This window comes from Balaenoptera borealis (genome assembly GCF_965194805.1).
Source record: "Balaenoptera borealis genome assembly, chromosome: 3".
Taxonomy (NCBI): domain Eukaryota; kingdom Metazoa; phylum Chordata; class Mammalia; order Artiodactyla; family Balaenopteridae; genus Balaenoptera; species Balaenoptera borealis.
This window is the reverse complement of record NC_138866.1, coordinates 165,754,028-165,997,624: the sequence shown is the minus strand read 5'-3', so window position 1 is coordinate 165,997,624 and position 243,597 is coordinate 165,754,028. Positions and strand designations below refer to the sequence as shown.

The 243,597-nt window shown below is 37.5% G+C and overlaps 4 protein-coding genes, 1 long non-coding RNA gene and 1 pseudogene across 28 annotated transcripts; 3 read left to right on the top strand and 3 right to left on the bottom strand.

Annotated features, from left to right (window-relative positions):
- Positions 1-6,806: 6,806 nt before the first annotated feature.
- Positions 6,807-8,913, bottom strand: LOC309625715. Its single transcript, XR_014242697.1, has 2 exons — positions 8,798-8,913; positions 6,807-7,614 (listed from the first exon to the last, which is right to left on the bottom strand). It is a non-coding gene; the product is annotated as an uncharacterized lncRNA (long non-coding RNA).
- ACBD5 (acyl-CoA binding domain containing 5) lies at positions 7,610-45,795 on the top strand (the record flags this gene model as incomplete). 10 transcript variants are annotated; one of them, XM_082385502.1, is made up of 14 exons in its annotated part: positions 7,610-7,782; positions 9,102-9,270; positions 13,606-13,726; positions 17,333-17,405; positions 20,394-20,508; positions 20,612-20,644; positions 25,833-25,967; positions 26,893-27,096; positions 27,872-27,978; positions 28,970-29,237; positions 34,512-34,711; positions 36,056-36,100; positions 36,418-36,527; positions 42,135-45,795. In XM_082385502.1, the coding sequence occupies exons 2-14, from the start codon at positions 9,195-9,197 to the stop codon at positions 42,145-42,147; spliced, it is 1,500 nt and encodes a 499-aa protein (XP_082241628.1). In that variant the 5' UTR covers positions 7,610-7,782; positions 9,102-9,194. The 10 variants fall into 10 exon arrangements, with proteins under 10 accessions (XP_082241628.1, XP_082241631.1, XP_082241630.1 ...); XM_082385504.1 differs by having other exon boundaries at positions 7,716-7,782; positions 9,112-9,270; XM_082385497.1 differs by lacking the exon at positions 7,610-7,782 and adding an exon at positions 8,768-8,913.
- Positions 13,736-88,742, bottom strand: MASTL (microtubule associated serine/threonine kinase like). Of its 10 annotated transcripts, XM_082385380.1 has the most exons (13): positions 88,471-88,742; positions 85,029-85,166; positions 79,841-79,980; positions 79,080-79,168; positions 72,621-72,730; positions 72,267-72,417; positions 69,204-69,376; positions 66,128-67,273; positions 64,616-64,757; positions 59,086-59,199; positions 58,885-58,986; positions 29,983-30,040; positions 13,736-14,286 (listed from the first exon to the last, which is right to left on the bottom strand). In XM_082385380.1, exons 1-12 carry the CDS (start codon positions 88,654-88,656, stop codon positions 30,009-30,011), a joined length of 2,523 nt encoding a protein of 840 aa, XP_082241506.1. In that variant the 5' UTR covers positions 88,657-88,742; the 3' UTR covers positions 13,736-14,286; positions 29,983-30,008. The 10 variants fall into 10 exon arrangements, with proteins under 10 accessions (XP_082241506.1, XP_082241505.1, XP_082241500.1 ...); XM_082385379.1 differs by lacking the exon at positions 13,736-14,286 and having other exon boundaries at positions 29,245-30,040; XM_082385374.1 differs by lacking the exons at positions 13,736-14,286; positions 29,983-30,040 and adding an exon at positions 38,269-40,811.
- Positions 88,743-89,588: 846 nt separating this feature from the next.
- On the top strand, positions 89,589-123,005 carry YME1L1 (YME1 like 1 ATPase). Its single transcript, XM_082385411.1, has 19 exons — positions 89,589-89,807; positions 94,403-94,534; positions 100,371-100,533; positions 101,054-101,152; positions 105,365-105,474; positions 106,825-106,975; positions 107,383-107,466; positions 109,027-109,109; positions 111,226-111,316; positions 112,049-112,201; positions 114,943-115,075; positions 115,788-115,850; positions 116,977-117,089; positions 117,954-118,109; positions 119,101-119,252; positions 119,900-120,026; positions 120,120-120,193; positions 120,827-120,913; positions 122,641-123,005. The coding sequence occupies exons 1-19, from the start codon at positions 89,775-89,777 to the stop codon at positions 122,782-122,784; spliced, it is 2,148 nt and encodes a 715-aa protein (XP_082241537.1). The 5' UTR covers positions 89,589-89,774; the 3' UTR covers positions 122,785-123,005.
- Positions 112,208-114,936, bottom strand: LOC309625656 (synaptophysin-like protein 1 pseudogene; annotated as a pseudogene). Its single transcript has one exon. The product of its transcript is annotated as a synaptophysin-like protein 1 pseudogene (transcript).
- Positions 123,006-123,143: 138 nt separating the features above from the next.
- On the top strand, positions 123,144-231,028 carry ANKRD26 (ankyrin repeat domain containing 26). Of its 5 annotated transcripts, none has more exons than XM_082385175.1 (35): positions 123,144-137,981; positions 146,651-146,765; positions 146,928-147,101; positions 151,074-151,180; positions 154,789-154,859; positions 159,577-159,610; positions 161,229-161,301; positions 162,188-162,248; positions 162,338-162,537; positions 165,666-165,792; positions 166,403-166,464; positions 169,117-169,210; positions 171,907-172,005; positions 172,625-172,653; positions 172,746-172,818; positions 183,292-183,374; positions 184,515-185,621; positions 187,344-187,495; positions 189,811-189,978; positions 191,773-191,806; positions 192,090-192,231; positions 195,634-195,847; positions 197,721-197,904; positions 198,522-198,659; positions 201,327-202,283; positions 203,671-203,823; positions 206,681-206,751; positions 207,089-207,182; positions 211,436-211,548; positions 213,149-213,278; positions 219,307-219,597; positions 220,177-220,394; positions 222,134-222,362; positions 228,844-228,889; positions 230,073-231,028. In XM_082385175.1, exons 1-35 carry the CDS (start codon positions 137,752-137,754, stop codon positions 230,207-230,209), a joined length of 6,210 nt encoding a protein of 2,069 aa, XP_082241301.1. In that variant the 5' UTR covers positions 123,144-137,751; the 3' UTR covers positions 230,210-231,028. The 5 variants fall into 5 exon arrangements, with proteins under 5 accessions (XP_082241301.1, XP_082241300.1, XP_082241304.1 ...); XM_082385174.1 differs by having other exon boundaries at positions 189,808-189,978; XM_082385178.1 differs by lacking the exon at positions 184,515-185,621 and adding an exon at positions 180,601-180,858 and having other exon boundaries at positions 189,808-189,978.
- Positions 231,029-243,597: the final 12,569 nt, after the last annotated feature.

Below are 243,597 nucleotides of genomic sequence, written 5' to 3'. Positions count from 1 at the left end.
CTGATTAGTGATGCTGAGCGTCATTTCATCTGTTCATTGGCTACCTGCATATCTTCTTTGGAGAAATGTCTATTCAAGTCCTTTGTACATTTTTAAGTCTGTTTTTTGTTGTTGCTGCTGGGTTGTGGGAACTAGTATTTTTAAAGGGGGCATTTCAAATCGGGGGGGAAGAGATGAATTATTCAATAAGCAATGTGGAGCAACAGGGTAAAATTCTACAAAATTAAAATTTGTTACACTTCTCATATTTGCGTTTTTTAAGGGAAATAAAATATTCAGATAAAAATGTAGACCCTTGTGTACCATAACCAGTCCCTCCACCCACCAAGGCAATCACTAGCATGAATTTAGTGTTTATCTTTCTATTGAAAAATATTATACATATTACATTTGTATAAATAATTTATAATTCTGTTTTTTGTGTTTTATATATACTACAAATTTTTTTTCCACTTAACATTATATTCTTGTGATTCACAGTCAAATATGGTCCATTCCTTTTTCATCACTGTATAGTATCTCATTGTTTAAATGTTCCACACTTTATTATGCATTCTCCATTTGAAGGTATTTTGGTTGTTTCAAGCTGTTTACTATTGCAAACAGCTTTCTGATGTTTATATTTTTATATTCAGGAAGTTTGGATGGACAAATAGACCAAACAAGTCTGGTGCTGGTATTCATGATGTCATCAAGGACTCAGGCTCCTCTTCTCCTTGATACATGACTCTTGTTATATATGGGGTAAGATAGCTGCTATACCTCTATCCATTTCAACAACTTTTCATTAAGAAGAAGGATGAGGGTAAAAGGCAAAGAGGCAAGCCAACTAAATCTCTACCTGTAAAAAATCTTTCACAGAAGCACTATCCAGCAACTGCCATTATACTCACAGACCAGAACAGTGACACATGGCTACCTTTAGCTGTAGGAGAGTCTAGGAAATTGAGTTCTTAGCTTTTTATAACCTCCATAGAGACAAGGGAGAAGGGAGTTGGATATAGAGACTATCACTCAACATATGTGTTGAGGGACTTCCCTGGTGACGCAGTGGTTAAGAATCCACCTGCCAATGCAGCGGACATGGGTTCGATCCCTGGTCCGGGAAGATCCCACATGCGGCAGAGCAACTAAGCCCGCGAGCCACAACTACTGAGCCTGTGTGCCACAACTACTGAAGCCCGAGAGCCTAGAGCCTGTGCTCCGCAACAAGAGAAGCCACCGCAATGAGGAGCCCGCGCACAGCACAAAGATCCAATGCAGCCAAAAATAAATAATTAAAATAAATAAATAAATTTATATGAAAAAAGTATGTTGAAAGATTTTTTTCCAAATCGGTAGCATGCTTTTAGTTTTATATATATATCTTCTTTCACACCAAAGTTTTCAATTTGGATGTAGTCTAACATATTGTAGACTGAATGTTTATTCTGCCCCAAATAATTCATATTCTGAAACTCTAGTCCCCAGTGTGATGGTTTTTGGAGGTGGGGACTTCAGGACGTAATTAGGTTTTGATTAGTTCATGAACTTGGGGACTCTCATGATGGGATTAGTGCCCTTATAAGAAGATGAAGAGAAAGAGCCCTCTCTCTCAATGAGCATTCATCACACTGAGGAAAGGACAGCAAAAAGGCTGCCACCTGCAAGCCAGGGAAGGGGCTCTCACCAAGAACCCCAGGCAGCTAGTACCCTGATCTTGCATTTCTCAGCCTTCAGAATTGTGAGAAATAAATGTCTGTTGTTTAAGCCACTCAGTCTGTGGTATTTAGTTAATGCAAGCCTAAGCTAAGACAAGTATCCATATGTTCTTTTCACAATTCTATTTTGGGGGGCTTGTTATGTAAACCTTTCCTTAACACTTAATCATAAACAAGGCCACCGTGCTGCATGACTTCGGGGGCATCAACTAATATCCATTAAAACACGAATGGTACCCTCTGGTGTTGTGCAATGCAGCAGCTGTTTTATTTTTCTTCTAAGAACTTTTTTTTATTAATTAATTTTATTTTTGGCTGCGTTGATAAATTTTGATAATTTTGCCCATTGATAAATTTCATTATTCTCCATAAAGGTATTACACATTTTTTGTTCCTAGTACTTTGGAATGTATTGCTGTTGTCAATATGTTTCTATTACACTTTCTAATTGATTAGTGTTGGTTTAAGGGATCATTATTGATTGACCTTTTGTTCAGCTGAACACTTTCTTCACTGTAATAACTGTTGCTTCCTCTAATTTTTTTTTTTTTTTTTTTTTTTTTTGGCTGCGCCTCACGGCTTGTGGGATCTTAGTTCCCTGACCAGGAACTGAACCTGAGCCTCAGCACTGAGAGTGCCAAGTCCTAACCACTAGACTGCCAGGGCATTCCCTCCCCTAAATTTTCTATGTGGACAAACATATCATCTGCAAATAATGAAAGATTCACTTTTTCTTTCCTGATTCTTATATCTCATTCATATTTTTCTTGTCTTGTTGCATTAGCTAAGAATGTCTTATCGTCTAAGAATTTGTAGTTTTGCTTTTTATTTTTTTTATTTAAAATTTTTTAAAATTTATCGTATTTACTTATTTTTGGCCGTGTTGGGTCTTCGTTGCCGCGCGCAGGCTTTCTCTAGTTGCGGTGAGCAGGGGCTACTCTTCATTGTGGTGCGCGGGCTTCTCATTGCGGTGGCTTCTCTTGTTGCGGAGCACGGGCTCTAGGCGTGCGGGCTTCAGCAGTTGTGGCTCGCGGGCTCTAGAATGCAGGCTCAGTAGCTGTGGCACACGGGCTCGAACCCATGTCTCGTGCATTGGCAGGCGGATTCTTAACCACTGTGCCACCAGGGAAGCCCCTAGTTTTGCTTTTTATATTTAAGTCTTTAATCTATCTGGCCTTGACTTCTGCATTCCAATATTAGAAAACTATAGATTTTGTATATTTATCTCAAATTATTCATCTTATTGAACTCAAATTAATTTTAATAGCATTTTAGCTTATTCAATATTATTTTTCTAGACAATTCTATTATCCAAAAATAAAAATTTTGTCTCTTCCTTTCTTATATTTATGCCTCATTTCTTTTTCCTCTTTGGCTGTCTTTCAGAAGTATGGCTGGTATCTTTATCCATTCAGTCTGCCATAATAAAATACCATAGACTGGGTGGCTTAAACAACAGAAATTTATTTCTTACAGTTCTGGAGGCTGAGAAGCCCAAGGTCAAGATGCTGGCTTATAGGTAGGTACTTTCTTTCTATGTCCTCACATAGTGGAGAGAAAGAGCTCTGGTGTCTCCTCCTCTTCGTATAAGGGCACCACCCTATTGGATTTGGGTCCCACCCTTATGACCTCATTTAGCCTTTATCACAGGCCCTATCTCCAAATACAATCACATTGGGGGTTAGGGCTTCAACATATGAATTTTGGGGACACAAACATTCAGTCCATAACAGATGGTATTTCCGAATAACAGCCAAGGTTCGGTTTTTGTATTTTCATTTTCTCTTTTTATTTAGGTTAGATTTAAAAAAAATTTTTTTCCTTGTGATGAGAACTCTTTTTTAAAAAATATTTATTTATTTATAGTTATCTTGGCTGCGCCAGGTCTTAGTTGCGGCATGTGGACTCTTAGTTGTGGCATGCATGTGGGATCTAGTTTTCCAGCCAGGGATTGAACTCCAGCGCCTACATTGGGAGCACGGAGTCTTACTCACTGGACCACCACTGAAGTCCCTGTTAGATTTTTTAATGTTTATCTTTCTATATATTTCTGGAATAAAATTTGGCCACTCCAAGTAATAATTATAATAACTGTGGTGAATTTGTATTGGGTCATCATTCTTAGAGAAGCTAGAACTGTATCTCCCAGATGAATTTTTAAAAATTTTTATTTATTTTATTTATTTTTGGTTGCGTTGGGTCTTCGTTGCTGTGCATGGGCTTTCTCTAGTTGCGGCGAATGGGGGCTGCTCTTCGTTGTGAGGCATGGGTTTCTCGTTGGGGTGGCTTCTCTTGTTGTGGAGCACGGGTTCTTGGTGTGCCGGCTCAGTAGTTGTGGCGCATGGGCTTAGTTGCTCTGCGGCATGTGGGATCTTCCCAGACCAGGGATTGAACACCTGTCCCCTGCATTGGCAGGTGGCTTCTTATCCGCTGCACCACCAGGGAAGTCCCCTCCCAGATGAATTTATGTGAGGTTTGGCAGGCAGAAGTGAAGCAGCTCTGAAGGATACCAGGCATGGAGTAGCAGCTTGACACACAGCTTCTCTGAGTCTTAGGTCAGGCATGAGTTCAGCTCCATGGAGACTGGTACCATTTTGTTCTGAAGGTTATATGCACATCACTGAATTTAGAAGCAGTGAGAGATAACATAGGATTCAATTTGTCCTCATTGGTTTCAGTTTGTGCTTAGGGGTCTCAGTTTCCTCTTCAGTCCTTCACACCAGTTCCTGACTATAAGATATGCTGACCTATAGCCATTTTAGCCTCACCTCCAGAAACAGAGGCAAAGTGTTCCAAAGGCCTCTTTATCAGCTCCCACAGTTATGTAAACTCTAATCCCCGTAATTGTTCTCTTATACCGGGCTTCCCTGGTGGCGCAGTGGTTAAGAGTCTGCCTGCCAATGCAGGGGACACGAGTTCGAGCCCTGGTCCAGGAAGATCCCACATGCCACAGAGCAACTAAGCCCGTGAGCCACAACTACTGAGCCTGTGCTCTAGAGCCTGAGAGCCACAACTACTGAGCCCACGTACCACGACTACTGAAGCCCGCGCACCTAGAGCCCATGCTCTGCAACAAGAGAGGCCACTGCAATGAGAGGCCTGCGCACTGCAACGAAAAGTAGCCCCCCTTGCCACAACTAGAGAAAGCCCGTGCGCAGCAACGAAGACCCAACGCAGCCAAAAATAAATCAAAAAAAAAAATCTTATACCGTATCAATCATAGTAGTTCTGCTTTCCTAACCAAACTGTAGCTGATACAAAAATAGTCTTCATGGATCCATAACAAACTCCTTTGCATGGCATATATGACCTTCAAGTCGGCCTCAATCAGTGCTTTGACCTTTCATCCAGTGCTTTGACCCACCTTCCCTCATAACTATGTTGCCATCATGTGAACAAACTTGCTGCTAATCACATATGGTATACTGTTTTAGCTTTTTTTCTTCCAGTTTTACTGAGATATAATTGACATACAGCACTGTATAAGTTTAAGGTGTACAGCATAATGATTTGACTTAACATGCATCTTGAAATGATTATCACAGGAAGTTTAATAAACAAAAAAGAAAAAGAAGTATTTTTTACCTGTGATGAGAACTCTTAGGATTTACTCTAACAACTTTCGCATATATCATACAGCAGTGTTAATTATATTAATCATGTTGTATATTACATCCCTAGTATTTATTTTATAACTGGAAGTTAGTATCTTTTGACCACCTTCATCCAATTCCTCCTCCCTCCACTTCCCACCTCTGGTAACTGCAAATCTGATCTCTTTTTCTATGAGTTTGTTTTCCTTTTTAAGTAAAATTGACCTACAACACTATGTTAGTTCCTGGTGCACAACATAGTGATAACGATATTTCTATACATTACAAAAGGATCACCTGTTTTAGCTTTTCTACCTCTACCTAGAATGACTCTCTCCCCATTCCAGAAGAACCAGCTAAAAAGTTGCTTTCTCTGTGACATCCCCCTCATCTGTCACATAGATTTAATCTTTCTCTTGTTCCCATGGCACTTAAATTTTTTAAATGAAAGTTTTAATTGAAGGATGGATAACATATACAAAGAAAAATAAACAAATCTTAGTTATGCATTTCAGTAGTTACACAAAGTGAACATACCCCTGTACCCCTGTAAGAAGCACCTAACTCAAGAAATAGAACAATACTGGAACCTCAAAGTTCCCTCTTCCCATTTCCAGACACTGTACCTCCAGCCTGAATTTGAACATACGTTGGTTTTGCCTGTTTGAAACTTATGTAGACAAAATCATACAATATGGTCTCTTTTGAATCTAGATTCTTTTTCCTTGTGCCTCTGAGATTCACAGAAGATGCTGAACAGATGTAGTTCATTTGCTCTCATTGCTCTTCAGTAGTCCATATTTACCTATTCCACTGTTGATGGTCACTGAGTTGCTTCCAGGTTTGGGCTGTTAGCAAACAGTGCTATTATGAACACTTTTGTAGTTGACTTTTGGTACACATAATACAGTGTTTTTTATATCTTTCAGTTTTAATATTTCTGCATTGTGGTGTAATTATTACATTACATGTCTGTTTCCCACACTAGACTGAGTTCCCTGAAAGGCTTTGTAACTTCAGTGTCAATTACATTACATGAGCCATAGCAGGACTTTTAAAATGTTTGTAAAGGAAGGAGCATCTAAAAGAATCCTTTTTATTTTAATATTTATTCCATTATGTTTCTTAAAACCCTTAAACGTACTATTTTACCTTTCTTGTGGTCATGTGTAAGAAGTGGACCCATTCTTAATTAAAATATCTGTAGAAATACATGATCAATAATGATTTACTGCAGTGATCATTTCATAATGTATACAAATATCGAATCATTATGTTGCACACCTGAAACTAATATATTGTTATATGTCAATATATCTCAATTTAAAATAAATGCTTCATATTAGGCACTGTACTGAAAGTACTAAAAGGCATTAGTGTTCCATGAGATATATTTTAGGTAGAATTACAGGATTACATAATTGGAAGGCACCTTAGGAACTGATTCAATCCATCATATTCATCATTACATTTCAGTAGGAAGTACCACATCTAAACCAGCACAGCTACAAGAAGGAGCTACTTTTTAAATACCTTTTCCTGAATAACCTCAATTTCTTTTCTCCTTATGCTATTCTCCTTGATTGGAAATTCATAGTACCAGCAAATGGAAATACAACAGAAGTCACTGGCAGAAAAATTCTTATTCATCATAACTTAAAGACCAGTGTACTGTAAATTTGCTTATTACATAAGCTTTTATGAACAGTTGCTAAAATGGAGTCCTAGATATGAAATGAATACCCAAGCCCTCTTATAAGTATGCACGACTGACTGGAACTGAAAAGGATATATAATAAAAGAGCAAGGAAAAAGTAGTGGAAGCGGTAGATATTAAACACATAAAATCTCCCTAGTTGGACACTGTTAGTTTCTTTCACTCTGGTGTCCTGGAAAAAGTCCAAGAAATAAAGCAAGAGTTTTTTGCATTGACTCACTCCTGGCTCTGTCTACTTACTCCTGTACTTACTGCTACTTGACCTTGGGCAAATGAGTTAATATGGTTCAATTTCCTCATTGACAAACACCCTACAGCGTTTTTGGAATACATGTTATGTGCTTGGCAAGTATCAGGCACTCAGTAAGCCGTAGTTTTTATTACCTGGACGGTAATCTGAAAGCACACGATTTCAAAGTTAGTAAGCATCAGGAGCAAGAAATAAGACCCCAGTTCTCCGACTCCAGTCCAGTCCCACCGGGATACCTCTGAAAGGCACCACTGAGCGTCTATCCTTTTAGCTGGAAGCGGATGTGGTGTTTTGAAGTAGCACAAAGTGCGACGCAGCAGGAAGGCGGGATTTCCGTCGCAACAGTTCCAGCATCTGCGGGACAGAGAAAACGAACCGGAACAGGTGGGAGGAACGCCCGCCGCCAGAGGGAGGTGTCCGGAAGCGCCCGGAGCGGGGACTACATTTCCCACAAGCCCGCGGGGTAGGGCGAGGGGCGGGCGTCGGGGACCTTACCGGACGGCCTTGCCCGGCAATACCAAGGTAAATGCCGGCACTGCGGCTCCAAGGGAAGAGTAACTTAAGAGTCTGCGCCTAGATTTGGACTAGTCACCCTCCTAACCCATCCCGAACTGACAAAGGGACCTGGCGACTTTGGGATTTCCGGGCCGCAGGACTCCACCCCCAGAACCTATAGCAGTACCCCCGCGTTGGGCCTGGGGGCGCTTCCTAGATGCCTGAGGACGGGGGGCGATGTGCTAGAAAGGTGAAGGCCCAGGGTACCTCTTTCTAGGATTGATGATCCGTACAGGTCCCTTGTTCGCCCTTCCCCCACGCCCTGTCGCCCATTAGCTCGGGCTGGAGCTGTACGGAGCCCGGATCCCTAGGGATCGAAGTCGGGGGTGGTGCAAGGGAAGATGCTCTCCCTACCCCCGCCCAGTCTAAGTAGCGGGCAACCTCCCCTCTCCTTTGGTTGTTGCTCGGACGTCCTTGTCTCGGGGCGGCTAAAGCTGTCAAAGACCTGCGAGCCAAGCACTGCTAAGCACCTCCATCCAGCATCCCTAATCCTTTCATCTACCCTTTCGGGTGTTAGGAAGATTGCCGCTGGAGAGGCTAAGTAACTTGCCCTAGGTCGCAGAACTTAAATGGCAGAACTTAAGGTTCGCACCAGGCCTCTCTGGATCTAAAGCTCTTTGCTTAAGTCCCATCACCTTTCTCAAACCTTAACCTAAGAGAGGACAGGCGCTGGGGACCACAGTCATTTTTTTGCCCAGCGGTGCCCACACGCGCTGCAACCCCGCCTCGGCTGCCCTGGCGCCGACACATCTGTCGGGCCTGTTCAAACAGCGAGCCCGGGGCCCTCCGCCGATCCATCTCGCTGCTCTTCTTTTCCGCTTTCTCCGGCCCTTTTCCAGGGACAGACAGACGGCGCGCGTCATCGCCAAGGCTGCTGGGCGGGTGGGTGGAGTTTGCTGCGCGGCGACTGTGGCGGTAGCGAGTGGGTCCCCCCAAGACTCTGGGGCGGGGCTGCGGGGAGGGCGCGGACGGACAGACGGACCTCGCCGGGATGGGGGGTGTGGCCGCTCCGCCAGGGTCCTGCGGGTGGGTCAGCGGCACAGCGACCACCAGTGCCCGGGGCCCCTCCGCCTTCTGCTAGAAATGCTCTTCCTCTCGGTGAGTTGTTTTTCTGTCTGGGCGGCCCGGCCTCCCCAGCCTAGGTCACGCCCCCGGGAGGAGGAAGGAGCCGGGCCATCTCAGACTGTGTGGCCTGGATAGGGCAGGGCCACGGGGAACTGACCAGCTGCGCTCCGGGTCCTCCTCCCTTTGGGCATGTTGATCCGCGGCTGCGCTCCATGTTCCAGTTTCATGCAGGCTCCTGGGAAAGCTGGTGCTGCTGCTGCTGCCTGATTCCAGCCGACAGACCTTGGGACCGGGGCCGGCGCTGGAGGCTGGAGATGGCGGACACGAGATCCGTGCATGAAACCCGGTTTGAGGCGGCGGTGAAGGTGATCCAGAGTTTGCCGAAAAATGGTACGTGCACTTGGGCCCGGCTGGACAAGCCTTCTGCAGAGGCTTGAGGCCCCAGTTTCTGAATCTCACCTCCTTTAACCTTCTTTCTGCTTCTAGTCTTGCTTATTTAACCTACTTCTTTTTTTGCGTTGAAAAAGCATGTAACTGAAGGGGAGGTGTCGGATGGGAATTAATTGCCTGCTGATCTCTCAAGCCTGAGACAAATATATTATCCAGATTTTAAGCAGTTTATATTGTTGTCGAAAAGAAAAGTCCCTTAATGACTGCGGATTTGGGTATGTTTTTAAAAAATCTGGGATGGGGATGCCTAGGGCCGCATACTCATAAAGTCTACTTTTTGAGAACTTTTGATATGAAGGGAAAGAAAGGAAAGAGCAACTATATTCATTTGTAAAACGATTTCTCATATTTTAAAAGTACATATATATTTACTACTTAAAAAAAACAAACAAACCTGTTCTATGGTCCTAGTGTTCTCTTTTTCATACTCATGTGGGACCTTTGCAACTTGGGTGAAAAGTCATTGGAGCTGTTCTTTCATATTTAACCTGTCGTTTCTCTGGCTTCTGTCAAGATTTTTCTCTTTATCGTTGGTTTTGAGCAGTTTGATTATGATCTGTCTTGGTATGGTTTTCTTCATATTAATGCTGTTTGGGGTTTTGCAGCGCTTTTTGAATTTGTAATTTTATGTCTTTGACAAATGTTGGGAAGTTTAAGGCCGTTATTCAAATATTTTTTCGGTGGAGAGGCTTGGAAAGGGGGAATTTGACTTTTCACTTCATATCTTTCTGCAATAAATGTATATTTTTCCACAATAAACGTGTATTTTTTAAATAATACTTTTAACTACTATCATTGTGCCAGAGTGTAAAACTAACTGAATGTAACACTAATATATTACTATAGTATTTAATGTCATGTTCCCTATTTTCATTAATTATCATTTGGCTAAGTAATGAATGTTCAATACCATTAACAAACATTCATTAAGTGCAGATACAAAAGGTTTTGAAAACAAATATACACAAAATAGCTTTCCTTTTTGTAATCTCAAACACCAAATTGGAGGAGGATATATGAGGGATTGAAAGAAAAGAGTGAATGAACAAAATGTAGAGAAATAACATAGGAACTTATTTAGGTATTGATTTTTTAAATGTCTGATGAAGAGAGTTTACAGGAAGGCATGATTCTAAGAGTTTTGTTTAAATGGTACCTTCATCCTTCTAAACCACACGTTTTTATATTTTTTGAAAATTGATAGAGCTAGACTTGATGATAGTTTGCTATCTTTGCTGACACCATATATCACTTATTAGGAAACCCATATAAGTGTAAATACAGTTTGTGTTTATATAACATTTAAGAAGGTATTGCCAAGTTAAGAACCTCTGCCAAAGGGCAGCTGGGTGGGGCAGTGTTCAGTACTGTACTATTATCTCCTGAAACTAAATAGATAATAATTGAAGCAGAAGTATTGTTATAATTAATCATTAAATAGTTTTATAGTAAAACTTTTTTTTTTAATTTTTATTATTTTTAAAAATTTATTTTTTTATTTATTTATGGCTGTGTTGGGTCTTCGTTTCTGTGCTAGGGCTTTCTCTAGTTGTGGCAAGCAGGGGCCACTCTTCATCGCGGTGCGCGGGCCTCTCACTATCGCAGCCTCTCTTGTTGCGGAGCACAGGCTCCAGACGCGCAGGCTCAGTAATTGTGGCTCACTGGCCCAGTTGCTCTGTGGCATGTGGGATCTTCCTGGACCAGGGCTCGAACCCGTGTGCCCTGCATTGGCAGGCAGATTCTCAACCACTGCACCACCAGGGAAGCCCAGTAAAACTTTTAAGTTGTGTCATCTGTCCTGGATTATTTTGCAAATATTCTTATAGTTTATTTGTTGCTTGTTGCTTAATCTTTATGTATGGCATAAAGTTATAATGAATCCTATAGCACCTATGTTTGGTATGACCTTGACCTTTAGAAATTTATTTTCCTATATAATGTTTTAAACACATATCAAATGTATTGGGTTGGCCAAAAAGTTTGTTCAGGTTTTTCTGTAAGATGTTGTGTGTGAGCACCTTGAGGACAGAGACTATACTTTATCTAGTGTCTTATACACAGAATACATTCAATATATGTTATTAGTTTTTGCTCTAACCTAATGTATATGTTACTCACCTTAACCAATAAACTTTTAAATCTCAGTTGATTAACTTACTGAAGATATTATGAGATGAGGCTTTTGATGTTTTAAATTTAGGTTTGTGTCATTTAAATAGGTAACCTTTTTTTTTTTTTAATAAATAAATTTATTTATTTATTTATTTATTTTTGGCTGCGTTGGGTCTTTGTTGTTGTGCACGGGCTTTCTCCAGTTGCGGCGAGCGGGGGCTACTCTTCGTTGCAGCACGCAGGCTTATTGCAGTGGCTTCTCTTGTTGCAGAGCATGGGCTCTAGGCTTGCGGGCTTCAGTAGTTGTGGCACGCGGGCTCAGTAGTTGTGGCTCGTGGGCTCTAGAGCACAGGCTCAGTAGTTGTGGCATACGGGCTTAGTTGCTCCGCGGCATGTGGGATCTTCCCAGACCAGGGCTCGAACCCGTGTCCGCTGCATTGGCAGGCGGATTCTTAACTGCTGCACCACCAGGGAAGTCCTAGGTAACCATTTTTAACTATAGTTTCTCCATTGTTTTCCCCTCTGCTATATAAAGACTGTATCATTGAAACACTGTATCTAATGGATACTCCTAAATGAGCATATATTGTGTAGATAATTTATTATTGTGATTTTGGAATTAATTATTCACTCCTGGCCAAACCTGAAACACCAGCTCTCAGCTTGTCTGTGTTGTAATTTTCACAATGTTTATAAACTACTAGCTTTTGATTACTACATGTTATCAGATTATTATGCAATCTATGAAGTTTTTTTTTTTTATAAATTTATTTATTTATTTTTGGCTGTGTTGGGTCTTTGTTTCTGTGCGAGGGCTTTCTCTAGTTGTGGCAAGCGGGGGCCACTCTTCATCGCGGTGTGCGGGCCTCTCACTATCGTGGCCTCTCTTGTTGCGGAGCACAGGCTCCAGACGCGCAGGCTCAGTAGTTGTGGCTCACGGGCCTACTTGCTCCGTGGCATGTGGGATCTTCCCAGATCAGGGCTCGAACCCGTGTCCCCTGCATTGGCAGGCAGATTCTCAACCACTGTGCCACCAGGGAAGCCCTATGAAGTTTTAAAAACATCTTTTTACAGTTTTAATTTTTGTTTTCATAATAAATTTTGGAACAAAAGTAATACACAATAAATGTAAATTTTTTAAAAATGCAAATAAGCAAAAAAGAAACTAGAAGTAATCTATATGCCTATGACAGCGATATCTCTCCTCTTTTAACATTTTGACATGTTTCCTTCTACTCTGCTTTTTAAGTGTATAAGTACTTATTTTGTAAAAATGGATTGTGCTGGATATGCTGTTTTAAACTGCTGTTTAACTCTCATTTTATAGTAGATCTTGAAACTTTTCTCATGCTATTTTTTATATTTTTCTACAGTAAAAATTTTAAGGGCGCTAGTTATAAATAATCCCATAATTTATGTATATCATAATTATTTAGCCAGTTAGTTGTTATAAAACATTTATATTCCAATTTTTCTCTCTCATTAAGAGTATTGCAACTTATAGCACTTGTTCAAACAATTTGAAAACTTTAAACATAAAAAAGTTTATTGATAAGCTAGAAACATAAGCTAGACTGATTCTCAGAAAATTGGCATGTCCAAAACTACGGAGGTAGGAAGTGAGAAATCTGTTTTATCTTGGATTAATTCTTTTTCTACCACAGTACACACTGGTTGGCTTTAGCCAAAGTTCCTAATGCCCTGAGAAATCGGAAATTTGGCTAAGAGAAGTTGAATTTCTTACTGTTGCAGTTTTATTAAGCAGAGTATACATTTAACTTTCATTTGTGCTAGTCAGTGTGGTTTGTCACAAATTTTTAATAGAAATACCTTATTACAGTTGCATGATACAGTTATTCTATATTTTAATTTATTTGTTTTTTTTAAAATGACATTTGCCAGTTATTTTGGTTACATCTACAACATGTTTATTCATTTATTCTGTTATTTATTGAACTATATTAGGTGTTGTTATTAAAGTGTAAAATCTCAGAGTTTTTTCAAATCAAAGAAATAAACTGAGCCATAACTTTTGTTTCTGTAAAATAAGAATAAATTGTCTGAACTATTAATGAAATATTAAAAAGTCACTGTTAGTAAGGTAAGCATTAGCTCATCAATTGTGTTCTCCAAGTGATCTTACTTAATGTATGTTTCCAATAGGTTCATTCCAGCCAACAAACGAAATGATGCTCAAGTTCTATAGCTTTTATAAGCAGGCAACTGAAGGACCCTGTAAACTATCAAGGCCTGGATTCTGGGATCCTATTGGAAGATATAAATGGTAATTTTATGTAGACAGCTATGAAATAATTTTGAGTTTAATGACATAATAATCATATGACTGTTACTTATGTGGTTATGGATTATTCTGTGCACAAAGTATTCTAGGTGCTGGATACATTTTTATCCTCTATGTGCTCTTTCTTTTTTTCTTTAAACAAGGGTTTTTGTTTTTTTTTTATAAATTTCTTTATTTTTGGCTGCGTTGGGTCTTCATTGCTACACGCGGGCTTTCTCTAGTTGCAGTAAGCGGGGGCTACTCTTTGTTGCGGTGCGTGGGCTTCTCATTGCGGTGGCTTCTCTTGTTGTGGAGCATGGGCTCTAGGCACGCGGGCTTCAGTAGTTGTGGCACACGGGCTCAGTAGTTGTGGCTCGCGGGCTCTAGAGCGCAGGCTCAGTAGTTGTGGCGCACGGGCTTAGTTGCTCTGCGGCATGTGGGATCTTCCTGGACCAGGGCTCGAACCTGTGTCCCCTGCATGGGCAGGTGGATTCTTAACCACTGCGCCACCAGGGAAGCTCCCTCTGTGTGCTCTTAACACAATTTCACACAAATAGGAAGGTCTTGGGGAAGAAAAGAAGACAATAAAACCAAAAGAGGTAGATTTATCAAAGATATAAAAGCATTTTCAATTAGTGTTTCCTTTTATGGAGTTTGTTCTTTTTATTATGCCAAGAATAAGTCCCAAACTACATTAAAGGAACAACAGACTCTTCTGCCTCTTTTACCTGCCAAGAAGAAGAGTGACCTCTTGCTTGTCAGGTGACCTTGTTTGCTTTGAGCCATTGAGATAATAAATAACTAGGAGCATGACTCAGGTTCTGCCTTACTTTTTATCTAAGCTGTCACTCCTGTCCCACTGTACCTGAATAGAAATTTCATTTTTAATATATTTAATAGAATCACAAAATACCTCTGCCATGTTTCCAGTTGACTAACATTTGATGTTCTTAAACACTATTGAAGAGGTGACAAATGTCTAACAGGATGTCTGATGTCTAACGTGACCATACGTCATGTACGTCAGGAACAGAGTGTGCTAATTGGCAGAGTAAGTCTTTAAGAGCCACGTTTGTTTGTTTGTTTTAAATTTATTTTTATATTTATTTTTGGCTGTGTTGGGTCTTTGTTTCTGTGTGAGGGCTTTCTCTAGTTGCGGCAAGCAGGGGCCACTCTTCATCGCGGTGCGCGGGCCTCTCACTATCGCGGCCTCTCGTTGTGGAGCACAGGCTCCAGACGCGCAGGCTCAGTAGTTGTGGCTCACGGGCCCAGTTGCTCCGTGGCATGTGGGATCTTCCCAGACCAGGGCTCGAACCCGTGTCCCCTGCATTGGCGGGCAGATTCTCAACCACTGCGCCACCAGGGAAGCCCCAAGAGCCACATGTTTTGATGGCTAAGTTTCTTCACCCTGCATTGGAAGTCCTTAAACTCCTTTGAGGATTTCTTTTTTTTTTTTTTTTTAACATCTTTATTGGAGTATAATTACTTTACAATGGTGTGTTAGTTTCTGCTGTATAACAAAGTGAATCAGCTATACATACACATACATCCCCATATCGCCTACCTCTTGCGTCTCCCTCCCACCCTCCCTATCCCACCCCTCTAGGTGGTCACAAAGCACCGAGCTGATCTCCCTGTGCTATGTGGCTGCTTCCCACTAGCTATGTTACATTTAGTAGTATATGTAAGTCCATGCCACTCTCTCACTTCGTCCCAGCTTACCCTTCCCCCTCCCCGTGTCCTCAAGTCCATTCTCGATGTCTGCATCTTTATTCCTGTCCTGCCCCTAGGTTCTTCAGAACCTTTTTTTTGTTTGTTTTAGATTCCATATATATGTGTTAGTGTTCGGTATTTATTTTTCTCTTTCTGACTTACTGCACTCTGTTTGACAGTCTCTAGGTCCATCCACCTCACTACAAATAACTCAATTTCGTTTCTTTTTATGGCGGAGTAATATTCCATTGTATATATGTGCCACATCTTCTTTATCCATTCATCTGTCGATGGACACTTAGGTTGTTTCTGTGTCCTGGCTATTGTAAATAGAACTGCAACGAACATTGTGGTACATGACTCTTTTTGAATTATGGTTTTCTCAGGGTATATGCCCAGTAGTGGGATTGCTGGGTCATATGGTAGTTCTATTTTTAGTTTTTTAAGGAACCTCCATACTGTTCTCCATAGTGGCTGTATCAATTTACATTCCCACCAACAGTGCAAGAGGGTTCCCTTTTCTCCACACCCTCTCCAGCATTTATTGTCTATAGATTTTTTGGTGATGGCCATTCTGACTGGTGTGAGGTGATACCTCATCTTTGAGGATTTCTTAGTCCTGTACTTTCCTCTAAGATCTTTATGACTAGTCGTATTAGGTTAAATGTAAGAGCAATATGTTATTTAAGCTGTTTGAAGAAAATTTATTTATTTACTTAATGATTTTCCTCAGAATTGAACTTTGGTGGAGTTATACTGCTTCTGGAAAATATCTCTAAAATGAGAGGTTTTCTTTTTAGGCAAAAATTTCAAAGGGCTCTTCTCATTATTTGAGGCTTTAAAATTTTCCTGTCCCTCACATTTTCATTTTTTTTTTAGAAGTAAGAAACCTTTTCCATTTTTCAAGTGTTAGACTCTTATTTTTTTAATATAAATTTATTTATTATTTATTTATTTATTACTTTTGGCTGCGTAGTCTTCGTTGCTGCCTGCGGGCTTTCTCTAGTTGTGGCGAGTGGGGGCTGCTCCTCATTGCGGTGCGTGGGCTTCTCACTGCAGTGGCTTCTCTTGCTGTGGAACATGCGCTCTAGGCGCGTGGGCTCTAGAACGGAGGCATGGGCTTCCCTGGTGGCACAATGGTTAAGAATCCGCCTGCCCATGCAGGGGACATGGGTTCGAGCCCTGGTCCGGGAAGGTCCCACATGCTGCGGAGCAACTAAGCCCGTGTGCCACAACTACTGAGCCTGCTCTCTAGAGCCCGTGAGCCACAACTACTGAGCGCGCGAGCCACAACTACTGAAGCCCAGGCGCCTAGAGCCCGTGCTCCACAACAAAACAAGCCACCGCAATGAGAAGCCCGCGCACTGCAACGAAGGGTAGCCCCTGGTCACCACAACTAGAGAAAGCCCACGTGCAGCAACGAAGACCCAATGCAGCCAAAAAAAAAAAAAAAAAAAAAAAATTAACCAAAACTTCTGTTCATTTGAAACATGACTGTGACAGTTCATGTAGAGTTTCTAAAATGTTCATTTTTGTCACTGTTATTTATAATGATATAAAGACTTTTAAAGAGTTCTTAGCAAATAATTATGAACAGTCTACGGTCTCTATAATCTATATAGAGATTATAGAGACTATATAATGTAGTCCCTATAATTTATGGCCTATAGATAGGTTTATACTTCTTAGTTTTAGCTACTATTTAATTTGCCATTTTATTCACTGTGATATTTTTCTTCAAGGTGGTGCATTTAAAGAGATCCTTTGGAAACATTAATATAGCTTTAAGTAAAGCCTGTTTTAAATTAATGATCCTATAGCAATAACTATAAATTATATTCTGAGCAATTGAAATCAGGTGTCTTTCTGTAGTTAATTGGATATTTTTATTTCTAGGGATGCTTGGAATTCATTGGGTGATATGACCAAAGAGGAAGCCATGATTGCATACGTTGAAGAAATGAAAAAGGTAGGGAAAATAATTCACAATAGAAAATAAAACTACTTAGAGCAGTTTTTTTTTTTTTTTATTTATTAATTTTGGCTGTGCCAGGTCTTAGCTGTGGCCCATGGGATCTTCGTTGAGGCATGTAGGCTCTTTAGTTGTGGCATGAATGTGGGATTTAGTTCCCCGACAAGGGATCGGACCTGGGCCCCCTGCACAGGGAGCACAGAGTCCTACCCATTGGACCACCAGGGAGGTCCCTATTTAGAGCAGCTTTGATTTAGTTTTTTTATCAGGCAAATTAGCTGCTTTGTTTTTAGGAACAAAGAGATTGTAATATGTTAGAATACAGAATCTAGATTACTGAGCTTATCAGGGCTTTATCTGTCTCATTAAAGTTCATCTTAAGGTAAATGTTTTTTCCTTCAGATGTGCCACATTGTGGGGACATGCTATTTTCTTTTCTTTCTTTTTTTTTTTTAATTTTTATTTATTTATTTATTTATTTATTTATTTATTTATTTATTTATTTATTTATGGCTGCGTTGGGTCTTCGTTTCTGTGCGAGGGCTTTCTCTAGTTGCGGCAAGTGGGGGCCGCTCTTCATCGCGGTGCGCGGGCCTCTCATTATCGCGGCCTCTCTTGTTGCGGAGCACAGGCTCCAGATGTGCAGGCTCAGTAATTGTGGCTCACGGGCCCAGTTGCTCCGCGGCATGTGGGATCTTCCCAGACCAGGGCTCGAACCCGTGTCCCCTGCATTGGCAGGCAGATTCTCAACCACTGCGCCACCAGGGAAGCCCCTCTTTTCTTTTTTTAAATAAGTTTATTTATTTTATTTTATTTATTTTTGGCTGCATTGGGTCTTTGTTGCTGCATGCGGGCCTTCTCGAGTTGCGGCGAGCGGCTACTCTTCGTTGTGGTGTGCCAGCTTCTCATTGCAAGGGCTTCTCATTGCAATGGCTTCTCGTCGTGGAGCACAGGCTCTAGGCACGTGGGCTTCAGTAGTTGTGGCACACGGGCTCAGTAGTTGTGGCTTGTGGGCTCTAAAGCGCAGGCTCAGTAGTTGTGGCGTACGGGCTTAGGTGCTCCATGGCATGTGGGAATCTTCCCAGACCAGGGCTCGAACCCGTGTCCCCTGCATTGGAAGGCAGATTCTTAACCACTGTGCCACCAGGGAAGTCCCATGTTTTCATTTTTTCATCTTTCTTATCTTTCTCTATCGTTGACTTCTGCAGAAAGTATACAGATAGGAATCTTTTCAAATACTGATTTCCCTTACTCAGGAGTGTGGGACTTAACTGGGCTGTCTTGAAAACATTTCTGTTTTGAAACTTTATGAGAAATACGTAAAAAGACTGCCCAACAGTGTTCTCATACAAGTGTTGACTCATAAGTCGAGATGTTTCTATCACTGGATTTATCAGTAACAAGCATTTTTCTGTGAATGCAAAAATCCTTCAGAAGCAGAATAAGACAAGGATGCTTTTAGTTTCTCTGGTAACTAGTAAAGAGGGCATTCTTTATTAACTAGCTCTTCAAGGAGCAAATTAATGAAGAAATCATGGATTTTTAAAGATGATCTTACTGCCTTTTTATAAAGGAACATTTGTATTGATATGTTGGTAATGGATCAGAAGTTGTGAAATCTAGATCTGTATAATAATCTTAAATAATCTTTGAACATAGAGAAAATATGTAAAAAAGGAATATTTTTTTTTCATGTAGAATAAGATAAATTTTATTGTAATTAGAAAAAGATTTAAATATTTTAAAAATGGTAGAACCGCTAATACATTACAGTTACTGCTTAAAAGCTCTTAATTCAGAGTAATTCAGCAACCTAAGAGAAAAAGAGCTGACTCCCCTCATTACCCAAGGCAATGTTGTGGTGAATTTTAATTATAAAGATTGGTTCAGTATTTGTAGGAATATTTTTTTGCCAGATGCTTTGATAGTGTTAACCTCTGTAGTACTTTTTATTTGGTAGATTCAGAGTAATTTGTTTTGTTTTAATGTCTTCTACATTGCTCAAAGTTGTGCACTTTGTTACATTTTCACAGTTTTTATTTGGTGGACTTTGTTTTTCTATAAAAGAGGTCAGAGCTTAGTTCTTTTGGCTGTTAAGTACATCAGTAGCAGAACAAAGGAGTCTTTCAAAAGCAGAGAGAGAACGATAATGTACAGCTTTGGTTTGATAACATTCTTTTTTCTTTAAATATTGTTATAATCTTTCCTCATTCCCTCCATTTTAACTATTTAGTGGTAATTACTTTTAATTGTATTTTGTAGATTGATACAGAAAAGACATGTGTGTATATATATATCCTATTATTTAAAAAAAGAAAGAAAACCAATAATGGTATCATATTAAACATACTGTGCAGCTACTAGCTTTTTGCCTGTAAAAAAAAATTTATAGATATTTTTCCAGTCAGCACACACAGAACTAATCTTAGTCTTTTTAATATCTACAAGATATTCCATATATAGAAATACTTTATTTTGTCAGTCATCAGTTGATGGCTCTTTATTTGAATACTTTTTCACCTAATTTACCTTGCTCTTTAAACTTGATGATTCTAAATTGGCCCGTAGTTATGAAGGTGTCTGAAAGTGGTTGCCATTTCCTACTTTACTTAACACCCTTTTAAAAACACTACCTTGGTTTTAAAGAACAGACATAATAATTTTACTCTAACCCCACAATTTTCTATTTTATTTTACATTAGTGCCTTTAGTGCTTAATGCACAATCTATAGCTTATTATATAAAATTTTACATGAAGCTTATGTAAAATAGTTTCCAAAATGAGAACGCTTTTAAATCTTTACTTGAAATTTTCCTAGGGTGGTATATGCATCAATATGTAATTAACATAGATACTTTCAGGAGTCTATAAAAGCACTTCAAATCTCAAAGTTATCGGTAAGTAAATTATAAATATATTATTTGGTGCTAGTGTGGATCACATTAATAGTTTGTTTTCACAGGATTTGTTTCTTTTGATTACAGATTCTTGAAACTATGCCAATGACTGAAAAAGTTGAAGAATTGCTACATGTCATTGGTCCGTTTTATGAAATTGTAGAAGACAAAAAGAGTGGCAGAAGTTCTGATTTAACCTCAGGTTGGACTCTTTTACCTAGTTTTTCATTCAGCAGCTGATATATTATGCATGTATTAATATTTATATTATATGTCTAATTTTTTTTTTTACTTTCACATGCCAGTCCAAGTGGAGAAAATCTCTAAATACTTAGAAGGTAGGAATAATGAAATCCATGTAAAACTTTGGTTTAAAATTTATATGCCAAAAGAACTCTGCACAAATTTATATAACTTATGGGCTTTTCACTCAAGAGTTTTCTTTCAAGCAAATACATTTGCACAAAGTTCCAAAATATTATAAACCCTAATTTTTTTTTCAGAGTTTTAAAAAAATTTTTATTTTATATTGGAGCATAGTTGATTAACAATGTTGTGTTAGTTTCAGTGTACAACGAAGTGATTCAGTTATACATATACATGTATCTCTTCTTTTTCAAATTCTTTTCCCATTTAGGTTATTACAGAATATTGAACAGAGTTCCCTGTGCTATTCAGTAGGTGCTTGTTGGTATAAACCGTAATTTTTACCCTTAGGTTATTAAAACATGACAGATGGTTCATTTGTATACAAAATTATAACAATTCATGGTTTTATTTTTATGATTCATATTTCATATTTTCTATTTTGCTTTATGAATTATATTAGCTAATTATATTAGCTATTATATTGCTATGGCTGAAATGACTTGCTAGCTAATTTTAAGTGAATATGTTTATAGTATGGTTTAACTCTAGAGTAGCTAGCTAAAACAAGACGTCAGTGAATTCACCTCACTTGGTCTTTTTTTTTAGAGTTCTGTTTTCATGTTCTCAGTAATGAATTGAAAGTCGTATCATTTTACGTACTAGCAGGAGATGAATAATCTGCAGATTTGCTGGTATTAGCCATAAACATTTGCTCTTTAAATTGTTTTAGAAAACAGAGTGAAATGAGCTCGTAGGAGTCATTCTAAATGACAATTATATATGTTTTAAATAAAAATCAGCCTGGCCATCCGTTTTTTTTTCTTGGCATTCCATTCACAAGGCATCTTTTACTAATTGATCGAAACAGTAATCTTCCTGTTCTGTCATAAGGCCTGCAGTTTGTGTCCGCCATAGTAACTGATGGTGACTTTTACTGGGCATAACTCTGTACCACACCCTCTGTATCTGATTTGTCTACCTAGAGGGGTCAAATATTAACAAATAATCTTCTTTATAATTCATACTTATTCAAGTCAGAAAAAAAAAATAAATGTTTTCTGTTTGTGAAGTGTGTTATTAGGATGCAGAGGGGAATAAATCAGGACCTGCTTTGGTTGTGTCCAGCCTACTGCCAGAGGCAAATGTTGAAACAACTAGCTATAAAAACAAGGAAGAGTGAAAAATGATAATAAAGGCTCAGATCCATAATCCCTTAGCTATAATTTAAGAGTTCAAAAGGCTTGATAAAGCTTTTTTGATAACCCATTTGAGAGCAAAACCTGTCCTAACATGAACAGGAGGAGCAAACCTTGACCTTAAATGACATGAGGCTATTTTAAGTTTTTATCCTATTTTGTACGGCTCTTATATTTTGCTACAAATATCTTAATTTTTTTTTTTTTTTTTTAGTTAGAGCTGTCTTAGACTCTGTTGAAGGTATCATATACTATACATTATGTATAGTATATGACCTTTGCAAAATTAGAAAACTCTGGATTTCAAATCATACCTAGATCCAAGAGTTGTAAGGGATGCGGACCTATACCATAATTTATTTAACCTGTACCACTCTAATGGAATTTAGATTGTTTCCTCTTCTGATCTTCAAAAGATGCTGCTGAAAGTAACCATGTACAGATGTCACTTTACATATGTGGAAGTATATCTGTAAGAAATTATATTAGAAATATAATCATTGGATCAAAGGATGTGGGCGTTTGATGAGTGTTTCCAATTTTGTAAGATATTGCCAAGTTGCAAGACAGTTTGCAATCTTGAGTTTGTTTCTTAAATAAAGAGTCTTGTTAAAAGTAGCCATTTAGGCCCAGTAGAACAGATTATCTATGTCACATGGGCTTTTTCAGAATATATATACATAGTAAGTTTTGAAATCAGGAAGTGTAAGCTCTCCAACTTTGTTCTTTTTCAACATTGTTTTGACTATACTTTTTTTTTTCTGGCCATGCCACACGGCTTGCGGGATCTTAGTTCCCTGATCAGGAATCGAACGCATGCCCCCTGCAGTGGAAGTGCAGAGCCCTAACCACTGGACCACCAGGGAATTCCCATTTTTGACTATTCTTGATTCCTTGCATGTCCCTATGAACTTCAGAATCAGCTTGTCAGTTTTTGCAAAAATGGCCAGCTGGAATTTTGTTAGGGATTGCAATGAATCATAGATCACTTTTGGAAGTATTGTCATCTCAACAATATTGTCTTCTAATCCATTTATTTAAATGTTCTTTAATTTCTTTCAATTGCTGGTTATTTTATTCTTTTGCTGCTATTGTAAATTGAATTTTCTAATTTCATTTTTCGATTGTTTGTTGGTAGCTTGTAGAAATACAATTAATTTTTCTATATTGATCTTGTATCTTGCAACCTTGCTTGACCATTTATTAGTTCTAATAGTTTTTTTGTAGATTACTTAGGATTTTCTATGTATAAGAGCATGTCATCTGCAGAGATCGTTTTACTTCTTCCTTGTCAGTCTGGATGCCTTTAATTTATTTTTCTTGCCTGATTGCCCTAACTAGAACTTCCAGTACAGTATTAAATAGAGATGACAAAAGCAGACATCTTTGTCCTTTTTTTTTAAAATTAATTTATTTTATTTTTGGCTGCGTTGGGTCTTCGTTGCTGTGCGCGGGCTTTCTCTAGTTGTGGCGAGCAGGGGCTGCTCTTCGTTGAGGTGCACGGGCTTCTTATTGCGGTGGCTTCTCTTGTTGTGGAGCGTGGGCTCTAGGCGCACGGGCTCAGTAGTTGTGGCACACGGGCTTAGTTGCTCTGCTGCATGTGAGATCTTCCTGGACCAGGGCTCGAACCCGTGTCCCCTGCACTGGCAGGCAGATTCTTAACCACTGCGCCACCAGGGAAGCCCAGACATCTTTGTCTTTTTCCTTATTTTAGCAACAAAACATTCAGTCTTTTAACATTAAGTATGATTCTAGTGAGTTTTCTTAGATGCCCTTTATCAGATTGAGGAAATTCTCTTGTATTCTCAATTTCTTCAGCGTTATATTCATGAAAGAGTGTTGGATTTTGTCAAGTGCTTTTTCTGCATCCGTTGTGATAATCTTGTGGCTTTTATCCTTTAGTCTATTAATATGGTGTACTACGTTGATTTTTGGATGTTGAGTAGGGCTTATTAGTAATTCTCTGTGCTTTCTGCAACTCTCGTCACAGAGCTGCTGTGATGCTGTCAAGTAGTTTTGCTGCAACCCTCCATTTGATGGGGGTTTTGGGGATTCCCTGATGCTTTGTTTTGTTGAAGGTGTCTGTGGGTGGTGAGTGTTTCTGTTTTTTATTTATTTTTTTGTCAGTTGTTTTTTTTTTTTTTTTCTGGTTGTCAGGGAAAGAGTAAGGGAGATTCAAAAGCTATGCTGCCATCATGATTCTCTAAGAGAGAATAGACCATAATGCCCATGATAGAGTTGAATTTTTACTCCTTAGTTCTACTAATTAGGGAATATAATAAGAATAAGAATATAGGCCTGACTGTTTAAGATGAATGGAGATTTTATATGTTATTTGGGATGCATGGGAGCCTCCAAAATGGACTTGTGTAATTGAAAATAAAGCCCAGAAGTTTATGGAGGAAGACCAGTGTTTTTGGCCAAGAGCCACTTAGGATGCCTTCAGTATCTCAGAGTTACGGAAATATAATTCCCAATATGACAGAATGGGGTTTACTAACCATCAGCATTGGCATCACATGGGAGCTTTATGGCAATCCAGAATCTTAGATTACCCCAGACTTACTGATTCAGAACCTACCTTTTAACTAGATCTCAGGTGATTCCTATCCATGTTAATGTTTGAGAAGCTTCCATGTATTTACTCTCAAGGTATGACTTTGGGTAATAGGACGATTTACCTTTTTAAGTGATTAATCACATTTACTAATGCTTTTTTTTAAAAAAAGCTTAACTGTAAAGACATAATAATGTAAGTTGTGCACCTGAAGCCCTAAAGGTAATAAAAGGATAAAAAACTTTTTAGTGGCTTCCCTGGTGGCGCAGTGGTTAAGAATCCGCCTGCCAATGCAGGGCATGCAGGTTCAAGCCCTGGTCTGGGAGGATCCCACATGCCGCGGAGCAACTAAGCCCGTGCACTGCAACTACTGAGCCAGCGCTCTAGAGCCTGTGAGCCACAACTACTGAGCCCGCGAGCCACAACTACTGAAGCCCGTGTGCCTAGAGCCCGTGCTCCGCAACAAAGAGAAGCCACCGCAATGAGAAGCCCGTGCACTGCAACGAAGTGTGGCCCCCGCTCGCCACGACTAGAGAAAGCCTGTGCGCAGCAACAAAGACCCAACACAGCCAAAAATAAATAAATAAATAAAGCTATTAAAAAAAAAAAAAAAACTGGGCTTCCCTGGTGGCGCACTGGTTAAGAATCCACCTGCCAATGCAGGGGACACGGGTTCGAGCCCTGGTCCGGGAAGATCCCACATGCTGCAGAGCAACTAAGCCCATGCACCACAACTACTGAGCCTGCACTCTAGAGCCCGTGAGCCGCAACTACTGAAGCCTGAGTGCCACAATTACTGAAGCACGCGCGCCTAGAGCCTGTGCTCCGCAACGAGAAACCACCGTAATGAGAAGCCCACGCACCTCAACGAAGAGTAGCCACCGCTTGCTGCAACTAGAGAAAGCCCACGCACAGCAACAAAGACCCAACGCAGCCAAAAATAAATAAATAAAATAAATAAATTAAAAAAAAACAAAAACAAAAACTTTTTAATGTAGTCCAACTATAATATTGATAAGATTGCTTTTAGGGCCAAAGCTATTTATGTTTTCAGCATGCTAGCCTATAGCAACTGTCTCTTCATTTACTGTGTATTAAAGATCATTCATCTCTTAACTTTACATTTTGATCAATGTTACCTTAAAAATAATTTATCCACTGCCTTGTTCAGAAAGGATTTAAGATAGCTTTATCATTTTGTTGTGAACTGATAACTGGAGGAATTAATGTAATGTACATATATTTACTGTGAAAGAAAATAATTCTGTTCATTATATGTTAAAATTCTAACTTTTTACTTCAAGATTATTTTATTAGTTATTTGTGAATTACAGTATTATTTTTAAATTACAACATGATTGTGTGCTATAGCATTATAGATTAAATGGTCATTTCATATTTTAGATCTTGGTAATGTTCTAACTTCTACACCAAATGCCAAAACTCTTAATGGTAAAGCTGAAAGCAATGATAGTGGAGCTGAATCTGAGGAAGAAGAGGCCCAGGAAGGCGTGAAAGGAGCAGAACAAAGTGATAACGGTAATCTTTGAGTTATGAGCTAATCACTCTACATTAACTAAGGCGAAAGGCTATGGAGAGGTTTGGACTTATTTGGCATTGTGTGTGATTAGGGCACGTGGAGGGATGTGGGCTGTTGACCTTATAACCAGGTTTGTTGTGGACCAAGAGGCTCTACTACAGAGTTCAAGGACAGCCAACCTTAAGCATAGATGGATTGACGTTAATTGAAGGCAAACGAGGATAGGCCACTCCTCTAGATGTAATGCCTGAAATGCTGCATTAGAAATGTATTCATTTAAGGTATTGTTTCCAATATGAATATGCATATGTTACCAAGGAGAGGAGACAAGTTAAATTCTCAATATCTTGTCAAGAATGGCATGGATTCCAGAGACTAGGATACAGGCAGAGATTCTGATGAAGAGGGAACATTGGAATCGTGGGGTACTGCATTAGGGGGGCCTTGTGAGTAAGAGTACCAGTGATTCTTGGGGAGACTAGTTTAGAAAGGGGAGGCAGAAAGACACTAAAACAAACCATACAGCTTAGTTTTGCCTTCACTTTCCAGTAAAGGCTGACAAATAATACCTTCTTTGAAGGCTCTTTTTATTGGCTATGTAGACCTATATATGGCTGGGTCTCATAGAGCAATTTGCCTATGCCCGAAAGAGTGAAAAGACCTCAAGAGATTTATCTCTTAAAAGGGGTTCTAGAAGATTCACAGGGAACTGAAGCAGTTTTGAAACCAGCACAGTTTGGGTGAGCTCTCAGCATATAATTAACCCCTTTTTAAGGAGCACCCACCCCATCTCTCTGATCCACATAGGAAGCCCTTCAAATGGATTATGATAGGCTGGGGAAATGACTACCTGATATTAGAACATAGTGTACAGAAGTTTTCCTACAGTGAATTTTTATGAATCTCTCCATTTTCACATAAAAGATAAGAAAATGATGAAGAAATCTGCAGACCATAAGAACTTGGAAATCGTTGTCACTAATGGCTATGAAAAAGACAGCTTTGTTCAGGGTGTACAGAACGACATTCATGCCAGTCCTTCCCTGAATGGCAGAGGCGCTGAGACAGTAAAATCTGTAGATCAAAACTTGGAGCAAACTGAAAAAACTGCTGTCTGCGTTCACCAAGGTACTGTCCCATCAAAGTTGTTTCTCTGGCTTCTTTCCTATGAATAATATATTCTTGTAATAATTTTAGGATATTTAGGAGCTGTTGAGAATTTTAAAAACCTCTATTCAGTAACATCTTAAGGTTTATTAATATTATAAGGGTTTATAGCTTTGAAAGACCAAAATAGGGCCAAGGCTTTTATATTTTTCTTGAAATATTTTTTATTGTGTTTTTGTATGGAATTTTAAAATAAAATCTTTGAAATTTTTACTTTTATTACTGATGTTTCTTTTAACTCACATCTCTAATTAGATGATACTTTTGTTCTCAGGTCAGCAAAATAAGGGTAAGTTACGGTTCTAGGAGTGAGCCTATAGTGTGTATACAGTGAATTATTGACATTGCTGTAATTCACTAGAGAAACCAAGAAGTACCATTTCTTAATATAACAACCAAATGTGCACAGTTGCATCCCAAATTTAGGGTCCTAGCCGGTAGTCAGTTTTTTCTTATAAAGTTATTAGGTTTTTATAAGTTTGATCTGGACAGTGTCTTTTTATAATTCCATGATAAATACTTTGTAATCTTTTTACATAAAAATTACTGACTAAATTTAAAATTTTGGTAAGTTAAAAGAAAGTAAATCAAATTTATCTCCCAATATGAAATGGTAAATCAAATTTATCTCCCAATATGAAAATAATAAAGGGCAGATAAATTTTGAAAATGTAATAAATGCATTTGTCTTCAATTAGAGAATAATTATTCTTCCCGGACATTTGTATATATTTAGATGTAAATGATGATCATGTTGAAGATGTTTCAGCAATTCAGCATTTGACGAGTGATTCAGACAGTGAAGTTTACTGTGATTCCATGGAGCAATTTGGACAAGAAGAGGTAAAAATGACATTTTTTAATTGGTAAATTTTCAAAGTGATATATCAGAATTCCATGCATAACTTCTGTTAATAACAGATGTGTATGCTGTTCACCACTTTGAAAACATACCTCTAACATGTTTAAATGTTTGTATTTTGTTTTTTTTGTGAATTAAAAAATACATAAAATTCCTGAATATTCAAAAATGTTTAAATATTATAATTTATAATGTATTTACCTTTATAAATATTCTGAGAGAGGTGGGATGGGAGGCAGAAGGTGAACTCCTTATGCTAGTCCTTATGTTTGAGACATTGATAACAGTCAAGAAGATTGAATAATTTCAAACAAATAAATCTGTTCTTCACATTGACTAATACATTGGACTGAAATTTTAAGTGGAAATACTTTTCAAATTTCAGTTAATTAAGATTTGGTATTGAAAACTAACATTTGGAAAACCATTAAAAGTACATGAATTTTTTTTTTTTCTCTTGGACAACTTTTTCTGATAACGATCAGGGTGGTTTTGACGGCTTTATTTATGTTCGTTGTTTTTACATCCTCCCCCTGGTCTTTCCCCACCCCTGTTCTAACACAGTGCTTTTTAAATTTTTAAAATTTATTTTGTTTTATTTTTTATTTTAAAATTAAATTAATTTAAAAATTTTAAAATTTATTTTTTTATTTTATTGAAGCATAGTTGATTTACAGTGTTGTGACAGTGCTTTTTGAATACAGTAACTCTGGATATTTAAATGTTTCTTGGATGAATGACTGAGTCACGAGCACAGTTCACTGCCAAACATCTCAGTTCTTTGCTTGTATATAAATCGTCTCTATCCCATTTCTCCCCTACAGATGGGAGGCAGAATATGAATTGAAGACATTTTTTAGAAAAATAATATTTTCTATAATAACATTACAAAAATACCGCTTTATAAAACCAGTCATTCTTCGATTGTCATGGAAACTTTGTGGTGTATAACTACGTGCTTTACATTTGTAGTCTTTAGATAGCTTTACGTCAAACAATGGACCATTTCGCTATTACTTGGGTGGTAATCCCAGTCAGCCCTTGGAAAGTTCTGGTTTTCCTGAAGATGTTCAAGTATCTCCTGGGAATGGCAACAGGGGGGACACACAGGCGGCAGCAGTGGAAGGCAAAGGTGAAGTAAAGCATGGAGGAGAGGATGGCGGGAGTAACAGTGGAGCGCCGCACCGTGAGAAACAGGCTGGAGAAAGTGAGGAATTCTCTAACATCAGGAGAGGGAGAGGTGTGTAGCGCTTGTTTTTTGTTCTCACTGTCTTTATAAACGAATTAATGAAATGGGGAGGTTCTAGATAGGAGAGGCACCAGGACTGTCCCTCTGCAAAGGGAATGTTGAAAGTTATCCTCGCGGAACATCTGACCATTTTCCTTTATGTCTGGTTCTCTCCTTTGACTCTACAGGGCATAGCAGTGTATTCTTTGAAGGTGTGGGAGAAAACATGTCTATTTCCACATCTTTTATGCAGTTTTTTAAGGTAGCCAAATTTATGTTGTATCACCTCCTTGAACACTCACTTACTGATTGCTCCAGCTGTGCTGCTGCTTTTTTCCTACTATAGGTGAAAATCTGAATTCCTTATTGTTTCCCATTTCCCCGCTTAAGTCAAAAGACATCATTTCAAGCTGATAAATCAAGTAATAGAGATAAAAGAACATTTAACAGTACAGAGGGAAACATTAAGAATATTAATGTGATCAGGTAATAAAGAGTTGAGTGGGGAAGAAAAGTAGGAATATTAATTTACAGTTGTTTATAGTAAAGAATCAATAGGTACTGTCAAAATAGCCATTTGAACAAAAAGAAACCTTTCTAATTTATCAGAAAAAAATACACATTTTTAAAAAAGCAGTGAAAACAAACCATGTAGTAAAATATTTTTTAAAACTCATAAAACAATGCATAATATAAAAGACTTAAGATCAAATGCATTTGTGAAAGCAGTACAAGTAAACAGGCTCTACTCACCTACTTAAAGAAGAAGGTATTTGGATTGGTTCACAAAACAAAGCATAACTTCATGCTGTAGTCTACAAGAGGCATATTCAGAAAGTAAAAAATTAAAGTATAGGCAAAGGTATCTCACACAAATGCACATTAAAATAAAACAAGGTTAGTAATCTTGATATCAGGGAAGATTAATTTCAGGACAAAAAGTATTAAGATAAAGAGGGCCACTTGTAATGTTAAGGTGTGCAGTAGAGACTTAAAATTGTTAATATCTTATATAACATCAACACTTCAAAAAGCAAAATCTGCAGATGATATAAGGAGAAATAGGGAAAATCATATTAATATTCAGGAGACTTTAATGTACTTCTTTTGGTCTATATGAGAGTATAAGGACAAAAACATAACTAAGGATAATGAGAACCTTACTAACATAATTAATTTGGTAAATCTAATTGATAGTTATCAACCTGTGTACCATGATACCTATGGAACCTGATAATTCTAGATGCTAAATTTTTCTTTGTTACCCTTATGACACCCAGGCAAGAAACTTTGGACTGTATTTCTTATTTATTGTCACCATTGTCTCCCCCTTTCTACATTTGGTCCATCAGATAAACCTGTAATTCATTCTCTCTAATGTCTTCCTTTCCAATTTGATAGCCAGGCCAAGCTTTTCATTTTTCACTGATTCAGAAACCTCTTAAGCTTGTATGACTGTTCTTATTTTCTAATTGAATACATACTCAAAGTGATCAGGATAATCTCTCTGTTTTTTTTTTTTACTAAGACACATTCTTCCTATTGAAGAATATACAGTGTTTTTTGTCTGTATATATGCCTATATATATATAGGTCTTCCTATAAAGCCTACACTCCTCACCTTCACATGGAACTTGATTCGACCTGTCCTTTGCTCTTCCTGACGTTATCATCCTCATGTTTTCATCACTCTCCTTTTTAGCATCTACCTCAAATAAGTAAAGAAAATCTTCCCACTCCCACCACCGGCTTGCCCCTTCCATGTCTATGTCTTTCCTATCATTTGGCATAGTCTTTTGTCTCTTCTTTGTTGATATTTGACTATCCCTTCATTCAAAATTCAACCTAAAGGAAAAAAACAGTGCTTTTGGGGAGTATTTCCTAATAATTCACATTTAACTTTAATTAGTGGAATACTATATTCTTTTAATATCCTTACACTTTTACACGCATTCCTTTTGTCAGGACTTTTATGTGTTCTGAATATAGGATAGGTTAATAAATCTTGATAGCATATTATAAAGCAGTAGGGAAAAAGCAGGCTCTGGGGACCCCTAGGGTAAGATAGTCAAGTGTATGATGGTCATAACATGTCCCGCCCTCAACCTAATTAAATGAATAAAAAAGAAGAAAATAATATCAAGGTATATGGCAACAGCAACTAGATAAGGGACTCATCCTCGTACCATAAACTTTGCAAAGTATCAGAGAGACAGGACAATTAGAAAGAAACTAGAATAGATAGGAAGTTCTGTTCTCTATAGAAACAGTGAGAATGAAGGTGAGTCAATGAAATTTTGAAAAAAACCTCTCAATTTAGTGGGAAGCAGACTGGAAGCCATAGTGGCTCGAGGGTGAGGACTCAGAGTATCCTTCTGGAACTCTTTTGGACACACAGCCAGAATGAGTGCAAGACTTGTTATTATTTTTCTCTTCCACCTCTGGTTGAGAAGGAGGCTGGAGAATGGGGCATAATCTGGTGGAACTAATCACCTCTTGTCACAGAGGCTTAAAAAAAAGAGAAGATACAGGGAGGATTGGGTAGCCTAGTGTCCAGTTCACCGAATTTCACATACCCTCCCATCTCCTTCCCCTGGGGACAAGCAGAACCACAGCCAGAGCTAGAAGAAACTGGGGTTTGCTTTCAGACATGACCTCCCTCTTCTAGTTCTGACCTTGAGGACACTGAGGGCGGCAGGGGGAGATAATTGCTCAGTGATAATTCTCTGTCACTGCCAAAGGCCATCTGGCCTCTTATATGGAGGAATGATCTGAAATATAAGGCCATCTGTCATTTGAATATATGTCATTGAATATATATATATATATCGCTGATCCAGGAAAAATCCCCAACACAGGGCATTTCACAATGTTCAAAGGAAGAGAATAGAAAACAATTCCCCCATTACCTCAGCCCCTACCTCTAGTCCCGCTCAGAAGAGCCTAATGTAGAAGCAACAGACACTAATGATATCAAGCCTACAAGGTCAGGTCTGGGGCGACATACCAGTAGGGCAATGTCAACGTGGCAGGAAACCCACTCTATTTAGGTAGATTGATAAAGTTGCCTGTGTCATAGATAAACAAGCTGACAAAAACTGACCTGGGAACTATGTAGAAATCCTACAGACAAGGAAAAAATAAAAAGGAGAGTGGAGAGGGGGAAAGGCGCTTAGGATGCAAACAAAAGATCTGTTTTGGAAGAATATATATGCCAGAAAACAGAACATTTTAGATAACCAGTATTCCTCACTCAATAAAAAAGAATATAAACACTTACAAATAGGAGATCGAAGCAGAGATGATAAGGCCTAAAAAAAGGAAATTGCATAGGTAGGGGGAAAATTGGAGGCATAAGTAATAGTTATATAACTTATAAATACATTAGAAACAGTAAAGAAGAGAATTGACATGGCAGAAATGCAAGTCATTCATTTATTCAAGAAAGGCAGCTTATACAGTTTGGGCAGAGGGCCCCTCTTTACAAGAAAAAATACAAATTTGTGAATATTTAGTTAAGAAAAAGGTCACAACGTATTACTAGAACCTTGGATTCAGGTTTCTTTCTTTAGGTAATTTAACAAAATTGTTTATATGAAACGCTTCCTGTTTAAAATCTGACTTTACCCACCTACAGCTCTCTACGGCTCCCAGAAATCACAGGGGCCCGTACAGGGGGATGGGCTGATACTCCTGTCTTTGTGAAGGCGGTTTGAACGCTGAGTATTACAAAGGATGTAGTAAAGTGAGCAGAGACAGCAGTAGTTCTCTGGCACCATCAGTACCCACTGATAGACCATCACAGAATATGTCAAGCTCTTAAGGATGCAGGAAAAAACTAAGCCTCAAATTCGACTTCGCACTTTTTTTTTTCTGTGTAAATTCCAGACTAATAGCTGAGTTCAGGAATGACCACTTCAAATTTTACTTCCTTTCGATACAAGAGTAGAGGTCTTCTTGAAGATGGCATTGAGCATTTCAGTGTACTCTTTGGGGTTTAACTTGGCAGATGGCTCCAATTCCATTTCTCTTACAGCCCCAAACACTGCTTGATGCAAGTTCAGTTTTGGGAATCCTGCTTCTGTAGGGTTCCATGATGCCAAAGGGCAATGAGGTAGACAATTTTCTGTTATTTAAAACAAAACTTACGTATTATATTAGCAAGCATGTAAAACTTGTGATATTCCATTTCTGCAAGGGTAAGGTAACATAGTAGTACCTTTTACACACTACAATATAAAACTGTTTCGGACGTCCCTGGTGGTCCAGTGGTTAGGACTCTGCGCTCCCAATACAGGGAGCACAGGGTCGATCCCTGTTTGGGGAACTAGGATCCTGCATGCCACATGGCGAGGCCAAACAAACAAACAAACAAAAAACTGTTTCAGCCTTTGTGAAAAATAACTTGGCAACACTCATTAAGAACCACGACAAAATTGTTATCCTTTCACCCAGGAATTCTTATTTGAATTTGTCTGACCTAAAGAAATCAACAGAAATTTGGACAAGAATTTATATACAAAGACATTCATTGCAATGTTATTTGTAATCGCAAAAATTTGGAGTCACCCTAACTATCTAAAAGTGCAAAATGATTGAGTAAATTATTTCATGGTCTTACTAGTGAATTCATATAGCTGTTTCAGTGTTTTTGGAATTGGAGTAAAATTTAATGATGCACGTAAATGTTCATAATATTTTTTAAAAGTAGGACACAAAATCACGTATAAGGGGTAATGCCAATTCTGTAAATATACGCGTAGAAAAAAGAACATATGGATAGACAACAAAATGTTAATAGTAGTGAGATTTCACTATAAGTTTAATGGAATTTATAAGAAAAACCATTTAAAAACCTTTTGGGAGGCTTACAGTGATCAAATAGGAAAACATGGCTATTTAGTGTAGCTTTTAATACTCCAAAGAAACAGCCTCATATTTTTTCAATCTTGTTACTGTATTAGTAAAGAATTTTTAAGAATGTACCCCAAATATGTGTATTATTTGTGTATTATATACATTGAGTCATGTACTAGTATATTAGGTACATTATAAAACCTTAGCAAAAAAAAAAATTAAGACTATAAATAGAAGTTTATACCTATGTCAACTTCTTTGATTTTAATAGTTTATTTTGTGTACTTCCTGATTGCTTCCACTCCACTTTGGAGATTTAGATCTCAAAGAAATAGAGGAAAAATGAAAAAAAAACCCACAAAAAACACCCCACCATTTCTACTTTTCTAAGAGTGATTAAAACTAACTTATTTTGCTCTCTTAAAATAGGGCACAGGATGCAACATTTGAGCGAAGGAAGCAAAGGTCGGCAAGTGGGAAGTGGAGGTGATGGGGAACGCTGGGGTTCAGACAGAGGGTCGAGGGGCAGCCTCAACGAGCAGATCGCTCTCGTGCTCATGCGCCTGCAGGAGGACATGCAGAATGTCCTTCAGAGACTCCACAAACTGGAGACACTGACAGCATCGCAGGTAGCCTTCCTCATTTGTCTTGTCTTCATCTGCTGTTGATCCCATCAAACAGTGTGTAATTGGAATCTGTGTTAATCTGATTTAAATGAACCATACAAATGATACCCAAAGCTTATTTTAGCAGTTAAGTAAGATAATATGTTTAGGGAACCAGGCTCAGATTATGTTTTATCAAGAGGTATATGGTGTGTTCCAATGAGAAGAATATTCAAATACACTGATTTGAATGTTTTGCTAAGAAAGAGACAAATTCTGGATCCACAAAATGCTAAACAGTAACAGTTTACAAAATGCTTTTTCTTGTTAAATGTGTGATTTTTTGGTGTGTGCATTTAATATCTGTCTTTCTTGCTAGACTATAAACACCGTGATTGTAGGGACTATATATATACTATTTTATTTACTGCTGCTAAAGGACAGAGCCTTGTTCCAAGGAGGGGGCATAATAAATATTTGCTGTTAGATTAAAAAAAAATCTGATTTACACACATCAATGGAGTTTAATGGTTTTTAAAAGGATCTACTTTTGAAAATATTATTTCAGAAAAGACTGACCCAAAAGCCAAATACCACTAAAAATAATTGGAATTTTTCAGCATTTAAAATTAGCAGTACCATGTTGGAGACAGGGAGAAGAACACGAGAAGAATAAGAAGTGTTGAACAGTGCCGTTTGTGGCACTAATAGAGACCACAGCTAATGTCCTAGGGTTCACCATAGAAGGGCTATCCTTTTGTAGTAAGCGTTGTCTTCTATCTTGATCTCTTTTTAAAATGCTGTGGAGGTAATACACTAACTTACCCATTCTTTACTGTAAATTAGTTTTAGGATCAAAACTTTCAAGCCGGAGGGAAATGTAGAGTTATGATTTGACCTCCACTATGGTTTGCTATAGCTTATCATGAATCTCCAAAACAGATATTTGGATATTGTTCACATAATCTTTACACTTTTACAGTTTTAATAATCAAGGCTATAGTTCTCAAATGTGTTTGTAAGTTGGTAGTTTATATGGAAATCAAGGAATTAATAAGAAATGTTGAGTAAGTAATTTAATAAGAATGTAAAAGAAGTAATGGTTCAGATTAATTTGAGGTTTTATTTGGATAATTTTATATTATTTGAACTATAAAATGTCAGAGATAATTATTTGGCTAGCAATTTTAGGGACTTTTAATTTGGTCACTGTGAGTTTTGGGATAATCAAAGCATAGTTAGCAGAAAAATCGAGAGTAATCCAATATTTCACCCTTTTTTAAAAAAAAAAAGATAGGAAATAGAAAAAATTACTGTATTTTTTTTTTCTTTTTGTCAAAGCTAAATCAGTTTCATTTGTGTTGATAGGCAAAATCATCAGCATTACAGACTGGTAATCAGCCCCCTTCACCGGTAAGAAATTCTTATCTTAAATCTAAGTGCCAGGGTTTCAAATAAGTTACAGTAAATTTAGATTATATGATGTCCTTAAAGTATTCCAAATGAAATCTACCCTTTAGAACTTTGAAGTTTAAAATATATTTGTTTTGTACTAAGTCTGAAGTACTTCTGAAAGTCTACTTACTGAATTACACTCTAAAATTATCTCCCTCCCTTTAGCAGGAGTGAGATCTATTATTAGTTATATAGTTTCAAAATTATGGTGTGTTTTTTAAATTTATATATGCAATATGTAATAGATTGGTGACCAGCTTATTTTATTTTCTCAGAGACCATCTTGGTGGCCCTTCGAGATGTCTCCTGGTGCATTAATCTTTGCTATCATATGGCCTTTTATTGCCCAGTGGTTGGTGCATTTATATTACCAAAGAAGGAGAAGGTAATACGATAGTTTTATAATTCAAAGTGGTATGTAAACTCTTATAATCTACAGCAGACAGAGCTTTCAGCAGCAGTTAGGGAGATAGGTCCATTTTATAGATAGATTGTCATACTGAGCATTCTGTACTGATCATGAGACTGAAACTACCTTGGAAATGATATCTAGTGGGTTTTTAGATACTTGTTAGATTAAAATTTTTTCACTTGAGAGCATCTGATGCATTTGTACACCTTTGGTTTATGCAACAGCAAGAAAATGATTACAGGCTTAAGTTTTATGTCTTATGAAGAAACAGTGTTCTCAAAGTATGATTTTTTGGGGGGGCCCTTTGCTAACATTAAAGGACAACAGATAAGAAAACTAATAATGCCTGCGTGCTCTCTATACCTTAGAAATATAGACATTGGCATTTCAGAAAATGTTCATCCTGGTGGTTGACTAGAAATAGGGCTTATTCTAATTTGAGGGCCATAATTCCAGTTTGGATGCCAGGAAATAACTCAGATAAGTCTGAGAATAATAGGTTCGAGTCCTTGCAAGTGCTCTGAGATTGTCTAGATGAGGAATAACCTGAGGCCAAAACTCTTGGGTTCAAGAAAATTGTTAAAAGCATTTTTTTGGACACTATGTAAACTGAATTACTTTCCCTGGATGGGCAGATGGACAAATATTTGTCATTCGTGGCCTCACCGATTATGTTTCTGGTGTTTCATCACCATTTCCCATTAAGTCACAACAGATGGGGAAAAGAGATAGGGTATTTGGTGGTAAGATTTTAAGTGCTCTCTTACATATGTGCAGTAGAAACACATTTTAAAAAAATCTACAAGTTTAAATAATTATAGGTCTGTTGTTCCTCTGCCAAAGAACCCACGTTTCTAATTACTGCACGTGATAACAAAAGCAAAAACCATTTACCCTTCTCCTACGTCAAAGGGCTAAGCAGCACACTAGTCTAAGTGCTCCAGTGAGAATGCTTCATAGTAGAGAAACGGAAATGCATGTGGCCTTGGGTGACTTGGTTTAGTCTTCCTTGTTCTCTGCTTATGTTAAGACCGTTTGATTTATGTTCATAAATGAACTCAGTACGTTTTCTGGTACATTAATGTTCTTGGAATATACTTGCTCACTTAAAAAACTTTTGTGGGATTTCAGAAGCCTAAGTTGCCTTCTCAGTATCATTTACCCCCTTTCTAAGCCATCTGTGTATGTGTCATTTCAGCTGTTAAGATACAGACCTTGGGACTATATCTATAGATACAGACTATAGACCGTGGCCCAGTGGTTAAGAATCCGCGCATCCACTGTAGGGGGTGTGGGGTCAGTCCCTGGTTGGGGAACTAAGATCCTGCATGCTGCATGACATGGCCAAAAAAGGGGGAAAAAAAGATATAGACCTTAATTTAAATCCTTTCTTTTCTTTTTTCACACATTTTGTGTTTCTCCTGTGATGGTTGGGTGCTATACAGTGTTTTAAATCCTAATATCCCTGATAATAGGAGGAAAAAAGAACCAAACCTTTTTTCAATATGTGGTTATACTGGATTTAAGCAGCTGGCAACAGTGGTGCTAACGGGAGGTGTTTACATGTTTTGCAATGCATTTCAAAGTTCTTTTTCATGTTTTCCTTTGTAGAAAGTTGGGGATTGGAGAATAGAGAAATTCAACACACGACAAAAAAAGCTAAAGTTTACTTTGATTAATTTATTTCATGCTTAAGGTTGAAGCAGCTTGTCACTTTATTAAAGACTGAAAAAACAAAGTGTACTTTGCTTCAGCAGTCATGGAAAATTGAAGTTTTTCTAAAATTATTTTTTTTTTAATGTTCCTTACTTGTAAAAGTATATGCCATTTCTCCTAAGTATTCCTTTCAGTTGTTGACAGATGTCTCTGAATGGAGAAACTTTTCTCTGTTCCTAATTTTCTACTTTGTTATTATTGAATCTTTATCCAGTTTTCCAATGTATGTTAGGTATTTAATCCTTCAAAGTTGTAAATTATTAGTGCTCTGCAACTGCATTTTGATGAGACATAGTGTTTTTATGTATTGTTTACTTATATATGTAAGGAGTCAGCTGGGGTTGGCGATGGAAATAAGCTTTGGCTTGAGGGGATTTAGGCATCTTTTAATCTGGCAGTGTTTAACAGGTTTTAATCTGACAGTTATAGGAAAGAAGACTAGAGAACATTGTGCATGGTTTAGAGAAGACAGGTCTGTGTTAGAGATGAAGAGAAAGATCTAGAAATCCTCTTAGGATGGGAAAAGTGTGGCCAGGAGAGGGTGTGCCCTACTTATAACAGGGCCCACCCTGTACCTCATCCTCTAGCACAGTATCTGGCATGTATTAGGCTTTCAATAAATATGTGCTGAATACATGGCTGAAGGCCCACTCTTGGCAGGATGGCAGCTGAAGTACCATGTGACATGGAGAAGCTTTGATGTTATTTAACATCTGGATGCAAACACACACTGAGATAATCCTATACACATGTAAAATAAGTGGTTATCTATTTGCGGTAAGCTTTAAAAAAAATTTTTTTTTTACATGAAAAGTAATACTTAAGGTCCACTGCTTGATTCTTTTTTCCCCAGTATAGAAGAATATGAATTTTTTTATAGTTGATTTACAATGTTAATTTCTGCTATACAGCAAAGTGATTCAGTTATACATATATATACATTCTTTTTTTTTCATATTCTTTTCCATTATGGTTTATCATAGGATATTGAATATAGTTCTCTGTGCTATACATAGGACCTTGTTGTTTTTCCATTCTATATATAATAGCTTACATCAGAAAAATATAAATTTAAAAGTAAAAGAGATCTCATATCACTCTGCAGGGGATCTGAAAAACATTCTTTCTGTATGTGTTATGAAGAGTATCATCTGCAGACCTGTTCAAAATTAGGCCCTGAACAGCCTCCTATGGTACTACCTCCCCTCAGTTACCTAACCTGGTCATTCTGTTATTAAAATTATCCATGAGTTAAATACTGAAAGCAGGACAGTTTTTTTGTTTTTTGTTTTTGGCCGCAGGGCTGCAGCTCGCAGGATCTTAGTTCCCCAACCAGGGATCGAACCTGGGCCTACGGTGGTGAAAGCACCGAGTCCTAACCACTGGACCGCCAGGGAATTCCCTGAAAGCAGACCTTTTAAGTCCACAAGACTATTCTTAATCTATTACACAAAGACCTCACTTCTCAGATACTGCATGTTTTACAAACTGAAGGTTTGTGGCAACCCCGTCACAAGGCTGTCAGTACCGCTTTCCCAACAGCATTCACTCACTTCATGTCTCTGTGTCATATTTTGGTAATTCTTGAAATATCTCAGACTTTTTCATTATTATTATATCTGTTACGGTGCTCTGTGATTAGTGATCTTTGATGTTGCTACTATGACTTGCCAAAGGCTCAGATGATGGTTAGCATTGTTTAGCAATAAAACATTTAAAAAAAAATTTTTTTAAAGGGAACTTTATTTTTATTTATCTATTTTTTGGCTGCGTTGGGTCTTCGTTGCTGCGCAGGCTTTCTTTAGCTGCGGCGAGAGGGGGGCTACTCTTTGTTACGGTGCACGGGCTTCTCACTGCAGTGGCTTCTCTTGTTGCAGAGCACGGACTCTAGGCGTGCGGTCTTCAGTAGTGGTGGCACGTGGGCTCAGTAGTTGTGGCTTGCGGGCTCTAGAGCGCAGGCTCAGTGGTTGTGGCACACGGGCTTAGTTGCTCCTAGGCATGTGGGATCTTCCCGGACCAGGGCTCAAACCCATGTCCCGTGCACTGGCAGGCGGATTCTTAACCACTGCACTACCAGGGAAGCCCAATAAAGCATTTTTAAATTAAGGTATGTACAGTTTTTTAAGACATAATGCTATTGCCACTTAATAGACTACAGTAGAGTGTAAACTGTTATATGCACTGGCAAACCAGAAAATTTGTGTGACTCACTTGATTGCGATATTAGCTTTATTGCAATGCTCTGGAGCCGAACCTGCATGATCTTCAAGGTCTGCCTGTAATTTGAAAGAAAGGATGTTTCTAACCACTTTCCTTTATCAGTCTGTCCAGGTTCATAAATGTGCTGGTAGGTGGTTTCCTTAGAGACAATGAGCTTTCAGTTTTTATTTAATAAAAACTGGATAGGGTGGGACAGGTCTCAGGAGAAACATTCTTCAGATGGAGACTGGGGAAGGTGATACTGGACCAAAAATTCAGGCCCAGGCTTCTGAGGCAGGGAAAGAATCTCAGCAATCCAGGCAGAGCAGAGAGTTCAGTGGGCTGGGGAAAGGCAAAATGTTATTCCTGTTTCCTTATCTGTTGTTTTCTGTAACTTTTCTTCTCTTATCACACTATACCCTACATTGTACAAGTTAATTTTTTATAAAAGGAGAGAAAGAGCTCACTAAATGCCTGGAAAACATCCCAAAATTCCAAAGATAGTGATAGTGACTTATGTCTCTTCTATTTCCCTATTACAGTTGAAGATTGGGGGGTTCATAGACCAAGTTGTGTGTTTTTTGGTAAATCTACAGATTTGGTAAATCTTGTATAGCAATCTGCATCACGTGGGTTCTTAGTAAGTGTTGCTAACTGTTCAGGCATCTCCCAACTAGCATTTCTGCTAAAGTCTCACTCACACAGTCTTTACAACCACCCACGATTCTCTTCCTCCAGGGGCCTTTTTTCTTCATGCCAGAGTAATCTCCTCCTATTATGTGAAAATCCATCTGATTATTTAAAATGTCACTCCTGCCAAGGTGTACATAAGATTTCTGCAGAGGATAAGGAGTGGTCTGATTATTTAAAAGATCATTCCTGCCAAGGGGGTTGCATAAGAGCGTTTCTACGGAGGAGAGGAATAAACTTGTAATGAGAGAGTTTCAGGCATTTTGGCATCTGGAATGCTGAGGGGAGTATAGAGATTTTACAGCTGTGGGTCCTTTCCCAGAACTCAGATCACACGCGATTGTTGTGCTCACAAGCCCATTCTTCTCTGGTAGCTCACTCTGCTATCAGTAAAACCATCACATTATACACATCTGAGTTGTTGGTTTATATGTCCCTCCCATCCCCATCCCATCAACTAAACTGAGAGCTTTTTTGAGGGCTAAGAGCCTGCCTCAGAGATGTCTGAATCCCCAGTACCTGGCACAGTGCCTGGAAAGTAACAGATACATAATATGTGTTGATTAAATGAACAGTCCAGGTTGTGTATCTGTCAACCTTTTGTTGTTTTATGAAGCTTTTTTGTTTCAAAACTTTCCATTTTGATAAAATTATGAAATAATTTGCAAAAATCTGAACTGTGGAATAGCCAACTAGAAAAAGATGAGAATCGAGAAGCTATGAGAGGAGGAATGTACATTTAAATCGTTTGTTAGAAACTACTTGGTAATGTCATCACTTGCAGTTGGATCTTTCCTATTGAGCTCTAAGTGACATGAAGTAACTTCATAAGGATCATTTGTAATTTTATGGTCTTATTTTGAATTTGAATATTATTATTATGTTACCATCAGCGAATTCTTTGGTGTGGATGTGTTTCATATTCAGGTTGCATTTATACTCATAGGACATTGTTTTTTTCCTTTCTTTTCAAAGAAAATTGAACTGAAGAAAATATTTTACTGAAGAAGACTACTGGGCCTGGATGACCTCAGGATGAAATGGATTGTGGAGCTCACATGAAACTCCTAGTTTGTGATGATTACATTTCTTTTTGTTGTCCAGTAGTTTGGTTTGTGTACATATATACATATATATATTTTGCACTACACAAATGATAACATTTTAAGGACTAATATTGCTGATACTTGAATAATCAATCTCAACTAGGTTATAAGTAACAGACTTAGATTTACCCTACCCTTGAACTTGAAGGACATTAAATTATTAATTATTGTTTGGTAACATGTTTACCTGATTATCTCCCATAGAGAAATATAAGCTGCTTTTCCAAGGTAAAGTTGTGATAATAAGAACAGATTTATAACTGGGTATTTTTAATTTTCTAAATTAAATGAGAAAGTATGCAAACCAGGAGTGAATTTCAAATGAGATGAAATCGACTTTCTTTCTTAGTCACTGAACCACCATGCGATTCAGTAGAAGAAAACGACTGGAAGAATCTTCTCCACGTCCACTTTGTGGGCTGCCCATAATCTTCCTTGGGCATGCACAGCTCTAACTTTAGTGTTCAGGCATCATTATGACAAAGTAGAGCCCTATGTACTAGGCTTTGTTTTTACAAATGATTCACAGAATAGACATAACCTGCTAATGGAAATGATGAAGAATGGGCTTAATGTGTTCTGAACCTGCAGATCATTAATAAGATTTGTATTCAATCATATCCATGGATTCCTTTGTAATAATTTTCCTTTAACTGAGGACATCTTGTTTCTGCTTCATAGGGTGCTTTGAAATATAAAATGAAAACTTATTTATACTGTTTTTACAAAGGTCAAAGAGGAAACACATGAAAATCACTTTTCTGCAACTGGTAAACCACACAGACTGGACTCTTAACCTCTTAGTGCCTCAGTTTTTCCTTCGGGGTATAATATTGGAGATACACCTATTTCACAAGGGGTATTGGAGAGATCTGCAAGCTAGCAGGCCATATGCTTCCATGTGAATAAGACATACCCAACTAATGTAAATTTGTGTCTCTCCTCTACCTCCCACATTTAGACTAAGAAGAAGACTGTAATTTAGATCCTTGAAGGCTCTGTTTGGAATTATCCTTCCTGCATACCTTTTAAAACCCCCTGCTCATGTAGATGTACCTTATGCTTTAAAGATTTCTCTGATACAAAGGTTTAGTATCAAATAATTTTTAAAATTCTTGGTATGTGTGATGTTGGGTTTAGCATCATGTGTTCAGAGTGTTCTCAATAAGAGAGAAAGTAATCCATCCCTAGTCTAGAGGGTGGTTCTTTGTTTATCTGAAGAAAAAAGTATAAGAATACAATTTGCTTTTCTGAAGACTCTTTTTTTCCTTATTTTTTTTCTTACATGTAACTTGATGTTTTTTATTTTTTAATCCCATCTTGATTAAAATGTATCTGTCTAAAGAGATCTACTAATATTTGCTTTTTAAAAGCTGTCCTCTATTTATTTAGGGAAAAAAATGAAGCCAGTAACTGAATTATATGTAAAAATAAAATTTAGACCTGTGGGTCGGGAGTTATTTTAAAAAATTAGCTATCAATCTGGTATCAGAAAATGGTGGCTTTTCTCTTAGTATATAAATAAATAAGATGCAAAGTAAGAATGTAAGCAGTTGTGATTCGTTACAAGCAGTTGGAGGTAACTAACTCCTAGGGATAACCATTTGTATCCTATTCCAAAGTCTTATTTTATAGTTTGAAAAGCACTTTGCACACAGTTCTTGTATATACAAGTAAAGACGTAATTATAGGATGTAGTGTTATTGCTTTGTTTAACAAGAACCTCATTTAAAATTGACAGCTATGGTATTTTTTTAATGATCTACTTCTTTTCTGTTTCTTTATTGTAAAATTAAGTTAAAAATAAAAAGTTAATGAAAAATGTTATGGTTTTTATTCCTTGTTACTGTTAGAAGTGCATTGATTATATAAGGATTAAATGAGAATAAATAGTAGGGGTTCATAGGAAGTAATTGTGCCTCATTCAAAATAAAGCCATGCTATTACATGTAATTTTATAAAAATCAGAAAGAGGCTGAAGTTGAACTCATTTAGTCATTTGGCTGAAAATGTTACTGATCGTGTCAAAATCTTAGTTTCAATTCTTATTCCAACTAGGTAGCTTCCCATAGCCACTCAGTGTGGCCTTAGTCAGCCATGTTAAATACATACAGCTTGGTCTTAGGTAGAAAATGGTGAGAAGGTTTTATGTTTTTAATACAAATGTATAACTTGTAAGTTCTCCAGATAGTGATAAAAGTGATGTTAGCTATTTGTAACATTAAGATACCAGTGTTCTGGGGCCAGGAACTAACTGCAGTGGCTTGAGTTTTTTTCCCTCATATACAAGGAGTCCAGAGGTAGGAAGTCCAGGGCTGGAAAGGTGCTTCCACAGTGTCCTTAGGGACACAGGTTCCTTCTGTCTTTCTGTTCTGTCATCTTTAGGGTGTGGGCCTTGTCTTCATGTTCGCTAAATGGCTGCTGTACATCTCGGTCCAATGTCTACATTACAGGTAGGCAAAGATCCTTATCTGATCAGGAAACAGTAACTTTCCTGGAAGTCTCACACAGGATACTCCTCCATCTACTTGGCTAGAACTGGGTCTCATAATTATATCTTTGTCTATAAGAATATTATTTAAAGAATAAAATTGTTCCAGTTTATATAGATATAATTTTACAAATTTAATTTTGCCCATACACAGGAAATGCCATGTCTTTTGGCCTTTAATACACTTAACTGAGTTCTCTTCTTTCTCTATTTGTTTTTCTTTTCTGCTTCTCAACCCTTGTTTTCCCACTGACCTTCTCTCTCTCCATTAATCCTCCTTCCCAATGGAACCACTTTTTCAAGCTGAAAAACGGTAAGTGTTCTTTTCCTTTTTCAAAAGAAACAACTAAAAGAACTTTTAAATACGTACATAATACAGGTGAGGTGTAGCCATTGTTATTTTTTCTGCCCAGCACCTGTCCCTCCTCCTCCTGATAACAGCATCACTCTCCTTGCCCTTCCCCGTGGTAGAGAGCTCCTCTTCCTCCACTGTAATCCTGCCCCACCCCCCGAGCCACAGTAATGGGCATGTGACTCAGACCTGGCCAGTGTCTATCTCATTCTCCTCCTGACCACAGTGACAGTCCTAGGGAGGGGTGTATGACCATCAGTGAAGCAGTCAGAGTTATTCTCTGGATTTATTTCAGGAAACTAGAGGAGAGAGCATTTTGCCTTTTCACAGAATGTTACATAGTTGGGATCATACAGTATGTAGCCCTTTCAGAATGGCTTCTTTCACTTTGCAATATACATTTATGGTTCCTCCATGTAATTTCATGTCTTCATAGCTCACTTCTTTTTATGTTTTTATGGCTGTGTGTCAATAAAGTTTTATTTACAAAACAAGTAGGGGGCCGTATTTGTCCCGTGGGCTGTAGTTTGCTGACTTCTGATTTAGGTAATTCATTTCTTTTTAGCACTGATTAATATATCATTGTCTGGATGTACTAGAGTTTATTTATCCATTCACCTATTGAAGGACATCTTGGTTGCTTCCAAATTTTAGTAATGATGAATAAAGCTGCTGTCAACATCTGTGCATAGGTTTTTGTGTGGTCGTAAGTTTTCAACTCATTTGGGTAAATACTAAAGAGCTGATTGCTGGATTGCATGGTAAAGTTACATTTAGTTTTGTAAATAAACCACCAAACTGTCTTCCAAAGTGGCTGTACCATTTTGCATTCCCACCAGTAATGAATAAGAGTTCCTGTTGCTCCACATCTTTGCCAGCATTTGGTATTGTCGGTGTTTTGGGTTTTAGCCATTCTGATAGGTGTGTAGTGGTATCTCACTGTTGTTGTTCTCTTTCTCCTTGAATTACAGGCTGTAAGGTTATTACCAGGGAGATCCTGGGGCTGCATATCCTGCCACTTGGAGGAGCCTTAGATAATAAGGCCAACATCTAGACCTAGGAACTTAGACAAGAGTCAGAAACAGTGAGTTCAAGTCCTTTAATCCAGTTAATTCTGAAAACACTACCCCTATGTTTATACAGTTTGTTTACATGGGTTAATAAATTTGCCTTCTTACTTAAGGCAGTTTAAGGTAGGTTTCTGACACTTGGAACCAGAGTCCTGACTAGTATAGAAAATACGTGATTGTCAGGACTGACTGTAGGCTCTGAAGCCAGACTGTCTAGGTTCAAATTCTCTGCAATCATGGGAAGTCCCTTACCTTATGTTTCAGTTTTCATATGTATACAATGTGGGTAAAAATACCTCATACAGTTAATATATGTATAAAATATGTAGAACAGTGTTCAGGATACAGTAAGTACTTTGTAACTGATAGCTACTGTGATGGTAATAATAATGACTGGGGTTATTATTTCACTATCAGTACATAAGAATCCAAATCCCTTTTGCAGAGGTAGACACTGGAAATGTTGGTGCAAATGTACCAAAAAAAAAATTTTTTTTAACAAGAGCTAGTTTCTTCCATTTATGCTCTGGATACTATTCCTTTCCTTAAAAACTTTGCCATTTTTTTCTGCCCCAGAGGCAACTACTTTCAGCACTTTTGGGTGATTGTTTTGTACTTACCTCCAAGGTTCTAAACAATATGTTTGAACTGCTACTTTATTATTATTTTTTAAACATCTTTATTGGAGTATAATTGCTTTACAATTATAAATTACAGTGTTGTGTTAGTTTCTGCTGTATAGCAAAGTGAATCAGCTATATGTATATGTATATCCCCATATCCCCTCCCTCTTGCATCTCCCTCCCACCCTCCTTATCCCAACCCTCTAGGTGGTTGCAGAGCACCAACCTGATCTCCCTGTGCTATGCAGCTGCTTCCCACTAGCTATTTTACATTTGGTAGTATATATATGTCAGTGCTACTCTCTCAATTTATCCCAGCTTACCCTTCCCCCTCCCCGTGTCAAGTCCATTCTCTACATCTGCATCTTTATTCCTGTCCTGCCCCTAGGTTCATCAGAACGATTTTTTTGTTTTTAGATTCCATTTATATGTGTTAGCATATGGTATTTGTTTTTCTCTTTCTGACTTACTTCACTCTGTATGACAGACTCTAGGTCCATCCACCTCACTACAAATAACTCAATTTCCTTTCTTTTTATGGCTGAGTAATATTCCATTGTATATATGTGCCACATCTTCTTTATCCATTCATCTGTCAATGGACACTTAGGTTGCTTCCATGTCCTGGCTATTGTAAATAGTAATGCAGTGAACATTGTGGTACATGACTCTTTTTGAATTATGGTTTTCTCAGGGTATATGCCCAGTAGTGGGATTGCTGGGTCGTATGGTAGTTCTATTTTTAGTTTTTTAAGGAACCTGCATACTGTTCTCCATAGTGGCTGTATCACTTTACTTTCCCACCAACAGTGCAAGAGGGTTCCCTTTTCTCCACACCCTCTCCAGCATATATTGTTTGTAGATTTTTTGATGATGGCCATTCTGACTGGTGTGAGGTGATACCTCATCGTAGTTTTGATTTGCATTTCTCTAATGATTAGTGATGTTGAGCATCCTTTCATGTGTTTGTTGGCAGTCTGTATATCTTCTTTGGAGAAATGTTTATTTAGGTCTTCGGCCCATTTTTGGATTGGGTTGTTTGTTTTTTTGATATTGAGCTGCATGAGCTGCTTGTATATTTTGGAGATTAATCCTTTGTCAGTTGCTTAATTTACAAATATTTTCTCCCATTCTGAGGGTTGTCTTTTTGTCTTGTTTATGGTTTCCTTTGCTGTGCAAAAGCTTTTAGTTTCATTAGGTCCCACTTGTTTATTTTTGTTTTTATTTCCATTTCTCTAGGAGGTGGGTCAAAAAGGATCTTGCTGTGATTTATGTCATAGAGTGTTCTGCCTGTTTTCCTCTAAGAGTTTTAGAGTGTCTGGGCTTACATTTCGTTCTTTAATCCATTTTGAGTTTATTTTTGTGTATGGTGTTAGGGAGTGTTCTAATTTCATATTTTTACATGTAGCTGTCCAGTTTTCCCAGTACCACTTATTGAAGAGGCTGCCTTTTCTCCATTGTGTGTTCTTGCCTTGTTTATCAAAGATAAGGTGACCATATGTGTGTGGGTTTATCTCTGGGCTTTCTATCCTGTACCATTGATCTATATTTCTGTTTTTGTTCCAGTACCATACTGTCTTGATTACTGTAGCTTTGTAGTGTAGTCTGAAGTCAGGGAGCCTGATTCCTCCAGGTCTGTTTTTCTTTCTCAAGATGGCTTTGGCTATTCAGGGTCTTTTGTGTTTCCATACAAATTGTGCAGTCTTTTTGTTCTAGTTCTGTGAAAAATGCCATTGGTAGTTTGATAGGGATTGCATTGAATTTGTAGATTGCTTTGGGTAGTATAGTCATTTTCACAATGTTGATTCTTCCAATCCAAGAACATAGTATATCTCTCCATCTGTTTGTATCATCTTTAATTTCTTTCATCAGTGTCTTATAGTTTTCTGCATACAGGTCTTTTGTCTCCTTAGGTAGGTTTATTCCTAGGTATTTTATTCTTTTTGTTGCACTGGTAAATGGGAGTGTTTCCTTCATTTCTCTTTCAGATTTTTCATCATTAGTGTATAGGAATGCAAGAGATTTCTGTGCATTAATTTTGTATCCTGCTACTACCAAATTCATTCATTAGCTCTAGTTTTCTGGTAGCATCTTTAGGATTCTCTGTGTATAGTATGTTGTCTGCAAACAGTGACAGCTTTACTTCTTGTTTTCCGATTTGGATTCCTTTTATTACTTTTTCTTCTCTGATTGCTGTGGCTAAAACTTCCAAAACTATGTTGAATAACAGTGGTGAGAGTGGGCAACCTTGTCTTCTTCCTGACCTTAGAGGAAATGGTTTCAGTTTTTCACCATTGAGATCGATGTTGGCTGTGGGTTTGTCATATATGCCCTTTATTATGTTGGGGTAGGTTCCCTCTATGCCTACTTTCTGGAGAGTTTTTATCATAAATGGGTGTTGAATTCTGTCAAAAGCTTTTTCTGCATCTATTGAGATGATCATATGGTTTTTATCCTTCAGTTTGTTAATATGGTGTATCACATTGACTGATTTGCATATATTGAAGAAATCTTGCATTCCTGGGATAAACCCCACTTAATCATAGTGTATGATCCTTTTAATGTGCTGTTGGATTCTGTTTGCTTGTATTGTATTTTGTTGAGGATTTTTGCATCTACGTTCATCAGTGATATTGGCCTGTAGTTTTCTTTCTTTGTGACATCTTTGTCTGGTTTTGGTATCAGGGTGATGGTGGCCTCATAGAATGAGTTTGGGAGTGTTCCTCTCTGCTATATTTTGGAAGAGTTTGAGAAGGATAGGTGTTAGCTCTTCTCTAAATGTTTGATAGAATTTGCCTGTGACGCCATCTGGTCCTGGGCTTTTGTTTGTTGGAAGATTTTTAATTTAATTTTATTTATTTATTTTTGGCTGTGTTGGGTCTTGTTTCTGTGCGAGGGCTTTCTCCAGTTGCGGCAAGCGGGGGCCACTCCTCATCACGGTGCACGGGCCTCTCACTATCGCGGCCTCTCCTGTTGCGGAGCACAGGCTCCAGACGCGCAGGCTCAGTAGTTGTGGCTCACGGGCCCAGCCGCTCCGCGGCATGCGGGATCCTCCCAGACCAGGGCTCGAACCCGTGTCCCCTGCATTGGCAGGCAGACCCTCAACCACTACGCCACCAGGGAAGCCCAAGTTGGAAGATTTTTAATCACAGTTTCAATTTCAGTGCTTGTGATTGGTCTGTTTACATTTTCTGTTTCTTCCTGGTTCAGTCTCAGAAGGTTGTGCTTTTCTAAGCATTTGTCCATTTCTTCCAGGTTGTCCATTTTATTGGCATATAGTTGCTTGTAGTAATCTCTCATGATCCTTTGTATTTCTTTTTCATTTCTAATTTTGTTGATTTGAGCCTTCTCCCTTTTTTTCTTGATGAGTCTGGCTAATGGTTTATCAATTTTGTTTATCTTCTCAGGGAACCAGCTTTTAGTTTTATTGATCTTTGCTACTGTCTCCTTCATTTCTTTTTCATTTATTTATGATCTGATCTTTATGATTTCTTTCCTTCTGCTAACTTTGGTTTTTTTTTTGTTCTTTCTCTAATTGCTTTAGATGTAAGGTTAGGTTGTTTATTTGAGATGTTTCTTGTTTCTTGAGGTAGGATTGTATTGCTATAAACTTCCCTCTTAGAACTGCTTTTGCTGCATCCCATAGGTTTTGGGTCGTCGTGTTTTCATTGTCATTTGTTTCTAGGTATTTTTTGATTTCCTCTTTGATTTCTTCAGTGATGTCTTGGTTATTTAGTAGCATATTGTTTAGCCTCCATGTGTTTGTATTTTTTACAGTTTTTTTCCTATAATTGATATCTAGTCTCATAGCATTGTGGTCGGAAAAGATACTTGATCCGATTTCAATTTTCTTAAATTTACCAAGGCTTGATTTGTGACCCAAGATATGGTCTATCCTGGAGAATGTTCCATGAGCACTTGAGAAGAAAGTGTATTCTGTTGTTTTTGGATGGAATGTCCTATAAATATCAATTAAGTCCATCTTGTTTAATGTGTCATGTAAAGCTTGTGTTTCCTTATTTATTTTCATTTTGGATGATCTGTCCATTGGTGAAAATGGGGTGTTAAAGTCCCCTACTATGATTGTTACTGTCAATTTCCCCTTTTATGGCTATTAGCATTTGCCTTATGTATCGAGGTGCTCCTATGTTGGGTGCATAAATATTTAAAATTGTTATATCTTCTTCTTGGATTGATCCCTTGACCATTATGTAGTGTCCTTCTTTGTCTCTTGAATAGTCTTTATTTTATAGTCTATTTTGTCTGATATGAGAATTGCTACTCCAGCTTTCTTTTGATTTCCATTAGCATGGAATATCTTTTTCCATCTCCTCACTTTCAGTCTGTATGTGTCCCTATGTCTGAAGCGGGTCTCTTGTAGACAGCATATGTACGGGTCTTGTTTTTGTATCCATTCAGCCAGTCTATGTCTTTTGGTTGGAGCATTTAATCCATTACGTTTAAGGTAATTTAAGGTAATTATCGATATGTAAGGTATGTATCGATATGTACCATTTCCTTAATTGTTTTGGGTTTGTTTTTGTAGGTGTTTTCCTTCTCCTGTGTTTCCTGCCTAGAGAAGTTCCTTTAGCATTTGTTGTAAAGCTGGTTTGGTGGTGCTGAATTCTCTTAACTTTTGCTTATCTGTAAAGGTTTAAATTTCTCCATCAAATCTGAATGAGATCCTTGCTGGGTTGAGTAATTTTGGTTGTAGGTTTTTCCCTTTCATCACTTTAAATATGTCCTGCCACTGCCTTCTGGCTTGCAGAGTTTCTGCTGAAAGATCAGCTTTTAACCTTATGGGGATTCCCTCGTATGTTATTTGTTGCTTTTCCCTTACTGCTTTTAATATTTTTTCTTTGTATTTAATTTTTGATAGTTTGATTAATATGTGTCTCGGCATGTTTCTCTTTGGGTTTATCCTGTATGGTACTCTCTGTGCTTCCTGGACTTGATTGACTATTTCCTTTCCCATGTTAGGGTAGTTTTCAACTCTAATCTCTTCAAATATTTTCTCGGTCCCTTTCTTTTTCTCTTATTCTTCTGGGACCCCTATAATTAGAATATTGGTGCATTTAATGTTGTCCCAGAGGTCTCTGAGACTGTCCTCAATTATTTTCATTCTTTTTTCTTTATTCTGCTCCCCAGCAGTTATTTCCACCATTTTATCTTCCAGCTCACTTATCCGTTCTTCTGTCTCAGTTATTGTGTTATTGAGTCCTTCTAGGGTATTTTTAATTTCAGTAATTATGTTGTTCGTCATTGTTTGTTTGCTTTTTTGAACTGCTGCTTTTTGATACTTCTGTTTTGGGAATTATCTATTTATTTCCCTCTACTGAAAAAAAATTTTTTTAATTCATTTATTTACTTATTTATTTGGTTGCGTCGGGTCTTAGTTGCAGTAGGTGGGTGGGCTCCTTAGTTGCAGCTCACCAGCTTCTTAGTTGCAGCACATGGGCTCCTTAGTTGCAGCAGGCAAGCTCCTTAGTTGTGGCTCTCTGGGTCCTGAATTGTGGCATGCAAACTCTTAGTTGTGGCATGCATGTGGGATCCAGTTCCCAGACCAGGGATCAAACCTGAGCCCCCTGCATTGGGAATGCAGATTCTTAACCACTGTGCCACCGCCACCAGGGAAGTGCCCCCTCTACTGAAAATTGAAGATTTCATTCTTTTTCCTTCCTTTGCAGTCACAGCTCATGTGTAAACAGTTTACTGTTTCAGTTTGTTACTAAAGGATATGGTAAAGGATACAGGTGGATGTGTAGATGGAAGAGATGCATAGGGCAAGGTATGCAGGAAGGGGTGTGGAGCTTCCATGCCCTCTCTGGGGGGCATCATTCTCCCAGCACCTTCATGTGTTCACCAACTAGAAGCTCTCCAAACCCTGTACTTTGGGGATTTTGATGGAGGATTAGTCTCATAGGCACAATCAAATATTAACTCCCTTTCCAGCCCCTCTCCTTTCTCTGGAGAACAGAGGGTGGGGCTGAAAATTCCAAGCTTCTTTGTTTGGTTTTTGGTTTTTGGCCCCATGGCATTCAGGATCTTAGTTCCTCGACCAGGGATTGAACCCATGCCCCTGCAGTGGAAGCGTGAAGTCTTAACCACTGGACCACCAGGGAAGTCCCAGAAAATTCCAAGCTTCTAGTCATGGCTGGGTCTTTCTGTTGACAGGCCCCCCTACAGGAGCCCACCCAGAGTCACCTCATTAGAACAAAGGACATTGCTATCACCTGGGAAATCCCAAGGGAGCCAGAAGCCCTGGGTCAGGATCCAGAGTCAAAGACCAAATATGAGAACAAAAAAAATGCTCCTGGTGCTCTTATCCCTTCGGAAATTATCGATAGAAGTATTTTAGGAGCTCTGTGCGGGAACAGGAGGCAGAGACGAATATATATATTTTCTGTTATCTCTTACCAGTCTCTTTCCTTTCTCTTTAGATGCTTATAGGATATTCTCTTTTTTCTGGTGTCTGAAATGTCACTTTGTTGTAAGTTGGGATGTATGGGAAGGGTATTTGCTGCAATGATGCTATGTAACAAACCAGCTCAAAACTCCCATTCTTTCACCCTCCTCATCCCATCCATCAGTAAGTCATATTGATTCCACCTCTAAAATATGTCTTGAATCCAGGTGGGCTGGTTCAGTAGCCTTCTATTCAGTCTCCCTCCTTCAAATGTTGCTGTGACCAGTCCACTTTCCATAGTTATAAGAATGACCCATCCACAGCTGGCTTGGTATTAACTGAAAGGAGGCCTGGTGGAAATGGTAAATATTTGCACAATCTTTTGGACTCTGAGCACGTTCTTCACTGGCTAAAGACAAGATGGTTCTTCCTGGGAAACAGAGATGTTCAAGATGTTTTGGAGAATAATAGCAGAGTTTTACACAGCAACCACTTCCCAAACCCCAAATTAAGACAAATATTCTGAGAAGTAGTAGGGTACTTAGGGCTCAAATAGTGATCATTTATTAAACACCTTTTATGTTTGCTACATACTTTGTATTATTTAATTCTGACAAAGGTACACTAAAATAAATACATTTTCTGTATTTGTTTAACAGTTAGTGGAAGTGGGGAGAAAATTATTTTCAATTAATAAAAATTATATATAGTAATGAATGCAGATTTCTGCTGGCAGAGCAATCTGTGTTCTTCAAAGACATGTATGCACACACATCCATACAACTGCCAAAACACTTCCATTTTTCCATTCTTGTTCTGTCTCAGGTTTTTCCTTAATGAGTATCTGAACCCACAAAAAGGTTTAAGTTTAGATAATAAATCACTTGTTCCCAGCAAACACTATTACAGCATGCAGAATTCCAGGTGGCCATAGCTGCACCTGCTAGGGCTGCAACAGCAAACTGTTCTTAACTTTTCCACTTAAGGGCACTGTCTCCTGCATTGGGAATAGGTTCAATGTACATCTCCCTCGATTATTCAGTAATGTTTCAAATCCCTGATAAAACTGGTGTCCTGGAAGTTCCTCATAATTAATGTGCATAATACAGGTAGACAATCAGAGTTTAATCCACCCAAGGTTTTTTACTCTGGCAGAGCAATGGTTTAAACCATTTGTGCTTGATTCCAAAGCCAGTGTTGTTTCTACTACTTGAAAATTCCATAAGAGGATGACAAATAATCCTAGCTTTTACCTAATTTAAGGGAAAGATGTAATTTACATTAAACAAAGTTTTAACTGTTAACTGTATTTTGAACATATTATTGTTAGAAGAGGTGACTATTAGGAGGATTAAATCTGAGTAGTCATTACTAAAACAAGCTCAGTAAAACCATTAAATCATGGATTCAGTTACACTGCAATGATTATTACAGTGTCTCTTTCACTGTAACAGTTTTAAACTTATATTATCTTCGTCAACTACATTAGTAACACGGCTCATACTGGGATGGTGATGGAAAGCAAAAACACTCAAGCCATTTTGCAAAAGGAACAATAGTATTTAATAGATTAACAGAAAATTTACACATGGTACATTTAAATTTGAACTTTTCTCTTTTGGGGGGTAAGTCTGCAAAAAACCTGAATGAATTTAAGATATGACCTGTGAAGCTGAATCGTAGTGTATCTATATTTAAAAGAATGATGTTGACAGAGAATATATCGAAGTATGTTACAATTATATTTATTAAGTGAAAGTAAGGTAGTTATTTTTTTAGGCTATTCTGGTAATGCTGCATATGTTTTAAGCAAATTATTTAAAAATGTAAACCATTACATTTTTTATTAAAATTGAACAAGCTGTTAAAATTGCTACAATATATCTCACCTAAGCTCTCCAGTACTATTTTAAATACATATGTATTGTAGAAAAAGCACCAGAAGCAGTCAAGGCAGCAAAACTGTATTCATAGCAAAATAAGCCAAAACCCTCGTCCTTTTGTTTATTCCTCATTCCCGAAAGGAGTTATATTACTGAATGAAGGAATTTTCCAACTGCATTTTTGAGGTCACAGTTACAGCCTTAAATGATTGGCTTTTGCAGGCAATCAGGTACAGATAAATTACACTAAAATAAAACTGTATGATGTTTTTGTCATATTAACACCAAACTGAATGGTGGACTGAAATGAACAGATGAGAAAGAAAATCAAGCTCGAGGCTCACTCTTTCTCTAAAGTGGTCATGTTTCTAGTTTTACTGAAGCATTAATTTTCATAAGGTACACCAACAAAATAAATAAGTTGAAAAAAGCTTTGAAGATCTATGTACAACTCTGAGATTAAGATAAATTACTGATTATGTTCTCGATAGCCTTTTAATGCTGTGGAAGCTGTAACATACATGAAAAGCTCATTGATCCGGGTAAAATAATGATTTTTCCCCCCTTAGATCAATCTAGTATTAAGGCGTATGTAATTATGCTAGCTTATTCTATAAGGCAAGGTTAGATTAAAGGGAAAATTTGTGTGCTATAGGCTAAATCCAGATACTGTCAGGTGCTGGGCATTATTCCTGGCTTCAAAATAAGATGTATCAGTTTCATTGTCTGGTTGGGGTATGAAAGGCATCGTTTGATGCTGTAGATTTTCCCAGTCCACATCACTGAAGAGAGGATGATGTTTCAACTCTTAGGAAAAATATCAAACAAAACGATATTATGACACCATTACCAAAGTCCTATTTTACAGGAATTAAAGAGAGACTGTCTCACATGTACCTTGCCCTGGCTTACTATGTCTGTTTCACAGATATTTTAAAAACATCTGTCTCTTTCTTCAACCACATACTTCCCAACAGCACACAGTGTCATTCTGTATGTCACTTGGCATATGACAGGTGCCTTAACAGAAGCTTATCTTTCTCACTGCCTGCATCTTCTCTCAGAATCCCTGACTCGATGAGAGAAGACAGCCTGGCCTACTTCCTGCTCCCCGACACAGCTTCCACACCACTAATCCTAATCTTCCATGATTAATGCCCCACTTCTCATTCCAATTCCTTGCCGCTTGCTTTGATCTCTGTAATCCTCAGCATCGTCACCCTAGATTGCTTCAGCAGGAAGCTCATCCTCCACTCCCTTGCTGTCTTCCCTGTGCTCCATCCTTATCCTTCCTGGTAATTTCAACACACACACTGATGATATTTCTGACACATTCTTTCTCTTCCTGGTTCTTTGATTTCTTTGATTTCACTGACTTGCATCTCTACAACACACCAGCCGCCCAGCAGTATGGCCACATCTGAGTCTACTGCTTCCACTTACAAAATCTCAACTTTGCCTTCCTCTTTAACTACATTTTCCTTCTATCTAGTAAAATGAAATCTCCTCTTTTGATCACACAGGTATTTAGTTGGCAGACATAGCCGCCCCTCTCCTCAACTATTCACTTCATTAGGCAACAATAAAGACGGCAAAAAAATGAAGTGTCAATTAAGGCAGTATACAAGCCAAAAAAGCAATCAAATTTAAGGAAACTATCGGAAGACGACTACACAGACAGGAAAGAATTGTTTGTCTGTATTGGGGGTAATGGGCTGGAAAATCAATATGTATATATGATGGATTTTCCATAAACTAAAAGACTGGTAGGAAAAGGGATAAAAGAGCAAAAATAATTCACATTTAGAGAATTTATTTGTCTCAACGGTTCAAGCATGTGTTACTTTAGAGTTATTTGTAGTAGTAACTCGAACTGGGATATCTGGATGTGATGTGATGCTTCGTGATCCTCTCATCATAACTATTTATTTAAACTGAGTCCGCAAAGGAATTCTAATCTAGGTTAAGATTAACTAAATAAACAGTTGTTGAAACAACTGTTTCTTAACTGAAGAATACCCCTATCTGCTTCACTAGGTAAACTGTTCATTTAACAAATGAACAAAAATTTGAGGTCACTGGTAAGAATGTACTGAGCAAGTTACAGGGCATTATGGCCATTTTCTAAACAACGGTTTCCCAACTTTGTTACAACTGACCTTTGGGACCAGATAATTCTTTGTAGTAGGGACTGTGCTGTGCACTGTAGGATGCTGAGCAGAATCCCCGGCCTCTACCTACTAGATGCCCCCAACTGTTGTCACAACCAAAACATGTCTCCAGACAATGCCAAATGTCCTTTGGGGAGCAAAATCATCAGCAGTGGAGAAGGCTGTTCTAAAGCAATTTTTATTTTTATTTTTTATTTTATTATTATTATTTTTTGGCTGCACCTTGCAGCATGCAGGATCTTAGTTCCCTGACCAGGGATCGAGCCTGTGCCCCCTGCAGTGGAAGCTTGGAGTCTTAACCACTGGACCACCAGGCAAGTCCCCTAAAGCAATTTTTAGAGCTCAGTTTTCAAATGTCTGCATTCTCACTTTACATAAGTTTTTGCTCAGATTCCACTCTTCAGGTCTTCCTGACCACCCCATCTAAAAAATAAAACTCTTGGGCTTCCCTGGTGGCGCAGTGGTTAAGAATCTGCCTGCCAATGCAAGGGACACGGGTTCGAGCCCTGGTCCGGGAAGATCCCATATGCTGCAGAGCAACTAAGTCCGTGAGCCGCAAGTACCGAGCCTGCGCTCTACAGCCCATGAGCCACAACTACTGAAGCCCGTGTGCCACAACTACTGAAGCCCGCGTGCCTAGAGCCCATGCTCTGCAACAAGAGAAGCCACTGCAATGAGAAGCCCACGCACCGCAACAAAGAATAGCCCCTGCTTGTCACAACTAAAGAAAGCCCGCACGCAGCAACGAAGATCCAACACAGCCAAATAAATAAATAAATTAATTAAATTAAAAAAAATAATAATAAAAATAAATAAAACTCTTGGCTTCACTTTGTACCCTCTCACTTTGCTTTCTCTCTTCATGTACTTACCACTAGATGGAGTTATGTTATGACTGTATTTGTTTACTTTCTGTCTTTCCACTAGAATGTAAGTTCTAGAACTTAAGCACAGGGATTTGTCTGGTGCATCCCTAGGATACCTCCAGTGCCCGAAACGAAAACACTGCCTAGCACCTAGAAGTCACTCTATAGGATTTGTTAAATGAATAAACTGTTGACCTCATTGGAGGGAACACCTAGAAGCTGATGTGAATGACATATTACTAAAGTCCATTTAGTAATATACCCTACTTCACATGGAAATGCATTTTGAGACACAGTGCTTAGTTGTCTCTATATATACATTGTGACAAAAAGGATTTTAAGGCAGCTGCTAATGAGATTTACTGGAGTTTCAAAATTGGGTTTTAAAATTAATTGGAGTTTCCTGCACTGGAAAGAACCTTTGAATGGGTCACAATGCACCAATTTTGTCTTCTTTGAGGCAACCTGGCTGTGAAGAATGCAACAAGGAGTCAAAGTCCATAAAAATATTTGATAATCAATAATGATATCAGGGACTTCCCTGGTGGCGCAGTGATTAAGAATCCACCTGCCAATGCAGGGGACACGGGTTCGATCCCTGGTCCGGGAAGATCCCACATGCCACGGAGCAACTAAGTCCGTGCACCACAACTACTGAGCCTGCGCTCTAAAGCCCACGAGCCACAACTACTGAGCCAAATCAGTAGTTTGGCTCAACAAATCAAGGGTAAAACAGTTAACTAACACAAAACCTTACCTTTCATTCCAGCTCTCTTTGTATCATCAATGGTTAAGAGTATTTCTACAGCACTTTGAGCATTATCAGATAACTTTTCTTCACCTTCAGGCCAAGGGATATCTATAAATACAAATAAACTTGTTAATCATTGCTCAAGACAATAATACACAGAGATAAATGAGATAAATGAATCTATCTTAATAGGAGAAAAAGAATCACCTCTTTTCAGAATATTCTGGAATACTTGCTGGGGTGTTTCATCGTTGAAAGGGGGAACTCCTGTTAGAAACTCAAACAAGCAAACTCCAAGTGCCCACCAGTCTACTGCAGGACCTGGAATTTAAGAGGAAGCAGCTGAACTTGCAAGCATTTTCTATAAATGTTTGATCAACTAAAACATTAACTGTGGATATTTGGGCACAATGAAGACCCAAAGGCTCGTTTCCTTAAGGCTTTCTTCTGGCTTCGAAACGTGCAAAGACCCAAATTACCTTCCTTTAGGCAATGTGGTAATTACTTTCTTGGAAAATATTGGGCTCCATAAGATGATACGGAAACACCTGAACGAACTTTTTGGCCAGCCCAATAGAAGTTTAGATTAGCAATTAACATGGCTAGTTAAAAAAAAGTTTAAAAAGTTATTAATAACCTCTGATATTCTGGATACTTATTTGTGCTAAATCCTAAAACACAACCAAGGAATGCATTTAATCTAAAAATTATTCTCTAAAAGAGTATTTCTTAATTTCAAATCAGGAAACAATAACATTCAGATGATTCTATAGCCCACTCGTTTCACAAAGGAATGAGATGAGGTAGTAATATTAATGCAAACTGGAGGATAACCTGCTAACTAGGGAAAGCCTTACCTACAGAGGGTTTTTTGTTTTGTTTTGTTTTTGCCACGCACACCACGTGGGATCTTAGTTCCCCAGCCCGGGATCAAACCCGTGCCCCCTGCAGTGGAAGCACAGAGTCTTAAACACTGGACTGCCAGGGAAGTCCCCTTACAGAAGGTTTTAATGTGGCTTTATTCCTTTTAAGAACATAGAGGGACAAATTAACAAAAAATACTCATTTAAACTATTGCTTGAGGAGGTAATTAGAAGTCTTAATAAATAGGTAAAACTGATTTCTTTTTTTTTAAATTTTTATTGGTGTATAGTTGCTTTACAAAATTGTGTTACTTTATACTGTGCAGCGAAGTAAATCAGCTATACATATACGTATATCCCCTCTTTTTTGGATTTCCTTCTCATAGGCGTTCCCTGTGCTATACAGTAGGTTCTCATTAATTATCTACTTTATACATAGTATCAGTAGTGTATATATGTCAATCCTAATCTCCCAATTCATCCCACGCCCAGGTAAAACTGATTTCTAAATAAAATCTTCATTGGAAGCACCATTTGTATACAAAGACGTTTTAGACAATTATTTTAAACATGACCTTATAATCTGGTTTATATGCTTGTTTAGTTACATCTATGAACAAAATGTTTCCTAAGCAAAGGTTAATTTCAGTCCAAAAATGACTAACTTCAATATAAATTTAGAATTGAGACTCTAGTCTAGAACTAAATTTGCCTGAAAATTACTCTTTAAAATCAATTTCACAAGACAACCCTCAGAATGGGAGAAAATATTTGCAAATGAAGCAACTGACAAAGGATTAATCTCCAAAATTTACAAGCAGCTCATGCAGCTCAATATCAAAAAAACAAACAACCCAATCCAAAAATGGGCAGAAGACCTAAACAGACATTTCTCCAAGGAAGATATACAGATTGCCAACAGACACATGAAAGAATGCTCAACATCATTAATCATTAGAGAAATGCAAATCAAAACTACAATGAGGTATCACCTCACACCAGTCAGAATGGCCATCATCAAAAAATCTACAAACAATAAATGCTGGAGAGGGTGTGGAGAAAAGGGAACCCTCTTGCACTGTTGGTGGGAATGTAAATTGATACAGCCACTATGGAGAACAGTATGGAGGTTCCTTAAAAAACTAAAAATAGAACTACCATACGACCCAGCAATCCCACTACTGGGCATATACCCTGAGAAAACCATAATTCAAAAAGAGACATGTACCACAATGTTCATTGCAGCTCTATTTACAATAGCCAAGACATGGAAGCAACCTAAGTGTCCATTGACAGATGAATGGATAAAGAAGATGTGGCACATATATACAATGGAATATTACTCAGCCATAAAAAGAAAGGAAACTGAGTTATTTGTAGTGAGGTGGATGGACCTAGAGTCTGTCATACAGAGTGCAGTAAGTCAGAAAGAGAAAAACAAATACCGTATGCTAACACATATATATGGAATCTAAAAAGAAAAAAAATGGTTATGAAGAACCTAGGGGCAGGATGGGAATAAAGACGCAGACCTACTAGAGAATGGAATTGACACGGGGAGGGGGAAGGGTAAGCTGGGACAAAATGAGAGAGTGGCATGGACATATATACATTACCAAATGTAAAATAGCTAGTGGGAAGCAGCCCCATAGCACAGGGAGATCAGCTCAGTGCTCTGTGACCACCTGGAGGGGTGCGATAGGGAGGGTGGGAGGGAGGGAGACGCAAGAGGGAAGAGATATGGGGATATATGTATATGTATAGCTGATTCACTTTGTTATAAAGCAGAAACTAACACACTATTGTAAAGCAATTATACTCCAATAAAGATGTATACAAAAAAAAATCAGTTTCACAAAATTCATTACTGTGGTTAAGCAACTACCACCATTTCATTTTAAAACAAGTAGGAAAAAAAAAAAAACAAGTAGGAAAGCATCATGGAATATGCCATTAGAAAAAATAATCACATGCATTTAGAGTGCCTTTTCATCTGCAAGCCACATAATCCCATCTTCCCTAAGGAACACAAGGTACAAACAGTCTCTGGGCTTCTATTTCTATAGTAATCACTATAAAAACATACAAAACACCTCGGTTAGTAGGCCTTTCAAGCAGCACTGAGAAAGAATTATTCCAACGGCTCAGATAATATAACCAAATAACAGAAAAGTAGGGGGAAATCAGGAAAAAATGTGCATTTTAATTTATTTTACTTAGGTTAGAAATTAGGACCCTTTTCCCAGCTCAGCCGAAAATGTACTCATGTCAAAAACACATGATTTCTCCATGGATATGTCATACATACCCATATACTTGAGTCAAAGTCTAATAAGATCATGTATTATGATAAATCATATTATCAATTATAAAATAAATCAATTATAATATATATCATTAGCCAGAGATATAGAATAAAGTTGTTTTATACTACTGGCTTTCTAATTTAAAACCCGCTTCTTTAATTTGTAAATTGATACTGTTAATTCCTTTCTATTTTCTAATAATAATAGAATTGAATGGTTTAGAAAATTCAAGCCCTTTTGTAGCCACTAATATTAATATTTTTATCAAGCCTATTTTTTCAGTTGCAATAAAAAAAAAGCTATATCTACACTCTCTGCTACCTTTAAAAGTTATAAAAAAATGCCACATGCCTACATTTGTTTTCACAGAGAAGAGCAATCTCTCTGGATGTATTCCTGCTCAGAAGACAGAAGACAGTTCATAAATAAGCTGAAATGAAAAAAAATTTTGTATGCAATGTGATCTAGTTAGACTTTGACTGTTCAGTTAAATGTGCTTTGCCATGTTCCTTTATGGAGAAATTTACTCACCCGAAGTCAGAGATCCTGCATGTAAGAAAACAGGAGTTAGGTACATTGTTTTAAAGTTATGAGTTCATTCTCACATCATTCATTGAACTAGAAGCCAGGTATTGTGCCAGATATAAGAGATACAAAGATGAGGAAGACAGCTTTCCCCAAGGAGAAAACACCCTACTCTGGGAGAGACAATACAGGTAATTTTAACACAATTTTAAGAGAGCTGAAACAAACATATGCACAAGAAGCTGTGGAAACTCAGGCCAGGGTCCCTAAGTCCCCTTGGCTGAGGGGAAGACATGGAGGGCATCAGAGGTCTCAGCAGGATGTTTGGAATTAGAAAACTAAAGAGCCGAAGTGAGTGTTTCTGGGGCCTGGGATTCCAGGGAAAAGGTTAGAGAGCAGGGAATTGTTTTTTAAAATTATAAATTGCTGTCTATGATTTATTTTAAACACCATGTATCATATTACTTTTATAGAAAACAAAAATTTTAGAATATTTCACTAGCTAGCTAAGATAACTAACTACATGTCCCACTAAAAGAGTGGCAAGATCTTATCAAGTAAATCTTTACATTTGAGGTCTACTTTCATACTGTATCCTAAGTTGGAGAAAATGTAAATTATAATATAGGAAATGAGCTGGCAAATCTGTGACTTAGCAAAAAGGACAAAGTACCAAAACTAGTTAAGTGCCCAGAGGAACTTAGATGCTTTGGCGGATAAAGAAAGGGGAATGTTAAATGTGTCTGCTTTCAACACTGTAGAGATTATTGACAAGGGTGAGTGAGGGCTGCCAAGGAGCTCTCCTGGAGGGCTATGCACAAGGAGAACTCAGACTCTAGATACAGCAGTGAATAATTAGTTCTCCATAATTGATCAAGGGATGCTTTATGGAAGAGGTGGCATTTGAACTGATGAGCAGATGAGAAGAAATTTGACAGGGAGGTGACTGGGGACTGGCTTTTCTAAACTAAGGCAAAACAAAACAAAACAGGACTTCCCTGGCGGTCCAGTGGTTAGGACCCTGCACTTCGACTGCAGAGGGCATGGGTTCAATCCCTGGTCGGGGAACCAAGACCCCACATGCCACATGGCGCGGCCAAAAAAAAAAAAAAACAAAAACCTACTAAGGCAAAACAGTTGTGCAAAATATGGAAAATGTGAAAATACATGTGTCTAAGTAAAATGGGAAGATAAGGCCTATAAAGAGACTAACTGAGAGACGAGACTAGCAGTGAGAGCTCAGAGCCTCGAATCAGTGACCTGGCTTTCTTTTTGCAGGTAGGAAGGAGCCACCAAGCCAAACACCGCCTCTGTTTCAAGGAGGGGAGTAGCATGAACTCCATTATGCTTTAAGAGGGAAAGTCTGGTGGCAATGATTGCAAAAAAGAGAATGAAGTTGAGGAGATCAAAGAGAAGGTTATAAAATGAAGGAAAGGGGAAGATGAGGTTCTTACATGGAATAGTGGCAGAGATGAAAGTGAGGAGACACACTGCAGAGATGTAATTCATCGGATTTAAATGCCTGAAGGTAGGGACAATGTTTGTGTCACCATGAAGATGGTGAACAGAGAGACGGAACAGAGGAAGAGCAAGCTAGAGGACAAGTCGAGCTCTGATACATAGCATCTGAATGACGGTAGAATACAGAATAGGCACTTTGGCCACGTGTCTGCTGCCTAGAGAAAGTCAGGATTAGAGACAGATTTTTTTTTTTGGCCTCGTGGCATGTGGGATCTTAGTGTAGGCCCAACTGTCTATTCCTGAACCCAAACTAAAATAGACCTGGGGAGACATTTAGAACAAAGACAGTAGAGGGGGTGGAAGGCGGGACTTCTCTGGATCATTGAGACTAAACCAGCAGTCCAAGAACAAATGGCTTCATGTCTTCTTTCCTATAATAAAGGCCATATATGTGAGAAAAGAGTATTGCACGAGTTCATTTTCTTTTACCTTATGCAATCTAAGTACTAAAGAAATTTAAAACAATTTATCTCAGAAGAAAATATAGTGATACTTCAAAAACGCAAGATGTGCATGCCTTACCGTGGGCCCTGCCTAACAGCAGCTCTGGTGCGAGGTAGTCTGGAGTTCCCAGGATTCGCCCATCATCCACGGGGGCCACCCCTCTTCTCACACTCTTTGGAGTTCGGTATGGAGTTCCTGACTTGACCTGATTTGGGGTCTGCTAATTTCAAAAGAGTTTAAGACACAATAAATATCTTAATTCCTTTTACAGTGAACAGAAATGCTAAAGCAAAAGAAAAGCTAGGCTGCTGGGCCTAAAAGATACACTCAAATACTTGATCAGTTTTTTTTTTTTTTTTAAAGTATTTAATTAATTAATTAATTTTTGGCTGTGTTGGGTCTTAGTTGCAACATGTGGGATCCTCGTTGCGGCATGCAGGATCTTTCGTTGTGGCTCGAGGGCTTCTCTCTAATTGTGGTGCACGGGCTCCAGGGCACGTGGGCTCTGTAGTTGTGGCGCGCCGGCCTAGTTGGCCCGCGGCATGTGGGATCTTAGTTCCCTGACCAGGGATCGAACCCGCGTCCCCTGCATTGGAAGGCGGATTCTTTACCACTGGATCACCAGGGAAGTCCCACTCGATCAGTTTTGAAAATGGCCTTGTAACTAATTATAATTATGAAAAGTCCTATTGTAAAAAGCCCTAATTATAATAATGAAATTCAATAGCTTAGATAACACCAATTATTTCAGTAAGAGCTGGAAATGCAAGAAACAATGAAAAAATCCACAAGAAAAAATTCTTGATAGGATGGATCAATACAAGCTTGAGAGCAGTCACAGAGGGAGGCTGTGGCTGACAAATGAGTGAATTACTAGGACAATGCATACAAGAGAACTACACATAAACAACCTCTTGTGCTAACTGGCATTTATGGTTTTAAGGTATTTTGTTGTCTCACAAGGACTCTGTGGGACCAGCAGGACAGGTGTCATTATATTTTACAGACAAATGGCAGACAGAGGCTTTGAAGATAAGGACTTCTAAGTCACTCAGTAAGTTCTAAATAGAAAACTCAAGTCTTGTAACCCTACAGTCAAGGTTTACACTTTCTGTATTATGATGTCTCTCCGAAGGAAGAAAAAATGAAACTTTGGGTTTAAAAAGATAAAGGTTTAGGAAAAAAAAAAAGATTTGAAATATCTATTTTTCAACTTTCTTCTATAAAGGAAAGAGATCATCTAAATATGTCCTTAAAAGGCAGTAAGGTAGATGGACTTTAATTTTGTATCTCAGAGTTGCTGTGATCAAGTGAAAATATGTGATTGTAAATATGTAAACATGTGATATGTAAATATGTGAAAATATACAGAACAATACAAATGAAGGAGGCATTGGAGTTAAGAATGATAAACATTGCTACCTGCTTTACCTTTCTGTACTAAAACCTCCAAGGAGCCATAGATTCCCAACAAGCAAAACAAAACTATATGATTAATATTATATAGTCTAGCTGACAGGCAAGTGTCTGGCCTTAATAGTTTATTTTTCTAAAATCTAAAGGACAAAACATTAGCAAGTGATCACTTACCTGATATGGCATGTAGGATCTTTCTTTTTGAGTAGGGGTTATAGCCATGGGATATGAACCACTACAGGCACATGAAATATCCATCACATCTAAAGAAGTAATGCTCATTTTGGATGGTTCTGAGCTATTGGATGCATTAATATGACTGTTAAAACTCCGAAAAGCCACAGCATTTCTTTTAGAGGTTAATGTTTTCAAGGCCTCCAAAGAAGGAGCTAACATTTTTCGGTTGCTGTCTTGGACGGCAGAACTCTCATCACCTCTCGGCAAGGTGCCTTCTTGGCAGCTGGGGGATGCAGGAAGTAGGTCTTCAATATTTGATTCTTCCAAAGAGGATTCTTTGATGCTTTTATCTGGATCTAAGGACTGCCTTCCTAATGGACTTTCCATGATGGAAATTCCAGGAAAAGATGAATCAGAGTCCATGCGAATACTTTTAGGAGTTCTATCATCATCGGAACACAGGAAACTAGAACTTAAGTAGTCTTTCTTACTACTCTTGTCACACTCGTCATCCAGTTCACACATAAGGTTTTTTGCTATCATTGGGACAGGTGATTTTTCTGGGGTTTGTTGTTTATCAATGAAAGAATTGCCCATGTTCTCCTTATTAGCACCGTCATTTTGCTGATCTCTGTATACCGACAGCTTAAGGTCCTGGACTTCAGCTGTTAAGCCTGTCCTTTGATTGGCATAACCATCTCTCATTTCATTACTACTCTTATACTCGATACAATTTTTTTTATTCTGTATAATTTCCTGACAAGGACTGGAGTCAACTAACTCAAAACTTCTTTTACAACTTCTTTTCCCAAGGTGTTCTTCAGTCACCCCACTGGAATCCACAGCACATTGATGTGACTGATGGTAACCAGACTGGCTTGTGTCAGCAGCCAGACGAATATTATTTACATCCAGCTCTCTTGCTTCCCAAGAAGCTTCCCCAGAAGAACATTTTCCAGCAAGGTTTCCACAAGAGTTTCCAGTGGCAGGATCAGCACTGCTGTTATGAATGGGAGAAACGGCTAACTCAAGATCCCTTTTATTGAAACTTTTGGTCTCCGTGGCATTTGTAGATTTTGTACATAAAGGCTTTTCAACTGTATTACAACTCATCATTGTAGAGCCCACTGCGTTGTCACTTTCCTAAGAGGGAGGGAAAAACGGTTAAAAAAATTATGTAAAGCTGAGAATCTTTAACCTTTTAAACCTCTGCCCACTTAAGTGGGATAACTGACCCCATAAGCTACGATGGGTAGCTCTTTCCACATTCCCGTGGAAAAACAGAACAATGATAATGGAGAATTAGAAAGCAACATAAACAATTATAGTATACATTTATATACATTATTTTGAGTGAAACACTGGTATAAAATTTAAACCAACTATTCTATAATATGTATTTGATGGTGTATTACATGTTATTTAAATAGGACAAATTAATAGGAATATATTCAGGCAAAACTGAGGGTAAGGCTACATTATGTATATATCTGCTGTGCAAAAGGGATGATTGTTTTGTATTTCAATCACAGGGCATGAAATACAGTTAATGGAAAATTACAGGCTAAAAATATTGTTAATGTAAACATGTATCACTTCATACAAGTATAATAAAACCAAGCTGACAAGATGAAGCTAAACTAACAGCAATTTGTAATTAAAAACCCAAAATAACAGGAGTTAATATCCATTGTCAACAATATAAACTGACGATGCGTTGATAACAAAGTGCTTTTCCTGAAGACTGTTTGAATTCCAACTCTGCAGGTGCCCTTATGTGATCAGAATTTTGGACATAATCTTGCAAACTGGCATATGGTAATCAGGATTTTTACAAGATTACTCAATTAGAGTGAATCTTCAATAAACCCTAATAGTGCATATTTTTGATATGTGAAAAATCGAACTTTATTAACTTACTTAGTAATAGTATGGAGCAGTTAGTCGTGAACAAAAAGACAATTCCTAAAGTACAACTCACTGCTCTGGAAGCACAGAAAATGATGCATTTGGGGATTAGCACAGTTTATCAGCGGTCCCCTGTGGTCCATTGTCACTCCTCTGACCTAACCTGAGAGGCTCTACTGTAACCCAATCATTGCATTCCTTAGGGATGCAGACGAGGGAGGAAGAAGGTTAAGCTATGTATAGTTTGAAATATTATATAACATGCTTTCTTGAATAGAAAAGAGGTAAAATAATAGAATGGAAATCTGGCTTTTCCTGAAGCATTTATTACCTAGAGGGCAATCAATAAGGAGAGAAGGAAAAAAGATTGAGAAACCCTGCCTTAACTAAAAAATAATTTGACCTTACTCCTAAAATACACATATCCAACAGTAATGAAGAAAATCATGCTACTGAGAATAAGGAGCAAATACAGTCCAATTTATTTTATCAAATGGAAGGTTTACTCTTTGTGTATTAACATTATTCTAAGCTAACATTATTTTGTCAGCATTCTATAAAGGAAACTTTATTATATTTTTAGTTCCCCTCAGCTTTAATAGCTTTAAAAAGTCCGAAACAGAATATATAAATTAAGTAAGATAACTTTCAGTAAATTTATTCACTTGGTAAGCAATCTCCTTAGAATAGATACTTTCAAAGACACACCTACATTACCTTTGTGGTCTAAAAGTTATTTCTGATCCAAAAGAGTTACCATTCCATTAAATGAGAAACTGGCAGAAAACAGTAAAGAAGGAGGTAGTATAAGTTTAAAATAAGACAGGTTAAAAAAACTCAACAATCTAAGGTCTGTGTCAGGGTAGCGAATTAAAAAAAAGAAGTCCATCTAGATGCCTAGAATGCAAACATTTACTATTAATATACTGCAAAAATAAAAAAATTGTAATCTCATATACTGAGCAAGAATAATTTCACATTTGAATGAGAAATGAAATATTTCAAGAGAATTTGACAGAATATAGAGGAAAATGAAGAATACCTTGACTGCCATTCATGTAACCATTTCATTTCCTTACAGAATTTGTATGAAAAGGTACAGAGCATTTCTATCATTAATTTGACACACATAGTTGGTTTTGGGTAAAGTGAATGTCACTCTGACCTGGCAATCCTTTTCCCATCTGGGACTGCTGTGGCACTCGGATTCCACACTGGACATGAAGGTGTGGGATTGACTGCTGGTGCTGGATGTCGCCAGCCTTTTCCTAGACTGGAGGAGATGAGAAGTTAGACACTTCACAGGCATCCCGGGGTGGGAGGCAACGGTTTCAAGACCTGTGGGGAAGAGAAAACATTGAAGCTTATGTCACATCTTTCCTACTTTCCTGCTGATCCTGAATCTTTACAGATAATTAGAAAAAGTATTAAGTATTTCATATCAGAACTATTTCCATGTAAACATTATTTCATCCATAAGGATGGCTTTGGGTGGTTTTGGCATACAAGTACTGTTCTGAAAGTTAAAAAACAAAGCAAAACTCTCAATATTCATAAAGTAGAAATCAGGACAAGGGAGCGAATTTACATAATTAGGAGGAAATCCATTTTGAATAACCATTATCCAACTTGAAACTTTTCTTGATGAAGGACCATTATTGATGTGCTATATCCAGGTGTGATAGGAGGCTGGAATGGGACTACGTTTACTCGATTCAATTTGTATTTAATTAAAACTATGGCTTTATTTTAATGTTGAGGTTTACATGCTTACAAGTATGGAATTATATACATCCATAGAGACTTTTTTACACTACTGGGTAAAACAAATAATAGTGATTTGTCTCTAAGAGTGAGCCAGTGCAAGAAAGCAGCACCATCTATATGATACAAGTTCCTGTATCTTATATACAAATAACGATGCTAAAAATTGTTGCTCTGGGACTTCCCTGGTGGCACAGTGGTTAAGAATCTGCCTGCCAATGCAGGGGACACGGGTTAGAGCCCTGGTCTGGGAAGATCCCACATGCCGCAGAGCAACTAAGTCTGTGCACAACTACTGAGCCCGTGTGCAGCAAATACTGAAGCCCGCGCGCCTAGAGCCTGTGCTCTGCAGCAAGAGAAGCCACCGCAATGAGAAGCCCGCACACTGCAACGAAGAGTAGGCCCCACTTGCTGCAACTAGAGAAAGACCGCGCGCAGCAATGAAGACCCGATGCAGCCAAAAAATAATAATAAATTTTAAAAAATAAAAAAATAAAAATTGTTGCCCTGAACTTAAAATGAGACACAATAGATAATCATGCTTTTACTAAAGATCACAATACATGCATATAAAGATTTTATATGTATATAAAAAGATATGTATATCTTGTTTTCTCTTTCCTGAAAAGGGTGAACATGACTTTAATCCCAAGTAAATTCTTAGTTTGCTATAATTTTTTTGATCTAATAAACCTTAGAATTTTAAAACTGGAAGGAGATTTGAAAGTCCATCTAAAACAACTTTCTCTTTGGCACATAAATCCTCTCAATGGGATTCCTGAGACTCACTGGACACTGACTTTGACATCTGAGTAAACTGCTCAGCTGCCTTTCCCCAGCAACATGGGAACTTGTGTCTGATCTAATGCGTCTGCACACTGTATATTTGCTACTGAGCTCCTTCTGGATCACTGATATGATCAGACCATTCCCTGCTTTGGAACTTTTGGTGGCTCCCCTTTTTCTACAGCTTACATTCCAGGCTCTCTGTAACAACACTTGATCCTTCCCCATGTACCTTCCGCATCTACCTGCTAAACTTCCTTTTTCTTTGCACGTGCTTCCCATTCTCACATGTTGTCCTGTTGTCTGAAGATGGAAGATACTTCCATGTGTCCATACCTTTGCTCATGCCTCTATCTGAAATGCCCTTTTCCAATATACTTGGAGCTATTAAGATCCTATTTCTCTTTTTAGGTCCTGCTTGGCTGTTCCTATATCTTTATTTAGAACCATTCTTGGTTTTTCCAGTTAGCAATGATCACTTTTTGTGTTGAATCATAGTATTCTTCCTGTGGCATTTATTTTATAGGACTGTTATTATTATCCCTTTATACCTACAATCACCGCGAAATTACAGGTTCTCCGGAGGCAAGGACCTCTCATATTCATCTTCATATTCACTCATGTGACCAGCACAGTGCCTACCACGTTCTGATCAGATTAAAAAATGGCTGAGGGAGATGCAATCATTTCCCTTAAGAACAAGGCTATAAATCACATCTGCATATCCTATATTTTAACAGTTTTCTGTTTTGTTTTTCTTTTCCCAGCCACACCACGCGGCTTGCAGGATCTTAATTCCCTGACCAGGGATTGAGCCCGGGCCACAGCAGTGAAAGTGCCGAGTCCTAACCAGGACCACCAGGGAACTCCCTAACAGTTTTCTGTTTATCAAAGTTATATATATATTTCAGCTATTTTGATGTTCACAGAAGTGTTTGAAGAAACAAGAGGAAAGGGTCAGTGGACAGAAAACTATATTTGCAGTCAGGAATTAATTGACCCACTTACTAGTATGTAACTGAAAGTTTTCAAATATTAATTTTCTCATTTGTAAAAAGGAGGCAATTCTTTCTATCTATCTATCAGTCTATCCATCCATCCAAGATATGTACAGATTTGAGGACCAAATTCAAAACAAGGTAAAATCTATGAAAAAAAAACACTAATTACCCTTCAAAGCATCATTATTCACATTCCCAAGATGATGAACATGCATGCAGACAATTAAACTGTCCACTGTTGATAAGTTATAGAGGGTGAGGTTAAGTGCTATACAAATGTCCCACTTGCCTCCTTTACTACTTGACTTTTGTCTTTTATTGTGTAATAATTAAAAAACATACTTTTACTTCAACTATTTTATTTCAGAATCTTTTGGAAATAATTTTATAAAGGCACAGAATAGTACAAGTACTACATCTTCTCCATATAAGACTTCCATAGACTCAGTACAGTAATAGTCACCCAATGATCATTACAATGTTATAGCTAATTGAAGAATTAACTTGACATTTTATTCTGCTGATTTAAAGATCTGCAACAACCCCTGTCAGAAATGGCATTTACATGATGAAATAGAGGAATACCACAGAGCGTTTGAATATTTGAATATTCCAAAATACTTTGTTCCTCAAAAGACACATTTAATGGAATAAACTACCTTTTCTTTTATACTCACATGATTTTAGTAGTTTGCTAGAATAAGGAGTAATGTCCTTTTGATCTATAGACATAGGACAAGTTAGTCCTTGAGAAAGCTGTGATGTTTCAGATACATGGGTTGAAAGAATATTTGCAGAATCTTGACTTTTTTCTGCAACTGGTGTGTGCTATTAAAAAGAGAAAGAGAAAAACAAATGCTATGATCTGTTCACAAAAACACCTTCACAAAAACACCGCCTAAATGCATAGACTGTTATACACCTAAGTAGATAAAATGTTGAAGTAATTCAACATGCTTGATATTTTAATTCATTTAAATGGCAATCATGAAAGGGAATATTATATGAGTTTTTTCTTATCAAGTACTTACAAATCCCAAAGAGCTGATGAGAGATAATACTTGTCCAGGGGTTCTTGAATAATAACCTTGCCTAGGTTTAGCCATAGATGGTGTTGTAAGAATATCCATCATATTGATATCTATGTATGGAAAGAAAAGTATATGATATTCTTCAAAAACTTCAACTGTCATTGACTAAGTCAATACTTATTTGTTCTGAACTTTGCCTCACTTTCCACATTATTAACATTATCTGTAAAGTTGGCTTGTGCAAGACAAATAGAGCTAGGAAAGCCATCACGCCATACGGTAAACATGTACGACTAAGCAGACAGAGAAATACAAACACCATATGTTCTCTCTATATACAGAATATAAAAAACAAAACAAAACAAAAAACCAAGCTCAGGGATACAGAGAATTGATTGGTGGTTGCCAGAGGTGGAAGTAGGGGGTGGGAGAAATGGATGAAGGGGGTCAAAAGGTAAAAATAATCAATTAAAAAAAGATAAATACAAGAGTGATATCTAACTGGCAAAAAAATAATTCTTGGTAATAAAGTATTAGAAAAGGAGGTGGAGGGGACTTTCCTTGTGGCGTGGTGGTTAAGAATCTGCCCACCCATTTTTCACAGAACTAGAACAAAAAATTTCACAATTTGTATGGAAACACAAAAGACCCTGAATAGTCAAGTAAATCTTGAGAAAGAAAAACATAGCTGGAGGAATCAGCCTCCCTGACTTCAGACTATACTACAAAGCTACAGTAATCAAGACAGTATGGTCCTGGCACAAAAACAGAAATATAGATCAATGGTACAGGATAGAAAGCCCAGAGATAAACCCACACACATATGGTCACCTTATCTTTGATAAAGGAGGCAAGACCATACAATGGCGAAAAGACAGCCTCTTCAATAAGTGGTACTGGGAAAACTGGACAGCTACATGTAAAAGAATGAAATTAGAACACTCCCTAACACCATACACAAAAATAAACTCAAAATGGATTAAAGAACTAAATGTAAGGCCAGACACTCTAAAACTCTTAGAGGAAACCATAGGCAGAACACTCTATGACATAAATCACAGCAAGATCCTTTTTGATCCACCTCCTAGAGAAATGCAAATAAAAACAAAAATAAACAAATGGGACCTAATAAAACTTAAAAGCTTTTGCACAGCAAAGGAAACCATAAAAAAGACGAAAAGACAACCCTCAGAATGGGAGAAAATATTTGCAAACGAAGCAACTGACAAAGGATTACTCTCCAAAATATACAAGCAGCTCATGCAGCTCAGTATCAAAACAAGAAACAACTCAATCCAAAAATGGGCAGAAGACTTAAATAGACATTTCTCCAAAGAAGATATACAGATTGCCAACAGACACATGAAAAGATGCTCAACATCACTAATCATTAGAGAAATGCAAAACAAAACTACAATGAGGTATCACCTCACACCGGTCAGAATGGCCATCATCAAAAAATCTACAAACAATAAATGCTAGAGAGGGTGTGGAGAAAAGTGAACCCTCTTGCACTGTTGGTGGGCAAGTAAATTGATACAGCCACTATGGAAAACAGTATGGAGGTTCCTTAAAAAACTAAAAATAGGGCTTCCCTGGTGGTGCAGTGGTTGGGAGTCTGCCTGCCAATGCAGGGGACATGGGTTCGAGCCCTGGTCCGGGAGGATCCCACATGCCGCGGAGCGGCTGGGCCCATGCGCCACAACTGCTGAGCCTGCGATCTAGAGCCCGTGTGCCACAATTGCTGAAGCCCACGTGCCTGGGGCCCGTGCTCCGCAACAAGAGAGGCCACCGCAGTGAGAAGCCTGCGCACCGCAATGAGAAGCCTGCACACCACAACAAAGAGTGGCCCCCACTCTCAGCAGCTGGAGAGAACCCGCGTGCAGCAGCGAAGACCCAATGTAGCCAAAAATTAAATAAATGGATAAAATAAAATAAATTAAAAAAAAAAAAACTAAAAATAGAACTACCATATAACCCAGCAATCCCACTACTGGGCATATACCCTGAGAAAACCATAATTCAAAAAGAGTCATGTACCACAATGTTCACTGCAGCACTATTTACAATAGCCAGGACATGGAAGCAACCTAAGTGTCCATCAACAGATGAATGGATAAAGAAGATGTGGTACATATATACAGTGGAATATTAGCCACAAAAAGAAAGGAAATTGAGTTATTTGTAGTGAGGTAGATGGACCTAGAGTCTGTCATACAGAGTGCAGTAAGTCAGAAAGAGAAAAACAAATACCGTATGCTAACACATATATATGGAATCTAAAATAAAAAGAAAAAAAATGGTTCTGATGAACCTAGGGACAGGACAGGAATAAAGATGCAGACATAGAGAATGGGCTTGAGGACACGCGGAGGGGGAGGGGTAAGCTGGGACAAAGTGAGAGAGTAACATAGACATATATACACTACTAAATGTAAAATAGATAGCTAGTGGGAAGCAGCTGCATAGCACAGGGAGAGCAGCTCAGTGCTTTGTGACCACCTAGAGGGGTTGGATAGGGAGGGTGGAAGGGAGACACAAGAGGGAGGGGATATGGGGATATATGTATACATATAGCTGATTCACTTTGTTATAAAGCAGAAGTTAACACAACATTGTAAAACAATTATAGTCCAATAAAGATGTTAAAAAAAAAAAAAAATAGAATCCACTTGCCAATGCAGGGGAAATGGGTTCGAGCCCTGGTCTGGGAAGATCCCACATGCCACGGAGCAACTAAGCCCGTGCACCACAACTACTGAGCCTGTGCTCTAGAGCCTGTGAGCCACAACTACTGAGCTCGTGTGCCACAACTACTGAAGCCTGAGCACCTAGAGCCCGTGTTCCGCAACAAGAGAAGCCACCACAATGAGAAGCCTGCGCACTGCAACAAAGAGTATCCCCCACTCGCCGCAACTAGAGGAAGCCTGCGCGGAGCAATGAAGATCCAACGCAGCCAAAAATAAATAAATAAATAAATAAATAAATTTATTTTAAAAAAAAAAGAAAAGGAGGTTGTAAAAACCGCTAAGAAAGGAATCAAAATATTAAGAATATAAAATAAATTTCAAAAACAGAATCTATTTAAGGAATTAATATAAATTGTGGGCCCCTCATGTGAGCTAACTATGTAAGTATAGGGCAAGATAGAAAATGATACAGATTTTTATCAGGTTTCAATGTGTAACATTGTAAAATAGAACATTCAGCACTCACACATAATATTTTACTATTTTCTTTAGCTATCAAAAGTAGTAAGAGAAGTGTAACGCTTTGTATGTGGTGTAAGACTTTAAAAGGTAGGATGAAAGTTTGAACTTAATGAATTTCATTTATACCTCACTTTGATGAAACAATAAAAACGACAATAATCTTCTTTAAAAATATTTTACAAATTAAACAAGTTAAAAAATATTATGGCAATGATTTCTTGGTTATGACTTTAAAAGCACAGGAAAAAGGCAAAAATAACAAATGGGACTATATCAAACTTCAAAACTTCTGCACATCAAAGGAAACAATCAACAGACTGAAAATACAACCTACAGAATGGGAGAAAATATCTGTAAATTATTTATCTGATAAGGGGTTCATATACAGAATATAGAAACAACTACAACTCAATAACAAAAAACCCCAAGTAATCTAATTAAATTGTGAACAAAAGTCTTGGATAGCCATTTCTCTAAAGAAGATATACAAATGGCCAACATGCTTATGAAAAGATGCTCAACATTAGTAACCAATAGAAAAATGCAAATCAAAACTACAATGAAATATTACCTTACACCCATTAGGATGGCCACTATCAAAAAACAGAAAATAAAAAGATTTGGAAAGAATGTGGAGAAATTGGAACCCTTGTGCATTGCTGGTAAATTGTAAAATGTAAAACTGTGCAGCCACTATGAAAAACACAGTGGAGGTTCCTCAAAAAATTAAAACTAAAATTTGATCTATATGACCCAGCAATTCCACTGCTGGGTATACACCCAAAAGAATTGACAGCAGGGTGTTTAAGACTTATTTACATACTCATGTTCATTGCAGCATCATTCTCAATGGCGAAGAGGTAGAAGCAACCCAAATACCTATCGACAGGTGAATGGATAAAGAAAACACGGCACGCATATGTATATCTGTGTGTGTGTGTATAAAATTTGGCCTTAAGAAAGAAAGAAATCCTGTCACATGCTACAATATGGATGAACTTGAGGACACTATGCTAAGTGAAATAAGTCCGTCACAAAAAGACAAGTACTGAATGATTCTACTTATATGAGGTATCTAAAGTAATCAAACTCATACAGAAAGTAGAACTGTGGCTGCCAGGGCTGCGGGGAGGGGAAAATGGGGTACTGAGTTTCAGTTTTACAAGATGAAAAAGTTGTAGAGATCTGTTGCACAACAATGTGACTAGAGTCAATATTACTAAAGTACACACTTAAAAATGGTTAAGATGGTAAATTTTACCTTATGAGTTTTTTAAAATCACAATCCAAAAAAAAAAAAAGGAAAAGAAAGAAACCAAATCAGAAAAACCTGTATGCTCCAAGATGTTTGTTTTTTGTTTTGTTTTTATTTATTTATTTATTTATTTATCTATTTATGGCTGTGTTGGGTCTTCGTTTCTGTGCAAGGTCTTTCTCTAGTCGTGGCAAGCGGGGGCCACTCCTCATCGCGGTGCGCGGGCCTCTCACTATCGCGGCCTCTCCTGTTGCGGAGCACAGGCTCCAGACGCGCAGGCTAAGCAGCCGTGGCTCACGGGCCTAGTTGCTCCGCGGCACGCGGGATCCTCCCGGACCGGGGCACGAACCCCATGTCCCCTGCATTGGCAGGCGGATTCCCAACCGCTGCACCACCAGGGAAGCCCCCAAGATGTTTTTCATAGAATTATTTATATTAACCTAAATTCACAATGTTTGGGAGCCATCTTTAAGCTAAACCATGAGATATGAAAAAATAAAAATAAAAAATATTAATATTATAATACAAAAATAATTTAAATTCATCAGCAATATCACCCTAATACAAAATTTTTCTGGGACTTCCCTGGTGATCCAGTGGTTAAGACTCCAAGCTCCCAATGCTGGGCGCACGGGTTTGATCCCTGGTAGGGGAGCTACAATCCTTCATGGCGCACAGCGCAGACCAAAAAAAAAAAAAAAAGAAAAAAAGGAAAAAAAATACAAAATTTTTCTCATTTGTAATTTTTCCCAATATCTTTTCTGAAACTGAGGAGTTAGATTTGCCTTATTAAAAAATGTTTAGATTTTAGAAAAATAAGTGATTAATATACTGTATAGTATGGAACATCCCTAGTGCTTTTCATCTACAATCTGTACTTATTATTTCTGCTATGAAAAGTATGGGTAGTCACGTGAGGTAGGATTAATAAAAACTATAAATGGTCCACATCAACTCAGGTCACATTTTACCAAGCATATGAAAAATCTTTGGGTCTTCAAAATGCTTCAAAATTTGTACTTGCAAATAAAGAATTGTAGCTCTCTATTTACTTTCAAATATTTATAATCCCATGGTTAATAATTTATAACCCAATCTTTGGTTCTACTGCTCATTTATTTCCATACTCTGCCATTTTGGTAGATAATACAACATGCTACCAAGTCAGGAAGCTGTCATTTCTCCATGTTTCTATAATAAACTTAAGTAGTTTCTAGTTTCTCCCTGTTAGAAACAATGCTGCTACAAACAACTTTATTCATATATATTATTCTTTTGAACCATTTCCTTAGAATAAATTCCAAGACACAAGTCACTAGGTCGAAAAGAATTAAAAGCTTTGTTTCTTAAATCATACTGGTCAATTTCCTTTGGAAAGAACTATGCTTATTTACAATGTCCCTAGGAAAACTTCCTGTGCTCTCTGCAGTCTCATTAACACTGGACCTTCAGCTCTCCTTTTTTTCTTTTGGCTAGCTTAATAGTGTGAAATGATTCATTTATTACTTTTTTAAATAAGCATTTCTAGTGCTACGAGTAGTGAAATTAACATACTCCCATATATATGTATTTGTGAATTCTGTGTTTATTTTCTCTGCCCCCTGTTTATCAAGGTGGTGGTCATGTATATTTGAATAATTTCTTTAGGTATTAGTTGTCTATCATGTTGTAGTTATTTTAGTCATTTTACTGATGTTTAATTGGTCAGCACCAGTTTCAGTAGGGATAAAAATTTGGAAGAACAGAAACTGTCATTTCCTCTTTGAAGATCCAAAGATCTTCAAGGACCTTTGAGGATATAAGATTAGTTAATCCGTTTTCATCTTTAATTGAATGAAAATACCAGTATACTTTTTTAGCCTATTGCAGAAAAAAATAATCATCAAATTTTATTCATTATAAACTAACAAAGAAAACAGTATAAGTTAATGAAATGTAGTGTCTAAAATGTGTTGGATTTTTTAAAAGGTACTTACTTGCTGTGTTTCTTACCTCTATTCAAAGTAACTTTGGAAAGGCCAAAATCTGTTAGTTTAATATGACCTTCATTAGAAATAAGCATATTGTCTGGTTTCAAATCCCTGCACATATAAAAAACAAATAGCAGATAACTAAAAAAGAGCTAGTGTTGATTTTAGAATTACCAGAAAAAAACCCAGAAAGTTACAGAACAATCAAACCCGACTTATTTTCTCTCACTGGTGGCTTTGAAAGTGCAGAAAACAACTCTCAAAAGCAAACTATATTTTGTATATCTGAATCTACAAGAAAGTTAACTATTTAATGCTAGGTTATCTTTGGCATTATTCATTACATATTCTATTAAAATAAATAAACTTCATTAGGTAAAATAAACCTCAAGCCAGGTCAAAATCATATTTACCTCTTTCAAGGAGGGTGAGATTAAGCCTTAATCGAAAAGAGCCACTTAACCTTTCTTTGCAAAGAGCAAAACACTGTAAATCAGCTGGCATTACAAAATATAGCACTTTTGTATGATGTACAGCTAAAGGAGTGGAAAAAAGATTCAATATTCTCCACAAAATGGGATACCCGAAGACAAAGCAACATATTCAAAACACACAGGGAGATGAAAGAAGAGTTGATATAATTTCTAAACTCACACAAGTTACTACCAAACTTTAGATAACCCATATATGTGGGGTTATGCAAATATTTAAGACTCAAATATTTAATACATAATTTGATTACTTGTGCTTTAAGTAATAGTTTGGAGAAAAGTCAGTCTTTACCTGTGGATGATTTCATGTCTATGAAGATAGTCTAGAGCCAATGCCACTTCAGAAATATATTTCACAGCCATCTCTTCATCAAAATAACCATATATGTGTAGGAGAGACTTGACATCTCCACCTATGAGATACTCCATTACCTGTCAAAAGGAATATAAATATTGCAAAATAAAACCAATATGACTACTTTCAAAATATCTTACTTGAGCATTATGGTTATGCATTTTTAGCATGGTCCTATAAGACACATTTTCTTGGTGTCACGCAGTACACATCAATACCAGGTTTACTCATACTGCCATACACTTTTAAAAATTTAAATTAAACTGTTCAGTCTGAACAAAAATTCAGACACACAGAAAAGGTGTGAGAAGAGCAGGATGACTTCTCATGTTCTCTTCATCTACATTTGCCCATCGTTAGCACTTTGCCACATTTGCTTTCTTCCTCTCCACATATATGAATATAAAAATAAATATTTATGCTAATCATTAACATGATTATGTTACATAATAAACATAACACAATTATTAACATCATTAACATAAATATCTTACATGCATGTATTTTTGTTCAGATTAAACAGTTTAAAAAAATATGGCGACATTAGCAACTGGTATTAATCTATAACTTTAAAATTTTGGCTGACTAACTCAAGAATAAAGTTGAAGAGGTCATCATGTATCTCCCAACAAGGTCATTCTTATGTAACTATAGCATAATAAAATGCACGGAATTTAATGCTAAAATAATGCTATTACCTGTTGTATAGTCTGTATTCAAATTTCTCTGATTACCTCAATATTGTTCCTGATGGCCTCTCTCCTCGTCTCTCATGCCCAGGCCAGGACCATGCATGAGATTTAGTTGTCATATCTCTTTCATCTCCTTTAATCTGGAATAACTTTTTGCCTTTTTTTGGCAGGGTGCTGGATGGGGTATGGGACGGTCTTTCATGACATCTGATTATTTCCTTATGATTCAATTCAGGTTATGAATATTGGGCAAGAATACTACAAAATCTACGTTGAGTACTTCGTAGTGACTTCCACCAGATGAGACTGCTAAACATTAGTGTGTTCCATTCCTGGTAATCTTAACTTTGATGACTTAGTTAAGGTGGTGGCTTCCAGGTTTCTCCACTGAAGAAGTATTTTCTCCCTCTTTGTAATTAATAGGCAATCTGGGGAAGATACTTTGAAACTATGTAAATACCCTCTTTCCCCAACAAACTTTCAAGCAATGATTTTAGCATCATATGACTATACGTGATTCTTGCCTGAATTCATTACTGCTATGAGGCTGCAAAGCTCTATTAATCTTTCTACATGTACTAGTCATTATTCTCAAAATTTTCTATAGTTTCAAGCTATAAAATATTGCCTACTAAGGACTTGATAATATAAGGTCATTTCTTTCCTCTTTAAGGCAATCACTTCCCTGATACACAGAGGTTAGTTAATATTTGTTGATGGTATGAATCATTAAAACATTACTAAGCACAAAAACTGTGCTAGCATGGGGAATATAGCATGAATAAAATGTAACTGATGCACTTAACGATTATAGTTTAGTAGTAGGGAAATAAGTAAGTAAACAGATAACTGTATTTGAGCTCATGAGAATGCTTGTTTTCTCACATCCTCATCAACAATGATTATCAATACTTTTTGTCAATCTAAGAAAGAGAAAATGAACTTGTTTAAATGTTTATTTACTTTTAGGGAGATTTAGCATCTTTACACTGCTTTTAGTCTTTCATATTTCTTCTCTGAATCACTTGTATTCTTTGCCTATTTTTCTAATGGGGTATTTACCCTTTCTTACTGACCATGTATATGGTATTTTGTGTCAAAGTAGGCTTTATTTTTCACTTAGTAAGACATGCACCATCCTATTAAAATAATCACATCAGTTTTCTTCTAGTACTTTTATGGATTCCCTTTTCGAGTAGAAATCTCTGATACAAAAGGGGAATAAATGAACTTTGCACTATCTCAAGTTTCATAACCACACAGAATTATTTCAAGTGACTTCAGAGAACAGAATCTTGACAGTACATACATCGTAAGGGCAAAAAGAATTGCAGAGAAATCCTAAATTGAATCCATTTGTTTTAGTGTTAGGAAAACAATACTGGTACTGCTATGTTGAAAATACTATATGCATATATATAGATATAGATATAGATATATAGATATAGTTAGGAACCCAGATTATCAGGGTGAAAGAATACAAATATTTTTCAAAATATTTTTATATTTTATATATTTTTCAAAAATGTTAAGCAAAAATTCTGTAATTTTCCTTTGACCTGGAAATATCAGCATGAACTCATGATATATTTTTCTATAAAAATGTGTGTTTCCTAGTCTATCCACTGAGAATGCCTAAAAGGAATGACAACCTAGTGGCAATGAACTTTTCTAATCACTACCTCCTAGATCATGGTCTCTAGACACTATTTCCCAAAAAGGAGCTAGACCTCCTTGCCTAGATCTAGTTCAGGACATTTGCAAAATGAGCCTTAACTATCTTGTCATGCCAGAAAGCAAGGAAGCTATCAGAATACTAGGATAGTATAAAAAGACAAAGAAATTAACTGAAGGGGCTCCCACTCACTAAAGATGGGACAATTTAAACACAGAAAAAAATGACTGCAATGGATTAAAACACATCAAAACTACAACATTCCATGAATTCATAAAGATACTTTAAAAAACACACTTATTTAGAGGTTGCACTTCGGAAAACTGGTAATGAAAGGGAAAGAATCAAGCATTTATTCTGCCTTCCTTAGACAAGCTGTATTTCAGAGCAATGAAATAGATAATAAGGGAAAGCTCTTTATAGAAGAATTCCAGCTAATAAAAGCTGAAGGAATAATAGAATTTTTTAAAATCATCATTTTGAAAGCCTTAATAAAGAATCCAGGCATTAGGGTAAGCTGGGATGAAGTGAGAGAGTGGCATGGACTCATATATACTACCAAATATAAAACAGATAGCTAGTGGGAAGCAGCCACATAGCACAGGGAGATCAGCTCAGTGCTTTGTGACCACCTAGAGGGGTGGGATAGGAAGGGTGGGAGGGAGACGCATATATATGTATATGTATAGCTGATTCACTTTGTTATAAAGCAGAAACTAACACACCATTGTAAAGCAATTATACTCCAACAAAGATGTTAAAAAAAAAAAAAAAAAATCCAGGCATTGAATCACAGGATGCCAAGACCATTACATGAAAGGTTGGTGGAGGAGTTGGAATGGATTAAACAAATTTGGTGAAGTGTTGCCAACTGGTGAACTTGGGTGATGATATATGGGAGTTCATTATAGTAATCTTTCAATTTTTGTATATGTTTGAACGTTTCCGTAATAAACATTTCCATCTTTATGTTTCTTGTACTTAGTATAGTACCTGGAAAGTAATAATCAATTATTTGTTGTTATTGTGGCTAAGTTTAGTCATACTTTATCTTTTTGTCTCAAAGTAGCTTTGATTTCTAGGAAATCTTTTGTCTAAGCCAGTGCTTCTCAAACTTTAACATGCCTGGGGATCTTGTTAAAATTCACAGTCTGGGGAATTCCCTAGCGGTCCAGCGGTTAAGACTCGCACTTCCATTGCAGGGGGTGCGGGTTCGATCCCTGGTCGGGGAACTAAGATCCCACATGCCACACAGCACGGCCAAAAACCAAAAAATAAACAAACAAACAAAATCACATTCTGATTCAGCAGATTTGGAGTGCAGCTTGAGATTCTGCATTTGTAATAAGCTCTCAGACAATGCTGATACTGCTTGTCTGTGGACACACTTTGAGCATCAAGGATCTAAACCAGTGATGAAGTTAGTAGACAAGATATGGCCGCCTATCTGACTTCAGCAATAATAACTCAAAAATATTATAGTAGGGACTTCTCTGGTGGCACAGTGGTTAAGAAACCACCTGCCATTGCAGGGGAGATGGGTTCGATCCCTGGTTCAGGAAGATCCCACATGCCGCGGAGCAACTAAGCCTGTGCGCCACAACTACTGAGCCCACGTGCCTAGAGCCTGTGCTCTTTGGCCCATGGGCCAGTTTGCCAACTACTGGCTTAAAAGATGTAAAGTCAATTATTCTGTTTGTTTACACTAAACAGAAGCTACTGGAGTTACCAAACATTTAATCCACACACTGTCTCTGAAGTCAGAAGAACATCTAGAACTTGAAGTCAAAACACCTACCATCCTCACCTCTTCCTGCCCCCACCCAAATTCCTCATTAGAATTAAGAGTGTAAGCTGCCGTGTTAAATGAAAAGCAAGCAACTCTCTAAGTCCATACACCCCAAATCCACCACTTCCCTAAATCTTTCCTTATTATACCCCAAGCTTTATGTAGTATTTCTATTATGCATCCTTTACTTACCAAATATTTGTAGCACTCTGTGCCACACACTGTTCTACATAGCTTATATCAACTTATTGAAATTTCATAACAACCTTTGAGGTAGGTACTATTATTATGTTCATTTTGCAAATGGGGAAACTGAGGTGTGATAGTTCATTTTATGTGTCAACTTGGCTAAGCCATGGTACCCAGATATTTGGTCAAACACTGATCTAAATGTTGCTGTGAAAGTATTTTTTAGATGAGATTAACATCTAAACCATTAGACTTTGAGTAAAAGCTGATTACCCTCCATCATGTGGGAGGGCCTTATCCAATCAGCTGAAGACCTGAAGAGAAAAAAAATTGAGGTGTCATCTCTTTCTCCTCCAAAGAGGAGGGAATTCTACCTCTTCACTGACTTTGAGCTTGAGCTGCAACATCAACTCTTCCCGGAGTCTACAGCCTGCTGGCCTACCCTGCAGATCTTGGACTTGCTCGCGCCATAACCATGTAGGGCAATTCCCTAAAATAAATCCCCCTCTCTCTACACACACACACACACACACACACATACACACACAGACACACACAGACACAGGCAGACAGACAAACACACACACACACTCTATTGTTCTTTTTCCCTGAGAACCCTAACTAACAGAACAGGTAAGGTAACTTGGCCAAGGTCATAAAGCTAGTACGTGCAAGATCTGGAATTCAAACCCAGGCACTCTGAACCCAGAGACTGTAATTCTTAAGTCACTGGGTTCAGTGATTCCTGAATGAAGAGAAAATGTCAAGTTATTTACTCACCAAGTAGACATTGTTTGCTGATTGCAGTGAATAGTACAAATGCACAATGAAAGGACTTTTGCTTAGGGCCAGGGCGTCCCTCTCAGCTTGTACTTGATGAGTCATATTTTTGTTGATCATGTCTGCTTTTTTGACAACCTGTAGTATGTAACATGACAATAGACACATCCATTTTATTTTTTATGACAAAGTATTCTCAGGTTTCCAAGTTGCCATCATGAAAACAATCAGAGAGAGAAAACACAGATGTTGTTTGGACCTCACATTGCCAGCGGGAAACTCTGCTAGAAAAACAGCTAATATGATGAAAACAAAACAAAACTTTGTTAACTTTTTTAACATAGAACTGCTTATCTTGGTATCAAGTGGCAAAAGTATCACATCCCTTTTGATAAGGAAAAAGATGTAAGCAAATGCTCCCTGACTACCCTACCTATTAGTAGAAAAAAAATTCTGTTCTGCTGTCCTTACAACTAAGCCAAAAGATAGTAATGTTCCTAATACGTCCCCAGATAATCAGGAATGTAGGCATAGAGAAATAGTAGCTAATTCATTTTTTTAAATTTCTGGTTCTTTGATGGATGGAAATAGAAACAGAAAGAGGAAGAATGTATGCTTGTTTGCCTGGGAAAAAAATTTCTTAAAAATGGTTAGAGTTTACTGAAACTTAATAGTCTCATATGCTGTGTTATAGAAAATAAATAACTACTCTTAAAATCTCCAGGTAATTGGTAAGGAAGCAAAACGATAATCTACATTAAAATTGGAGCACTAGGGCTTCCCTGGTGGCGCAGTGGATAAGAATCTGCCTGCCAATGCAGGGGACACAGGTTCGATTCCTGGTCCAGAAAGATCCCACATGCCGCGTAGCAACTAAGCCCATGCGCCACAACTACTGAGCCTGCGCTCTAGAGCCCACAAGCCACAACTACTGAGCCCGTGTGCCACAACTACGGAAACCCACGCACCTAGAGCCCGTGCTCCGCAACAAGAAAAGCCACCGCAGTGAGAAGCCCGCGCACCGCAACAGAGTAGCCCCCACTCGCCGCAACTAGAGAAAAGCCCGCGCACAGCAACGAAGACCCAACGCAGCCAAAAATAAATAAATTAAAAAAAAAATTGGAGCACTAAACTGAATAGTTAGTAACATTGAGATCAATTCTCAGGAAGATTACAAGTCAAAAAAAGGCATATTTCTTCCAAAGATTCAATAGAACATGTAATAAAATCATTAATATACTGTAAATTCCAGCCTTAGAGCCTTTCCATACACTGTAAATTCCAGCCTTAGAGCCTTTCCTTAGAGCCTTAGAGCCTTAGAGCCTTTGAAAACAAGGGAAACTGACAAAGCCAGTCTGAAACATGATTTCACCTATCATTCCACTAGATTGCAAGCTCTATGAGGGCATGTTCGTTTTGTTACCACTGTACACAGACCCTACACACAAAGCGGATATTCACAAATACTTATCAAAAAGTGTATTGGTGTCTTCATTTCAACAGCTAATAGTGACTGGTTAGTATAATAGAAGGAAACGCAAAAAATCTTGGGAACATACGAAGCGAGGGAGAATTAATTTCAATAGGGTGGGTCTGAAAGGTCAGGAAAGGTTTGAAGGGGGGCTAAGATGAACCTTAATACATAAATAACACAGGTGGAGAAGAGCAGAGAAGGGTGGAAGGAAGGCACTTAAGGAGGAAACAGAATAAACATAAGTTTGGAAGCAAGACAATACACAGAATTCAAGGACTAGCCAATTGTCTGGCGTGGCTAGAACATAGAATATGTAGAAGATACAGTGGAAGTTTAGAGCCAGAACTTGGAGCATGACTGCTTTCCTAAGGAGTTTGGACTTCAGCTTGCATGGCACAGTCTAAGGAATAAAATAGTGATTCCAGTTAGGGGCCTGTTCCAATAGACTAGGTATAGAAATGAAGGCCTGATGAACCTCAAAAACATCATGTCAAGTGAAAAAAGCCAGATGCAAAAGACCATATATTTCATGATTCCATTTATACGCAATGTCCAGAAAAGGCAAACATATAGTGATAGAAAGTAGACTGATGATTACTTGGGGCTAGGGGTGTTAAGGGGGGGAGACATTGCAGATGAGCAAGAGAGGTCTTTTCAGGGTGATGGAAATGTTCTAAAATTGGAATGTGGTCATGGTTACTCTATCTTTAATTTACTAAAAACTGAATTGTACTTTTAGAAGGAGAAAGAAAGAAAGAAAGGAAGGAAGGAAGGAAGGAAGGAAGGAAAGGGAAAGAAAGAAAGAAAGGGAAAGAAATAAATGGAAAAAATGAAGTCCTGTACTTGGGCAGGCTTGGGAATGGAATGGAAGGGGTAATACGAATGAATATGAGACAGAATTGACAGGCTTAGTTGAGAGAGAGAATGTACAGATGAAGTAGAGAAAAGTTAAAATGACTGAAGTTTCTAGCTTGAATGACAGAGATGGTGGTATTATTACATGGAGAGAAGGAATACAGGAGGCAGTTAGGTGGAGAGGATTGTTCGAAGTTAGGCAAGCACAATTCCGAGGTGCCTGCTAGATATTCACACAGCAATGTCCAACAGGAAGTTGAAACTGCACCAGACTGCTGGCTTCTTTCCTTTATCACCATCACTCAGTGCTGAGATGTGAGTAATCTGAAGCTATGGGAGTGGATGAGAATCAAGAGTGGCCAGAACAGCTTCAAATATATTGAAAGCTCTTGAATGCTTTGGAATGATATATACTACTGCAAGGATAAAGGAGTGATTTGGGACATATTTCAGCTTCATCTTTAAATATAAGTACATTCTACATTTATAGAATGAAGAGAAAAGTGGGGTTTAATGAGATCTTTTGGTTATATAGGTCAGAAGTTAATCTACATCACAGCATGCTGACTACAGTTAATCCTACATTGTATATTTGAAAGCTGCTGAGAGAGATCTTAAAAGTTCTCATCACAAGAAAAAAATTTTGTAGCTGTGTCATGATGGTTGTTAACTAGACTTATTGTGGAGATCACTCCGCCATAGACAAATACTGAATCATTATGTTGTACACCTGAAACTAGTAAATGTCAGTTACATCTCAATAAAAAAATGAATCTGTCAAACTGATAGAATTAAAATATAATATGGACATAACTGTTTCAAATTTAAAGTTTCAACCCTAATCCTGGTAAAGCCCAAATTAGTAAAAAGGATTCAGAAGTTCTGGCGTCTCCTAAGCTTTCGTGGTGCGAAGAGAAGGGCGGGGCAGAGGTGGCACCGACTTGCCCGCTCTGTCACCCCAAGTGAGAAGTCATCCCGCAGGGCTCCGGAGGTTTCAGCGAGCCAGGCACCCGTCTAGTCGTTCCAGCGGCCCTGGGGCCTGCCCAGTTCAGGGGGCGGGAAGGAGGGCCGAAGGGCCGGCCTCTTTCGCTTTCTGTATTCCTTGACTCTTACCTTCACCGCGTACAACCTGTTGCCTTTCTGCCCCAGATACACCTTCCCGAAGGCGCCGCGGCTAATGGGCTTCACTATGGTGAACTCTTCAATGGAGGGAGGTCGTGGCACCGGGATCCTATTCACGAACTCCCCTGTCGGCGTGCCTCCTCCACTCTCCATCTCGCCGCCGGCGGTGGTCTCCATAGCAGGCCAGCCCGGATGCAAGTCTCTGTCAGCGACCAAGGCCCCTTCTGGAGCCCAAATCCCGCCAACTGGTTTCAAAGTGAGGCTCCGCCCATGCCGCGCTTCGGCCGTGACGTCACCCCGTCGCTGCGCACACCACGCCCAATCCAGTGCGGCCCCGCCCCTGTCACCTGCTCTGCGTCGACGCAGAAGCCAATGAACTTGAAGGCGGGGCAGCTGGGAAATTCTTGAACCAACCACAGGCTCTTCCAGGGTGACAGCGGCTCACGTACCTCGTTTGTAGGGACAGGGGGCGGCACAAATAGTTCTTGGCAGACGGGGAAAGGGATTACGGGGTCTTGAATCTGAATCGAGGGATTTGAAGAGTTTTCTCCCGACCTCCAAACGAGGCTGGTGGGACCCGGCCCTCATCCCACTTTTTTTGTTTGTTTTTTAAACTCCTTTGCGGCCTCCCACCCGCGGGAGAAACGTAAACCAGTTCGGTCTGGTCCGTGAAACAATGGCCAGTGAAATCACAGAATGTGGAGAAACTGGATGAGCCGGATGCGCATGACTGGTCCTGTAATTTGACATTTTAACAGGATGTAACTTGCCTATCTGAAATAGGAAGAGTTATTTATTGTGGGGAAGATAAAGAGCACTTAATTGTAGCAAACGAGCTTATTAATAGCTCAAGGCCCAGTCAGAACAGGAAAATATATTGGAAGTATTGATAACGAAGCTGGAGAAAGATTTAACAGGGTCCGTGTCTTTCCCCTTTAAAAAGAAACTACAGCCAGTGAGCTTTGGGGCTCCGGCGCGTGCATTACTCAACGTGAACGTGAACTACCTTGGGGGGCGTCAGCTGCCCCCTAAAAGGCGGAGCGTTGACGCACGCCCCTGAGTGGCGGCCTCACCTGCCCCGGAAGTACTGTTGCGTTAGCGCCTTGCCTTCCGGGGCAGATTGTCTGTCTTTGCAGCAGCTGTAGGCAGGGGAGGCCATTTTCCGTTTCTAGGAAGAGTGAGGGCGAGAGGAGAGAGAAAAGAAGGGGAAAAAAGGGCTCAGCGCCTCCCCGCTGGGCCGTGGACAAGAGGGACAGTTTCGGCAGGCGGGTGAGGTCGCTGACGGCCTGGAGAAGATGTTTTCCCTGTCGAGCACCGTTCAGCCCCAGGTGGGTCCGGCATCCAGTCCATTTTTCTTCCCCCGCCCTGCCCGCGTTTGCCGTTTGCGTTTCTTGGAAGTGGTTTCTCTTAAGGGATCGTAGGAGGGAAGCGTTTAATCCAGTTGGAGTCCTGGGGTTGAGAAGGGATCGGGGCAACGCTGAGAGTAAAGGGCTGACGATGAAGCAGAAGCAAAATACGAGCGTGATGGAGACCTTGGCTTATCGATTTGATTGCGTGGAATTTTTGCTACAGAATCCATCAGGCATTGTTCAGTGCTAGACGTTCTGGGGTGGGGGTGGGGAGGGGGCAGGGGAAACGTCTGCCGTAGGTGTAAAGGGAGCAAGTGATGTTCCTTTTCCATCCTTCGCCTCTTCAAAGACTTTCGTCTTCACAACCCGGATTCTCTACTCTTTCTTTTAAATGGAATTTAACCCAAACATGCTATAAAAATTTGAATAATCTCCTATGAATGCTTTCTTTTTTTGACCGAAAGTAACTAATAAATATATATTGATATATTTAAGTTATTGACTGCTTGCACTTAAAATTTTGATTCAGCCTCCTCCCCATCTTTTCATTTTTGAAGCAAAAGGGCAGAGAAAAAAGATTCCAAGCGTTTTTATTTTTAATTCTTCTTTCAGGAGTAATCACCGGTAACAATGTTTTGTTCTTAGTTCATTTAAAAATCTTTTTTGATGGTGACATTTTAATTTTTTTTTTTGAGAGTTCTTCACAGTTTTGCAAATAAACGGTTTTTGAAAACATTCCGTTTTAAAAATAATTTTTGACGTTCTTTAGTTTCTTGGTTAAAGCATATAATTATGTCCCTCTGTGTAACCTCCACTCCCTTTTGTTTTGTTTTGTTTTGAATTTTGCTAGTACTGGTGGGGTAATAAAAAATGAAGTGGTTAGTTATTTATTGGGCATCAGTAATGTGCTAGGTGAACAAAGCAAATGTGGAATCTTGATGATATGAAGTAAAAAATGAGTAGGAGATAGCCAAGTGAAGAGTGAATAGATGTGAACAGGTAGACAGAACATCTGGAGGTTCTGAGATAGTGACAAGCCTAGCTGATTGGAGGAATAAGAATAAGGCCAGTGTGGCTAGAGCGTGGTGATTAAAGGGCCAGTGACGGAAAGGAGGTTGGGGAGAAGACTTGATGCAGATTATACGGGGTGTTACGATAAGGGACTTTGGACTTTAAGTTTGTTGGAAACCACTGAATACTTTTAAGCATGTTAAGGAGTAACATGATCAGATTTACATTACAATCTATTACAGAGTAATAGATTACTCTGGCTTCCTGCTGTGTGGAGAATGTGGAAGGACAGAGTGGAAATGTTTTCAGTTTAGGATGTTACTACACTAATCCAGAGAGGGATAATGCACCGGTAAGTGGTGACAGTGGTTATGGAAAGAAGGGGATGAGATTTATTTTGAAAAAAGAACAGAGGGAATTCCCTGGTGGTCCAGTGGTTAGGACTTCATGCTTTCACTGCCAAGGACTGGGGTTCAATCCCTGGTCGGGAAACTAAGATCCCAGAAGCCGCGCGGTGTGGCCAAAAAAGAAAGAAAGAAAAAAGAATAGAATTTAATGAGGAATGATGGAAAGAGGTGTTTCTGGGTTTGATCAGCTGGATGCAAGTAGGTGTTATTTACCAAGATGACCGGTGTCTGGAGGAGTCCTGCCAATCGTTTGAAAAAGAATTTGACTTGGGGCTTCCCTGGTGGCGCAGTGGTTGAGAATCTGCCTGCCAATGCAGGGGACACGGGTTCGAGCCCTGGTCTGGGAAGATCCCACATGCCGCAGTGCCTGCCAATGCAGGGCACACGGGTTCGAGCCCTGGTCTGGGAAGATCCCACATGCCGCAGAGCAACTAGGCCCGTGAGCCACAACTACTGAGCCTGCGCGTCTGGAGCCTGTGCTCCGCAACGAGAGGCTGCGATAGTGAGAGGCCCGCGCACCGCGATGAAGAGTGGCCCCCGCTTGCCGCAACTAGAGAAAGCCCTCGCACAGAAACGAAGACCCAACACAGCCAAAAATTAATTAATTAATTAAAAAAAAAAAAAAAGAATTTGACTTGGCTTGCTGAATTCAATATTAAACCTTTTGAAACTGAACTGCAAGAAATTGATGTCAGGAAGATCCGATTTTAGGAGAATTTATCATTAGCTGAATGGAGTTAGTGGTATGCAATGTCGGTAGAGGTAGTGAAGGAATTTTCTGTACTATAGGCAGTCCTAACTGGACTCATGTAGGACCGTTATATGACACAGAAGTTCAACCTTTTCATTGAGGAGAGATCAAACCATCTTTTAGCAGGTTAAATTCTTTATTGAATGAGAAGAGGTACAACTAATTAAAATAAAACTTTTCAAGGTTATCGACAGGAAATTCCCTGGCGGTCCAGTGGTTAGGACTTCACACTCTCGCCGAGGGCCCAGGTTCAATCCCTGCTCGGGGAACTAAATTCCCACAAGCCGCACAGGGAGGCCAAAAAAACAAAACCAAAAAATGTATAGACAGAAAATATGTATCTCAAAATAATTTCATTCCTGTAGTTCTTTGTTTGTTTGTTTGTTGTTCTTGCTTTTCGGTCACGCTGCAAAGCTTGTGGGATTGAACCCAGGCCCTCAGCAGTGAAAGCATGGAGTCCTAACCACTGTACCGCCAGGGAATTCCCTGATTCTTGTAATAGTTTGAAAAGAGCTTATCGTTTCTTTCTGACTGTAAAAATAATACAAGCTAATTGCCAAAAATCCTGAAAAGAAAAATATAAATAAGAAAAATCACTTATAATTTCATCACCCCAATAGATCACAGTTTAGAATAAGTTCTTTCATCCTTTTAACTCTACACAAATATGTGTATGTATATTTTTTTTAAAAATGTTACATAAAGGTTTACGGCTCGCTTTTTTCATTTAAAAAACAATATTATGAATTTATTTTTGTATCAATAACCGTGGGATGAAAAGTCTTTAAGTGAAATCTGGAGTCAGATTATCTGGGTTAGAATCCTTCCTATAGTACTTTCTTGCTGAGAAAGTGTAGTAGTGTGATAGAAATGTAATAGTAACTAATGTTTATAGCTGTTAGGAGGATTAAATGAGATAATATAAGTAAAGTACATAGTTCAAAATGTGGCATATAGTAAGAGCCCATTTAATTTAATCATTTGCTCAACAGATATTTATTTAGCATCTACTGTGTGCATTATTGTTGCACTGGGATACAGTATTGAATGAAATAGAGAAAGTAAGGTAGAGAAAAATAAAATATAAAGTGTTAAGTTATATTAAGTATAATGTAAAAACAGTTTATATTAAATAATTTATAAATAAAATAGAAAAAAATAATAAAATAGAGGGAAAAAACCCCTTGCCACATGAAACTTATGCTCCAGTGGGAGAATGTGGTATAATAAATAAAAACTATTTGGTCTTTGTTCCCAGTTCTTGGCACAGAGCTCCTAAAACCCTTGAAATTTCCTGTGTGATGGGCGTGTCTTTATTCTTAAAGCCCCTCTTTGGATCATACCTGGATTTACGCTAATGAGGTGACTTGGATTGGGATTTCTAGTAAACAATATATAGGTAAATAAGTAAATATATGAAGTGTGTTAGATAATGAAAATGTCAAGAAGAAAAAATAGAGCAGAGGAAGGCAACAAGGAATATTTTTTAGGGGAGGGTTGCTGAAATCTTACATAGGTTGTCCAGGGAGAAGATGCATGAAAAGATGACTTTTGAGTTAAGAACTGAAGGGAGAGCAAACTATGTGACTAACTGGACAGGCGAGAATAAACGGCAGTGTAAAGTCCTTGAGGTGAGGGCCTGCCAGGTGTGTTCCAGGAACAGAAAGGGGGATGCGGTGGTGGGAGCAGAGAGAAGGAAGGGGAACTTAGTGCTGGATCAATTCGGAGAGGTGATAAAGAGCCAGGGAGGGCTTTCTCTGTCATCGTTATTAGGACGTTGACTTTTATTGTGAGAATAGCCATTGGAGGGTTTTGAGCAGAGGAGTGATGAGAGCTGACTGGCTTTAATAGAGCAGATTCAGGGAGAGAAGTTAGGATGCAGTTGTAAAAATCCACATATAGATGATGGTGACTTAGAATAGGGTGGTGCAGTGGGGAAGTTGAAAAGTATAAAATTCTGGGTATATGCTTACTTGTTTCATGTCTGCGAAATATTTCATTTTTGTGGTGGTATCATTTGTGTAGCCACTCCCCTATTGGACATTTCTAGCTTTCCACAAATTTTCAAATATTTTGATGAAAACTGTCTTCTGTGCATATGCAAGCATAGATCATTACTTACTAGATTATTTCCTTGGAATAAATCCCTAGAAGTTAGATTGCTCGAATGGTGAAATGTATGTATTTTTAATACTTTTGCTGTATATAACCCCTATACTATCCTGAAGGGATATACCAGTTTTCTTCCTACCAGCAATAATCTGAGTATTTATAATTTTTAATGTATAGTTTTGATATACGGTGTATATTTAACTTTTTACAATACCCAATCCTGACAATAACTAGTTTTTTTCTGTTTTTATTTTAAAAAGCACTACTTATTTTCAACTTCTATCTTTTTATAGGTTACAGTTCCTCTGAGTCATCTCATCAATGCCTTCCATTCACCGAAAAACACATCTATTTCTGTCAGTGCATCAATTTCTCAAAACCAGCATCGAGATGTAGTGTCTGAGCATGAGGCTCCCAGCAATGAGGTAATAGTTTTTACCCTGGGTGTGTGAGAAAGTTTTTTTAGTTTAGTACATTGTAAACATGCCTGAAATAACTTTCTATGTTTAGGCATTTGTAACAGGGTGATTTCTGTCTTCAGCTTAATCTCCCTTAATCTCTCTTTTACGTTTAAAGATGTCCAACTCTGGCTTTGTTGTACATATAGAAATATTACTTTATTTTATTTTTAACATTTAATTTATAAAAAATTTCATGTGGCAGTGTATTGGTATTCACTTCCTACGTTACTGCTTGTAATGTTTAGATATTCTTTTGTGTTGCTTCAATGGTAGCAGGGAACCTACAGTTAACTACAGTTAACTCCATAATTCCCATAATTCTCAGGAAAGATAGAATAGCAAGAAGTTATCATCTACTGCCTTATAGGAGCTTTCAGTGTAATTGAACAATTAGAATATAGATACCTGAAAGTGAAATGTATAAGCTATGAAACCATACTTTGAGTATTCAGAGAATTATAAAATCATTGTGGCCTAGGATATAGCGAATTCCCAACCTAGGAACCTTGTGTTTACAAGATTCATTAATAAGATAGTTGCTTGTAGCTCAGACTACATTTTTCATAGTAAACATTATAATCTACAGTTAAGTTTCTCAGAAGCCTCTTTAACCATAAATAGCTTATGTTCTTAGTCCTGATATCAGGGGCTATGGCAAAGGACAGTAGAGGAGGAGTTGAAAAAAAGTTTGCGGGACTTCCTTGGTGGCCCAGTGGTTAAGACTCCACGCTTCCAATGCGGGGGGCCCGGGTTCGATCCCCGTTTGGGGAACTACAATCCCACATGCCATGTGGCGCAGCCAAAAAAAAAAAAAGTCTGCTTTTGGTGGGGGTGGGATGGGGAGTGGTTGTGAGGTGAGTCTTGGGATACAATTTTACTTAGATGAAAAGTTTGTCTTTATGCTTTCTTTTTTTTTTTTTTTTCTTTTTTAATTTATTTATTTATTTATTTTTGGCTTCATTGGGTCTTTGTTGCTGCGCGCAGGCTTTCTCTAGTTGGCGGCGAGCGGGGGCTACTCTTCCTTGCGGTGGGCGGGCTTCTCATTGCGGTGGCTTCTCTTGTTGCGGAGCATGGGCTCTAGGCATACGGGCTTCAGTAGTTGTGGCACATGGGCTCAGTAGTTGTGGCTCGCGGGCTCTAGAGAACAGGCTCAGTAGTTGTGGCGCATGTGCTTAGTTGCTCCGCGGCATGTGAGATCTTCCCGGACCAGGGTTCGAACCCGTGTCCTCTGCACTGGCAGGCGGATTCTTTTTTTTTTTAAAGTATTTATTTATTTATTTATGGCTGTGTTGGGTCTTCGTTTCTGTGCTAGGGCTTTCTCTAGTTGTGGCAAGCGGGGGCCACTCTTCATCGCAGTGCGCGGGCCTCTCACTATTGCGGCCTCTCTTGTTGCAGAGCACAGGCTCCAGACGCGCAGGCTCAGTAATCGTGGCTCACGGGCCCAGCTGCACCGCGGCACGTGGGATCTTCCCAGACCAGGGCTCGAACCCGTGTCCCCTGCATTGGCAGGCAGATTCTCAACCACTGCGCCACCAGGGAAGCCCTGGCAGGTGGATTCTTAACCACTGTGCCACCAGGGAAGCCCCTATTCTTTCCTTTTATATTTTCTGCCAAATTCCTATTGCCTCTGTCTATAGGCAATCCATTCTTGTCTTCTGTTGTGACACCCTTCTTCCAAGTTACAGCCCGAGAGCTTTCCTAATAAGACTGCATGTATCAAAATTGCTACGTGCAGTAATATTATGTTCATTTTAGAAATTTTGGAAAATATTATGTAGGTAGAAGAAATTAAATTAACCTATGATCCTGCTTCTCTTTTTCTCACTTGTACTTTTATATTTTATAATAGTTGGATCATACTTTATATGCTGATTTAGATTTTGCTTGATCATTTAATAGTCTTAAGAACTTTTTATTCCATACATTTTCTTTATTTTTAATGACTTTCAGAGTGTTCATTTTATGATGTTCTATTGTTGGAAATTGTTTCCAATTTTTTGCTGCTCTAAACAACTCCATTTGTACTCTCTGTGGTGCTGAATGTTTGACTATTTCATCAAGTGAAATGGCTAGGTCAGTAGTGAAGTACATTTTGAGGGCTTGAAAAGTAGCTAACCTCTAGAAGCCAGTGCTGAGCTTAAGACTAATGGTCTCAAATACAGAATTGGTGTCTTATCCTCTGATTTACCTTCATTATTCCTATGGTTTATCACTGATGACCGTTTGTTATTGCTTCACAAACATTTTCATTCTTCTTAAGCATCCTCCCTCATCTCTACTCGCACTTCCTTTGCTCTGAGGTTACATTGCTTTCATCAGGTCTTGCTCATCCAAACACCCACTTCACAGCGCAAGCAAAAACTTTCAACTTCCTTCAAGCTACTGACTTCTTTTCCTGTTGCTTTCAGACTTCTTGAAAAAGTAGTACTCTGAACTTAATATCTATTCTTGCTAAACTTTTATTCATACTACATCCCATTGTAGTTTGGCTACTACTTTTACCATTTTATAGACTTGTTTTGGTATATTTTGTTGACTTCCTTAGCAGTAAGTACAGGCCTTTTTAAAAATCCACATCTTTTTCATCTTTTCCTTAGCATTTGACCTTGCTGAACATCCACTGCTTTCAAAATACTTTCATAAACTGAGGGATACTACATTGATGGGTTTTTTTTTTCTCTTTCTGTTTTGCTGGGCTTTTTTATTGCCAGCCTTTTACATAGTGTGTGTACATTTATCTGTAATCCAATTTTCATTTTGCATAGTCTCCCAGATTGTATATCTTAATGTCTATATATATTTTTATGCTGATAACTCCCAAATCTATCTCCAACTCTAAAGTATCTCTAAAGTTTTAAAGTAGTTATCTGGTGGCTTATTAAAATACCCCTCTGGATAGGCTCCAAGGACCTCAAAATTAAGATGTCTAAAACTGAGCTGCTTCCCCAGATTCCAGTGTAGTTGATCTTAGGGTGGTTTTAGCCCCTCTTCATCAGTATGGGTCCAACCAAGAGAGAGAGACCACATAGTCATTTGAACAGTGAATGTTTAATATAAAAAATATATAATTTTTTAGTTAATATTTTAAAAACCCTGGTCTAACAGGGGATTAGAATAACTAGGGATTGGCTAGTAATAAGTAAAGAAAATTCAAATATATAGGACTTGGGGATTCAAGAAGCAGCTAATCCTCCCAGGACTGAGAGCTTCCCAGGAAGAGTTCTCCACCCCTGGGCTGAGGTTCTGAGGTTGTTGGAGAGGGCATGGCCTTGGCTCACTGAATGGCCCAGGAGTCACTGGTGCCGTGCCAGCTGAACCTGATGGAAGTCTGCCCCCTTGGGTACCAGGAGAAGCTGTTCATGGGGATGTGTGTTACTGGAAAAGCTGCTGGGTACTGCTGGCAACTGTGCACTGTAGGAGCCAGGCTTTGGAGAAGCTGCACGAGTGGCAGGAACCACTCCTGGAGAAACCATGGGTGTTACGTTGCACACAGGAGCCTGCTGAGTGAACACAATAGCCTGAACCAGGAGCAGAAACTCCTCCTACAGTGTCTCTCCAGTGCCCTCTACTGACAGCTTGATGTTCTAGCCAACAAAGGAAAAATATTTAAAGGGCCCAGATCCATGAACATAGAGCCAAAAAAAGGATGAAGAGGAGCTAAGAGACAACAAATCAATAACCAGCACATCCATCCAGAACCCTTCTCCCTCACAATCCCTATACTTTACTGGTTTCTTCAAATGTCTGTTGTCTGTGACTTGGTATTTGCATCCTTCTTAGTCAGGGCTCGGTTTGGGTTCATACTATCTTTCTCTTGTTACATCAGCCTTGTGTTCTCCAGCTTATCATCTTTGTCTTCTATTTTCTTCCTATAAAACAAAACTAATGATATTAGCTATAGAATTAAATTCAAACAAGGCTCTTCACAATATGGCCATAGCCCATCTTTCTAGTGCTTTCTTCGGTCACTAAACTTTTTACTGCATCTCAAACATTCCAAGCCCTTTGATGACTTTTTGTTTGCCCTCTTCCCCAAGGTTTCTGCCCCCATCATTTGTGATTTAAGTGTTACTTCAGTGAAGCCTTATCACTTAGGAAATTAGTTGTTGTGTTCTCTTACGACTTTTCAAAAAATATCTCTGTAATAGCAGTTACCTTATTGTATGATAATTATCATATTCATATGTACCTTATTTCTCTTTATGTTCCTAGGACTTGATACTCAATATGTAAGGGGCATAAATTTCTGTCTTAGTTAAAAATCTGCATTTCCCTTTGTATTATAAATAGACTTTTTGGTTTCCCCATTTTAAAAGATAAAATATCTTTGTAGCTCTTGAATATTGTAGTCCTTCTGATTCCATTATAATAATGTGCTTTATATTCTACAGTTTTTATTACCTTAAAAAGCACCTTTTAAGTATTTTATTTCATCCTGCCTTTATCTTACTGTATATCCTAGGATATGTAGATGAGCAAGGCGTCATCTCTTCCATTGATCCATATTATCTTGTTGTGAAATAGGCAGGATATATTTTATAGTCATTTTCCTAATGAGGAAAGGGATTCTAAGGATATGAATGACTTGTCACAAAGCTAATATTTGACAAACTCCTGAACATCAATCCAGAGCTATGTAATCCAGGGATCTGACTACACCAGTCATAAAAAGTTGATGCTTTACTTGGTCTGTTTATTTTTGGTCTCCTTACTTGAAGTTTTAGCTGTTTGGGGCTTGTCCTTAGTGTCTCCCTGTCAGCTCATTTGGACAAGAAAATAGCTCACCCCTATCCTATTTCTAGTTATTTTAGAACTGTTTTAAGGTGAGTGTATTTTCTTGACTGGTTTTCACACATCTTCTACTTTGTTTAATTTCCCTCCTTATTAGAAGTTAGATATGGCTAACTTAACAGAACCTTTCAGTTCAAATAAGAATCTCAGCAATTCTTTATTGGATGGGCTTTTGTTTATGGTCATTAGGGACTGGAGGAAGCTTTAAAGCTCCATAGACTGGTGATACTATTGGGAATATGATTTTCTTAACCTGTCAAACCATGTGTCAAACCTCACATGACTGACCTCAGTAAAACTAGAACTAGAAAAATATTCATACAAATTTATTTATTTTATTTTATTTTTTTAAAGAAATTCACGTTCTTTTATTTATTTATTTATTTATGACTGTGTTGGGTCTTTGTTTCTGTGCGAGGGCTTTCTCTAGTTGCGGCAAGTGGGGACCACTCTTCATCGCGGTGCGCGGGCCTCTCACCATTGCGGCCTCTCTTGTTGCGGAGCACAGGCTCCAGACGCGCAGGCTCAGTAGTTGTGGCTCACGGGCCCAGTTGCTCCGCGGCATGTGGGATCTTCCCAGACCAGGGCTCGAACCCGTGTCCCCTGCATTGGCAGGCAGATTCTCAACCACTGCGCCACCAGGGAAGCCCCAAATTTATTTTTTAAATATTTGAAAGAAACAGGGAATCAATACATTTGTTAGATTTTAAAAATTCATTGTTTCAATTGATAAGTACTCTTCAAGTTAAATAGCTTGATAATAATGCTTACTTGAGATAAACAACAAGGACCTACTGTATAGCACAGGGAACTGTATTCAGTATCTTGTAATAACTTGTAATGAAAAATAATCTGAAAAAGAATACATATATTTATACATATATAAGTGTATGTATATATAACTGAATCACTGCTGTATACCTGAAACATTGTAAATCAACTATATGTCAGTAAAAAAATAAAAATTAAAAAATAGTAATGCTTACTTGGTTGAATTAATCTTTTACAGCCTATACTTAACTTAAGGGACCTTGGATTATCTGAATTAAAAATTGGACAAATTGATCAACTGGTAGACAGTCTACTTCCTGGAATTTGTAAGGACAAGAACGTTTCTTCCCATTGGCATACATCTCATGTATCTGCACAGTCCTTCTTTGAAAATAAATACGGTAAGTTAATATATTTTGTGTTCCAATGAAGGTAAGCCATTCCAGTACTACTGATAATTTAATTGATACCACTTATTGATACACCTCTGGTTTCCGGTGTTTCATTACATTGTTGATTAGAGGTTTTTTGGTTTTTTTTTTTTTTGATTAGAGTTTTGAAATTGTCTCTAGGAAATAGCAATTTTTTGTTTCTCCGTGCTCTTAGCTAAAAGTAACTTTAGCTAGACATATATATTTTTACCTCTTGGTTTGAATTTAATTTCATTGGCAGCTATATTTGTATATCATATAAAAAAAGATAATCCAATGGACAAGTGATAGACAGTAATGTGATGAAGAAATGTGATTAAATTTGCAATGCTTTTAGATAAAAATATCAAAAAGCAGAGTCATATATGGACAAATAAAAGGCAAAACTCATTTTGGTTTTTCTAATATTCGGTAAAATTATTTGTTGTATTTCATGACTTTTTTGTTTGTTTGACAGTTAGAAAATTTACTTTTTACAATTTCCCTCCAGGTTGCTTAGATATATTTAGTACTTTACGTTCCTCTTGCTTGTACAGACAACATTCAAGAACTCTTAAAAGAATTTGTTCAGATCTTCAGTACTGGCCAGGTATGAAGCAACAGTTATATTTATTTTGAAAAAAATAATAGATTTATTTAATCTATTCAGATTTGTCTTTCTTAATGATATTAATGATTAGAAACATTCATTTGTAGCTCACAGTAGAACTTGGAGAATATTTGGAATCAACTAGTTTGGGTATATCTGTGTAATTTTTAACCTGGGAAATATAACTAGATTTTGAATGTGAGTGACAAGTGCCACAGTAAAGGAAACTCTAGGGAGCTTACCTATAGCTGCTCCAAAACAATTAAGCACATTTGTTTACTTCTCTCATTTTCAAAATCCCATTGCAATGACAAAAAAAGGTAAAAATGAGAAAAATTCAGGGCAGCAGCAGAGCGGTTTTGTAAATGGACCAGAAATTTGATGACTTTCTGGAACTTATAAAGTAGATGAAACCACATTGATGTCAAAATCCAATATGTATTCATTCATATTTATTTAATATCAGGCACTACTGATAGGTGTTAGGCGAGAGTGATAGTTACGTAACTGAAAAAGCCATATGTTATCAACCCTCATGACGCTTATAGTAGAGTGACATGAAAGAGGTGTGTAATGCTAATTCCAGTAGAACTTAGGAAAAATCCCCAAGTTCTCAGTCAATAATAGTGAGCTCTGGGGTAGATGATTTAGTGAAACAGTTGAAAGATTGCGAAAAGCGGGCCAATCACAGAACAGATCTGGCTTGCAACTTTTAGACAAAAGAACACATTTGTAGTAAGGTGTCCGTGTGTGTATGTTGAAAGGGGACTTCTGGTTTGAGGGTTGATGCCAAAGAGAGAAACAAGATAGTAACCCAGGTTGCTTTGGACTTGAATCATACACTAAAGGCACCCGCTCATTTACCATAAGTCCATGTTTTGTAGTCTAAATATATTTACCACTTTGATAGTTTTGAGGACACCTGTCTGCAGTCAGTACTGATCACTATATTCTTCTTTACAAATACAAATGATTTGCAAGAATCTCCACATGTTTGAGGAAAATTTATAGCATGAAGGAGAGGCACCAGGTTGGGCAAAGAAATCTCTTTTGTAGTTCTTTGAAGAAATGGTTAATGTAGAAGACAGAAGAATACTTAAGAAGGATGATACACTCATTTTTAAATATTCAAGGAAGAAAAAATCTGAGCATGTATTAGGGTATAAAAAAATCTTAATAAATTTTCAAAAAGTTATAACTCAAAGGTCATATTCTCTGATCATATGATAAAACTGAAGTCAAATAATAGAAAAGATACCTTAAAAAAATTCCTAAATATGTGGAAATTTTTAAAGATACTTTTCTAAGTATCTTGTGGGTGAAGGGAATAGAAAACAAATTACAGACAATTATTCCTGAACCACAATGAAAATCTGCATATCTAAATCTTTGGGTTGAGGACAAACTGAAGCTGAAGGCATTGTATGAATTTTAGGAAATAAGGAAGATGGGAAATAAATTGATTAAATATTTATTTTTAGAATTCTTTAAAAGAACGTGAGAAATTAATATGGATGAGACACATTAAATTAAGTGAATATAATGGCAAGAAATGGTTTTACTTAATTAAATCAAGAATAAATTTAAGTTTAAGAAATTAACCACATTTAAGAAATGATGAGAAAATACAGTGTTAGAAGTGAAAAGTGGGAACTGTCACAGATAATGAAGATTTTTAAATTATAATGTATATAATTTTATATTGTAAATAAAAATATGTTGAAACAGATAATTATTTGAGTTATAAATTATTAGCAAAATTGACCCAGGAAGAGATAAGACAATAACTGTAAAATTTGAAAGATAGTATCTTTCGAATATAATCTCTTTGCCCCAAAGGCACTAGGCTCAGATGGTTTTATGGCTGTATTCTGTTTTCCAAGGTCAGGAGTCTTCCTGTTATTTAAAACCTTTTTTTTTTTTTTTAATTTATTTTATTTATTTATTTATGGCTGTGTTGGGTCTTCGTTTCTGTGCGAGGGCTTTCTAGTTTCCGCAAGTGGGGGCCAGTCTTCATCGCGGTGTGCGGGCCTCTCACTATCGCGGCCTCTCTTGTTGCGGAGCACAGGCTCCAGACGCGCAGGCTCAGTAATTGTGGCTCACGGGCCCAGTTGCTCCGCGGCATGTGGGATCTTCCCAGACCAGGGCTCGAACCCGTGTGCCCTGCATTGGCAGGCAGATTCTCAACCGCTGCGTTAAAACTTTTTTAATAAAGGAAAAGATAGACTAGGCTTCCCTGTTTATTCCATGAGATTACTGATACTAAAATATTAGTACAAAAAAGAATACAATAGATTAATTTCACTTAATATAGATATAGAAATCCTAAGTAAAGTCTAAAAAAGCACATATAGAAATATCCTAAAAAATATGATTAAGGAATACAAGAATGATTTAACATTAGGAAGTAGGTTAATTTATCATGTTAATTGATTAGACAAGAAAAGGATTATTATTTGTATATGATAAAAAGGCATGTGATATATCCTAATTATTATGCTTCCTAAAAACTTGTAGAATAGATACTTTTAAAATTTCTGAAGTGTATCTGTTTCTCATTAATATGAGAAACAGGATGTCTAGTATCCTGTTTTTGTTCAGTAATTTGGAGATCTTGAAATGTCTGATTAAAAAGAAAAAGGAAGTTTTATATAAGTTAAAAGGGGCAAAATTATAATTAGGTGATATGATTGTTTACCAGAAAATTCAATAAAATCAACTGAAAGGCTGCTCTGGTGCCATAGAAGATAAATGCATAAAAATCAATAGCTTTCTTATATCCTAGCAATAGGTTTTATTTACAGTTTGTTCAAAATCCATTAAATCTTGTATCCTGACAAGAAATATGCAACATGATATATATATACCCACACAGATGTATATATGTATGTATATGAAACCTGACTGAAGGAAATAAAAGAAGAGCTGAGTAAAATAAAGTGAGAGAGTACTGTAGTCCTTTTCAGAAGAACTTAGCGTTCTAACATTATCAGTTTGCACCCAGATTTTCAGTGCAGCTCCAATCAAAACTCGAAACATTGGTTAGGAAAATAAAGAAGTTGATTTTAAACTTGGGCATAAAAAGGGAATCAGATTATTTTCTTACACCTTTAAAAAGTTCCAAAGAACTGAAAACAAGTAGAAGTATTAGATGAAGTCAGTAAACTGCCTTTAAAATCTTAGTGTGAGGATGAGACTCTTTAATCAAAGCACAGTGAAGAAAACACTAAAGATTAAAAGGCATGGCTTCATTAACCTTACAGATTACTGTATCACTTAATTAAAAGACAAAGACATTAAAATAAATGTTTGAAATATACATGACTAAAAGTATATATAACATCCATATTCTGCAAATGAAAATGGGAAAATATGAAAGGTCATGAGTGCTCAATTCACTAAAGAAATAAAAATAATCAATAAAAATTAAAAATGTTTTCAAAAATTTTCCTCACTTCTAATCTGAAATGCAAATTGAAACAAAATGTTACTTTCTGCCCATCAGATTTTGTACAAATTAAAAAGATTTTTATTTATATTCAGTGCTGCAAAGGATATGGAGGAAAGGACACTCATATTCATTGGTGGGTGTATAAATTCTTGACAACATCCTTTTGGAGGACAGTTTCTTAGTGTTAAACAATTCAAGTCTCACAGTGTCACTTTTAGGAATGTAGTCTGTGTGTGGTGAAAGATAACATGTACAAGATTTTTAACTGCAGCATTATTTTTAGCAATAAAAACTAGGAAACAGCTAATGCCCATAGTAGGGAAGTAGTTGAGTAAATTACCATACCCTGATAAATTGGAAAACTGTAAACAGCCATTAAACTGAATGCACTGTCTGACCTTTTCTGAAAAATGTCCGTGATAAATTGTTAAGGGAAAGAAGACAATTGCAAAAAATTATGTACTATTTTTATAGAAAGAGCATGTTTTAATACATAGAAGTACAGTCATGGAATTGTTCAGTTGGTTACTTCTGGAACACTTCAGCACACTTGTAATTAAAGTCATTAAAATGGGTTGAATCTGTAAATCACCTTTACTTTTTCTTGGTAATTTTAAAATGTAAAAACAACAACAAAGAACTGTGTTAAAAAAATAAGATAATAACTAGGATGTACGGGAATAGTGTCAGAGTTTTTATTCTTAAGTACTTTCCTTGTAAAAATTTAAAATGAGAAGTAAATGTGATACTGTTTGATTCAGTTTTCGTACAGTCTCGGGGTTTTAAAACTTTAAAGTCAAGGACACGACGTCTACAGTCCACTTCTGAAAGATTAGCAGAAACACAACATACAGCACCATCATTCGTGAAGGTAATTAGACCTTTTATGCTGTTGTTTGAAAAAGCAGTAATTTTCAAGTTATTAAAAAGAAGCTTCAATATCTGATTTCTGTTGCTGACTAATAGATTTTCTTCCATCTTTCCACTTAGGATAAGGGATTAATATCCTGTGTAATCAGTATAGCTAGAACTTTCCTGGGTGCCAAGCTTATCTTTCCATTAGCCTATTAGACATCTTCCTCTGTTGTTTTTTTTCCCCCTATCAATCTACACCTGTTTATGTATTCTTGGATAAGTAGCATCCACCCAAGCTAGAAACCTGCTGGACAGCTATGATCTGTCCATCTTCTCTCACCTCCCACATCCATTAATCACTAAAATCCTGTTGATCCAGCCTCTTAAGTATTTATTTCTTAAATCTGTCTTCATCCCCAGTTCCACTGCATAGATAGACCATAGTTATTTCTTGCCTAGATTCCTCTCATAAACACTCATTTAGTCTCCTTGCCTTTAGTTTTGCTACCTTTAGCCCAGCCTCCAGACTGCCATCCACCAGACTGTCTAAAATGTATCAGTGTAATGGTTGTATTCCTCTGCTTTATTGTCAGACTTCTGCCATGGTACATATGGCATTTCATCATTTGGCATTCTGCCTACCATTTTTGTGTTCTCCTCTTTCAGTGTGCCCCCTCCTCTCCCCCTACCCTCCTTCTCGCTCGGTTTTTAAAAGTCCTGTCAAACAAGATTGTTTATAGCTCTTGAGCACTAAAGGCTGCTGTTTCATGGCTCTGTCAAATTATTCATGCTCTGTGTTCCCGTGGTTTAGCTATGCCATTCTCTGTAAGGCCTTTACTGACTTCTTAGGTAGCATTTGTTTTACCACCATACCTAGTACCTCTAACATAGTATCAAAATGACTTCAAAAACTTAGTTATTTGTGTATCTCTGCCCAATAGACTGAAAACATTCAGATGATTGGTTATTTATCTTTACATCTTCAGAACTTATACAGGACCAAGTATATGAAAGGTGCTCAGTAAACATTTAATAAATGAATGAGGTTTTTCCTCCAGCAGAAATAAAGGAATGTGACCTATTCTAAGCCATTAGAACCCTAAGTCAACATGTGACCTGTTAACTGTTTTCAGTATAGTTAGTGGTCTTATGTAGAGAGTTTCTCTATATTAATTGATGCAAGTATAGGGTCCAGTGTTAGTTTCCTAGCCATTGATTATTTATTGTTGAGTCTTAATTCTTCACATTGACAATAAAAATTTTTAATTCTAGAATTTTAATGAATTTTTTTGTGAGTGGTTGTTATATTTTGGGGGAGTATTATCTGTATAGTCAGCTGATACTGATGTGTTGTTTGCGTATTTAGGGGTTTCTTTTGCGGGACAGAGGATCAGACGTTGAGAGTTTGGACAAACTCATGAAAACCAAAAACATACCTGAAGCTCACCAAGATGCATTTAAAACTGGTTTTGCAGAGGGTTTTCTGAAAGCTCAAGCACTGACACAAAAAACCAATGGTGAGTTGATTTGGCAGCATCCATGTTTAGGGAAGAATATCCGAAAGAAAGTTATAGTCCTGCCTTTAAGTGATTATAATAACTTTTCTAACAACTTTCCAACATTTTATTGGTTATATTTCGTTATATTTGTATCTTAAGCTGTGGTGTAGAAGTGGGAATATCTGCTGGCACTTTTCACTTTCTGAAGTGAGAAGCCAAAGTCAGCGATAGAAGCATGAGTGGCTTCATGGAGTTTTTGGTAACAGGTGCTGAAAGGCAATCATGGAGATTATGTAAAACATGCCAGGCTCCAAAATTGCATGTGGTGAAATGTGCTTACCATCAGTAACCTAATACTTGCATTTCATTGAGCTGTCATTTCTCATTGATATAATTTGATTTAAGGCTTTTTCTTTTTTCTCCAGATTCTCTAAGAAGAACTCGCCTGATTGTCTTTATTCTGCTGGTAGTTGGCATTTATGGACTCTTAAAAAACCCATTTTTATCTGGTAGAGGCTCTTTATATTTATCTGACTTTTTTTTTTGTCTTCTATATACTCATTTCTTTTTCATAGTTAGTCTATCTAAGACTTAGAGATAAGAAAACATTAATGTTTATAGTTCCAGGGTCTAGGTCTTTCATTCCTAAGTCAAGACTTCTCAGATTGGGTCACTTTAAGATTGTTTTTTGCATTTAAATTAAAGTTCCAAGGATTACGTTAGAGTTGTTTTTTGCATTGAAATTAAAGTTCCAAGGATTATGTTAGAGTGGAAATGTTAGATCGACTTCTGGTAGTGGTTAGTTCCCCAGATTTTTAGAAAATGAAACCTATCCAATAATAAAAATTTTTTTTTTTTTTAATGGCTGAGAAGAGTATCTCATTTTTAAAAAAAATTAATTAATTTATTTATTTTTGGCTGTCTTGGGTCTTCGTTTCTGTGTGAGGACTTTCTCTAGTTGTGGCAAGCGGGGGCCACTCTTCATCGTGGTGCGCAGGCCTCTCACTATCGCGCCCTCTCCTGTTGCAGAGCACAGGCTCTAGACGCGCAGGCTCAGTAGTTGTGGCTCACGGGCCTAGTTGCTCTGTGGCATGTGAGATCTTCCCAGACCAGGGCTCGAACCCGTGTCACCTGCATTAGCAGGCAGATTCTCAACCACTGCGCTACCAGGGATGCCCCAATAATAAAATTTTAAAAACATGTAGAAGAATTTTATAATAGCAATACAAAGTGTAATAGTCATCTATTTCAAAGACAATAATAAATCGAATTTTGTAAAAATTAACTTATATGGAAAATTACTTTAAATAGAGTCCCAGATTTTCTCAGTTTGCAAGTCTAAAATGAAGTAATAATGTCAGGTTTAAGCGGTTCCAATTGCTTTTTCTACTATCATTCAGTTTTTACCCCGTGTTTTCTCCTTTCTTTATGATGGATTACCTTGAGAGAAAAAAACTGATTTACAATTAAGAACATTGGTTGACCTGTATAAGGAATCATTCACAGAACTTGCATGTAGCCCCAGTTATTTTAAAAGTTGTTAGTGGCATCAAACCTGAGATGAGGTTTTAACATCTAGGAATAGCATTTTTATATCTAGATTTGCCTTCTCTTGTCTCCTTTTTTTCAAAAAAAAACCAATATAGGGATGATAGGTGATACCAGCAGGGTGGTGGAGGGGTGGGATGAGCTCTGATGATTATTCCTTTGTGTTTCTTAATTATGTACAATGGAGTTTGAGAACCATTGGTTTAAATTTTTATTATTCGATATAAGAAGAGGAAAATTCTTAGTTTTAATTGGAAAGGCAAAGATGTCATTTTATTATGAATCATTTATTCCTTGAACACCATCTCAAAATCCAGAAGACCTAATATCTACTCCTCACACTGATTAAATATATGTGAACTTAGATATTTAATTTTTCTGGGCTTTCTTGCATCTGAAAAATATGGTAGTTAGAATTTTATGAATCTATCAAATATGTAAACATTTTTTTCCTGAAAAATAAGGTAGTTGGAATTTTATGAATCTATCAAATATGTAAACATTTGTTTTTGTCCCTTTAGTCCGCTTCCGGACAACAACAGGGCTTGATTCTGCCGTAGATCCTGTGCAGATGAAAAATGTTACCTTTGAACATGTTAAAGGAGTAAGTTAAAAAGTTTACCTTGATCTCCTCAAACATGATCTTAATTGTATTTTATTATTCTAAAGGTTGAAATAATAGAAAATATATATATCGGTCTCTGCCCCATGTTCCTGGCACAGAGGTCCTAAAACCCTTGTAATTTCCCAAGTGCCAAGAGCACCAGGAGCATCTTTTGTTTTACTGTTTGGTCTTTGACCCCGGTTCCTGACCCAGGGCTTCTGAGTCCCTTAGAATTTCCTGGGCGATAGCAGTGTCCTTTGTTTGTTTTTTTTTCCCCCCTTGGCCACACTGCACGCAGCTTGCCGGATCTTAGTTTCCCAACCAGGGATTGAACCCGGGCCCACAGCAGTGAAAACTTGGAGTCCTAACCACTGGACCACCAGGGAATTCCTGCAGTGTCTTTTGTTCTAATGAGGTGGCTCTGGGTGGGCGCCTGGATGGGGGCCGGTCACCAGAAAGATCAAGCCATGATTAGGATCTTAGAACTTTCACCTCCACTGTATTCTCCAGAGAGGGGAGAGGGGCTGGAAAGGGAGTTAATAATTGATCATGCCTATGTGAGGAAACTCCCATAAAAATCCCAACAGGTCCGGGTTCAGGGAGCTTTCAGTTGGTGAACACGTGGAGGCGTGAGGAGAGTAGCGTTTTCAGAGAGGATGTGGAGGGGCCTTGCCTCTTCCTGTGTCCCTTGCCCTACCTGTCTCTTCCTTCTGGCTATTCTGTCCTTTCGTAATAAACCAGTAGTCTAGCACCTAAACTGGTTTCCTGAGTTCTCTGAGCTGCTCTAGCAAATTAATCAAACACAAGGAGGGGTTGTGGGAACCTCCAATTTATAGCCAATTGGTAGAAGCACAGAGACAACCTAGACTTGGGATTGGCATCTGAGGTGTGTGTGTGTGGTGGTTAAGTCTTGTGGGACTTTTGCCCAAAGATGTGTTTCATGTTCACCCCTTCCCAGGTACTTTCTTTTTAACACTGCCCAATGTACTTGAGCTTTCTCACTGAGAGTTATTTAAAGTTGTGTAATGTGAGGTTGCAGGTTGGCTGCAAATATGTTATTACGCCAGTGTAATTTAAAATAAATAAATATGTGAAAGTACACATGCAGAGGCATTTTTAATTTACATTGGTAGCCAACATTTTAAAATTGAAGTTTCACCCACAAAAAGATTTCCGGGTTGTTTGTTCATTTGTTTTTTGAAAACTGAAGTCTGGAGCACTAGGCCTGTATTCTTTGGCAGAGCCATGTTGTGGTTGTCTTTAAAGGGACTGTTGCTTTCCAGTTCAGCACATTGCCACCACTGTTGTTTTACATCTGGCCTTCTGCACTCATTGACTGATACCGTTTTGCCACTAGGAATTTGCATTTGTGACTTCTGGTTATATGCTGACTAGGAAAATGGCTCACCATTTTTGATAGGCAGCTTTCTTAATCTTATATCAGAGTTTTAAAGTTGAACTAGTATTCTGATTGCCATTTTTGTTGGCCAGATTGGGCTTTATTTTTGCTAGGGATCTCAATTCTGCAATATTTTATATTTTGGAGATTAAATGTTTTAAATTTTTTTTACCACAGCCATTTATAAAACAATGTTAGTACACTATAGCTTAATTTTTCTCACTGTCCTTTGGCATTTGTCAGGAACTAAATCGTTTATAATCTAGTAGTAGTTCCTTGTAATGAAAATGATCTCATAACTAATCACAAATTAATGTTATAACTTAAACACAGACTTCCTTATCATTAATATATAGTAAGTCCACATAATTTGCCCTTGAAGCTTATAACCAGGTCCAACAAAGTTTTGGATTTGAAACTTACTAGGTGACTCTTTATATTAAATGCCACTGACACATTTAACGAGAATTTTGAATATAACAGTTCTTTTTAACCAAAGGAAGCAGTTAAAAAGGGTTTTTGTTAGGATATATAAGGAGACTTCATATAACTGGCATTGAGGGTCAGGAGAAAACTCTGAGTATTTCTAAAGGGGCCTTTTTGTATACTTTCAGTGAAACAAAAAGCCAAGTTAATTTAATCTACAGTTAAATTTATGATATTCAAAGAGGGTATCTTGGTAATATAATAATTATTTGGTAAATTGTATCACTTTAGGTGGAGGAAGCTAAACAAGAATTACAAGAAGTTGTTGAATTCTTGAAAAATCCACAAAAATTTACTGTTCTTGGAGGTAAACTTCCAAAAGGTAAGATATCTTCCCTTTCGCATAACTTGACAAAATACTGTAATATGTCACTAATTTAACTTTTATCAGATTTGACTGATCAAAGTTTAATTCTTAATTGCTATTTTACAAATAAGTGCTCATTCTGAACATACTGTTCTGTAATCTTTTTTTTTTTAATTTGGTAATTTAAAATTTTGTTATAATTTCAAACTTTAAGTAAATTACAACAATAAATAGTACAAAGAACTCCCTCCATACTTTTAACTCATGAGACTCAAAATTTTTTTAACGTTTTGTTCTATTTGCTCATTCCTTTCTTTACATAACATGTATTTTTAAACCATTTGCAAGTAAATTATAGATGTCATGCTCCTTTGCCCCTAAATACCTCATTGTGTATTTCCTAAGAATTACGGATATTCTCTTTACACCACTTCAGTACAGTTATTAAAATCAGGAAATTTAACGTAGATCCAAAACTATTATCTAATTCAAAGTCATATTCAAATTTCAGCATTTGTCCCAATATGTAAACAGTATTTAAATGATATAGGAGAATTAGTTAAGGAGCAGATCCTGAAGTGAATCATTAGTAGAGACAAATACGTTTTGGCTATGTTTCGAAATATTGGTCATTGATGTGCCTTCAACTGCAAAGCTATATAAATTAATAATTATTTGTTATAAGTTCATGTCAGGCTTTGTTTCTCATTTTTAATTTGAACCACTCTTGTTTATTTTTTCTTTTAGGAATTCTTTTAGTTGGACCACCAGGGACAGGAAAGACACTTCTTGCCCGAGCTGTGGCCGGAGAAGCTGATGTTCCTTTTTATTATGCTTCTGGATCAGAATTTGATGAGATGTTTGTGGGTGTGGGAGCCAGCCGTATAAGAAATCTTTTTAGTAGGTTTTAATGTATCTTTCATACAGTACTAATTTCTCTTAACTTTAGGGGAAGAGGGTTTCTTACCCTTTCTTTGCTACCTGTTTCTGATTGATATAATTGGCTGAAGTAGCCATTGTAGGGTTCTGGTTTCAGATAACTTAGTGTGTGAGCTAAAATAGAACTGTACTTTCTTTCCCCAATTAGTCGGAAGAGCTAGTGGAAGTGCTAGATTGCTGGGTGAGGCTGGGCGCTACTGAAAAGCTGGGTTTTTGTTTGTTTTGTTTTGGGGGTTTTTGGGGTGTGTTTTGTTTTCACCTTATTTATCAATTCTTTTCTTTTTTTTTCTTTTAACTTCTTTATTAAGCTGGTTGCATAAAAGATATACATTCTCATATTGACAATTCTTGTCATGAACAAAAGAAACAAAAATAAGGCAATAGTAAGATGTGCTTCACATATAAACAATCATGCGGTAGTAGGAAATCTGGCCCTGTACAACAAAAATATTAGGTAGCAAAATGTGAATAAGCCCCGTATTCAGAAGATATCCAGATGTGTGAGCAAAGACAGCACACCCGTAATAGAACCCACTTAGGTTCCTTGTTTATTACGCATAATTCCTTAATTATCCATTTGTGAAATAAGAATAAACATTAAGAAACATGAGATCCAAATTGCATTCATTTTCACAATATCAATACTAAACTCAAAATAGCAACTTCATTGAATATAAATGTTAAATGTTTCAAAAGTAAAAGGCAATCTTAATTTTTTGTAACCCTATGAATAGAGTCTGCAAAAAAAGGTAGATTATTTTACTCTACTTACAAGGAGACTAGGCCTCAGCCTGCACTGAAGGAGTATGAGCAACAAAAGACAGCAAACAAATATCATTAGGAGTAATGCCCGTACATATCAAAATACCTCGATGAACCATGTTCTACTTATATAGCCAATCTATTAAATAACCAGCATAATGGAAGCTTACACCTCATGCAAGAGAATTACTAAATTAACTATATATCTATTAGAAATTTCTAAACCCCACTCCCAAAACAATTTTAGTACACCTATCAAGTACTGTAGGTCATTTAGAAAAACAGAAATAAAACATACACACAGCCTTTGTATTAAAAACTTTCATAATCTGTAAACAATGTTCAGATATAAACTGTGAACTAAATGTTTTTTCTAAATATGATTTATGTAATCAAGACTTTCTTAAACGAAGACAGGTCTTAGGAATATGATCTGTACAAACTTACAGTAGTGTATATTCCAATAGAGATTTTATTCCTATTATGATATAACAATATAACTCTTTTCTGAGTGAAGATATATGTTAAGGCTTAAGGTGTAAACACTTTGGAAGGCAAACAACTTAGTGAAGAAATTACTGTTCATTTAAAAATGTGTATCATCTCATAATAGGCCCCAGAATTTTCAAATTCACATGTGAGAATACATTTACATCTTAAATTTCTAGGAAAGGCACAAGCTTTATGTAAAAAAGCAGCAAAATTTTAAACCCACCAATTTATTGAAAAAGCCGTTACTTTTATTAGAAACAAAAAATGCTTCTCAAGATGTTGGCAACAAGTCATAGTATAGACATCTGTTTCAAACAGTGTACTTCTCTCTTCAATAATAAATTATATTCCAGTTGGAGGAGGAATACCTCCTTGGCTATGGGAAGTAGAAGTATTTGAGGGACTGTGTAAGCTGGTCTCCTTGTACACAAACCATGCATTTCCTCCCCAAAGTATCATATTCAGAAAGCCAAAGATCACAGATGCATTTAGGGATCCCATACTAGTCACAGAGCCAAAATGACATATCACTCCTTGTTGATTACAAGGCAGAAGTTCCTGGACAATATTGCGACCAGTAGCTGTTTTAATATCTGTAAGAGCTTTAGCCCAGGCTGAAGTGCTCACCAACCACAAAAAAGTGGCAACAAGAGTAACAACGAAGTCAACCATGGGAAGTTTTCGACTATCACGATACAGGTTCGTGTAACCAACATAGAGCAGCGATGCAGTACAGGAAGACAAAGACTGCAAAAGTAACATAGAATTGTGCAGAAGAAGAGTTATCTCCGATAAGGACATGATTTTTCCAATCTACATCACACATATTTACACCTTGAGGTGCCTGAAATGATGCTTCATTCAACCTGAATGGATAACCAATAGTAGCTGTAATCGTTTTATTGTCAGAAACTGAAGGATGACAAGCCACTTGAATTTCTGTTTTGCCCTTAAAACCTCCACAGGTGGCAAAAGCAAAGATAGAAGCAATCCACTCGAGGACCTTGCTGAAGCCGAGCGGCTCCTTGAGCGGGTTGAGGTTGAGCTGGAAGGAGGACATCCTCTGAGGGAAGGAGGGAAAGAGAGTCAGGACGATGGGGTGGAGGAGGAGGGGGACAGATGAGACAGAGCTGCCCGGCCACGAGAAAGGGCAAGCGGGGCGGGCCTATCAATTCTTTAGTATGTATTTAAAAGGTATTTGTCTCAAATCTGATTGTATATGGTTTGTACAACTAGGAGGAATGAATACTCAATGGTATAATTTTTTTTTTCTTCTGAGGCTACTGTTCTTAAATCAGTTAAGAAGGACCTCCTTTTATGTATTTTCTCCCTACTGAATGTCTTTTTTTGGCTTTTTAACTATCTTACAAGTTGTTAAATATTTATGCAATTTTATTTAAAAAGTATTGATTTTATTAAACTTATTTGAATCTTTTCTGTCTTCTTAGGGGAAGCAAAAGCAAATGCCCCGTGTGTTATATTTATTGATGAGTTAGATTCTGTTGGTGGGAAGCGAATTGAATCTCCAATGCATCCATATTCACGGCAGACCATAAATCAGCTTCTTGCTGAAATGGATGGGTAATTGAGCCTTCCTCTGTCTTTACGATTTGGTGATATATTTGGTAGCATACCAGAGATAGGAAAAATTTTATGTTTATAGGCAACAGAGTAGTCCCTCGTGCAAGAAGTAAAGACAAGCTGTTTTGACTATTGTGTTGTTTTTACTAATGGGATCATTGATAATTGTTATATCAATTTCTCTTAAATTAAAAAATAGGTTTTTCATTTACTGTAGTATGACAGGAAAGCAGTGATTCCAGCTGAAAGTAGTAGTCCCTTTGGAGATGTAAAGGGAGAATACCCTAATCCCTGCACTGTTTGTGACTAGCTTTGGGTGTTGCTGTAGATCAAAAAAATGTTTCTTAAAGTCATATAAGGCATTCTGGAAGTCTAGGAGCAAATAATTTGAATTGGTAAACTTGAAAATAATTTTTCAAAAATTAGTCAGGGACTCAAGCTTTTTGTGTCAGGTCATCTCTTCCTAACTAGAAAAATTATTATGGAGGTATGTAACCACAGATGATTTGGTGATTTATTATTAACAGTTTTATTGAAGTGCACTGGCATTTTAAAAAACAATTAGAGATGCCTTATCATTTTGGGCATTAAAAAGATCAATCCCTTTTCTTTGCTGTTAGTAAGATTAATGATAAACAGTTTTGCATAGAACATTTCTACGTGTGTGCTGTTTTAATTTTCAATGAAAAGGTACTTTTTTTTTTTTAAATAGTTTTAAACCCAACGAAGGAGTTATCATCATAGGAGCCACAAACTTCCCAGAGGCATTAGATAAGTAAGTATTAAAATTTTTGTGATATATTCTAGAATAGTGATGAACTTTAAAAACATTGTGCTAAGTGAAGGAAACCCATCACAAAACATCACATATTATATGATTGCTTTTATATGAAATGTCTAGAATAAGCAGATCCATAGCAACAGAAAGTAATTTAGTGGTTGCCAGAGGTTGGGGAAAATGGGGAATAACTGCCAGTAGATTTGGGGTTTCTTTCAGCTGGAGGAGGGGGGAGGGGTAAAAATTCTCTAAAATTAGATTGTGGTGATGGTTGGGCAACTCTGAATATATTAAAAACCACTGGGTTACACTACCAAATGTAAGATAGATAGCTAGTGGGAAGCAGCTGCAAAGCACAGGGAGATCAGCTCAGTGCTTTGTGACCACCTAGAGGGGTGGGATAGGGAGGGTGGGAGGGAGGAGCAAGAGGGAGGGGATTTGGGGATATATGTATACATATAGCTGATTCACTTTGTTATACAGCAGAAACTTAACACAACATTGTAAAGCAAATTATACCCCAATAACGATGTTAAAAAAAAAACAAAACACTGGGTTATCGACTTCAAATTCTATGATATGAAAATTGTATCTCAGTAAAGCTGCTAAAAGAATCTTCTCACAACTTAAACATCACAAAGCTTTTGGGTGGGGGGTGGAGAGGATTTTTAGAATAAAATTTACTATAGTTTAACATTTTTATTGGTTTTATTATATAGAAGTTATTCATACTTTCATTTGATCTAATAGTTAGTTCTTGCCTAAGACTCTAGTTTAACATTTCGTACTTAATAGCAGTAAGATGGATGTGTAGCTCTCATAATAGATTGCTGTAGAATTATTTGTTCCTTGACTGGCTGACTTGCATGTCTTTGTCTCTCAAGGGTTGTATGCTATCTAGATGCACACATTTATCTATATGAACCTTTGTTCTGCCTTCCGGTTATTGAAACTGTTATTTGAGCCACGTTTTATAAGGAACTAATCTGAATATTTATGTTCAAAATAAATATTGGTTGCCATTGTCTTTCCATCTTCTCTTCAGGATGTCAGTCCTGTTTAACTTGACCTTCAGCACAGTCATCTTATTAATTTATATTTTCTTTTTGTATTCTCGCTTTAGCGCCTTAATACGTCCTGGTCGTTTTGACATGCAGGTTACAGTTCCAAGGCCAGATGTAAAAGGTCGAACAGAAATCTTGAAGTGGTATCTCAATAAAATAAAGTTTGATCAGTGTAAGTCTAATTCAGTGATACAGACATTATCTCCATAAAATGGTAATATATCAATCCACCCTGTTTGTGGTCCTTACTCAGGATGTCTTAAAAGACAAATTCCTTTAAATGTCTATTTTTCTCTCCTCTTGTTTGTCCATAAAGTCCATTTCTCAATTATTGTGTATCCAGAGATTCTGTCATTTTGAATCCCGATTCTAAAGAAAGTTTTGTTTTGAGTACTGAGATAGATAATACTTGATGAATCTATGTATAAATGTTTCTTTAGATGAATGTAAAATATAAAATAATATAAAAAGCACCTGTATATTATGAGCATAGTACCTCATGATATAGTCACTTTGGGGCCAAAAGAGGGGAAGCAAACTATAAAACAAAACACATGGAAATATTATGGAACCACCTGAGTAATAAAAGCAGCTATTAAAGCTGCAGTCTTTTCAAAGATATCTGAATCAATTCATAAAACCAAATATGTTTCCGATAATAAGGGGGGCTTTTATGTCCAAAGTTATTTCAAGATGAAATTCTGAAAACAAAATGTTGTCTATGAACGTGCGTTTTCAGTTTGTGGTTAGGCCATAATTAAAGGTTTGTAAATCGTTATCTGGCAACTCTACCTTTCTTTGTTTATCACAAACTTATTTAAATATAAGAACTTTTGTGATTTGTCCCAATGACAATTTTAATGGTGTGTTTAATAGCACTTTTGGCTTTTTCCTCTTAGAATTTAGTGAATTAAGCTTTTGTAAAATTACAGTTCATGATGGCTATTTTCTTTTTTCTTTTGCAATGTGAGTTCTTTATGAAGAGCCTTTTATTAGCTCTTCTGAAATTTTAATATTCTGTCCTGTCTGCATATAGCTGTTGATCCAGAAATCATAGCTCGAGGTACTGTTGGATTTTCTGGAGCAGAGTTGGAGAATCTTGTGAACCAAGCTGCTTTAAAGGCAGCTGTTGATGGAAAAGAAATGGTTACCATGAAGGAACTAGAGTTTTCCAAAGATAAAATCCTAATGGGTAGGTTTTCTTTTTTTCTTCTTTTTTTTTCCCTATCTTATACTGTTCATTATGTTAGAGAAAAAATTCTTTGTTTTTTAAATTGCCACTTGGTAATTTTTGGTTTGGTGGTAATTCACTCTTTTTTTTTTTTTTTTTTTTATTGGCTGCATTGGGTCTTCGTTGCTGCATGCGGGCTTTCTCTAGTTGCAGCGAGCGGGGGCTACTCTTCATTGTGGTGCATGGGCTTCTCATTACGGTGGCTTCTCTTCTTGTGGAACATGGGCTCTAGGTGCGTGGGCTTCAGTAGTTGTGGCTTGCGGGCTCTAGAACTCAGGCTCAGTAGTTGTGGCGCACGGGCTTAGTTGCTCCGTGGCATGTGGAGTCTTCCTGGACCAGAGCTCGAACCCGTGTCCCTTGCATTGGCAGGCGGATTCTTAACCACTGCGCCACCAGGGAAGTACGAGAAAAAACTCTTAATTTTGAGAGAAAGTTTATAAAAAAGAAAGGTATAGAAACATGCAAATATGTACTCAAACAGCCACACAGTTTGGCCTCTTACAGAACAAATATATTATAACTTATATTACACTCTTTGGGGGGCATGAGTGCCCATTTCTTTCCTCTTGTCTGATATTGCTGATAAAAGAATAGTTAATTTTACTGTTTTTCAGTATTTAATTTTTATTTTAAATCTTGAATTGCCTTCAAAACAGGTTATGATATTCCTGTTAAATTAGAAGTTTATTTTCTAGAAATAGAATTAAGCTTTTCCTTTTGATATAAGGATTAAGATGATAGTTCTTACAGTTTGGTTTTCAGTTGACAAATTATGGTTTACATGTGTTGTAGAGTGGAGTCTACTCATTTTTTAAACTTTCACACTTTTAAAATATTTATTAATGATATTAAATCATATTACTCCAAGAATGACTTTGAGGCAAAGGAGCTTCATTCATTTAAATATACCTTCCTAATGGAGTATTTTACTTAAGTAAATTTTTATTCTTAGGTCCTGAGCGTAGAAGTGTGGAAATTGATAACAAAAACAAAACGATCACAGCATATCATGAATCTGGTCATGCTATTATTGCATATTACACTAAAGATGCAATGCCTATCAACAAAGCTACAATCATGCCACGAGGGCCAACACTTGGACATGTGAGTATCTTTAGTTTTTCTTTTCTTTCAAATAGTGCTCCCCAGGAGCTTATGTAGGAAATTGCTGATGAAAACATTTCAAAAGAAAATTCAGCTACTTCCTAGGTATGTTGATACTTTCTTCTTTAGCTTCCTCAACTGTCTTGAAATCAGACATACTTGTGAAATTTATCTGCTAATAAAGGATATCCTTAATATTTCAGATAATATATTTACATTATGAAATATAATTCAGGAATGACAGCAAAATATAATTCTTAAATATGTAGTTGCTCTTTTCCCCTCAAAAGAAATTATGTATCATAGTGACTGGTTCAATAGTTTTTCTGAGTTTTTTCTCATTGAGTACAAGTTTCATTTTCATATCTTTCTAATTATAGACGTTTTAAACATTTTTGTGCAACGAGGGACAAACAGTTGTATTGCAGCATTAGCTACTTATTATTTATAAACTGCACTTTTGCTTTCCTCATTTTATACATAGCTGGTTTGGTCATCAGTCACCATGACCATCTCTATTAAATGCCACGGAGCTTTCAGCATCGTGGTATTAAGTAAGGTCATGAGAGACAAATGATAATTCAGGTTATTAATGTAAGTGTTTCAAAACTGTGTCTGAATTTCTTCTTTGTTTTTCAATTGTCTAGGTGTCCCTGTTGCCTGAGAATGATCGATGGAACGAAACTAGAGCTCAGCTTCTTGCTCAGATGGACGTCAGTATGGGAGGAAGAGTGGCAGAGGAACTTATATTTGGAACTGATTATATTACAACAGGTTGGCTGTAAAGAAGAGCTTTGGTTCAAATTGTGTTTGTTGGTTTAAAGATTTTTTTTTAACTTGAGTTTTATGTATATTTTAAAATTTTAGGTGCTTCCAGTGATTTTGATAATGCAACCAAAATAGCAAAGCGGATGGTCACCAAATTTGGAATGAGTGAAAAGGTAATGGCTAATTTTAATCCTTCCTCATGTATCAAATGTTGATGTGCCAAGTGTCTCTTTGTGAGAGAGGGTTCTCATTTTAAATTGATAGATTTTCCCCTGTCTCATTCCAAATGGATTTAACAAAGCTTACTCTAAACTAAATGTCATTTTCTGAGAAATGTAACATACTCTTTCCATTCCAGCTGCTCAAACAGTAAGAGTTATTACTTCATGAATTAACCAAATGATAATATAAATTCTTTAGCTTTTTTTATTCCTACGACATCGAAGACCTACTTGTTGAGCTTGCTTACTTTGCCCTCTCCACATACTTCACGTTCCTACACTATCACTGTGGCTCCATAAAGCAATTCCAATACTCTGTGAATTGTGGATTTCTGGACTAGAATAGCTGCTAAGGTTTTCTAAGAAGGTACTCAGAACGATACTTAGGATTTAAAATTTTCTCTCTTGCTCACACTTTTTAGTATTATACTTTCAGAAGAATAATGAAGTTTTTTTGCCCTCAAGGGCATTTTTTCCTTGCCCCCATGATATTTATTTTCTTATGTATAGAATAGTACTTCCTCTGTTACATACATTAATGTTGGAGGTTTTTCTGTTGGATTTCTTTCTTTTCATTGATTTTAGCTTGGAGTTATGACCTACAGTGATACAGGGAAACTGAGTCCAGAAACTCAATCTGCTATTGAACAGGAAATCAGAATCCTTCTGAGGGTAATGATCTTTTTTTTTTTTAATGTTTATTTCTCTATTTAGTCAAAATGTGCCTAAATATTTGGGTGCTTGCAAAAAAACTAAAATTCCTCTGTTTTATAAAGTTAATAGGTACACCATTGCTGCCGTGATTAAATATGTCATAGACTGGATCTTTGACATAGACTGGAACCCCTGATCATACACTGGATCTTTATTTTATTCTGGCCATAGGCTAAGAACAATTCATATATATATATATTTTTTTAATTAATTAATTTATTTATTTATTTTTGGCTGTTTTGGGCCTTCGTTTCTGTGCGAGTACTTTCTCTAGTTGGGGCAAGTGGGGGCCACTCTTCATGCGGTGCGCGGGCCTCTTACTGTCGTGGCCTCTCTTGTTGCGGAGCACAGGCTCCAGACACGCAGGCTCAGTAGTTGTGGCTCACGGGCCCAGTTGCTCCGCGGCATGTGGGATCCTCCCAGACCAGGGCTCGAACCCGTGTCCCCTGCATTGGCAGGCGGATTCTCAACCACTGCACCACCAGGGAAGCCCTTTTTTTTTTTTTTAAATAAATTTATTTATTTTATTTTTGGCTGCATTGGGTCTTCGTTGCTGCACATGGGCTTTCTCTAGTTGCAGCGAGCAGGGGCTGCTCTTCATTGTGGTGGCTTCTCTTGTTGCTGAGCATGGGTTCTAGGGGCATGGGCTTCAGTGGTTGTGATGCGGGGGTTCAGTAGTTGTGGCACACGGGCTTAGTTGCTCCACGGCATGTGGGATCTTCCTGGACCAGGGATCGAACCCATGTCCCCTGCATTGGCAGGCGGATTCTTAACCACTGTGCCACCAGGGAAGCCCAGAGCAATTTACATTGTGATTTAAATATTCAGTTCTACTTTAGCTGATATATTTCTAGTATTTTATGTATTTTCTTTAATTTGATTATTTTACTTGGACATGGTTATGTTCAAAATGTCTAGTAATTGTATTGTGTTTATATGACCTATGCTTCTTGGTGTTGACAAATTCATTTTTACATTTTCCACCCAATTTTATAAGGACAAAAATATAATTCGCTAGTAAAATATTGGCATAAACATTGTACAGGCAAATATGACACTGCCAAAAATGAACTGTTATTACTGCCGTTATTCATAAGCTGATAAACTTAATTCAGACTCACCTTTGGAAAGAGAGTTGAAGGATTTAAGTGAAAAGTTCAAGGTGGGTTGCAACAAAAACAAAAATCAAATGTATGGAAGTCAGGGATCACCTTTAATGATACTGTATTACAGTATTGAGAGGTGAGTGTGTTATCAAGTAAAAGAATGGAAATTATATCTTTTCTGGCCATTCTAGATTGAGTAAATTGGTGAAATCTCAAGAGGCAGAAGGAGCAAACTCCCTTTCCTTTTAGCATGTATATTGAAAAGAGAAATAGATTTCTATGTTCACAGACCTTATTCAGAAAGCAGATGAGTACAATGTATACTTTTATTTCTTAAGTAGCTTTTTGTTTAAGTAGTCCTCAGTTATCTCTATGATAGATTTTGAGATTAAAAATATAACATTTGGAAGTATGAAAGAGTTATCTTTAGGGAACCAAGCTTTTAAATGCTTTTATCTTTTATAAATAGAAGTCAATAGATTTTATATTTTTTTAGGGTACATAAAGGCCTTTTATCTCACTTAGGGTTTTTGCTTCTCCTAAGGTTTCTGCCTCTTACATATCTGCTTTGTATTTCAGGATTCGTATGAGCGAGCAAAACATATCTTGAAGACTCATGCAAAAGAGCACAAGAATCTAGCAGAAGCTTTATTGACCTATGAGACTTTGGATGCCAAAGAGATTCAGATTGTTCTTGAGGGGAAGAAATTGGATGTGAGATGATAGCTCTTGATGCATTGTTGGTTTTATTGCAAGACCATAAGTAGCACTGCAGTAGTCGTATTTTGCAACACTTTTCTCCCATTCTTGGTATCACTCAAGGGTGTGAAACACTTTGTCAGTCTTTTGTCACATTTATCTAATTTTGATTATTCTCATGATGGACACCTACTGCAAATAGCAAATTTATTAAAGAAAATAAAGAACTATCAGGATTGAAAACAGCTTGTTTGAGAAATGTCAATCAGTTATTAAGTTGAAAATAAGTAATGATTTTATGATTGGTTACAGTGCTAGATGTGAATAGAAATTGTGCCTTTAGCTCTTGGGAAGTATTTTTACTTAGGAAAATAAAATTCTTGAAGGATTGTCTTTATTTCTAGATAGTATCACTTATCTTTGATAAAGAAATGATGCTATTTGGCTATTCATAAATCATATTTCTACATACATCAGTGGAAAAAACTTCATTAAGATGCACTTAATTATGATCTAGATTGACCATATATAAAGTGTTTTTTTAAAAATCTAAGAGTAGAGAATTGTGAACCTACAGATATAATCAGAATTTAAATGATTATTATAAGCTTTTTAAAATGCAACTTGCATTTTCATGGTCTTTTTTTTTTTTTTAACATTACTATCGCTCTGAAAATGAAGTTTATTTCAGAGCAGCAGTATTTTGTTAAATAAACAAGTAACACACCTCAAATTATGAATAACTATGTAATTATGCTTTGCATTGAAACCAAAATAAAACCAAAAACCCAGTCCCATTCAGAGTGAACTTTTGAATTATGCTGTGTTAGAAATGGAAAGTTGTTTTTATTTTTCAGTCAGGTTTTGTGAATATGAATGTGTTGTTACAGGATTTACAGATGACTTTATTTAACTCAGTAGAAAAATTATTTTAGAGCACATTGTATTGGTTTTACAACCATATTATATTCTTGAAGTGATTTTATTAAAATTACGTACAGTTTTCTAGTAACTTTTAAGCTGTATATGGTCTTCGTTGAGGTTGGTAGAGGGAGCTTGCTACATGATATTCTTGCCCTTTTATTTTGGTAATTTAAAATTTTGATGTACTTTCAAACTTAGAGAAACATTACCAGAATAATACAAGGAATTCCCATATACCCTTGATTCAGATATACCAGTTATTTTCATTTGCCCGTTTTTTATTGCCCCTGCTTCCTTTCTCCCTTTCTCCTCTCTTCCCTCCCTCCCTCCTTCCCTCCCCTTCTCTCTGTGTTTATATATATATGAGTATACATGTCTTTGTGTGGACACATGTTTTCATTTGTCTTGGTAGACTTCTAGAAATTGCTGTGTGATGTGAGTTTCTGTTTAACTTTTTAAGAACCTGATGAACTGTTTTGAAAGTATATAATTTTATGTTCCAACTACCAGTGTATGAAGGTTCCCATTTCTCCATATCTTGTACAGTGTTTCTTATAGTCTTGTGTTTTTGACAAAGCCAATCTAGTGGGTATGAAGTAGAATCTCACTGTGGATTTAATTTACATTTCCCTAGGACTAGTGATTTTGAACATCCTCTGCTAGGCTTTTGGTCATTTGTATATTGTCTTTGGAGAAATGGCTGTTGAAATCCTCCCTCCCTTCTTTGGGTTGTTGTCTTCTGTGTTGTAAGAGATCATATATTCTAAAGATAAGTCCTTTATCATATGGATCTTGTTTTTTTTTACTCCAGTCTGAAAATATCTGTTGTATGAGTAGGGTATTTAGTTCATTCATATTTAATATTTATGTAGTTGCTTTTACATCTGCCATTTGCTATTTGTTTTCTGTTTTTCTCATATCTAAGGAGATCCCTGTGTTCCTCTTCTTTTTTTTGGCTGCACAGCATGGCTTGTGGGATCTTAGTTCCCCAACAGGAATTGAACCCGGGCCCTTGGCAGTGAGAGCACGGAGTCCTAACCACTGGACTAACAGGAAATTCCCTGTTCCTCCTATTGTGAATTATGTCTTAGCAGTTGCTCTAGGGATGACAATATGCATTTATCACTCTTAATCACAGACTCCTTCAAAATAATACAAGTTTAATTCTGTCAAAATGTAGTAAATTTGTTCCAGTATATCTCCTTTTCTTTTCTTTGTGCTATTGTTGTCATGTTACATCTGTACGTGTTACAACAACTTAATACAATGACATTAACTACTGGTTTATATAATCTTAAGTCCTCTGTCTTTATCTAGGGATGTCTTTATTTTGCCTTTGTTTTTTAAGGATATTTTTGCTGGATATAGAATACATGATTAACAGTTTATTCTTTAATCACTTTGAATGTGTCGTCCCACAGCCTCTGACTTCCATTATTTTTGGTGAAAAGTCAGCTGTTAATGGTAATTTTGGTCTCCTTTTCCAATAGGTTGTTTTTCACTTGCTGCTTTCAAGAATTTTTTCTTAGCCTTGTCTTTGAACAGTTTGACTATGATGTGTATAAGTGTGGATATTCTTGAGTTTTTCCTCCTTGGGATTCGTTGAGCTTCTTGGATCTGTAGATTAATGATTTTCATCAGGTTTGAGACGTTTTTGGCAATTATTTCTTCAAATATATTTATTTGCCCTTTCTCTCTTCTTCTGGGATTCTCCTTTCACATGTGTTGGTGTACTTGATGTTGATCTGGTCTCTGAGGCTTTGTTCATTTTTTTCATTGCTTTTCTCCCTCTTGTCTTCAGATTGAATACTTTCTGTTGATTCAGCTTCAAGTTCACTGATTCTTCTTCTTTCAACTGAATTTTTCATTTCAGATATTATATTTTTCAGCTCCAAGTTTCTATCTGGTTCTTTCATATACCTTGTATCTCTGTACTGAGATTCTTCATGCATTGCATCATTTTCATCATAGCTCTCATTAATTCTTTAAACATGAATTCCATTAGTTCTTTGAACATGTTCATAATAGCTGCTTTTAAGTCTTTGCTCATTCTAACATCTGGAGATACTCAGTTCCTGTTGAATGCTTTTCTTCCTCAGTAAGGGTACACTTTCTTCTTTCTGTGCTTTGTAATCTTGTTGAATTTCAGATAATGTAGCAATTACTAATTCTGAATTTTTCCCCAGAGGGTTGTTCTTGTTTTATTTAGTAACTTGCCACCAGTAAATTTGTGAAATCTGTCTCCACGGCAGTGTGCAGTCACCGATGTCTCTACTCATTTTTTAAAATATTAAATCTTGCTTCCTAAGTGTTGCTGCTGTGATTGCGTAGCTTAGCATATAGCCAAAGATTGGACAGAGGTTGTGTTCAAACCCGATCAGTCAGGCCTCCACTCTGCCAATGGATCTGTGTGGGCTGGCAAGTACATTCAGTGTTCAGGTCATTTTCAAGTCTGCTCTGGTCTGTGCTTTCTGATGGGCTTTTTTGCTTCTCCCTTGTGCATATGTGCAGGCTTTGGCAACCCATGTACCCGTGGTATGTGGGTGGCCTGAACCAGCTTCAGTTTCCTCTTGGCATGCCTGTACATCTGGAGTATATAGAGTGCTTATCAAACCCAGATGGCTGTCTTACCTCCTAGAACTTCCAGTGAAATCCCTAACTACTCTGTTGTTTGCCCCGAACAGGACTACAACCTCACTGAGCCTTGTCTGCTTACCACTGAGCTCCCAGGTTAACTTACAATGCGTCATATCAAATGAGTCCCCTCTGGCAGTGACAGCAAGCCTTGTTCCCTGGGTCTGCTGTTGCCCTGGTTGAACTACTGCACCCGTAGACCTGGCCCAGGATGTGGCAGCACAGGAATCCCACAGGCTCACAGGTTCTTTCCCTAACTGGGTTTCATGAATAAGCACTTCTTAGTTTGTTGTAGATCTTCAGTTAATTTCCAGAGTGCTGAAATGGCTGTTTTATTAAACAGTTTATCCAAATTTATAGCTGCTTTTTAAAAAATGGAGATGATTTGTCAACCTCCTCCCCTCATCATGCTGAAAGTGTATTTCCCCAGCTTATTTGAATCACATTTCAACCAAATCAGTTTAATAAGAATGGACTTCGAGAGGACTTGTAAACTTTTTAAAGCTGTCCATTGAAAGCTACCACAATGCCAGAGTTTTACAAGTAACCTATACCTATTAAATAGATTACTTGTGGTAATTGATACATGTTTTATTTTTAGATATGCTTTGTTCATATTCATTTTAAAGTAAATACTGAGTTACTACAATCTGGCTAGTTATAAGCATTTTTCTTAATGTAAGTATGTAATATTTTAATAAAATATGTTGGAATGTAGACTTGATCTTTGAATTGAAAAAATAACACCTAGTCGTGGACATAAAATTTGGAGAGTTGATACATTTGAACTGAGGATTTTATTAATATGTAGATTCTCCCCTGCCCCCATTCTGTCACATGAATCCCTATTCTTTTGGGCAAGAATGTGATTCCCCGACACACACCCCTCCCCACCTTTTAAAACAGAAACTTAATTTAGTTATGTATCAGTGCTTCATATGGGAATATAATGGGTGGCTAATCTGTTATGAATTTGAGAATGTATTTCATGAAAAAAAGAAATTACAGAGCTGCCAAAGAGAGAGGGTGAGAGGGAGAGAGGTCGTAAAACCTAGTTTGGGGAACTCGATATGAATCTAATCTCCTGCAGTTCTGGGAGCAGGTATGTAACTCATACCCAGGGAGCCTGGAATCTGAAGGAAGTGGTAGGTCGCTTTGGCTCAGGACAGGAGAAGAACTGCTAATGTGTTGAGACTGTTCTGCACTCTCAGCATTTGCTTCGACAAAGACTGAGTGCTTATCGAGGACCAGATGTTCGTCAAGCGTGAAAGAGAGGAAGTGAGCCATGGTAGTGGATCCACGTTGGATACCGCACAAAAGGGCCACTTAGAGGTGTGAACAGGCCTCAGAACAGGATAGTCCAAAGTGGGGCTCTGGATTCCTTAAGAGCTAAGAAGAAAGAATGGATTACATTCACTTAGGTCAAGGGAGTTACAGGTGAGAACAGCTGTGGGCACAGAAATGCCCCTGAGAGAAAGAGTCAGCTTTAAAACAATTGCCAGATCCAGACTGCTCAAAACCATCTTACATAAGAACTCTACCACCCCCTGCGGTTTTGAACCTGGCAGCATGGGAAACCATAATTAGCCAGCTGAAGGAGGAAGGATGGGATGAGGCAGGAAAGAAGAGGACCATGCCTGCTTTCCACCCCTACTGCAGGTGGTCTGCCTGTAGCATGGCCTAGCTGATTAACTCTGACTTGGCATTTTTATAGTGATGTATAGTTATGTGGGGCTGGACATTATTTTTCAGTGCTTTGTGAGTTAAAGCAACTCTGGACTTACTACTTGAGAGTAAGGGTTTTCAACCTGGGTTGGGAGAAGAACCTCTGAATATTTAAAAGGGTAGTGGGAGATGAAGTTGCCTTCTAATTATATCCCATGAGTCAAAAACAGTGGTTACATATATTAACAGATTTTTGTTTGAACACTTTTCTGGGTGATATAATTCTATTCATAAGATTTTTCAAAATTGAAATATTTGTGTAATTTCCATCATAATCATGTATGGGATATGTGTGTGAGTAACTATTTTAACAAAGTTTCTAATGTCTTGGTATTTTTAAAAATTTTTATTGAAGTATAGTTCATTTACAATGTTGTATTTCAAGTGTACAGCAAAGTGATTCAGTTATACATATATATCTATATATATTATTTTCCAGATTCCTTTTCATTATAGGTTATTACAAGATATTGAGTATAGTTCACTGTGCTATACAGTAGGTCCTTGTTTATCTGTTTTATATATAGTAGTGTGTATATGTTAATCCCAAACTCCTAATTTATCTCCCACCACCGCCCCCCTGCTATCCCCTTTGGTAACCTTAAATTTGTTTTCTGTTTGTGAGTCTGTTTCTGCTTCGTAAATAAAATAAGTTCATTTGTATCTTTTTTTTTTTTTTTTAGATTCCACATATAAGTGATATCATGATGTCTTTCTCTGACTTGACTTCACTTAATAATCTCTAGGTCCATCCATGTTGCTGCAAATGGCATTATTTCATTCTTTTTTATGGCTTAGTAATATTCCTTTGTATATGTATACTACATCTTCTTTATCCATTCACCTGTCAGTGGACATTTATCGAAAAGATACATACACCCCAGTGTTCATAGCAGCACTATTTGCAATATCCAAGACATCATGGAAGCAACATAAATGTCTTGGTATTTTGTGTATGATTTTATTTCCTCCTCCCCCTTATATGATATTTTATTGTACTATATTATGGTTCAGTATTCTTTCCCCTTAAAATTCCTATGCAATTTAGTCATGTTATATTTCCATAATCATTATCAGTTGAATACTTTCAATATTGAAATAGCTAATCTAGGGATTTAGTAGAATGATCTATTTACTCTATTGTTAAAATAGGGACAAGAGAAACTGCTTTTAGTTGATTACAGCTCTTATTTCCCCCTTTATTCTGTTGATAACATTTTTATGATTATGTTAAAATTCAGGAATTATTTTGTGGGATCTTATTCTTTGCTCTCCATTTTATGTTGGTAAACTCTAAGGTTATATATCCTTGGTCCTTTTAGCTTCTGTCTATATTTTTGTATCATCTGTATCCTGATGACTTCTTAGTCTTTCTCTACAGCCCTTTTCCATTTAGGCTACATGTCCAACTGTTTTTCTCCATAGTATTTGATTTGTATGTTCATAAGAAGTTGTTCTTGGGGACTTCCCTGGTGGTCCAGTGGTTAGGACTCCGCACTCCCAATGCAGGGGGCGTGGGTTCGAACCCTGGTCCGGGAACTAAGATCCTGCATGCCACATGGCACGGCCAAAAGAAAAAGAAGAAGAAGAAAAAAAAGCTGTTCTCTAATTTATTGTTTCTGTGTCTGCCTTTTCCCACCTGGTGTTGAGTTCTAGGAAGAAATCTTGAACACTTGTATCTCTGAGACTAAATGGAGTGCTTTATAGGTAGACAGCTAATAAATTTTCAGTGAGTGAAAGAATAATAGGCATTCAGTAGATTTATCCTAATTCCCCCATCAGGCAGAGCACTGGAACAGATGGGTCAGATTCTCCATAGACGGTTAAATAATGCCATAGAGAATATGAGTAGTAAGCGGTTTTTTCATCTTTGAAAATATCGCAGTGACTATAACAATAAAGAAGATGGAATGTCTTCTTGAGGAAAATCTGCCTTCTTTTTTGGAAGATAAAATGTGCAAGGTAGGACTGAGTGCCAGGCTAACAGTATCTTTTACATAGAAGGATCTGTTAACTGGATAAAAAGATAACTTTAAGACCTGCAGCATGTGAAATTCCTTAAGTATTCTGGATTGATTTCATACAAGATGTGTTTTACCTTTGATCAATCAGTTGCCTCCATTCACAGTCCTGAGGCATGTTAAAGACCAGTTGTTGGTAAACTTGAGATGTTAGGAATGACTGTATAACTCTCCTGGAAGTTCTGAACTAGGTGATGAAAGAGACAGAGGTGCGAGAAGACGGAGAAAGAAGAGACAAAATATAGAGGATTGGAGAAGATGGTTGCTAAAGGATTTCCAGGAAGAACAAAAGAGAGACTGTGTTTATATTATTCGGAAATAAGGATCGTTATCTAAAAAGAAACCCAAATCAACTATAACCAAGATATTAAATGACTGAATGATTATAAGAAATTTGTGAATCAAACTATACAAAGCCTGGGGCTTCCCTCGTAGCGCAGTGGTTGAGAATCTGCTGCCAATGCAGGGGACACGGGTTCGATCCCTGGTCCTGGAAGATCCCAAATGCCTCGGAGCAACTAAGCCCGTGTGCCACAACTACTGAGCCTGTGCTCTAGAGCCTGCAGGCCACAACTGCTGAGCCCGTGTGCCACAACTACTGAAGCCCACACTCCTAGAGCCCGTGCTCTGCAACAAGAGAAGCCACCGCAGTGAGAAACCCACGCACCGCAACGAAGAGTAGCCCCCACTCAGCACAACTAGAGAAAACCCGTGCGCAGCAATGAAGACCCAACGCAGCCTAAATTAATTAATTAATTAATTAATTAAAAAAAAAAAACTATGCAAAGCCTGATGCACAATGTTTCCTGGTGGAGGGAGCATAGCTCCCACCAGGTAGAAGCATCTTGTCAGCATTAACTCTGCTAGGCCAAAAGGTTCATAATTTTTTATTTTTAATTTTGCTGAAAGATAATGTTTTATACTGTTACAGCACAAAGAAAACTGACTTCAAAATTTATCAAAACTTAATGTGATTTTTTTTCTTCCTGTTTGGGAAGTTGATAGGGCAAGTGCATACTTGTACCCTGGTTCTGCTTTCTGTATGCTTCTTCATCCTTGTTAGATTTTAAGATTCTTAAGTTCATGCTTCTTCTTAGTGTCATAAGATCTCCTCAGATCCTCTCATATAAAATTTGAAGAAAGAGTTGTTAAAGGAGTACATATAAGGTAAAAAGAATGTCTCTCTTGGTTAGGTTTTATAGAAAATACACCTTTTCTTTTTTTTTAAATACACCTTTTGTAAAAGTGAACTGTTACTATGCTTCTCAGTACCCCGAATCACAAATTTCATTTATCCACCAAAGCTGCTGTTGGTCACTGTTAGAACTGATTATATGGTTAGCATTATATTTTGTGAATTACTTGTGATGCCAAGGTGATGTTTAGGATTTGTACTTAACTCTGGGGGAAATATTTCTTTAAATGGATAATGCTGATTTTTTTTTAAGAGGGTTAACATAAATCATAACAGTGGGAAAATAAATTTTTACCAGAACTTTCAAACTATCTCCTATTTCCTATGCACCTAATACCATCAGCATGAAGTCATCCACATAATGGGTAAATTTGATGTCCTGTAAGGTAGTGAGAATATCAAGATCTTGGTGGATTAAATTATCACAGAATTATCAGCATTTGATGAGCAAATGTTGTCTTGAGGCAAGATGATGAAGTTGAACCCCTATCCATATCAAGTAAGAGTAGAAAGCTTCTGGTACCCATGGTTAATTTGTGAACTGATTGTATCCTTTGATCATTACAAAAAAATTTAGGGGACTTCCCAGGAGGTTCAGTGGTTAAGACTTCGCCTTCCAATGCAGTGGGTGTGGGTTTGATCCCTGGTTGGGGAACTAAGATCCTTCATGCCTCACAGCCAAAATAACCAAAACATAAAACAAGCAATATTGTAACAAATTCAGTGAAGACTTTTAAAATGGTCCACATCAAAAAATCTTTTTAAAAAATTTAGTTCCTTGATTGTAAACAAAGAAAGAATGTTTTATTAATTATGCATGTTAATGCCTTATCTATATTTGCATTTATACTGATTTTTTTTTTTTTTTTTTTGTGGCTGCACCGGCCCTGGCAGCGAAAGCGCCAAGTCCTAACCACTGGACTGCCAGGGAATGCCCTATACTAAATTTTTTGGTCACAAATTTTATGTGGCCGATTGTACTGATACTTTCTTTTGACACTTCCATTGTTTTTGTTTGAAAAATCTTCAAAAACTTATAAATAATACCATTCATCCATATTTTCTTCTAAAATATTTAATGGTTTCATTAAAAAGACTAAACATTTTTACTACCCTGGAGTTTCTTTTGGTGTATATGTTGAGATATGTAGTTAACTTCTTATCACTAATTGATTTTTCCCAAACCATTTATTAATAATCTATATCATTCTCATTGATTTGTATAGTTTCTCTTATGTTAATAAGTTCTCACCTCTTACTGTTTTCCAGTAATATGCTTATTCTTCTGTAGGCTAGTATTTAATAATTATATTTTTATATTTACTAATTATATATTTTATAATCTAACAGAAAAAAATTAACTTTCTTTAAACATATTTAAAGCTATTTTATTTTAACTAGAAACAAATCACTATATGTCTATGCAAAAGCAACATATGTTTATTGCTGAAAAGTTAGAAAATATAAATAAGAAAATAAATATGAAAGAAGGAAGACCTTAGTAGTGAGAGTGGATGTAGCTATGCCTCATTCTCCTAACACTGGGTCCCCCACGTGCAAAGTTCTGAGGGGTGATGCTAAGCTTTTGCCCTACCTCCTTTCCCTCTTAGAACCCACTTGGGTCCCAGGTTGGTGACTGAGGCACCTAATTTGTTTCCAGTGAAAAAATTTGGCCACAAAGGGGATGGCCATAACACCTTTCTTGGTACCAACTCCCTATACAACTAAGAGGTCCTATGTTTGCCACAGACTCTGGGGCAAAAAACGGCTTAAGACTTTATGAAGTAGAGATGCTGACCCATTTTTCTTGTAGATGGAAGTGCATTGCTGGCTGACTGTAGTCATGAGAAAATAAGCTCAGTACCAATATTTGCCTTCTCCTCATAGGAAGCAAAGACCCTCGTGGGAAGGGCTAAAGTAGGCACGTTGCCAGCTGATGCTCCACATCCTCACAGTGCTGGGGGGTCAGGGGCACAGGGGATAGTCTGGAGTCTATGGGGGAGAAGTATGGAAGTAAAACAGCTGAAATTTTAACTTGCATTCCTAATGAGTTTCAATGTCTGAGAGTTACAGAGAAAAGTTACAAACACCCCAGTCTGCCTACGGAATCTCAGGAGTCACAGATGGTGTCTGCTCTGGCTAGGTAGCGAAGGTAGGAAGAGGGTGAAACTTTTTTCCAGCTATAAACTGCCATGATAAGCAGAAATTATCCTAAGGGGGCCACAGAGATGAGGGGTATGTTGGGCATGAAAATGCTCAGATCAGGTCTCCAGTGTTAGGGACAGGGTAACCAACCATGCCAGTTTTCCCAGGACTGTCTTGGTTTTAGCACTGATAGTCCTGTGTCCCAAGAATACCCCAGTCCTGGGCAAACTGAGGAACCTACTTGGGACACATAGTAGACTGACAGCCCCAGCAGCTGTCCTTCTGGACCCACGTCTGTGTCTGTCCTATGCCCATGCATCCCACAACTGCTCCCAGCCATTGTACCCACAATAGGGGTAAAATACAGGCCCATTCCTGGAAGATGCGGGATTTCTTTATCGTATGACTTTGGCTCCAGGACTCCCCTTTGGCCTGGCCAGAAATGTTTTTAGAACTGTGCTGCAGTTTTAGACTCTCTCTACCCAATCCTCTTTGTTTCCCTCTACCTCCACTTCTTCCATTCTTCCTAGCTCCCTCCCTCCATAATTTTCTATGGCCACTTAACATATTACCACAAATTTCGTGGCTTAAAACCACACATATTTATAGAATAGTTCTGGAGGTCAGAGGTCTGGAATGATTCTCACTGAGCTAAAATCAAGGCTGCATTCCTTTCTGGAGGTTCTAGAGGACAATTAGTTTTCTTGTCTTTTCTGACTTGTAGAGGCCACCTGTATTCCTTGGCTTGTGGCCCCTTCCATCTTCAAAGCCAGCAATGACCTGTCGAGTCTTTCTCACATCATTCTGACACTTCTGCCTCCTCCTTCCACATATGAAGGACCCTTGTGATTACACTGGACCCACCTGGATTTGTTAAGGCATCCGTAACAGATGTTTTTCATCATAAAACAGATATTACTCTGACATTATTAATTCCATTAGCATATCTATTAAATAAGTATGCAGGAAACCACCAGGGCATTATTTGAGTCTTATATAGGCATGGGAGCTCTAAGCAACATCTTTCCTTTTTTTAAAAAAAAATATTTATTTGGCTGTGCCAGGTCTTAGTTGGCAGCACATGGGCTCTTTTAGTTGCAGCATGTGGCATCTAGTTCCCTGACCAGGGATCGAACCTGGGCCCCTTGCACTGGGAGCGTGAAATCTTAACCTCTGGACCACCAGGTTAATCTTAACCCCTGGACCACTTAGGGAAGTCCCTAAGCAACAACTTTCTAGAGGGCATCTGTTTGCAAAGAAATCTGGGAATCTTAGCTTTCAAGCGCTTGGGGATCCAGATAGCATTTGACAAAGGAAATACAGAAGTTCAGAGTTGGCCTAGCATATACTCCTTGAGTATCTCTGGTCTATACAGAAACACTAGAGTCAACCAAATTTTGACAACCTACCTGGAGTCCTGGTGTGTGGTTCTTATCTCCCTACAGCCTGGTAGTGTCTTTGACCCTCATTCCAGGCTGCGTCAGCAAGTGTCAGAGTCTTCTTCAGATGTCACTATAGGGAGCCTTTACTGGTCTCATAGATCACCCTGGGGAGTATTGCAGAGACAAATAGAAGACAAAAGATAATTTTATGGATGGGCTATTATAGGAAGAAAATTGTGGGTGATCAGAGTTGAAACCAGTCACACACACCAAAACCATTTGGTCTAGCTAAGCTGGATAGACCTGAGAAATGTTTTTTTGTTTGTTTTTTGTTTTGTTTTTGTTCATTGCTCTTTCACCAGTGAAGACACTGTCCTGGAGCCAGCTATCACTTCAACAGGGACCCTGCCTCCCTCCAGAGTTTTTCGGTGCAATTGCTTGCTTGCTTGCTTTTTTTTTTTTTTGGCTGTGCCGCATTCCCCAACCAGGGATGGAACTCGTGCTTGCTGCAGTGGAAGCGAGGAGTCCTAATCTCTGGACCTCCAGGGAATTCCCCCAGCAGCAATTTCTGCTGAAGGTCTGGACACCTGACTTCTGAGTCACTAATTCCAAACAATTTGTTGTCAAATCATTCAACCTACAAAGCACAAAATGGCATTAAATGGCCTCTGAAGAATAAGTACCTAAATTAATATCTATGCATTTTTCTTGCTGTAAAATATGGCTGCCAAACTTTCAAATTTTGCTGGTGCATCTTGTGCAATGGTGGTATCTGTTACTTTTTAATTTGATCAAAATTCTTAAAATCATTAACATGATTTTGATCTTGAAACCATTAACAAATGTAATAGGAACCTGCTGAGTTTTGGGATAGCTGGTTTTGTATTAACTGTTGTTGTGAGACTGCTTCTGCTTCTGTTTCACCCACAATACCAGGTTTGGCTTAATTGCATTGTAACTGTATAATTACAGTAATTGTATAATTACTGGATCAAGTACTACATTAAAAGGAGTTTCTGTATACAGTCGCCTGTTTATACCAGTATGGAGTATGGAGTCAACCTATTTTGCTTTATTCCTAAGAAATGGAATAAAGATGGAAACACAAATTGCACATAGAGAAAGATGGAAGCAAGGGAAAAGATTAAATTATTTAAAGTTTGGGAAATTTTAAAGAATATGGGACAAGTATAAAGCATAAGAGGTTTCATAAAAATGGAGATGATAAGATTCCACAAGGTCACTATGATTATTAGATTCAGGAGTGGGAAACAGATTTGGGTGGATAAAGCAAAGGAGCAAAGAGACTATTAAGAGGAAACACAAAAGTCAGATGTCCCTATTAGTTAGCTAATTACTGAAAAATTTGGCTAATAGAATTTTAGGGAAATTTAGCTATATTGATTTTTTAAATGTGTAGCAACGATCTTATACCTCAATAAAAACAGAGTACCTTGTTTGCATTCTACTTGATTTTTTTTCATCTGCATACTATTCTTCAATATTCTTCAATCTATACCAACCAGTTTGTGCCTTCCTTAAGTACTGCCAGAAACTATCAACTCTTTCTCCTGTTACAAAATTATAGCTTAAAAAAGTTCTTCACTCTGGTTGTCAAGAGAATACAGATATCAAACAATAATTATTTACAAATTATAATGAAAGAATAATGTACCATTACAAAAAAAAAAGCCCAGATATAGATATATCAAGAAGTGTACAGGATTTACATAATGAAAAAAGCTACCAAAGGCTAATGAAGGACATAAAATAAGACAAATTGAGAGACATAACATGTACCTGGATACACTGATACAAGAGACTGATTCTCAGTTAAAATTCTCTTAACCTAATTACAATCCAAATCTCACTAAGAACTCTCTTTAGCTTGGCATAGTGATTAAAAATTCATCTCAAATAATGTAGAGGTAAACATTTCCAAGAGAATACTGAAAAGGAAGAATAAGGAGGGGAACCTTGGACCTGTAATAGATATTTATATTTTATACACTACTGACGCTAGAAGAAGCAGACCAGAATGGAAAACCCAGAAACAGAAAAAACATCCGAGAATTAAATGTAAGATTAAGGGGTAAACTAGGTGAGGAAAGATGGATTGTTTGGGACAAGTGAATAACCATTTTTTAAAAAGTTCTCAAATGTTACACCATGCTCCAAAATAAATCTTGAATTGATCAAAGATTTAATTAGGGTAAAATAAAAGCAAAAACTAAAATATAAGTGAAGAAAATGTGCAGACAGAAGGCTGGGCCACAGGGGAGGGTCAGGAGGCATGCGGAAACGCGTCTTCATTTCATCTGGAAAACCTGCGTTGGTTTCTCCTAAGTTTGCACTTGATGACACCTGTTGCCACAATCTCTGGAACCATGAAAACAGCTTTCTGTAGTTACATCTGTTAAATTCCATGGAGAAAGGCTGGGGCCCAGAGGGATGTGAAAAGGAATAAACTGAGGAATAAGGAGATTTAGAGAGTTTTCTTAGGGGAGCTCTCTGGGGGACGAGGCCTTCAGCATCCTGAAGCTCCACGCCACTCTAGCCCCAGTCGCATGCGAAGACGACTTTCTCACGGGAGATTCTAACATTTGCAAATGTCCAGAAACGCTCAGCCAGCTCGCACCACCGTTGGAAAAGAACCCAGCGCGGCCCAAAGAATCGCAGAGATTTCAGACGCTGGGGCCTCGCACATGCGCACTGGGCACTCCTGCGCTCCGAGCCTCTGTGCGCAAGCGCAATGACGCCTTCTTACGAGGCGCGCACGCGCAGTGTTTAGCTGTATCGCTTGGCTAGGGTTAATCTGGGCTGAAAGATGAGAAACCGCGGAGCTTCCCAGCTGGGATGTTGTGGCGAGACCGCGTTGGCTTATCTGTACCACTAGTGTTAGGCTCAGGAGACTGTGAGGAGCCGAGGGGGAGGTGAGGTGTGTCTGAAGCCTGTAGGCTCTGCGATGAAGAAGATTTTTGGCTTCGTAAGTAAGAAGGGCGAGTCGCCCTTGGGCTCCTCCACCAGCCCGCGGAGAGAGAGCGGTAATCGAGTCAACTCCCGGCCCGAGTACCACATCCGAGACAAGGATCTCGGGAAGATCCACAAAGCTGCCAGCGTGGGCAACGTAGCCAAAGTGCAGCAGATTCTGTTGCTTGGGAAGAATGGCTTGAACGACAGGGACAAGATGAACAGGTAACCGGGGCGGGCGGGAGGAGGCGGGGCGGGCCTGGGACGGGCCCCTGCTGTCAGTTTCCCCTCCGAGGCTCGTGGACACCTACGTGGGGTCCCGCGCCCCGCAGACTTTATAGGCAGCAAAAGCCTTAGCTGGTTTCGGACCCGCTCATGATTCCCCTTATAGAGCACTTTACTGACAGTTTTAAAGTCATTTGACTGAATGTCAGTAATTACAGAAACGAAATTAAACATGAACAGCATCTTATTTTTAATGTACACATTTTTATACCGTAATGTTATATGTTACAGAGAAGTGCATAATGAGGAAAATAACTCTCATGACAGATCAACTTCTGGACTAAAAATTTTTCAGATACAATCCAGTATCTTTTTTTTTAAAAATTATTTATTGCTGTGTTGGGTCTTCATTGCCGTGCACGGGCTTCTCATTGTGGTGGCTTCTCGTGTTGTGGAGCACGGGCTCTAGGCGCGCGAGCTCAGTTAGTTGTGGAACGTGGGCTCGGTAGTTGTGGCTCGCCGGCTCTAGAGCGCGGGCGCAGTAGTTGTGGCGCATGGGCTTAGTTGCTCTGCAGCATGTGGGATCTTCCTGGACCAGGGCTCGAACCCGTGTCCCCTGCATTAGCAGGTGGATTCTTTTTTTTTTTTTAGTTTATTTATTTTAATTTATTTATTTTTGGCTGCATTGGGTCTTCACTGCTGCACGTGGGCTTTCTCTAGTTGCAGGGAGCGGGGGCTACTCTTCGTTGCAGTGTGTGGGCTTCTCATTGGGGTGGCTTCTGTTATTGTGGAGCACGGGCTCTAGGTGCGTGGGCTTCAGTAGTTGTGGCATGTGGGCTCAGTAGTTGTGGTTTGCGGGCTCTAGAGCGCAGGCTCAGTAGTTGTGGCGCACGGGCTTAGTTGCTCCACGGTATGTGGGATCTTCCCGGACCAGGGCTCAAACCTGTGTCCCCTGCATTGGCAGGCGGATTCTTAACCTCTGTGCCACCAGGGAAACCTGCAGTATCCGTTTTATATCCGTGTACACCTATGTATATATGTTCTCTACTGAAGGACCTTAGAAGACAGCTTTGAAGTGGGAAGATGGCTGTGTCCTTGAATAGGAAGACTCATTTTCTTAAAATGTATGGTCTTCCCATATTTAAACCAAATAAGCATATGATGGTTTAAAAAATTTTGAGTTACACATACTTTATTTGTTGTGATGAAATTAAAAGTTTTATGTAGTAGACAAAGATTTGCCTTTCTAGATATCAAAATGTGCTGTAAGTTCCCACAAATTATTCGTTTACTAACAACTGAAAAGACAGATAAGTGAGTGGAACAGATAGAAAATGCCCAAACACCCAAATATATGTAAGACTTTAGAACTTGAACTGATGACATTTCATATTAGAAGGAAAACATAAATTGTTTGTAAATGGTGGAGAAGTAAACTGCTAACTATTTAGAGAAAAGTTACTAGATTTTTATCTCACAAAAATAAGTTCCAGATGGAGTACAGATCAAAAAATTTAAATATACAAAGTGAGAAAACAACCAGAAGAAAACAAAATTCCTATTTATACATTTTTTGTGCTGACAAAGATCTTCCTAAGAATGACTTCAAAAGCAAGAATTCTGGAGGTTGATTTAACAACATAAAAAAATTAAAACCCTCTGTAGATCAGAAAAGAAGATTAACAAAATAAAAGACAGTGAGCTTTTAAAATATATCAACGTATTTGTATCAGGCAAGAAAAGATATCTTCATTTTACAGAGAATTCTTTGAAATCAGTAAGGGGAAAAAACCTCTAATTTGAAATTGAGAAAAGTACTTTTTTGCATATCCATAAGTGACCAATGGATATAGGAAAAAAATTTAGCATTTCTGGTAAGAAAAAGAATTTAAGTTAAAGAGGAATGAAAGACCATTTTCCCTTCACAAAGTTTGTGAAGATGAAGAACAGTGGTACTTATACTGCTGTTTAAAGCCTAAGTTGCTTTTGACTTTTCAAATAGGCAATTTGGTGATAAGTACCACATTTAAAAAATGTATATTCCCTTTACACATCAATTCTCTTTACACAAATTAGAGGTACATAATTAGAGGTAAATTAGAGATAGATAACATACAATTTGTTGTTCTCAACACTGCTTAAAATAGCAATGTATTAAGAAGAAATCAAAGGATTTTATAAATAAATTGCAGTGTATCTGGTATGGAGTAATATATGACCATTGAAGTTGGCATAGATAACAGATGTATGTTGACCTGCAGAGATGTACTTTGGTAGATCACTGAGAAAAAAAAAATCAACTTCATTATATATAAACACAAGAAGACTATGGTCTTATCTTAGCCAAAAGTATGTACAAAAATGTGATAAAATTTGTTATTTCTGAGCACTTGTATTATAAGTGAAGCTTTCTTTTCCTTTTAAAAAAATCTGTGATTTCTACAGTGAACATGTACAAAAATTCTAGTAAATATTTAGTATTAGTGAAATAATCCTGAGAGAGAGCACGAATATGAATCTTGTACAGATAAAAATAATTTCTCACTTTCTATTTTTTTGTGGAAGTTTTTCAAGGATTGATATCTTCTGGCAACTTTTAGCCTCTTCAGAAGTAAAGGGAATCTTTTTATCTGTGCCTGTAGATTTTACTAGGTATATATTTCGCTATATACACGTTTTTGATTTTGTGTAGCTTTATTACCTATAATATGTAAATGATTATAGATTAATCATTTTACTTCATTGCAGTCTTATGAAAATAAAAAATAGTAAATATAAGTGGTGATTATTACTATTGCAAAAGTTTATAGAGTTTTAGTTGTGTCCTTATGAAAATAAAAAATCAAAAATACAAATGTAAATGATTATTACTATTGCAAAAGTATTGCTTTACTTCCCAAAAGTTTTCTTTAAAAATATCGAACTCTCCAAAGTAACAACTGCCAACAGAAATACAAAGAATCATGAGAGATTACTACAAGCAACTATATGCCAATAAAATGGACAACCTGGAAGAAATGGACAAATTCTTAGAAAAGTACAACCTTCCGAGACTGAACCAGGAAGAAATAGAAAATATAAACAGACCAATCACAAGCACTGAAATTGAAACTGTGATTAAAAATCTTCCAACAAACAAAAGCCCAGGACCAGATGGCTTCACAGGAGAATTCTATCAAACATTTAGAGAAGAGCTAACACCTGTCCTTCTCAAACTCTTCCAAAATATAGCAGAGGGGGAACACTCCCAAACTCATTCTACGAGGCCACCATCACCCTGATACCAAAACAAGACAAAGATGTAAAAAAAAAAGAAAACTACAGACCAATATCACTGATGAACGTAGATGCAAAAATCCTCAAAAAAAACTAGCAAACAGAATCCAACAGCACATTAAAAGGATCATACACCATGATCAAGTGGGGTTTATGCCAGGAATGCAAGGATTCTTCAATATACACAAATCAATCAATGTGATACACCATATTAACAAACTGAAGGATAAAAACCATATGATAGTCTCAGTAGATGCAGAAAAAGCTTTTGACAAAATTCAACACCTATTTATGATAAAAACTCTCCAGAAAGTAGGCATAGAGAGAACTTACCTCAACATAATAAAGGCCATATATGACAAACCCACAGCCAACATTGTTCTCAATGGTGAAAAACTTAAACCATTTCCTCTAAAATCAGGAACAAGACAAGGATGCCCACTCTCACCACTATTATTCAACATAGTTTTGGAAGTTTTAGCCACAGCAATCAGAGAAGAAAGAGAAATAAAAGGAATCCAAATCGGAGAAGAAGAATTAAAGCTGTCACTGTTTGCAGATGACATGATACTATACATAGAGAATCCTGAAGATGCTACCAGAAAACTACTAGAGCTAATCAATGAATTTGGTAAAGTAGCAGGATACAAAATTAATGTACAGAAATCTCTTGCATTCCTATACACTAAGGATGAAAAATCTGAAAGAGAAATGAAGGAAACACTCCCATTTACCATTGCAATAAAAAGAATAAAATACCTAGGAATAAACCTACCTAAGGAGACAAAAGACCTGTATGCAGAAAACTATAAGACACTGATGAGAGAAATTAAGGATGATACAAACAGATGGAGAGAGATACCATGTTCTTGGATTGGAAGAATCAACATTGTGAAAATGACTATACTACCCAAAGCAAACTACAGTTTCAGTGCAATCCCTATCAGACTACCAATGGCATTTTTCACAGAACTAGAACAAAAAATTTCACCGTTTGTATGGAAATACAATAGACCCCGAATAGCCAAAGCAATCTTGAGAAAGAAAAACAGACCTGGAGGAATCAGGCTCCCTGACTTCAGATTATACTACAAAGCTACGGTAATCAAGACACTATGGTACCAGTACAAAAACAGAAATATAGACCACTGGAACAGGATAGAAGGCCCAGAGATAAACCCACACACATATGGTTACCGTATCTTTGATAAAGGAGGCAAGAATATACAATGGAGAAAAGACAGCCTCTTCAATAAGTGGTGCTGGGAAAACTGGACAGCTACATGTAAAAGAATGAAATTAGAACACCCCCTAACACCATCCACAAAAATAAACTCAAAATGATTAAAGACCTAAACGTAAGGCCAGATACTCTAAAACTCTTAGAGGAAAACATAGGCAGAACACTCTATGGCATAAATCACAGCAAGATCCTTTTTGACCCACCTCCTAGAGAAATGGTAATAAAAACAAAAATAAACAAACGGGACCTAATAAAACTTAAAAGCTTTTGCACAGCAAAGGAAACCATAAAATAGATGAAAAGACAACCCTCAGAATGGGAGAAAATATTTGCAAATGAAGCAACTGACAAAGGATTAATCTCCAAAATATATAAGCAGCTCATGCAGCTCAATATCAAAAAAACAAATAACCCAATCCAAAAATGGGCAGAAGACCTAAATAGACATTTCTCCAAAGAAGATATACAGATTGCCAACAAACACATGAAAAGATGCTCAACATCACTAATCATTAGAGAAATGCAAATCAAAACTGCAATGAGGTATCACCTCAAACCTGTCAGAATGGCCATCATCAAAAATCTACAAACAATAAATGCTGGAGAGGGTGTGGGGAAAAGGGAACCCTCTTGCACTGTTGGTGGGAATGTAAATTGAGACAGCCACTATGGAGAACAATATGGAGGTTCCTTAAAAAGCTAAAAATAGAGCTACCATACAACCCAGCAATCCCACTTCTGGGCATATACCCTGAGAAAACCATAATTCAAAAAGAGTCATGCGGGCTTCCCTGGTGGTGCAGTGGTTGAGAATCTGCCTGCCAATGCAGGGGACACGGGTTTGAGCCCTGGTCTGGGAAGATCCCACATGCCACGGAGCAACTAGGCCCGTGAGCCACAATTACTGAGCCTGCGTGTCTGGAGCCTGTGCTCCGCAACAAGAGAGGCCACGATAATGAGAGGCCCGCGCACCGCGATGAAGAGTGGCCCCCACTTGCCGCAACTAGAGAAAGCCCTCGCACAGAAACGAAGACCCAACACAGCCATAAATAAATAAATAAACCCAAAGTTAAAAAAAAAAAAAAAAAAGAGTCATGCACCACAATGTTCATTGCAGCACTGTTTACAATAGCCAGGACATGGAAGCAACCTAAGTGTCCATCGACAGATGAATGGATAAAGAAGATGTGGTACATATATACAATGGAATATTACTCAGCCATAAAAAGAAATGAAATTGAGTTATTTGTAGTGAGGTGGATGGACCTAGAGTCTGTCATACAGAGTGAAGTAAGTCAGAAAGAGAAAAACAAATACCATGTTCTAACACATATATATGGAATCTAAAAAAAAAAAAAAAGGTTCTGATGAACCTAGGAGCAGGACAGGAGTAAAGACACAGGCACAGAGAATAAATTTGAGGACACAAGGAAGGGGGAAGGTTAGGCTGGGACGAAGTGAGAGAGTAGCCCTGACATATATACACTACTAAATGTAAAATGGATAGCTAGTGGGAAGCAGCTGCATCGCTCGGGAGATCAGCTTGGTGCTTTGTGACCACCTACAGGGGTGGGATAGGGAGGGTGGGAGGGAACGCAAGAGGGAGGAGGTATGGGGATATATGTATACATATAGCTGATTCACTTTGTTATACAGCGGAAACTAATAAAACATTGTAAAGCAATTATACTCCAATAAAGATGTTACAAAAATTATTGAACTCTCCAGTTATGTTTATCCATTGTTTAATCCATTTATTCATCAAATATAACTTGAATACCTATTATGTAGCAGATGTTTTCTACTCAGGATCCTGCATCTATGTCTCAGAACACTTTCATCCTTAAAAACTTCATGTTGCCCCCGTGAGCAAGATGAGAAATTTAAAATTGAAGTATTAAGACTTAGTCTCAATTGAAGCTTTTCTCCCTTCTTTCAAACAGAAGCATTTCTGAAGGTAGGAAATTGTAAAAGATAACCTTTACTTGTCCTTTTGAACATTTATAATGGTATTAAATACTAATATTGATCATTGGAAATGTCTGATTTCACACAATCTATAAATGTAAATATTGAATAAAATGAGCCATCCCTATTCATTTGAATCCTGAATTTCCTTTGGCTTAAAGTTTCCTGAAAATAAGTTAGAATTACTTTTTAAAAAATTCTTGTTTTGTTTGTTATTTTTGTTCTCTTTCCCTGTGCTGCTTTTATTTTATTATTTTAAAATTGAAGTATAGGTGAGTTACAGTATTGCCCATCATGCCTTTAAGAACTAAAAGTTATTTAAGTGCCAACCGTGTGACTAGAACTGCAGTAGACCTGTTATATAGACCATTATTTCATTTAATGTAAGGCACCATGGATTGTATGATGCCCCACTATTTTGTATATTAATAAGAAATTTTTAAAAATGTTGCCAACTCACAGATACAGAGAACAAACTAGTGGTTACTAGTGGGGAGAGGAAAGGGAGGAGGGGCAAGATAGGGGTAGGGGATTAAGAAGTACAAACTATTAGGTATAAAATAAGCTACAAGGATATACTGTACAACATGGGGAATATAGCCAATATTTTATAATAACTATAAATGGAGTATAACCTTTAAAAATTGTGAATCACTATGTTGTACCCCTATAGTATATAATTTTTATTTTTTTATTTTTTTAAATTTTTGGCTGTGTTGCTTCTTCGTTGCTGCACGCAGGCTTTCTCTAGTTGTGGCGAGCGGGGGCTACTCTTCCTTGCGGTGCGCGGGCTTCTCATTGTGGTGGCTTCTCTTGTTGCAGAGCATGGGCTCTAGGCGTGTGGGCTCACTAGTTGTGGCTCGCGGGTTCTAGAGCGCAGGCTCAGTAGTTGTGGTGCTCGGGCTTAGTTGCTTTGTGGCACGTGGGACCTTCTGGGACCGGGGCTCGAACCTGTGTCCCCTGCATCGGCAAGTGGTTTCTTCACCACTGCGCCACCAGGGAAGTTCCATAATATATAATATTATACATCACCTATACTTAAATAAAAAAAAAAAAGGCAACTTTAGGCACAAAGGCATTATGATAATTAGACCAACAGGAAAAATGAGAAATGAACAAACAAAAAGTGCTGCCAATTATAGTTGTAAGACATCGTGAATTATAAATTTCATTCCAATATCAGAGATGTTAAAATGTGAGAAAATGAGCATGTTAGAATCATTGAAGTACAGTGTTCTCTCTAGTCCTCAAGACATATCTTCAAAAGAGGTATAATATCCTTTTACTTAATTGAAATGTTGCCCTTGTAAAGTAGTAGTAATAGTAATAATTATGATAGTATTACCTAATAATTATTGAGCTGTTATCTGTGTGGGGAACTGTTCTAAACCCTTTGCATGGGTTCTCATTTAAGCATCACAGTGGTGTCCTGTGAGATAACTACTGCTCTATCCCCATTTTGTTGATGAGGAAATTGAGGCACAGAAAGGCTAAGTGACAGCTAATAAGTGACAGAGTTAAAGTCAAATTCAAACCCAAGTTGAGCTGAATGTCAAGGTCATGCTCTTTCTTTTTTCTTTTTTCCAAGAAAAGTGTGTGGAGAGGAGTGTATTCATTTGCCTGTTTATTTTAGCAAGGTACATTGGAGGGAGAATTCCAAAGGAGCTACATTTAAAAAATAATTAATTAATTAATTAATTAATTTATGGCTGTGTCGGGTCTTCGTTTCTGTGCAAGGGCTTTCTCTAGTTGTGGCAAGCGGGGGCCACTCTTCATCGTGGTGCGTGGGCCTCTCACTATCGCGGCCTCTCTTGTTGCGGAGCACAGGCTCCAGACGCGCAGGCTCAGCAATTGTGGCTCACGGGCCTAGTCGCTCTGCGGCATGTGGGATCCTCCCAGACCAGGGCTCGAACCCGTGTCCCCTGCATTGGCAGGCAGATTCTCAACCACTGCGCCACCAGGGAAGCCCCGGTCATGCTCTTTCTATTCAAGCAGGTTGTTCTTTCATTAATGTGGAGAGTAAGAAGAGCTAATATATATTGTTCTTTCTCCAGAAGGAAACTAAATATTTGTTTTAAAGGGATAGGAATAGCATGCTATTAAATGTTTTCAATTACATGAACAATTGTATGTTTTGAAATAGTGCACTGCAATTTCCTAAAATCTCCTCTCGGTTTCGTAGGACTGCTCTCCATTTGGCCTGTGCCAATGGCCATCCAGCAGTGGTAACTCTCCTAGTGGAGAGAAAATGCCAGCTTAACCTCTGTGACAACGAAAACAGGACAGCGCTGATGAAGGTACAGAGTAGCCAACCTTGTCAACGTGAGATGGATTTGATTTAACTACTTAGAATAAAAATGGATTTATCTCATTTAAATATAACGAATTGGTGAAACTTCTGGAATGTTTACTTTGAATTCCTAGAATTTACAGTCTGTTTCTTGGCATAACACTTATAGGCCATACAATGTCAGGAAGAGGCGTGTGCAACTATTCTGCTGGAACATGGTGCCGACCCAAATGTCATGGATGTCAGTGGCAACACTGCCCTCCACTATGCTGCCCTTTATCAGAATATATCACTCGCGGCAAAGCTGCTTTCACATGACGCCAGTATTGAAGCAAGGAACAAGGTATAGCTCAACTAACTTTATTTACAAAATATTTGCAATACATGGTTGGTTGTTTTTTTTTTTTGTTTTAGCTGCAGATGTTTTATCTATAATAATATGTATACTGAATACCACCCATCAGGCCCTGTTACCATGGAAACAACTCCAAAGCCAAGTCACGGGCTGGAGAAAGGTGGTGCTCACAGAAAGAGCACAGTTCCGTCTCCCAGCCACCCTTCTACCCCAGAAGGAAAATCTTCCCATTAGGATATGCCTGGGAGTGGGTGGTGGGCTCAGAGCCCATACAAGACGAAGACCTGGGGGGAGTGAGGTGAGGGGGGCGCTGGCGGCTCGCAGGGGCTCAGGGAATGGGTGCCGCTGGGGATGGATGGGAGGAGGAAGGAGACCCAGTACCCGGCAGGGAGAGCTGGGTGAGTGCAGGTGGCCAGGGCAGGCAGCAGGCCCCGAGCCCTCCAGGACCCCAGGTTCTAAGATCGGGGAAAGTGGGGCAGGTCGTGTTTGACACCCAGCAAGGTGTTCACTTATGCTGGTGGCCATGTGGTCCACCATGTACACCTTGGGGTCTTCCACGCTCAGCCTCGGGCGGCTCCTCAGCAGGGTCGTAGCTGTGCATGGGGAGCAGGTGCCGGCGAAGCTGCTGTTCCTGCTGTTTCTTTGGGACACACATTACCTCCTTCCGCTGCAGCCCCGCCAGGAACTCCCTCTGCTGACATAGATGGGGTCAGTTTTACATATTTGGAAGCTCAAGCATTCCCTGAGTGAAAATATTTTGAAATAACTTAATTATCTAAGATTTCACTTTAAATCATGATATTTCTAAAGAAGCATTAGAGGGTATAGCTTTCTTTTATGTGTTTATGGCAGATATTTGTGAAAACATTGCATTTGTTAAAGGTAAGACTTGTTTTTCCCCAAATATTTTTTTCCCCACTCAAATTTTTTTTCTGATTAGTGTAAAACAACACAGAAATGCAAAACTTGCCTTGGAGATAGACTTTGTCCTAAAACTCGAACAAAACCAAAGCATTTTATAATATAATAGCAATCTTGCTGCTGTTGACAAGTTCCTATTTTATTAAAAAATGATTTATGTAAAAATGATTTCTCTCTCATTGCCTAAGGCTTCAGAGGGAAAAAGGAAAAGGAAAAGGAGAGAGCAGTTGAAATACGCAGGCCGGGCTTCCCTGGTGGCGCAGTGGTTAAGAATCCGCCTGCCAGTGCAGGGGACACGGGTTCGAGCCCTGGTCCGGGAAGATCCCACATGCCGCGGAGCACCTAAGCCCGTGCACCACAACTACTGAGCCTGCGCTCTAGAGCATGCGAGCCACAACTACTGGGCCCACACGCCTAGAGCCCGTGCTCCACAGCAAGAGAAGCCACCGCAATGAGAAACCCGCGCACCGCGACAAAGAGTAGCCCCCGCTCGCCGCAACTAGAGAAAGCCCGCGTGCAGCAACGAAGACCTAACGCAGCCAAAAATAAATAAATAAATAAAATGAATAAATAACTTAAAAAAAAAAAAGAAATATGCAGGCCAATTTGGAAATTTGGCAGTTGGGAAATGCCAAGTAGAGGTTTTTGGGGGTTTTTTTCCCCTTCAGTTTATGTATTTAGGCAAAGATCTTTTCAGTGTTCGGGGATAATAATTCTTATTTTGGGAAAGAGCCTGAGTGAATTGTAACCCTGCCTAGAGATCAATTTTAGGAGGACTCAGAGGAAATCAGATTGGCAGTGAACGTGTAGTGATTAAATGGGAAATAAGGGAGAAGAACAAATAATTAACTGACATATTATCCTGTTTTGGCAGAAACGGCCACTTAGATAAGAGTCTAGACTCTGCTCTCAGATCTAGAATGTCTTGATGGGAAGTAAGGGGTTTATAAGTAATGAGATCAAGTTGCATTTTGAGTTTACTCGTCCCTGTTCTACCTATTTACCCAGAAAAATTAAATGTAGTTTTGGTGACTCTTATCTCTTACACTTTTGTTTTTTTATTCAAATCCTCAATTGAGGAAAGGAATTGGCCGTGTGGGTAGGAGATGAGACTGACATGACTGCTGCACTAATTCTCAGCTAGAATTGTGCTCGCGAACCACAGTCACCTGGGAGGACTTGGAAAAAATTTACAAGCCTAGGCTCTCCCCTGAAGACTTTGACTGAATAAATCTAGGAAGGCCTGGACGTGTGTGTTTGGAAATATTTCCTCGAGATTCTGATACAGCCCTTGGTTAAGTACGTGGAATGGATGAGTGTGATTTATAAATTCACAGATCTCAAAAATAAGAAATCTCTAGAAGAGTTGGAGTTTGATAGATGCTGCTTCCATCAACTCCCTCCTTTCCAACAATATTAGCCTGACTTTTATCTTTTTCTGCCTCTGTGATTGAGAAGGTAAACGGGATATTATTGGCAATATCTATTGGCTTGAAGAATAACTCCTTTTTCCTTCCAACCACTAATCATTCACTGGCACTCAGAGAGTCTTTAGAAATTTGCTTATGGTGAGTCATTTAATAAGTAGAGTGTGACCCTTTGCGGATTTTGCACCTTTTGTTATCATCCAAGTCATTAGGTCAACAGATGTTTATCACAAACATTATCAGGGTTTTCCTGACTGCAGTAATAGTAAAGCATGAGCCTTCTTTTGGTGAAAGCTGCATGACAGACTCTTGCAGTGTGTCTGTTAGGTTCACCGGGCCCTGGCATAAGCAAGACGATAGTCTTAAACATCAAAACCCATGAAGTTAGTAACAGTACAGATAGGAATTGTTTTAATAATTTAGTTTCAGCAGTCTTATGAACTAATTATCCATTTGGTTAACATTAGGGAGAATTATAGAAATAGATTGTAGTTTTAACAGGCATTGGAAACATTCTTGAAGTGGGTATTATGAGTCTTAATAGCAATTTTTATTACACGTTGGGACCCACTTTTTTTTGTAAAACACGTAATACTAAAGAAAGGAAAGGTTTTACATGCAAATATTTGCTTTATACCCACCCATTTGGAAACACTCACAGCAAACATAAAAACACAAGTGGGCTATAGACTAAACGTGGCCCCTGGATGTGTTTAGCTTTCCTCCACAAATTGAGTCAGCATTTAAAATTTAGGAGACTCATGCAGAAATCTGCATTTCAGGCTTCTCTTAAGGAATCCAATCTGGTCCTCCTTGAGCCCACGCTACTGTTTGGTCTGCTGTGCAAAGGGTGCCCCTTCTGTATGGGGCACGTTCTCTGGTTTGCTGGCCTCACCTGGGTTCTTCACTTACTTGGGTCACCTACTTTGCCTCCATAAGCATTTGTGTTTCCAATTCCTGTATCACAGTTTATTTTGATAGATATTTCTAGATTTTAAAACAGTCATTAATTTATAATCTATTTCATATTTTAAAAGAATCTCTTAAGAATGGGATTGAATTTTTCAAGTTAGAATTTATAAGTTGGTTTTTAAAAAAAACTCTTTTTCTTTACATGTTCATGTGAAGAATCATGTTCCCATTGGAATGTCTGTAAACCTTATGAGGTTAATTGGTTATCGTTGGATAGGTTATGCATGTTGCAGACAATATTATATCTTTCTCCTCAGCATTGTTCCTAAAATATGCAGTTGATTTAATAGTTAAATGATTATCTCTGGAGGAGTGTTTAGAGTGTATAGACTAGTATAGAGCAATAAAATAACTACAGTATACCTGATAAATTCTGTGATAGAAGCAAAGATCCTTGGAACCAGTAAATGTTGGAAGTGAGTTTTAGAGAATGACTTTGCAGTTAATCATGTGAAGAAGTGAGGAGGAGCATTTTAAAGGGAAGGAAGCAGCACAGGGCGGGTGGGAAGGAAGGGGCTCCTTTTTATTTACTTTCTATATTAGATGTTTCAGTTCAGAGAATCTATTATAAGTTTTAAAATTCAGTTTAGAAATATGTAACTTTGTACATTCTATATAAAGTGTTTTTGCTGTTTTACAGGAGGACCTCACACCACTTTTACTTGCTGTAAGTGAAAACAATCAGCAAATGGTGGAATTTTTAGTAAAGAAAGAAGCAAATATACATGTAGTTGATAAGATGAAAAGGTACAGTAGTTTGTTCTTTTTCTTTTTAAAAACCTGAGTGCTGTTCTAGAGTGGTAACAGAGATTAAATTAGTAAGAAGAGGATTAATGTATAATCAACACATCGTCAGGTCGAAAAGCAATTATTTTGCTGTGTATCATGAAAAGTAATATATAGCAGGATTCATATTCCTTTATAATATTGACTGATGTCATTTGCAACCTGATTTTTTTCTTTTTTTGGTCATATGATCTTATAATAGCTAAGGGATTTCATATTAGTTTTATTAGCTTGATAAAGTATGGATTCTACTTTTTAGTTTACCTTAGGACACAGTATTGAATTTCTTAATTCTTTTATAATAATTTTTTAACCTCTACTTTGTATATATTTTTCCTTAAAAGATGCATATCTTTGGGATGACTCTTTGCTTTAAATTACTTTCTTTGAAGAATACTGATGTTACTAGGTTATCACTAAGTGATTGTTAATCACTATTACCAGATACTTTGGGCTCATCAGTTTTTATCCTTTTTCATTTCTAGTACATTTTGATGTTCTTATTTTTAATTGGTGAAGGTAGAAGGAAGAAAGGTAGCTTTAATTGGATAAACATTTCCTTCAATGAAGACAAGTCATAGGTGGGTGATAAAGAGGAAAGTGATGGGCTTTAGATTCAGACTGGGTTTAATTCCTAGCTTTCCTACTTATTAGGTGTATGACCTTGGGAACGTTACTTATGATCAGCAAATACGTTTCCTGATATGAAAAGGAGGATAGTAGTATATCCTTCAAGGGTGGTTGTGTGGAAGAAAGATTACATATATAGTATTTCATTTAGTGCCTAGCACATGCTTATCAGCATCATTAACTGCAACCATGACTATTTTTATTTCATTATTAATAATATTATTGTTTTAAGCCTGCAAATAGCTTTTCCTTAACCTGACCTCTAGCTGATTTTGAAGTAAAATATAACAGACTAAGGAAGAAATGGGGAATTCTTCCTTTATATACTCACCTGCTTCAGATAAGTGACCTCAGCATAGTTTCTTGTCCATCAAGGACTCTAAATTAGCAATTTCTACTACATGCCATCCAAGTGGGACAGGAGGCTTCTTTTTTGTCCCTTCATTTTAGCCTTGGAGGTAATTTACAAAGATGAACACTTGAACATGTAAATGGTCAGTTCTACATGGATGGGCAAGATATTAACTTGGTAAAGTATATCAAATTAGCTGTTAAAGTAAGTTAGCTAAACTTCCTAAGGGTGAAGTTATCTCTCTGTTATTTTAGAACAGCCCTCATACTTGCTGTAAACTATGAATCAACAAATATAGTCAGGCTTCTTCTTCAGCAAGGTATTGATGTCTTTTCTCAAGATATCTATGGATGGACTGCAGAAGAATATGCTCTTATTAGTGGTTTTAATATGTAAGTGTTTACATTAAAATGCCGGTTATCACTAAACTGTGGTTAAAAATAATTTAACTGTTACTTGTTATGTGACAGGTGAGAGTTCTAGTTTGGTGCGGGCAGTTTGGGAATGGTGGTGAGATGTTCCCCATCATCAGCTGGAAACTAGCTGAAAGGCCAGACTAGTTAGATGTAGCAGTGGGCACAGGGTTCTTTATCTCAGGACTTTAAGACTTTATATCCTTAAAGATCCTAACATTATCCATTTCATTCCAAGTGTAACCCCTATGCATGGGGTACAAGTAGTGTCACAGCTCTGATTTTTCTAACTTGTTATTTGGGTCTTGAAATGTTTGGTTCAGCAGACTATCCTATATTTTCTCTTGGGGACTTACTTCTATACTCTCCCTCTTAAATTTTGCAAGAACCTAAGGGATTCCCTAAGATCAAAGAGACAGTCCTCTACCACAAGTCTTTTGGCGGGGGAAAAAAAGGGCATTCTCATCATTCTGTTGATTGCATTGATTCTATTGCTGCAGTGTTGCTACTAAAACTGGTCTTAGCAGGGTCTCCTTGGCAGTTGGATCTGGAGTCTGGATGTTGCTCTATAAAGACCTTTAATAATTTTAAAAGAAAAAAGAAGCCAGTCCTGCAGTTGGGTCACGATTGACCTTTGCTCCCAGGATGCCCTGGCTGATCCAGATTCCTCAGTCTTCATGGTGATGCACACTCAGACTTCAAAGTGACAACTTTTTCAGTTCTCATACATATGCCTGTAGCTCAGCCACTGTTCCAAAGCACCAGCACCCAGTTCTGGCACCTGGGCCTCCTAGCTTTAGCCACACACACCCTCCCTGACACACTCAAAAACCTTATGTAGAGCCCACATCTTAGCCCAGATCTTCACGATGAGTTACCATTTGAGGCTCTTACTTATCTTTTCTGCTGGCAGATGTCAGTGGGAACCGTTTTAGGCTGTCAGAGAGGTTCAAATGCTCCTGCCCGGAGGGAGCAGACTTTCCTTTCTCCTTTGTTACCAGACCTGAACCTCAAGGCTGCTTTATATCCTGTGGGGCACTTTTTCTTAGGTCGTGGAAGGTCCCATATCATCCTCCTCAGAGTAGTGGGTGCCCACTTGCCTGAGATTCCATAACTGAGGTTGGCCCCTCAAGTGATCTGTTTTCCATGATAATGAAAATCTTCTAAATGATTTACATCTGCCTCAGCCTTCAAAGTATCTTCAGATTCTGCCTCATAGGGAACCCATTCACCAGAAATCCGTGAATCTCAAGTAGGTTAGTTGGCATTAGGAGAGGTAAGCCCCGTCCAGGACTTGTCAGTATCCATTGTAAAAGTAAGGTTATGTCTTCCAAGTGGATTGGAGATGATCATGGAGCTTAAGCAGCATTCTAAGAAAGATCTGCTGGTTCAGAGTTTGAGTAGGTAGAGAAGGAGTAGTAGTGGTCCAAGCCAGGTCTGGACTTGGATTAGTTTTCTACTCTTGGTGCGATTAGCTGCCATAATGGGGAACAGTTATGTTATCTAATTTAATGAGGTCATATATTTATAAATAAATTCAGTTACAAATTATAGAATAGCTGAGAGTCCCTGAATTACAAACCACAAAGAAGGGACAGCTAATCACCATAATTACTGACATTTTTCCTGAAAACTGCAACATTAGAATGTTAAACCTATGAAAAGACACACACATTGGGTTTTTAATATGATTTTTAAAAATTAATTAATTTATATATTATTTATTTTTGGTTGCATTGGGTCTTTGTTGCTGCGCGCGGGCTTCCTCTGGTTGCGGTGAGCGGGGGCTACACTTCGTTGCAGTGCGTGGGCTTCTCATCGTGGTGGCTTCTCTTGTTGTGGAGTTCGGTCTCTAGGCGTGTGAGCTTTAGTAGTTGTGGCACGTGGGCTCAGTAGTGGCTCGCGGGCTCTAGAGCTCCGGCTCAGTAGTTGTGGTGCACGGGCTTAGTTGCTCCGCGGCATGTGGGATCTTCCTGGACCAGGGCTCGAACCCGTGTCCCCTGCGATGGCAGGTGGATTCTTAAACACTGTGCCACCAGGGAAGTCCCACAATTGAAGTTTTGATAATAGCTCTGACATTGTCTGAAGTGATCTAAGAATTTAATATATTTGGTAATTGTTTTTCATATTAGTATTAAAATAGTAATGTTATTTATCACATTTTTAATACATAGCAATCGCCAACTGATTTCTGAATATAAAGAAGAAAAGAGACCTAAAACTCCTTCTCAAAATAGCAACCCAGGTAAGATGTCTGATAGTGAATTACTCTTGGTGACCCTACCATAGATAGAGTAAGAGTGAGGAAGTTTTAATAATGAAAAAACCAGTGTGTAAATTGCATGTATATTTTTATTTTTTAAATTAATTTCTTAATAGTCTAGTATTCAGAATTGTTTAAGTTAATTGTAGGTAATTTAAAATCAGAGACAGTATTGTCTGAAAAGAAATCCACATATTTAATTATGGCCCCTAAAATCCAGTATTATATCTTTGTGTAAATAAGAAAAAAGATTTTTAAGTTAGTATGTTGTATGTTTCCTCTATAATCACATGAATATTAGTTATTTTATAGTGATTAGCCTCACTAAAAAAGTTACCATCTTTAAGCCTGGGAACTCAACAGTACCTTCCTGGTACTTTAAACAAATGGCAAAAAAGAAGAACTGCAAAGCTGAGCCAGTGTGCAGCGTACCAAGAAGAGATTATTTTTGAAAGATACCTACCGATAGTACAGAAGTCAGAAAAGCAATGCCTGGTTGAGAAGCACTGGTTATTTTCCATATTATTGTACCAGCGAGGTCTCGCTCTTACCAACTTCATTCCTCACAAGTCCAAACAGAGTGAGATAGGCTGACTTCATTAGAACCACGTGTTTTCTTCTGTGTGTTGGATAATTGTCATGACACTATAATTTTGTTAGAACGAGATGCTCTGTTGCCATTAGTTAAAGGATTATCATAATATTCAAATAGCCCAACTGGAGACTCAGCAAATTCTAATAAAAGCACAAAAATACTTCACATTAAGAAAAACACTATTGTGTTCCCTAGATGTGGCACCTAGCGCGTTGTGCAATCTGTATGAGGACACCTCTAACATAGTAGACCTCTGTCCATCAAAGAACTTCTGTAGGTTGGTTTTACATGTTAGAAGAGATACAGAGATGAAATAGAGCTTTGGTCTTCAAGGTGCTCGTAATAGAGTTGTCCCTGGTTAATTTGTGTATTTTTTTAAATGGAATTTTCAAAGAAAACATTCTTATTTATTTGTTAATTTGTCCACTTAACAAATAACTATCAAGTATCTTTTAGGTACTATGCACTATTCTGATATGACAGGATGCAAACATTTAAAAAACACAGTCCTTGCCCTCCAGGAGCTTGTTATTATAATGATCATTTTTATTATTTAGTATACTTTATTCTGTGCTTACTATGTCCCAGAGCCCACTAGGAGTTTATAAATTGTCTTTATGTATTTTTTTTAATTGGTGTTTCATATGTGCCAGGTATTTTAAGTCCATGGTGAGGAATTAGAGTTTTTAAAAAGTGAGTGGACTTTAAGGTAATTGTGCAGAGTGAGGAGAAGTTTGCCAGGTAAAGAGGCAGAAGGACAGCGTTTGGCAGGAGGAACATCTATCAAGATCACGTTTTGCAGAAAGAGCAGCAGTGCACAGGCTAAGATGTATGAGTGAACTTGGCAGGATTTATGAGCAGTTCAGTTTTGCTGGTGCATAAAGTGTGCTGTGGGGATGGTTGGTAAAGAACACTTGAGGAGGGGCTGGAGAAAAGTAGGGCAGGCCCTGAGCTCCACAGCGGGACAAAGGGAAGGTCTCCTGGGGACAATCTGAGTCACATACTGCAGGGATCCTCCTCAAGGAATTTGAGTACCAGCCAATGACGAAAAGATGTCAATGGAATTACAAAGCCCTTAACTGAGGACTGAGGGTCTTGAGATGGAGGGAAGTAGCATTATTCCACATAGATCAGTTTCTTTCTTTTTTTTTTTTTTTTTTTTAATATTTATTTATTTATTTATTTTGGCTGCGTCAGGTCTTAGTTGTGGCGTGCAGGCCCCTTGTTGCAGCGTGCGGGCTTCTCTCTAGTTGTGGCGCGTGGTAGATCAGTTCCTATATTTGTTCATCTGAGTGTGCTAAATAAAACTCTCATTCAAAATAAAAAATTAAAAAGGAAAAACAGGGGCTTCCCTGGTGGCGCAGTGGTTGAGAGTCTGCCTGCCGATGCAGGGGACACGGGTTCGAGTCCTGGTCTGGGAGGATCCCACATGCCGCGGAGCGACTAGGCCCGTGAGCCACAATTACTGAGCCTGCGCGTCTGGAGCCTGTGCTCCGCAACAAGAGAGGCCGCGATAGTGAGAGGCCCGCGCACGGCGATGAAGAGTGGCCCCCACTTGCCGCAACTAGAGAAGGCCCTCACACAGAAACGAAGATCCAACACAGCCATAAATAAATAAATAAATAAAATTAAAAAAAAAAAAAAGATGTCAGTATATTTGAAAAAAAAAAAAAAGGAAAAACAAAAAAAAGAAAAGTAGGAGAGAATGGTGGTGATGTTGCAAAAATTTTTTTAAATGAAAATTTCAAGGAGGGAGTATCAATTATATCAAGTAAAATTACTGAAAAGAAAGTTGGATTTAACTCTTAAAAGCTCTTTGGTGGTAACCTTTTCATAAGGACAATTTAAGAGTCATAACATCTACTTTTTACATGAATGGTACTTCTGATGTCCAAATATGGAAAAATCATCACATCTACCAAGGTCCTACCTAAATTTTTCATAACAGCGGCAGGTGCCCATGCAGGGTCAGCGAAAACGGTCTGGCCTGGTGAGTACGCTTGCCCACGTTTTCCCAGAGTTGTCAAAACCTGGGAGTGGGACTTCCCTGGTGGTCTAGTGGTTAAGACTCCTTGCTTCCACTGCAGGGGGCATGGGTTTGATCCCTGGGGAACTAAGATCCTGCATGCCGCTCGGTGTGGTCACAAAAACAAAAACAAAACAAAAAACCTGGCAGTCAACTGTGAGGAATTAAACCCTGCTTAGCTGGAGAAAATTAACTGATCTTTTCATTTTCTTTATAGGAACTTTCATACTTTAGAACATATTATCAATCGTCAGAATTCTTTGTTTTTTTTCTGGTTGAAATTGGATTGTTGCTTGTTTCAATTAGTTTCTGACATCACTGTTTCATCTATCCCTTTTATGCCTTTATTCAAATGGATATAGAAATACAGGAATCTCCAAGGCAGATATCAAGAAAAACAGATTTGAGGAAGGTTATTCTGTGAAATAACCTGACTGTAATCACATATAACACAGCAACCCAAATAATACAGATTTCATGTAAACAATGCAACTGTTTGAGAGGTTCCCCAAACCACACCAGGTTCGGCTCTTCCATAGAACTCCGAGGACTCAGCATGTGGTGGTACTCATGCTTGTGATTTATTACAGTGAAAGAATACCAAGCAAAATCAGCAAAGGGAAAAACGCGCACAGTGCGAAGTCTGCAGGAAACCAGGCGCAAGCTTGCAGGTGTCCTCTCCACGTGGAGTTACTGCATGTGCTTCATTCCCCCAGCATCAGATTATGACAACACATGTGAAATGTTGTCCAGCAGTACCAGAGTCTCTCCCTCCCTCCTTCCCTCCCTCCCTTTTTTTGTTCATCAGCTTAAGATACGATGACATATGCCTTACAAGCTGAAAAAGCATGATTTCTATAATCATTTGCCACATAATGAGAAGGATTGAGAAAAATGACATCCCTCACTACTACACAGCACTAACTGTTTGGACCATGCTGCTCTATGTGGTGGGTCCAGATAGACTCTCGAGCAATGGAAGGAGACAGTCTCAAGAGATTATACTTTTAAAATGTATATATATTTAAAACTTTAAAAAAATTCAACTTCTCCATCCTCACCATCCAGTTGACCCCATTTGCCCTCCCCCCGCCTCCCTTTCAGGAGATTATCCTTTATAAAACTGGAAGTACAAAGTCTTTCATGCTTATCTTGCAATTGGAAATAGGGCCAGAAAGAGTATGTTTTCTGTGTTTTACCATGCTCTAAAGTACAGTGCCCATAGACCAGGCTTCCCTGTGAGAGGGCGTTTTCACCCTGAACTGAAGAGCCGGAGAAGTTGTGTTATGTGATGGCAAAATACATGTATTCTCTACGCACTGCTCTGAGTGATGGAAGTCCAGAAATATCATGCTATTTAAGTTTGCTATTGTCAGTTTATGGTACTGGTTCTACTAATGATATCATTTTCTGTCAGTCTCACAGTTTGGTTAGGATTACGGTCATTGTAAACAGCACTTCACTCTTAGGTATCAAATTTTGATAAGTACCATTCTTTTTTTTTTTTTTTTTTTTGCATTTGATAAATGTAAAGGAGGGGAAATGGCTCTCATGCATAATTGCCTAGCAGTGGTATAATCAGCATTCACTCTAGTATACTCTCCAGGTGTGGTTCCAAAGGAATACTTTTTTTTTTTTAAATTAATTAATTAATTAATTTTATTTTTGGCTGCGTTGAGTCTTCGTTGCTGCACGTGGGGGAGTTGCGGGAGCGGGGGCTACTCTTTGTTGCGTTGCGTGGGCTTCTCATTGCGGTGGCTTCTGTTGTGGAGCACAGTCTCTAGGCGTGCAGGCTTCAGTAGTTGCAGCACGTGGGCTCAGTAGTTGTGGCTTGCGGGCTCTAGAGCACAGGCTCAGTAGTTGTGGCGCACGAGCTTAGTTGCTTCGCGGCATGTGGGATCTTCCCGGACCAGGGCTCGAACCCGTGTCTCCTGCATTGGCAGGTGGATTCTCAACCACTGCGCCACCAGGGGAGCCTGCAGAGGAATACTTTGTAACAAAGCATCAGTCTTACACTTTTAATATCCTGTATTTTTCTATTGTTGATTTAAAATTTATTTTACTTTTTCCTTTAATAGTGGATGAGAGTTCTGAAGAAGAGTCTTTAAGCAGGTAGGATTTTATGGATTTTTAAAACTTGTATGTTTAACTAAGGGAACATGGAGAAAAGAAACTAACGTTTGTTGAGTGTTCTGCTCTGGGTTAGACACTGTATTATGTGCTTAAATTTGTTACATCATAGAGTCATCACAACCACTTTGCAAAGTAGCTGTGCTATTATAGCTTGCTTTAATTAATTAGACAGCTGTGGTTTGGAGGGGTTGGTTAATTGACCCATGATTCCATAGTTAACAAGTTGCTGACCTATGATGTGACGGTCAGCTCCAGATCCACTCTCATGTCCCTCAGCAGAGATTGATAAGTACCCGTGTAGCACTGGGGTCAAGATACAGACCCAAATCAGATCAACTCAGAAAGTCAAATTTAGTTATGTATTAACTCTGATTTAGAGTTTTCCTAAGAAGCCTGGTTAGTCCAAGCCTTTGTCCTGATATTTTTGACAATTGCAGTGGTAACTAGTACCTTGTATTTACCATTAAGGTGTTATGGCAGATCTCAGGTAGCTGAGTCCTCAGAACCATAGGGTTTTATACAAGCAAGACCTCATTAGGCAGGTCTTCTTAGATATAATGATGTCTACTCTCCTTAAGGTGAATTAGTTTTCTGTAAGAGAAGAATATCTACCTATAGACCACGTTATGTTAATTAAATTCAACATCTACACAGAGCATCTGTCTAGTTGATTTCTCTACTTACTGCCTTCCCAGTCTGGTTTTGGTTTTCCCTTCAGGGTAGTACCCTTGCCTGGTTCTCTGAAGTTTTTTCTTTTTTCCTAGAGTCTTTTTTCTTTTCTTTTCTTTTTTTTAAATAAATAAATCTGTTTATTTATTTATTTATTTATTTTTGGCTGCATTGGGTCTTCGTTGCTGCGCACAGGCTTTCTCTAGTTGCGACAAGCAGGGGCTACTCTTTGTTGCGGTGCACGGGTTTCTCATTGCAATGGCTTCTCTGTTGCGGAGTGCTCGGGCTTCAGTAGTTGTGGCACGTGGGCTCAGTAGTTGTGGCTCATGGGCTCTGGAGCGCAGGCTCAGTAGTGTGGCGCACGGGCTTAGTTGCTCTGGGGCATGTGGGATCTTCCCAGACCAAGGCTCGAACCCGTGTCCCCTGCATTGGCAGGCAGATTCTTAACTACTGTGCCACCAGGGAAGTCCCGAGCCCATCCTTGATTCAGGAACCATTGCCTTCACAGGCTGAAATCTTAAAGGTTGGAGGCTGCCATTGAGCAGGCCTCAGGGGTGAGGCACAGGGGTGATTTGGGAGGGGAGCCTATAGGAAGGAAGATACTTAGACAGTACATAGGGAAAGAGAGGCACAGCTGCCAGGACTCTGTTTCTACAGCACTGTCTCTGCTTGGGGATCTGAGTGCCTATGAGGGTTTTTAAGAGCTAGCTTGACCTTCATCGTATGCCTGGTTCTCCCCCTCTAGGTTGGGAGAGATGGAAGCAGAAATAGGTAACTAAAAGCTTTTCTAAAACAGAGGCCACATTTTAATGATGTCAAGAAACATCATTTAATATATAGATAACCAACATTTCACTTGATTTGTTTTGTTTGTTTTTGTTTAAAGAAATGAAGTCACTCATTTTTGTTATATATTTTTGCTCTGAAGGCTTTCCAACAAACCTGGTGTTGATGATTCATGGCCTACATCAGACGATGAAGACTTAGATTTTGATACCAAGGTAAAAGTTCTCTCTTGTGAAATTAGTTTTCCTGCTTTGAATTTAGTTTTGTGTAGTATTAACTTTTAAAATTTAGCAGTGGTCTACCTCTCATTGTTTTATGTTTGTAATAGAAAGTTGGTCAGAGCAAACCATTTTATAAAAATATGACTAGTTGAATTTTGTTTTTACTTTGCTAAATACTGAAGGTCGGGGCTGAAGAGAAAATGGGCTGGGAAGTAGATAGTGACAGGAAAAGTGTATTGGGAAGCGCTTTCCCACAAGGGAGGAAATACGAAATTTGGTCAAGGATAAGGATTCTTACTGTGACTTTTCAACCATACGGACGTGACTTATATAATACTCATGCTTAAATGAAATCTTTAGTGGGTACAGTTACTTATTGTAATAATCACAGAATTTTCCTGGGGCCTTTCAGTTCCAAAACTATATAGCATATATCATCTAGTTCTTTTTCCTTGGACAATTTTTATTTTGGTATCATAGAGTTGTTAGGAGAGAGCTTTTTTTTTCTCTGTTTCTGTCTTTGGTTGTGCATTAAGACTAAAATAACAGTCGAAATTATGGAAATTTAGAAATTAAAAATCTGTTTCTCAAAATCCATATCATGAAGGGATTTCGCTGTGTTTTCTGAAGCATTCCATTAAGCGTATATTCAGGGAATTCCCTGGTTGTCCAGTGGTTAGGACTCCACGCTCTCACCGCCAAGGACCGAGGTTCAATCCCTGGTTGGGGAATTAAGATCCCGCAAGCGGTGCAGGATCTTAGTTCCCCAACCAGGGGTTGAACCCATGCCCACTGCAGTGGAAGCATGGAGTTTTAACCACTGGATCACCAGGGAATTCCCAATAATTCTTATTCTTAAAGCTCTTGTTTTCTTCTCTAGAATGTCCCGAAACCAAGCTTAACAAAGCTAATGAGTGCTTCTCAGCAATCCAAGAAAAACAGTAAGTTATTTCAAGACTGTCCTTCTTGTGTTATTCACTGATTTGAAATTACAGATGTTCTCATGTACTCCACCTTGTTTTCACTATAGTAGAAGCAAAATGTGGCATCGTGAGACCAGAGAAGAGAACCTTCTTTGAGGACAATAGTTTTGATAGTGAAAATGAAGATGTGGTCGAAACCTTTCCCAAACCATCAATCAGACTCCAGGGCGTCTCTCATCCTGCTTTCCCATCACCTGAACCTCTCCCAAAACCTCTCAAGTCTTTAGCAGGCCTTGGTCTTACAAAGGTAAGTTGTTCTGTTTTGTTTTTAACTTTTTTTTTCTGTGCTTTTTCACATACCAACCCCCTGATTCTTGCAGTGATGAAAAGGATCCCTTACAGAAATGGAATTCCTCAAGATCACGATAGAAAACAGTGTAATAACAAGAGCAATATATGTGCAGGATTGAGATTTATGAACGTTAGTGGCAGTAAACCATTCTGAGGTATGCCATTATGAAAGGAAAGAATTAGAAAGCAACTAGAAAGAACAGCTAGATGAATATGAAGATGGGGAGGGGGATGAAGGGGAAGAATTCATTTAAGAAGGACAAGATGAATGTAAAGATTGAATGAGGGTCAAGATGAGAGAGATTATTATACAAACACAACAGAAATAGTGGGGTTAAGTGAGAGTAGGAAGTCTATATTATAAAATATGATAGAAATTATTTCAAATTCAAATTAACAAGAGAAAGTCAGGTCGTGGGAAAAAATGCTCGTACTCTTTTGAATGACATATAGTTGATTTTTATGAAGATCTGAAAGAAAATTTGATCCTTACCTTTTTTTGGTGGTTGTTGTTGTTTTTTAATTGAAGTGTAATTGATTTACAATATTGTGTTAGTTTCAGGTGTACAGCAAAATGACTTGATTATACATATAATTGTATATGTCTATATTCTTTTTTTTCAATTCTTTTCCATTATAGTTTATTACAAGATATTGAATATAGTTCCATGTGGAAGTTAGTTTTAATTTGAAGTTTTTGCCTTTTTAAAAAATTCTCACTTTTAAGTTAATAAAGTGATGTCTTATATTTAATCTAGCAAAACCTTTGTTCATAGATAATGCAAGATGAGCTCTATTTTAGGCCTTATCAGATTTATTATGAATTAAGAATTTTTGGCCCTTCTGTTTCTTGTGGTTTCTTACTTACTGTTTGGTATATACTTAACTTACTTAACTAATTTATCTTACTGTTTGGTATCATCTTGGTAGGTGTTTTAGATCTTTTTGAGAATAAACAGAGAGGAAATAAATAAGTATTTTATCTAGTCTTTCACTAAGATTATAATTTCTAATTATGTAAGTGAGGTTCTTAATTTCAAGTCATTAAATGAGAAAATTTTAAACTGCAACAGTCTTAAAGAAAAAAATATAGAAATCTTTTTTTCTGGAGAGATTCTGATTTATCTTTTCCTAGTAATATCTGTACATAATGGGCACATATACACACATCAAATGAATGAAATCACAATTTATGATTTTTTTCTAATATAAACTACTTGTTATTATAAAATAATAAGGAAGGAAAAATTACCAGCAGAGTGTACAAAATTATCTCTGGAAGATAATTTTTTACTTTTTAAAATATCTCCAGCAATAGGTACATTTCATGTTATTCTTGAGAAACTTTATTAACTTCGGTATTTATAGTTAAACTAGCATGTAAATATTTTGTTATACAAGTTAAACTAACATGTAAATTCTTTCATATCTAAAACTCAGGAATCCTGGTTACTTGATTTTTTAGTCCCTTTGTTCTTCCCTTATGTGAATATTGGGTCCTGTTTGTTAATCATAGATGTATCTGAGAACTTATAAATCTCCAACTTGGATAATCATAGTTTTACTAATTTTTTTTAATACTAAATCATTTCCCCAATCTTTAACTGCCATTCTATAAGGCGTAGATAAGAAGAGTTATTAGCGTGCTGTTCACAGGTGAATAAGAAAACCATGTGAATTTTAAAATAGGGTTTTATATTTCTTTCTTACATCATAGTAGTACTTAAAATTGCCTCATAATTCCATAATCACATAAACATTCTCTTCTACAATTTAAAACTTGTCTTTTAAGATTAATTTTTGAAAAGGAGTCTTCTTGTAGTCTCTTGAATTGGTGTTTTACAATTAAATCTTTTCATTAAACTTAAAAATGCTTATTGCTATAATATCCCAGAAATGAATATTTGCACATATCCATGAAAGAGTATATTTTATATCCTTGAAACAAATGTTGCAATATATAATTGAAAAATTGAATCTCATAGTTTTCTTCCCCAGTCTTGTTTATATTTTCAAAAGTTCAGAATTCTGCATAGGTTTGCATCATTTAATTATACCAGGTTAGTATATTTTACAGATATTTATCTTTGCATCATATGCTTTTCCTGAATAAGTTTATAAGTTACTAATCCAAATGTATTTATCCAAATCTTTCTTCTAAGTCCCCTGGGTGCCTCAAATTTGTTATGCCCCAAACTGAAGACATTGTCCCTGATGCTTTCCTCTTTCCTGACTCTTTGTAAGCTACTCTGTCATCTCTCTTCACCATCCTAGTAGATAACATCACTGAAATACCGAAGCAGGAAAAATCCTGGACCCCATCCCTCCCTGAAATCACCACATCCTGTTGCTCATCAAGTTCAGTATTTTCTACCTGCATACCATTTTTCATTTCTTATTACTTTCTCACTTATAATTTTGAAATGCTCTTTTCTAGTTTTGCTCCCCTGATGTTCATCTTTACGTTGCTGCCAGAGTGACCTTTCTAAAATATATTTGTGAAGATGTAACGCCTCTACTTATATAGTGGATCCCCATCGCATGAAGGAGAAAGTTCATGTTCTAGGAGGACACTTGCTTTTTTTGGTTTGGTTCTGATCCTCCAGTTTTGTCTCTCCATACCATTCCCAGTAAATGTGTTCTAGTTTTCCACGTGACTTGTTATGTTGTTTCACGCCTCGTCCTTTTGCTCAGGCTGCCCTTTCTAGAATCCCCTTCACATCCCCGCTCTACACTGTGTCTGTCTTTTAAGACACAGACCTGTCTTTGCAGCATTTCCTGAGCTACCCAGATACAGCTGACTCCTCTTTCCTTTGTGCCCTTCCTGTACTCTGTTCACATCAATTGTAGAGCTTTTGAATGATACTTTTCTGTTCTTATTTGTTTTCATGCAGCTCTACTTCTCCTAGAATACAGAGCAGAATCGGTCTTCTATTTATATTTCCAGCTTCTCCCAGGATAGTGCCTATGATCTGATAGATCCAGTAAATGTTTGTTGTCTTACTGATTGATTGAATGACCAAATGAATGAATATGATGTTTTCTGGAATTAGGTGTTTGTTTTGTTTTGTTTTGTTTTTATAGGAAGGAGCAACAAATCCAGAAATTGGAGAAAAAGAAAATGATACTGATATTGAAAGTGCTCCGCAAGAGCAAACAGATCATAACAATTTGACTTCTTTTGATGGAGCACACAAAAATAATAGGAGTGGTAAGTTAGTGAATATTTATGAATTTTTTTCTGTGCTTAAAGGCTAGTATAAAAACATCTAAAGTGTGTAGATCCAAATATACTATCCATTTCTTTTTTTTTTTTCATTAATTAATTTATTTATTTTTGGCTGCATTGGGTCTTTATTGCCCGGGCGGGGGTTACTCTTCGTTGCGGTGCACAGGCTTCTCATTGTGGTGGCTTCTCTTGTTGTGGAGCATGGGCTCTAGGTTCATGGGCTTCAGTAGTTGTGGCACACAGGCTCAGTAGTTGTGGAACACGGGTTTAGTTGCTCCGCGGCATGTGGGATCTTCCTGGACCAGGGCTCGAACCCGTGTTGCCTGCATTGCAAGGCGGATTCTTAACCACTGCACCACCAGGGAAGTCCCAATATCCATTTCTTTTTAAGTATGTTTCTTTTGCTCTGTTTCTTCAGAAGTATCCCAACTACTACCAACTTTTTCTTCCTGAAAATGCCTCAACTCTCCGAAATTCTTTTCTGCTACTTTATTTTATTGAAATATTTGTGGATGGAGATAGACTTATATATGTATTTAAAATTCATAGTAGTAAATGTTCTCATTAATGTATCTGTGGCTGCGTTTTACAGATATGATGTCAGCATTAGGATTAGGAGAAGAGGAAGATATAGAATCACCTTGGGATTCTGAGGTACTGTCTTCTATTATTATTATTTTTTTTTATTTTAAAATATAAGCACTGAGTGATGTTAAAACATAAAAGGGGGGATGCTTTGACTTTACTTTCTCACCTTTGCATTTGCCCATCAAAATTTTTTCCTTATATTTTTAACCTGTAATTAATTAAATAATTGTGTGCTAAATATAATACCTACCACATAGTGCACTTTTGTTAATTTGCAAGATTCACCTAATGAAACCAGTGTAGTATAGAGCAAAAACCAAGGCTTAGAAGTCATAAGGAATCAGTTTGGGTTCTGAAGTTAAATTTATCTAAAAACTGAAGCATTATTCCAGGTCAACCTATGGCCAAATGTATGTTTCTTTTTTCTTTTCTTTTTTTAAAAAATTTTTGTTGGAGTATAGTTGATTTACAATGTTGTGTTAGTTTCGGGTATACAGCAAAGTGAATCAGTTGTACATATACATATATCCACTCTTTTTTAGATTCCTTCCCCATATAGGCCATTACAGAGTATTCAGTAGAGTTCCCTGTGCTATACAGTAGGTCCTTATTATTGATCTATTTTATATATAATAAGGTGTATCTGTCAGTCCCAGTCTCCCAAGCAAATGTATGTTTCTTTGGTACATATGAATATGTAAAACTCCTAGTGAGGTTCAGAGAAAAACAGGTTGAAATGTAATTTTTTACCACTTAGACCTGAAAAAGATAGTGCCTGAGACTTGAAAGTATTGTTACATTTGGATTGTCAAATAGATCTGCAAGGAACATTTCAAGAGAAGCTAAAGAATGGGGAATAATAAGTATGTGGCGTTATAATAACAACAGTTTGGTTTAGTGATGTTTTAATAAGTACAAACCATTTTGGATAGTTAAACTAGTGTGCGTTGAGTACCTTTATGGCAGCCGTACTTGAAGTAACGTAAATGTAAAGTAATGATGACCTGTTGTAAGGTGACAGCTATGGAAAGAGATAAGAAGGGCCTGATCTGTTAGATATAGGCAGCTGCTGCAGTGATACAGCACTGTGTTTGAAGTCAAAAGACATGGTAGCATCCTGGTCTGTCACTAGCTGTGGGATCTTGGAAAAACTTGTCTACCCTGGTTGAGTGTCAGTGACCTCCTTCGTAAAAATGGTACTGGTACCCACTTCTCAGGTATGTGTAGGGAAGAGATGTGGTAATGGCTGTGAACACACATTGTAAACTGTAAAGGGTGCTATAGAAATGTAAGACAAAAATGATCACAGTGGCAATTAGTGACTCACTAAATGCTGGGGCACTTTTTTAAAACCTGAAGGACAATAAAATGACAGTAGTGTTAAGAATGGGGAAATTAGAATGGGCATGTGGATTTCTAGTTTGGGGGTATGTTAGGTTTCTGTAGACTGTTATCGGAGATCTCCTATAGGTACCGAGTGCTTTGGTACTTGAGGTGCTCTCGACATTTTAAATGTTTTGATCGTAAATAAATTCCTGTTATTGAATACCAACTATGTGCTGGGCAGTTAGACACTGACTGTACCAATTGAGGGGTTAGGCTGTAGTGTTGGGAACATAAAACCAAACAGGAATCCTTTATAAGTCACTGTTAAGTCCTTCATGTAAAGAAAATGGAGAATGTTACATTAGACAACATTGAGAGAGTTTGTAGTTAGGATGGGGATGGGATTGGGAGTGGAATTTAGGTAGTCAGAAAAGATCTGCATGTGAGAAAAGCTACCAAGGGGAGGATGGGAAGGAGCCAGTCATGTGAGGGTCCAGGGGAGGGACATTCTGGACAGAGAACAGCGGATCCCATCTCTTCGTCACTTCACTCTCGCATCTTGGAATGACCAGGAAACAGGAAGTGGGGTAACTGTCCTTACAATCATTTTTATTATTGTTGTTGTATGTAGAAAATAAAATGTGCATAATAAAAGCTTGGCACACTTAGATGATTAATAAATAAATGTTCTTATTCTTCCCTTATTAAAGCTTGCTATACTTTTTTGAAGAGTTGCATAACTATATTTAAATTTTTTGCTATTATTTAAACATGAAAGTTTTTCTTACTACTTCGCTATTTTATTCAACTATTTTTCCTATCAATAAAAATTTTATCAAATAACAGATTCTTGTAAGCCCTTGTTTACCTAAATGAAGCAGCTTCTACAGTGTTCTGTTTATGCTCAACATGACATACTTCATGGTTTCGTTTCATGCCAAGTATATTATTTTAATACTAAAAGATTTCTGTCTTTAGAAATATTTTAAATTTATAGCAAGTATACTTATTAAAGAATTTATTTAAATACATATTTTTTAAAAATACTCTCTTCTTTTGACAGGGAATGCAAAGTAGAGTTAGGTGTTTTGAAGTTAATTCTTTGCTGAAATGTGCCTGTAAGTCAGTATTTTGTCTGTGAAAATAATTCCTCTGGCTTTCCATGCTCAGTTTACAGAGTCAGTAGCCAAATGAGGATAAAAGATAGACTTGATCTAGAGAGTGTATATGAAGTTTTCTATTTAAATGTTTGGGTTTTCAATCCATGCTTCTCTTATTTTTAAATCTAATTGCTTGTAAAGTAGGAAATTTTTAAAAAGTAGGGTATTTTCAGGTATTAGAAGGGGATTAGGAAATCTTTATGCAACTCCTTATTAATATCAATTTTAACAGAGTATCTCTGAGAGTCTTCCACAGAAGTATGTTGATCATTTATCTGGAGCTACAGGTCAAAGAGGAAAAAATATATTAAATGGACAAGTAGAAGGTAAGAACTGTATTTTTATGAAAAAGTCATTTGACAGCATGTTGATTTAAAATGGGAATTCTGATATATTCTAATAGGCAAAGAAAATCACCTGTTGGTTAAGAGGAAGAATCATTCCTCACACTGATTTCAAGTTGAACTGAGCCTGTCTCATTCTGGAAAACAAGTGCTGTATCAGAAGAACTAAGCAGCTACATCTTTTTTTCTAGTCAAAAATCCATCAACAGTTTTTAGGCAGTTTTTATTTGACCAAAAAGCAGTGCTTGAATACTTAACTGTGTGCTGTGTTCTATTTAAGTTCTGACTGTCCAGATGTTCTTTTGTAGACAACATGCCATGATATAATCATCTATCTCCATGTCTGTTATCAAGTTACACTGTGAAGTGTGCCACCCTTTTGAGGTGGTCCTCAAAGACACAGTTTGCTTGTTGTTTAACCAAGTGTCCTAAAGCATGTACCTGAAGTTATATCATTTTTTATTCTAAAAAGCTATGCAGCTTATATTCTGAAAACTGTTAAAAAATATAACACTGTTGATGTAAAAAAAAAAAAGAAAAAAGAAAATCACCTGTCAAATGCATGGTGAGGAAAAAGATGAGAAAAGGAGGGAAGCTGTGTATCTTATCTGGTGTCAGCCACAGATTAAATTGAGAGTCCCGTTTAAGGAGCTAAATTATTAGTTCTGTTTCAAGGTACTCTACAACCTAAGGAAAGTCGGGAAATGAGGAGAGGAAAGAAGGAATAAAGAATGAGAGAGGCAGAGGTTACAGGGAGTAAATGAAGGAAAAGGAAGCGGGGATCTGTGGAGGACGGTGGCAAAGTAAAATAGGTCTTTAGAAAAAGGGAGAGAAGAGTATTTGAAACGTGAGACAAATTTGAAGTGAGCTTCCAGCACTAAAACTTGTCAGAGACGAGCAGCAAAGCTTTCCCACTCTTACTGTGGGAATGTAGAAGCAGACTCATAGATCAGAGTTTCTCAAATGTTAATTAGTCCCTTGGGGATCTTGTGAAAAGTGCACATGCTGAGCAGCAGGTCTGGGATTGTGCATTTCTGACAAGCTCTCAGAGTCGCAAGGGCATAGGCTTGCATTTAGAGAAATCTGGAAGAAGAGCCACTGGATAGTTCAAGACAGAACAGGATCGAGGAAAAGCATTATTTTGTTTTTCTTTCTGAGCGTGTTTACAGCCAGAGGGAAGCAAAGCGTTGAAGTAGAAGCAAAAGGAAAAAAGTTGAAGCAAAGAGGAAGAAAGAAGTGGTGGGGATGATCCATAAAAAGAATGTAAAAGGGGAAGAATTAAGACCACAGATCCAGAGACTACCTTTGAAGAGGAAAGAATATAGTGAAAAGAAGGAGGGAGGAAAGAAAGGTGTTAGGGAGGTAATTGTGGAGGTGATGAGGAAACTTGAGAGAACCCTTGTTAGATGACTTCAGTGTATTTACACTGAAACAAGGTTAGGTCATTGCTGCTCCAGAGAATACTGGAAGCAGGAGTGGGTGCTAGAATTGGGGTAAAGCCCAGCTCCTCCTTGTAACTATCAGGCGTCAAAGATATATGTTGTGTTGGTATGTGTTATTCAAATGAGATTAATTTGAATATGGAAGCATTGGCTGTTTTTTTTTTTTAAGATAGGTTTTTGTTTGTTTTTTTTTTGGCTGCTCCGCTTGGCATATGGGATCTTAATTTCCCCAACCAGGGATTGAACCCGTGCCCCCTGCAGTAGAAGCATGGGGTCTTAACCACTGGACCGCCAGGGGAGTCCCTAAGATAGCTAATTTTTTTTTTTTTTTTAGAGAATTTAATTTTTATTTATTTATTTATTTATTTTTGGATGCGTTGGGTCTTCGTTTCTGTGCTTGGGCTTTCTCCAGTTGCGGCAAGCGGGGGCCACTCTTCATCGCGGTGCGCGGGCCTCTCAGTATCGCGGCCTCTCTTGTTGCGGAGCACAGGCTCCAGACGCGCAGGCTCAGCAGTTGTGGCTCACGGGCCCAGTTGCTCCGCAGCATGTGGGATCTTCCCGGACCAGGGCTCGAACCCGTGTCCCCTGCATCGGTAGGCAGATTCTCAACCACTGCGCCACCAAGGAAGCCCGATAGCTAATTTTTTTTTTTTTTTTAAAGTTTTTTCCCTTTTTTTTTTCAATTTTTATTTATTTATTTATTTATTTATGGCTGTGTTGGGTCTTCGTTTCTGCGCGAGGGCTTTCTCTAGTTGTGGCAAGCGGGGGCCACTCTTCATCGCGGTGCGCGGGCCTCTCACTATCGCGGCCTCTCTTGCTGCGGAGCACAGGCTCCAGACGCGCAGGCTCAGTAATTGTGGCTCACGGGCCCAGCTGCTCCGCGGTATGTGGGATCTTCCCAGACCAGGGCTCGAACCCGTGTCCCCTGCATTGGCAGGCAGATTCTCAACCACTGCGCCACCAGGGAAGCCCCCGATAGCTAATTTTTTGATGATAATTATTTCACAAAAATCCTTTTAAACATTAGCATGATATACTAAACCAAACTAATTTTGGAAACAAAAGAAATTAATAGGGTTCATTCCCTAAATGCTAAAATTGTTATTATCAGTAAATACTACACTGATTTTGAAATATGAAAGATTTTTAATATCTAATAATTCTGCGGCAGTAAAACTTATTCCTTTTTGATAATTATGCTTTGATATTGAAAACTTATTATACATTATTTCTTAGATGTGTCTTATATACCTTCTTGCATGAGTGGATCGAGAAACTTTAAGATGACTAAACTAGAGGATCCAAGAAATGTAGGCATACCAGTAGCCCACATGGGTATGGAAAAAAAGAAGAATATTTTTATGAACTATTATTCTACAAGTGTATATCCAAGCTGATCAGTTCATAACACTTTCTCTGATGAGAAATGAATTATACATTCAACTGAACTGTCATCCCAACTGTGCACTTCCTAAATTACAGGACAAATTGAAGAACATGATAAATACTTGTAGTATAATGGTGTAAATGATGCTGCTGTATTGCATTCAACATATGCTGTTGCATTTTACCATCAGCTTTCATATTTATCTTCTCGGGGTCATGATTTGTTCCTCTGATTAAAGATCACTTTTCTCCTCATCAATCAGCATGTTCACATTGGTACTTGTGCATTTTTCTATTTTATAAAGGCTTTTGGAACATAATCTTACTTTTGAAATCTTAACTGCATGTTTTGTTAAACCTGTACTCCTATTTTTTCTTCAGTATCTATAGTGGATTCATATGTCTGTCTTGTTGCTGTCCTAACTTCCCCCAAGAAACAAAACACCAAAACCTAAAGTATTCACTGCCAAGGCCAAGCATGAGGATTCTGCTCAGTACTAACTGCATGAATATATAGTTGGCTTTCATAGTTACGTGTAGTTGATTCTATGTCCCTTTTGCCTTTTAGATTCTCCTGAAAAATATCCTCACTTGAAGGTAAAAACTTATATTTTCATCTTGAATTATTAACTACAGATTGTATCAAATGTACATTATTTATTAATAAACTTGTTTCAAAACCCATTCAGCCTGCAGTTGGAGTGAAAGATTCTGTTCCTAATAAAACAGTAGGAATGAAGGATTTACAAACATCCAGATCAGGTAAATTTTGCAGTGCAAATTTAACTCTGGAAAGAGGTACACTAAAATATTTGAAATGCTCACAGTCTTCATATTCCTAATTCTTTTTTTTTTTTTGCAAATTTAATTGAAGGATTTGACATAAATAAGGCACATGTTATTGTTGGTATCCATGTTTTGAAAAAAAGATATTTACAAGCATAAGAAAAAGATATTTTTAAAATGTAAGCTTTAACTCAGATGTTTCTATGTATGTTTCAATACCCTAAAGTTCTCAGTTTGGAATCTCTGTACTTCTTAGGGATTCTCAGAGGTTAATTATTAGATTCTAAGATATTTCCAGTTTTATAAAATGCTTATTTGAACTCTGACCTTTACCTAGAGTAAAGCTTCACTTGCTGACATGTCAATTGTATTTCAACTTTAATTATTTCATTTTAGTGGTGTTACATGGATGAGCTTAAGCCAACCAGATGTTTTGATTAGCAAACTCTGTGTGTGTGTGTGTGTGTGTGTGTGTGTGTGTGTGTGTGGTCTTTGATTATTGAAAGTGGGGGAAAGTAATCATACCTTAATGACAATTTGATAGACACAGTCTTTTAAAACAGTAATTCTGAAAGTTTTTGGCCTTAAGATCCTTTTATTTATTTATTTATTTGTTATTTTTTTATGATCCAGATAGACGATACTTTTACACTTTTAAAAATTATTGAGAATTCCAAGATACTTTTGTTTAAGTAGGTTGTATCTACTGATGTTTACTGTATTGGAAAATAATAAAAATTTAAAATACAACCACACACAATTATACATTCTATTAGCCATTAGAGCTATGATGTTATCACATATCTTGTCTCTGGAAAACTCCACTGTACACTTAAAACAGAATGAGAACGGAAATAACGTTTGCTGTTATTGTGAAAATAGTTTTGGCCTCTTGGACCCCTTGAACAGTTGGGTCTTGGGACTCCAGGGATCCTTAGGTGACACTTGAGAACCACTGTTTTAAACCATTTACAGAGCTCATGGATGTGAAATGATAAAGGGGCCCTTGTGATGAAACAGGCTTTAAAGTTTCACTTTTACATTTCTTGCTTTCTTCTTTGATTGGTCTTTTTTTTTTTTTTTAGGTTTTTTTTTTTTTCTTTATACAGCGGGTTCTTATTAGTCATCAATTTTATACACATCAGTGTATACATGTCAATCCCAATCGCCCAGTTCATCACACCACCATCCCCAACCCCCCACGACTTTCCCCCCTTGGTGTCCATACATTTGTTCTCTACATCTGTCTCAATTTCTGCCCTGCAAACTGGTTCATCTGTACCATTTTTCTAGGTTCCACATATATGAGTTAATGAGTTAATATACGATATTTGTTTTTCTCTTTCTGACTTACTTCACTCTGTATGACAGTCTCTAGATCCATCCACGTCTCAACAAATGACCCAATTTCGTTCCTTTTTATGGCTGAGTAATATTCCATCATATGGAATATTATGTACCACATAATATGTATGTACATGTATGTACCACTTACATGTATGTATCGTATGGTATATGTATGTACATCTTCTTTATCCATTCGTCTGTCGATGGGCATTTAGGTTGCTTCCATGACCTGGCTATTGTAAATAGTGCTGCAATGAACATTGGGGTGCATGTGTATTTTTGAATTATGGTTTTCTCTGGGTATATGCCCAGTAGTGGAATTGCTGGATCATATGGTAATTCTATTTTTAGTTTTTTAAGGAACATCCATCCTGTTCTCCATAGTGGCTGTATCAATTTACATTCCCACCAACAGTGCAAGAGGGTTCCCTTTTCTCCACATCCTCTCCAGCATTTGTTGTTTATAGATTTTCTGATGAAGCCCATTGTAACTGGTGTGAGGTGATACCTCATTGTAGTTTTGATTTGCATTTCTCTAATAATTAGTGATGTTGAGCAGCTTTTCATGTGCTTCTTGGTCATCTGTATGTCTTCTTTGGAGAAATGTCTATTTAGGTCTTCTGCCTATTCTTGGATTGGGTTGTTTGTTTTTTTAATATTGAGCTGCATGAGCTGTTTATATATTTTGGAGATTAATCCTTTGTCCGTTGATTCATTTGCAAATATTTTCTCCCATTCTAAGGGTTGTCTTTTCATCTTGTTTATGGTTTCCTTTGCTGTGCAAAAACTTTTAAGTTTCATTAGGTCCCATTTGTTTATTTTTGTTTTCATTTCCATTACTCTAGGAGGTGGATCAAAAAAGATCTTGCTGTGATTTATGTCAGAGAGAGTTCTTCCTATGTTTTCCTCTAAGAGTTTTGTAGTGTCTGGTCTTACATTTAGGTCTCTAATCCATTTTGAGTTTATTTTTGTGTATGGTGTTAGGGAGTGTTCTAATTTCATTCTTTCACATGTAGCTGTCCAGTTTTCCCAGCACCACTTATTGAAGAGACTGTCTTTTCTCCATTGTATATCCTTGCCTCCTTTGTCATAGATTAGTTGACCATAGGTGCGTGGGTTTACCTCTGAGCTTTCTATCTTGTTCCATTGATCTATGTTTCTGTTTTTGTGCCAGTACCATATTGTCTTGATTACTGTAGCTTTGTAGTATAGCCTGAAGTCAGGGAGTCTGATTGCTCCAGCTCCGTATTTTTCCCTCAAGACTGCTTTGACTATTTGGGGTCTTTTGTGTCTCCATACAAATTTTAAGACTTTTTGTTCTAGTTCGTAAAAAATGCAATTGGTAATTTGATAGGGATTGCATTGAATCTGTAGATTACTTTGGGTCGTATAGTTATTTTCACAATATTGATTCTTCCAATCCAAGAACATGGTGTATCTCTCCATCTGTTGGTATCATCTTTAATTTCTTTCATCAGTGTCTTATAGTTTTCTGCATACAGGTCTTTTTTCTCCCTAGGTAGGTTTATTCCTAGGTATTTTATTCTTTTTGTTGCAATGGTAAATGGGTGTGTTTCCTTAATTTCTCTTTCAGATTTTTCATCATTAGTGTATAGGAATGCAAGAGATTTCTGTGCATTAATTTTGTATCCTGCAACTTTACCAAATTCATTGTTGATTAGCTCTAGTAGTTTTCTGGTGGCAGTTTTAGGGTTCTCTATGTATAGTATCATGTCATCTGCAAACAGTGACAGTTTTACTTCTTCTTTGCAATTTGTATTCCTTTTATTTCTTTTTCTTCTCTGATTGCCGTGGCTAGGACTTCCAAAACTATGTTGAATAATAGTGGTGAGAGTGGGCATCCTTGTCTTGTTCCTGATCTTAGAGGAAATGCTTTCAGTTTTTCACCATTGAGAATGATGTTTGCTGTGATTTTGTCGTATATGGCCTTTATTATTTGAGGTAGGTTCCCTCTATGCCCAGTTTCTGGAGAGTTTTTGTCAGAAATGGGTGTTGAATTTTGTCAAAAGCTTTTTCTGCATCTATTGAGATGATCATATGGTTTTTATTCAATTTGTTAATATGGTGTATCACCTTGGTTGATTTGCGTATATTGAAGAATCCTTGCATCCCTGGGATAAATCCCACTTGATCATGGTGTATGATCCTTTTAATGCGTTGTTGGATTCTGTTTGCTAGTATTTTGTTGAGGAATTTTGCATCTATATTCGTCAGTGATATTGGTCTGTAATTTTCTTTTTTTGTAGTATCTTTGTCTGGTTTTGGTATCAGGGTGATGGTGGCCTCATAGAATGAGTTTGGATGTGTTCCTTCCTCTACAATTTTTTGGAAGAGTTTGAGAAGGATGGGTGTTAGCTCTTCTCTAAATGTTTGATAGAATTCACCTGTGAAGCCATCTGGTCCTGGACTTTTGTTTGTTGGAAGATTTTTAATCACAGTTTCAATTTCATTACTTGTGATTGGTCTGTTCATATTTTCTGTTTCTTCCTGGTTCAGTCTTGGAAGGTTATACCTTTCTAAGAATTTGTCCATTTCTTCCAGGTTGTCCATTTTATTGGCATAGAGTTGCTTGTAGTAGTCTCTTAGGATGGTTTGTATTTCTGCAGTGTCTGTTGTGACTTCTCCTTTTTCATTTCTAATTTTATTGATTTGAGTCCTCTCCCTCTTTTTCTTGATGAGTCTGGCTAATGGTTTATCAGTTTTGTTTATCTTCTCAAAGAACCAGCTTTTAGTTTTATTGATCTTTGCTATTGTTTTCTTTGTTTCTGTTTCATTTATTTCTGCTCTGATCTTTATGATTTCTTTCCTTCTGCTAACTTTGGGTTTTGTTTGTTCTTCTTTCTCTAGTTCCTTTAGGTGTAAGGTTAGATTATTTATTTGAGATTTTTCTTCTTTCTTGAGGTAGGCTTGTATAGCTATAAACTTCCCTCTTAGGACTGCTTTTGCTGCATCCCATAGGTTTTGGATTGTTGTGTTTTCATTGTCATTTGTCTCTAGGTATTTTTTGATTTCCTCTTTGATTTCTTCAGTGATCTCTTGGTTATTTAGTAACGTAGTGTTTAACCTCCATGTGTTTGTGTTTTTTACGTTTTTCCCCTGTAATTCATTTGTAATCTCATAGCATTGTGGTCAGAAAAGATGCTTGATATGATTTCAATTTTCTTAAATTTACTGAGGCTTGATTTATGACCCAAGATGTGATCTATCCTGGAGAGTGTTCCGTGCGCACTTGAGGAGAAAGTGTAATCTGCTGTTTTTGGATGGAATGTCCTATAAATATCAATTAAATCTATCTGGTCTATTGTGTCATTTAAAGCTTCTGTTTCCTTATTTATTTTCATTTTGGATGATCTGTCCATTGGTGTAAGTGAGGTGTTAAAGTCCCCCACTATTATTGTGTTACTGTCGATTTCCTCTTTTATAGCTGTTAGCAGTTGCCTTATGTATTGAGGTGCTCCTATGTTGGGTGCATATATATTTATAATTGGTTTATCTTCTTCCTGGATTGATCCCTTGATCATTATATAGTGTCCTTCTTTGTCTCTTGTAACGTTCTTTATTTTAAAGTCTATTTTATCTGATATGACTATTGCTACTCCAGCTTTCTTTTGCTTTCCATTTGCATGGAATATCTTTTTCCGTCCCCTAACTTTCAGTCTGTATGTGTCCCTAGGTCTGAAGTGGGTCTCTTGTAGACAGCATATATATGGGTCTTGTTTTTGTATCCATTCAGCAAACCTGTGTCTTTTGGTTGGAGCATTTAATCCATGCACATTTAAGGTAATTATCAATATGTATGTTCCTATGACCATTTTCTTAATTCTTTTGGGTTTGTTTTTGTAGGTGCTTTTCTTTTCTTGTGTTTCCCACTTAGAGAAGTTTCTTTAGCATTTGTTGTAGAGCTGGTTTGGTGGTGCTGAATTCTCTTTGCTTTTGCTTGTCTGTAAAGCTTTTGATTTCGCCATGGAATCTGAATGAGATCCTTGCCGGGTAGAGTCATCTTGGTTGTAGGTTCTTCCCTTTCATCACTTTAAGTGTATCATGCCACTCCCTTCTGGCTTGTAGAGTTTCTGCTGAGAAATCAGCTGTTAACCTTATGGGAGTTCCCTTGTATGTTATTTGTCGTTTTTCCCTTGCTGCTTTCAGTAATTTTTCTTTGTCTTTAATTTTTGCCAGTTTGATTACTCTGTGACTTGGCATGTTTCTCCTTGAATTTATCCTGTATGGGACTCGCTGAGCTTCCTGGACTTGGGTAGCTATTTCCTTTCCCATGTTAGGGAAGTTTTTGACTATAATCTCTTCAAATATTTCCTCGGGTCCTTTCTGTCTCTCTTCTCCTTTTGGGACCCCTATAATGTGAATGTTGTTGCATTTAATGTTTTCTCAGAGGTCTCTTAGGCTGTCTTCATTTCTTTTCATTCTTTTTTCTTTATTCTCTGCTGCAGCAGTGAATCCCACCATTCCGTTTTACAGGTCACTTATCTGTTCTTCTGCCTCAGTTATTCTGGTATTGATTCCTTCTAGTGTAGTTTTCATTTCAGTTATTGTATTGTTCATCTCTGTTTGCTTGTTCTTTAACTCTTCTAGGTCTTTGTTAAACATTTCTTGCATCTTCTCTATCTTTGCCTCCATTGTTTTTCCAAGGTCCTGGATCATCTTCACTATCATTATTCTGAATTCTTTTTCTGGAAGGTTGCCTGTCTCCACTTCATTTAGTTGTTTTTCTGGGGTTTTGTCTTGTTCCTTCATCTGGTACATAGCCCTCTGCCTTTTCATCTTGTCTGTCTTTCTGTGAATGTGGCTTTTGTTCCACAGGCTGCAAGATTGTAGTTCTTCTTGCTTCTGCTGTCTGCCCTCTGGTGGATGAGGGTATCTAAGAGGCTTGTGCAAGTTTCCTGATGGGAGGGACTGGTGGTCAGTAGAGCTGACTGTTGCTCTGGTGGGCGGAGCTCAGTAAAACTTTAATCCGCTTGACTGCTGATGGGTGGGGCTGGGTTCCCCCCCTGTTGGTTGTTTGGCCTGAGGCAACCCAACAGTGGAGGCTACCTGGGCTCTTTGGTAGGGCTAATGGCAGACTCTGGGAGGGCTCACGCCAAGGAGTACTTCCCAGAACTTCTCCTGCCAGTGTCCTTGTCCCCATGGTGAGCCACAGCCACCCCCCGCCTCTGCAGGAGACCGTCCCCCGCCTCTGCAGGAGACCGTCCAACAGTAGCAGGTAGGTCTGGTTCAGTCTCCCCTGGGTTCATTGCTCCTTCCCCTGGGTCCCGGTGTGCACAGTACTTTGTGTGTGCCCTCCAAGAGTGGAGTCTCTGTTTCCCCCAGTCCTGTCGAAGTCCTGCAATCAAATCCCACTAGGCTTCAAAGTCTGATTCTCTAGGAACTCCTCCTGCCATTGCCGGACCCCCAAGTTGGGAAGCCTGACATGGGGCTCAGAACCTTCACTCCAGTGGGTGGACTTCTGTGGTATAAGTGTTCTCCAGTCTATGAGTCACCCACCCAGCAGTTATGGGATTTGATTTTGCTGTGAATGGGCCCCTCCTACCATCTCATTGTGGCTTCTCCTTTGTCTTCGGATGTGGGGTATCTTTTTTGGTGAGTTCCAGTGTCTTCCTGTCGATGATTGTCCAGCACCTTGCTGTGATTCTGGTGTTCTCACAAGAGGGAGTGAGAGCACGTCCTTCTACTCCACCATCTTGGTTCAGCTCTGATTTGTCTTAAGAAATTTAAATCTGACAATTTTAGTTGTTTTTAAAAAAAGAAAAATATTTTTGTTATGTATTCATTTCCTGTCTCATGGCACTGTATGCTCTTTGGATCTATTGTGGACCTAGACTTATCCTATTTTTACCTGGAAACAATTAGTCACTCAAGGCTATCATTTCTTATGTAAGTTTATGATATTTATCCAAGGCTTCTAAAATGAGTTCTGAAGATATTGGTACATTGAGGAAAGACCATCTCATTGTAATTAAAGTAGTACCATTCATTAAAAGATTTTTTAAAACCCATGTCTCTGGAACACACAATACTGTCATGCATATTTAAACATAAAATAAATGGTTAGACATAATTTTGTTAATGAAAAAATTCATATGTTGAAGAAACTTAATTATTAATAAAGCTCTTATGGTATACAGAATATGTAATAGAGATTGATGAGTGAATCAAAGTAAGTAATACTAGAAAATTAAAAAGTAGAAAAAATGAGAGACAATAGTTAACGTATCTATATGAATGGCAATGACGTGTAAGATACAATAAGCCATGAAGGAGTAGTGTGTTTGGGGGGAGAGGAGGACATGGGACTGCTTCTCTGAAGAAAGAATTTGTTCAGGTTAGTCAAATTTGTATTAGTATTCACATTCTAATAAACGGAAACTTTGTTTTCAGATTTTTCAGATTGGGATTCTGCTAGTTTGACGCTCAATAATGAGACTTGTCAAAGAGCCGGGCATTTGAAAGTTGATGATAAATATCCATTTGTGTCACAATCAATGACCAAAAGTCAGTCAGCATCCACAGAATTTGGACAGATGACCTTAATAGATAAAGAAAAGATTAATATTGGAGCGGTGTTTCTGTTAGGGAATTACACGCTCCATGACCTGTGTGAGTCACAACTGCCAGAAAACAGAGAAAGCAAACAAGGTAATAAATAGGCACAGAGCACTCAACCGTAGGCCACCTCGGCATGGCTTCACCATAATCCTGATGTTTCCAAAATCATTTTGTGGCAAAATCTGCTTTGTGTTTACTCCGTTTATTCAACCTGCAGCTAAACGTCTTTTAGCAAGACGTTTGCATTCTTCCTCTGACCAAAGCAACATAATAAATAACAAAGAGAATTAGGAGAGAGAATAAGTTCGTTAGGCTAGTATTTAGCATACACCTGAGAGTGGGTAGCAGGATTATATTTAGAACTTTGCGACTAGTTGGGAAACCTAGGTAGACATCTCAAGATTCCCTTCTCAAAATGTAGTTTCTTAGCTTTATTTTTGTTTATCTCTGAATTCATTAGTATTAGTTATAACTATATTCAGTGTAACTAAAAAAGCACCTCCAAAACCAAATACTAAACTATTTCTTGTATTTTCTGTGAGTTTATATATTTTAGAATTGGCTTTCCCAACGGTAATGGGCATCATTGGGGATTGCTACATAGTCCCTCCTTCTTAGCTGTGTCCACATAGTATATCAACTTATTATTTTTAATGAATTAATAGTTCACAAGGGATATTGGTTTTACGGAGTGCTGATCATTTAAAAAGAGTATATGGAAAATCAATTCTAACTCTACGAGGATGCCCAGTCTATTGATTAACCACATCTAATATATGTTCTACATAAATACCAATTAATTTAGTGCCCTGAATCAGTCATATGATCAGGGCTATAGTAATAAATCATACACTGTTTTCTTTTTTTCAGTCCTATAGTTTTATCTTCTTGTCTTTCCTTACCTGTAGAATTAATGTTATATTTACAAAAGGTTCTCAGTTATCTCCTGGAGTAGTGACTACAAGCTATAAACTCGAAGTTTTTTTATCTATACAAGTGACTTGTTTGCTCTCATTTCTCCATGAGCTTGGTAGGTCCAAGAAGCACGAATTCAAACGAAACACCTACACGAGCCCCCTCAACACAGGAAGATATGAAACAGGAAAACTGGAAACTAAATACAAGCAACTTAAAACAGTTCATGCAGATCATTTCTCTTCTCAGTTGATACCTTTTATAAAGTAATAAGCAGAGTCTAGTTCTTGAGGGACCCAGGATTCGTGCATTTATTCATTTAATAAAGATGTATTCTATGCTGGGTCCTGGTAATTTTATATCCTAAATATTTCTGGAAACAGTCCCTCAGTGTAGGCCTGCATCATCTTTTTTTTGCATTATAATGCCATCAAATTCATCTCCCTCTGTTTATTTGTATGGCCTTCAAATTCTTCCCTCCCGCAGCATTTAGAGTGATCTATCTCAAATGCACCAGTGATCGTGAACCACTCTTTAAAGCATATTAATGTCCAGCCATCTTAGAATGACATGAGGCTTTCATAATCTAACTTCTACCTGACTCTCCCTCTCTAGCCCTTTTTTCTGTCCTTTGCTCTGGAATTCTGAACTGCTGGTGATGCTCTCTTACCTATCCCTGTATTTTAGACAAATATTCACCCTGTTTTATGTATGCTTCTCTCCCTGTCTTGCTACAGCTTTCCATGCTCTCTCCCTTTCCTGCCCTCTATTCCCTTGAATCTGACTGACCTCACTGTGTAAGTCTCAGCTCAGGCATTATCTCTAGAAAAGCCATCCCTGACACCTTTTATCTACATTCTTCTTTAAACTGCAATGTTTAGTACTGAGCAGGAACTCAATAAATAATTATTGAGTAAAAAAAGACTTTATACAAAGATGATTTCAAGAACTTGTCCTCTACAGTCTAGGAGCAAAGAGGATAGACGTGAAGAAATAATTTACAGTTCAGGTGATAAAGATACACTAGAAAAATCTATAAAGTACTAAGGTAGCTACTAGGAAAGAGATACCTATTTGGGGAAAGAGAGCTGTAATCAAGGAGGACTTCACAAAGCAGGCTGAGTCTTAAAAGATGAAAAGAAATTTGTCAGAAGAGTAGAGGAAAACATTTCAGATTAAGGAACTGATAAAAGCATGAAAAGTAACAGTAATTTTGGAAACCATGAATAACGTTGCAGTTGAAGTTTGGGGTGTTGTTAAATAGGTACTATTATGAAGTAGAGAACAGAGTGTATTGGGACTTTATATGTTCTGTATTTTTAAATTTTGTTTGGTTTTTGATTGTTCTGTTCATTGATGTTTGGTGGATGAATTTGTAAATGAATCTTTGAGATGTTTGTGTGCCTGTAACCTGGTGATATCTGGTATTTCCCAGATGGTTTGTTGAAGTTTTAGGTAATTAGAAGTATTTCTTAAAGAAGTAAATATTCAGCTAAAGATTAAGCTTAATTTAAATTGTCATTTGATAAAATTTTTTAAATCTATTTTTATAAAGATTATGTCTTTTATCTAAGTGTTCTAAGTAGTTAATTTTAACTAAACATATAGATTTGTCAGCAGAACTAGACTTAGAAATAACTTCGGAGGAAGCACAAGAAAGGCTTGATGGAAGTGAAAATAACCACTCACAGGTATGTAAAAATGTAAATGTAAATTTCTGGCTCAATATTGTTTTCTATGCTTTAACAACATAACAGAGTTCAAATGAAATTACCTTTCAAAATTAACCTCTTAGAATCGATAGATAATAATTTAATATTTTGTTTTTATAGTGCTTTAATTACAAAGCTTAAAATATTGTTAGAATCTATTATAATTTATAGTTAAACTTTGTCCTTGGAATTGAGGCAAAAAAATTTCCTGAATATTGTTTGCTTCTTCCTTACATGATAAAGAAGGTGATAATCAAATACTGAATCGTATGATTAAGCAGTTGAAATTATGAACAATATATCAATGATGGTCCGTGAGTTAGAGTCATGGAAGGAGAAATCATTCCCAGCTGTTCAAAATTTGCAGTTTCAAATTGCCAGTCACTAATGCCAAGATTAAAGATTTATTCTGTCTTGTGATCTCTATATAATCGACCTAAGGATCTGCATTGAGGGAGAGAAGGGGTCATACAATCAACCCAATTGCCTATTAAGGAATCAAACCTTCCAGAATTGGACCTTTGTTGTTAGGGTACAAACAATAACTTTCTAATTTATTTCATTTCAGGGTAGGAAACCAGTAAATATTATTAAACAATGTTTTATCCACTTTCATTAGTGGATATTAGAATATAATAAAACTGAATGAAAGCAGGTATTATATCAATGTATAATACTATCATAGTATATAATTTGCATTAAAATTTAGGAATTTGTTCCTCTTTCTGATTGGTGTTAATTGATTTTGGCTCCTAGTAATTTAAGGTTTGTCTATTCTCCAGTTACTAGTCCTTAAAAAAAAATCCTTACGTGCACATAGGGACTCTTTAAGGTAAGGTGAGGTGAAGTATTTTTAAGTAAGGAAGCCTTTGTAACATTAAAAATCATCTCCTAATTCATTTTTGGTAGATTTAACATATACAAATTATTTAGTTCAAACAAACAGTGACAAAATTGGGTTTGTGAGTTCATGTTTTTCTCCTGTTTTAGGCTAAGGCAAGTTATTTTTCACTTCTTAGTTGTAATCCAGTGATTTGTGAGTAGCTAAACATAGATTAAGAAGTTTAACGGTTAAATTTTATTTTCTAATTTTTCTTTGTCCGTACTTGATTACTTAAGGATAAAGTTATTTTACAAACATGTACCCTGACAGAAAAGACATCTGAAAATCAAATCAAGCCAATTAATCTTCCACTTTTGCATCTGCAAAAAATGCCTCAAGAACCAGAAATGAATAAGGAATGTGATAGAGAGGACATATCTGTATGTTCAGGACTTCCTTGTGTGCAAAAGTATGAGGAAATGTGGATCAAACAAGGCAAATTAGAGTGGAAAAATAACTTAAAACTCATCACAAATGAGTTAAAGCAGAAGTTTGGTGAAATTTGTGAAAAATACAAAATTACTGTTTGTCCTGAGGAAGAGCCACTACATGATAACCCTAAAGAAGGAGCAAACATAAAGGAAATACCTTCTAATTTGACATATAATATACCTGACTGTGAGGCAAAAGATGCATTTGGAGTATCTATCTCTCTAGCATTCCAAGCATTTCCTGAACAAAAAGAACCCAATCTTGAAAATGTTTTTCCATCTTATTTAACCTCTGGGTCCTGGGGACATGCTTGCCAGTCATCTTCACAGCTTTATTTAAATGAAAATAAATTAGACTATGAAAGTGATAAACCAGACACTGAACATGTTTTTAACAAAAATGAGATTTTTTATAATGATACAGAAAATAAAAAAGTAAGAGACCCAGTAGTTACATTTGAAGTGCAAGAAGACCAAGAGTTTGATATGCAAATGTTACAAAATATGAACCAAAATACCACTAATTGGAAATTAGACATCAGATGTATACCTCAATCTAGTGATCCCAAAAGACTTTTTGATTTATGGCTTGCCCGCTCCAATGAAATGAAACACATGATTCAAATAAAAAGTGATATTTCTGCTGTTACAAATACTTATAAGAAAACCAAACCAATACAAGACTGCTTCCAGAAGCCATTGCTTGCAGATAATTGCAGTGCTAATAACTATAAAAGCATGGGACCTGAATTAGAAAATGGGAGTTCTTCTCCACTGAATAGTAACAGAACATCCAAAGTGTATCTAAATGAAGAATTACAGCAAGATATGCAAAGGTTTAAGAATGAGATAGGCATGTTACAAGTAGAGTTCCTGGCTTTGGAAAAAGAGAAAATTCGACTTCAAAAAGAGGTAGAGGTTCATTTGCTGCTACTTTGTTCTTTCTCTTTATCAATGATCTGATCCATTCTGATTTTCCACTTATGAATAAAATGGGGTCAGCTAAATAGGTGATTGTGTAGAAATAGATTACTTCTGCCATCTAAATAATAGGAAACTATTTTCATGGTTTTTGTTCCTTAATCAACCTAAGTCTCTCTCTGTCAGTCTTTCATATGGACTGGGAAACTAATTTAGCTACATACCATGTGACCTTCTGAGCCAGAATAAGCACAAAGGAAATTGCTTAAGAAATATAATAAGCTAGGGTTTTGGGGTTTTTTTTAATCTACTGGGTTTTAAATATAAATTACACTTCTATAGTATGGGAAGAAAGCAGTGACTGAAAGAAGGGACATAAACACATATTCCTGCTAAACTAATCTCTTTATTGTGCTTTAGTGTGTGCAATCTTCTCTGCTTTACTCAATCCCTTGGCACTTAGAATTCCAACATGGCCACTTCAAGATATTTTTAATAACAAATACATGTACTCCCACATATTCTTTAATCACCACTCTCAGATGTTTCTGTTGAGTCAGACCTTTACATTATGTTGTTTAATAAAATATGGTAAGTTTTGACATGTATGATTTTATCATATAGGTAGTATAAACCCTCAGCAAAAAAAATTCAGTATTTATCTCCAAAGGAGAAAACTGAGTTTTGACGTGCGGTGAGTTTTTTCTTTCCTTCCAGTAATAGATTTTTTAATTTGTTTGTTTGCTCTTTTGTGTAAGAGGTGCATTGACTGAGTTTTAAAGATAGACAAAAATCTATATTCTCCTTTAAAAGAAAAAGAGATGAGCCCTACCCCCAACTGAGGCATTAAATTACTTTGCCAAAGTCACACTTTTAACTTATCTGATTAATTTGATGAATTCATTTGGTAATTTATCAGATTCAGGGTTACAGAATTGTATCATCTCTTTTGGTGCCATGAGATGCTAGGAAATGCCACTTTAGGGGCTTTGGACAAATCATTGAACCTTTCTTGGTTTTATTCCCGTTATTGGTAAATAGTGAGGCTAAAGTAGATAATTACTTCTATACCCTTTAGCTATAAGATTTCATGGTTATTGAATGTGAAATTGGGAGGCATTACTCATTTTCCAGAATTCCACACTAACAATTCATCAATTTCACTCTACTCCTGTTTTTTGGTAAACTTTGGTTCATATATTTTAGTGAACACCATCACTTTTTTGATATCCCCAGGATCCAAATGAAAAAAGAATTGTAAAAGGCAGTGGGGGAAGAATAGCTTCAGTGCAGAAAGAAGAATGTTTCCTTTTTGTTACTGAATGCTTCCTTTTTGTTACCAAGGTGTCACATCCTCTAAATTTGGCTGTTTAATGCAAAATCCAGGTGGTACAGACCAAAGAGGACAAATTTTGTGTCTTTGTCTCTTTATTTCTCTATCTCTGCCATCAGACGGGGAAGAGTGGATGTGAATAGCTGCACAACATTAAGAAAGTCCTTTTTGAAATTTTTAAAATTTTATTTCTTTTCCTCAAACAGAAGCAGAATTTACAAAAATTTCAATGACTTGTAATTAAAAAAATTTAAGCACAAAAATATTTTTATTGCTTAAAACTGGGGCAAACTCTGAGTCAAGTAATTAATGAAAATGAAAAGGTCTTTATAATGAATAAAGTAATAACAATTATATGTAGTGTCAAACTTTCATTAAAGGTTGAAGAAGAAAAGAAGAAGCACAAAAGTAGTGGAATGGAAGTATCAGAAAACATATATGATGCTGATGATAGTGGATTAATTCAACAGAGAAAGAGCAGAAAAACTAATAACCAGCAGTTTCCTACTATGGAGAATGAAGATTCTGATAGGTAAGCCTATGTCAGTATTTAACAATAGATAATTGTTATTTTCCGATAAAACAAGTGCTCATTTGAGCTAGTGTTCATGATTAACAAATTTTATATTTTACTAGGGTTATAGTTATTTTTAATACTCTTTTCCTTTAACCTTAATACTAGAGTTAATTGGTTAACACACCACCGTATTACAGTATTAGAGTATTCTGGATTTGACTGTATACTTACCTTTACCAGTGTGTTGTATATTTAAATATATTTTATGTTACTGATTAGCGTCCTTTGATTTCAGCTTGAAGACTCCTTTCAGCATTTCTTGTGAGGCAGGTCTAGTGGTGATGACCTCCCTCAGCTTTGGTTTGTTTGGGAAAGTCTTTATCTCTCCTTCATTTCTGAAAGACAACTTTTCTGGATAGAGTATTCTTGGTTGGCAGTTTTTTTCTTTTAGCACTTTGAATATGTCATCCTACTCTCTTGAAATCCATTGATAGACTTATGGGGGTTCCCTTATAATTTACAAGCCTCTTTACTTTTGCTGCTTTTAAGACTCTCTCTTTGTCTTTGATTTTTGACAGTTTTGTTATAATGTCTCCTGGCGAGGATTTCTTTAAGTTGAGTTTGTTTGGTGACCTATGAGCTTTAGGAACTTGGATATCCAAATCTCTCCCCAGGTTTAGGAAGTTGTCAACCATTTTTTCTTTAAATAAGCTTTCTGCCACCTTCTCCCTATCTTCTCTTTCCGGAACTGCAATGATTTATGAATTATTTCTTTTGATGGTATCTGGTAATTCATGTAGGCTTTCTTCCCACTTTTTCATTCTTTTTTTCTTTATTCTCCTCTGATTGGATAATTTCAAAGCTCCTATCTCTTAACTCACAGATTCTTTCTTCTGTTTGATCCATTCTGCTGTCAGTGCTCTTTATTGCATTTTTCCTTTCATTCATTGTATTCTTCAGCTCCAAATTTTCCATTTGGTTCTTTTTTATTATTTCTATCTCTTTGTTAAACTCCTCATCTTGTTTGTGTATTACTTTCCTGATTTTGTTGGGTTGTCTTTCTGTGTTTTCTTGTAGCTCACTGAGTTTCCTTAAAACTACTATTTTGAATTCTCTATCAGGTAGATTGCAGATCTCCATGTCTTTGGGATTTGTTACTGGAAAATTATTGTGATCTTTTGGTAGCGTCATGTTTTCTTGATTTTTTTCATGTTACTTGAAGTTTTGCATTGCTGTCTGTGCATTTGAAGTAGCAGTCACCTCTTCCAGTCTTTAATAACTGCCCTCTCCAATGTATCCCAACTTGCATTTTTTTGTTCCAGTGGTATGCTGGCACTTCTCTGCTGGAAACCTGGATTTCCACAAAGGCTCTCTCGTCTGTGGGTGATTGTCTAAGACAGTGTTTTCCAGGGGTTCCCTGGACGTTGCTAAGAGTGGCTAGAGCCAGTTCATGGGCCATGCAGGGTCCACAGCTGGGATGTGGTCTGTATGTCTGTTACCACTTGGGTGGGCAGGACTCTTCCCAGGTCCCTTGGTGTATGGTGCTGGATCCTGCAACTCCCACAAGGCCACTTTTGTCCATGAATAGATGCCAAATTGTTGCTGGTGGTGGAGGAATACTATGAGGTACCTATTTTTCAGCCCTGATGCTGACATGACCCCAACATGTGGGTGTTTAAAAGTAAATTTTCCCCCCAAGATATTTCCTTGAGTTCTTCTTTCATGTTATATGTACCTCATGTTATTTTTAAAAATCATGTAAATTAAACATTATTATATATCAAAACAAAACAAAAAAATATAGTAGAAATCTAATTATTACTCCCATGTCTAAGAGTCATTACTTTTAGGTAGTGAACTTCAGCTTTTCAGTGTAGCACTTGAGGTTCTTCAGAATGTCTTTCCAGACTCATCTCTCTGCTTCCTTCCATGTATTTTGTACTTTTCCTTCCAAGTTCCTAGGAAACACCTAGATGCCATGTGCCTAATCTTTGTGCTCACATTCTAATCACCAAGTAGAATGATTTTCTCCCTTTTCTTTTCCTCAAGACCTCCTCTGTTTATTTCACCTCTTCTGTAAAGCTTTCCTGTGTTCACTTATAACTTTCATATGTCAACTCTTACATATCACATTGTATCATAATTGTATATCTGTCTTTGAAGCAAGAATTTGTATTTGCTTACATATGGTTGGTACTTCATAACAGTTTTGTGAACTAATAAATGACTTATGATGGGTAAGAGTTGGAATTTTACAAAAATTGGTTTTTTATTCTTTATCAGTAGAATTATTAGAAAACATTGGCTTTTTTATGGATTTTTTAAAGTAGCGGTCCTGGCGTGCATATGAAGGAAGTAAAGAAAAATGAAAATGAAAAATGGACATCAAAAGAATGTGTGATTACACCAATGTTTGAGAAGAATGATTCACTGATTGGTGGTCTGCTACACATGAATGATGACAGCAGTTTAAGTGGAGTAGATCAGGATGATGGCAGGTAAAATCTACAAATTCTTTATTTTTAGGTCAAGAAATATTAGCACTGAATACATTTTCTGGAAATAGAACAGCATAATATAGTGTACAGGCCACGACATGGAATTCTCAACTATACCAGACTAACGCTGCTGAAAGTTTAAGATGAGGACGAGTGGCTTTGACCAGAAGTAGTTTCAATAAATACTCCCCATGGAAGCTGGACTGTAGTGAATAAGTGTAAACGGCTCCTTAGGGAATATTTACTGGGAAAGGCAATAGAGAACTGGATGGTAACTGAAGAGGAATGTGGAGTTCAAGGGAGTTTCCTTTCTCTTTTTATGTTAAGATGGGAGTTTTTAGAGTATGTTTGTATGCTGTTGGAAATGAGCCAGTAGAGGATGCGTTTATTCAGTTTAATCTTGTTTGCATGTCCAATATTAGAAAGCTTATTGATTGTATTACATTATCTTTAAAATATTATAGTAAACTAAATGTACATAATACTTCTATTCACATATAGTTTTATGGTAAGGGCTTGTTCATTGATTTTGAGGTGTAATATTCTTATATAATTGAATATGCAGATGATTACTTAAAAGTTATTCTATCATACATAGATTTTTAAAAATTATATAATCATAAATTTACAAACATTTAGGCCATACTGAATAGGATTTAATCATTCCTTGATAATTCTAGATGACAGTATCATCATGAGTGGCTATGGTTTTGTAAGGTACTCTAAAACAGATTATGTTAACTTCACAGTGGTTTAGATTCCAGGGAAAAGGGTAAGATTTTGTTTATATTCGATAGGAAAAAAAACTAGTAACAATCTATCACAGATTATTACTTTTGGATTATAAAGTTCTAAATTACAAAAGTCATGCTTCCTGTACCAAAAGTGTCATTAACACGTATTGTGCGCTCAGTAAGTATATGTTGAATGCATGAATAAACAGCTGAATGGGTGAATGAATGCCTGTTGATGAATTTCTTTACAAAAAGCAAATCTTTATTGAAAATAGAATTCCAATATTGCCTAGGTCTAAAGTCTTTTTATTTTTAAAAAATGTCTAAGATTCAGAAATTATTATTTATAGTTATAACTAGACATGGAATAATAATACAGATTCGTTTGCTATCATATTACTTAAAAACACCTGAAAATAAATATTACCTTCTCATCATATTGTGAAACACAAGTGTTGAAGCCAGATTTCCTGGGTTTGAATTCTGGGTCTGCTGCTGATCTGCTGTATGGGCTTGGGCAAGTTACTTAGCCTTTCTGTGCTCCATTTCTTCCTGTGTAAAGGACCTAATGTATTACCTCTCTCCCAGAATTGTTGTGAGGATTAAAATGCCTTTAAGACATGTAAGGTGCTTATAATAATGCATAGCAGTTACATAGTAAGTCCTCAAAAAGCTAATATCATGATTATTAAAAAAGGGTTTCTTTCATATAAGGACTTAATACTTTCCAAATAGGTTTTAGTGCCATAAAATTAATTTTTATTGAAAATGACACTAACAAAAAACCCTGATATATTTCTTCCTATCAAATAATGCAGGTAACATTATGTTTTTTCCTTTTCCTTTGATTGTCAGCTTGATCTAATTTAATGCTTTGTTAATATTATTATGGTATATTTTCTTTGTCCTTTAATGTTACTCTTTCTATTTATTGTTTAATCTCTTTTATAGAAAATTAATTACCAATGCAAAGATTTTATGTAAAAAAACAATAGATTTAGGTATTCTTTGTATTCTAAGTATTTAATATTTGCCTGAAAAGAATCATTTGTTTTTTTAGGGCTGCAAAGGAAACATCTAACGAAAAGAACAAGGTATAGTAAAAAATTAATTATAAAAAATATTATCCTGTAGTAAAAAATTACTTTGTAAAAGGTATAGTGGAAAAATAGAAAATCTTCCTTTGTTGTAGAGACATTTACTTTGAAAAAATAATTTAGAAACACTGTTGATAAAGTTATCCCTTTGATAAAAATCTGTTCTTTTAAGAAGTATCTGTGTTTTTGCTTTAATAAAGAGATATTTATCACCTCTGTACACTTAGTATATTTTATAAATATTTTGGGGACATCGTGAAATAGTATTTTTTATTTGTAGGTCAAAGAGCAAATTAATTCTATGGATGACCTTGATGACTTAACTCAGTCATCTGAAACAGCTTTTGAGGATTGCCAGATGCTTTACTCTAATTATAAGAATTCCATGTTGCTAATTGAACAACTTGGCATGGACTGTAAAGGTAGGACCATGGCATAAATATAAAGCCTTTTTGTGTATACTGTTGTAATATTTGGTAGAATTCACCAGTGTAGCCATTTGGGCCTGGAATTTTCTTTGTGGGAAGGTCTTTAACAAGGACTTTAGTTTCTTTTTTAGATATAGGACTATTTAGTTTATTTGTTCTTTCTTGATTGAGCTTTGGTAATTTCCCTCTTTCAAGGAATTTACCCACTTAATCTGAGTTGTCAAATTTATTTACATAATGTTCATAATATTACTCTGTTAGTCTTTTAATATCTATAGAATCTGTAGTAATTTCTCATTACTCATTTCTGTGAAATTAGTAATTTGTGCCTTCTCTCTCTTTTTTTTTTTTTCATTATCAGCCTGGCTAGAGGTTTATCACTTTTATTCATCTTCTGAACATATTTGGTTTCACTGATTTTTAAAAAAATTTATTTATTTATTTATTTATTTTTGGCTGTGTTAGGTCTTCGTTGCTGTGCGCAGGCTTTCTCTAGTTGAGGCGAGCGGGGGCTACTCTTCGTTCAGTGTGTGGGCTTCTCATTGCTGTGGCTTCTCTTGTTGTGGAGCACGGGTTCTAGGTGCATGGGCTTCAGTAGTTGTGGCATGCGGACTCAGTAGTTGTGGCTTGCGGGCGCTAGAATGCAGGCTCAGTAGTTTTGGCACACAGGCTTAATTGCTCTGCAACATGTGGGATCTTCCCGGACCAGGGATCAAACCCGTGTCCCTTGCATTGGCAGGTGGATTCTTAACTATTGTGCCACCAGGGGAGTCCCTCATTGATTTTTCCATGTCTTTTTTGTTTCGTTTGTTTTGTTTTTTTCTCATTGATTTTTTTCTTCGATGTTTTTTATTTCCTTTCTTCTGCTTGCTTTGGGTTTACTTTGCTCTTTTTTAAAAAATATTTATTTTATTTTATTTTATTTTTGGCTGCGTTGGGTCTTAGTTGTGGCACACGAGATCTTTCGTTGCAGCGTGTGGGCTTCTCTCTCTAGTTGTGGTGTGTGGGCTTAGTATTTGTGACACTCCAAATGGGGTGTGGGCTCCAGCGTGTGTGGGCTCTGTAGTTGCGGCATGCTGGCTCTCTAGTTGTGGCTTGCGTGTTCAGTAGTTGCAGCGGGCGGGCTTAGTTGCCCCACTGCATGTGGGGTTTTAGTTCCCCGACCAGGGATCAAACCTGCATCCCCTGGATTGGAAGGCAGATCCTTAACCACTGAACCATTGGGGAAGTCCCCTAATTTGCTCTTTTTCTGGATTTTTATGTTGGAAGCCAAGGTCATTGATTTGAGACCTTCTTTTCTAATATAGACATGCAATGCTATAAATTTTCATGCAAGTAAGCAGCATTCTACAAATTGTAATATATTATGTTTTCATTTTCATTCAGTTCAAAATACTTTGTAATTCCTCTTTTCATTACCTCTTTAATCCAAGGGTTATTTAGATGTGTGTTATTTAGTTTTCAAATATTGGAGTATTTTCCAGAAATATTTTTGTTCTTGATTTCCAATTTGATTGCTTTGTGGTCAGAGAACATACTTTGTATGGCTTAAATCCTTTTGACTTACTCCTTTATTTTATAAGCCAGAATATAGTCTTTTTTTGGTAAGTATTCCATGGCTACTTGAAAAGAATGGTGGTGTTCAAGTCTACAGTATCCTTGCTGATTTTCTGCCTGCTCTTTCTGTCACTTATTCATTGAGGGGTATTGAAATCTCAGACTGTAATTGTGGATTTGTCTATTTTTCTTTGCATTTCTCTCAAGTTTTGCTTTATATATTTTGAAGTTATTAGGTGCATAAACGTTTAGGGTTGTTATGCTTCTTATTTTATTTTATTTTTTTAAATTGAACCATCTTTTTCCCTTTATTTATTTATTTTTATTTATTATTTTATGGCTGTGTTGGGTCTTCGTTTCTGTGCGAGGGCTTTCTCTAGTTGCGGCAAGTGGGGGCCACTCTTCATCGCGGTGCGCGGGCCTCTCACTATCGCGGCCTCTCTTGTTGCGGAGCGCAGGCTCCAGACGCGCAGGCTCAGTAGTTGTGGCTCACGGGCCCAGTTGCTCCGCGGCATGTGGGATCTTCCCAGACCAGGGCTCGAACCCATGTCCCCTGCATTAGCAGGCAGATTCTCAACCAATGCGCCACCAGGGAAGCCCTGTTATGCTTCTTATTAATTGACACTCTTATCATTATGAAATGACCTTGTTTATTGCTGGTAATGTTTTTTGCTCTGAAGTCTACTTTGTTTGGTATTAATATAGCCACTCTAGCTTAGCTTTGTTTTGTCACATGTTAGTGTGGTATATCTTATTTCTTACCTTATTACAAATTTATGTCTGTATGTTTAAAGTGCATTTCTTATAGGTGGCATACAGTTTGGTCTTGCTTTTTGATCCAGTCTGACAATCTGCTTTTTTTTAAAAAAATTAATTAATTAATTTATTTATTTTTGGCTGCATTGGGTCTTCATTGCTGTGCACGGGCTTTCTCCAGTTGCGGCAAGTGGGGGCTACTCTTCGTTGTGGTGCGCAGGCTTCTCATTGCGGTGGCTTCTCTTGCTGTGGAGCACAGGCTGTAGGCCCAAGGGCTTCAGTAATTGTGGCACGTGGGCTCAGTAGTTGTGGCGCACGGGTTTAGTTGCTCCATGACATGTGGGAGGACCAGGGCTCGAACCTGTGTCCCTGCATTGGCAGGTGGATTCTTGACCACTGCGCCACCAGTGAAGTCCCTGACAATCTGCTTTTTAATTGAGGTTTTCAGACCATTTTCACTTAATGTGATTATTGATATAGTAGGTTTGAATCTGTCATTATGCTGTTTGATTTCTGTTTGTCCCATCTGTTCTTTGTTCCCCTTTTCTTTTTCTGCCGTCTTTTAGATTAATCGAGTAATTTTTATGGTGTAGTTTTATTTCTTTTTTGTTTTTTTGGTTTATTAACTGTAACTCTTTTGTTTCGCTATTTTAGTAGTTGCTTTAGGGTTTACAGTGTTTTACTTAGGGTTATCACAGTCCACCTTCAAGTAATATTGTACCACATCATATATAGGGTAAGAATATTACAAAAGAGTTTACTTCCACTTCTTCTCTCCTTGCCAGATCCTCCTGGATCTGTGGGATTGTAGTTTTCATTAAGTTTAGAAAGTTGTTGGCCATTCTTTTCTTCAAATATTTTTTTTCTATCTCTTTCCTCCACCTCTTTAGGGCATTGTATATTTAGCCACTTGAATTCCTGGTCAGGGAATTAATTAAGATCCCTCACGCTGTGCGGCATGGCCAAAAAAAAAAAAATGTATTTGTTCAATGTATGGATGAGTGAAGGTGAAAATGCACAGTGCTTTATACACAAAAATTACTCATATATTTTATTTCTATCTTTGTTTTCTTCCTAATGCAGATTCTGTTAGCTTATTGAAAATTCAGGATGCAGTTCTTTCATATGAAAGATTAATAGAACTTAAAAAAAATCACTGTGAACTACTTACAGGAAAAAATAAAAAAATGGAAAGTAAGGTTAGTGGGCTACAAAAGGAGCTATCAGAAACAAAAGAAATGAAATCACAGTTAGAGCATCAAAAAGTGGAGTGGGAACAAGAGCTCTGCAGCTTGAGGTATTGAACATCTTGGTTTTAAAGAAATATTTGAACTGTTTTTATTTACTGTAATACTACAGATGGGTATTTACTTTAATACTATGGGAAGTTTTATAATTGCTAACTTACCTGCTGGGATTTTACAGGGGAGAAAACTCCATTAGTATTGTAGAGTGTGAAATTCTTGGAAATAATACAGCAAGTTCTTAACAGTGAATACTTCTACTAATAATTTAATGTATATATTTCCAAATCATCATTTTCATGGCCATACAGAAGTCCTCCATACAGAAGCCTCATTTTTTTTTTTTTGTAATCTCTTTTTTTTTAAAAATTTTATTTATTATTTTATACAGCAGGTTCTTATTAGTTACCCATTTTATACATATTAGTGTATACATGTCAATCCCAAGCTCCCAGTTCATCCCCCACCCCCGCTTTCCCCCCTTGGTGTCCATACGTTTGTTCTCTACATCTGTGTCTCTATTTCTGCCTTGCAAACCAGTTCACCTGTACCATTTTTCTAGATTCCACATATATGCGTTACTATATGATATTTGTTTTTCTCTTTCTGACTTACTTCACTCTGTATGATAGTTTCTAAGTCCATCCACATCTCTACAAATGAACCAATTTCGTTCCTTTCTATGGCTGAGTAATATTCCATTGTATATACGTGCTACATCTTCTTTATCCATTCGTCTGTCGATGGGCATTTATGTTGCTTCCATGACCTGGCTATTGTAAACAGTGCTGCAATGAACATTGGGGTGCTTGTGTCTTTTTGAATTATGGTCATTATTTTTTTAACAAATTGAATTTCAGTTGTTTTTCATTTTTCTGTATTATATTTAATGCTATAAGGAATGTCTCTTCTATAAATTCATTTCTACATTTCTGATTATTTATTTTGAATAAATTCTTTAATATTGTGTTATTTGGTTAAAGTATGAGAACTTTTAAAAAAGGTCTTTGATCCATATGTCTAAATTGTTCTCCAGAAAGTTTATATTACTTTACACTCCCACCCACAGAAGTATGAAATGGCCATTTTTCTCAAGACAAAATTTAAAAAAAATTATGCAGTTTTATTCTTAACATATGCATGGATGAAATAAAAGGTAAAAATGGAAGGTGATTACTGATTAGTTTATTCAATTTCTCTTTCATACAGAGATAAAATTAGTTCAAAGGTTTGTGCTGAAAGCACAAAATACTCTTTATTGTTTAATTAATTAATATGGATCCTGCCTTACGGGATTTAAAATGATTTATTAAATAGATAATAATCAACAAGTTGAAAATGTTGCAAAAGAAGAAACATAAAAAGTGTGGTGCAACAGATATTAGACTCCCTAGCCTAGTCTTGGATTACAGTGTCTGAAGATATATGTTCTGTAAAAGACATCTGCAGATTTTATCTGGCACTGTAAGTCATTTAGGGGTACCTGTAGTATTTTATGAAGTTGAAATTTTATTTCTAGTGATCTTATAAACTTGTTTCTAAACAGTAGCTTCTCTTTTTAATTAGTAACTAAATTATCTGTCCTAAAGGAGGAGTAATTATGACAGTGTGGAAAACAGGGTAATTTTCGACCTAACTTCACTGAATAATTTCAAAATTTCTTTCCTACACTATTCACCAGAGTTACTCTTGACTAAAACTTACTTAAGTGGCAGAATGTTTTTTCAGTGCTACCTTTCAAGTGTATATATCTTTATGAAGAGATTGAAGTGAGGAATTAAAAATATGAGACCTAGAAAGGAAAAAAAAAACTGGAGAACAGAAATTTCATTAGGATACTAAATCAACGGGTGAAGAGACAGATCATAAAATGAACTTTTTATTTTCTAACAAAACACATTTTAAGGTAAGCATATTTAACTGCAGATTCACCCTAAAACAAGAAGAAGAGAAGAGAAGAAATGCTGACATGTTATATGAAAAAATTAGGGAGCAGTTAAGAAGAAAAGAAGAGCAATATAGTAAAGAAGTTGAAATGAAACAACAACTTGAACTCACTCTCAGAGCGCTAGACATGGAACTGAGGACTGTGAGAAATAATCTGAATCAGGTAAGTTAATCTTTGGTGAAAATTTCAAATTTCTAACACTATTTCATCAGTATTATTTATAATATCTCTTTGATTTAATATATATTATTTAGGTTTAAAACAAATAAAAAGTGTTATCTCATCCTAAATATGAACTATGACATTTATAGCTTAAATTATTAATTTCATGCCATTCTTAGCTTCTAATACATGCTCTGTGTATGTTTTCTGAATGGAGGAATGGAAGGTAAATTGAGCTTAATCATTAACATAATGATTGGCATTTTTGGTCCATTCGAAAGTAATATTCTTAATTCCAAACCATGTGTTAATTTTGGCTTTTTTATGTTAAAATACAGGCTAAATTGCCTTGAGACTGTGATGGAACTAGTTAAATGCTTTGTAAAAAGATTTTCTTTCACAATACTATATCTCCCTGTATTTTTGCTCTGTGATAAGTTTGGCAGTCATTTAAATTAAAATCTGAGTTATTCATGTGGGATAAACATCCTTGTGCTTATTTAAAAAGGCTACTTCCTTTTAACAGTTTTTTTTTTTTTTTTTAATTCTGCTCTTAAGCTTTTGACTTTTTTTTTTTAATGGTATGAGACCAAAAACCTCATGAAATGTGTCTCCAGGTTGTAGAAGAGCGAAATGACACTCAGAGGCAGCTTTCTCGAGAACAGAATGCCAGAATTTTGCAAGATGGAATCCTGACCAATCACCTTGCCAAACAAAAGGAGATAGAAATGACTAATAAGGAAATGAATTCTGAGGTATTTTCTTTAATCATTTTCAAATATTTGTGTGTATGTATCTGTATATGTATATATTTTAAAAACCAATACTATACATCATAGACAGTATAGAGGATATTTAAAACCTATTTAAGTATATTTTGGGGGGGATGATGTTTCTCGTCCATTGGATATTTAATATTTTTAATTCAAACATAATTGAATTATATTTGATTAAATTTAATTCAAGTTTTGTTTTTTTTTTTTTTTAGAAAGAAAGGGAGAAAGAAAGCTGGCCTCTAGAGTTTTTTTTTTTTTTGGCTGTGTTGGGTCTTCGTTTCTGTGCGAGGGCTTTCTCCAGTTGTAGCAAGCGGGGGCCACTCTTCATCGCGGTGCGCGGGCCTCTCACCACCGCGGCCTCTCTTGTTGCGGAGCACAGGCTCCAGACGCGCAGGCTCAGCAGTTGTGGCTCACGGGCCTAGTTGCTCCGCGGCATGTGGGATCCTCCCAGACCAGGGCTCGAACCCGTGTCCCCTGCAATGGCAGGCAGATTCTCAACCACTGTGCCACCAGGGAAGTCCCTCAAGTAGTATTTTTAATTCAAATCCATTTGTCTGCAACAGTCAAGCAGTGACATACAGTAGCCTCATCCAAGGAGAGGCTTTTAATATTTTCCATAGGAACTGATGAACTTTTCATAATCTCAAAACTATTGCTACCATCTAGAAAAGTCTGCACCCTGATGGTGGTTTAGGCAGGGAAGACCATGTGTGCTCCACCATCGACCACACTACCCGACCAAATCCCAGCACTGAATACGTTCGTGCCCTCTGCTTTGGAGTGAACATGTCAATCACTATGCACCTCATCATTTTCAGTGTCTAAATCAGAGTCTGTTCTTGGTTTCACTGTCATGTCTTTAACCAGTACCCCGTCAATGACATTTTCACATCACTTACAATTTTTCAGTATCGTAAAAGCTGCAGTATTAGTTGTAAAAACATCTTTGAGCACTTAAAAAAATTATTTCCTTAGAATAAACTTATAAAAGTTTATAAAAACAAACAAAAAAAGAAACCCCCAAAACAAACAAACAAAACAACATTATGGTTTTTGGCAGTGATTTCACTTCCTTGATAGATTAATAGAGAGGTTAGTTTATCCCTTCCACTGATGGTAAGGAGGAAAGGTATAGCCAGTTCAGAGACCGTATTTTGGATGTCATTCTTCTACTTGTGAGAAAATTAACACTTTGCTCCATGTAGTGTCCTATTTCAGTACAAGGAACTTTTGAAAATAGTGATAGATATGCCATAATATTTATTTAGTGATAATTTATTAAGTATTTTATTTTTAGTGAAACAGTTCATTGTATTTCCCCCTACCTTACTATTTTAAGCATTATGAAGAGAGAATGAAAGTTATTGCAGCAGCGAATAATCTCATGATTTTCTAAGATCGCTATAAATTTTACCTTATTTACCACTAGTGTATGCACCATTAGTGAAATATAAGGTTTATTTTGTATTTATATGTTTGTACTAGAGAACTAGCTGTGGTTTGGTGTAAGAGGACTCATAGTAAAGTCAGAAGACCTGGGGAAAAGCCTGCAGCTTGCTTGTATTTTTAACTTCCTCACTTCCAGGACTGTCATAGCTAAATGAGTTAATTGATATTTGTAGAAGTGCTTAGTACAGTTATCAGTAGATGTAATTCTTGTAACTGACTATAAAAATATTAGAAACAGAATATTTATGGAATATTTTCAGGAAAAAAAATTTTTTAGGAAATTTAATCTGTCAAAATATATACAGAGCTAAGGCTTTTACTATGGGGTAGCTGTATAGGTTAGATAGCAGATGTAATTTTTTTTAAGATAGTGGGTGGTATTTTATTTTATTTTTTATTGAAGTATAGTTGATTTACAATATTGTGTTAGTTTCAGGTATACAGCACAGTGATTCAGTTTATATATATATATATATACCTTTATAGATTCTTTTTCCAAATATTGAGTGTAGTTCCCTGTGCTACACAGTAGGTCATTGTTGGTTATCTGTTTTTTATATAGTAGTGTGTATATATTAATCCCAACCTCCTAATGAATCCCTCCCCCTCTTTCCCCTTTAGTAACCATAAATTTGTTTTCTATGTCTGTGAGTCTCTTTCTGTTTGTAAATAAGTTCATTTGTATCATTTTTTTAGATTCCATGTATAAGCAATATCATATGATGTTTGTCTTTTCTGTCTGGCTTACTCCACTTAGTATGATAGTCTCTAGGTCCATCCATGTTGCTGCAAATGGCATTATTTCATTCTTTTTTATGGCTGAGTAGTATTCCATTGTATAAATATGTCACATCAGATGCAATTTTTAAGTGTAGTCAGATTTATTAATCTTTTATTTTAAGCCTTCTGGGTTTGTTATAATTTAGAGAAAGGCCTTTCCAATTCTGAGCTTCTTAAGAATTCTCTTGTGGTTTCTTTTTTGCTTTCATGGATTCATTGTCTTCAATTAAATTTTTGAACTTTTGAAGATTTCTGCTTGTAAGAAGTCTGAGGTTTGTATCCAACCTATTTTTTCCAGTTGGATATCCACTTATTGCAGTCTTTTCATTGTATAAACATATAGGTTAGTCTTTCAGAGGAAATCATGAAATGTCAATTTATTGAGTACTAGCTAAAAATCTCCTTTGTTTCACTTAGGTGTCCCATAGTCCTGAAAAAGGAAAAGATCTGTTACATAAAAACCACATGTTGCAGGATGAAATTGCCATGCTAAGACTGGAAATAGACACAATAAAATGTCAGAACCAGGAAAAGGAAAAGAAATATTTTGAGGATATTGAAATTGTAAAAGAAAAGAATAATGATCTTCAAAAGACAATAAAACTGAATGAGGAAACATTAACAAAGACAATATTCCAATATACTGGACAGCTTAATGTTCTGACAGCTGAGAATACAATGCTAAACTCTAAGCTGGAGAATGAAAAACAAAGCAAAGAAAGACTGGAAACAGAAGTGGAATCCTACCGTTCTAGACTGGCTACTGCCATACATGATCACCATCAAAGTCAGACATCAAAAAGAGACCTGGAACTTGCCTTCCAGAGAGCAAGAGATGAGTGGTTACGCTTGCAGGACAAAATGAATTTTGATGTGTCTAACCTGAACGATAACAACGAGATGCTTTCCCAGCAACTTTCTAAAGCTGAAAGTAAATTCAATAGCCTAGAAACCGAGCTCCATCACACGAGAGATGCTCTCAGAGAAAAGACTTTGGTGTTAGAACGTGTACAGAGAGACTTAAGCCAAGCACAGTGTCAAAAGAAGGAAATTGAACACATGTATCAAAGCGAACAAGGCAAAGTGAATAAATACATTGGAAAGCAGGAATCCTTAGAAGAGAGATTATCTCAACTCCAGAGTGAAAACATGTTGCTCAGACAGCAACTGGATGATGCACAAAACAAAGCCGACAGTAAAGAGAAGACAGTAATTAACATCCAAGACCAGTTTCAGGATATTGTGAAAAAACTTCAAGCTGAAAGTGAAAAACAAGGTCTGATGCTGGAGGAAAGAAACAAGGATTTAATCAACGAATGTAATCATTTAAAAGAGAGAATGTATCAGTATGAAAATGAGAAAACAGAAAGAGAAGTAAGTATCCAAGAAGAGAAATAATTCTCAGACTTCCTGAAAGAAAATTCAAAGTGATTTTGATTATGGCTAAATGTTGAATCTAGTTGAATATAAAAAATATATAGACTATAAATCTATAGGCCGTAAGTCAGCCTAAAAGCATACCTTGTATCCAGCAAATAAAGAATTAGACCTGAGAGGTGCTTTACTTGAGTAGAGACATCGTGTCACCTATGAAATTTTAAGAGATTAAGTTATAAATTGTTAATGGGTATAGACAGGTATTAGTAATTTACTCTTCTACTGCTAAGATAATAATTTTAATCTTTATGTCACCACATTTTAGTATCATGATGAAGCAGATAAATGAAACGCTCAGATCTAAAATGAATTATTTTGAAATTAAGATTCAGTTGTGTGGATTACCTTGACAGTCAATTCCAGATTTCCCAGATGAACTGATGTGTTGATGCCATATCTCATAGTCCTTTTCTTTCAGTAGCTTGTCGTAACTTTTTAGTTGATATAATTTTATTTTTATTCATGTCAATTTAAATTAATTTGGGAAATAGTTCAGCCTCAAATCATGTATTTTTATGACCTCTCAACTCTTTAAAGGCATCTACTTTTCATTAAATTATAATTTGGGATTAAAGTAGTGAGTTTTAGCAAAACTATACTTGATTTAATCTTCCCACTTCTGTTTATAATTTACTTGGAACATTTTTACAAATAATTTGCTCATAATTCTCATTTCAAGGCTCAGTTACTATCATTTGGATATAAATTTGTCCAATACAAAGAGAATTGTAGCTCTCTGTGACTTATTAATTTGGCATTGGACTCCCATTTTCAGACTAGTGAGGGGTGGCAGATTCATGAGTAGCAGGAATAGAGTGGGGGACAGGGTCATAGGGGCTGCCATAGGGAGGCAGCAGAGGCCCTGAAGGTCTCATTTTAATTCTAGGAATTGAAATGGGAATGACCTCATTTTAATTCTGAGATAGGAATCTATTGAGCACTGGATTGAATATGTGAGGATCTCTGAAGTTAATCGAAGCCCGCAGTAGAGAAGAGGGAAGATGTTCCCACCACTCATGCCATCTACACACCCATTTCTTTCTGAGACTTGAGGAGGTCCTCAAGCTCTGCAAATTGATCAGGAAGGACAGGGAGTGGATAGCGGGACTGAATCCATTGTCTAAATAACTTAATAGCGACAAGGCCAGAGGGTAACACCTTCTTTAACCAAATTCAGTGAGCAGGAAGGTGCACATACGAGAAGAAGGAGACGAATTGATGTCTGTGGTGATAGTTTTCAAAGTACATATGTTGGAGTTATCTATTATTAACATAACTTAATAATAAGGTAAGTTATAAAATCAGTGATAGAGTATCTTATTAGGCACTTGTGAGACAACTTCAACAAGAACTGGCTGATACCCTAAAAAAGCAATCTATGTCAGAGGCTTCACTGGAGGTCACGTCACGTTATCGTACTAATTTAGAAGATGAGGCACAGGATTTAAGGAAAAAATTACGTCAAGTCACAAGTCAGGTATGTATGAAATTTAACGTGTCAGTACTTAATGTATAGGATAACGTGTTTTAGGACACTAATTTTCGTGGATGGCTTTCTTTTGTATTTTCATTACAAGTAAATTTATTACAATTTTGTTATCTTTATAATGCACTTGTTTCTTAAACTCTGACTTTCATTCTGCCGTTTGCATTATATATTTTTTCTTACAATATTTACCCTTAGGAAAGTTGAGAATTGTGCATGATTCCTCACAGAAGTTGAGAGACTTTTTTTTTCTATTAAACAGTATTTTTTAGTGATATCTCTACTACCATGATGAAGCAAGCCAGATAAAATCAGAGGATAATGTTTAATGGAATGTTCCATAAAATTGTCATTTTTCATCTTCACTTTCATGAATGGATATAGTATCTGTGTATATTTATTTCATGGATTTCAGAATAACTTGTGCAGAAAGGTCATTATACAAACCAGTTGAAGTTAGGCATTGCCTTCATTTTCTTTTCATTTTAGATATATTGTAAAAGCGTAGAGATACTCAAATCGTGTATAGTATGTACACCCAAAATAGAAAATTAAGAAAATTATCTAGATCCTGCCATTGTATTTTTAAGAAAATTATTGAGATATAATTCACATATCGTATAATTCACCCATTTAAAATGTGTAGTTCAGTCTCTCCTTGTATATTCAGAGAGTCGTGCACTTGGCACCACAGTCAATTTTAGAGCATCTCCATCACCCGCAAAGGAAAACCGTGCATCCCTTAGCCATCACCCATGGCCCACATCTCCCTCAGCCCCAGCAACCACCAGTCTAATTTCTGTCTCTGCAGATGTGCCTATTCTGGGTGTTTCATATAAATGGAATCACACAGTATGTGGTCCTTTGTGATTAGCTTTTCTCATTTGACATAACGTTTTCGAGGTTCATCCATGTTATAGCGCATATCAGTACTTCCATTTCTGTTTACTGTTGAACAGCACGTTATGTGACTAAGCCATTTATCCATTCATCAGTTGATGGGCCTTTGGGTTATTTCCACCTTTGGGCTGTTAATAATGCTGCTGTGAACATTCATTTACAAGTTACTGTGTGGACATAATTTTTATTTCCCTGCTGTTGGATTTTATCCTCTGAGTTAATTGGCTGATTTCACCTTTTCTTGGCCTTTACTCATGCTGTCCTTTCTGTCTTTACAGTTTCTTTTCCTCCTGCCTAATCCTCCATTTATTTAGACCTGGCCCCCAGTCCTCTCCATGAAGCTCTTTCTGACTATCCTAGCTCTCATTGACCCTGTCATCTAGTCTGTGAAGAACAGTTTAGCCCTTAGTTTTACACTGTTTTAATTTTTTTCATGAGAGAGAATCTTGTCTTAAGTATAAATTTGTCTAACAGGGAATATTTATTGATATGCATGGTACCTGTCTTGCATAAATCAAAAATATTTTAGCTTAACAGTTGCTGGGATACAATTAAGTACTTTATACCATACCAATAATTTCTTCTTGGAGATATTGATATAACAAATCTTTTATTAAAATGTATTTTAAGCAATTAAATATAAAATTAAAAGCTCTTAATCTAATAGAGGAGAATTGTTCAATTAAATGCTCATTTTTTTTCTCCCTCACTCTGGAAAAAAAAAAAATCTGAATTTGCCTTCCTTCATTATGCAGCCAGAACTGGGGATTTTCACATTTACAGCATTTTACCAACTGTAAAGCTCTGTGGATAGCTTCTCCGATATCCAAACCACATAACCTTAATTTTCTCATCCGAGTACTTTCTAGACATAAACAGTCATTGGGAGTGAATTGATTCAGAACTTTGATTTAGCAATAGGGTGATATTTCCATGCCAGTGACTTAACCCTTCCTCTGATGGTCATGTAAGTTATGTACCACTCAATCCAGGAGGTGCTATTTGCATCTTAATCCATGATCACTGCCCACTGAGTAATACAGAGAGGAAGTTAAGTTATAAATTATTATAAGTGGGAAAAAGTACTGGTTGGTTAATGGAATCAGTGAAAGTTTTTGAAGTACTGGGCACATACATTCTGGTCCTCATGCTTCCCATTTACTGCCAATTTCAATGGTATGGAGAATGATTTCAGTGCACAGGAGACCACTTCTGTTGGCATGCCATCTGCCTAAAATATCCAATTGTTTAGAACATAAAATACAGCGATAGTAATTGTAAACACTTAGCATTTACTATGTACCACATACTTTTCTAAATACATTATGTATACCCCCCAGTTTAATCTTCCCGACATCCCAGTGAGGTCAGTGCTATTATTATCTTCATTTTATGGCTGGAGAAACTGAGACACAGAAAATTTAAGTAATTTGCTCAAGGACATACAGCAAATAACTGGTGGAATTGGGACTCAGACCCACGCATTCTGGCTCCTGTGTAGATACTGCCTCTCACACTAGTCCCTGAAGCATCTGGTTGTCACCAACAGTAGTGTGTAGTGTGAACGTTCATAATCACTGGAAGAGCTGTGGTCATTCACATATGTGGATATTTAAAATTATAGTTGGTATAGAGCATGGAATAAAAAATATAAATGTCTTTCCCCATTTGGCCAATTTATAAATTTGTGTATTTATTTGATAAAATATAATTTAAAGCATGAATGATGTTGTGGTTTAGTACTAGAGGAGAGGTCAGTAACTTGTAAAGGGCCAGATAGTAAATATTTTAGGCTTTGTGGTTCACAAGGTGTCTGTTGTAGCAACTCAACTCTGCTGTTGCAACAGAAAAGTAGCCATAAACGATATGCAGATGAAAGACACAAAAACAGATGATGGCGGATTTGCTAGATTATCAGTAATTTAAAAGAAATTTTTTCTTCTTTTAGTTGCAAGAAGCACAGGATCGACGTACAGAGGCCATGAGATGTGCTGAGAAGACGCAGGATCACATCCAAAAGTACAATTTAAAGCAGCACAGAAAATAAGTATAAGTATAGAGCAGATAAGCAGTATAGTATGAGAATTATATCAGTAATGACAATAAATACGTCATTGTGAAGCTGGGTAAACATTTCAGCTTTGAGCTATTTTGAAATGCATAATTTTTCTCCATTATTTCTAAATTTTGCACATTATCCACAGAACACAACTAGAAAACGGCACAATTGCCAAATCATCTACTTTTCAAAATTCTAAGAACGTATGTAATTGAACCTGCAGGTGTTTGTTCAGAAAATGTGTGGTATTTTAAAAACCTATGTGTGAGAATAATTATTTTAAAATATGCATTTTAGGCTTGAAATTGAAAATGCCAAGTTAAAAGCTACAGTCAAAAAGCAAGCGGGAAAAATTGAACAGCTTCAGAAAAACCTGTTAAGTACAAGTTCAGTAAGTCAATCTCTTAATTTCTGTCATGCTGAAAAGGAATTTTAATTTTTTTACTAGTAACATATAAGAATATTTTGGACAATATGAAAAGTCTCATTGATAAAAGAGTTTATTTTTATATTGATACTACTTGCTACTAGTAGCATAATTCTTTATAGAGGAAGTTGACTGAAATAATAAAATTGATTTTTGTAGTAAGATTTTAATTAAAAAGATTGTGACAGTCCAAAAGCAATATTTTATATATACCACATTTTGTTTATTCATTCATCTGTCAATGAACATTGGGATTTTTCCACCTTCTGGCTATTGTTGATAATGCTGCTATGAACAGTGGTACACAAATATCTGTTTGAGTCCAGAAATTAGAGTAATGATTTGATCTAGAATTCTGAATTCCCCTTGTAATCTAAATCCTCCAGTGCTATTTTGAGAATGAATTACTTTTAATGTTGTAGTTCGTTTTCTTTATCAAGAAGGAATACTAGGTCACTGTACAAGCATTTTTCTGAAAGGAATGTATTTTTTCCTTTCTTTGATTTTATTTACTTTATTTTTTAAAGATTTTTTTGATGTCGACCATTTTTAAAGTCTTTATTGAATTTGATACAATATTGCTTCTGTTTTATGTTTTGGTTTTCTTGGCCGCGAGGCATGTGGGATCTTAGCTCCCTGACCAGGTATCGAACTCCCTGCATTGGAAGGCAAAGTCTTAACCACTGGACCTCCAGGGAAGTCCCCCTTTTTTCTTTAAAAAAAGAAAAGAGATGCCAGTGAAAAAGTAGAAATGGCTGCTCAATCAGGGCCTTACATAGTAACAGGTGCTCCTAGCATACCAAGTTCAGAAACAATTTTTTTCCCAGACACTTGAGTTAATCAGCCTTTCAAAGGTGTAACAGCCAGTCTCAGAAAAGACTGATGTGTAATCCAGGATTCCAATTTATCAATGTATAGTGAAAGCTATGTAACTATTTACCAAGCAGAAAGGGATTCTCCTGCCGTTTATACTCTCCTTTGTAGGGGAAGCTACCTATGATTTAAAAATCAGAAGATTGTATTGTGAACCCTAAGTTGGAGGGATGAGGTAGATGCACCTACAACTCATTTCTTTCCATCACAATAGTTAGATTCATGCAGTGTCATTATACAGATATACCTGTCAGGGGAACTAGAACATTCTGTTGACTGGTCCTTCTTGTGTTCAAAGAAACATTGAAAATTATTTTTTCTAGACTTGATATAAACTAGTCACATTGTATTAGCATACTTTTCATACACGTGACAATACAATATGTTGACAAAAGGAGTCTTCTGTGAATGAGAGTGCCAGATGTCCCCTTACATTGTCAAACAGAAATCTATTCGGGTATCAGAAATTGAAAATTTTGTAAGAATACCCCACACTGATTAAGCGTATTAAAAAAATAATGAGGGATTTTCTGTAGATTCCTATAGAAATGAGTTAGGATTATGACACAGAATTATTGGCCACTTTAAGGTCTACACAAATAAAAAATTTAATGAGATGGCTTTTCACCAACTCAGTCAATAGCCCTGGCTTCTCTAGAAAGTTCTCATCTCAGGAATCCCCAGGCCAGAGCCAACCTGAGTTAAGATATATGATCAGCACAGTGCTGAGGTGAAGAATCTGGGCTGGAAAGAAGAGAGAGCTCTGGCTGACTCAAGACTCCAAACAATATAGTTGAGTATTCACCTGAAAGTAGTGTCAGAAGACTTCCATAAGGTCAGGTCTCTATGGAATAGGAAATTATTCAAAAGAAAACAAGGGCAGGGACTTCCCTGGTGCAGTGGTTAGGAATCCGCCTGCCAATGCATTGGACACGGGTTCGAGCCCTGGTCCGGGAAGATCCCACACGCTGGGGAGCCACTAAGCCCATGCGCCACAACTACTGAGCCTGCACTCTAGAGCCCGCGAGCCACAACTACTGAGCCCGTGTGCTGCAACTACTGCAACCCACGTGCCTAGAGCCTGTGCTCTGCAACAAGAGAAGCCACCGCAGTGAGAAGCCTGCGCACCACAACGAAGAGAAGCCCCTACTCACCACAACTAGAGAAAGCCCGTGCGCAGCAATGAAGATCCAACGCAGCCAAAAAAAAAAAAAAGAAAACAAAGGCAAATAATTGGTAATCTGACCCTTGTGAAAAACTTTCGCATTATAAAAGAAAATAAAGACAAAGTATGCTGGTCAACATCCTAAGGGTGAGGGTGCCCCCCAAGATTAGAAAATAACACTACACTCAAAGTAACACCAATAAGAATAAACATAAAGTGTCCAAGAATAGCTCTGTACAAGGATAATCCACACCGAGTAATGGCTCATGAGTGTGGCTGAGGATGTTGTCTATGAGGAATGAGAAGGGGGAGAGAAAAGTACAGGTGACCTCAGCAAAGGGGTCAAGGCTGGAAAGGTAGGTTAGGGAATCCGGTACGAAGCCTTGAGATGTAAGGAACCCTGAGAGAATTTAAAAAGAGGATTAGAAAGGGTCAAGGACTGAACATCAATGGTTACTGTCATTCAGACGGAGGTGGGCTCAGAGGAGCTGAGGCAGAGTGTGGTCACGTTAGCAGTTGCTGCTGAGAAGTAAAGCCAGGTAAGGACTGAAGAAACGGTTCTTGATGACCCGCAGAAATTTTAGTGGAGTTACAAGATTGAAAGTCAATTTAGTGTAAAAGAAGAGAATAAGTGATGAAAGATGAATTGTGGATGAGACCATGCGTTAAAGAATGTAAGAGTCCAGGGCTTCCTTGGTGGCGTAGTGGTTAGGAATCTGCCTGCCAATGCAGGGGACATGGGTTCGAGCCCTGGTCTGGGAAGATCCCACATGCCATGGAGCAACTAAGCCTGTGTGCCACAACTACTGAGCCTGCGCCCTAGAGCCCACGAGCCACAACTACTGCAGCCTGTTTGCCTAGAGCCCGTGCTCCACATCAAAGAGAAGCCACCACAATGAGAAGCCCGTGCACCACAACGAAGAGTAGCCCCTGCTCGCCGCAACTAGAGAAAGCCCATGCGTAGCAACTAATAACTATTTCATCCCATCCAAAGAAAAATTTTTAAGAGTATAACTGTTAAAAACCAGATAGGGCTTCCCTGGTGGCGCAGTGGTTAGGAATCTGCCTGCCAATGCAGGGGGACATGGGTTTTGAGCCCTGGTCCGGGAAGATCACACATGCCACGGAGCAACTAAGCCCGTGAGCCACAACTACTGACCCTGAGTGCCACAACTACTGAAGCCCGCACGCCTAGAGCCCGTGCTCCACAACAAGAGAAGCCACCGCAGTGAGAAGCCCACGCACTGCAACGAAGAGTAGCCCCCGCTCACCACAACTAGAGAAAGCCCGCACGCAGCAACAAAGACCCAACGCAGCCAAATGTAAATAAATAAAATAAATTAATTAATTTAAAAAAAGAATGTAAGAGTCCAGTGGCGGGGGTGGGGGAGAAAAAGGATGAGAGAAAAAGCTACAAGAATCAAGAAGAAGTTACGTTTTTATTTAGTGTATAGAAGACTTAAACTTTATTTAAAGAGAAGAATGGTTAATAGAAATGGAGAAATTGAAACCTATGGAAGAATGCTTACAGAGAATGAAAGGCTTTATCTCATGCTGCGTGGGAATTTTTCAAAAATTATATTAGTAAGATGTGATTTAACAAAACCTGGAATATCTTAAACCATTGATGAAAATGTTTCTAGGGCATCTTTAGAAACTAAAATGTAAATATAGCCACTTTTTAAAAAAATTTCATTAACATGTATAAAAACCTCTGGGTTTTTAATTAATTAATTAATTTATTATATATATATTTTTTGGTTGCTCCAGATCTTGGTTGCAGCAGGCGGGCTCCCCAGTTGCAGCAGGTGGGCTCCTTAGTTGTGGCATGCATGTGGGATCTAGTTCCCTGACCAAGGATTGAACCCAGGCCCCTTGCATTGGGAGCACAGAGTCTTATCCACCATGCCACCAGGGAAGTCCCAAAACGTCTGTTTTTAACAAATAAATTTTGGCAATTTAAATTCCAGAAAAATGATGAAATGATGAAAATGAAAAATCAATTTAAGCTGTTTCAAGAAAAGTCATTATTTTTGAAATCTGTCCTTATTGGCATCAGGTTTATAAACTGTGTTTCACTATAAACATATATTACTCATGAACTCATGAGAAGTAATACTTTTAAGAAAGAAGAGTAAGTCTCTAGGTTTTAAAAAATAATTTAAATTTTTTTTCAAAGTCTGAGGATGAAAAGCAGCAATTAAAGAAATGTACTGAGTTAAAACAGTCTCTGGAATATAGTTTGGATCAAGAAATGAAGAAAAATAGTGAATTAGAAAAAGAGATTACTGGGTAAGATGTTAATATTTCTGATAATTTCAACTATTAATTAATTGATTTAACTATAATTTTGTTTTATTAAAAACCTTAGATACAAATTCATTTTATATGTGTATATTCATACTTCAGCAAGTCATCCATCCTATTTAAAAGTTTACTTTAGAAACTCACAGCACAATCTGAAACTGTTTTGAGTGCCCCAGTATTACAGTTCCTCTTTAATGATTTCTAAAACAATAACAATAGTGTGCCTTGCCTATAGTAATGTACTCTGCTCTTCATCATCTACCTTGAATTTTTATGTCTGCAAGATATCTTTGCTCTTTTCTGGTAACCCTGCCTTCTTTTAGTTGTGTTCTTCCCCTTCAGCGTTCAAGTATTTTAATATTTAAAAACCTATTTGTGTCACTGTTTAACAACCTCAAAAACTATCTTGATTTTGCTTATATTTTCTTTCTGCTCTAAAAGTTTAGTTCTAAAATATATATACAAAAACATATGTATGACTTAAAGTATAATAAAATTAGTGATCATGTTTTGACCACTCAGATAAAAAAAAAAAAGAGTGTTTCCCAATGTCTGTGATGCCTCCACATGGCTTCCTTTCTGGTTATTTGCTGAGCACAGTTAGCCCTCAGCATCCGCAGATTCAACCAACCTCAGATTGAAGGTATTCAGGGGGAAGAAAATTCCAGAAAGTTCCAAAAAGCAAAACTTGGATGGGCCTCAGGTGGCAACTATTTCCATAACATTTATTTACATTGTATTTATAACTATTTACATAGCATTTACCTTGTATTAGGTATTATAAGTGATCTAGAGATGATTTAAAGTATACAGAAGTATGCGCTTAGGAGGACTTGAGCATCTGTGGATTTTGGTATTATACTTATGGTTCTTCCCTGATTCTCATTAGTATTTTTCTCTCATTTAATTTTCTCTACATTGCTTGGCATTTTGTTAACATTGTGCTGGGCAAGATTTCTAGATCTCTTAAAACAGCTTGAAGAGACTGGTACACATTCTCTCCCTGCTGATTTCCTTTCTTATGAAGCTCAGCCTGGTTTTTTTCCCCATCAACTCAGACTCCAAAGATTTTTCTTTCTTGTTTCTTTTTCTATTTTGAGTGAGTGTCGATGTTTTTTGTGTGTTCTTTCTTTGCTTCTTGTAGAGGCTGTGGTCAGTCAGTACCAAAATGTCTTTTTGTGTCTTTTCAAAACATTCATGTATGATATGCTCTTCTTCTTCAGCTTGGTTACTGATCTCTGGTTTACAACTAATATTTAATAATAAGTTAATATTTTATATTAACATCCTAAAAATGGATACTAATAACAGCTTACTTATAAGAACTGTATAATATATGTAATATATTTTATATGTATACACACACTATATTAACTCTTAGCATGTCGTAAAATTTTTCTTCATATTATTTACCTAAGATTATAATTTAGTTATTATGCTTTCAAACAATATTAGATTAGAACAGATGAGAAAGGATTATAATTTATAGAGTTTATTTTATATGATAGAACATATATCTGTTTAAATAATTATTAAATGTCTACTCTTAAAGAACTTGACTTATTCATTCTATGCATTTCTACAGACTTAAGAAGCTCTTAAAAATGCCAAGAAGGAAGTTAAATGAATATGAAAATGGAGAGCTTAGTTTCCATGGAGATTTAAAAACCAATCAAATTGAAATGGATATTCAGATTAATATGCTAAAACATAAGGTAATTTTTAATCAGTTTTGGGACCCAAAAGTCACTTAATTTGGGGAAATATAAATCACTTCATGCTTTGAGCAGTGAAACACAGATTTGTCTGTTAATTTTTTAGATTTGATACTAGTAAAAAAGACAGCTTTTTCCTATATCATTTTTCCATAAAAAGGGCACACTGTTGACTGTCTGTGTCTTGAACCATGGCTAGTGATCTGAAGCTGAGCAGCACACCATTACCCCAAAGCACCCATTATTTTTTGGTGACAGCTTTATTGAAATATAATGAACGTACCATGCAGTTCACTCATTTAAACTGTACAATTCAGTGACTTTTAGTATATTCAAAGAGTTATACAGTTATCACCACAATCAATTCTAGACCATTTTCATCACCCTGAAAAGAAACCCTATACTTTTTAGCCATCACCCTGTACCAGTTTTCCCTTCCTCATATTCCCAGCCCTAGTACCATGACTGTACTCCCTGTTTCTATAGATTTGCCTATTTTGGATATTTCATGTCAGTGGAATCACAGAATATGGGGTCCTTTGTGACTGCCTTCTTTCATTCAGCATAATATTTTTAAAGTACATCTGTTTTGTAGCATGGATCAAGACTTCATTTCTTTTTATTGCTGAATAATATTCATTTGTATGGACATACCACATTTTATTTATCCATTCATCAGTTGATGGACCTTTGGGTTGTTTCCACTTTTTGGCTATTAATAATGCTGCTATGAACATTCATGTCCAAGTTTCGGTGTGAACATATTTTTTTCATTTCTTTTTGGAATATACTTATGAATGGAATTGCTGTATCATATGGTAACTCTGTTTAACCTTTTGAGGAACTGCTGTACTGTTTTCCAGAGTGGCTGCACCATTTTACATTTTTATCCAAAGTCTGTAAGCATTCCAATTTCTCTACATGCCCGTCAACACTTGTCATTACCTGTCTTTCTGATTATAGCCATCCTAGTAGGTGTGAAGTGGTATCTCAGTGTGGTTTTGATTTGCATTTTGCTGATGACTAATAATGTTGAGGCACTTTTCATGTGCTTATTGTTTGTGTATCTTCTTTGAAGAACTGTCTATTCAACTTTTTGCCCATTTTTAAGTTGGATTGTCTTTTTATTATTGAATTGTAAGAGTTCTTTTTGTATCCTAAATACAAATCTTCTATCAGATATAGGATTTTCAAGTATTTTCTCTCATTCAGGAGCTTGCCCTTTCCCCTTCTTGATGGTGTCCTTCAAAACACGGAAGTCTTTAATATTGATGAAGTTCAGTTAGTCGATTTTTGTCTTTTGGTGTCATATCTAAGAATTGCCAAATCTAGTCATGAAGATAAACACCTGTGTTTTCTTCTAAGAATTTTGTAGTTTTAGCTCTTGCATACTGAGTTAATTAATACATATGGTATGAGGTAGAGGTCTAATTTTATTCTTTTGTATGTGGATATTCTGTTGTCCCAGTACCATTTGTTAAAAAGACTATTCTTGTCTCATTCAATTATTTGGCACTCTTACTGACAATCAGTTGGCCATAAATGTGGGGCTTTCTTTTTAGATCCTCAATGGTAATGCATTGATCTATATGTCTATCCTATGCCAGTACCAAGTCAGATTTTATGAGAATTCTTTCTTACTCATCTTGCATATTACCAGTTGTTTTATGTAATAATAAAAAGTCAGTGTAGTGGAATGTCTTTAACTCCACTTCTGTGGAGGTTATTTGCCTCTTGAAGGAGCCTGTGGCCAGCTTATGCCTCACTGACCCCATGACATGATGGGAAGTAGGTTTACAAAGGTAAAGTCCATTCCTTTTTTTCTCCCTCCTTTCAGACCTTTAGTCTCTCACCCAGTGCCTCCCACATCACTTCAGTTTCCATCAAATCTTGGTCACAAGATCTGCTGACTTAGTCTGCTATCTGCTTCATTATGTTTAGCTCATTATAATTCATAGACTCATCCATAGATTTCACCATCTAGGAGAAGATTAAGTCTGGGCTGTCAGCTTTCCTCGTTGGAAGTCTCTCTAAGCCATCATGTTGCAATTCACAATTAAATCATCTTTTGACATGGTTCTTGTGTATAACACTCGTGCTGATCTTGTTCTTGACATAGATCCTGCATTCTCAGAAACCACAGTTCCCTGTATCTACCTTCTTTTATTTAAAAAGAAAGAGATGCATAGCTGTACTTTATAGCTTAACACATAATGAATAGAATAACTATTTCATCCCATCCAAAGAAAAATTTTTAAGAGTATAGCTGTTAAAAACTGGGTAGGGGGCTTCCCTGGTGGCGCAGTGGTTGAGAATCTGCCTGCCAAGGCAGGGAACACGGGTTCGAGCCCTGATCTGGGAAGATCCCACATGCCGCGGAGCAACTAGGCCCGTGAGCCACAATTACTGAGCCTGCGCGTCTGGAGCCTGTGCTCCGCAACAAGAGAGGCCGCGATAGTGAGAGGCCCGCGCACCGCGATGAAGAGTGGCCCCCACTTGCCGCAACTAGAGAAAGCCCTCGTACAGAAACGAAGACCCAACACAGCCATAAATAAATAAATAAATAAATAAATAAAAAACGGGGTAGGGCTTCCCTGGTGGTGCATTGGTTAAGAATCTGCCTGCCAGTGCAGGGGACAATGGTTCGAGCCCTGGTCTGGGAAGATCCCACATGCCGCAGAGCAACTAGGCCCGTGTGCCACAACTACTGAGCCTGCACTTTAGAGCCCGCAAGCCACAACTGTGGAACCTGTGTGCCACAACTACTGAAGCCCATGCACCTAGAACCCGTGTTCCACAACAAGAGAAGCCACCGCAATGAGAAGCCTGTGCACCTCAATGAAGAGTAGCCCCCGCTCACCACAACTAGGGAAAGCCTGTGTGCAGCAACGAAGACCCAACACAGCCAAAAATAAATAAAATAAATTTTTTTTAAAAAAAGGTAATATTCAATCAATTTATCCGGGACAAATAATAGATTAGTAATTTGAATTTCTAAATTTCAAAGCCAATTTGTATGATATAGAGAAGCACTGTGGTACAATGTAAAAATGAGATAGTCCTACCTTCCCTTACAAACAAGCTTTAAGTAAGGTAAAGGAAAAATTATATTTAATTATATACTGCCAAAGGACACTGCATTTGTTTTACTACTAAGAAGATTAAAAATGCTTCCATGATGTTTTATTTCCTCTCTGAGGAAAGGACAATGAAGATTGAGTCCTAGATTAATAAATATTCAAAGCTGCCTATCCCTTAGAATTTCAGTTAATTAAGATGAGGTAAAAAAAGTCTGATTTTGGTAATTAAACTGACGATTTCTAGTTGTTTTTCAACTATTATACTTCATATGTCTCCTTGCTTACCAATCTTCCTTATCTTCAAACTTGAGGGGAAATTCTAAAGAGGCATACCTGCCTATTTGTAAGAAATTGTAAGTGAAGGGAACCCCCCGAAAACTTCCTCCTGAATAGTTCTTAGGTCTTTCTTCTAGTTATCTGCTTCTTCTCATCAGCATTGTTTGTCATTTTAAGTTAATCTCAACATTTATTAGATTCCAGTTTATAGGAAACCAATTTCTACTGTGTCTAAGTTATGTTTCTTATTATCTCTTTTTTTTCATCCACTTTTCTATCTGTTTTTTCCTAAAAATCTCCCCAAAGTTTAGTAGCTTAAATAAGCAACGTTTATTTTGTTCACAATGTACACTTAGGAAAAGCATAGCCAGGACAGCTGGCCTCTCTTCCCCTCAGTTGGAACACCTACCCTGAACACCTAGGCTCTCTTTGTGGCCTGAGCTTCCTCACAATATGGGGCTGGGTTCCAAGGTTAAGAGCCAGGCAGAAGCTGTGTTGTCTTGTTTAACCTCGCCTTGCAATTCACACAGCAGCTCTTTCACCATATTCTGTTCATTAGGAATAAGTCACTTATGCTTGGCCCATAGTCTACCTTTTTTTATGGAATAAATTTTTTTTTAATTTATGGATACATTTAAAAACCAGCATAATCTACCCACTGCCACAATTTTTTATATTCCTTCCACATGAAGAATACACTTATCCCTACCCAGTTGCCCCACAAGTGTCAATTGTTACAGTGTCAGGCTCAGGCTTGAGTCCAGGATCTTACCATCTTTCACCGGGTACAGATGGGGATGAGGCTCCTGGGTGTGGTTTCTAGAGTACAGCCCCTTGAGTACCAATCCTCTCAGTACTAAGACTTGAGAACTAAAGGGACAAATTTTCTGCCACCCACATACCCAACATCCTGTTAAACTGCTAAAGACTCTCCCATTCAGAAATGGAAAATGGAAGACATGCTGGTCCATAGCAGTTCTGAAATACAGCCTGATACCTGCTGCCAGCTCTTTGATTAGGACTTAGTCCCGACCATGGAAGTGATTCTCCTTTGCTGTACCCTCTGAGCTCTTTGTTCTGTCCTTTTCATAAGAAATGACCTGTGTTTGCAGCTGAGTAGTGTTTCTCAAGCCAGCAAGGGAAGAAAAGGACACTGAAACCTGGAGGAAGGGGGACTTATAGAACTTCTAAGAAAATCCCAAAGGCCTCTTCTCATTTTGTACTGTCTTGGTCTCTGTTAAACCAAGCTAGCAAGCAGTGTTTTTGCTACCACAGTTCTCTTTAAAGCTTTGAGTGTCCTGTGAATTTTATTGGGCTTCATGCCATTGGAAAAGCTACCCTCCCAAATCTTTTTGAGATAAGCTCTTCCCCTTGGGCTTCTTGTGAAGCTGTTGTAGGACGGGAAACTTTGTAGGATGATGCCTTTAAAATTCTTATGCTTTTTTAAGATCCTTAAAGGAATTTGAGGCACCAACTTAAGTCTTTCCAGGGTCTTAGTAAAGGGTTCTACAGTCTTGGCTTCATCTTTAGACCATGTTTTCCTGGCAGCACCCTAAATCTGATCTTAGCCCAGAAGCTATTTCTCTGTTTTAGCATTATTTGGGCATGTGGAGATGCTGTAAATGGGATACAGATATTTGAATCCAATGAGTCCTGGATCCTTTATATTTAATAGTCTTTTTTTTTAGCTTATCCCTCTCATCAATTTTACTTTCAGCTGCTTTGTAGCTAGAGTCCCCCTTCCTCCAAGTTGCAGTGTCATTTTCTTCCCTTGCCTAGAAGCTGTCACCTTCAGCCTCTTCAAGGGCCGTCAGGCTTCCATTAACAGTCTTGTGAAGCCCTGGGAATTTCGTGAGAAAAGTGTCAAAGAATTTGTAGACATGTTTTAAAACTACCACATCCACTTGCCTTGTCTTGCCAAATAATCATTCTGTCTAAAGGGAAGTAGTTCTTCCCAACTCAGTGTCGTTGAAATTCCAGCAAGTTTTTTTGTTTGTTTTGTTTAGTATGTTCTCTTATTCTGTGGAAAGTAGCAAAGCATTACAAGAATTAATGGCACTCTTTTGTTCAGAAAAATGTATGGATCACCTCCCTAAACTATTACACTGGGAGATGTGATTTCTCCGTAACCCTGCGAAGCATTTCTCCTTGGAATGCAATTCAAATTAGCATAAAATATTTGTAATTCAGAAAAAGGCTTATGGTATTAGAAGCCATATTTACAAGACTCATTAATTAGAGCCTGATTTTCAGAGTCTTATTTTGGGAGGCATTTATTAACTCAGCCCTAAATAACTCAATATGATATCCCTAAAACTTTAAAAATCATGGAGGGTTAAGATGGGGGTGGGGAAGGAGTAAGAGGCTTTCTACTAAGAGGTGACTTATAGTCATTTTATGGAGGACAGACATGAAGCAATAGAAGAATAAAAGAGTATAAAATCAAATGCAAATGTTGTGTAACAATGATGACAGTAAAGGATATATATTTGTGGCTCTTGGTGGTTTGAACTTTTTTCTTCATTTTCTTAGTACTTCAAGGTCCTACATGCTACAAAAGAGATACCATTTTATTGTAACTGAATTTATTTCAAAAGTTGATACTGGTTTTGAGTTAGGCTATTCTCAGTCTACGTCCCTAATTACCAAACGATTTTATTTTATTCATGCAGATTGATGACCTTACAGCAGAACTGGAAACTGCATCTTCAAAATGTCTACATCTGGATGTAAAAAATCAAGTTCTTCAACAGGAGTTATTATCTATGAAAGTAATACAAAAGAAATGTGAAAAACTAGAGAAGAATAAAAAGAAGTTGGAACAAGAAGTAGTGAACCTCAAAAGTCATATAGAAATGAATATGATAGAACACAGTCAAGTAGAGCAGTATAAACGGGAGATTGAAGAAAGAGCAAGACAGGATATAATAGAAAAATTAAAAGAAGTCAACCTATTTTTACAGGTTAATTTATTGATCTTTAATGTGCTTTAATTCACTTCACTATAAATTACATTTCGGATGTATACATTTTATGTGTTTCTTCTACTTCCCTTATAGCAGTTTGTTTTGTAAATTTCTGGAAGGAAGGTGGCATTTGTTTCTCCCTTTAAATATTTCAGTTTCCATCATTATTCTCACTAAATTGATCTTTCAGAACGATTCTCACTAGAGAATCATTTTATTTTTAAGACCAACTGGTATAAAACAAAACTATTAGGATTAAAAAAAATATTGTGATTTAGAAATTGTACTGTACTCTTGGATTATTCTTAGTTGTATTGTTCAATTTAAAAATTTTTAAATTGATCCTATTATTCTTTGAATTATGAGATTACATGAGTACAAATATAAGAATGATTCAACTTTAATTTTATAATTAAGATTTAACTCAGTTTGCATTGATGATAAATATTTTTAAAGGTCAGCTTTTTTTTCACATTTAAAATTGCTCTCTGAATCATTGACGCAAAACTAAAGGGCACAAATATAATTATTCAGGTTATAATTATTTTAAACATGTATCTTTTTATTTTACTTTAGACACAAGCAGCATCTCAAGAAAACTTAGAGCAGTTAAGAGAGAATAATAATGCTTCAATAAGAAGTCAAATGGAACTCAGAATTAAAGATCTGGAATCTGAACTCTCCAAAATGAAAACTTTTCAAGAAGATTCTAATAAAGCAGAGTTGGAAAAATATAAGCAACTCTACCTTGAAGAACTAAAAGTTAGAAAGTCATTGGCAAATAAACTAAACAAGTAAGTCAAAACATAGAATCATAGAAAATAAATTTAAATTTAGCTCATTAATTTGCCTCCAAAGCATAATTTTTATTGAGCCAGGTTCATGAGATTAGTAGGAAGTGAAAGCTAACTAGGTAGTATAACTTTGGAAAATGATGTTAGTAAGTGAAGTCACCTTTAAAATGTTAGTCCAGTTTGCATCTCCCCACCTTTTTGTTGGTTTTACATAACTTTATTTTTTATATTTTCATATATTGGGTTGGCCAAAAAGTTCGTTTGTGTTTTCCCGTAAGATGTTACTGGAAAAACCCAAACGAACTTTTTGGCCAACCCAATAGTTAACCTGATTTAGTCTTTAAGCTAAGTGTTTTTGAAACTTTGTAATTTAGATAAAATTTCTTGTTGGAATTCCCGTAAATAGAAATATTAACAAGTTTAATTATTTTTTGGAAGATTACAGCTTAAACGCAAAGCGTCACATTTTAGCATTTGGTAAATTTACTTTCTTGATTATGATCTTTGGTATCATCGCTAGAGGGCGCCCTGAGACAAACTACTGTATTTGAAGTTTTTCTACTCTACGTAAAGGCATGCTTGTGAAACAAGGGGAAAGTAACAGAGGGGCGAAGGGCTGTATAATTCACAAAGTGTCTAAAAATAACACGGTGGCCTGCGTGAGGGGGTGTGTGGAAGACCGCAAGGGCAGATCCCACCTCCAGTGCCTCAGTAGCAGTGTTACCGGTGCCCGTCTGCAGCCTGTTAGGAAGCAGGCCGCACAGCAGGAGGTGAGTGGTGGGCAAGCCAGCAAAGCTTCACCTGCTGCTCCCCATCGCTCCCCATCGCTCGCATTACCGCCTGAACATACACCCCCATCCATGGAAAAGTTGTCTTCCACGAAACTGGTCCCTGGTGCCGAAAAGGTTGGGGACCGCTGCTCTAGATTATTCCTCAGTGCCGAATGCTTAATTTCTCTGAGGTAATGAGTGAAATGTGTATACAGGGGTGGTGAAAGCAAATGCTTGAAAATGTCTTTGAGGGATGGTTTGTTTTTTCATCCCTGAACTGGTTTACTAAAGATGAGTGTCTAAGTGCAGCCATCGCAGAAGGCAGCAAGTGTCACCCGTTAAGCCATCTAAACCGCTGACGCCATTTCTCTCCTCTCCCGACTTTGACTTGCTTGTTAGTTAAGGATCCCTCAGACACATATATACTTCTTTAGAACAATTTTACACCTAGAATTGTTTATAGTAGGTCTGCTCTGACCTATTTTCAGTGTTAAAACGTGGTTTTGTTTTGTTTTTTTTAATTTAATTTAATTTTATTTTATTTTATTTATTTATTTATCCATCCATGGCCGTGTCGGGTCCTCGCCTCTGTGCGAGGGCCCTCTCCTCTGTGCGAGGGCCCTCTCCAGTTGCGGCAAGTGGGGACCACTCCTCATCACGGTGCGCGGGCCTCTCACTGTCGCCGCCTCTCCCGTTGCGGAGCACAGGCTTCACACGCGCAGGCTCAGCAATTGTGGCTCACGGGCCCAGCCGCTCCGCGGCATGTGGGATCCTCCCAGACCGGGGCTCGAACCCGTGTCCCCTGCACTGGCAGGCAGAATCCCAACCACTGCGCCACCAGGGAAGCCCCAAAACGTGGTTTAATGGGACATTCCATTTACTATTATGACAATTTAAAAAATGCAAATCATTTAGGAATCATTTAGGGAAAATGAAATGAATGAAATTGGTGTTTTGCCATCTTCCCAGGACTAATGAGAGGCTGGCAGAGATCAGTACCAAACTACTGGTGGAGAAACAGCAGAACAGATCTTTACTCAGCACTCTTACTACGAGGCCAGTCCTGGAGCCACCTTGTGTTGGAAATCTTAATAATAGTTTAGTGCTCAATAGAAATCTTACTCCAGGAGAAAACTTAGAGATTTCTACCTCAAGTTCACGCCCTTCAAATAAGAGCATGGAGACTTACTTGACTAAGGTTAGTTATATTATCTTTTTTTCCTTGGGTTTCAGATTTCTGATAATAATTCTTGTTTTTTTTTTTTTAAAGGACTTGATCATTTTTTTTTTTAAATTTATTTATTTATGGTTGTGTTGGGTCTTCGTTTCTGTGCGAGGGCTCTCTCTAGTTGCGGCAAGTGGGGGCCACTCTTCATCGCAGTGCGCGGACCTCTCACTATCGCGGCCTCTCTTGCTGCGGAGCACAGGCTCAGTAATTATGGCTCACGGGCCCAGTCGCTCCGCGGCATGTGGGATCTTCCCAGACCAGGGCTCGAACCCGTGTACCCCGCATTGGCAGGCAGACTCTCAACCACTGCGCCACCAGGGAAGCCCAATTCTTGTTTTTAATTTGGTGAAATTCTGAATTGTTTATTTGACTTACGCACACGAAGTAAAAGCCATAATTAATTGTGCTAATAAAGAGACAGAAATTTTATGATTTTTTAAAGTCCCTGGATTTCTCATTTTCAAGAGAGATTTATCATTAACTTTATTCAGTAACTGTAATTAAACTGACAAATTTTAAATTTCTTGAAAAGCTGCAGTTAAATTCTATTTTAGAAATTAAATATTATTGCCTAATAACCAAAGATATACTTTCAAATTGATTTCAGTTTGGCGATGGTTCATAATCATTTTCAAGCTTTGCTGCACCCTAGTTTTTCTACCCCTAAGCATAAGTGAATGATTGGCATCCAAACACTTAACCATATATGGATTTTTTTATTTAAAGGAATGCTAGATAAATTCTTTTTGTGAATTAAATAGACTTGTAGCACTAAATAGGTTAATTTCTGTTTTTAAGTTAAAATTTTTTGTCATTTTCGTACATGAGAGTGCATCCTTAATTGCTATTTTACTTACAGCATTTTTATTGAATTTGTATAAAATGTCTTGCTGAGCAATTGTAGAACATTTCTAAATACGTAGTTAAATAAAGCAAATATTTAAATTTTTAAAATGAAGTCCACTTATGTCTCTATCTTGCCATCACCTGGATGAATGATGACTAAGATGGCAATGATGGGGAGTCTTTAAACTGCAGTTAGTTTTCATTGTGTATCATTGTTATTAAAATATCCATTTCACTCAGTGCACACGGGTTTATGGTTTTGATGGTGTTTTCATGATGTTCTTGATGCAGAGAAAAGTAGCCCTTGTTAAATGAGGTCTCAGCCTGTTTTCTCATTTGGCTTCACATTGTAACAAATCACAGAAGAGCAAAGCTAAGGTTTCTTAGACAGTGCTGTGGCTAAATTGGGTCTAAGTGCTTCAGAGCTGTGAAACTGGACTCCAGGGTCAAAAAGAAAATGCATGTCAAGCCCTCTGTCAGTTGCTAAGCATGATGTAAACTTAGAATGTTCTCATGAGTTGTCACCCAAAAAATCAGACAATGTATCATTTTACAAGATGAAGATGAAAGAGTGTGTGAATGCAAAAACAGTGTGAGAGAATATTTCTGCGGGAAGTTTTTCCTTTAATTTTTTTGGAGGAAAGAGGTGTTTATTTTTTTAGTAATTCTAGATAAATAGAAAAATAGTTTATTTTAAACTCAATGTTGTAGTTACTAGGTATACATAGTTCCCTTGTGGGGTCTTTGCCAAATCGTGCTGGTTTTAATAAGAGAGATTGAAGAGCACTACTTACTCTATCAAGATGCAAAGACATGTCTCCATAATCACTACAGAATGCCGCAGAAGAGTTATTATACAGTTATTGTTCACATAATTCTTAGTAAGACTTACAGAAAGAAGGTGCCTTCTAGAATTGCTAGGAATATAATTATTTCTACTAGGAAAACATAAGTACTATGAGAGGTGTTAACGTACTGTCTAAAATGATAGAAGGGGGTGGGTTTTTGGATGGGACATTATAAAACGATAGCGTTCTAAAGGTTTTAGCTATGATTCTACAAAGTAAAATGTTAAAAATGGCATTAGGATTGCATTTGTTTATCAGTCTCCTTTATTTGCAAGGTTTTAACATTTTGGACTATTCCTACTGTGAAGTTTTATCTTACTCAGCATTTTCCCCTAACTTTAAGGAAAATAATTATAGCAAAGTACTGCTCTATGTCTGTGGTTTCAGTTGCGCTGGTTGTAGCAGCAATCTTTCTCCATGTACCTAACACTTAGATTTATTACCTCCCTCACCAGTACATGAAGTTCAGTCTTGTCAGTTGATACCATTGTGGGGGTAGGAGATTACTACGTATCTGTCTTGCTAATTTTACCCTCAGTTTTCACATTCTAGTTAATTCTGGGATGTTTTGTCCTATATATCAGAAGTAATTTTACAGTTTTTTTCAATTGTGTTATTTAATTATATTATTATAAAATACGAAAAGTTAACATTAGCCAGAACAGCTACATCACTGTTAGGTTTTCTTGCACATAGAATTTTTTCAAGAACTGAAAACTTAAAAATCTATTCCAGACAATTTTATAACAGACACAATTTCGCTGGTTTGAAGATTTTTTTATGTTCAAGAGTTTTTAGGTATTTGTGTGCCGAACACGATGCATGGCCACAGTAGTTAATAAATGCCCTTTAAATCTGTCTTAAGTAGGAGGACTACATTTTACACTGACTGATTTTGGACTTTTGGTGCATTACTGACACTTTCAAAATTTTTCTAATCGTTTATTTAAGTAATTTAAAAAATTGCTTCAATGTCCATTCAGTTTAGCAACTCTCTTTCTAAATGTGGTCATACAAATGCACTGAAGCTAAAACAATTAATATTCCTAAGACTTTGACTTTTTATATGATACAACATTTTGTATCTCACCAGAATATTGAGTCACATTTCTTTTAAAAAAATAGGCCTCCTCTTTACATCACCAAGGCACTGCCTAACCACTCTGAGTTTTAACTCTAATCAAATTACCACAGTAGTTAAGCTAGTTTCTCATAAGGCACAGGCAGAGTTCAGTAAACTTGTTTATTGTCTCAGTTTATTATATCAGTGTAATCCTTCTTGTTCCCTCTTCATTTTGTCCACATGGACAAATGAGTAGGTGTTTTCTCTTTTGAAAGATAGAGGTAATAGCTCAACTTCTTACAGTTCTTTTTCTTTCATTCATTTTATTTTTTCTGTACTTAGTTTTTCAGCTCTTTGATCTACAAATTCTTCCTCAGTTCTTCTCTCTGCAGCAAAATACATGTATTTAATGTCTACAGACTGCCAAGTGTAATTTCCTTCGTACATTAGCCTGTTTACAATTGGATAATGAATTGAAGTGGTTTAAATGACTTGATTTTATTACATTTTCATGACATTTAAAATGAGTGATATCAAATTTTAAAAGTATCAATAATTACTGAAAATAAATTAACTTTGGAAATGAGTGTGCATGTGTATGTGTGTGGTGTGTATATATTTATCAAATTGGTCTTAAAAAGAGAGTGCAACATTATTTTCCAGCCTGCAGTCTCAGATATAATTTAACAGTAATACATTATGGTTGAGTGAATGGAACACATACTTGTTGTGCTTCGTATTGTTATTGGCTTCACTACGTTTCTTTCTAAAATGTTCCTTTCACCTTTCCCCTACTTTATAGTGGGGGTTGTTTTGAACAATGTACGTTAATTATAAAGTCAGGGGAGAAGAAGAAAACGTTCGCTCAGTGTCGTGTGGTCCTCTGCCTTGTTGGAGCTGTGGTGGGTAGGTGGCAGATGACACTTCTCTTCCCCTTCTGAGTTCAGCACGCGGGAGTCAGCAGCTGGAGATCAACTAAGGAGCTTTGTTACTGACACATAACTAATGAATTGGAGGACGTGCTTTAGGTGTGCAGTCACAGTGGGCCTCAGAATACTTCATCCCAAATTAGGCCTAAGGGGAGGAAGCAAATGCTTGACCCCCGCCCCAGGGCAGGCTGCTTACTGCGGGCATGAGAGCAGACCCCAGTTCCCAGTGCCGAGGGCACACACACCTTCTCAAAGAAGAGATTCGGAAGCAAGCAAGCACTTCTTAGTTCCTTCTCCCAAATTCACCCATTGGGTAAACCTCTCCTCCTCTCATGAGGAGGGTAGGAGTGTAAGTCCTCACGTTGAAACTTTAGGCCAAGGAATTAGCCTGTAATTTCTGACTGGATTTAAATTCTAATTGAGATTACACTCATGTTTTTTGTACATGCAAACTAATGATGAGAGATTGAAGTATGCTAGATGGTAAAGAGAAATCTGTTTTGTGTTTTAAATTTTGCCATAAATAACCCGCAACATGGATAATTCATTTGTTGACTCATTTCGGTAAACCAAGTTTTATTTGGAGGAAACGAATATCCTTTTAAAGAAGAATCTCCTCAGTTTTGGCCTACGTGATTCAACTAAAGATTTCCTCCTTCAAGTTCCCTGTCCTGTGGTTAAAAAAAAAAAATCTGTGCTTTATAAATTAAATATATTGACTGCTACTAATAGGAGTTATGATCATTTATTCTTGTTCATGCCTTTAAAACATAATTTAGTTAGAAAGCTACTATTTCATGTCTCATGCATCAAACATTATTGAGCTACATGACAAAGTTTTACATATTTATTTTCTCTGAGTAATAGTTAAAAATCTATGTGTTTTTTTTCTTAATCTGAGGAAGTAGCTGGCGTAGAACTCTAGACTCAGTGAGAAGGCCGTTGGCTTTGTGACACCAGGCAAAGTCTCTCTGAGCCTTTGTTACCTCTTTTGTAAAATTAGGGACTTTGACTAAATCAATGACTCTCATACCTTAAAAAATTTTTTTTCAAGGAAAAGAACCTTTCTTTTATAAAAAAAAAAAGTTTTTGCATGAAACTGTATTATATAAAACAGAGACAAATATAGAGCTGTTTTAGCTAAAGGAGTGGCCGGAGACCCTGAAGCTGTGACTTCTCTGTCCTTCAATCCTGCAGTGTCCTCAGTGGGACCTTCCATTTCTATGGGACATAGTTTGGAAACTACCAGTTATGAGAGAATCCTTCTAACTAAAAATCTTTAGGATTAAAACTTGCTGATATATTGTTTTCCTGTGTATAATTTTCTCACCTTTCTGTGTTTTTGTTAAATGGAAAAGTTTAAAGAAAAATGCAGGTGTGTTCTCCTTATTAATGTTCGACTTCCAACTACTGCCTCCAGCTGAGTACTATCCTCACCTAGAAATCAACATAAGGGTCTCAGAAGTACATATTTAGGAAAAGAGCTTTTGGGGGAAAAGAGAGTAATGTTACACGGGTCATTCCCTAATTCAACGCGTGTAAAAACATGACCTACATTTTGCAGTGTTTATTAATGGTAATAAAAAATCATTTCAGTAAAGCCGCCTTCCTTCATCTGTTATGAGTTATTAATTTCACAAGACCTGTCTAATAATGTTGTCACATTATTCATTTTACAGGGCCTCTCTATAGTGCTGTTGTCAGAAAAGTGTTATGGAAAACAGTCTCTGAAAATATTGGGAAACCTGCTAGCCAAAAAATTTGTCTTCGCACCTAAAATTTACAAAGGCGTTGGCTCTCATGTTATCATTATCATCACAGTGTTTATTATGTTCAGTATACTATTTTAGACCCTGTTTAGTGAGAGGGTGCCTTTTATAAGAAAGATTTTTAAAAGAACACTCTAGGTGGAGACACTTGTAATACAGTTTGAAATGTTCCCACACATTTCATAATTAAGTAGATAACTATAATTAGTCAAATGTTTCAAAAAGTTGGCCCTAATTTCTAGAATGGAAACAAAGTTACAGTTAAAGAATTATATACTGTTTTCCTTGTTTCTAACTCTAGAAAGTCATGAATCAGACACTGAGTTTGAAAACTGGCTCTAGCCTCTACTTTTCCTTTCTTCTTGCAGATTTTTTGAAATAAATGTTTTAGTCCTAACATAGACAGGAAAATACCTTTACTTAATTTTTTGCCGGTAGAATTTTGACATGACATTACAACAGAACCATTTTCTTCATTTTATGTATTTAAGATTCTATGTTGAAAAATTATTACCATAGAACATACCTTAAAATTTTAGTTTTATAGAAGTGTAAGAATGGAAAACTCATTTTAAGGAAAAATCCATTAGAGTAAAAAAACTGATTAAACTTTTATAAAGAGCAATTTTTCTAAGAATTGCAAAGTAATGCATTCATTGTAATATATGACTTGAATCGTTTAAACTTGTTTGTACCAATAAGATCAAATATCACCCTCTGAAATATGTATATTCAATAGACTGATATTTATTGTACTTTTTATCAGATTAATCTAAATAACATTACATATATATGTTCTCTATTATCTAAAATCAAAATAAGTAGGAATTTATTTTATTTTATTTATGTGATTATTTTTCTATTTAAGCAATCCTCAAATTAGGTCTAGTCTCTAGAAGTATTATTTAAAGGCCACATTTCATAAGCTATATACATCATTCCTACAAAAATGTCTCTTGTCTAACTTAAACATAAATAATATTTTACTTATTTCAGATGCAGCAGGAGATGGAAAAAAATATAACTAGAGAACTAGAAAAAGGTATGTTGCCGAAATTTATGAATTAAATTTAGACATTGATTTCTGAAATAAACTGTAAATATTCAATAGTAAATGGCATCTCTTTCCATTGTTTGGATTACAGATACTATTGATAGGTTAAATATCTTTTCTTATACATATCTAATGAAAAATGTGAAAGCATGAACATTCATAATGAAAAATATCCTGATTCCTCATTTATTCATCATGTTCCATAGCTTTAAAAAAAAAAAATCTCAAAAAATCTATGTATTTCTTTTTATTTCTGGCTATATCCTTCCTCTACTTCTGCCATCCCTGTGGAACTGTCAGCCTGCACACTGACACTATTAGAAAACATGGGGTTCATCAACTTCTCAAGTTTCTGGTAGTGATTAAGGCCAAAAAACCCAGACTCAAGCAGTCACGTTCGTGTAGCTGTCACTTAGTGGCTGACATTAAAATTTCCTGTCATTGACTTTGTCATTGGTTTATCTTTTGCTCTCAGGAAAAATTCCAAATTCCTTATCATGGAATAAAAACACCCAAATCAGTTTGGGTCCTGCCATAGTATTCAGCCTTATCTCTTTACTCCCTTCCTCTGCCCCTTTGCTCTGCATCCAGTCAAATAGACTGCTTACAATCCCACAGGTGCTCTTCCTCACCTTTAGTCTTTGTATTTGCTTCTTCCCTCCGTCTCCCGTACTTTTTCCTTGTCCTTCAGGTATCCACTTACATACCACCTCCACCAGAAAGCTGAAAGTATTGACACAAAGCTGGGTGTCACTTCTGAGGGTTCCTTGTACCCTCTTTTATACCTGTCATAGTATTTATGACTCTGTATGGAAATTGCCTGTTTGTCTGTTTTTCCAGTTTATAGTATATGATTTTTCAGGGTGGACTGTGTCACCTTCATCTTGTAATTTCAGTGCTTGTCGCAGCACCTTAGCAGATGGTTGTTGAGTAAATGAATGAAGAATGAGAAAACCAGAAGCTCTGATACTCAGCCACAAGAGCAATTAATTCATCGTGCAACCATGGGCAAATTATATAATAGTAATCTTGTATTTTGTGTTATGTCGTGTATAGGTAATTTTCATTCTTCTGAACACTTAGAAAGGTCTCAGCTTTTTTTTTACTAACTTATATTTAGTTAACTCAAGTATTTTAGGTAAAGAATATAATCCTTTCTTTTTCTTTTCAGCTGCTGCTGAATGTGAATCTGGATCCTATAGAGCTTCTCCTCTAGGAGCTACTGATGAGTCAAATCTAAATCAAGATCTAGTTTTGAAAACGTCACAAGAATATGTACAGATTTTGAAGAAAAATTATATGATCTAAAAGATAAATAGTAAAAATTTCCCTACTGGGTTGTTTGCATAACATTTTAGTTGTTTCCCATTAAACATGATGTGAAAATCTTTATTAAAGGAAAATATTTTTGTATTATATGTGTATGATGAAAATTTATATAGTATTTTAAACCATGTTTCTCTGCATCTAACTTACTTTTAAGCAGATTTTGTGAATCAAAACACTGTTGAGTTTTACATACTCAAACTGAGCCCTGATACCAGCACCCAGACAACCAAACTTGTCATTAATATATAGTGGTGTTGATTGATAGCTTTTTTGTATTTCCAATTTTATCACTATATATAGACCTAAAGATTTAGACAGACATCATTTGGATATACTGCTGCTATGGCTATTGTCAATGTTTTGTTTTTTTAAAAAAAATATTATTTATTTATTTATTTTTGACTGTGTTGGGTCTTTGTTGCTGCATGTGGACTTTCTCTAGTTGCAGCGAGCGGGGGCTATGGGCTTCTCATCGCGGTGGCTTCTCTTGTGGAGCCTGGGCTCTAGGCACGCGGGCTTCAGTAGTTGTGGCACGCGGGCTCTAGAGCACGGGCTCAGTAGTTGTGGCGCACAGGCTTAGTTGCTCCATGGCATGTGGGATCTTCCTGGACCAGGGCGAACTCGTGTTCCCTGCATTGGCAGGAGGATTCTTAACCACTGTGCCACCAGGGAAGTCCTTATTGTCAATGTTTTGATGTCTTACGATTGTTATAGTGCCATGAAACTTAGTATATATAACTTTAAACACTCATTCATAGATCTTTCCTCCTGGAGAAATAAAATTTGCCTAAGACTTTTCACCTTTTCTATTTATTTACTTACTTAATTTTTGGAAACAGTCTTAAAATTAGAGAGAAGTTCCAAGCACCAGACTCAAACAGACATTTTCATAAAACTACCATATCTCCCATATATTCTCCTAATGTAACATTTATCTTTCCTAAATGTCATTTGTTCTCCCATAAGTGCCCTTCCCTCCCCCCACCAAGAAGTCATGTTTTTCAGAAGATGCCTTTCTCCTACTCCCTGTCACTTATTAAGTAGTATATAACCCCCCAGTTGTAGCCACCCCTTCAAATCACGTTTCTTTGTGAAACCCTGCATGTAGTCATACACAATTAAATGTTTTTTTCTCATGGTAATCTGCTTTTGTCAGTTTAATTTGCAGATTCCCAATTAATGAACCTAAGAAGGTAGAGGAAGTGTTTTCCTTCCCAACAATTCCAAGAGCTAAAATGTTAGTAACTCTTACTTACATCCTTTATTCCCTTTTCTTCTGTCCTTTCAGTGTACTGAGTTGGCAGAACTCTGTAAGAGATTGCTTATCATTCTTCCCCCTTACCTCCACCCAGGCATCTACGTGCTGCTGAAGAAAATTATTCTACTACTTTTATTTAGTTAATTTGCATCTTCTTTCTTCACAATGTCGATTTCACATCTCCTCTCTGTGAACTTTTCACCCTGTTTTTTCCCTCTCATGTGTACCAGGCAATCTCATTACCCACGACAAACTTATTGAAAGATTTGCATGTATCCCCACCCACTCTAGGCTGTCTTCTTCTTCCCCCATTCTCTCAAAACTACTCCGAAGTCACCGATGACTTCCACATCGCTAAATCAAAGTGACACCTTTCCAGTCTTTCTCTATCTGAATTTCTCATTCCTCTTGGCATTCAATATAACTGACCTCTTTGAGACACTCTCTTCTTTTGGCTGGGCTTTTAATACTCTAATTTTATCCTGAATGCACCCACAACGTATTCTGATCGGAGACAGAGTTCTTATTAATATCTCACAGTAAATACACAGGCCTTACCCCCTCGCCCAGGCCTGCACCTGGGGCAACATGGTGAGAACAGGTCAGTTGTTCTACGCCAGCAGGTGAAGGGCGGGAGGAAACTGGTTTTCCCTGCTGCTTGTGAAGGGGCGGGAGTTAGCCGTCCTCCTCTCCTGGGAAGCATCTCCTCCTCACTCTGGCCTTTGGTATGTAAGTAAAACTGTTACCCACCCCAACAAGGGTCCCTCTGCCCAGTGTCACTCCCACCAGTAGAATGAGTTGGGTTCAGAAGCAAAGGAAAGCTTTACTCTTTGATCAAAGAATGGAGAGGCACAAGCTCCGCTCAAGAGGCCGTGGGCGGGGCTGCTTCATAGGGATCCCATCAGCAGGGGAGGGGGTGGAGTTCTCGCGTGGCAGGAGTTCTCGCGGGGCAGGGGCAGGCGCAGGCGCAGCTGCTCCCCATCGCAGTGCCCACATGGCCCGCCACCTACGTCTTGAATGGGGGTGTCGTGTGCAGTGTTCCTGCATACGGTCGGTCCTCCCACCCCCAGCTGGAGCATTGGCATAGCCATTTCACACCCGGAACTCTGGTCTGAAGTGCCGGGTGCGAGGCCTCTGCACGAAGCACCCTGTGAGCCAGTGAAAGCAGACTAAGCACAAAGGCAAAAAAGGTTAGACTTTATTTTACTACCCAGATTCTATTTTTATTTCCTGGGAACAGCTAATGGGCTTTGCCAGTGATGAAATCTCTCCAGGAGCCAGACCCGGAGTCTCCAAGTTTCTGGGCCTCATTCCTCCTTGAAATGTGAATTCCTAGGGAGATGGTGCACCTTCAGGGAACTACTCAGAGCTGTAACTATTTGGTCCTCCTAGGGGGATGAAACTTTACGAATCCTTTCAGATAAGAGCAATTAACTAGACAAATGGCTGTAGATGTGACTCTCACACTGCACAAAGAGTCTCAGAGGGCCAGGGCTTTTTACAAGATCGCTGAGAAATCCCAGGAAATTTTGCTTCCCCACAATTCCACCCCTCATTCCGGAAGGAGTTTTAGCCCCAACATCGGCCACTGTAACCAGTCCAACCAAACTTGAAATTGGTGGGCACCAAATCCTTTGGGCTTGTCTTAGCCAACACTTAATCAGAGCTATGATCAGCAGGACCCTGACTTATCAAAAGCAGTTGGTCTCAGCTGAACTCCTCCAAATCTCAGATTCAGGCATCTAGCCGAGTCCTCCAAACCATTAGGGACTACCTTGGAAAGGCAGGTGGCTTCCTCCTTGTGTTTCCATATTAACCTTTGCTACCTGGCCCAAGGCACTGTAGGGAAGCAAAATTTGTCACCCCAAAACGTGTCTCTTTGGCATGAGAATTATTTTAGGCTGAATAATTTTAAGAAGTGGAAGACTCAGGAAGTCTTTGTTTTTACCACCCCCTTAACTGTTGAAGAGTTTAGATAAAGGGCCTGGTCCAAGAAGACCGCCATCACCAGAGACACCTAGAAAGAATATGGGCTAGGTGCGGTAAAGAGAACACCAGATATTTACAGGGAGTTCCAAACATTGGCTTTTCCATCTCCATGTGAATTGCCTTCCTCCACTTTGTAGTCCCAAACCACTACCCATAACATCCTCTTTTGTCTTTAGCTGAAGATGTTATTTAAGGGGAGGGTTTTAGCCATTTTGGTGAGTTACTCAGTTTTCTTGGGTCTCTCCCATGTGTACAGGAAGTATACATGTTATTAAGCTTTTTTTTGTTTTTCTCCTGTTAATCTATCTCACATCAATTTTATCCTTAGACCAGCCAGACGAACCTAGAAGGATAGAGGAAGGTTTTTTTTTCTCCCCGACAGCACGTACCTTAGTACAGGTAGCGATGCTAATTTACAAGTGGCACAGACTTTGCCTCGCCTGCAAGGAAGGAATCTGTGGCAAACTCTGTTATCCATACAACACTAGCCAGTGAGTTGAAGCTCACCTGAATGCCTTCAAACTGAGGTGGGGTCATTGTGTTAGTCATACTGCTCGCTGCAGGACCGGCCAATAAATTGAGAGACGAGTTGTTGGAGCAAGGAATAGCGACCTTATTTGGAAAGCTGGCAGGCTGAGAAGACGGCGGACTCGTGTCCCAAAGAACCATCTAGCCTGAGTTAGAACTCAGGCTTCTTTTATACTGAAAGGGGAGAGAGGAAAGTCAAACACTTCCTGGTTCCCATCAGCCTCCTGGGGGGAGGTGTTACTTTTTTCCTCCCTGCAGTCATTCACAGGTGGGCCTGGTCAGCATGCTTCCTGGGAGCTAGACAAAGGTACTTGAGCTTAATGCTCATTACCTGGGGGGCAGGGTTCCCAGAGATGGGCCATTGTGTATAATTTAAGCTTACAGGCAACATCCCTTCAGCGATTAACTTGTAATAGAATACGAAGGTTCTTTGCTTTGTATTGTACAATTGTTCACTTCAGCAGAAGTCAGGGACAAATTTCATACTGCCTTTTGTGAAAGAAAAATAAAGATGGAGTCAGTAATGGTCCCTAAAGAGGGCTCTCTAAAATGGAGCTGGGAGGCCATTAAGGGGTGTGACATATGCAAATCTCAGCCCGGATGGAATCTGACCTTTTGACCATTTATTGTCCTAATGAAGTCATCCAGAACATCTGCCAGAAACTCAAGATACCTCTTGGACCCTACCCTAAAATAACTTGTGATCCCTTAAGGACAAGTATTTCCTGACTCATATCAGAGTCAGTCATAATTCTCATCAGGCAATTTTTGTCAACCTGTGGCTTTTTTTTTTTTTAATTTTATTTATTTATTTATTTATTTGTTTTTTGGGGGCTGTGTTGGGTCTTTGTTTCTGCGCGAGAGCTTTCTCTAGTTGCGGCAAGCGGGGGCCACTCTTCATCGCGGTGCGCGGGCCTCTCACTATCGCGGCCTCTCTTGTTGCAGAGCACAGGCTCCGGACGCGCAGGCTCAGTAGTTGTGGCTCACGGGCCCAGTTGCTCCGCGGCATGTGGGATCTTCCCAGACCAGGGCTCGAACCCGTGTCCCCTGCATTGGCAGGCAGACTCTCAACCACTGTGCCACCAGGGAAGCCCCCAACCTGTGGCTTTTTGTCTTTATAAGCCCCTGACTCTCTCTCAGAACAGTTTTACATGAATCTGTGTCTCCCGAATTGAAATTCTTTTTTGTTCCTTCCAGTTTTATTGAGATATAATTGACATGCAGCACTGTATAATTTTAAGGTGTACAGCATAATGATTTGACTTATGAGATGATTACCACAATATATTTTACTATAATTATAAGCATAACTATATCCCTGTTGCCAGGATATAGTGAAATATAACTATAGCCCTGCTACTGGGGTATAGTAAAATTATTAGTCAGTGTTCTCCAGAGGGGAAATAAAAACAGTATGGGATTACCTATCTATCTATCTATCTATCATCATCTATCTATCTCTATCAGCAGGTCTGAAATCTGCAGGGTGGGCCTGCAGGCTGGAAATTCAGGGAAGAGTTGATGTTGCAGTCTTTTTTTTTTTTTTTTTAATAAATTTATTTTATTATTTATTTTTGGCTTCATTGGGTCTTCGTAGCTGTGCGTGGCTTTCTGTAGTTGCGGCGAATGGGGGCCACTCCCCGTTGCGGTGCATGGGCTTCTCTTGTTGCGGTGGCTTCTCTCGTTGCAGAGCACGGGCTCCAGACATGTGGGCTTCAGTAGATGTGGCTCGCAGGCTCCAGAGCACAGGCCCAGCAGCTGTGGCACACGGGCTCAGCCGCTCCATGGCATGTGGGATCCTCCCGGACCAGGGCTCGAACCCGCGTCCCCTGCACTGGCAGGCGGACTCTCAACCACTGTGCCACCAGGGAAGTCCCGATGTTGCAGTCTTGAGTCTGAATCCCCAGGACAATAGTCAGGAAACTCAGGCAGGGTTTCTATGCTTCAGTCTTGAAAAGAGTTCATTTCACTTTGGGGAACCTCAGTCTTTGCTCTTAAGACCTTCAACTGATTGGATGAGGCTCATGGACATTATGGAGGGTAATCAGCTTTATTCAAAGTTACTGATTTAAATACTAATCACATTTAAATACACCTTCACAGAGGGGATTTCCCTGGTGGCGCAGTGGTTAAAACTCTGCACTCCCAATGCAGGGGGCCCGGGTTCGATCCCTGGTCAGGGAACTAGATCCCACATGCTCACTGTAACTAAGAGTTTGCATGCCACAACTAAGGAGCCTGCATTCCTCAACTAAGGAGCCCACCTGCTGCAACTAAGACCCTGTGCAACCAAATAAATAAATAAATAAATAAAATCATTTCCTCAAAGAATACTTAATGGTATGGTAAAATGCTCCAAATGTGATGTTTATAAAAGCAGGATACAAAACGGTATTTAAATATATATATATATATATATATATATATATATATATATATATATATATATATATATTTAAATACCTTCATGGAAACATCTAACTTTGACCAAACAGCTGGGATCATAATCTAGCCAAGTTGACAAATTAACCATCACACTGGGCAGATATTTTAACTATCAATTTTAAGAAGAATATTGAAATATTCTAATATTTTTCCAGTTCTAGGCTAGGTTTTATGGAGAACCTATAACGCAACCTGTATATTCCTTCCTGCTCCCTTGCAAGAGTCTTTTATTTTTTTAATTTTAAAAATTTTTTACTGGAGTATAATTGCTTTACAATGTTGTGTTAGTTTCTGCTGTACAGTGAAGTGAATCAGCTATATGTATACCTATATCCTCTCCGTCTTGGACCTCCCTCGCCCCAACCCCCATCCCACCCACCTAGGTCATCAAAGAGCACTGAGCTGAGCTTCCTGTGCTTTATAGCATGTTCCCACTAGCTATCTATTTTACAGATGGTAGTGTATATATGTAAGTCCTGATCTCCCAGTTCATCCCACCCTCCCCTTCCTTCCCTGTGTGCACATGTCCATTCTCTACATCTGTGTCTCTATTCCTACCCTGCAAATAGGTTCATCTCTACCATTTTTCTAGATTCCACATATATGCATTAATATATGATATTTGTTTTTCTCTTCCTGGCTTACTTTACTCTGTATAACAGACTCTAGGTCCATCCACATCTCTACTAATGACCCAATTTCATTCCTTTTCATGGCTAAGTAATATTCCATTGTATATATGTACCACATCTTCTTTAGCCATTCTTCTGTCATTGGACATTTAGGTTGTTTCCATGTCCTGGCTATTGTAAATAGCGCTGCAATGAACACGGGGTACATGTGTCCTTTTGAATTATGGTTTTCTCAGGGTATATGCCCAATAGTGGGATTGCTGGGTCATATGGTAGTTCTATTTTAAGTTTTTTAAGGAACCTCCATACGGTCCTCCATAGCGGCTGTATCAATTACATTCCCACCAACAGTGCAAGAGGGTTCCCTTTTCTCCACACCCTCTCCAGCATTTATTGTTTGTAGATTTTTTGATGATGGCCATTCTGACCGGCGTGAGGTGATACCTCATTGTAGTTTTGATTTGTATTTCTCTAATAATTAGTGATGTTGAGCATAGGAGTTTGTTACTGATTTTGTTACCAAACCAAACTTGGGTCCACTTGCCCAATGCACAGCAAAGATAATCTACTGACACCAGGTTGTGATGAAGGAAAGTGTGGCATTTATTCCAAGGTGCCCAACGTGGCGCCAAGCAAGGAGAACAGACGGCTCAGGCTCAGTAGACCCGAACTCTCCGATGGCTTTCAGGGAAGGGTTTTAAAAGGCAACGTTAGGGGTAAGGATGTAATGTGCCAGATGAGCTTGTGTACATCCTTCTGGATTGGTTGGCGGTGAGGTAACAGGGTGGTATTTGGGGAATCAACATCATCAACCATCAAGTTCCAACCGGTCTGAGGTCTATGGGCTTGGGGTCAGCATGCAGTTAACTTCTTCCACCTGGTGGGGTTTTCAGTATCTGCAAAACAGCTCAAGGATATATATGGCTTAGAATATTATCTATAGCCCTTGAGGAGGAACTAAAGGTCCTTGACTTTGTTTTATGGCTGAACTATTATTATTTTGTCTTGCTTCACTATTTTCCTTTTTTCTCACTTCCCTGATTACATTTGCTCTTTGGAACTGGGGGAAAGCCTAGAAGGCTAAAGGTTTTCTACAAACAAGGGGCAGGGGCCATGGGGAGGTCCCCACAGGGTCCTGCTCCATTGCAATTAGTTTTTCTTTTTAACAATGTTTCCCCCTTATTTTTAATGGATTCAAGAGGAGGGGAGAGAGTTCCTAGTTAGTTTTTCAATCATAACCCACCTAAACTGGAAGGTCTAGAAAAATCTCTCTCCTTAAAATAAAATCATCTGTGTGTCATATTCCCTCACCTCAGATAGTAAATGTGTGTTATATCATTCGAAAAGCCACAAAACCAAAACCAGCCAATCCCAGAGCTCTAGTCTATGTGCTGGATGCTAGATATGCAACAACAAATAACATGTGGTTTCTTCTCTCTAATTGTTTGTTACCGGTTGTCATTTTGCTCCTTATGCTAATGACTCACTGGAGTAAATAAAACAAAATCACTTTATGAAACTGCAAAGAAAATGGGAAGGAAGTCGTAGGAAAGACCACTTAGCTTCTGAGATATTTATTAGGAGTTGGAGAGATTTGTTCTAAAGGGACATAAAGCCTTGTTCCAGCAGGAAACAAAAAAATTTTTTTATTGGAGTATAGTTGACTTACAATGTTGTGTTAGTTTCAGATGTATAGCAAAGTGAATCAGTTATATATATATCATACCTATATAGATCCATTATTTTTCAGATTCTTTTCCCATATAGGTTATTACAGAGTATTGAGTAGAGTTCCCTGTGCTATACAGTAGGTCCTTATTAGTTAGTTATCTATTTTATATGTAGTATTGTGTATATGTTAATCCCAGTCTCCTAATTTATCCCTCCCCGCCATGCTTCCCCTTTGGTAACCATAAGTTTGATTTCAAGATCTGTGAGTTGGTTTCTGTTTTGTAAATAAGCTCATTTGTATCATTTTTAAATTAGACTCCACATATGAGTGATATCATATGATATTTGTTTTTCTCTGTCTGACTTACTTCACTTAGTATGATAATCTCTAGGTCCATCCATGTTGCTGCAAATGGCATTATTTCATTCTTTTTTTATGGCTGAGTAAAATACCATTGTGTATATGTACCACATCTTCTTTAGTCATTTCTCTGTCGATGGGCATTTAGCTTGTCTCTGTGTCTTGGCTATTGTAAATAGTGCTGCAGTGAACGTTGGGGTGTTTGTATCTTTTTGAATTATGGTTTTCTCAGGGTATATGCCCAGGAGTGGGATTGCTGGATCATATGGTAGTTCTATATTTAGTTATTTAAGGAACCTCCATACTGTTCTCCATAATGGTTGTACCAATTTACATTCCCACCAACAGTGTAGGAGGTTCCCTTTTCTTCACACTCTCTCCAGCATTTATTGTTTGTAGATTTTTGATGATGGCCATTCTGACCAGTGTGAGGTGGTACCTCATTGTAGTTTTGATTTGCATTTCTCTAATAATTAGTGATGTTGAGCAGCTTTTCATGTGCCTACTGGCCATCTGTATGTCTTCTTTGGAGAAATGTCTGTTAAGGTCTTCTGCCCATTTTTTTGATTGGGTTGTTTTTTGTTGAGTTGTATGAGCTGTTTTTATATTTTGGAGATTAAGCCCTTGTCTGTCACATCATTTGCAAATATTTTCTCCCATTCTGTGGGTTGTCTTTTCGTTTTGTTTATGGTTTCCTTTGCTGTGCAAAAGCTTGTAAGTTTGATTAGGTCCCATTTGTTTATTTATTTTTATTTATTTATTTTTTAAAAAATTTTTGTGTATTTAATTTTTGTCTGTGTTGGGTCTTCGTTTATGTGCGAGGGCTTTCTCCAGTTGCAGCAAGCGGGGGCCACTCTTCATCGCGGTGCACGGGCCTCTCACTGTCGCGGCCTCTCTTGTTGCGGAGCACAGGCTCCAGACGCGCAGGCTCAGTAGTTGTGGCTCACGGGCCTAGTTGCTCCGTGGCATGTGGGATCTTCCCAAACCAGGGCTTGAACCCGTGTCCCCTGCATTGGCAGGCAGACTCTCAACCACTGCGCCACCAGGGAAGCCCCCTATTTTTGTTTTTATTTTCATTACTCTAGGAGGTGGATCAAAAAAGATCTTGCTGCAATTTATGTCAGAGAGTGTTCTGCCTGTGTTTTCCTCTAAGAGTTTTATAGTATTCATCCTTACATTTAGGTCTTGGATTTTGAGTTTATTTTTGTGTATGGTGTTAGGGAGTGTTCTAATATCATTCTTTTACATGTAGCTGTCCAGTTTTCCCAGCACCATTTACTGAAGAGACTGTCCTTTCTCCATTGTATATTCTTGCCTCCTTTGTTGTAGATTAATTGAACATAGGTGCGTGGGTTTATCTCTGGACTTTCTATCCTGTTCCATTGATCTCTGTCTCTGTTTTTGTGCCAGAACCAGTGTTTTGATTACTGTAGCTTCGTATCATAGTCTGATGTCAGGGAGCCTGATTCCTCCAGCTCCGTTTTGGAAGATAGCTTTGGCTATTTAGGGTCTTTTGTGTTTCCATATAAATTGTAAAAGTTTTTGTTTTAGTTCTGTGAAAAATGCCATTGGTAATTTGATAGGTATTGCATTGAATCTGTAGATTGCTTTGAGTAGTATAGTCATTTTGACAGCGGGAAGCAATTTGCTCAGGATGGTTCTAGGTATGCGGTAGGCACCTGATATTCATTAAATCAGATCTGATTTTTCCAGCCTATGACTCTTTGCGTCCAGCAGATGGCACCAAATGACTGGCCATGGTTCCAATACATGGGCTCTTCTTTGGAAAACATGAAATATAATTATAAAAGCCCAGCACCTTAAACAGAGCATTCATATTGTCTGTCTGCGATGCTTTCTTTTGCTCTATTTTAGTGTGATGTGAATCAAAATGAGAAGCAGAGAGTAAAATGGTTGCCTTTCCTGGCATGTGGTAATATTGTGGAATGATGAAAATATGTCAAACACAGAGACAGCCCAGTAAAACAGCACTTAAACATAGAGCTGGTGTGGGGAACTCGTGTGTGTGTGGGTGTGTGTGTGTGTACGTGTGTGTGTGTGTACTTGTGCTTCTGAGAAAGATAATAAAGAATGGAAGTGAGGAAACATACTTCAATAAAAGGTAAAGAGAAAATATTGTAGAAAAACCTATAAAGAGAGTAAAAAAGTTGGAGATGAAAGAGAGAGAAAGAGAAGGGAGAGGTCAAGGGAGCATGGGATTAGGCTACATGGATAAAAGTAGTGACATGGGAACTCCAGGAGACAGGATCCTATTCCTCTATTTCTGGCAGTTCTAATAATAATTGAATTTCTAATGAATATCATACAAGTAGAGGACAAGAAAAAAATACAGTAAGTCATCTGGAACCAATTCAATGGAATTCTTCATTTCAAGGGACTCTGACTTCGTCTCACAAAGACTGGGAATGTTCCATACCCCTCACAGCACCTGTTACAGAAGGTGAAGTCGAAGCTGCAGGTACTGAAAGAGGAAACTCGCTGCTGTGGAAAAGGAGAAAAGAAAAACGCAGCGTTGAGTTCGAATAGTAGACCTATTGAGTTCACTTCTTTGTTAAGCTTTTAAAATCTCCCCCATTAAAAGAGAAAGTCTGCCTCAGATAAGGGGGGGCTGTGAAGAGGGAGGTCGTTCCTGCTGCATCGAGGGATCTGTCAGTTCAGAAGCTGCTTCCAGAACAGGGCCACCCACACCCTAATTCGGAAAACACTTCCCTGTGTCCTACGTCACCTGTTGGGAGACATTTCAAAAAGGAATAAAAAGAAAAGCAGTCATGAGATATTCCAGTGAGCAACCACAAGCGACCACTGAAGCCAGGACCAAGACTCTACTACCATGGTTTGCCCAGGAGACTGCGGCTCCTCTTAGGAATCCTGCAAGTTATAAAACTCCTGAGTGAAATGATGCTACAGGCAGAAGTGTCTTTAAAGCATCAGAGTATAAAATATTATGGGCTTTGCGATTTACCTCAATTCCAATGGCCTTACCAAAAACTAAACTTGCCTAAAAACTAAAAGTCCCTTTCTTCCAGGAGAGTTGATTTGTTACAAAAAGAGTATGACACCCAGGTTCTTACAGGTTTGAGTTTCATTATAAAATCTATGGAGGGGAGAGGTGTTTAATCCAGATTATTCCAATTAATCCTTCAAAAGATGCCTTCTTTTTTTTCTTTTGGCCGTGCCACATCTATGCAGGATCTTAGTCCCCTGACTAGGGATCGAGCCCGTGCCCCCTGCAGTGGAAGGGCAGAGTCCTAACCACTGGACCGCCAGGGAATTCCCGGAAAATGCTTTCTAAACACGCTCTGATAAGCCAGTGGCTCTCAAATTTGTGTGTTAATGAATCACCTGGGGTGCTTGTTAAGATGCAAATTCCCAGGCCTAGCTCCAGACTCTGATCAAAGAGGTTGGGTTTGGAGCCTAGCAATTTGCATTTTAAACAATCATTTCAAGTGATTCAGATGCAGAAGATCCAAAGACCTCTCTTAGAGAAATATTGCCCTAAGCAAAGGCAGGATTGGTCATTCAGGGAGGCCTTCAAACTCACTTCCCATCTATCCATCCATCCTTTCAGTCATTCCCTCCCTTTCTCCTGAACTCATTAATTCAAGAAACATTTCTGGTGCCTTTGCATTGTACTAGGAGATGTTGGACGTAGTAAATACAAAGAGACTCAGTTCCTGCCTGGAAGGTATTTTATACCTAATGACTGATAAGCTGATATATATATATATATATATATGATATATACACATATACATATAAATATATATTATATTATGTTAAATATATAATCTATTTATATTATATATAATATATATATGAATGACAATGGTAAGTGTTGAATTTACAGCTGTGATACCAAAGAGAGTGTTGCAGGAATTTAGAAGAAAGTTGCGTGGACATGAGATAGTGTGGCTGGGAAAGGAAGACAGCTCCACGGAGGGTGTGGGATGTGGCCTGGGCCCTGAATGATGAGGAGTAGGCAGGATATTTGAGAGGAAGGAACAGTATTAGCTTCCTATCACGCTTGTTAAGCAAGGTCGTTATTAATACCCATAAGCCTGCACTAAAGATAGCAGAGTGGCAAGGCATGGCCAGGGATTAAAAGGATAATCTTATTAACTGCCTTCAGAGGAACCATAAAGGATGAGAAGCCAAAAGTTCCTGACTCAGCAACATCATCTCCTTGTTTTTTTCAGTATTCTGGTGCCAATTGGACCATTTTTTTACTTTAATAAGTTGATAAATAGTAGGAACGCTTGACATGACATGTTTACTGTATATATCCTGTCTTTCTCTTAGGTCCATATCTATTTCATCCAGCTGCTTTAAAAAAGTTAAAATTATGGTCATAAGACATAAGAAGGGCATAGACAATTAGCATCATCAGAGGAGGATCAGAACTGTTAGAAACCAAGGGAGGAAGATGAGTTTAACTAAAAATTACTTATGTAATAAGGAGAGC

What these genes read in the sequence shown, in the direction of transcription:
- MASTL (XM_082385373.1), bottom strand. Translation starts at nt 88,656, where the DNA reads ATGGAGACCACCGCCGGCGGCGAGATGGAGAGTGGAGGAGGCACGCCG. An exon ending in AGACATGAAATCATCCACAG is followed by an intron (nt 79,169 to 79,840) that starts GTAAAGACTGAC and finishes TTATATGTGCAG; the next exon opens with GGATTTGAAACCAGACAATA. An exon ending in GATGGGAAAAGGATTGCCAG is followed by an intron (nt 67,274 to 69,203) that starts GTCAGAGTGACA and finishes CCTCCCTCTTAG; the next exon opens with GAAAGTGACAACGCAGTGGG.
- YME1L1 (XM_082385411.1), top strand. Translation starts at nt 89,775, where the DNA reads ATGTTTTCCCTGTCGAGCACCGTTCAGCCCCAG. An exon ending in CCGTATAAGAAATCTTTTTA is followed by an intron (nt 112,202 to 114,942) that starts GTAGGTTTTAAT and finishes CTGTCTTCTTAG; the next exon opens with GGGAAGCAAAAGCAAATGCC. An exon ending in GAGGGCCAACACTTGGACAT is followed by an intron (nt 119,253 to 119,899) that starts GTGAGTATCTTT and finishes TCAATTGTCTAG; the next exon opens with GTGTCCCTGTTGCCTGAGAA.
- ANKRD26 (XM_082385174.1), top strand. Translation starts at nt 137,752, where the DNA reads ATGAAGAAGATTTTTGGCTTCGTAAGTAAGAAGGGCGAGTCGCCCTTG. An exon ending in TGAGAAATAATCTGAATCAG is followed by an intron (nt 197,905 to 198,521) that starts GTAAGTTAATCT and finishes ATGTGTCTCCAG; the next exon opens with GTTGTAGAAGAGCGAAATGA. An exon ending in TTAGAAAAAGAGATTACTGG is followed by an intron (nt 211,549 to 213,148) that starts GTAAGATGTTAA and finishes GCATTTCTACAG; the next exon opens with ACTTAAGAAGCTCTTAAAAA.